This window comes from Barbatula barbatula (genome assembly GCF_947034865.1).
Source record: "Barbatula barbatula genome assembly, chromosome: 24".
NCBI lineage: Eukaryota > Metazoa > Chordata > Actinopteri > Cypriniformes > Nemacheilidae > Barbatula > Barbatula barbatula.
The window spans coordinates 4478210-4766567 of record NC_136787.1 but is presented as its reverse complement, the minus strand read 5'-3'; the positions used below and the strand labels follow the sequence as shown (position 1 = coordinate 4766567).

At 41.9% G+C, this 288358-nt stretch overlaps 5 protein-coding genes and 3 long non-coding RNA genes across 12 annotated transcripts; 4 read left to right on the top strand and 4 right to left on the bottom strand.

The window, feature by feature from the left end:
* Positions 1 to 96676: 96676 nt before the first annotated feature.
* Positions 96677 to 97822, bottom strand: LOC306889127. Its single transcript, XR_013786170.1, has 3 exons — positions 97717 to 97822; positions 97510 to 97596; positions 96677 to 96818 (listed from the first exon to the last, which is right to left on the bottom strand). It is a non-coding gene; the product is annotated as an uncharacterized lncRNA (long non-coding RNA).
* A 2408-nt stretch (positions 97823 to 100230) lies between these two features.
* On the bottom strand, positions 100231 to 104111 carry LOC306889126 (uncharacterized protein; the record flags this gene model as incomplete). The annotated part of the gene is made up of 12 exons (XM_079447837.1): positions 103908 to 104111; positions 103433 to 103501; positions 103200 to 103328; positions 102925 to 103050; positions 102412 to 102540; positions 102137 to 102262; positions 101867 to 101995; positions 101613 to 101738; positions 101077 to 101205; positions 100802 to 100927; positions 100532 to 100660; positions 100231 to 100382 (listed from the first exon to the last, which is right to left on the bottom strand). Exons 2-12 carry the CDS (start codon positions 103494 to 103496, stop codon positions 100231 to 100233), a joined length of 1365 nt encoding a protein of 454 aa, XP_079303963.1. The 5' UTR covers positions 103497 to 103501; positions 103908 to 104111.
* A 40341-nt stretch (positions 104112 to 144452) lies between these two features.
* LOC306889300 lies at positions 144453 to 145353 on the bottom strand. The gene is made up of 3 exons (XR_013786192.1): positions 145160 to 145353; positions 144685 to 144753; positions 144453 to 144580 (listed from the first exon to the last, which is right to left on the bottom strand). It is a non-coding gene; the product is annotated as an uncharacterized lncRNA (long non-coding RNA).
* A 4494-nt stretch (positions 145354 to 149847) lies between these two features.
* LOC306889112 (uncharacterized protein) lies at positions 149848 to 254378 on the top strand. The gene is made up of 5 exons (XM_079447816.1): positions 149848 to 149916; positions 151232 to 151331; positions 252840 to 252930; positions 253407 to 253609; positions 253918 to 254378. Exons 1-5 carry the CDS (start codon positions 149914 to 149916, stop codon positions 254109 to 254111), a joined length of 591 nt encoding a protein of 196 aa, XP_079303942.1. The 5' UTR covers positions 149848 to 149913; the 3' UTR covers positions 254112 to 254378.
* LOC306889291 lies at positions 210983 to 237202 on the top strand. The gene is made up of 5 exons (XR_013786189.1): positions 210983 to 211113; positions 232961 to 233232; positions 234444 to 234545; positions 236297 to 236365; positions 236830 to 237202. It is a non-coding gene; the product is annotated as an uncharacterized lncRNA (long non-coding RNA).
* A 4810-nt stretch (positions 254379 to 259188) lies between the features above and the next one.
* On the top strand, positions 259189 to 269457 carry trappc13 (trafficking protein particle complex subunit 13). 4 transcript variants are annotated; one of them, XM_079447874.1, is made up of 13 exons: positions 259189 to 259510; positions 261172 to 261240; positions 263336 to 263435; positions 263524 to 263608; positions 263694 to 263821; positions 264500 to 264572; positions 264855 to 264899; positions 265649 to 265666; positions 267568 to 267704; positions 267865 to 268063; positions 268750 to 268850; positions 268927 to 269074; positions 269170 to 269457. In XM_079447874.1, the coding sequence occupies exons 1-13, from the start codon at positions 259465 to 259467 to the stop codon at positions 269275 to 269277; spliced, it is 1257 nt and encodes a 418-aa protein (XP_079304000.1). In that variant the 5' UTR covers positions 259189 to 259464; the 3' UTR covers positions 269278 to 269457. The 4 variants fall into 4 exon arrangements, with proteins under 4 accessions (XP_079304000.1, XP_079304001.1, XP_079304002.1 ...); XM_079447876.1 differs by having other exon boundaries at positions 259431 to 259510; positions 261172 to 261362; XM_079447875.1 differs by lacking the exon at positions 265649 to 265666 and having other exon boundaries at positions 259212 to 259510.
* A 108-nt stretch (positions 269458 to 269565) lies between these two features.
* On the bottom strand, positions 269566 to 277828 carry sgtb (small glutamine rich tetratricopeptide repeat co-chaperone beta). The gene is made up of 12 exons (XM_079449259.1): positions 277755 to 277828; positions 276963 to 277078; positions 276522 to 276625; positions 276337 to 276412; positions 276046 to 276145; positions 275861 to 275965; positions 275408 to 275546; positions 274186 to 274248; positions 272173 to 272210; positions 271433 to 271516; positions 271193 to 271322; positions 269566 to 271055 (listed from the first exon to the last, which is right to left on the bottom strand). The coding sequence occupies exons 2-11, from the start codon at positions 277060 to 277062 to the stop codon at positions 271211 to 271213; spliced, it is 921 nt and encodes a 306-aa protein (XP_079305385.1). The 5' UTR covers positions 277063 to 277078; positions 277755 to 277828; the 3' UTR covers positions 269566 to 271055; positions 271193 to 271210.
* A 1199-nt stretch (positions 277829 to 279027) lies between these two features.
* On the top strand, positions 279028 to 287300 carry nln (neurolysin (metallopeptidase M3 family)). Of its 2 annotated transcripts, none has more exons than XM_079448564.1 (13): positions 279028 to 279204; positions 279625 to 279884; positions 280067 to 280215; positions 281184 to 281288; positions 281386 to 281488; positions 281563 to 281723; positions 282076 to 282211; positions 282776 to 283142; positions 283701 to 283902; positions 284415 to 284601; positions 284736 to 284864; positions 286019 to 286155; positions 286669 to 287300. In XM_079448564.1, exons 1-13 carry the CDS (start codon positions 279155 to 279157, stop codon positions 286819 to 286821), a joined length of 2139 nt encoding a protein of 712 aa, XP_079304690.1. In that variant the 5' UTR covers positions 279028 to 279154; the 3' UTR covers positions 286822 to 287300. The 2 variants fall into 2 exon arrangements, with proteins under 2 accessions (XP_079304690.1, XP_079304691.1); XM_079448565.1 differs by having other exon boundaries at positions 279062 to 279204; positions 286019 to 286066; positions 286669 to 287214.
* Positions 287301 to 288358: the final 1058 nt, after the last annotated feature.

The window sequence follows — 288358 nt, the reverse complement described above, 5'->3', positions numbered from 1 at the left end:
GTTACCCCATGTCTCATCGCGACACAACATTTGTTGCCTCTAGTTGGAACAGAATTACTGATTATTAGGACTTATGTTGTCTTGTTTTCCACGTTGTGCATGTGTATGCATTTGCAGATCACACAAAGAAACAACAACATCGAACTCAACTTGCGTTAGTCCTTTAAAAAAAGTATTTTACAATGAAAATATACTTACAGGCTGTGAATCTGGAACAATGGGATTTACAAGACCGCCCACCTTACTTGTATTTAGATTTGGGCGGTCTAAGTCAAATCGTGTTACGACCTGACGTAGATTCGCCGGGGTGTGGTTACACCAGCGCCGGCGTTGTGGTGGGGCATTCGAGGGCCGTGCCCCCCCTAGCGGTCATTGATGCCCCTCCTACAGGCCATAGCGTAGCCCAAAAAAATATCCCTTTTAGTAATTATTTTAATATTAAATGTTCAAACTGTAACTTAAATAAAATAAAAAGAATGGGGAAAATGCTAAATTTTGGTTGTTCATGGCACGTTACTAGGCTTCGTCATGGTGAATGCTTATTGGTTGCAGAGTAAACTTGCTAGCACTCGTCGCCTGCAACTCTAATGAGGGTAACTCGTTTGTTCAATTCACTTATTGAAGCAAGCCCTGGCTTTCATAAGGCCTACTAAGCAGGTGAATTGTTGATGAATGTTTGTGGGTTCTAACTGCATTTGTGTTTTGTACTTGGCTATCTGTAAAGATATATGGGCTTATATCATTTCTGCTTTGTGCGTGCATAAACTGCTGGGAGGTGTGTAACCCAGGTTAAAAAAACGGTGTTTAAAGAATTAATTTTATTTGTTGAAGCATACTTTGTATTTCCTGTATTTTATTTTATCTTTATTTATTTATCAAGTTCTACAAAATTCTACGCAAATCAAAAACTAAATTATACCTTGTGTGAGTGGCTCATTATTGTTGTGACATCCTTATTTTCTGCAGGCGAATTTTAGTCTTCTGATTTAACTGGTCCATACGCAGACATTTGTCTGATGATGTCCAACTCGTTTTATGAAGAAAAAAGCCTCAAGTTTTCAGAAACATCTATATGAAAAAACTTTGTCTGAGGGGGAAATTCTTTTTAACTGATTCAGTGTTTTATTTTTGTCGTCGTAATTTGTTAATTATTTAAGTATAAAAAATATATAGCTATTTATTGTATGCCTATTTATGTTTTTTATTTAGCCTATATTATATTTATATTATCTGCCCTGTTCTGTTCTGTTGTTTAGGCTATCTGTTCTGGGCCGGGTTTCCTGATAACGATGTAGCCTAGCCTATCTTGGCTCTTAAAAGCGCTCTCTACGTGCAAGGTTATGAATGTTAGCCACAATTCCTCGCGCGTTTTCCAAAAATGTACATCTTCCAAAAAAATTTAGGCTACTGAACTCGTAGAACGCGAGAATAGGCTACTACATGCTACTTGAGTCGCTTTCCATTCGCAAAGTGCTGAACTATAGGCTATACTAACCTCATATGGAATCGTATTCTGAACGTTTAACCTAACAATTGTCATCTGTTGTGTATTATATGTATTAAAAAAATATATATAATGACATTCTATATAGATAGATCATTGGAGCTAACATTCCAGTGTAGAATGTTATTCTAGATCATTGCCTCTAACTGACTATTGCCGTATCCGGTCGGCAAAACAAAAAAAAATTCAGTGCTGTCTTCTGTTCCTCTTTTAGATAAAAGCCCAAGTCTAAATCGTTCATTGTCATTCTATATGGATGGCTCCTATGATGTTGCCAATGCGTCAAAAAATATTTATCAAACGACAGTGCCCCCCCGCCGAAGATCCAAAGCCCCTCCAGTAGATCTGCTCTGACGCCGACTCTGGGTTACACGAGGCGTTTCAAGCAGGTCTGGGTGAGCATTCGCTTCTAGATAAAATACATCTTTTGTTCCGAGACTTAAATTTTGGCAATTTTACGTGACCTATACATGCATGGACAAGTTATAACACTTATAAGACAAAGAAAACACATATTCCCTGCGAATCACTCCTTTAAACTACAACTGGATTATATTGGCCTGGATACCTTATCACAGTATATAGCAACCAAGACTGTGTCTGCGATGCTTGTGATGACGCGACAGAGAGACTAGCTTTATAATTATTTTCCTTATCGTCCTGACGGGTTCTGTTACACAATTTGTGCTGCTATGTGGAACTAAGCAATGAAAGTAAGATTTGAGGATCTCTGGCAATACTCCTGTATCCTTATGTACCCTGCTATTTAAATTACCATGCGTCGTTGAAAAAAAAAATTCATTCGCGCAATTCGCGTCATTCGCGCCGCCTCATTCGCACCATTCGTGCCGCAAGCGCGTCTATCGCGTCTTTGCATTGACTTAACATGTAAATCACTCGCGCTTGACGCCTCATTCGCGCTCTATGTGAACACACAGTTAGGGATGCACCGATACCGATACCAGTATCGGGCCCGATAGCAAACTCATGTACTCGTACTCGTAAACATTCCCCGATACCAAAGACCGATACCTCATGTGACGTAACTGTCAGAACGTTCCAGTTAGGGATGGGTACCGAAACCCGGTAATTTACCGGTTCCGGGGCTAAATTGTGAAAGACCGAAGTATCGATAAGCTCTGACGTTAACGGTTCTGCTGTCGGTACTGGAGAAATTAAGAAAAACATTTCCTATTTATTAATGCTAAATAAATGTTACCTATCATTTCTACTTTGCGATAATATTAAAGACATTTACCTGCATTATCGTTATTTGCAATCTCGCACGCGAAATCTCCGTCTGTCCCACACAACAAAGAGCTCGCGCGCACACAACACGAGACCGTGCAACCACATAACACTCAAGCTCGCGCTTAATAGAGTGACGATGGCGGAGAGAAACAACAATGAAGGACTGCAACTCTGAAGGATCTGGACCCAGACACGGGCGCAGAATGAGTCTATGTCTATCTTCAGCCTTCCATAGCACATAATGCGCAGCTACCCTCTTAACAAAATCCATGTCTGCCATTTCGCAATTAGACGGGAGCCGCCTGCCAGAAGCCCCTCCCATGACGCGAATTTCACTCGCGAATGAAGCGAGTTAACTCAAAATGTTCAACCGTCCAACTACACGCGAATCGTCTCGGTTACGTATGTAACCTCCGTTCCCTGATGGAGGGAACGAGACGTTGTGTCGACAGAATGGGGTTTGACTTGAGAACCTACCTTCTCTGACTGACTTGAACAGGCCAATTAAAATTGGCGAATGAAATTTGCATGCCGGACTCCGCCCCCGGATCCGGGTATAAAAGGGAGCCGGCGTGCCGCATTCATTCACCTTCTGTGCTGAGGAGCCTGAGGATCTTGTCCCGACTGCTGCAGCGGGCGGCCAGCGTTGTGGCATGAAGGACAATGAAATTTCCTCGGAAAACGCCACAGCGCTGTGCCGCGTCACAATTCCTCGCGAAGCGACGCTGACTGGCCTGGGCGTGTCAGACGTGAGCGCTTAGCATGAATTGCAACCTTCCAGTGGAAGGGAAGGAGTCCAGAGCTTTCCTAAAAAGATGGGAGCCCCTTCCACCGGCCGTCACGGACGGCGGCCTAGTTCTCTTAACAGCGAGAAGCCGCCCGGCACCGTAAGGGCCACTGGGAAGCGTCATTCCCCCCTGAGGGAACGCGCTACGGAGTACACTTCCTACCGCAGGGAGGAGCTTTAGTGGAGATTCACACACGGTCTCACCGGATAGGGGAGAGCACGTGGGAGACATGCAGACACGAGAGGGTGTCGCGAGCAGGTGAAGTACACCTGGGAGAGGTCATGGGCCATCGATTGAGAGCCATTCATGAGAAGACAACAGACGGAACCGCCCTGTGGGGGGGTTACTACGTGTGGAGCACTAGGCCTTGTTTGAGTCACTGCTAGAGCTCAGAAACAGGCCAAGGGAGGCAGGGCCGCTCCGCCGGGCCCGCCGCCGAGGATTGCTTAGTGATGGATGGAATGCCTACTCTTCACCCACGTGGGGGGAAGAGGGGAGGCTAGATAGCGCCGCGTCTCACCTAGGGAGGGGCGCTATCGCAGGCGTACGCCCACCGGCTGCCGGACTTACCTGGCGGTGTTCGTAAGACTCTGGCTGATACCGGTTCCACACGGAGGCTGTAGAACCTCGCGAAGGTGCTGGGCGTAGCCCAACCCGCAGCTCTACATACGTCTGCCAGAGGGGCGCTCTGAGCCAGTACCCACGAGGAGGCCACACCCCTGGTGGAGTGTGCCCTCACTGCAAGCGGGCACGGGAGATCCTGTGATCGGTAAGCCATTGATGGCGTCCACGATCCAGTGCGCCAACCTCTGTTTGGAGACAGCCCTCCCCTTGTGCTGACCTCCCAAAACAGACAAAAAAGCTGCTCAGAGCTCCTGAAGCTCTGCGTGCGGCCCAAGCAGAGGCGCAGCGCGCGCACTGGACACAACACGGAAGGGGTTGGGTCTTCCTCCCCAGAAGGGAGCGCCTGCAGGTTCACCACCTGGTCCCGAAAGGGAGTGGTGGGAACTTAAGGCACGTCGCCAGGCCGGGGTCTCAGGATAACGTGAGATTGACCAGGCCCGAACTCTAGGCAATCCGTGGCCACGAAAAATGCATGTAGGTCCCCTACCCTCTTGATGGAAGCGAGCGCCACTAGGAGAGCCGTCTTCATCGAGAGATGAGAAAGAGCGGCATCTCCGAGGGGCTCGAAGGTGGCCAGGACCACATTGAGGTCCCAAGAGGGAACGGAGCGCGGACGGGCTGAATTCAGCCTCCTTGCGCCCCTCAGGAACCTAATGACCAGGTCGTGCTGTCCCAGAGACTTCCCACTAACTGGTCCGTGATGAGCGGCAATAGCGGCTACATACACCTTCAGCGTGGAAGGGGAGAGATTGCTCTCGAGTCTCGACTGCAGGAAGGACAGCACGCTCCCGATCGAGCATATCCGTGGGTCTTCTCCACGAGAAGAACACCAGGACGAGAAGAGGCGCCACTTCAATGCGTATAACCGCCTCGTGGCCAGGGCCCTAGCCTGAGTAATGGTTTCCACCACCGCTGGGGGTAGACCAATCAGGATCTCCTCGTCCCGTCCAGGAGCCAGACATGGAGGTTCCAGAGGTCTGGTCTAGGATGCCATAACGCGCCCTTCCCCTGAGAAAGAAGGTCGTTCGTCAGGGGAATTGGCCAGGGGGGAGTAGTCATCAGGAGCATTAGCTCCGAGAACCAAGTCCGGTTGGGCCAGTAAGGCATCCGTGCCGAGGGGGGCCTCGGTCAGGGAGTACCAAAGCGGGCAATGGGTTGTGTCCAGGGAGGCGAACAGGTCCACCTGTGCCTGCCCGAACTGCACCCAAATGAGCTGGACTGCGCGGGGGTGGAGCCGCCACTCTCCGCGGGGCGTCGACTGACGAGAGAGCGCATCGGCTGTCTGGTTCAGGTCGCCCGGGATGTGCGTGGCTAACAGAGACTTCGTCACCTGCTGGCTCCACAGGAGGAGGCGTCGGGCGAGTTGCGATAGCTGCCGTGAACGAATACCACCCTGTCGGTTGATATATGCCACGGCAGTCGTGCTGTCCGACCGGACCAGCACGTGCTTGTCCTGCACGAGGGGAAGGAACCCCCTCAGTGCAAGCAGCACCGCCAACAACTCTAGGCGATTGATATGCCAGCGCAGGCGAGGGCCCGTCCAGAGACCCGACACTGCGTGCCCATTGCACACAGCACCCCAACCCTGCAGGGAGGCGTCTGTCGTCACCACGACGCGCCTCGAAACCTGCCCAAGAGGGACCCCTGTCCGCAGAAAGGTCATTGAAGACCACGGGGTTAGGGTGCGCCGGCAGAAGGGCGTGATCGCGACGCGCCTGTTGCCGGTGTGCCACGCACTCCAAGGAACTCTGCTCTGTAGCCAGTGCTGTAGCGGTCTCATGTGCATCAACCCGAGGGGGACCACCCCCGCCGAGGACGCCATGTGTCCCAGGAGCCTCTGAAAAAGTTTCAGCGGGACCGCTGGCTGCTGCCTGAAGTTCCTCAGGCAGGTCAGCACTGACTGGGCACGCTCGGAAGAAAGACATGCAGTCATGGAGACAGAGTCGAGTTCCATACCGAGGAAGAGGATGCTCTGCACAGGGGAGAGCTTGCTCTTCTCTCGGTTGACCTGTAACCCCAAATGGTCTAGGTGCCGGAGCACCAGGTCCCTGTGTGTACACAACAGATCTCGCGAGTGTGCCAAGATGAGCCAGTCGTCGAGATAGTTGAGTATGCGCACCCCCTGCTCCCTGAGGGGAGTGAGGGCGGCCTCCACGACCTTCGTAAAGACTCGAGGAGACAGGGACAGACCAAATGGGAGGACGCGATACTGATATGCCTGTCCCTCGAAAGCGAACCGTAGGAACGGCAGGTGACGAGGGAGGATGGACACATGGAAGTATGCGTCCTTCAGGTCGATCGCCATGAACCAATCCTGACGCCTGACGGACGTCAGAATGCGCTTCTGCGTTAGCATCCTGAACGGCAGCTTGTGTAGGTGCTTGTTAAGGGTACGCAGGTCCAAGATGGGGCGCAGCCCGCCACTTTTCTTGGGGACAATGAAATACGGGCTGTAAAACCCGGAGTACATCTCGGCCAGAGGGACGAGCTCGATCGCCCCCTTCGCCAGAAGGGTAGCGACCTCGGCCCGAAGCACGGGAGCATCTACCCCTCCCACTGAGGTGAAGAGGATGCCCCGAAACTTGGGTGGGTGCTTGGCGAACTGAATCGCATAGTTGAGACGGATTGTTCGCTCTAGCCACCGTGCTGGTCTGGGAAGAGCCAACCAGGCTCCCAGGTATCAAGACAGGGGGACCAGAGGTTCGATCTGATTCATTGCCCCCGTGGGGGGTGGTTCGATGGCTGGCAGTACGGCTCCCTCGACGCGGGGGGGACCCCGGGGAGGAGAGCGGCTCTGCCGAGGTGCCTGTCGGGCGATATCGCGGCACACCGCACTGTCTGACTGAGGGTGGGGTTGCCGAGCACCGTCCTGCGGAGGGTGAGAGCGGCTGTGAAAAAGACCCAGGGAGAGAGACAGCTCTTTTCGTGAGAATGTGGGCACCGTCCCAATCCGACCCTTCAGCGATGTAGTTGCTTGGGTCGGGCCCGGTGAACTCGATCTCCCTGGGTTCACCCCGTCAGGAACGCTTCTGCTTCCGCGGAGGTTGGTGACGGGATGGTGCTTTCCTCTTCGACGTCCATCTCCGGGAGGCCGCCTGTGCAGGGGGCGCTGGGGCCGGAGTCTGAGTCGAAGAGGGGCGGGGCTGCTGGGAAGCATACGCCGCGCGGGACCTCGACGGACGATAGGCGGCCGGGTCGCGGCGGGGCAGGATATGCTTAATCGCCTCCGTCTGCTTCTTTACAGTCGAGAACTGCTGAGAGAAGTCCTCGACCGTATCACCAAACAGCCCACCCTGCGCGATGGGGCCGTCGAGAAAGCGAACCTTCTCAGCGTCCCGCATCTGCGCAAGGTTTAGCCAAAGGTGTCTCTCCTGGACCACCAGTGTGGACATCGTACGACCCAGAGCTCGCGCCGTCACCTTCGTCGCCCGAAGAGCGAGGTCAGTGGCAGTGCGGAGCTCCTGCATTAGCCCCGGGTCGGACTTTCCCTCGTGCAACTCCTTCAACGCCTTGGCCTGATGGACCTGCAGGATGGCCATGGCGTGAAGAGCCGAGGCAGCTTGACAAGTGCATTTCAGTATTTGGAGGCCTTAGAGAGTACTTTTGGATCATCAGAGTCTGGCGAGGACTTGTACTTCAAGTTTCGGTTGATGCGGCAGAATGCTGGCGAAGCTCTGTCTGAATTCCTGAGAAGAATTGATAAGGCTCTAAACAAAGTAGTAGAACGCGATGGATTGTCCTCCAGCTTAGTAGGTAAAGTGCGGGTGGAACAGCTGATAAGAGGCGCTGTACATTCGGATATGCTGCTGCTTCAGTTAGGACTGAGAGAGCGAAAGAATCGTCCGCCATCTTTCCTGAGTCTGTTAAAGGAGATACGTGAAGCCGAGGAAAATGAAGCGGCCCGACACAGGATGACTGCAAAAGCCAAAGCCATACAGTATCACGAAGATGAGAGAGTAAGCCATTCTGTCATTCAGGAGCTTAAGTCTGAAATTCAGGAATTAAGGACACATCTAATCGGTGGTGATTTCAAACCCGTGGCTACTTCATCCATGGTGCTAAAAGCTAAAGAGAAGTCCTCTAAGCCGAGCGAGAAAGCTGATGATTCAGAAGAGCTAGAGCTGAGAAAACAGATTCGACAGCTGCAGCAACAGTTGGCTGTAATGAGTGTCAGTCAACCACAGCAATCACTCCAAATCCCAGAGCCAAGGCCTAGACCCCATCAGTCCCAAGCTGTCTCTGCCTCCTCTAGAGTTAAGCCGCCCAGAACTAAAGATGACTACTTCTGCTACCGATGCGGCGAAGATGGCCATATATCCTCGAGGTGTCAAGTTGCACCTAATGCCAACCAAGTGATTCAGAAGCTGATTCGTTCTCTACGAAAAGCAAAGATGGGAACGTGTGAAGAATCGGGTGACCATAAAAAGGATTCAGATCAAGTATGTTTTTCAAAAAAAAGCCAAACTGAGGTCTATGAGTCGAGTGGTCTTCCCAAAGGACTTGTTGGTCCTGCCTCCACTGTGAAAGTGAAGCTAAATGGTAGTGGACAAGTTCCATGACTATCTCTACGGAGCCCAGTTTGTGGTAATGACAGACAATAATCCACTCACCTATGTTTTGAAGTTGAATAACTTACCCGTGTACCGCCTAAAACCTGAACGAGGTATGGGAAGTGTGAGAACGCTGCATCGAGACCATATTTTACCAATCCAACTTGATGTAAGACTGACTGTTCCTGAGGATCCAAAAGCCGCTCTGGTGCCACCGGAGACAAGAGCCCGATCTGCGAGTCGAAAGCAGAGAAGAGGATTCAGAGAAAAAAATGTGACAACTGTGGAGGGAAATCTTGACAGTGAATCTGAAAGTGAAGAGGAGTTGTGCTACTTTTACCCAGACCGGGTTGAGAAACAACAACAACCAGAGTACCGTGACCAGTCTATGCCTGCTGTGGAGGAAGAGGCTGGGTACAATGTGATGAACTCACCAAGTGCTCTTGTGAATGAGCCAGTATCACTGATTGCTGAAGAAGTCCGGGAAGAACCACCTACAACGGAAGTTGCAGATATGGTGCCAGAAGGGGGAGAGATCCGTACAAAGAAACCTCCAAGAGATGTGGTAGAACCGGTACCTGTACGCCCCAGAAGAGAAATAAAGCCTGTGACAAAGCTCAGCTACGATAGATTAGGTCAGTCTTCTAGCCGCCCATTAACTTTAGTGCATAGAGGGATGGTAATTAATGTTGAGGACCGAGTAAAGCTGAGGAAAAATGTATGCAACACAGTTTGGTGTCACCCTTTAGCTCTATGTTCCCTGTGTTCTCAGGTCAAGGTTGCTTTGGAGCCTAGGTTAATTGTCCCTGTTTAAAGTAATCTCATGGGGGCATGAGAAAGTCTAGAAGGGGGAGAGTGTAACCCAATAGAACTATGGTTCTATTAGTAATTGGGTAAAAACCTTTATTTTTTAGTTTTACTGTGTTTATTTTCTGTATGTTGCCTTTCTGGTGTAGTCTCTAATTCAGAGATACTGTTTACACGATTACGTTTGCTACGCACAATGTTCATTACGTTTTCTACGTAAGGGTTGGTAGATTTACACACGTAACAAACGTGTGTGGACAATCAAGTGTGCTGTGTCTCATCTTATTGGGTGTCTAGTAGCTTAAACCCGCCTCCGAGGTGCGTGAAGGGATTGCTATTGGGTAATGGAGAAAAACGAAAAAGAGAAAAATGGAGTAGAGAAGCGAGAAGTTTTTTCGTTGGTAAAACACTTACGATTTGTAAGCTAACGTTGTTTCGTATCTTCATAAAGAGATAAGATATTGTTTATATGATTTAAAAGCGGAAGTTAACTCAGGATATGAGTTTGTAAGGCATTTGAGACATTGCTGCTTTTAAACGAGACGGCTCACGCTTTCTTTTCACGAATCAGTGTGTGTTAAATTGTAATCGCATTTTTGTTGCCGTTTGGTTTGCCGTGGATCGACTTTGTGGGAGATTTTACGACGTTTTGAAACCCGAAGTGCGATAAAATTGATATCTACGAGGGAGAGCAACGGACATAACCGGATAGCGCACCCAGCCACCGGAGGCGTTGGGTGTTCCTCCGGCTACGAGGGACGATCGGTGTTTTCCGGGAGGAGCATGGTGGTCGATTGTACAGGTGCTATGGAGTAAAAGAGCACAGGTACGGTTTCTATTGTTTTGTTTGCTCACGCGAGCGAAGCGGCCATTTTAAGTTTTAACGGCCTCTACGCACTCCAGCAACGGCACAGGCCTGCATCACGGGGGGTTATGTGAGTACTGTTGCGTGTGTGAGTGGGCCCACTTGCTGAATGATTGCCTTTAATTTCATATGTTCTCATGTTTATGTAAAGTTTGGTTACTGTGAGATGGTTTGGGTTACCATGTGAAGACCCATGTTATAGTTTTCTTATATCCTAGTTGGACGAAAAATAATACCTTAAGGGGTTGATAATTTATACTTGAAGTGTAATACAGTGCTCTTGGTGTTCGGAAACTGCCAGTAAGTATTTTGTGTATGTAAAAGTGAACACATCTTCCGTATTTTCGCTCAGTGTGGTTGTGCCTTGGTAAGGGTTGTAGCTATCTTTTATTTCCATTGGTTATGATTGTATACACGGAATGTATATTCATTTGTGCTGAACCTATCACTCAACTTTAAACTTATTTTATTTGATCCTTTAAGCTCTTGTTTCTTTTATATTTACCATATCTTTAATTAAATACCCTTAAAGTATTACTTGCACTTCCTAAGATCAGGATAGTTGTGTCAGAGTAGGGTAGTTATATATTTTAAACAGTCGAGAGACAAAGAAGAAGAATCCGGTGCCCGCCCTAAGGAAAAATTGGGTAACTACACACCAAATAGGGTAGGGGGCGCTACATAGAGTGAAGAGATCTGTTGGACTGCAGATAACGCTAACAAATTATTGTGGTGAAAATGTATTGTATATATATATGGTAAGGATGCACTTAATGTATTGCTAGCGATTATTCACACTATCGGACAGCCAATGACCAGGGCAGATAATAATCTGTCAATCAAAAAGAAGGTGGAACGCATTGTGATTTGTGTTGTTTGTGGAATTATATCAAGGTGACAATAAAAACTAAAATGCAGTCTGTAAACTATGCACTGCTACATTTTCACGAGTTGTTCTGTCACTAGAACTTTTAACCTGACCTTAAAGCTTGCCATGGAAATGAAGATGAGCTGAAATACGCTATATCTAAAGAAATCTGAAACGACGTATAAAAAGCATGACCTTAATAATTCTTCTAAATAAAAACCTGTTAAATAATTCAATTATTATTCTAAATATAAACCTGCTAAATAATTCAATTATTATTCTAAATATAAACCTGCTAAATAATTAAATTATTATTCTAAATATAAACCTGCTAAATAATTCAATTATTATTCTAAATAAAAACCTGCTAAATAATTAAATTATTATTCTAAATATAAACCTGCTAAATAATTCAATTATTATTCTAAATAAAAACCTGCTAAATAATTCAATTATTATTCTAAATATAAACCTGCTAAATAATTCAATTATTATTCTAAATAAAACCTGCTAAACAATATAATAATTCTTATCAATTCTAAATATTTAAATGATTAAATAGCGGTATAATTGAGAATTTGTACGGGTGCATCCTTGATATATATATATATCGTGTGTATGTATGTGTGTCATATAATACGTGAGACATCTCAGAGGGTCTTTCGGGCGATTTCCAAGATTCCTCCGGCTATCAACGTTTCCTTCTAGAGAGTGTAGCACACAGTTTCTGATAAACATGAAAAATAGAGATTCGCGTTAGAAGAGCTCTGACAACTTGTGTCATTTAAGAAAAATATCTAACAAATGTTCTTGATTTGTTCAAATTAAAACACATTCATACACTCACCTTCGCTGTCGTTTCTCTACACGACATCCAGCTTATCTGGATTTTTGGACATTCCATGACGGCTTTTACACGTCCACCTTCAAACAACAGATCAAAGTTCTATGAACTGCAGGGAACTTTTTTTCGGGATGCTGGGAAGAATATTCTGTCCCTGAGGTTTTATATCAGGTTGAACACCAGCAACTGCATAACATCCGATTCATTACACATATTAAAACAAGAAATACACACCTTATTACTTTTCCTACATTTTATCTGTGTTGATGAAACATGCTTTGGAAATAAACAAACTGTAGGATGAAATCAGCTTTATATGACATTAACAAGCTCACCTCTGGGGTTTAAGGGAGGAAGGGGTTTGTACTGTTGGGAACTAATGTTCCCACAATCCTTTGAGGTCGCCTCCGATTTCAAGCTCCTATAAGCTGGGGAGGGTGGGTAGTGTCCACAAAGTCCTACAAAACATCAGAGTTATGACATGGAATAAATACCTTATGAATTTCATTCATTCAAGTTTTTTACAACATAAAAATGTCTCAATTTAGATTTTGATTCTCGCTTTAGCAAGTCTGCTTAGTTTGGTTTCACAAGCTCTCCATTGATGGTAAACGGATCGAGGTTGTCGGACTGCTGGAAATCAATAATGTTCCGACAGCCCTTTGAGAGGACGTGCAGATCTTTACACCTCTTACCCGGTGGGATGGCCGGCCGAATATCAGTACCAGCATATAACATCAGAGTTGTTACACATTAATACAGTGTAAATGTACCTCTTGTTTTTAACTTCACACACAAGGCTTTATATAAAAAAATAATGATTGTGATTCTCACTTCATCATAATATTGGTTTGTCAAGCTCACCTGTGGTGTTGAAGGAAGGGAGGTCGTAGGGGCTGGGTAGCAGTTATGTTCCTGTAGGCCTTTGTGAGGACGAGCAGATCTTTACACCTCGTACCCGATGGGTTTGCCCCCGAACACCAGCACCTGCATAACATCCGACTCATTACACATATTAAAACAAGAAATACACACCTTATTACTTTTCCTCCATTTTATCTGTGTTGATGAAACATGCTTTGGAAATCAGCTTTATATGACATTAACAAGCTCACCTCTGGGGTTAAAGGGAGCAAAGGGTTTGTACTGTTGGGAACTAATGTTCCCACAATCCTTTGAGGTCGCCTCCGATTTCATATCGAAGCTCCTATAAGCTGGGGAGGGTGGGTAGTGTCCACCAAGTCCTACAAAACATCAGAGTTATGACATGGAATAAATACCTTATGAATTTCATTCATCAAGTTTTTTACAACATTAAAATGTCTCGATTTAGATTTTGATTCTCGCTTTATTAAGTCTGCTTAGTTTGGTTTCACAAGCTCACCTTTGATGGTTAACGGATTGAGGTTGTCGGACTGCTGGGAATCAATAATGTTCCGCAAGCCTTTTGTGAGGACGAGCAGATCTTTACACCTCTTACCATGTGGGATGGCCGGCCGAACATCAGCACCAGCATATAACATCAGAGTTGTTACACATTAATACAGTGTAAATGTACCTCATGTTTTTAACTTCACACACAAGGCTTTATATAAAAAAATAATGATTTTGGATTCTCACTTCATCATAATATTGGTTTGTCAAGCTCACCTGTGGTGTTGAAGGAAGGGAGGTCGTAGGGGCTGGGTAGCAGTTATGTTCCTGTAGGCCTTTGTGAGGACGAGCAGATCTTTACACATCTTACCCGTTGGGTTTGCCCCCCGAACACCAGCACCTGCATAACATCCGATTCATTACACATATTAAAACAAGAAATACACACCTTATTACTTTTCCTCCATTTTATCTGTGTTGATGAAACATGCTTTGGAAATAAACAAACTGTAGGATGAAATCAGCTTTATATGACATTAACAAGCTCACCTCTGGGGTTAAAGGGAGCAAAGGGTTTGTACTGTTGGGAACTAATGTTCCCACAATCCTTTGAGGTCGCCTCCGATTTCATATGGAAGCTCCTATAAGCTGGCGAGGGTGGGTGCTGTCCACCAAGTCCTACAAAACATCAGAGTTATGACATGGAATAAATACCTTATGAATTTCATTCATTCAAGTTTTTTAACATTAAAATGTCTCAATTTAGATTTTGATTCTCGCTTTAGCAAGTCTGCTTAGTTTGGTTTCACAAGCTCTCCTTTGATGGTAAACGGATCGAGGTTGTCGGACTGCTGGGAATCAATAATGTTCCGACAGCCCTTTGAGAGGACGTGCAGATCTTTACACCTCTTACCATGTGGGATGGCCGGCCGAACATCAGCACCAGCATATAACATCAGAGTTGTTACACATTAATACAGTGTAAATGTACCTCATGTTTTTAACTTCACACACAAGGCTTTATATAAAAAAATAATGATTTTGGATTCTCACTTCATCATAATATTGGTTTGTCAAGCTCACCTGTGGTGTTGAAGGAAGGGAGGTCGTAGGGGCTGGGTAGCAGTTATGTTCCTGTAGGCCTTTGTGAGGACGAGCAGATCTTTACACCTCTTACCCGTTGGGTTTGCCCCCCGAACACCAGCACCTGCATAACATCCGATTCATTACACATATTAAAACAAGAAATACACACCTTATTACTTTTCCTCCATTGTATCTGTGTTGATGAAACATGCTTTGGAAATAAACAAACTGTAGGATGAAATCAGCTTTATATGACATTAACAAGCTCACCTCTGGGGTTTAAGGGAGGAAGGGGTTTGGACTGTTGGGAACTAATGTTCCCACAATCCTTTGAGGTCGCCTCCGATTTCATATGGAAGCTCCTATAAGCTGGCGAGGGTGGGTAGTGTCCACCAAGTCCTACAAAACATCAGAGTTATGACATGGAATAAATACCTTATGAATTTCATTCATTCAAGTTTTTTAACATTAAAATGTCTCAATTTAGATTTTGATTCTCGCTTTAGCAAGTCTGCTTAGTTTGGTTTCACAAGCTCTCCTTTGATGGTAAACGGATCGAGGTTGTCGGACTGCTGGGAATCAATAATGTTCCGACAGCCCTTTGAGAGGACGTGCAGATCTTTACACCTCTTACCATGTGGGATGGCCGGCCGAACATCAGCACCAGCATATAACATCAGAGATGTTAAACATTAATACAGTGTAAATGTACCTCATGTTTTTAACTTCACACACAAGGCTTTATATAAAAAAATAATGATTTTGGATTCTCACTTCATCATAATATTGGTTTGTCAAGCTCACCTGTGGTGTTGAAGGAAGGGAGGTCGTAGGATGGCTGGGTAGCAGTTATGTTCCTGTAGGCCTTTGTGAGGACGAGCAGATCTTTACACATCTTACCCGTTGGGTTAGCCACCCGAACACCAGCACCTGCATAACATCCGATTCATTACACATATTAAAACAAGAAATACACACCTTATTACTTTTCCTCCATTTCATCTGTGTTGATGAAACATGCTTTGGAAATCAGCTTTATATGAAATTAACAAGCTCACCTCTGGGGTTAAAGGGAGCAAAGGGTTTGTACTGTTGGGAACTAATGTTCCCACAATCCTTTGAGGTTGCCTCCGATTTCATATCGAAGCTCCTATAAGCTGGCGGGGGTGGGTGCTGTCCACCAAGTCCTACAAAACATCAGAGTTATGACATGGAATAAATACCTTATGAATTTCATTCATTCAAGTTTTTTACAACATTAAAATGTCTCGATTTAGATTTTGATTCTCGCTTTATTAAGTCTGCTTAGTTTGGTTTCACAAGCTCTCCATTGATGGTTAACGGATTGAGGTTGTCGGACTGCTGGGAATCAATAATGTTCCGCAAGCCTTTTGTGAGGACGAGCAGATCTTTACACCTCTTACCATGTGGGATGGCCGGCCGAACATCAGCACCAGCATATAACATCAGAGTTGTTACACATTAATACAGCGTAAATGTACCTCTTGTTTTTAACTTCACACACAAGGCTTTATATAAAAAAATTATGATTGCAGATTCTCACTTCATCATAATATTGGTTTGTCAAGCTCACCTGTGGTGTTGATGGAAGGGAGGTCGTAGGATGGCTGGGTAGCAGTTATGTTCCTGTAGGCCTTTGTGAGGACGAGCAGATCTTTACACCTCGTACCCGATGGGTTTGCCCCCGAACACCAGCACTTGCATAACATCCGATTCATTACACATATTAAAACAAGAAATACACACCTTATTACTTTTCCTCCATTTTATCTGTGTTGATGAAACATGCTTTGGAAATCAGCTTTATATGACATTAACAAGCTCACCTCTGGGGTTTAAGGGAGGAAGGGGTTTGGACTGTTGGGAACTAATGTTCCCACAACCCTTCGAGGTCGCCTCCGATTTCATATGGAAGCTCCTATAAGCTGGCGGGGGTCGGTGCTGTACACCAAGTCCTACAAAACATCAGAGTTATGACATGGAATAAATACCTTATGAATTTTGTTCACTCAAGTTTTTTACAACATTAAAATGTCTCGATTTAGATTTTGATTCTGACCTCTACTGGTAAAGGGAGGGAGGTTTGTGCACCGCTGGAAAGGTACAAATTCGTATTGTGACATTTTCTCTGCAAAAAAAACAACATGTTGTTACTGACAGATGCACAAAAACACCACTTTCACCTAAAAATGAAGTTTTCCATCGTGAAACTATAACATTTAATAACATTTGAACATGTTTGGGTGACTCCAAAGCAAGCGTTGCCATCTGAAAAGTAAACTGGTTGTATTTATCGTATATGAACACATTTATGGTGATAATATAACCTCACACATTAAATCATGCTAAAAGAGGGTCATTCACACATAACAATGTTTAAAAACAGTAGCGTTAAAACAAACATTTCACTATTAAGTTGTATTACTAACGTTAGATGCGAATTGACGCCTTTTCGCTTCATTTTTACAGGTTTGTCTACATATTATAACACGATTTGACATTTCTACAAGAAACTGCATGTTGTTTTCACTCACCAAACGCTGATGTCCGAAATCGGTCTCTGAAACTCGTCTAAAGCAGATCCGAAATCACACAAATGTTAAATGTTGCTGTAAAGATTCGAGCAGAGCACTTGTTTTGACAAGTTGTTCACTAATCCAAAGAGATTTCCAATCGAACTGATCAGAAACAGCAAGAGAGCTAAACTCGCGCGGCTGAAGAAAACAACTGATAAGATCTGTGAGCGTGAGCGCGAGTCACGTCATAAAGGACTCTTCAGAGTTTTGTTTGGCTCCATTTAAAGTGACAGAGCTTTGTTTTTTTTGTTCAAAATAAACATTGCCAGTTTTTTCTTGAAGCGGGATATCAGAGGGCGTTTTATTATAGAGGAATGGGTGTTTAATCAGGTTAATGGGGTAAAGGGGCGGCTCTAGGGGTGGGCTAGGGGACTGAAGCCCCTTACATTCTCAGTAAAGCCCCGAATGTTTTATAACCATTCTTGTCGAATCACTTAAAGGTCTTTTTAGGGTCATGTGCAAATGTGAGTGGGCCCTTGTGCCCAAGAATTGTTTCGCTAAACGGCCCCGACCCGTTACCCATTCACTTCAACGGTCGCGCAAAAACACTATGGATGCAATTCCCTTTCGGCCACTGACGCTCTGTGGCGCACTTCTGCGTCTTGCACCGCAGCGAGATTTATTTTATTCAACAGGGTAAATTACAAAATGTAACAGTACAACAAATAAAGTACGTAATTGCACAATGCAAAATAAATACAAAGCAGACATACATGTGAAAATACATTTTATTTTATCCGGTAGCCGAGATTTCGTAACAGCTGTTGTTATATTAAGACTCTAGATATGAAGCCGCCATTTTGATTCCGCGTCTGTTTTAGAGAACGAACTTTATTCCTAAAGATGTCTTTGTGATCCTCATCCTCCTCTTACAGTTTGAAAGGGTAAAGGGTCCGTGTATCATCTGATCATTTGATTATTCCATTCAATAGAAAAACCGGAAAAAGAAAAACACAGCCGATATTTCGTTTTTCCGTTTTACTGTATGCGCAAAAACAAATAAAAAACTACGTTTTTTCTTATTATTTCAGCTTGAAACGGGAATTCCAATAAATAAATGAACAAAAACCAAATAACGACTTTGTTTCTAAATATTTCATTTTGGAATAATTTCCCATGATCTTTTACGCGCGAACGCTTTGCACGTGCAATGTACAGCCGTCTGCCTTGATCAAGTGCATGCGAACTGCGAAGCTTAATATCATAATGGAAATGGATGCGTTTGTGCTGTTCACTCCCACTAAAAGAGTCTCACTGAAAGAAGAGAACATGACGGTTGAAAATATTTCAAAAATATTTCAGGTAATATTAAACAATTCCTTATTACCGTTTACATACAATACTTTACAGTCGAAGTTTGTTAACATTAACGTTATTACTTTTAATATGTGACATTCAAGTGTACAGTAAAGTAGCTACAGCTCCTTTTGGCAGCAGCAAATGTGTAAATCGGAAGTTAACCAGTTCATTAGGCTCCCGAATTTTGACTCTCTGCCATATAACAACTCCCCTCGTTGAAACGGCTGGGGTACTAGCTAATCCTAACTAGCTAAATCCTATCATCTAATGCTATTGGATATGGGGAGTCATAATTGGGAAGTCATTTTTCAGCACTACACCCCCAGCTTAAATTACAGTGTTGCTTTATATAAATTCATAAAAGATGTTCAGTTTGTGTTGAAACGGTGAGGTTTTTATATAGTCATTTGCACTATTAAGCTAGTTTACCTTATGTTTTTGATTTGTTAAGCCCCCATATATAAATATAGGATTCCCATATTAGTCAACCCGAATTATAGGACCCAAAGTTTGATGGGTAACTTATGGTTTAAAAATAGGAAGGTAAAACAATTCAGGCCAGGGACAGATCATAGCGTACATTTAAAACTCTTTCGTATTTGGTCATACCAAATATCCAGATATTTTTTGCAAACTGTATAAAACGTTGATACAAAGTGCAACTTTGAATACGTAACACATTGTTGGTAATCAGGGAAACAAGTGTTTAAAATGAGCAATTTTGTTAACCACAATGTTTGGCAGAAGTAGAAATCATGAAGAGGAAAGAAGATGCAAAAGACGTTTTATGGTTTCTCAATAAAAAGAAGCCCATGTGATCCGCTGAGAGTGACATGAGTGAGAAAGGGAGGGAGAGGGAGACACAAGCAGCTCTCTGCAAGGAGCAAATGCAGCTCCCAACCATTTCCATCAGGTTAGGAAGTGCAATGTTTGCATGGAAACAGAATCAAATGGTTATGCAAACAAATACATGCATTGTAAATTCAATAAATAAAGAGAGGGAAAAGAAAATTAATGAGAATCGGGAATACATTAAAACAATTGCAGAGGTACTTCTCTTGACTGCCACCCAAAATATTGCCCAAAGAGGTCAAAGAGAGTCTGTTGACTCAAACAACAAGGGTAACTTTTTAGTCATTTTAGAGCAGATTGCTAAACATGATCCCCTAATAGAGAAGCGCATGAATGCTTATAGCAATGCCAAGTACACAAGCAAAGGTATACAAAATGAAATAATTTAAAGCCTGGCAGAAATGGTCCAAGCTGATATAGTAAAAGAAGTTAGAGAAAGTGAGGTTTTCAGCATAATTGCTGATGAAACCAGAGACCTTCAAAAGAAGGAGCAAGTATCACTGGTTATCAGGTATTACTACAATGGAATGATACATGAAAGCTTTCTTGACTTTAGAAGGGCTGACAGCTTAGATGCTGCAGGTCTCACCAGCTTGATAATGAATTGCCTTGAAAGACATGGACTACACTATCGTACCAACCTGGTTGGTCAGGGCTATGATGGTGCTGCTGTAATGAGTGGCAAGCACTCAGGCGTGTGCACAAGAATCCAAGATGTGGCAAAATATGCATTTTATGTGCATTGTAATGCACACTGTCTAAACCTTGTAATTGTGGATAGTGTAAGATCAGTGTCTGATGCAGATTGTTTTTTTTCTCTCCTACAAAAACTTCGTATGGTGGCCATTCTCGTGAAATTCCAAGACTAAGTGATACTAGGTGGGCTTGCAGGTATGCAGTAGGGCTGCACAATTAATCGAATTTTAATCACGATCACGATTTTGGCTTCCCACGATCAAATTCGCGTGATCGAGCGATATTTAAAATGCGTCAATCATTTACGCTTTGTGTTAAAGTTTTTTTTTTTTTTAAAGCCAGTCTAGCGCGCTGTAAAGCCGCTGTCTGATCACGTGCGTCCATGCACCAATAAGAGTTGTTCCCTGCAGCGCGCAGCAGCTCAGTCAGTTTCCAGATGTAGACAGTCACAGACAGAAGACAGAGTAGCTTGAGGAAAATACCACAACAGATAGCAGGCTATAATCTATCTTAACAAAGAAAAAATGTCTAACGTAGCAGAGGGAGCGGCCGAGGGGCTTGTCCCGAGAATCGGATCGTCATCCATTGTGTGGAAACATTTTGGGTTTCAGGCAAGTGACACAAAACAAGAACAGGTCATATGCAAAGAGTGCCATAAAGTTGTTTTGGCACCACAAAGCAACACAACGAACCTCTTTAACCACTTAAAAAAACACCATAAAGTTCAATACGATGAATGTATGAGGGCGAAGAAATGCGTTGCAAAGACTAATCATCCCACAACATCAACTCAGACATCCATCGAAGCGAGCCTCTTTAGCGCATCACCATACCGATCCACCTCCCAAAGACACAGTGAAATAACGAATGCAGTCGCATTTCATTTGGCTAAAGACATGTGCTCAATAAACACGGTGACAAACGAAGGCTTCAAATTCTTGGTCAACACTCTGGATAAACGATACGTGATCCCCTCGCGTAATTATTTTTCAAAGGTGGCACTACCTGCGATGTACAGAAAACGCAGAGGGGAAATAGAGCGTGATCTTGCCAATATAAAGTTTGCAACTACAGTCTTTTCGGCATTGTTCTTCTGCCTTGAAATGTTCTTATTTGGTTACATTCTGTTATGGAATATTTGTTTCTTATTGATTGTATATTTTATTTTTAGTTTTATTCACATCCATTATGCAGGTACAACTTAAGTTTATATTTTGCTTCCTAAAATATATTTACACATTGTAAAATGTAAAATAGTGCCCTGTTGAAGTTTTGCTACATTTTCTTTATTGTTTTAATTTATTTTAATTTATTCTTTAAGGAGATTCACTGAATTTTGGTGAATAAGAGGACCTATTTTATTTTGATGCACATATCTGTACATTAGCAGGAATGTTGCACAATATGGATGTGAAGGCAGTAAATGTAATTAGCTTGTGTGACAATAAAAAATTGTTTTGGTTAAAATCAACAAATAATCGTGCTAATTAATCGTGATCTCAATATTGATCAAAATAATCGTGATTGTCATTTTGGCCCTTATCGTGCAGCCCTAGTATGCAGCATGTCACAACCTGTTAGATAGACTCCCTGCAGTAGTTCGTTTGCTTCAGGAGATTGGACTGGAGCGTAATGGGGATCGAGCAGTTGATGCTCGTGGTTTACTAGGCCAAATTGACTTAAATTTCATTGGGCTTCTGGTAACTTTTAGTAAAGTACTGGGCCAGTCCAAGTTCTTGTCTGACATGCTGCAGTCCCCCTCATTGGACCTAGCAGCAGCGGTGAGTCTTGTGGATGCATTACTTGACACTTTGCAGCATTATAGGACTGATGCTTTTTTAATTTAGTATGGGCAGAGATAGAGAAAATTGCTGTGAATTGTGATGTCACTATGGAAAAGGCTGAAAAAAGGCAGTCAGTGAGCAACAAAAGGCTAAGTGGATACTTAGTCACTACACCAACTGGTGAGCGCAGAATAGATCATCATGATAAGGAAAGCTTTCAGAAACATGCGTTTTATCCAGTGCTTGACTCAATGATGGGTGAACTCAAAAGACGTTACTCTAAACCAAATTGTAAAATAATGAAAGGAATCCAATCCCTTCATCCACAAAGCAGCACCTTTTTAAATGAAGATCTGTTGGGTTTTGCTAAGATTTTTGATTCAAATGTTGAGGATTTAGCACATGAGTTGCATCAAATCAAGAGGGTGTTGGAGAGGAAAGAAAGTAGTGGCATGAAGAGGCTGACAACTCTCCTTGAGTTTGTAATTTTTTTAGAACCATTTAAGGAGGTGTTTCATGAGCTTTTTAGGCTTGGCAAGATTGCTGTTGCAATACCAGTCAGCAGTGCCTCATGTGAACGAAGCTTTTCAGCTCTTAGCTTAATTAAAAACCACCTGAGAACAACAATGGGGGATTACCGCTTGAATCACCTTGGAGTATTGAGCATTGAATCCAGGAGGGCAAAGTCACTTGATATGAATGAATTTCTCAAACAGCGTTTCAGCGTCAGTCACAAAAACCGAAGGATTGTTCTTTTTTAATATAGGACTTATCTGTTTCTCCAGGGATTGTTTTCTTCTGTGTGTTATAAGACTTACCTGTTACTCCTGTGTATTATAAAACTTACCTGTTTCTCCTGTGTATTATAAAACTTACCTGTTACTCCTGTGTGTTATAAAACTTACCTGTTACTCCTGTGTATTATAAAACTTACCTGTTACTCCTGTGTGTTATAAAACTTACCTGTTTCTCCTGTGTATTATAAAACTTACCTGTTTCTCCTGTGTATTATAAAACTTACCTGTTACTCCTGTGTGTTATAAAACTTACCTGTTACTCCTGTGTATTATAAAACTTACCTGTTACTCCTGTGTGTTATAAAACTTACCTGTTTCTCCTGTGTATTATAAAACTTACCTGTTACTCCTGTGTGTTATAAAACTTACCTGTTACTCCTGTGTATTATAAAACTTACCTGTTACTCCTGTGTGTTATAAAACTTACCTGTTTCTCCTGTGTATTATAAAACTTACTGTTTCTGCTGTGTATTATAAAACTTACCTGTTACTCCTGTGTATTATAAAACTTACCTGTTACTCCTGTGTATTATAAAACTTACCTGTTACTCCTGTGTATTATAAAACTTACTGTTTCTGCTGTGTATTATAAAACTTACCTGTTACTCCTGTGTATTATAAAAACTTACCTGTTACTCCTGTGTATTATAAAAACTTACCTGTTACTCCTCTGTATTATAAAACTTACCTATTACTCCTGTGTATTATAAAACTTACCTGTTACTCCTGTGTATTATAAAACTTACTGTTTCTGCTGTGTATTATAAAACTTACCTGTTACTCCTGTGTATTATAAAAACTTACTGTTTCTGCTGTGTATTATAAAACTTACCTGTTACTCCTGTGTATTATAAAACTTACCTGTTACTCCTGTGTATTATAAAAACTTCCTGTTTCTGCTGTGTATTATAAAACTTACCTGTTACTCCTGTGTATTATAAAAACTTCCTGTTTCTGCTGTGTATTATAAAACTTACCTGTTACTCCTGTGTATTATAAAAACTTCCTGTTTCTGCTGTGTATTATAAAACTTACCTGTTACTCCTGTGTATTATAAAAACTTCCTGTTTCTCCTGTGTATTATAAAAACTTCCTGTTTCTCCTGTGTATTATAAAACTTACCTGTTACTCCTGTGTATTATAAAATTTACCTGTTACTCCTGTGTATTATAAAACTTACCTGTTTCTCCTGTGTATTATAAAACTTACCTGTTACTCCTGTGTATTATAAAACTTACCTGTTACTCCTGTGTATTATAAAACTTACCTGTTACTCCTGTGTATTATAAAAACTTCCTGTTTCTCCTGTGTATTATAAAACTTACCTGTTACTCCTGTGTATTATAAAACTTACCTGTTACTCCTGTGTATTATAAAATTTACCTGTTACTCCTGTGTATTATAAAAACTTCCTGTTTCTGCTGTGTATTATAAAACTTACCTGTTACTCCTGTGTATTATAAAACTTACCTGTTACTCCTGTGTATTATAAAAACTTCCTGTTTCTCCTGTGTATTATAAAACTTACCTGTTACTCCTGTGTATTATAAAAACTTCCTGTTACTCCTGTGTATTATAAAAACTTCCTGTTTCTGCTGTGTATTATAAAACTTACCTGTTACTCCTGTGTATTATAAAACTTACCTGTTACTCCTGTGTATTATAAAAACTTCCTGTTTCTGCTGTGTATTATAAAACTTACCTGTTACTCCTGTGTATTATAAAACTTCCTGTTTCTGCTGTGTATTATAAAACTTACCTGTTACTCCTGTGTGTTATAAAACTTACCTGTTACTCCTGTGTATTATAAAAACTTCCTGTTACTCCTGTGTATTATAAAAACTTCCTGTTACTCCTGTGTATTATAAAAACTTCCTGTTTCTGCTGTGTGTTATAAAACTTACCTGTTACTCCTGTGTGTTATAAAACTTACCTGTTACTCCTGTGTATTATAAAACTTACCTGTTACTCCTGTGTATTATAAAAACTTCCTGTTTCTGCTGTGTATTATAAAACTTACCTGTTACTCCTGTGTATTATAAAACTTACCTGTTTCTGCTGTGTATTATAAAAACTTCCTGTTACTCCTGTGTATTATAAAACTTACCTGTTACTCCTGTGTATTATAAAAACTTCCTGTTTCTGCTGTGTATTATAAAACTTACCTGTTACTCCTGTGTATTATAAAAACTTCCTGTTTCTGCTGTGTATTATAAAACTTACCTGTTACTCCTGTGTATTATAAAAACTTCCTGTTTCTGCTGTGTATTATAAAACTTACCTGTTGCTCCTGTGTATTATAAAAACTTCCTGTTTCTCCTGTGTATTATAAAAACTTCCTGTTTCTCCTGTGTATTATAAAACTTACCTGTTACTCCTGTGTATTATAAAATTTACCTGTTACTCCTGTGTATTATAAAACTTACCTGTTACTCCTGTGTGTTATAAAACTTACCTGTTTCTCCTGTGTGTTATAAAACTTACCTGTTACTCCTGTGTGTTATAAAACTTACCTGTTACTCCTGTGTGTTATAAAAACTTCCTGTTTCTCCTGTGTGTTATAAAACTTACCTGTTACTCCTGTGTGTTATAAAAACTTACCTGTTACTCCTGTGTGTTATAAAAACTTCCTGTTTCTGCTGTGTGTTATAAAACTTACCTGTTACTCCTGTGTGTTATAAAAACTTCCTGTTTCTCCTGTGTATTATAAAAACTTCCTGTTTCTGCTGTGTGTTATAAAACTTACCTGTTACTCCTGTGTGTTATAAAAACTTCCTGTTTCTGCTGTGTGTTATAAAAACTTCCTGTTTCTGCTGTGTGTTATAAAAACTTACCTGTTACTCCTGTGTATTATAAAAACTTCCTGTTTCTCCTGTGTATTATAAAAACTTCCTGTTTCTCCTGTGTATTATAAAACTTACCTGTTACTCCTGTGTATTATAAAACTTACCTGTTACTCCTGTGTATTATAAAACTTACCTGTTACTCCTGTGTATTATAAAAACTTCCTGTTTCTGCTGTGTATTATAAAAACTTCCTGTTTCTGCTGTGTATTATAAAACTTACCTGTTACTCCTGTGTATTATAAAACTTACCTGTTTCTCCTGTGTATTATAAAACTTACCTGTTACTCCTGTGTATTATAAAACTTACCTGTTACTCCTGTGTATTATAAAACTTACCTGTTACTCCTGTGTATTATAAAACTTACCTGTTACTCCTGTGTATTATAAAACTTACCTGTTACTCCTGTGTATTATAAAACTTACCTGTTACTCCTGTGTATTATAAAACTTACCTGTTTCTCCTGTGTATTATAAAACTTACCTGTTACTCCTGTGTATTATAAAACTTACCTGTTTCTCCTGTGTATTATAAAACTTACCTGTTCCTCCTGTGTATTATAAAACTTACCTGTTACTCCTGTGTATTATAAAACTTACCTGTTACTCCTGTGTATTATAAAAACTTCCTGTTTCTGCTGTGTATTATAAAACTTACCTGTTACTCCTGTGTATTATAAAAACTTCCTGTTTCTGCTGTGTATTATAAAACTTACCTGTTACTCCTGTGTGTTATAAGACTTACCTGTTACTCCTGTGTGTTATAAAACTTACCTGTTACTCCTGTGTATTATAAAACTTACCTGTTACTCCTGTGTGTTATAAAACTTACCTGTTACTCCTGTGTATTATAAAACTTACCTGTTACTCCTGTGTATTATAAAACTTACCTGTTACTCCTGTGTATTATAAAACTTACCTGTTACTCCTGTGTATTATAAAAACTTCCTGTTTCTGCTGTGTATTATAAAACTTACCTGTTACTCCTGTGTATTATAAAAACTTCCTGTTTCTGCTGTGTATTATAAAACTTACCTGTTACTCCTGTGTATTATAAAAACTTCCTGTTTCTCCTGTGTATTATAAAAACTTCCTGTTTCTCCTGTGTATTATAAAACTTACCTGTTACTCCTGTGTATTATAAAATTTACCTGTTACTCCTGTGTATTATAAAACTTACCTGTTTCTCCTGTGTGTTATAAAACTTACCTGTTACTCCTGTGTGTTATAAAACTTACCTGTTACTCCTGTGTGTTATAAAAACTTCCTGTTTCTCCTGTGTGTTATAAAACTTACCTGTTACTCCTGTGTGTTATAAAAACTTACCTGTTACTCCTGTGTGTTATAAAAACTTCCTGTTTCTGCTGTGTGTTATAAAACTTACCTGTTACTCCTGTGTGTTATAAAAACTTCCTGTTTCTCCTGTGTATTATAAAAACTTCCTGTTTCTGCTGTGTGTTATAAAACTTACCTGTTACTCCTGTGTGTTATAAAAACTTCCTGTTTCTGCTGTGTGTTATAAAAACTTCCTGTTTCTGCTGTGTGTTATAAAAACTTACCTGTTACTCCTGTGTATTATAAAAACTTCCTGTTTCTCCTGTGTATTATAAAAACTTCCTGTTTCTCCTGTGTATTATAAAACTTACCTGTTACTCCTGTGTATTATAAAATTTACCTGTTACTCCTGTGTATTATAAAACTTACCTGTTTCTCCTGTGTATTATAAAACTTACCTGTTACTCCTGTGTATTATAAAACTTACCTGTTACTCCTGTGTATTATAAAACTTACCTGTTACTCCTGTGTATTATAAAAACTTCCTGTTTCTCCTGTGTATTATAAAACTTACCTGTTACTCCTGTGTATTATAAAACTTACCTGTTACTCCTGTGTATTATAAAATTTACCTGTTACTCCTGTGTATTATAAAAACTTCCTGTTTCTCCTGTGTATTATAAAACTTACCTGTTACTCCTGTGTATTATAAAAACTTCCTGTTACTCCTGTGTATTATAAAAACTTCCTGTTTCTGCTGTGTATTATAAAACTTACCTGTTACTCCTGTGTATTATAAAACTTACCTGTTACTCCTGTGTATTATAAAAACTTCCTGTTTCTGCTGTGTATTATAAAACTTACCTGTTACTCCTGTGTATTATAAAACTTCCTGTTTCTGCTGTGTATTATAAAACTTACCTGTTACTCCTGTGTATTATAAAAACTTCCTGTTACTCCTGTGTATTATAAAAACTTCCTGTTACTCCTGTGTATTATAAAAACTTCCTGTTACTCCTGTGTATTATAAAAACTTCCTGTTTCTGCTGTGTGTTATAAAACTTACCTGTTACTCCTGTGTGTTATAAAACTTACCTGTTACTCCTGTGTATTATAAAAACTTCCTGTTTCTGCTGTGTATTATAAAACTTACCTGTTACTCCTGTGTATTATAAAACTTACCTGTTTCTGCTGTGTATTATAAAAACTTCCTGTTACTCCTGTGTATTATAAAACTTACCTGTTACTCCTGTGTATTATAAAAACTTCCTGTTTCTGCTGTGTATTATAAAACTTACCTGTTACTCCTGTGTATTATAAAAACTTCCTGTTTCTGCTGTGTATTATAAAACTTACCTGTTACTCCTGTGTATTATAAAAACTTCCTGTTTCTGCTGTGTATTATAAAACTTACCTGTTACTCCTGTGTATTATAAAAACTTCCTGTTTCTCCTGTGTATTATAAAAACTTCCTGTTTCTCCTGTGTATTATAAAACTTACCTGTTACTCCTGTGTATTATAAAATTTACCTGTTACTCCTGTGTATTATAAAACTTACCTGTTACTCCTGTGTGTTATAAAACTTACCTGTTTCTCCTGTGTGTTATAAAACTTACCTGTTACTCCTGTGTGTTATAAAACTTACCTGTTACTCCTGTGTGTTATAAAAACTTCCTGTTTCTCCTGTGTGTTATAAAACTTACCTGTTACTCCTGTGTGTTATAAAAACTTACCTGTTACTCCTGTGTGTTATAAAAACTTCCTGTTTCTGCTGTGTGTTATAAAACTTACCTGTTACTCCTGTGTGTTATAAAAACTTCCTGTTTCTCCTGTGTATTATAAAAACTTCCTGTTTCTGCTGTGTATTATAAAACTTACCTGTTACTCCTGTGTGTTATAAAAACTTCCTGTTTCTGCTGTGTGTTATAAAAACTTCCTGTTTCTGCTGTGTGTTATAAAAACTTACCTGTTACTCCTGTGTATTATAAAAACTTCCTGTTTCTCCTGTGTATTATAAAAACTTCCTGTTTCTCCTGTGTATTATAAAACTTACCTGTTACTCCTGTGTATTATAAAACTTACCTGTTACTCCTGTGTATTATAAAACTTACCTGTTACTCCTGTGTATTATAAAAACTTCCTGTTTCTGCTGTGTATTATAAAAACTTCCTGTTTCTGCTGTGTATTATAAAACTTACCTGTTACTCCTGTGTATTATAAAACTTACCTGTTTCTCCTGTGTATTATAAAACTTACCTGTTACTCCTGTGTATTATAAAACTTACCTGTTACTCCTGTGTATTATAAAACTTACCTGTTACTCCTGTGTATTATAAAACTTACCTGTTACTCCTGTGTATTATAAAACTTACCTGTTTCTCCTGTGTATTATAAAACTTACCTGTTACTCCTGTGTATTATAAAACTTACCTGTTTCTCCTGTGTATTATAAAACTTACCTGTTACTCCTGTGTATTATAAAACTTACCTGTTACTCCTGTGTATTATAAAACTTACCTGTTACTCCTGTGTATTATAAAAACTTCCTGTTTCTGCTGTGTATTATAAAACTTACCTGTTACTCCTGTGTATTATAAAAACTTCCTGTTTCTGCTGTGTATTATAAAACTTACCTGTTACTCCTGTGTGTTATAAGACTTACCTGTTACTCCTGTGTGTTATAAAACTTACCTGTTACTCCTGTGTATTATAAAACTTACCTGTTACTCCTGTGTGTTATAAAACTTACCTGTTACTCCTGTGTATTATAAAACTTCCTGTTTCTGCTGTGTATTATAAAACTTACCTGTTACTCCTGTGCATTATAAAACTTACCTGTTACTCCTGTGTATTATAAAAACTTCCTGTTACTCCTGTGTATTATAAAACTTACCTGTTACTCCTGTGTATTATAAAAACTTCCTGTTTCTGCTGTGTATTATAAAACTTACCTGTTACTCCTGTGTATTATAAAACTTACCTGTTACTCCTGTGTATTATAAAAACTTCCTGTTACTCCTGTGTATTATAAAACTTACCTGTTACTCCTGTGTATTATAAAAACTTCCTGTTTCTGCTGTGTATTATAAAACTTACCTGTTACTCCTGTGTATTATAAAAACTTCCTGTTTCTGCTGTGTATTATAAAACTTACCTGTTACTCCTGTGTATTATAAAAACTACCTGTTTCTGCTGTGTATTATAAAACTTACCTGTTACTCCTGTGTATTATAAAAACTTCCTGTTTCTCCTGTGTGTTATAAAACTTACCTGTTACTCCTGTGTATTATAAAACTTACCTGTTACTCCTGTGTATTATAAAACTTACCTGTTACTCCTGTGTATTATAAAACTTACCTGTTACTCCTGTGTATTATAAAACTTCCTGTTTCTGCTGTGTATTATAAAACTTACCTGTTACTCCTGTGTATTATAAAACTTACCTGTTACTCCTGTGTATTATAAAAACTTCCTGTTACTCCTGTGTATTATAAAACTTACCTGTTACTCCTGTGTATTATAAAAACTTCCTGTTTCTGCTGTGTATTATAAAACTTACCTGTTACTCCTGTGTATTATAAAACTTACCTGTTACTCCTGTGTATTATAAAAACTTCCTGTTACTCCTGTGTATTATAAAACTTACCTGTTACTCCTGTGTATTATAAAAACTTCCTGTTTCTGCTGTGTATTATAAAACTTACCTGTTACTCCTGTGTATTATAAAAACTTCCTGTTTCTGCTGTGTATTATAAAACTTACCTGTTACTCCTGTGTATTATAAAAACTTCCTGTTTCTGCTGTGTATTATAAAACTTACCTGTTACTCCTGTGTATTATAAAAACTTCCTGTTTCTCCTGTGTATTATAAAAACTTCCTGTTTCTCCTGTGTATTATAAAACTTACCTGTTACTCCTGTGTATTATAAAATTTACCTGTTACTCCTGTGTATTATAAAACTTACCTGTTTCTCCTGTGTGTTATAAAACTTACCTGTTACTCCTGTGTGTTATAAAACTTACCTGTTACTCCTGTGTGTTATAAAAACTTCCTGTTTCTCCTGTGTGTTATAAAACTTACCTGTTACTCCTGTGTGTTATAAAAACTTACCTGTTACTCCTGTGTGTTATAAAAACTTCCTGTTTCTGCTGTGTATTATAAAACTTACCTGTTACTCCTGTGTGTAATAAAAACTTCCTGTTTCTCCTGTGTATTATAAAAACTTCCTGTTTCTGCTGTGTGTTATAAAACTTACCTGTTACTCCTGTGTGTTATAAAAACTTCCTGTTTCTGCTGTGTGTTATAAAAACTTCCTGTTTCTGCTGTGTGTTATAAAAACTTACCTGTTACTCCTGTGTATTATAAAAACTTCCTGTTTCTCCTGTGTATTATAAAAACTTCCTGTTTCTCCTGTGTATTATAAAACTTACCTGTTACTCCTGTGTATTATAAAACTTACCTGTTACTCCTGTGTATTATAAAAACTTCCTGTTTCTGCTGTGTATTATAAAAACTTCCTGTTTCTGCTGTGTATTATAAAACTTACCTGTTTCTCCTGTGTATTATAAAACTTACCTGTTACTCCTGTGTATTATAAAACTTACCTGTTACTCCTGTGTATTATAAAACTTACCTGTTTCTCCTGTGTATTATAAAACTTACCTGTTACTCCTGTGTATTATAAAACTTACCTGTTACTCCTGTGTATTATAAAACTTACCTGTTACTCCTGTGTATTATAAAACTTACCTGTTACTCCTGTGTATTATAAAACTTACCTGTTACTCCTGTGTATTATAAAACTTACCTGTTACTCCTGTGTATTATAAAAACTTCCTGTTTCTGCTGTGTATTATAAAACTTACCTGTTACTCCTGTGTATTATAAAAACTTCCTGTTTCTGCTGTGTATTATAAAACTTACCTGTTACTCCTGTGTATTATAAAAACTTCCTGTTTCTGCTGTGTATTATAAAACTTACCTGTTACTCCTGTGTATTATAAAAACTTCCTGTTTCTCCTGTGTATTATAAAAACTTCCTGTTTCTCCTGTGTATTATAAAACTTACCTGTTACTCCTGTGTATTATAAAAACTTCCTGTTTCTCCTGTGTATTATAAAACTTACCTGTTACTCCTGTGTGTTATAAAACTTACCTGTTACTCCTGTGTATTATAAAACTTACCTGTTACTCCTGTGTATTATAAAACTTACCTGTTACTCCTGTCTATTATAAAACTTACCTGTTTCTCCTGTGTGTTATAAAACTTACCTGTTACTCCTGTGTGTTATAAAACTTACCTGTTACTCCTGTGTGTTATAAAACTTACCTGTTACTCCTGTGTGTTATAAAAACTTACCTGTTACTCCTGTGTGTTATAAAAACTTCCTGTTTCTGCTGTGTATTATAAAACTTACCTGTTACTCCTGTGTATTATAAAAACTTCCTGTTTCTACTGTGTATTATAAAAACTTCCTGTTTCTGCTGTGTATTATAAAACTTACCTGTTACTCCTGTGTATTATAAAACTTACCTGTTACTCCTGTGTATTATAAAAACTTCCTGTTACTCCTGTGTATTATAAAACTTACCTGTTACTCCTGTGTATTATAAAACTTACCTGTTACTCCTGTGTATTATAAAACTTACCTGTTACTCCTGTGTATTATAAAACTTACCTGTTACTCCTGTGTATTATAAAACTTACCTGTTACTCCTGTCTATTATAAAAACTTCCTGTTTCTCCTGTGTATTATAAAACTTACCTGTTACTCCTGTGTATTATAAAACTTACCTGTTACTCCTGTGTATTATAAAAACTTCCTGTTACTCCTGTGTATTATAAAAACTTCCTGTTTCTGCTGTGTATTATAAAACTTACCTGTTACTCCTGTGTATTATAAAAACTTCCTGTTTCTCCTGTGTATTATAAAACTTACCTGTTACTCCTGTGTATTATAAAACTTACCTGTTTCTCCTGTGTATTATAAAACTTACCTGTTACTCCTGTGTATTATAAAACGTACCTGTTACTCCTTTGTATTATAAAATTTACCTGTTACTCCTGTGTATTATAAAACTTACCTGTTACTCCTGTCTGTTATAAAATTTACCTGTTACTCCTGTCTGTTATAAAACTTACCTGTTACTCCTGTGTATTATAAAAACTTCCTGTTTCTCCTGTGTATTATAAAACTTACCTATTACTCCTGTGTATTATAAAAACTTCCTGTTACTCCTGTGTATGATAAAACTTACCTGTTACTCCTGTGTATTATAAAACTTACCTGTTACTCCTGTGTATTATAAAAACTTCCTGCTTCTGCTGTGTATTATAAAAACTTCCTGCTTCTGCTGTGTATTATAAAACTTACCTGTTACTCCTGTGTATTATAAAAACTTCCTGTTTCTGCTGTGTATTATAAAACTTACCTGTTACTCCTGTGTATTATAAAAACTTCCTGTTTCTCCTGTGTATTATAAATTTTACCTGTTACTCCTGTGTATTATAAAACTTACCTGTTACTTCTTTGTATTATAAAACTTACCTGTTACTCCTGTGTATTATAAAACTTACCTGTTACTCCTGTGTATTATAAAACTTACCTGTTACTCCTGTGTATTATAAAAACTTCCTGTTTCTCCTGTGTATTATAAAACTTACCTGTTACTTCTTTGTATTATAAAACTTACCTGTTACTCCTGTGTATTATAAAACTTACCTGTTACTCCTGTGTATTATAAAACTTACCTGTTACTCCTGTGTATTATAAAACTTACCTGTTACTCCTGTGTGTTATAAAACTTACCTGTTACTCCTGTGTATTAAAAAACTTACCTGTTACTCCTGTGTGTTATAAAACTTACCTGTTACTCCTGTGTGTTATAAAACTTACCTGTTACTCCTGTGTATTAAAAAACTTACCTGTTACTCCTGTGTATTATAAAAACTTCCTGCTTCTGCTGTGTATTATAAAAACTTCCTGCTTCTGCTGTGTATTATAAAACTTACCTGTTACTCCTGTGTATTATAAAAACTTCCTGTTTCTGCTGTGTATTATAAAACTTACCTGTTACTCCTGTGTATTATAAAAACTTCCTGTTTCTCCTGTGTATTATAAATTTTACCTGTTACTCCTGTGTATTATAAAACTTACCTGTTACTTCTTTGTATTATAAAACTTACCTGTTACTCCTGTGTATTATAAAACTTACCTGTTACTCCTGTGTATTATAAAACTTACCTGTTACTCCTGTGTATTATAAAACTTACCTGTTACTCCTGTGTATTATAAAAACTTCCTGTTTCTCCTGTGTATTATAAAACTTACCTGTTACTTCTTTGTATTATAAAACTTACCTGTTACTCCTGTGTATTATAAAACTTACCTGTTACTCCTGTGTATTATAAAAACTTACCTGTTACTCCTGTGTATTATAAAACTTACCTGTTACTCCTGTGTGTTATAAAACTTACCTGTTACTCCTGTGTGTTATAAAACTTACCTGTTACTCCTGTGTGTTATAAAACTTACCTGTTACTCCTGTGTATTAAAAAACTTACCTGTTACTCCTGTGTGTTATAAAACTTACCTGTTACTCCTGTGTATTAAAAAACTTACCTGTTACTCCTGTGTGTTATAAAACTTACCTGTTACTCCTGTGTGTTATAAAACTTACCTGTTACTCCTGTGTATTAAAAAACTTACCTGTTACTCCTGTGTATTATAAAACTTACCTGTTACTCCTGTGTGTTATAAAACTTACCTGTTACTCCTGTGTGTTATAAAACTTACCTGTTACTCCTGTGTGTTATAAAACTTACCTGTTACTCCTGTGTGTTAAAAAACTTCCCTGTTACTCCTGTGTATTATAAAACTTACCTGTTACTCCTGTGTATTATAAAACTTACCTGTTACTCCTGTGTGTTATAAAACTTACCTGTTACTCCTGTGTGTTATAAAACTTACCTGTTACTCCTGTGTGTTATAAAACTTACCTGTTACTCCTGTGTATTAAAAAACTTACCTGTTACTCCTGTGTATTAAAAAACTTATGTTGTGGAATTTTCTTATTCCTTAATCAAGGTGAGTCAATTTTGACAAACGCAATATACAGAGACATCAGGTACTTTGCAAAGTATTTTCTTGTCGTTTAATCTGCATCATAAGCAATGAGCATGGTGCAGAGCAAAGGCGCTCTTTCCTCCTACACCCAGAGTTTATATTAAAACGTGAAACCCCCTCCCTTTGCCCCCTAGCCAGAATCCTGAGCTGGTTTACGCGAAGTGATGCCCGTTATTCCAAACAGAACATCTTGGCCTCTGCTCGAGGGCGTATGACGCGTATAGAGAAAAACATGATAACATAGAAAAGAAAACATAGATAAAAACTTCATTAACGTATAGATAGACACATCAAGAAGCTAGACTAGAAAATTTCCCCTTTTATCATATATGATAACCAAAATCTTTATACTTTGACCATGTAAGATGAGCAACGCCCTTTCTCTTACAGGTTTTCATTCATTCTTCTATCTAAACAGTTCTTAAAATCCCACTAGAATTGGTAACACCACCTGCTTCAGCCCCACTCCCCAACTTTAGCAATTCCACCACTTCAACAGGCTGTTTAGTCATATCATCCGGCTTCCTGAATGTAAAAACAACAACTGACCCTGAGCTTTTTTAACACACACTGCTTTTCTCTGCGGTGAGCACATCTAAAACTAACCTACCCTGCGATCCTAATTCTCTACTTCCAAACGGTTCAATTCTGTACTTTACTTACCACCTGGTTCTCTGCACTCTGTCTTTTCTTCGGCCTTGTTGGTGCTGTTTGCAACTGTCATCAGGGTTGTGACTTTGCAGGGTGACTGTTACGTTCTAGCTCCCGAAAGGAGAGGAACCTGACAATCCACTACTCGGGCCCACCAGTGCCAGTAAAGGGGGTATGGAGTCCCTGTTGGAGAAAAGGACACAAATACCAAATACCATATATAAAAAAACAAGCTTTTATTTAGCCACAGTAAATGGTGTAAAGGATAAACAATAATAATTAACTTGGAAGAGGGGAGGGCTGGACGGACCAAAGTAAAGAAATGAACAAAAGAAACCCCCACCCCTAACCTATACTAACCCCCAAAATAAAATACAATAATCCCTATCTGGCACACGATCAAGGCGCCCTAACCAAACTTACAGCTGGTGGTCCGTCCAGGTCTAGCTGGTGTTTCTAGACAGAGAAATATTCCTACGGGTGATGTATACCCCGGGGTAGCTCTTAATCTACTCCCCAACTCCCTAAGAACAACAAAGAAAATAATATTAATTATTAAGAATAACAAGGAAAAGAATAAGAATTAGCACAAATTATTAGGAGCCACAATAATGCAAATGCTCCCTCTTGCTGCTACAAATTCCAAAATGGAACACAAATTAACTTTACTCACACCCAAACAAAGGTTTACAAACTATTATCACATGTTTGTATCAGTGTCAGAAAAGTTTTCTAAAGACCTCCACACAGTGTACAAACCAAACCAAAAGCAGGAACAGAGAGAGAGAACTGAGGAAAAACTGCTTTTTTAAAGAGCCCCGCCAGCTGCAGCCACTGACGAGTAGGCGGAGTTCGAGGTCCCAATCAGCCGTTGAACCACCAATCAGCTGCCTGGATAGTCCCAGAAGCCATCTTGCCTGGTAAAATAAACAAACACACACCACAAGCAATACTAGACCTAAAAAGATGACAATAAAACGAACCCAGAACTCTGGGGACGTAACAGTGACCCTTCAGCCTTTTCCGGTCCTCTAAGAGGACCGACTTTCGATGCCTGCTCGAGCCGCATACACCACCAACAACTGTCATTCACTCCAACCTCTTTCTTTTCTATCCGTGCCAATGCTCATGCCTTATTGCCTTTCCATTGATATATTGCCATTCTCGTATCTACCTTCTAGCTCTGCTTCTCGTGCCTCTTTTTCTGCCTGCTCTGCGGCCTGAAAATTCCTTGGCTGAAATTATATCTGAACCTTCTGACCTCGACCACATACACCAATACTGACCTGCTTAAACCCTCATCACCTTCATAAACCTTCGTCACTTTCCATATTTCCACTCTTATTTGGGAAGTTGCTCCCGTTCCCTCATGATTCAAATTTTTCTGAGTAAGAGCTAGTCTTTTTCCTTTTTATTTGGCCGTCCCAGGGAACATAATTGCCCACATTTTCAAATTTTGTTGCCTTATCCACAACATCACCTGCGGTACACGTACCTCTACACAAATACATATTTGTTCCCCAGTACCTAGCAGAATTAGGGTAACACTGTCCCTCCCCATACCATTTTATTAAACTTGGAATATAGTGTTGCACAGAAACAAATTTCTATAATCTCTAATTTCTCTGGGTTCGATGCGTCCCCGACTCGAACAGTTGATTCCCTTTGCGAGCACCAGCAGTGTCGCTCCTCCTGTCGCTTGCACGACCATTGCGAAGAGCCATTGTGGATGCCATTTTGATGGCCTACGGTTGGAGTTGCCACTCCTTGGACACCTTTTTGCAGTGGGAGGCATGTCTTTCCTACGACTTCCTGGAAGCTGTGTAATGATTTGTCAGCTCCATTTGCTACTGCTCTTTTGACCTGCACAAACATTTTGAGAGCAAAAACACAAAAACACATTGCTTGTAACATCCCCCCTTTTGACGCGTGGTCTAGGCCAGAGTGCACGCTCAGCTGGTTCTGCAAAATGTTTGCATCTCTGCAAGAGAAAGAGTTTTGTTAGTGATTTCTGGAGACAATCTGTCTGTCTCTGATGTTGCTTGCTTTGCTGCAAGGTCAGCTTGTCGGCTTCCTGTAGAAATTGTTTCTGATAAAAAGTGTGTGTGTCACCGTCACACACAACAATGGCTGATGGTAGAAGAATGGCAGATAGCATATCAGCAACCTGTGTGTGATTTAGAATGTTTTTACCATCATCTTTTACAAAGTTTCTGTGTTTCCACAGTGTGTTACTGTGAGTTACACCAAATGCATATCTACTATCTGTGTGAATGTCTACATTTTATTCTTTGCTAATTCGCATGCGCGTGTGAGTGCAATGGGCTCTGCTGTCTGAGCAGAGAAATGGTCCCTAAAAATTATGTCAATTGCTTTGCTTTTGGACTTGCAATGTCTGTAATTGCAGACACGCTTTGCGGACAGCTGTCTGCCGCGGTCAGTAATTTCGTGACCCAAAAAACGAACAACTTGTTTTGCCAGCTGGACTTTGGAGACATTTACTTTGTGTTCTTTTCTCTTAATTTTTAAACTGGAAACAAAGGCCTGCGCACCGGTGAATTTGGGCATGGCACAACTATGCCTTTATTTTTTAATCTTTTTAAACTAATTAAATAGTGGCCTTATGCCATTGAGGGCTTCTGTTTTGAGGCTTCTGTTTTGAGGCTTCTGTTTTGAGGGGGTATTGCTGTTTGCGTGGATGAAAATTACCCTTGGGCGTTATCACAACAGGCTCACAGTTCCTAATCAACCCAACATAATATTTTCCTGTTACCCAAAGTTGTACGGGCACCTTCCCAAAATTTCTTCATTAATCTTTTTGTGTGTGAAAACACTTCAAGTCCCCTTGTTGCTGACAGGCAGGCATGATTCTCACGATGGGCGTGCAACAAATTTGAATATTGCACGTCATCCCTTTTAACCCATTCTATGGCGTGCGCATATTTGTCAGCAAAACACCCACAGCTCCCCACACCATTGTAATCAACGTCATGAGGCTCTGTGAGGCAATACTTTCTACATCATACTTATGTAATTCAATATTACATCGTACAGCTGTACGAGCGCTGCACTTGGGTCGTGTTGGTATCATGCTCAATCATTATGACTCTGCCCAGCAAATGAATCGGGCAGCAGTCAGACATGAGAAACCTGTGTTGAAATTTGTCACTCCCCAACTCGCATTGCACCCTTTTGACATAAATTATTCTACATTAGAGCCACTAGCATTTAGGGAAAACACAGCTAGTTTAGACTCTGGCAAATTTAAATACTTCTTGTGAATCACAGTAGGCTATTCGTTGCCCCTGAATCTATCAAAAATTCAAGCGGTTTGTTGCACACAAGCATTGTGCATTTTAGCAAAGTTCAGAAAGCGGTTTCATTCATCATGGAATGTGAGCTAAGCAGATCTTCATTGCATACAGTAGGAAAAAGCATTTCTTCATTGCATATGCTAAGGGAAATCATACTCACCACCCTCGGAATGATGCCTCACCTCCTCACTTCCATCTACCTTTTCTTTGACCTCAGTGGTCTCAGAGGCTCAGGACAATCATTTCGCCAGTGCCCCGTTTTTCCACAATTGAAACACTTCTCTGGATCATAATTACTAGAGGGTTTAAAACCTCCTCTCCCTCTTCCACGCCCGTGCCATTGACCTCCTCTCCCTCGCCAGTTTCCTTTTCCTTCGTGCTCTCCTCCGATGCTTACAAGAGCCATGTTGAGTTCTTTGTCTTGTGAAGCTCTTTCTTGATCTTCCACAGGCCATTTACCCTGTAGCTTCCTCAGGTCAGATGGTTTCAGTTTGACTCTAAACAGTCTCTCTAATTCTTTCATTGAGGGTGAGAATTCTCTGCAAAATGTCAAAAGTTCTTCGTCTGTCGGTGCTGGACGCGCTCTTTCTTGCTTTTGACGGACCATGGGCTGTGGCATGTGTGGCACTGGTGCTGGTGGAGATACTGGTGGGGGCACTGGAGCTGCCTCGATCGGGTTCAGATGTCGGTGAGGAGGGACACAATCATCCTCCGGTTGGTGTTTGTAAAAAGTCATAGATGGGGGTAAAGAAGACAGAGGGGTTACATCATTATATTCAGGCAAAACAGGGTACAATGGAGTTTTCGGTGGTGGGGGTGTATGACACGGCGGTGGCAGTTCTTCCAAAGCCTTTTCTTTAAAAACATGGTCACCTCTATTTGCTTCCCTCTCCCATAATTCTAAACATTTACATGCTTCATCATATTTTTCTCTTTCTTTTTTGGACATTTTAAATATGTCTTTTTTCCCCATGTGTTCTCTTATTTTTCCTAATTTTGTGGTACTAAATGTACCGTTCTCTGGAAAGTTAGCTTTTCTTCCTTGTCCCATTTTTAATTCTGAATAGTCTCCCAGACTGTTTAGAATCTATCTCGATTCTGAGTAGTCTCCCCTCTTTGACCAGACTGTTTAGCGCTAAGTAGTCTCCCCTTTTTTCCTAGACTGTTCAGAAATCTATCTGACTCACCACTTTTCCTTTTTGTGCCTTGCACTGAGTTCTTTTGAGATCACGTCAGCCTGGGGTCCGGAGTAGAGTTCTCTCGTCCCTGTATGGGGTTAGAGCTGGATTTGCTATGTCCAGGATGATCAGTCAACTCTAGTCCGTTCTCCGTCAGCCTTGTGATCCCATACCTCGTCGCCAAATTGGTGTGGACAAACGCAATATACAGAGACATCAGGTACTTTGCAAAGTATTTTATTGTCGTTTAATCTAAATCATAAGCAATGAGCATGGTGCAGAGCAAAGGCGCTCTTTCCTCCTGCACCCAGAGTATATATATGATTAAAAACGTGACACCCCCTCCCTTTGCCCCCTAACAAGAATCCCGAGCTGGTTTACGAGAAGTTCCGTTATTCCAAACAGAACATCTTGGCCTCTGCTCGAGGGCAAAGGCAGAGTGGTATGACGTGTATAGAGAAAAACATGATAACAATGAAAAGAAAACATAGATAAACACTTCGTAAACATATAGACAGACACATCAAGAAGCTAGACTAGAAAATTTCCATTACAATGGCAAAAAGTCTGAGAATGTGGTTATAAACACGGGCCTTCACCTAGGGGTATGAACGATGAAGCATTATTTCATGTAATGTTATAGTGATATTTTATAACTGTTTTGAGAGACGTTTTTTTTCTACTATATATTCTCAATGAGTTTTAGTGGCTATGAAACCTTGCTGTTTGTTGTAACTGTTTAGAATTACAATTTGATAATATGTTGGATGACGACATGTTGATTAAGTGTTATTGATGATCTTGTTAACTTATAGGGGGATCTTTTGCTGATCTTTTGTCCGTAACTATCAAATCTTGTAATTGTTTTTGATATGGTGGTAGTTATGTCCTCTCAATGAGCTTAATTGTTTACAGATGGAGCTCTGTTGATTGGTCATGTGTTTATTATAAAAGAGACTGTAGCAGAGTTCGTTAGATGGGAAGGAAGGAGGCGGGAACCAGCGAACATTCAAATAAAACTTTAATTAAACATAAACAAACAATAAACACGGAAGTAGCCGACAGCCACCTCACGGTAGACTGCCGGCCATAAAACATACACAAACTAAACACAGTTTCGGGCCCGGTCCTCTCTCGTCAACAGTCCTGCCGAACATCCATTTAAGCTCCCAATCTCCTCTGTGATAAGATGCGGGACCGGTGCGCGCACAGCTGCTTGCACTTATCACTCACGCCACCGGCCCCGCGTCACGGCTCTCGTCCCGCCTTCCTCACCACATACCCCCATCACCCCTTACTGGCCAGGGGGCACCCCCGAGACTGTACCTACTCCCCCCCCGGGGAGCCAGTCTCGGAGTCGGCAGCGCCTGGGGGTATGCACCGGCGAGACGAAAGAACGGAGACGGGAGCCCCCGGAGCGACAGGGACGAGAGAGGGGAGAGAGGAAAAGAAAAAAAATTGTCCGGTTCCCTGACACGCTGTCACTCGGTCCTCAGCCCAGCCGAGAGGCTCTTCCTCGCGGTGCAATGCGGTAGTGCTGGACGTCGGGGGGACGGCCCGATCCTCCTTCGCCTCCTGGCGGTTGGCGATGGCCCTGGGCGTGAGGGCAGCCAGTAGCGGGTCCCCCGTTTCCTGTTCCTCACCCTCATGGTTGTTGGACACAGGATTCCAGCCCACAGCCAACGGCGACGACCCCTCCGCTCCCTCCTTAAGGCCGCCATCCCACGTCGGCCCAGGAGCATGGCAGCGGGCTCTCCGTCCCAGCCGATTTTTCTTGCTCCAGCACCACCGCCTCGGGTAGCCGCCGGCGGACGTCCCTTGTCCGCGCTGCCCGAACTCCTCCGCACCACGATGCCCCTCGGCAGCGAGGGCTCTTCGACAGCATGCCCCTCCTTCCTCCCGAGTTTCGGCACCAATGTAGCAAAGTTCGTTATAAGGGAAGGAAGGAGGCGGGAACCGGCGAACATTCAAACACGAAAACTTTAATTAAATAAACAATAAACACTGAAGTAACTGACCGACAGCCAACTCACGGTAGACTGCCGGCCATAAAACATACACACACACACTAAACATATGTCTGGGCCCGGTCCTCTCTCGTCAACAGTCCTGCCGAACATCCTTTTAAGCTCCCAATCTCCTCCGTGATAAGATGCGGGACCGGTGCGCGCACAGCTGCTTCCACTTATCACTCACGCCACCGGCCCCGCGTCACGGCTCTCGTCCAGCCTTCCTCACCACAGAGACGAATTTGAACATTTGTATATTCCTGATGAAGGTCGTGTGACCAAAAAGTTGAGTCAATAAATATTTATTTTATTTGCAAGTTACGATAGTGTGCGGGAGTTTCTTATCTGCTATTTAAATATCTGAAATGACTTGTGATAATGATAATCTGACGCTTATAAAATATGCAGAATGTATTGCATTATTGGGACGTGTAAAGGATATTCAGTCTTTAGATACGTATCTTAATTTTGTTAACGTTTAGTTCACTGCAGCTTAATATTAGCAAAACTAAAGAAATGATGTGGGGCAAATAGTGTACTGGCACTTTGTGAACCGTTGTTAGTTGATGCAGAGAAAATCGAACAGGTGGGGGCTTTTAAATATTTAGGTACAGAAATGTATTCTCAATTTTCATTTGACAAGCATTCAAATAATGTTTTTTAAAAAGGCTTATCAACGTTTAGGGTTATTGAGAAAACTGAGGAGTTTTAACATTGAAAAGGACATTTTGATGGTTGTATATAAATCAGTTATTGAATCTGTTCTTACTTTTAATATTGTATCCTGGTTCAACTCTCTCTCTGTCAAAAGCAAAATAAAACTTCTGAGGATTAATAATATGGCGAGTAAGAGACAAACACCTCTTTCTGATCTTTCAACTGTGGCATTAAAAAGAAAAGCCTTAGCTATTGTGGGAGACTCTTCTCATCCTCTGTATAATTATTTCCAGTTACCTCCTTCTGGCAGACGGTATAAAGTGCCTTTAGTGAAAAGGCCCAACTATAAGAAGACCTTTATCCCAACTGCAATTATTTTAAATAGGACCTTATTAAATGTAGGGGTGTCAAGTCACAGGAAGCATAATAAATGTGCGGAAAATGCCAACGTGCAGGATAACATATATAAAAAAACACAAGCCACAGTTAAATTAGGTAACCCTGAGTGATCAATAAATAAAATAAAAATAAATAAATTATTAAAACGATGAAAGTTTAGACAGAATTCGGAACTTTCTCTTTTTAACTGCCGCAACAACAATAAACGCTAAACGGACAGTTTTTTTAGCTAAACATGTTCACAGCAAATTAAAATAGAAACGGCTGAAATGTTTGAAAACACTTTTACCCTACCAAACCGAAAAAAATCCAGTCTTTCACTCTGCTTGTGTGCGTTTGAGTCTTTTCAAATTGTGTGCGATAAAAACCAGCTTGTTAACGTTGGCCAGCAGCAGTGCGCTCCTGGTTTTAGGAGCTTGCCTTTAACTTTTACCATTTCAAAGTGCATCCACACTTAAGATTTTCTTATTCCAGACATTGTTAAGAAATCCCTGCCGCCAAGATGCTCCTCATCTGTCACGGATCAGGGAAAGTGAAACTTCACACACACGTTAGATATATTTATTGAACGCTTCTTTTTTTCACGTTTTTTTAACAGCATTATCAATTAAAGGCTGTATAACTTAATACAGCCTTTAATTGATTAAACCCCCATATTGCCAAAATGGTATGATCGTTGTTTTTATAACAACCGCGAAGAATCGACTGTGAGATCGGTGGTCGAATCAGGCTCAGCATATCGATGCATCGAATCATCGACTATTCGGGGTCACCCCTAATTAAATGTATGTATGGCAGCAAATGGGTCTTGATGCGCAAGATAAAGCCTCTAAAAACCAAACGTCAACCTCACCTGCACGTGGTGCTGCTGCTTTGACCAAGAGGCTCTGGCGACAGCGATCAAGGGCGCTGTATAATAACCCACCAATCCAACATGGGACACTTTGGGATCATGGATTATCAAAGACCTGGTCATGCTGGATGGGATACAGAAGGGTCTGTACAGTATCTGTCGCCCCCTGTACCTACACTTCGACGACAATGCTGAAGTGCCACAAATGCAGACTGGGGAAGAAGAGGAGAATTTTCATCCCCTGGGGTTGGCGCCCCCTCGCGGTATCTAGCCAATTAATCCTATGAAATGCACAACGTTAATGTATTTAGTCCTAATGCTACGGCATAACCAGGAGGCGATGCAAATGTTCCTTTAAATCTATTCAAAGATTGTACCATTGAACATGAGTGCTTTAAACTTTCTAACTTTGTTACAAACTGGTCAACAGGCCTTATTAGCTACTATGTCAAGCAACTTGAACATTGACATTTGTTGCTTATCCAAACTTCGCATGCCAGAATCTGGCACATTTAAAATAGAAATACCTGGCAAAACTGACTTTTTCACCTTGTATTATAGTGGAGAAGAGGCCCCAACGACAGGGTCTCAATGGTTTTGCAATTTCCAAAACCATCAACAATGCCTTAATGGAATGGAATCCTATTAATGACCGTATTGCCAAACTTCGCCTAAAGGCTAAACCTGCTAATATTACAATCATTGCAGCGTATGCTCCAACATATATAGCCTCAGACGATATTAAGGAAACTTTCTACGAAGCCCTTGACCTCGCAATTGAACATACTCCAAAGAATGATTACATCATACTGGCAGGAGATTTCAATGCTCAGCTTGGACCACCAGTTCAGGATTGCCAAGAGACTGGCCATAACTCCCTAGGAATGCTGACTGATAATGGGGAGCGCCTTCTGTTCCTAGCATCAAATCACCAGCTTATAGTGGCTAACACCCTTTTCAGCCATAAATGTCGCCAACTACAAACCTGGATTAGCCCAGATGGAAAGACCTGTAACCAAATTTACTTTATTCTAATCCGCAAACACTGGCGTCACACTCTATTAGATGCTCGTTCCCACGGGGGCATAAATATTGTTACAGACCACGCTCTAGTATTGGCCAAGATAAAAGTGCGAAAAACTAAGAAAGCCACTCAAACAATTCGACATTACACAACTAAAACTCCCAGACAAGAAAACCGAGTTTGTCTCTAAGTATAGTAGTTCTAAACCGCAGCTCGTATCCCACTCAGTCGATGGGATATGGACACAAATCAAGCAAAGCCTCACCACCTCGGCAGAAGCTGTACTAGGACATACAAAAAAGAAGAATGAAGACTGGATTAGCACAAACACCATTTCCCTATCCAATCAAAGGAAGACTGCACGAAATAATAACAATCCCATCCTTGCAGCTGAATTAGCCAAGCAGATAAAACGCTCTGCCAAGCAGGCAGAGATGGTAAGTAATGAAGTACAAATACTTCGTTACTGTACTTAAGTAGATTTTTTGGTATCTGTACTTTACTTCACTATTTATTTTTCCGACAACTTTTTACTTTCACTTCTTACACTTTTAACCAAATATCTGTACTTTCTACTTCTTACATTTTCAAACCAGACTTGTTACTTTAATCTGTATTATTTTTTGTCATGCGCGCTGTTTTTAAACAAGAAGCCTGTTGGTTTATCGGTTTTTAGGTGAGTCATTCCTAATCACCCATGGCCATATATTCGGGAGATGTTTGAAATTGTCGGTGTTAAAAATTCTTGTCATAAGCAAAGTCAATGTTTTCCGTAATTATAGTCTATTTTCTATGTTTGCTAAGTCTGTAATGTTATCATGAATTCATATTTTGCTAGCGTGTTAGTTAGATTTTGTTCATTGTTCACACTTCGCATCTTTTTTGACCAGAAAAAGAACACACACATACACTCACCGGCAAACACACACAATAACTTAATGTAGTGTTGCTTGCCTGTTATCTGTTGTTAAGTTTTTCCCTCCAATTTTTTCAGTTTTGTAAAAGGGATGTTGCTAGTGCTGTTCGTGCTGTTGGCACACACTTTAATATTCAGTCTTTAGCACAAATTGTTTAAGCCAGCGAATAGGATTATCTAGAAAGTTGCCAATTTGAGCAGTAATGATTTATAATATTTTCACTAGGCCTATTAATCTGTCATCTGGTAAACTAGGTGAGGTGTGAATTATAATGATACTTTCACTCTTGTTTGCATTTCAGTATAATTAACAATGTAACTCACTTTTGTCTGCCTGTGTTCTCTATAGCAGTTGTTCATGGATACAGGTGTCATGACTCTGGGTCTGTGGTTCAGTTTTTTGCCTGCGTGACTTTGTTTTGTTTGATGTTGAACACGTGGGGAATTGTTTGATAGTTTTCCGCGTGTTCTGTGTCTGCGTCACCAGCCCCGCCCCCGTGTCTCCCTCACTGGGTTTCCCTCACGACTCCGCTGATCACCCTGTCACGTGTAGCGAGTTTCGCTACGCGGCTGTTGCCCATTACGTAATTAAGAGGTTTCCTATTTCATTCCCTCGTGTGCTCTTGTTCTTTGTCAGTCCGTTGTGTGTTTATCCTAGCACTGCCGTTAGCTGACTTCTTGTCCTGTCCAGTCGTGTCTAGCCTTGCGCTACTAGCTTTTTTCTACCTGTCATTAGCGTTATTTATCTAGTCTAGTCTAGTTTAGTTCTTCTAGTATTGTTATTTTCTCTAGGTAGTTTTGTGTTCCTCCTATTATTTTTTCATCTTCATCTGCCCGCTAGTTTCCCGCCGGCGCTCCAGTGACTCCCTGCATCGGCTGCTCACGAAGCTCTCCCACCAGCTCCCCGGGACTTTTACCCAGCCACGCCGTCTGCACCCTGGAGCATACCCTGCCTAGCACCAGACCCTGCCTCTACCGTTGCGGTCCGCAGCCGCCGTCTAGAACCCGGATTCTCCGGTGTGACAACCCCTGTGCTGCAGACGTTTCGATAGAGGATCTCCTGAGAGTTCTCCCTTCGGGGTCATTCATCTCTCCCTTCGGGGTCATTCATCTCTCCCTTCAGGGTTTTTGTCTCTCCCTTCGGGGTTGTGTATGCTCTCTTGTGTCCCCTGTGGGCAGGGTAAATAAAACCAGCTGTTTCACCGCAATTGGGTCTCCCTCCGTTCTTCCACCATGACAGAACGGACTGACCATACCCGAGGCCCAGCGGAGACAGACCCTGTCCGAATGGCTATCCAGCAACAGGGGGTCCTGTTGGGACAACAGGCAACTCGCTTAACCGCAGCCTCCCAGGGGATGGAATTTCTATCCGGGCAGATGACGGAACTGCGCGCTGCCCTGCAGGAGGTCCAGGGGGCGGTCGCCAGCGGTCGAGGTCCAACCATCACCAGCCCGCCGGAGCCGGAGCCTCATATCAACCTTCCTCCCCCCTATGACGGAGCGCCCAATGCCTGCCGCCCTTTCTTGGACCAGTGTGGGCTCGTGTTTACCCTGCAGAACCGCCGCTACGCCCGGGAGAACACAAAGGTGGCTTTCGTCCTGAATCTCCTCACCGGGCCAGCCCGCGACTGGGGAGTTGCCGTCTGGGAGGCTGAGGCTCCCTGCTGCTCTTCTTTTGAGGCCTTTAAGGCTGAGATGACCCATCTCTTCGACCGGTCAGCCAGAGGTGATGAAGCGGCGTCCCAGCTCTCTCGTCTTTCCCAAGGGAGGTCATCCATCACTGACTACTCCATTCGGTTCCAAACCTTGGCAGCAGCTTGCAGCTGGAATACAGCTGCCTTACGGGCACGGTTCTTAGAGGCACTCCACCACAAGGGTCGACTCTATTCCCTTTCCGGTCCTGAAAGAGAGGCCATGGATAAGTATGTTCGTGAATCACTTCAGTCTGGGCTCATCCGTCATTCCTCCTCGCCGGCCGGGGCGGGCTTCTTCTTTGTCCAGAAGAAGGATGGCTCCCTACGTCCCTGTATCGATTACCGAGGGTTGAATGAGATCACGGTTAAGAACAAATACCCCTTACCTCTCATGTCAACCGCTTTTGAATTGTTACAGGGAGCCAAGGTCTTCACCAAGTTAGACCTCCGCAATGCCTACCACCATGTCCGCATCCGCGAGGGGGACGAGTGGAAGACGGCCTTCAATACACCATCGGGACATTACGAGTACTTGGTTCTCCCCTTTGGGTTGACCAATGCTCCGGCCGTCTTCCAGGGCCTGGTCAACGATGTGTTGGGTGACATGATCAATCACTTTGTCTTTGTGTACTTGGACCACATCTTGATCTTCTCCCCTTCTCTCCAGGTACACACCCAGCATGTTCGTCAGGTCCTCCAGCGTCTTCTCGAGAACCAACTTTTTGTTAAGGCGGAGAAGTGCGAATTCCACGCCGATTCGGTTTCGTTCCTTGGCCACATAATCTCCCCTAGAGGCATTGAACCTGATCCGGTCAAGATCAAGGCCGTCGCTGAGTGGCCTGTCCCTGACTCTCGTAAAGCGTTGCAGCGGTTCCTGGGGTTCGCCAACTTCTACTGGCGATTCATCCGGGGTTTCAGCCAGGTGGCTGAGCCGCTCACCGCGCTCACCTCCCCAAAGGTTCTGTTCAGGTGGAATCCTCAAGCACAGGTAGCCTTTGATAATCTTAAGTCCCGGTTTGTCTCTGGACCTGTGCTCTGTCTTCCAGATCCTGAACGACAGTTCATTGTGGAGGTAGACGCGTCCGATGTTGGGGTAGGCGCGGTTCTGTCTCAGCGAACGGCTAACGACGGGAAGGTGCATCCGTGCGCCTACTTTTCCCACCGCCTCAGCCCTGCAGAACGGAACTACGATATCGGTAACCGGGAGCTGTTGGCGGTTCAACTGGCTCTGGGGGAGTGGCGTCACTGGTTGGAGGGGTCGACACAGCCCTTCTTGGTCTGGACGGATCATAAAAATCTTGAATATATCCGTTCGGCCAAGAGGTTGAATTCCCGACAGGCTCGGTGGTCTCTGTTCTTCGGCAGGTTTTCCTTCACCCGCTCGTACCGGCCCGGTTCTAATAACATCAAACCTGATGCTCTCTCTCGTCTGTTTGGGGTTCTCGGGGAGGAGCCGGCGACTGAGTCCATCCTCCCCAAGGGGAGGGTGGTCGGGGCTCTTACCTGGGGACTCGAACGACGAGTAGAGGAGGCCGGACGGGGGGTGCAAGTGCCGAGGGGATGCCCACCGGGTCGGTTGTTCGTGCCGACTGCACTGCGCCCTGAAGTCCTTCAGTGGAGCCATTCCTCTAGGTTTGTCAACCATCCAGGCAATCGGGGCACCCTGGCTACGGTGCGCCAGAGGTATTGGTGGCCATCATTGGCCAAAGACGTCGGGCAGTTCGTGTTGGCGTGCTCTGTCTGTGCTCAAAACAAGCCCTCTAATCGCCCTCCTGCTGGTCTGCTCCGCCCACTGCCCATCCCCTCTCGTTTCCTGGTCGCACATCGCTTTGGACTTTGTGACTGGCCTTCCACTCTCCGGGGGAAATACGGTCGTTCGGACTGTGGTAGACCGCTTCTCCAAGGCAGTCCACTTCGTTCCCCTCCCCAAGCTTCCCTCTGCCCGGGAGACCGCTCAACTGATGGTGGATCACGTCTTCCGGCTCCATGGGTTACCAGTTGACGTTGTATCCGACAGGGGTCCTCAGTTCACGTCCCGGTTTTGGAAGGAGTTCTGCAAGCTGGTTGGAGCCACCGCTAGCCTCTCCTTCGGATTCCATCCACAGACCAATGGGCAATGTGAGCGCGCCAACCAGGATCTCGGTCGGAGACTCCGCTGCCTGACCTCACACTGCCCCGGTTCCTGGAGTCAACAGCTGGCCTGGATTGAATACGCCCACAACTCCCAGCCCGTGTCCTCATCAGGTATGTCGCCCTTTGAATGTTCTCTGGGTTACCAACCTCCTCTGTTCTCTTCCCAGGAACTCGACTCTTCGGTCCCTTCAGCCCTAGCTTTCGTCCAACGTTGCAAACGCACGTGGAGGAAGGCTAGGAGGATCCTGGCTCAATCCGCTAGCCGTAATAAGACCGTAGCCGATCGTCACCGGTCTTCCCACCCTACCTATCTGTGTGGTCAGCGGGTGTGGCTCTCTACCTTGGACTTGCCTCTCCGGGTGCCTTCTCGCAAGCTGGCTCCCAAGTTCATTGGGCCATACCGCATCACCAAGGTGGTCAATCCGGTGGCTTTCCGGCTCAAGCTCCCACCCAATCTTAGTCGAGTTCACCCTGTTTTTCATGTTTCCAGGGTGAAGCCTGTCTTTGTGTCCCACCTGAATCCTTCTGGGTCCCGCTCCCCTCCCCCTCCCCCTCGTCTGGTGGATGGGTCCCCGACCTACACGGTCAGGAAATTGCTCGACGTGCGCCGTCGTGGCAGGGGCTTCCAATACTTGGTGGACTGGAAAGGCTATGGCGCAGAGGAGAGGAGTTGGGTGCCGTCTCGCGACATCCTGGACCGTGCGTTGATCGTGGACTTCCACCGGCGACGAGGTGAGCCCCCTCCCTAAGCGCCCAGTGGCGCAGCTGGGGGGGGGGTACTGTCATGACTCTGGGTCTGTGGTTCAGTTTTTTGCCTGCGTGACTTTGTTTTGTTTCATGTTGAACACGTGGGGAATTGTTTGACAGTTTTCCGCGTGTTCTGTGTCTGCGTCACCAGCCCCGCCCCCGTGTCTCCCTCACTGGGTTTCCCTCACGACTCCGCTGATCACCCTGTCACGTGTAGCGAGTTTTGCTAGCGCTTCCCGCTCGCGGGTTGCGCTACGCGGCTGTTGCCCATTACGTAATTAAGAGGTTTCCTATTTCATTCCCTCGTGTGCTCTTGTTCTTTGTCAGTCCGTTGTGTGTTTATCCTAGCACTGCCGTTAGCTGACTTCTTGTCCTGTCCAGTCGTGTCTAGCCTTGCGCTACTAGCTTTTTTCTACCTGTCATTAGCGTTATTTATCTAGTCTAGTCTAGTTTAGTTCTTTTACCCAGCCAGGCCGTCTGCACCCTGGAGCATACCCTGCCTAGCACCAGACCCTGCCTCTACCGTTGCGGTCCGCAGCCGCCATCTAGAACCCGGATTCTCCAGGTGTGACAACCCCTGTGCTGCAGACGTTTCGATAGAGGATCTCCTGAGAGTTCTCCCTTCGGGGTCATTCATCTCTCCCTTCGGGGTCATTCATCTCTCCCTTCGGGGTTGTGTATGCTCTCTTGTGTCCCCTGTGGGCAGGGTAAATAAAACCAGCTGTTTCACCGCAATTGGGTCTCCCTCCGTTCTTCCACCATGACACAGGCTAAAGCAGGTAGTAGTAATGGCTACTTTTTCCTTAAGTATATTTTAGAGCACATACTTTTTTACTTTTACTTGAGTAAAAAATTAAGTCAGTACTTCAACTTTTACCAGAGTATTTTTAAACATGAGTATCTGTACTTCTACTTAAGTAAGGGATGTGTGTACTTTTGCCATCTCTGCAAGCAGGACAGGCAAATCTTTTCGACAAATCAAGCCATAGAACTGGAGAATGCCCAAAATCGAGGAGATTGCAAGAAACTTTTCCGATTGGCCAACAATCGGCCAAAAAATATTCAAAACGTATAAGTGGAACCATACTGGACAAGCATGACCAGGTACTAAAAGCAAAGAACAACTACATGATAGATGGTGCGAAAATTTTGGAGAACTGCTAAATCGAAATCCTCCACAGGCAACCCAAGCCATACCCCAATGCAAACCGCCACTAAATTACAACGTAAGTGAAGAGCCGCCTTCCTTGGATGAAATTCAAAAGCCATTAAATGCCTTAAGAGCGGCCGTGCCCCTGGTGTAGATGGTCTACCTCCTGACCTCTTTAAAATCGACCACCCTAGCCTGTTACAGGACCTATACCACCTTTATACCAAAATATGGCCGGATGAAAAGATCCCTACAGATTGGCAAACTGCTATCATAATACCCATCTTCAAGAAAGGTGAAAAGAGAAACTGCAAGAACTACCGCGGTATTTCCCTTCTAGCCATTGCCTACAAACTCATGGAACGAATTCTCCTAAATCGGATCCTGCCCACTCGTGAAATGTTTACAAGAAAAAACCAAGCTGGTTTCCGACCAGGTCGTAGCTGGACCGACCAAATATTTTCCCTTCGGAAAATAATAGAACTGTGACATGGATTTAGGCAACCAACTGTAGTCGCATTCCTGGATTTCACAGCAGCCTTTGATAGTATCGACAGAGGAACTATTTGGTCTCTACTTAAAATGGAAGGAATACCCAAAGAGCTGGTAAATCTATGTGCATCAATGTATAAAAACACAAACTGCAAAGTCAGAGCCTATGGCGAAGACGGCCATGCCTTTGCCACTAAATGGGGTGCTACAAGGGGGTATACTATCACCTTGCTTCTTTAACACCGGAATTGATCATGTGCTCAAAAAAGCGCTAGATGATAACCCTATTGGAATAGCCATTTACCCATCAGAACAACTGATCACTGATCTGACATTTGCAGATGATATAGCAGTCCTTGCAGAATCAATGGATTCCATGCAAACTATGATCGACCATATTACCCAAATGGCAGCTTCTGTGGGCTTGAAGTTAAACTGCCAAAAATCTAAATACATGACTGCCAACACGGACCCTATAAACCCCAATAACAGCCTAACCATCGAAAATGAACCAATGGAACAAGTCACCTGATTTACATATCTAGGAAGCAACATTGCGCTTTCAGGAAGCATGGATAAAGAAGTTCAAACAAGAATACAAAGAACTTCCTCAATCTTAACAGAGAATGGGTAGAACATATTCAAACCTTGGCAATAGACCGAGTACAATGGTGTTGCATTACACAGGATATCGTCCAAACCATGCAAGGGTGTCAAGGACGTTAAAAATACATTTGACCCCCTTCACTGAACCCAGTTGAAGGGTTTTGCCTTAGAGGGCCCCCGCGGGCATATAAGGGTCTAAAGGATAGACCCCTACATAGGAAGTCAACTGGTTATCTACTATATGTTGTTTTGTATGTTCACATTTTGTGTATGTTCTGTATTAGTTATACTCTGCTGTTCTAATGCAGGGAAGGGAAGAGCAACGTTTCCATTTGACTGGTTAACCATTGACATATTTACATGTTTAATAGACATATAAAATTTGTATCATTTAACATAAATGGCATACTTAACCCAGTTAAGAGGTCAAAAATGTTATCTCAACTGAAAAGGGACAAGGTCCAGATAGCATACATACAATAATACAAGAATGAAAATGCTAAATTAAACAAAATGGGGTACACAAAAGTATATTTCTCCTCACATAAATCAGGTAAACGCAGAGGAGTGGCGATTTTGTTGTGCAGTGCAGTAAATTTCGAATTCATAGCCGAACACAAAGATAAAGAAGGGAGGTACATTATGATAATTGGTAAACTGGAAGGAACCTTAGTGAGTCTGTTCAATGTTTATATTCCACCAGGTAGTGACTGGCCATTTAACAAGCATGTACTTGAAACGATGACAACAAAGAGTCAGGGCGTTCTAATATGTGGGGGAGATTTTAACATTCGACTAATTCCAAAAAACGATAGTTCAAATGGCAAACCCGACACTAAATCATATTACACTCACTACTCGGGGGCCCACAATGTTTACTCCAGAATAGTCAGATTTTTTATGTTTAAAAATTATATGCAATTTCTTCTACGGTAAAGAAATTGAAAAAGCAAAAATTACTAGATCTCGAGATTAAATTTAAAGAATTACAAAAAGAACATTCATCTTCTCTAAAGGATTCAGTGAAAGTAAAAATGATCGAAGTAAAGAAGGAGATAGAAGAAAAAAACACACAAGATATTCAAAAGAAGCTTCTTTTTACAAAACAACAATATTATGATACTGGAAGGAAAGCCCTTAATGTTTTATCGTATAGATTAAGGAAACAACAGGCGGAGAGAACAATTTTCAAAATTAAACACCCTGAAACAAACCAAACTGAAACTAATTTAGAAAAAATACAACAGTGTTTTGAGGAATACTATCAGAAGCTATATTCTCAGCCTCATGTTGTCATGATCCTGCCTCTCCTTGTCTTGGTTTTCGAGTCTTGTGGCAGGATCATGTCAGTCCCATGTGTTTTGTGTGGAGAAAGAGCATTGTTTTGGTTTGAAAAGCCATGCTCTCTCTCCGGTGTCACGTCCTTTAGCCCCGCCCCCTTGTTTCCCTGTTTGCAGTCCGTTAGTGTTAGTCTTGTCTCCAGCCCTGGGACCCGTTTCAATAAGGAGGTTCAAGCAACCCTGAGTTAAAATATGAACTCTGAGTTGATTTACTCAGATAACCGCTACTCTGAGTTTTCTGTTTCAGAACAGCTGGTTTCAATGAGTTCAATCCACTCTGAGTAACTTCACCCGAGGTCACTCGTGTTCACCGCGGCTTTAAAAAGCCATCATCAATTGAGCGAAGATAACACGATTCACCATGGCAACGGCACGTGACAAAAAGCGCTCCGTTAATTTCTCGCCAGTCGAATTGTAGGCACTATATATCTATCTATATATATATATATATATATATATATACACACATATAAACATATATACCTACGACTTTTGTCATGTAGGTGCAATCCTTCTGCAATAAAAAGAACATGGCAGCAGCTGGAAATGAAATATAAAAACATCATTCAGTCCGGTGAGTTTAAATGCTCTTGCTAGTAGGATGCCTGACTGGGAAATATTTGATATATTTAATAAACTGGCCTTGAAAGTTATGAGGATATGAGAACCAAGCACTGTGGCTATAGAAGACAAAAAACTGGCCATGCTCGCCCCTGCTCCAGCTATGTGTAAGGGAGACCAGCTAGAGTCACTCCCCGACCAACAGAGATGCTCTGGCGACGGACGTTATAGGGACTGCGATCGTTAGGCTCGTTGTTAGAGCGCCGTCTCTCATTCTGACCGATGGCAGTTCGAAGCCCGCGCGGGGCGAGTTGGACCTTTTAAATTTGCACCCAATCACAATGGGAAACCCTAAAGGGTATTTTAATTATTAGAGTTTGCAGCGAGACCACATTAATTTGATCAGCTTATTCAGAAAGACGTACACCATTCACCTGCAATCCTATGAAACTCCTCTTTGATGACTCTCACAGGAAACGTAACACAAATGTATATAAAGTGCTTGAGAGCGATACACACTTTTCTTACTGCTCTGCATACAGTTGCCTTGCTAACGTGTTCTGCATCCCCGGTGTTATAAAGAAAGCTTCCATTAGTAAAGAAACGTACAAGCCATAGGCTACAGAGAATCTGCTCAGATGTAAGAGCGCGACCCCGACGAGTGAGGTTTGTGATGTAAGGATGAAGCAGATTGTGGATATATTTAATGGGCTGTAAAGAAAAACTGTGCCGCTCAAATAAAGAATCCTCCGCATATGATAAAACATCCAAACGGGGCTTCACCATATACTCTCCCGACTTAAATTTAACTCTCTCTGAATGAATGCAGCTTCCTCATCTACGGGTACTGAATAAACGGACATTTAATGTCTGTGTTACGAACTTGTGCGCGATTAAGGAAAACGAATGAAAAAACTAACTGCGAAGGCAATTTCAACACCGCTCGTGCTTCTAAAAGGGGCGGAGATTGAAACAAACCTCGGGTTAGTGAAATAAAACCTGCTCCTGACCAGGTTAGATTCACAGAGTAGGTTACTATGGTTACTCACTCTAAGTATAAGATACCTTGATTTCTGAAACGGGCTTGACTTACCCCGCGGTCGCGGGTTTGATATACCTCGCGTTCTGAAACTGAAAACCCAGAGTATCCCGTTTTCCGGGGTTAACTTACACTGAGTTTGCACTTACCCTGCTTTCTGAAACGGGTCCCTGATCCATCCTTCCCTTAGTGTTTCAGTCCCCTCACCTGCCTCGTCCAATCCTCCTGTTAGCTTTCCCTTAGTGTTTCATCCTTGTCACCTATGGCCACTCTCCCTGTGTCATCAGTCCTTGTTAGTGTTTCCCTTTATCAAGCCCAGTTTCCCTCTGTCCCTTGTCGGTTCATTGTCATTTTGTCTTTATCGTACCTCCACACGTCACCTTGTTGGATTATTCCTGTCTATGGATTATCGTGTTTGTTCCTGTTCTAAGTTTGTGGATTTTGTTGATTTATTATTCAAAGGACTTTGTTTGTTTTGTTCCCCTTGTGGAAAGTTTTAGTTTACATTTTTGTCTTGTTTTAGATCATGTTCTCCCCATCGAGGGTCTTTTGTTTAAATAAAGTTTTTGTTATTTAACTCTGCTGCCTGCGTTTGGGTTCTGTCCACACACCGTGACACATGTAAGAAGCGCTACGGAAATTGACTCATTTTTATCCTCACTAAATTTGCCCCAAGTCACAAAAGATCAAAATAGGAAACTAATCTCAAAAATTACTAAGGAAGAAATTATATCTGCAATTAAAAGATAAAAAACGGAAAAGCCCCTGGTGCGGATGGTTTCAATTCCGAATGGTATAAATTCATTCAAGATCACTTGGCACCGATATTAATGAGGGCATTTAATGGGGTACTTGAAACGAAGACTATCCTCCATCATGGAAAGAAGCTATTATATCCATTATCCCTAAAGAAAATAAAGACAAGCTGGACTGTGGGAGCTACCGCCCCGTGAGTGTACTCAATATCGACTACAAAATATTTACTTCCATATTATGCAAGCGTCTCGAGGCAATATTACGTGAACTCGTACACAATGACCAGACAGGCTTTATTAGACAAAGGCAGACGCAGGACAATATTAGGAAAGCGCTTCTGATAATAAAGCATGTCAGGCAACGCAAATTAGAAACTCTTATAATAAACTTGGACGCAGAAAAAGCGTTCGATTCGGTACGATGGACTTTTTTATATAAAGTATTGGATGCATTTGGTTTTCATTCTGACTTGGTTGGGATAATTTCTGCACTGTACAACGAACCCACTGCCAGAGTTAAAATAAATGGGGATCTATCCAAACCTATTAAAGTGGAAAGAGGAACCCGCCAGGGCTGCGGAGCATCCACACTACTTTTCACATTATTTATCGAGCCTTTAGCTCAATGGATTAGGCAGAGCACAGAAATCCAAGGGGTTACTTTAAAATCAGGAGAACAAAGATTAGCTCTATTTGCGGACGACATATTAATATTTCTGACGGACCCCAATCAGTCACTTCCTATAGCAATGAAAATGCTGGAGGAATATGGCTCTTTTTCGGGCTATAAAATCAATATTACTAAAACTCAGGTTCTAAGGCTGAACTACAATCCGCCGTTGAAGATTAGAAGCACATATAAATGGAAGTGGGAATCGGATAGCATAAAATATTTAGGGGTTGTTCTGACAGAAGATCCGTGTGGAGGGTTTGATGCTAATTACGGGCCTCTAATCTAAAAAATAAAATCAGATTTACAAAGGTGGAACAATGTCCCATTTCTAAGTTTGCACTCTAGGGTGGACTCAATTAGAATGAATATCCTCCCTCGTTTCCTGTACCTCTTTCAATGTCTTCCTATTTCAGGGGTACTCAATAGGCGGACCGCGGTCCGGATCCGGACCCAGACGCAATACAATTTGGACCGAATCCAAAATCAACATTATAATTTAGTCATGATCCAAGCGAGTTTTCATTGGTGCGTGATTTCACGCCTATATTGTTTTACTTTTAGATGTGGTTTATCTATCTTCTGTGTCCAATCCAAAGATCCAATCGAGCTGTAATAACTGTAATCCACATGACAACTCAATCACTCAACGTTGGCGGCAACCGGATCATTTTACAGACTCGGATCTTTGAATCTCGTTCAGGGAAATTAACAAATCTTTTTTCGAGTAATTTCGTTTATTTGTTAATTTCAGCAGCATAATATAATCATGTTAAATAGGCCAACACATCTAGTACTCACGAAAATGTTGATTACATTGGAAAAAATAAATTGATTAGTTGGGTCCGACTTAAATTCAGGTTTCATATGAAAGATTCGTTCAAAATGAACGAATCGTTCATGAGCGACACATCACTGTGAATGTGATTCACAACAACGCAGTTGCTAATCCATCTGATAACGATACGTGTTTCCTTGGTAGCGAAGATCATGGCGTGCTCAAAACCTGAAAAAAGGAGAAAAGTCGATTCTGAAAATCGCAAATTTAAATCAGAGTGGACTGACAGTTATGCATTTGTGCTGCCGGTGGGGAGCACAAAACCAATGTGTTTAATTTGCAACGAGACGGTTGCAGTTGTCAAGAGTGGTAACGTGAAACGTCACTATGAGTCAAAGCATGGACACTTTCACAACAATTACCCCCCTAAATCTGAGGTAAGGGCCAGAAAAATCAAACAACTGCAATCATCATATCAAGCAACATGCAGTGTAATAGTTAGATCAGCCACCCAACAAGAGCGTGCAACTGAAGCCTCATTGAGAGTGGCATGGGTCTTAGGAAAGCACAAGAAACCATTCTCTGACTCAGAGATTGTGAAGGAATGCATGAATGAAATAGCAAATGCCCTGTTTGAGGGAACTCAAAAAGATGACATCATACAAAAAATAAACCAAATATCTTTGTCTGACTCCACTGCTGTAAAGCGAACTGAAGTCCTTGCTGATGATTTGCTTGACCAAATGAAGTCTGCAATAAAAAAGGCTAAATGCATTTCATTGGCTTTGGATGAATCCACAGACAACACAGACAACGCACAACTTCTGGTGTTTGTCAGATTTTTTGATGAAGAGAAGGGAGAATTCTGTGAAGATGTGTTAGGCCTCACAGCCCTCCATGGACACACAAGCGGGGGTAATATTTATGAAGCACTGATGCAGATGTTGAGAGACAGAGAGATAGATCTGAAGAATGTTATTTCCATTGCTACTGATGGCGCTCCTTGTATGACTGGAAGAGAGAGGGGATTAGTGGCACGCTTGAGAGCTCATCACCCTGACCTCATTGCATATCATTGCATTATTCATCAGATGGTTTTGTGTGCCAGTCTTGAAGAAAAGTATGCAGAGGTCATGACAACAGTAATGAGACTTGTGAACGTTTTGAGGGCATCATCTGCTCTTCAGCATCGCTTGTTGCGCTCATTCCTAATAGAGGTGAATGCAGAATTTGATGATTTGCTCCTCCACAACAATGTCCGTTGGCTTAGTAAAGGCAAGGTACTGGAGCGCTTTTGGACATTACGGAAAGAGTTGGAAACCTTTCTGTTGGATCAGAAGAGTGCAAAAGCAAAACCATTTGTGGAATTCATGCAAAATGAAGAAAAAATGAAAATTGTTTGCATTTCTCTCTGACATTACCGCCCATCTCAATGATCTGAACATGAAGCTTCAGGGAAAAAATAACACAGTGTGTAACCTCACATCAGCTGTCTGTGCCTTTCAGAAAAAACTGGAGCTCTTCAAGTGTGACTTACACCAGGACCTTATTCACTTCCCAAAGCTTTCGAATCAAACAGCAGGAAAACATCATCATCACAATCATGCTGAATTCCTGGACAAGCTGATTGAAAATTTCCAAATTCGATTTGGAGATTTCCCTCTGGGGAAACAGGTCTTACTATGCATGGTCAATCCTTTCCTCAACTTCCTTCAACTGAAGCCCTGAAAATCTGCCCATGGGCTAGTGCTGCTTCTCTTCAATCAGAGCTAATTGAGCTTCAGGCAAACCTTGCACTGCAGGGGTCTCTCTGTGACCCTACCACCTTCTGGACTAAGATGGTCTCCTCAGCAGGTGTCCCTTCCTTGCAGAAGATGGCCCTTCAAATTCTCACCATGTTTCCCTCAACATACTGTTGTGAGTCTGCTTTTTCAACCATGAATATGGTAAAAAACAAATACAGGAACAACCTCAGTAATGAACACTTACATCAGTGCCTCCGCCTGGCCCTCACACCTTTTATGCCAAAGTTTAAAGAACTGGTGGCACAAAAAAGGTGTCACTTTTCACTCTAATAATGCCAGACCACATCACCTTTTGTACATAGTTGAACGGATTTACCGCCTTTTTGTTAAAGTTCTCTTTTTGGAATTTGACCATCACTGTTCCGGACCCTGGACGTAAGGAAAATTTGGTGAGTGGACCTTTTAGGTTTCTAATTGAGTACCCCTGTCCTATTTGGTTAACCCAGAAACATTTTGATGAGTGGGATAACATATTGGCAAAATATATTTGGCAAAATAAAAGGGGTAGGATAAAATACCAAACAATACAATTGATGAAGGAGAAGGGGGGCTGGGCCTTCCCTGTCTCAGGGACTACTATTATGCTGCCCAAATTAGACCTTTAATCTGTTTATGCTCACCCACTTACTCGGCTGGATGGAAAGATGTTGAAGGGATTACTACAAATACTATACCCATTTTTACCCTTTTAAGTGACAAAAAACTACAAATGAATACCAATATAATTGAAGATAATTGAAGAGGAGTCTCTTCGGAACTCCTGGGATAGAATAATGCAAATATGCAATTTAAAAGAATTGTCTAGAATTTTAAGGTTGGTGCACGTATGATTCTGACTTCAGACCAAACTCCCTTGATGGAAGATTTAAGGGTTGGGTCTCAAAAGGAATTACAACCCATTACTCTCTTATGCACAAAGGAACTTTAATGAGTTTCGAATCCCTACAGAACAAATATGGCTTGGGTCAAGACGATTTCTATAGATACTTACAGGTCAGGCATTATTTTGATCAAAATACAAAAATAGCATTTGAAAAACGCAACATTATGATCTTGCTTTGTCTCCTTTCCTACTTTTTGTACATTGGCTTACAGAGTCCAAGAGTATCTGCATTTTCATTAAGTCTCTATATATTTGTTATATGATGTAATTGAAGGGCACTTATCTTTAGGTGGGAGTTGTAAAAAAATTTATTTGCTTATCTACAGACATTTCCCGGTCCAGAGCAGAGGGTCCTGTGCAGCCTCAACTCAGGGTCTTCCCCAAGACACTGCATGGGACTAGAAATAGAGCCTTCAATGCTTCATGGTATTTGGACAACTCATGGATAGAATACTCTATTACTAAAGACTCTGTTTTTTGCTATGCCTGCAGGCATTTCTCCCTTCCAAGTGCCCCATCATCCATTTTCATGTCAGAAACAGGCTTTTCTAACTGGAAAAAAAGCCTTGTGCAAGGAAGGTGGCTTTAAAGGTCACTCTAAATCAGACCATCACAGAAGTGCAATGTTTGCATGGAAACAGAATCAAATGGTTATGCAAACAAATACATGCATTGTAAATTCAATAAATAAAGAGAGGGAAAAGAAAATTAATGAGAATCGGGAATACATTAAAACAATTGCAGAGGTACTTCTCTTGACTGCCACCCAAAATATTGCCCAAAGAGGTCAAAGAGAGTCTGTTGACTCAAACAACAAGGGTAACTTTTTAGTCATTTTAGAGCAGATTGCTAAACATGATCCCCTAATAGAGAAGCGCATGAATGCTTATAGCAATGCCAAGTACACAAGCAAAGGTATACAAAATGAAATAATTTAAAGCCTGGCAGAAATGGTCCAAGCTGATATAGTAAAAGAAGTTAGAGAAAGTGAGGTTTTCAGCATAATTGCTGATGAAACCAGAGACCTTCAAAAGAAGGAGCAAGTATCACTGGTTATCAGGTATTACTACAATGGAATGATACATGAAAGCTTTCTTGACTTTAGAAGGGCTGACAGCTTAGATGCTGCAGGTCTCACCAGCTTGATAATGAATTGCCTTGAAAGACATGGACTACACTATCGTACCAACCTGGTTGGTCAGGGCTATGATGGTGCTGCTGTAATGAGTGGCAAGCACTCAGGCGTGTGCACAAGAATCCAAGATGTGGCAATTTTATTGCACACTGTCTAAACCTTGTAATTGTGGATAGTGTAAGATCAGTGTCTGATGCAGATTGTTTTTTTTCTCTCCTACAAAAACTTCACAGCTTCATGTCTGGATCGTATGTACACACTAAATGGCTTGAAATTCAGAGAGAAATGTATGGTGGCCATTCTCGTGAAATTCCAAGACTAAGTGATACTAGGTGGGCTTGCAGGTATGCAGCATGTCACAACCTGTTAGATAGACTCCCTGCAGTAGTTCGTTTGCTTCAGGAGATTGGACTGGAGCGTAATGGGGATCGAGCAGTTGATGCTCGTGGTTTACTAGGCCAAATTGACTTAAATTTCATTGGGCTTCTGGTAACTTTTAGTAAAGTACTGGGCCAGTCCAAGTTCTTGTCTGGCATGCTGCAGTCCCCCTCATTGGACCTAGCAGCAGCGGTGGGTTTTGTGGATGCATTACTTGACACTTTGCAGCATTATAGGACTGATGCTTTTTTTAATTTAGTATGGGCAGAGATTGAGAAAATTGCTGTGAATTGTGATGTCAATATGGAAAAGGCTGAAAAAAGGCAGTCAGTGAGCAACAAAAGGCTAAGTGGATACTTAGTCACTACACCAACTGGTGAGCGCAGAATAGATCATCATGATAAGGAAAGCTTTCAGAAACATGCGTTTTATCCAGTGCTTGACTCAATGATGGGTGAACTCAAAAGACGTTTCTCTAAACCAAATTGTAAAATAATGAAAGGAATCCAATCCCTTCATCCACAAAGCAGCACCTTTTTAAATGAAGATCTGTTGGGTTTTGCTAAGATTTTGGATTCAAATGTTGAGGATTTAGCACATGAGTCGCATCAAATCAAGAGGGTGTTGGAGAGGAAAGAAAGTAGTGGCATGAAGAGGCTGACAACTCTCCTTGAGTTTGTAATTTTTTTAGAACCATTTAAGGAGGTGTTTCATGAGCTTTTTAGGCTTGGCAAGATTGCTGTTGCAATACCAGTCAGCAGTGCCTCATGTGAACGAAGCTTTTCAGCTCTTAGCTTAATTAAAAACCACCTGAGAACAACAATGGGGGATTACCGCTTGAATCACCTTGGAGTATTGAGCATTGAATCCAGGAGGGCAAAGTCACTTGATATGAATGAATTTCTCAAACGTTTCAGCGTCAGTCACAAAAACCCGAAGGATTGTTCTTTTTTAATATAGGACTTATCTGTTTCTCAGTGTATTATAAAAATGTCCTGTTACTCCTGTATATTTTCTGTTATATTAGACTTTCTGTTACTCCACGAGTGTTTTCTCATGTGAATTATAAAGACTGGCCTGTTGTGAAAGGAAAAGTCATACAGGTTTGAAATGACAAGAGTGTGAGTAAATGATGATACAATTTTCTTTTTTGGGTGAACTATTCCTTTGACGGTTGTGTTGTCTGCTTACATATTGGTCTGTACTCATCTTAGTTTATCATCAGTAAACCTGCATATCCAGTGTGTCATTACAGAAATATGCTTGTGCCAGCAGTAACTAAATAATGAAAAATGATTGTAAATTATAGCTGGCCCCCTCTGTAAACTGTGGCCCCTGTCTTTAAAAAACCCTAGATCCGCCACTGGGAGAGTTACAAGCTGGTAAGCTTGTGAACAGCAGAATGGTGGTAGTAAGATTCACTGAGCAGGAGGCAACTGTCCCCAGCATAACTGCCAAAGTAAGAGAAGCCATAGGAAGCAATGCCCAACTGATTCTGACAGATCACAATGGAGTTGAAATTTTGGACTCAGAAGGAACAAGAGAGTAGTATAATCATATACTATGTGTCAAAATGTTTGATTGATTTATGACCCTCCTGTCAAAGGTCTGTCATCCTGACAGCCTGTCACTCAAATGGTTCTTTTATAGCCTGTCAATCTTACTGACATTTATGTTTTATGACTGTTGTAGGGGTGCCTTTGGCCCCCACTTTTCCTGCAGGGTTAGTCCCCAACACCTTTTCAAACCTGGTTGCTTTTTCTATCAGGACACCTGCTGTGAAATGTGTTTTTGAGTAAATTTAGAGAGAGTTAGAGGTTTTGTTAGAGGCATACATAGCGGCATTGATAGGCTAACCCTTGTAATATGTTTGATTGTCTTAGTTTAATTTTGTAACATGAGATAAGACGTGGCCCCCCACATGTCATTCAAATTAGTTTATGGCATGTCACTCCAAACAGGCTAGTTTATGGTCTGTCAATCTAAAATAGGAGGGTTTTATTGTTTGTCAATCGAAAAACGACAGCTTTATAGCCGCCATGTCTACCTAAAAACCACTTACCATCAATAAAGGTGTTTTTCACCCTTTTGACATGAAAGCACCGAGGGGTCACATTACCGTGTGAAAGTTGTTTGTGTATTTTAAATGAATGAGAGAAATCATGTAAATTTTTGTGTGATGTTTCTTCTAAGAGTTTACTTTGAAAAAGTGTTCAAGACAGACATCTATATTTAATTAGGATAGCTATGCCTAGACGAACCGTCTGAAATGGGTAAACCTATCCTGAGGGTTCTTGTTATGCTAACGGGTTGTTTGATAGAGACATTTGGTAGACAAACGCCGTTACATGTCTACTAGTGTTGTTAAGACATGTAATGAAACAAACATACGATTGAGTAAAAAATAAAATAGAAAAGGTTATAACTCTTCATACACTTATAAGAGGTGCTACTTTTTGGCTGATTTACCAATAAATAGTTATTGTAATGTTTTAGTGACTATTTTTCAAAAATCTATATGTTGGTTTCGGTTATACCTTAATCAAATTATCTACTAGGTAGACATGGAATACACACACTACCACACAGCTTTTGGGGTGTAAGTTTGAAACATGTTAATGACGGACCCCTGCTACGCTCCCAATGGGTATGGTGTCATTAAAAAAGTTTAAAAGAGGGTTCTTGTAGAGTCCTTGTGTCGAGACGGTACGGACGTGTTGTGGTAACAGATATTCGATACTCTTTTGTTGTCTTGAAAATAACTTACAGTTTTTCTAAAATGGCAAGCTTTCTGACCAGTATGTTGGTTTTCATTTTCTCTTTATAACAAAATAAATAAAATGTCTGTATATAACTTTTTGTTACGGTTGTCGGGGGACTGTTTAACAGGTTGTATCATACCGTAGGTGCATTAAACGATCCGAGATATTCTTGGCTTGCAGTAGAACTAAACGCTCTTAATCACGCAGCAGGTACGTGTGTCTAATTTTTTATTTTTATATATAAATCATTATTCGTAGAAAAACGCCGCAACATTTTTTACACGTTATTTTTTATCAAAACAGGAGCAACACGGGGGTCTGTCGACACAGCCCCGCAAAACCCTGACGTTAGAAGGAGACTCATTGGTAATTATAAAATAGTTATGTCTATAGTTGTTCAAAAACCCTATATAAACATGTTAGTCACACATTTTCTTTTTACATATGGCAACAGTTTCTGGAGACATACAAAACGACGAAACACCACAGTTTGGCTACGGCGATAACGACTCACTAAGTAAAATACACTTATTTTGTTTTATGTTTTGATAATCCGCTAGAAATGTAGATATGTGTTTTAAATAATGTGTTTTGTAGGGTCTTTATCGCGATTGGTGGCAGACATCTCGAATGATGTGAACATATCTACAGACTCTGCGTTACCAAGTACCTCTATTGCTCCAAGGACGATTGTAACGGCTGCTCAAGTTCACCCAGGCCGAACCAACAGGGGCTTCGGCTAATAATAGAGAGATTGTTTCTGGCCCTGACACATCGGAGTTGCCAGCTAATCAAGAGGCGTTCAGAGCGGAGGCTCGTACATTACCGACGGCGACCCCGGCAAATGGATTTGAGGCAGCGGCGATTTTACGACGTTTGGATCTGATTAGCTCCGAATTGAGGATTGCGAGAGATGATCGGCGTCGTTTGCGTGATGAAAGACGGAGAGACAGAAGGGACTTTGAAAAGTTAAGGAGTGTCATCACCGCAACATCAGTATCGCTGAGAGAAGGTCTAGCGAGACAACGGTTGATTCGTAAGGCTCTAAAAGACATTCAGGACGGTCAAGCGCAAAGTGTTGTATTATTTATGGAGATCATTAACATGGGCAGACGCAGATCTGGTGAGTAAACACCGTGTATATAAATCACTTTGCCCCTGTTTTAATGTTTTATTGTTTTTATTTTTATTGTTATTGTTTTTAAAGAGTGTGTATATGAGGGGTTTCAACAGTGTTTTGAAAAAAGTTTTAAATAAAATATTGTGAAATGGCCGCAAAATGTTGTCAGGGGTCAAATGATTCTGAAAGTGAGTCAACGGCAAAAATATTTAGATACCACAGTGACGGTGATTCACACCCCCCACAAAGTGTTTCAGACACGTTACAGAGATTAATTTACACAGTCAGGTCGATGCATAGACCGACTACTACAACCGAGTCTCTTTTAGCTTTAATTAGTACCGTTCGTTCAATGTCAGATGTACAGCCAGAACCAATTGTGGCTCTAGATGCACCTGTTTTAAATCAACATCAAGTTGGTTACGGATTAGACATTGTTGATGCAAATAATGTTGATGAAGATATTGATGATGCAGATATTGTTGATGACGATGATATAGTTGTTGATGATGAACCGGTTGTAAGAGATGTAAGAAATGTTGAGACAAACGAAACAGCCATACCCTCTGTTTGTTTAAATCCTAGCGAAGCTCAGCGATTAGTAAGAGAGGGCGGTAGTGTTGGTGATTATACTGTGGTCCCTAGAAGAAGGTTTAACAGCTTGGAAATACATAGGGTATTGAACCTGCGTTCGATAACATCCAACGATATGGCAGACTATGTTCGTCTTTTACATGAGGCGTTGACTGAAATAGTTCAATTTTCGCGACAGCTGGCTGGTGATGGCGGTTTGATTAATATCACGTAACGAGGTGCTAGTCTGACAGCTGATGTTAATACACTATTGTCACCTAGCAACAACTATAGCGTAGAGCTTTTTGAATACCAGATCGAAAAGATAATGCAGAGCAACGCAGACGTGTGCGTTGACGATAGATTGGAATTGAAAGTGTCTATAGCCATGTGTAGACAAGGTGGTGCGTATAGAAAACTCCGTGACACAGCTCATAACGAGGTTATTGCGAGAAACAGAATGAATCTTTTCTGCCCCGTTAATATCTCAAACAATCTGTGTTTTGCTATTTGTCTGGCACATTTTCTGAACCCCCAAAAACAACACACAGAGTTAATACCATTAGCTTCAGCATTGCAGAATGCTGCTGGTCACACGGATCAGGATATGATAGGCTTTAATGACATAGCAAAGTTTGAACGTCAGTCTTATGTTAAAATAGTGGTCTTCCACAGGTCAGACACTGGTGTGTTGGAAAAGTACAACACAAAAGATGCACCACATAACAGAACAGTGTTTTTGTACCTGCACGATGGTCATTATTTTATGATTAAGAACTTAAAAGCTTTCATAGGTACGCCTTACGTTTGTGAATTTTGTTACAGGGGTTACACATGTCGTAGAGATCACAGCTGTAAATATGTGTGTGATATCTGTAATGGGTCTGAATGTTTCAGACACACTGTGAAAAAAAGACAATGTGGTGACTGTCTTCGTTACTGCAGATCTGACTATTGTTATGACATGCATAAGAAACCACCGCTTGGTCAACAGTTTTCGCAGTGTGTTGTGACCAAACATTGTCCAAAATGCAATAGACGTTATCACATTAGCGGCACAGATCCTAAACCCCACAAATGCCCAGCAAGTTGTTGCGTCCATTGCGGTGATGTGTTGGTTGCTGATGGAGCCCATCAGTGTTTCATACGACCGATAACCCCTAAGGAACCTGGTGTGAAATACATATTTTATGATTTATAACAAGCTACCAAGACGGTAAACATGTTCCGAATTTTGTGTGTGCTATCACTTTTTCTGGTGAGGAATTCACAGCAGAGGGTACAGATTGTGTCGACAGACTCCTCAGACGTTTCAGACAACCGCGTTATAAAAATTACACATGGATTGCACATAATGCATCAGGGTTTGACAACTTCATACTTTTGGAACATTTCACAAAAGTAGGGCTCACACTTAAAATCACAATGCAGGGGTGTCGTTTAATTTTAATGTATGACAGCGGCTTTAAGCAACGTTTTATTGATAGCTACTCATTCATACCCATGCGTTTGGCCAATACAGCGGCCGCGTTAAACCTGTCCTGTGAGGATAAGGGATACTTCCCACACCATTTCAACAGGGTAGAAAATGAAGATTATACAGGCCCTCATCCAGACAAGCATTTCTATGGGTACGAGACCATGAGTGATAAAGACAGAGGTCAGTTCGATGCTTGGTACACAACAGTCACCGATAAGGTGTTTGATTTTAAAAAAGAACTAGCCATGTATGGCAAGAATGACGTTGTTTTGCTGAGGGAGGCATGTATGAAATACCGCGATGAATTCATGCAATGTACCGGGATTGATCCGTTTATGTGCACCACATTAGCATCATGCTGTATGGCTGTGTACAAAACACATTACCTCCCAAAAGACACTCTAGCTCTTACCCACAACAATGCATACACCAATCAGAACAAGGCCTACTCAGATGTCTCCATCGAATGGCTGGAATATGTAAAAAAAAACACGGGGCATAGACATTCGACATGCTTTAAACTACGGTGAGGTGTCAATTGGTAAATATTTTGTTGATGGGTATTTTGACAATTCAGATGTAAAGACAGTTTTTGAGTTTTATGGATGTTTCCACCATGGATGTTTAAAATGTTTCAGACATGAACATGTTAACCCCCTCTCAAAACTATCCTATGGTGATCTCAGAAGACAGGTTGATGACAAACTTGTAGTGTTGAAACAATTTTATGGTCTGAAGGTGGAGGTGATGTGGGAATGTGAGTGGAAAACAGCTAAACAATCCGATCCTGCTGTAATTGTTTTTATGTCCACATATAAACACCCTGAAAGATTGAGACCACGCGACGCTTTATTTGGGGGGGGGTACTAACGCGTTCAAATTGTACCACAAGGTCGCAGAAGGTGAGAAAATAAGATATGTCGATTTCACAAGTCTGTATCCTTTCTGCCAAGCCAGAAAGGAGTACCCTGTAGGTCACCCACAAATCATTTTCAAGGATTTTGAACCTCTAGAAAATTATTACGGACTTGTGAAATGCTGTGTTTTACCACCGCGTAAACTACTACACCCAGTGCTTCCCATGAGATTTGGTGGCAAGTTAATATTCAAGTCAAGTCAGCTTTATTTATATAGCGCTTTTTACAATTTTCATTGTTACAAAGCAGCTGTACAAGAAAAAATGACTATAAGTAAAACATAAAAGGTTATGGAATTCAAAACACAGGTCAAATATCAGACACACAATAAATTCCTATCTGCAGTGTTAATTAAATAAGACTACCAAATTCTAGCAGCCCCCCCGGCCAGGCAAAACAGTGCAAAACAGTATGCAAACGGTGGCGAGGAACCCAAAACTCCATTAGAGGAGAAAAAAAACCTCGGAGGGAAACCAGGCCTAACCAGGGGATTCCAGTTCCCCTCTGGCAAAAACTGCTGCCTCTGCACAAGCTCAACAGTGCTTGCACAACAAGGCAAAATAAAAATAAAAATTTGATTTAAAATTATCATTAATAATCTAATAGTGGCTGAAGTTTTGTAGGGACGTCACTTCTTCGTCCAGCATTTGTCATTCCCCCTCTGTCGCACCTGCACCGAACAACAAAACCAAACAACCCCCTGCAGACACACCGATGATGAAAGATCCATCTCCGGTACTTGGGTTAGTATTGAATTGTTAAAAGCTGTAGAGAAGGGATATTTTGTGACGAACATAGATGAGGTGTGGCATTTTCCACAGCGGTCGGATACCTTGTTTTGCGAATATGTTAAAACATTTTTGCAGTACAAACAGGAAGCCAGCGGTTATCCAGAACATGCGGCAACGGACACTGACAAACAATCATACATCGACGACTATTTTGAAAAAGAAGGGATTCAACTGAACCCTGCTAAGATAAGTCACAACCCGGCACGTCGCTCAATCAACAAGCTATTGCTTAATAGTTTGTGGGGCAGGTTTTCAATGAGGGAAAACCTACCCACAACAGAGCTACTTTCAGACCCGGAGGAGTTTGCTCAGCATATTTTTGGCAATGGCTATGACATCAAACATTTCTCATTTGTTTCAGACACTGTAGCGATAATTCAATGGTGTTATGCTGATGGTAAAGGTGGCCAGACCCGTGCTATAAACATTTTCTTAGGAGCATTTACAACAGCGCATGCTCGTTTAGAGCTGTATGGTCTAATGGATAGGTTGTCCGATAGATTGTTGTACTGTGACACAGACAGTGTCATTTTCACATCCAAAGACTGTGATTGGGAGCCACCATTGGGTCCTTACCTAGGTAATCTCACCGATGAAATCGGGTCAGGGTGCTTCATAATCGAATATGCTTCAGGAGGCCCGAAGACATATGGTTATCGTACCAACACTGGGAAAGTTTGTATGAAAGCCAAAGGTATAACGCTTAATGCAGTAAACTCTGAGGCTATCAGATTGGACACTCTGATAGGACTTGTCAATCACTATGTTGTGGGGGATGGCGATAGTCGTCACATACTGGCCCGTATGGACGGTATTGTGAGGGATAAAAAGAGGTTTACACTCCATAACAAATCACTAGTCAAACGTTTTCGAGTGAATTACAATACAAGAGTTCTGCTTGGGGATTACACTACACTACCATATGGCTACTGACAACGTTTTTGGTCATCGAGGTGTGCTAGACACCGAGGCATTTGATTTCAGGTTACAACATCCATTTTCATGTGTGATAAGTGGACCATCAAACTCTGGGAAATCCTTTTTTGTAAAAATGTTGTTGCAAAATGCTGTTACATTGATTTCTAAAAATGTATGGAGAATATTGTATATATTTATGATTGTTGGCAACCATTGTATGACGATTTATTGAAGCTGTATAAAATTAAATTTGTTGAAGGTATACCACAGACTCTCAATGATGATCATTTGTTTCCTGTCAATAAAACAAATCTGCTTATTATTGATGATTTAATGAAAGAAGCCAGTGTTAACAATGAAGTGGAAAAGGTGTTTACACAGTATGTACACCACCGAAATCTTAGTGCTATTTACATTGTACAGAATTTATTTTGTCAGGGTAAATCCAGCAGGACCATCAGCTTGAACACAAACTATTTGATGTTGTTTAAAAACCCCAGAGACGCCACACAGGTATGGTTCTAGCCAGACAGATGTATCCAGGCCGTGCAAAATATTTTATGGAATCTTATCAGGACGCAACCGGTAAACCTTACGGATATCTCATGATTGATTATAAAGCAAAAACACCTGAACAATATCGTCTCAGAACAGACTTACTCTCTACAAATCCGGTAGTGTATCTACAGAAAAGAAAACATTGAGACGATTTAAAATGTCTGCTAAACTTTATAGAAACCTCCCCGTGTTAAAGATGCTTTTAAAAGCCACACCCAGCCAGATACGGGTTATTTTACAGTCTACATCCGATGAACTTATTGTAACGCTGTGTGAGCTCGCCCTTAATGTACTTCATGGTAACATACCGCTCACATCGCAGCAATACCAGAAGCTAAAACGCCGGAAAACAGTGCTTAAATTTGTGACAAACAAGAAGATTGATATTAAAAGAAAGAGACGGATGAAAAACCAGCAGGGTGGTTTCCTTTTGCCCCTCTTAAGCATAGCAATCCCCTTTATTACTAGTTTGGTTACTTCTAGATAAATGGAGTTTGCCGAGAAGATGTTTTTAGTCCCACAACATCAACTCGATAAACTAAAATCTGGTATACCACGTGAGTCTATTCAACAGTCGGTGGAGAATGATTTGGACTCTGCTATAAGGGACATCCTACACAACTCTGAAATGGCATCTCATGAAAAAGCTAAACGGTACACAAATATTTTACAGAGATATCTAACATTTGCTAAGCAAGCTGACCGCGAGACATCTATGTTAACGTTAAACATGCCTCTGTCTGATAAAGAAACATCTAATCATGTACCGAATGCTGAAAACACTAGGTTATACGACAACGTGGTGAATGATGTATTAAAGAATATACCGCAAAGGAGCTTGAAAAATACTCGATACATCTTAGATAAAATGACTAACGCTAAAGACATCGCTTCATGGACTGATTCTGGGGAGTTTGTATATAAAGGCCGGAACATACCCGGATCACACATGTTGGATTTAGTTAAAAATGTCATAGCCCCATACAATGTCAAAGATGAAAACCGACCTCTAGGATGGACAGAGTTTCTGGAGACTTTTGCAGCACTAAATATACCGCAATCTACGGTACCCAACCGTCATATACGGCGTGTAATCGATAATTTTAAAGTAGGTTCATCGCCTGATAGTTATGCAACAACCCCGAGGGGTAGAGATGCGAGAGCCGGTACCCCACGTCATGATAACGACCATTCTGACGGCAATGTTATCATTTCGCCTAGTCGCAAACGCTGTCGATGGATGCATCTCTAATCTTTTCGTTTTATTTTGACATAAACAAGAATATTCTGTCATATTTTGTGTGTGTGTGTGTGTGTTAATAAAAATAAGTCATCGCAAAAATAAGAATCTTGCACTATTTGTTATTTATTATGGTTTTATTCCAGTACACAATTATACATTTTGCCAGTCTGAACACATTGAATACATTTAAACACATTTTTCTTATTAAAATGGTTATAGGGTTTTAGTTTTTTCACAAAAAACGACACCATAGTATCGTTTTTATCTAAATCATCAGAGTACAAACTCATCATGTATTCATAATCATAAGTAGTGGACATATGACGGAGAAAGAACATGCAATGTTGCCCACACGTGTCTGACGAATAATTCTGGACTTGCTTGTTTGAGTATATCACACTGTCGCAGTTAAGAAATAGAAAATTACTGATTTGTGTTGGAAACCGGGGGTGATCGGGTTTATTTCCAAAACTGTCAAAAAAGCACCCAACCCCTTCCCTGGTTATGTATATGGCTAACCAGTGTTCCCCGGGGAGTCCTGAGGGGTGTGTATTGATTATGACCATAGATGGTACTGTTCTCAGACGTTCTTCTGGTAAATAATCACACGGCAGCACACCTAGAAAATGTGTGTTGCATGATATTTTATCCATCAAGACTGTGAGCTGTACGGTATTCATTTTAATAGTAATCGATCAAGACCTGTCTGCGATTTGAAATTTCAAGAATCGAATCATAAATAGCATAGATTACAAGGTTATTGTACGGGGGAGCGGTTGTCGAAACCGTGCTTCTAGTCTGATATTTCCAGATTTGATGAGAGACACATGTCTAGAACACTCCTCATCAGGAGTCAAATTAAATGAATATAATGTGTACCCGTGCAAATATTCTTCGCGGTCAATAGACAATGCTTGGTTTTTCAGATGTCTTCCAGAAGACAGAGCTAGTTGATAGTACTCCCGTATAGCAGAACCGGTCCCGTATTCAGGTTGTAGCGGTTTGGCCGGATGTTGCTGACCGTCAACATATACGGCCAAGAATTCTAAATCGTAATTTTTAAAAGCAAAGGGGTTTTTATTATAGGCCCCCGTGAATGCATCGTTATCAACCATGGCTATGACCAAAGACTTGGGGAGTGTTCCTAGAAATACATTTTCCTGGGTCACGACGCGAGAACCAGCGGGCAGCGAATGATTTTTTAATATTACTCGTTCAATAGGGTATTTGGCTGTTGCCGAGAGCAGTGCGTGAGCATGACCCAGTCGTACTGCTGGTGACACGGTAACTTTTTTCACAAAAAGTGACGCAGACTGAATATTTATTTTATAATTTATATTGTCATCCCTCATCAGACAAAACTCGTCTTTACACCTAGTCATACGGATTTTGATGTCCACACCATTAAGCATAAGTTTTTCCTGAAAAAATATGTCATTGTGAACTGGTGCTAATAATTCTACAACACTGTTGGCATTAGTGTACGCAGCTCTCTTTGTCAGACCCGCATTTCCTCCACCGGATCTGTACAGTCCATATGTCCGGCTGTATCTTTGTAAAAGAGACCGGCGGAAAACGTTGTTTGAAGAACATCTTTTCCGTAGTTAAGAAGACACTCTATAACACATCGGTATGGATATGTGCTGGAACTCTGTGAGATAAGTCTATCTCCAAGTGATACGTCAACCTGTGAAAAAATGGTGGCTCCTGCGTAGTTAATCAGACCTACAGGTGCTCCATCTACAATATCTGTGCCGTCCGGATTTGTGATTTTGAGACGCAAAAACAACAATGTATTATTTAGATCGATATAATCTTCTCCATTGCCCGCTATAAAAAATTCCAGGGGTGCTGTGTCTGATATTGCAGATAATGGTGGTATCTCAATATAGGCATTTCTTTCAATTGCCGTTTGAGTTAGAGGCACCGTGAACAAATCCAATTCTGATTTAACACACTCTTCTGACATGCTGTGTAGCAATGCCATGATCTAGAAGATGGTGTTAGGATTTCTCTTTGAGCTTATTTTACGCTTTACCGACACCCTACGTTTTCGTTTTTACAACTGAGACCTTCTTAGATGACCTTCTTGCTTTCTTTTGAGAATGACCCCTCCTCTTGTCACCTGGGGGTCGTAGCAAACGTTTACGGGACATTACCAATAGACCCGAACCGTCTTGTGGGTGTTTGTTATGGTTAAAAGCGCTTGACATTGTGTTACTGACAACGTCACTAAGTATGTTTTTTGCAGCTGATTTAAGATGGGGTTTCGCTATGTTGAAACCTCGCCTTAACAGAGGAATAGCCATTCTAAAGAGGCCTCTAAACAGACCCCCAACACCTCCTCCGTACATAACAGCCCCGCCGGCATACCCTGGTAGAGCGCCACCTGCCTGGTTCGTATAGTAAGCCACGTAGCGTTCAGGATCATGATTATAATTGTTGAATAAGGACATTATTATACGAAATGTTTCACAGGTCTAAAGTGAAGCTTAACGCTAACTTTGCCGTATGAAAACTTTACGTGTGTATTTTGGTCGTCCTTAACTTCAATGCCAATGTCTGTGATGGTTGTTTTGTTTATAGACACGTAATGCACTTTGTCGTATCGCAAACAAACCATATGCTTATTTTCTCCGGCTATATGAGCTGTACCTAAGAGAGGTACATAGGCATCACCAACTGACTGGTAATCGATAATGTCTGTGTATAAATACAAGGTGTAGAAGCCCCCTTGTATATCTGATTGATGCGGTGCATACGTCACAACATCCGTGTCGTTATTAAAGTCAGCAGATATGTATGCATGGCCGTGTTTGTCCGCCTGTTGCTGAGTGTGCGTTACACTGTTTTTGTCGATATTAAAATCCGTTGGTACGAATGAAGAGCCACTTAATGGAGCCCCGGGTTTCGCTCCTAAAATATTGGCTAGTTTCCCGTAAAAAGTCAAAGATATGTTAGGTTTTGCATTCAGAAACACACAGTTTTTCACACTGTCATAGCCGAAAGATGAATGCGGCGTAAGGGCCTCATTTATCTCTCTAACCAGAGAAGCAATGTCATCATAATACCCCGTTTTTATACGGTAACGTATCGGAGACATTTTATTACGCATCAATGAATCGTCATCGTGTTTATTCTTCTTCTTCATAGAACCACCACTGAGCGGGGGTTGGCCGACATTTATTTCAAAAAATGCATCTTCAGTATTAAACGTATACCACGATATCTAGGATATTCGAATTCAACAACCCCCACTTCCCATTTACCTTTCACATGTAATGGGTTGGCTAGGCACGTCCTATAATTAGAAATAGTGTTGTCAGGATACACCCCCAACGATGCATTGCATGGTAATACGACATAATAGCCGTCGCTACCCATGGCTGTTTTCTAAATGAATGTCGTAGACTACTATGCATTCTCCTTTTTAAATCGAATGTACGTCGACCACTTCTTTTTCGGGGACCCAGCTATTAAATTTAGACGGCCATCCATACCATTTTACCAAGACAATGGTCTTCTTACCCTGCTTTTTCTTGTCCAAGATTTTTTCTACTTTAAACGTATTGTTTTTGCTCACCGATATTTTTTGTAACTCTGGCTCGTAAAAACTACCATCAATAATATCTCCGTCATAGACACAAAGTTTGTAAACTGGTGGGTCTCGTTGTACACACTTGTTCACCGTGAAATACTCTTCTGTATAATTTTTCTCGTAACCCTTGGCGAATGGACCCCTCACTTTGGATATTCTTACAATATCTCCGATTTTGTATTTAAACAGTGGTTTAACACATCGAGCATTCCTAGGTCCGTAAAGATTTTGAAACACTGTGTCTTCGTTGTTTTCGTTAACATCCACTGGTCTCATTTGAATACTTCGATGAAAACTGGTGTTATAACCCAGCGTAATGTCTTGTAACACATCTACGTATCGACGTGTGTTAGCAGCTGTTAAGTACCGCCACATTCTGCTTTTCAGAGTTCTATTAAAACGTTCAACAACGCTAGCTTTTAAATCCGATGCTGTAGCAAAATGTTGAATATTATACTTTTTAGAAACAGATTGAAACTGTTTGTTAAAGAAGTCACCCCCGGCATCTGTCTGTAATTTTTGGGGGATGCGTTTATCAGCAAGTATAGAAACAAAAGCTTTTGAGACTTCAGATCCGGACTTATTCTTCAAGACGCGAGTCCATGCGTATTTACTAAATACATCTATACATGTTAAGTGAAATTTGATACCGTCGTTTTCCTCGGAGTATGCTGACATATCAACCAAATCCGCCTGAAACTGTTTATTCATACCATAAACAAATACCCTGTTTCTCTTGTATTTTAGGGGTGCCGTTTTATGTAATGTATAGGCATCCTCTGCTGCGAGCCACTCTGAAATTTGTTTGTCAGTTAGTCGAACGCCTGAGTCATTTAAAACACCCCGTTTTAAACGGTTTTTACCACCTAAAGACCCCGGGTTAGACGGTGTGTAATAAACCTTTTTCATGAGATCTGACATGTTGTCATTTCAACAGACACAGACATATAAAGTATACCTTTTTTAAAACAATGGTTTTTATTTAAGAATGTACAACAACAATAAAAAAAAAAGTAAAAACAAAACATTTCGTAGGCTGTCTAGATAGCCAAGAAAACGAACACATGTGAAAATATCTTTATCAAGCATGTAGTCGCTCACAATTTCAACAATTTCAGAAACATCATTACTATCTTTTTTTATGGATATCAGATTTATGCAAACATCAACTGTGTATGTAAACATCGTTATGATATGTTCAATATCAAATATAATAGTGTTTTCACACAATGCTTTTAATACTTTTCTGATGAACGCTGCTGCTGAATCATCACCAATGACACAAGCCTGTGTCACGTTAACCCAAGAGTCCGAACAATTTCGTACAACAATCATTTCATTCTTTAAGTTATCTACTCGTAAGACGTCACACATATCAACATTGTCATATATCACACAATACAAAAGATTAGTAAATTCAGGTTTGTAATACATCTTAAATACATTTTTGAAAAAACCCGCACAGCATGTGTTCCCCATCCCTCCGCAACAGCTACACCATGAGATTATCGGTAACCCCTTTCCAACAAGCTACCGCGTCATTGACTACCTTCTCACAATGTTTATCCACAAGAGTCTCTGCAATTTCATTAAGTTTACCCACGATAAATGGTTCACTCCGTAGTTCACATAGAATGGCTTCCACGGCCCCCTGAATTCTCTGGGGGTGAAGTCTCAGCCCGTAGGTGGTTAAAGCCTGAACAATACTGTGTTTAAACTGGGGGTTGAACAATTTGTTTGATAATTCTTTAAAGTATCCTTCGAAGAAATAGGGTGATGGTTCAAATAGACACGAATGTCGCATCTGGCTCGGATGGTCGACCTCACACCCCTGACATAGTTCCTTGAGTTTTCGGTTAACAATGTGCGACATCAGAACAGCTACGATGGCTTTAATTATTTTAAATCCGACCTCTCCGATACACCCGTCCACACCATCAACACCAGCGCATACGAAGGCATCCGAGAAGGCTTGACCCCTTGTAGTGATGAATGTAAGGTTGTGATAACCCAGCTCTTCGCATAATTTATCCAGCCAGGTGTTTGTAGATTGCTGCAATGTGTCTTCGGCCACACCGGCGACGGCCTCACACACCGGTGGATTTTGTCCGGCACTGTGGTATACGGATGATTCCTCCTGGGACACAGTTGAATGTTGGATGTTGTGGTAAGGGTTTTGTCTGAACGGTCTGTTTTTAAAGGTTATAGCAGGGGGGCGGTGTCATTTGCAACATCCATTTCCGGATCAAACAAGTTCGCTCTCACAGAGTTGTAACGGTCCCGCAACTTGCACCATTTAAACATGTTGTTAATATCCGCGAAAATGTCATCAAGCACACACACATCTCTCCATTGAAACATAAACCGCAGATCGTAACGCACGCCTTTAGCTGGAGAATCAATTCTGCGGGCCTTCGGCTCAGAATCAAAGCCGCATGATATGTACAGGGCATCTTCAGGGTTCTCGCCACAGCCGTCGGCGAACATCCGACAACATACGCCGGGGATTACACTCCACCATTCACCGACGAACATAGGTTCCTCACGATACTTGTTTAGAACGCTCCAAACGTAGTTGTAAAACAACGACCAGTCTTGCGCTGGCAGAAACAGACAGGGGTCAATGATGGACCTCTCCACCCCCAAATCGGTGCTGTACAATGATACACAGCGTCTCGTCTTGTCGAACTCGAAACACCCAACACGGTTACCGGCGAGGGAAAAATCGCGTATAACAAGCTCTTCATCGTCATGTATAAAACGGGTTATGTGCATACGTTCTAAACGCCGCGGAGCCCTTGTCAAATCTTCCGATTCCATCCAGGCATCAGTAGACAAGTCGGTCGTAACATTTTTAGGCGTTTCGGTACTGTTTAGAGCCATTGTATTGCATGTAAGACAACGTAAGTATCTGCTTTAAATTTACGAAAACCCTCCATTATTTAAAACCTTTATTACGACACACCCTTCAGGTTTTTCACAAGGTAGTGTGAAAAACACCTTTATTGATGGTAAGTGGTTTTTAGGTAGACAAGGCGCTATAAATCTGTCGTTTTTAGATTGACATGCCATAAAACTATCCTGTTTGGAGTGACATGCCGTAAAAACCTCCTATTTTAGAGTGACAGGCCGTAAAACTAATTTGAATGACATGTGGGGGGGCATGTCTCATCACCTTGTTACAAAATTTAACTAAGACCGGCCGTGACAAATTCATTCCATGTTACAAAAACTATTTTCAATGACATGGTCCATGTATTATCTCATGTTACAAAATTAAACTAAGACAATCGAACATATTACAAGGGTTAGCCTATCAATGCTTCTATCCAGGCCTCTATGTATGCCTCTAACTCTCTCTAAATTTACTCAAAAACACATTTCACAGCAGGTGTCCTGATAGAAAAAGCAACCAGGTTTGAAAAGGTGTTGGGGCTACCACTCTAGGAAAAGTGGGGGCCAAAGACACCCCTACAACAGTCATAAAACATAAATGTCAGTAAGATTGACAGGCTATAAAAGAACCATTTGAGTGACAGGCTGTCAGGATGACAGGCCTTTGACAGGAGGGTCATAAATCAATCAAACATTTTGACACATAGTATATGATTATACTACTTGCACCATCGTATCTCCACTTGCTAATGCCAGATCTATGTTCCTGCCAGATCACTGCGGTCTGCAAAGGAACAACGACTAGTGGTACCATCCCAAAAAGGAAAAAAGTCACTCTCCCGTACCTTCTCTGGATCTGTTCCACATTGGTGGAATGATCTACCTGCTGCTACAAGATCAGTAGACTCTGTTGCCATCTTTAAAAAACACCTAAAAAGGCCTCTCTTCCATCAACACGTCTCTGATTGATTTATCCTAATTCTTTCCCCTTTCTTTCTTAAAAAAAAAATAATAATCTCACTATTCTTAGCTTTGTATACTGTGCTAGGCTTTAATGGACTAGTTTGATGCACTTATGTATTTTGTTGTTATAATTGCTTCCAATGTTTCCTCATCTGTAAGTCGCTTTGGATAAAAGCGTCTGCCAAATGACTAAATGTAAATGTAAATACTGCACTGAAATGTAACGCCTCTTATCATATTCTGAACATCAGGTTCCAAAACTACTGACATGATAAAATCGCATCGATCCTTCCTTATCAACTCGAGCCCGAATATGACCTGGAAAATGAAGATCAAACCGTTACAACTTTGCCAGTGCGACTCGAGCAGGATGTAAAGGATTGGTAAAGTTTTATTAAAAACCTATGTTAAATAGTTAAAACTATAGCTGTTTTACCTTTTATAAACAACGTTATAAATATTTGGCTTCAGTGTAATAAAATCATGAATTATAACAAAATTCAAAAACATACTAACATATAGAAACAAGCTCGCATTAGAGCACGGAATGGAAATAAATAAATACATCGAGTCCTTCGGCCCTTCTTGATCAACCAGAGTTACCCCATGTCTCATCGCGACACAACATTTGTTGCCTCTAGTTGGAACAGAATTACTGATTATTAGGACTTATGTTGTCTTGTTTTCCACGTTGTGCATGTGTATGCATTTGCAGATCACACAAAGAAACAACAACATCGAACTCAACTTGCGTTAGTCCTTTAAAAAAAGTATTTTACAATGAAAATATACTTACAGGCTGTGAATCTGGTACAATGGGATTTACAAGACCGCCCACCTTACTTGTATTTAGATTTGGGCGGTCTAAGTCAAATCGTGTTACGACCTGACATAGATTCGCCGGGGTGTGGTTACACCAGCGCCGGCTTTGTGGTGGGGCATTCGAGGGCCGTGCCCCCCCTAGCGGTCATTGATGCCCCTCCTACAGGCCATAGCGTAGCCCAAAAAAAATATCCCTTTTAGTAATTATTTTAATATTAAATGTTCAAACTGTAACTTAAATAAAAAAAGAAAGAATGGGGAAAATGCAAAATTTTGGTTGTTCATGGCACGTTACTAGGCTTCGTCATGGTGAATGCTTATTGGTTGCAGAGTAAACTTGTTACGCTTGATTTGCAGCGCGCGCGCAAAATCCATTTCAAGTTGGAGCACAGACCCACAATGCTACACGAGAGAAAGATCAGGTTAGTGCAGCTTGCATTCGGGAAAGACTTGACACGCAAATGCACAAGCGAATGGAAGGACACAGTACTTAAGACGGTTCAGTAGCACTCGTCGCCTGCAACTCTAATGAGGGTAACTCGTTTGTTCAATTCACTTATTGAAGCAAGCCCTGGCTTTCATAAGGCCTACTAAACAGGTGAATTGTTGATGAATGTTTGTGGGTTCTAACTGCATTTGTGTTTTGTACTTGGCTATCTGTAAAGATATATGGGCTTATATCATTTCTGCTTGGTGCGTGCATAAACTGCTGGGAGGTGTGTAACCCAGGTTAAAAAAACGGTGTTTAATGAATTAATTTTATTTGTTGAAGCATACTTTGTATTTCCTGTATTTTATTTTATCTTTATTTATTTATCAAGTTCTACAAAATTCTACGCAAATCAAAAACTAAATTATACCTTGTGTGAGTGGCTCATTATTGTTGTGACATCCTTATTTTCTGCAGGCGAATTTTAGTCTTCTGATTTAACTGGTCCATACGCAGACATTTGTCTGATGATGTCCAACTCGTTTTATGAAGAAAAAAGCCTCAAGTTTTCAGAAACATCTATACGAAAAAACTTTGTCTGAGGGGGAAATTCTTTTTAACTGATTCAGTGTTTTAATTTTGTCGTCGTAATTTGTTAATTATTGAAGTATAAAAAATATATAGCTATTTATTGTATGCCTATTTATGTTTTTTATTTAGCCTATATTATATTTATATTATCTGCCCTGTTCTGTTCTGTTGTTTAGGCTATCTGTTCTGGGCCGGGTTTCCCGATAACGATGTAGCCTAGCCTATCTTGGCTCTTAAAAGCGCTCTCTACGTGCAAGGTTATGAACGTTAGCCACAATTCCTCGCGCGTTTTCCAAAAATGTACATCTTCCAAAAAAAATGTAGGCTACTTAACTCGTAGAACGCGAGAATAGGCTAATACATGCTACTTGAGTCGCTTTCTATTCGCAAAGTGCTGAACTATAGGCTATACTAACCTCATATGGAATCGTATTCTGAACGTTTAACCTAACAATGGTCATCTGTTGTGTATTATATGTATTAAAAAATATATATATAATGAAATTCTATATAGATAGATCATTGGAGCTAACATTCTAGTGTAGAATGTTATTCTAGATCATTGGAGCTAACTGACTATTGCCGTATCCGGTCGGCAAAACCGCAAATTTCAGTGCTGTCTTCTGTTCCTCTTTTAGATAAAAGCCCAAGTCTAAATCGTTCATTGTCATTCTATATGGATGGCTACTATGATGTTGCCAATGCGTCAAAAAATATTTATCAAACGACAGTGCCCCCCTGCCGAAGATCCAAAGCCCCTCCAGTAGATCTGCTCTGACGCCGACTCTGGGTTACACGAGGCGTTTCAAGCAGGTCTGGGTGAGCATTCGCTTCTAGATAAAATACATCTTTTGTTCCGAGACTTAAATTTTGGCAATTTTTCGTGACCAATACATGCATGGACAAGTTATAACACTTATAAGACAAAGAAAACACATATTCCCTGCAAATCACTCCTTTAAACTACAACTGGATTATATTGGCCTGGATACCTTATCACAGTATATAGCAACCAAGACTGTGTCTGCGATGCTTGTGATGACGCGACAGAGAGACTAGCTTTATAATTATTTTCCTTATCGTCCTGACGGGCTCTGTTACACAATTTGTGCTGCTATGTGGAACTAAGCAATGAAAGTAAGATTTGAGGATTGTGATGGAAATTTTCATGACGTGGGTTTCTTCATGCTAATCTCTGTAAAAATTGATTCAAGACTGTCTATCTTGTTGTTCTTAAATTTCTGAGAAATGTTGTGCTACGTGGCAAACCACTCAGCTCCTTTGCCCTTGAGCAAAGACCAAGAGGTACTGGTGAAGATAAGAAATGGCGACACATTTTTGTTACCAAAGATACGTTCTTGCTCAAGGGAGGGGAGAAGAAGAGGGGGGGGGTCATGTATGGATGATATAAAAGCCCCTGTAAATGAACAGGGAGTCACCTTCACTCTGCATATGTCTTTTGATGCAGACTGAATGTCAATAAAATATAAAATACCTTGCAAGGTAACTCATGCTCTCTGTGTGTTGCATTTGTCTAAATTATTTAAAAACTCACCTTGATTAAGGAATAAGAAAATTCCACAACAATTTGGCGACGAGGTATGGGATCACAAGGCTGACGGAGAACGGACTAGAGTTGACTGATCATCCTGGACATAGCAAATCCAGCTCTAACCCCATACAGGGATGAGAGAACTCTACTCCGGACCCCAGGCTTACGTGATCCCAAAAGAACTCAGTGCAAGGCACAAAAGTAGAAGACGGTGAGTTGAAAATATTCTGAACAGTCTGGGAGAAAAAGGGGAGACTACTTAGCGCTAAACAGTCTGGGGGACTGCTTAAAAACAGTCTGGTTAAAGAGGGGAGACTACTCAGAATCGAGAGATTCTAAACAGTCTGGGGGACTGCTTAAAACAGTCTGGTTAAAGAGGGGAGACTACTCAGAATCGAGATAGATTCTAAACAGTCTGGGGGACTATTCAGAATTAAAAATGGGGCAGGGAAGTTCCCATATGGATATGGATAAACCAACATACAGAGAAATGAGGAAAAGGTGGGGAACGGGAAGTTTACAAGGTGTACCCTATTTAATAGGAAAAGGTAACTTTCCAGAAAACGGTACATTTAGTACCACAAAATTAGAGAAAATAAGAGAACACATGGGGGAAAAAGACATATTTAAAATGTCCAAAAAAGAAAGGGAAAAATATGATGAAGCATGTAAATGTTTAGAGTTATGGGAGAGGGAAGCTAATAGACGTGACTATGTTTTTAAAGAAAAGGCATTGGAAGAACTGCCACCACCGAAAACTCCATTGTACCCTGTTTTGCCTGAATATAATGATTTAACCCCTCTGTCTTCTTTACCCCCATCTATGACTTGTTACAACCACCAACCGGAGGATGATTGTGTCCCTCCTCACCGACATCTGAACCCGATCGAGGCTGCTCCAGTGCCCCCACCAGTGTCTCCACCAGCACCAGTGCCGCACATGCCACAGCCCGTGGTGCGTCCGAAGCAAGAAAGAGTGCATCCAGCACCGACAGACAAAGAACTTTTGACATTTTGCAAAGAATTCTCACCCTCAATGAAAGAATTAGAGAGACTGTTGAAAGTCAAACTGAAACCATCTGACCTAAGAAAGCTACAGGGTAAATGGCCTGTGGAGGATTATAGAAGGGAACATGTCAACTGGTTGCATGCAGACAATGCTGAGTACAGGAGGATTCTGGAAGAATTCTTAGAAGGACTAATAACTACGTTTCACAAAGCTCTGAACCTGGACAAGATCGCTGCTTGTGTGCAAAAGACGGATGAAAGAGTGGAGGATTTCTTGGCTAGGCTGGAGGAAGTATTTAAAGAACATTTTGGACATCAACCTGATGCAGACGGACCGGACATTTGTCCGTTCGAAGGACATCTCAGATCCGCTTTTCTGCGGAACCTCAGAGGAGAGCTGAGACGAGAAGTGGAAAAATCATGCATCGAGCCAGATCGCGCGAGAATGAGTGAGATAGTCCGTCATGCTGTACACGCCGAAAGACAAACAGACAAGAAACAGCTTCAGAAGAAAAACAAACAAGATAAAGAACTCCACATGGCTCTAATGAATATCGGAGGAGAACACGGAAGAATAGGAAGATGGCGAGGGAGAGGAGGTTTTAAACCCTCTAGCACCTATGATCCAGAGAAATGTTTCAATTGTGGAAAGACGGGGCACTGGCGGAACGATTGTCCTGAGCCTCTGAGACCACTGAGGTCAAAACAAAAGGGAGATGGAAGTGAGGAGGTGAGGCATCATTCCGAGGGTGGTGAGTATGAATTCCCTTAGCATATGCAATGAAGAAATGCTTTTTCCTACTGTATGCAACGAAGATCTGCTTAGCTCACATTCCATGATGAATGAAACTGCTTTCTGAACTTTGCTAAAATGCACAATGCTCGTGTGCAACAAACCGCTTGAATTCTTGATAGATTCAGGGGCAACAAATAGCCTACTGTGATTCACAAGAAGTGTTTAAATTTGCCAGAGTCTAAACTAGCTGTGTTTTCCCTAAATGCTAGTGGCTCTAATGTAAAATAATTTATGTCAAAAGGGTGCAATGTGAGTTGGGGAGTGTCAAATTTCAACACAGGTTTCTTATGTCTGACTGCTGCCCGATTCATTTGCTGGGCAGAGTCATAATGTGTATGATGACAGATTGAGCATGATACCAACACGACCCGTGTGCAGCGCTCGTACAGCTGTACGATGTAGTTTTGAATTACGTAAGTATGATGTAGAATGTATTGCCTCACAGAGCCTCATGACGTTGATTACAATGGTGTGGGGAGCTGTGGGTGTTTTGCTGACAAATATGCGCACCCCATAGAATGGGTTAAAAGGGACGACGTGCAATATTCAAATTTGTTGCACGCCCATCGTGAAAATCATGCCTGTCTGTCAGCAACAAGGGGACTTGAAGTGTTTTCACACACAAAAAGATTAATGAAGAAATTTTGGGAAAGGTGCCCGTACAACTGTCAAAACAGAAGCCTCAAACCAGAAGCCCTCAATGGCATAAGGCCAATATTTAATGAGTTTAAAAAGATTAAAAATAAAGGCATAGTTGTGCCATGCCCAAATTCACCTGTGCGCACACCTTTGTTTCCAGTTAAAAAGATCAGAGAAAAGGGAGCACCCGTTGAATGGCGGTTCGTACAAGATTTGCAAGCAGTTAATGCCGCAGTACAGCCACGAGCACCAAACGTACCCAACCCGTATACCATTCTCAGCCAAATTCCGCCTGAGACGAAATGGTATATGGTGATTGATTTGTCAAACGCGTTTTTCAGTGTGCCAGTACACCCAGACTCACAATACTGGTTCGCCTTTTCATTTGATGGCAAGCCATATACATTCACACGTCTATGCCAAGGGTACTGCGAATCACCGACCATTTACAACGAGGCACTGCGACAATCACTGGAGCAATTCCATCTCCCGAAGGGGGTGGCATTGCTTCAGTATGTGGATGACATTCTTTTATGTGCACCCACCAAAGCGCAATGTGAAGAACACACTGTACGACTGTTAACTCATTTGGCACACGAAGGACACAAAGTGAATATCTCCAAAGTCCAGCTGGCAAAACAATTTGTTCGTTTTTTGGGTCACGAAATTACTGGCCGTGGCAGACAGCTGTCCGCAAAGCGCGTGTCTGCAATTTCAGACATCGCACGCCCAAAAACTAAGAAGCAACTAATGACATTTTTAGGGATGACCTCTTACTGTAGGAATTTCATTTTGAGGTACACAGAGATGGAAAAACATCTCACGGTATTGATTCACGGGAAGCCCATGACTGCAAATGCGCAGATTGAATGGACTGATGCAGGGGTTGAGGCTTTTGGTGATCTCAAGCGAGCTCTGCAATCTGCGCCTGCGCTAGGTATCCCAAACCCAGACAAACCATTCACACAAATGGTAGACGAAAAAGACGGCACAATGCTCTCTGTGCTGCTCCAAAAACACGAAGACCAGCTGCGCCCCGTGCTTATCTTTCATCCAGATTAGATAGTGTGGCACAAGGTCTCCCACCGTGCCTGCGCGCAGTAGCAGCAGCGGAGAAAGCAGTGCTGGCCTCTAGGGAGTTTGTTGGTTATTCTCCCCTTACTGTGTTTGTTCCCCATGCAGTGGCTATGATTCTGTTGGAACAACGAGTGTCACATTTATCTACAGCGAGGTGGCTGAGATATAATCTGACGTTGTTGGAATTGCCAAACATCACGGTAAAGAGATGTAACACACTAAACCCAGCCACGTTGCTGCCACTTCCTGACAATGGTGACCCACACAACTGTGTTGCCACTTTAGAGCAAGTCTGCTCGCCACGTGTTGATCTCAGAGACGAACCTCTGCTAAATGCAGACTTGACTTTCTATGTAGATGGCAGTGCACGAACAGATGAGGCGGGAAAGAATCATGTGGGGTTTGCTGTTGTGTCTGATTTTGAAACAGTACAGTCAGGCCGCCTGCCTGACCATTTCTCTGCTCAAACAGCAGTGCTCATTGCACTCACACGCACATGCGAATTAGCAAAGAATAAAAATGTAGACATTCACACAGATTTAGATGTGCATTTGGTGTGACTCATGATTTTGGCACACTGTGTAAACACAGAAACTTTTTAAAAGCTGATGGTAAAAACATTCTTAATCAGACACCGGTTGCTGATATGCTATCTGCCATTATTCTCCCAATTGCCATTGTTGTGTGTGACTGTGACACACACACTTTTGTATCTGAAACTATTTTTTGCAGGAAGCCGACAAGCTGACCTTGCAGCAAAGCAAGCAACATCAGAGACAGACAGATTGTCTCCAGAAATCACTAACAAAACTCTTTCTCTTGCAGAGATGCAAACATTTTGCAGAACCAGCTGAGCGTGCACTCTGGAAGGAGTGCTCATGTAAATACACATACAATGTTTGGGGGGGCCCAAATGGCCTCACCTGTGTGCCAAACATTTTTTCCCTGCTTTTGCGATTTTGACGCATGGCCTAGACCACGCGTCAAAAGGGGGGATGTTACAAGGCAATGTGTTTTTGTATTTTTGCTCTCAAAATGTTTGTGCAGGTCAAAAGAGCAGTAGCAAATGGAGCTGACAAATCATTACGCAGCTTCCAGGAAGTCATGGGAAAGACACGCCTCCCACTGCAAAAAGGTGTCCAAGGAGTGGCAACTCCAACCATAGGGCCATCACAATGGCATCCACAATGGCTCTTCGCAATGGTCGTGCTGACAAAGGGAATCAACTGTTCCAGTCGGGGATGCATCGAACCCAGAGAAATTAGAGATTATAGAATTTTGTTTCTGTGCAACACTATATTCCAAGTTTAATAAAATGGTATGGGGAGTGACAGTGTTACCCTAATTCTGCTAGGTACTGGGGAACAAATATGTATTTATGTAGAGGTACGTGTACCTCAGGTGATGTTGTGGATAAGGCAACAAAATTTGAAAATGTGGGCCATTATGTCTCCTGGGACGGCCAAATAAAAAGGCAAAGGAGAAAGTTTTAGACTAGCTCTAACTCAGAAAATTTTAATTATGAGGGAACGGGAGCAATTTCACAAATGAGAGTAAGAATATGGAAGGTGATGAAGGTTTAAGCAGGTCAGTATTGGTGGATGTGGTGGACGAAGGGGAAAGACACAGGTCAGAAGCTTCAGATATAAGTTCAGCCAAGTAATTTTCAGGCCGCAGAGCAGGCAGAAAAAGAGGCACAGGAAGTAGAGGCTAAAACATGGATAGACCCAGGAGAAACGAACGTAGATATGAGAAAGGCAATATACCAATGCAAAGGCAATAAGGCATGTGCATTGGCTCTGATGCAGAAGAAAGAGGTAGGAGTGAATGACAGTTGTTGGTGGTGTATGCAACTCGAGCAGGCATGGAAAGTTAGTCTTCTGAAATTAGAGGACCAGAAGAGGCTAAAGGGTCAATTACCCTGCAAAGTCACAAACCTGTTGACAGTTGCAAACAGCACCAACAAGGCCGAAGAAAAGACAGAGTGCAGAGAACCAGGTGGTAAGTAAAGTACAGAATTGAACAGTTTGGAAGTAGGGAATTAGGATTGCAGAGTAGGTTAGTTTTAGATGTGCTCACCGCAGAGAAAAGCTGTGTGTGTGCAAAATGCTCAGTTGTTGTTTCTACATTCTGGATTATGCTGATAATGTAATAGACATCATAACACACAGGAAGAATGCTATCAGGGAGCCGGATGATATGACTAACAGTCTGTTGAAATGGTGGAATAGCCAAGGTTGAGGGGCGTCGGTGAGGCAGGTGGCATTGCCACTTCTAGTGGGATTGTTATTTCTTAAAATTATGTTACCATGTTTAATTTACTGTTCTTAGAACTGTTTAAATAGAATGATGATAGGGAGCATGGCTGCAATTGAACAAAGGTTCATGATGCAGACCATCGATCTCACGGAAGGGGAATTTAGGGAGTACCAAGACAATGGCCTAGGAAATCTGTAGGAGAAAGGGCAGTGCTCATCTTACAGGTTGAGGCATAAAGATTTTGGTTATCATATATGATAAAAGATGGGAATGTGATGGAAATTTTCATGACGTGGGTTTCTTCATGCTAATCTCTGTAAAAATTGATTCAAGACTGTCTATCTTGTTGTTCTTAAATTTCTGAGAAATGTTGTGCTACGTGGCAAACCACTCAGCTCCTTTGCCCTTGAGCAAAGACCAAGAGGTACTGGTGAAGATAAGAAATGGCGACACATTTTTGTTACCAAAGATACGTTCTTGCTCAAGGGAGGGGAGAAGAAGAGGGGGGGGGTCATGTATGGATGATATAAAAGCCCCTGTAAATGAACAGGGAGTCACCTTCACTCTGCATATGTCTTTTGATGCAGACTGAATGTCAATAAAATATAAAATACCTTGCAAGGTAACTCATGCTCTCTGTGTGTTGCATTTGTCTAAATTATTTAAAAACTCACCTTGATTAAGGAATAAGAAAATTCCACAACAGGATCTCTGGCAATACTCCTGTATCCTTATGTACCCTGCTATTTAAATTACCATGCGTCGTTGAAAAAAAAAAAGCTATTAGTCATCAGGAAGCAATTTATAATCTGACGTTGGATTTCATCAAAATCACTTAATCTGACACAGTGACTATCGCAACAGACAAAACGATGTTTAATCTGAATTTGGCATTACACCTTGCTGGCAGAAGCTGTGACTGTGTGTTCACATAGAGCGCGAATGAGGCGTCAAAAACGCGGTATTCGCGAGTAGTTGGACGCTTGAACATTTTGTGTTTACTCGCTTCATTCGCGCGTCAAATTCGCTTCATTCGCGCGTGAAGTTCGCGTCATGGGAGGGGCTTTCTGGCAAGCGGCTCCCGTTTATTGCGAAATAGCTCCTGATTGGTTAACGCGGCGCGAATTTTCGCCAAAGTTCAGATTTCTCAATTCGCGCGTTTCGCACCGCCTCATTCGCGCAATGCGTGTCATTCGCGCCGCCTGTTACGTCCGCTATGTATGTTGGTTGTTTCCTTTTTCTTTCTCTCTATCATTCTCAGCTGTCATTAGTTCTTAGGTCCGCGATTGGCTGATCCGGACATCAATCATCGCCAAAGAACCAATTGGAGCTCACCTTCCCTGTATAAAGTGGAAGTGACCAGAGGAAAGATGGAGGAGCGGATTTTCTTTTGTTTGCATTGACATTCTTGTTGTTTGTTTGCTAGCCTTCCCGATTGATGTTTTGTGCATGACACTGTGTTTTGGGGGATTCTTTTGACTACATTTTTAAGGTTGACTGTTGGATTGCTTGCGACGTGTCTACTGATCATTCACAATCTCGGACTCAAGAGTGATGGGACAGTAGCATGTCACGTGACCTACATAACACAACACGTAGAACCTAAGTTTGTAAATTCACACCAGGTAAGGAGCGGGTGCTACTTTATGTATTTATGTTAGTTAGTTAGTGTAGCTTAGTTGTGTAAGGTGTTTATTTCTGTCTTTATTTCTAAGATAGTTAAGTACTTTATTTTGATAAGTTAGTAGATGTTTTGTTTTGATGATTTCTTTGCTTTAGCCCCGCTCATAGTCCCTCGCTTTTGTGTTCCGTGTATTTGTTTACAAGTTGAGTATACCTTCTGTAAATATTATTTTCTAAGTTCACAATTACTTTGTAAATCGATCGGGTGTTTTCTTATGATTTTGAATTACTAAATTAATTATTAATTCAAATTTGTCTCTGCCTGTTTCATCACATCACACAATTTTTCAGTAACTGAACCCGTTCATTTATTTCATTTCAATTTATTTTACTTTAATAAATATGTTACAGACCCTATTTTCTCCTAGATATATTTTAAATAGGGAGACGTAACATAATTGGGGGCTCGTCTCGTTTCAGAGGTTGGTCAATTTCGTACTCGTTGATGTTCCTAACTGTCAGGCATATCTGGACGATGTGATTGTTTTTTCACAAAACTGGTCAGAGCACATGGCGTTATTAGAAACTGTGTTAAAGCGTCTAGAGAATGCGTCTTTAACACTAAATCTTGCTAAATGCGAGATTGGAAAGGCAACGGTGACCTATTTAGGTAAACAGGTGGGGCAGGGTGAAGTGCGCCCTTTGTCAGCCAAAATTTCGGCAATTAATTATTTTCCTGTGCCAATTACCAGACATGCGTTGCGTCGGTTTTTAGGCATGGCTGGGTATTATCGGTGTTTTTGCCGGAATTTTTCTTCTGTTGCAACTCCCTTAACCGCTTTACTTAGCCCTGCAACTTCATTTGTATGGTCGCCTGAGTGTCAGAATGCTTTTGACAACATTAAAGCGTTGCTATGTAGTGAACCCGTGTTGTCTGCCCCAGATTTTTCCACACCATTCAAGTTGGAAGTAGATGCCAGCGAGGTGGGAGCAGGGGCGGTATTGTTGCAGGAGCGTAAAGATGGAATCAATCATCCTGTCTGTTACTTCTCAAAGAAGTTTAATAAACATCAGCGTAACTATTCAACTATTGAGAAGGAGGCTCTAGCGCTACTGTTAGCACTTCAACATTTTGATGTGTACGTTGGTTCCACCGTCCTTCCTGTAACCGTTTATACCGACCATAATCCACTTACTTTCCTTCTGCGCATGTACAATCAGAACCAGAGGTTGATGAGATGGTCTCTCATCATTCAAAATTATAACCTGGAAATAAAGTATAAGAAAGGTGTGGATAATGTGGTGGCAGATGCTTTATCCCGTGTTTGAAGAGAGTTTAGTTTCTTGACCATGTGCTTTGTCAAATTCTATATGTATAGAAGTTTGTTCTTAAGGGGGTGGGTGTTACCTCCGCTATGTATGTTGGTTGTTTCCTTTTTCTTTCTCTCTATCATTCTCAGCTGTCATTAGTTCTTAGGTCCGCGATTGGCTGATCCGGACATCAATCATCGCCAAAGAACCAATTGGAGCTCACCTTCCCTGTATAAAGTGGAAGTGACCAGAGGAAAGATGGAGGAGCGGATTTTCTTTTGTTTGCATTGACATTCTTGTTGTTTGTTTGCTAGCCTTCCCGATTGATGTTTTGTGCATGACACTGTGTTTTGGGGGATTCTTTTGACTACATTTTTAAGGTTGACTGTTGGATTGCTTGCGACGTGTCTACTGATCATTCACAATCTCGGACTCAAGAGTGATGGAACAGTAGCATGTCACGTGACCTACATAACACAACACGTAGAACCTAAGTTTGTAAATTCACACCAGGTAAGGAGCGGGTGCTACTTTATGTATTTATGTTAGTTAGTTAGTGTAGCTTAGTTGTGTAAGGTGTTTATTTCTGTCTTTATTTCTAAGATAGTTAAGTACTTTATTTTGATAAGTTAGTAGATGTTTTGTTTTGATGATTTCTTTGCTTTAGCCCCGCTCATAGTCCCTCGCTTTTGTGTTCCGTGTATTTGTTTACAAGTTGAGTATACCTTCTGTAAATATTATTTTCTAAGTTCACAATTACTTTGTAAATCGATCGGGTGTTTTCTTATGATTTTGAATTACTAAATTAATTATTAATTCAAATTTGTCTCTGCCTGTTTCATCACATCACACAATTTTTCAGTAACTGAACCCGTTCATTTATTTCATTTCAATTTATTTTACTTTAATAAATATGTTACAGACCCTATTTTCTCCTAGATATATTTTAAATAGGGAGACGTAACACCGCCTCATTCGCGCCATTCGTGCCGCAAGCGCGTCTAACGCGTCTTTGCATTGACTTAACATGTAAATCACTCGCGCTTGACGCCTCATTCGTGCTCTATGTGAACACACAGTTAGGGATGCACCGATACCAGTATCGGGCCCGATAGCAAACTCATGTACTCGTAAAAAATTTTCACAGGTCCCTGTGTGTACACAACAGATCTCGCGAGTGCGCCAAGATGAGCCAGTCGTCGAGATAGTTGAGTATGCGCACCCCCTGCTCCCTGAGGGGAGTGAGGGCGGCCTCCACGACCTTCGTAAAGACTCGAGGAGACAGGGACAGACCAAATGGGAGGACGCGATACTGATATGCCTGTCCCTCGAAAGCGAACCGTAGGAACGGCCGGTGACGAGGGAGGATGGACACATGGAAGTACGCGTCCTTCAGGTCGATCGCCATGAACCAATCCTGACGCCAGACGGACGTCAGAATGCGCTTCTGCGTTAGCATCCTGAACGGCAGCTTGTGTAGGTGCTTGTTAAGGGTATGCAGGTCCAAGATGGGGCGCAGCCCGCCACTTTTCTTGGGGACAATGAAATACGGGCTGTAAAACCCGGAGTACATCTCGGCCAGAGGGACGAGCTCGATCGCCCCCTTCGCCAGAAGGGTAGCGACCTCGGCCCGAAGCACGGGAGCATCTACCCTTCCCCTGAGGTGAAGAGGATGCCCCGAAACTTGCGCTTGGCGAACTGAATCGCATAGCCGAGACGGATCGTTCGCTCTATCCACCGTGCTGGTCTGGGAAGAGCCAACCAGGCTCCCAGGTACCGAGACAGGGGGACCAGAGGTTTGATCTGATTCATTGCCCCCGTGGGGGGTGGTTCGATGGCTGGCAGTACGGCTCCCTCGTCGTGGGGGGAACCCCGGGGAGGAGAGCGGCTCTGCTGAGGTGCCTGTCGGGCGATATCGCGGCACACCGCACCGTCTGACTGAGGGTGCTGGTGGCCACTGAGAGTAACACCCAACCGTGTGTCTCGCCGGAACACAACGTGGGGTTGCCGAGCACCGTCCTGCGGAGGGTGAGAGCGGCTGTGAGAAAGACCCAGGGAGAGAGAAAGCTCTTTCTGCGAGAATGTGGGCACCAGGCCCTGAAAGGGGCCCGGCTGGTGTTGCTGGGACGGGGCAGGCACCGTCCCAGTCCGACCCTCTAGCGATGTAGTTGCTCGGGTCGGGCCCGGTAAACTCGATCTCCCTGGGGTCACCCCGTCAGAACACTTCTGCTTCCGCAGAGGTTGGTGACGGGATGGTGCTCGCCTCTTCGACATCCTTCTCCGGGAGGCCGCCTGTGCAGGGGGCGCTGGAGCCGGAGTCTGAGTCGGAGAGGGGCGGGGCTGCTGGGAAGCAGACGCCGCGCGGGACCTCGACGGACGATAGGCGGCCAGGTCGCGGCGGGGCAGGATCGCCTCTGTCTGCTTCTGTACAGTCGAGAACTGCTGCCCTCGACCGTATCACCAAACAGCCCACCCTGCGCGATGGGAGCGTCGAGAAAGCGAACCTTCTCAGCTTCCCGCATCTGCGCAAGGTTCAGCCGAAGGTGTCTCTCCTGGACCACCAGTGTGGACATCGTACGACCCCAGGGCTCGCGCCGTCACCTTTGTCGCCCGAAGAGCGAGGTCAGTGGCAGTGCGGAGCTCCTGCAGTAGCCCCGGGTCGGACTTTCCCTCGTGCAACTCCTTCAACGCCCTGGCCTCCTGCAGGATGGCCATGGCGTGAAGAGCCGAGGCAGCTTGACCCAGCGATGCCGAAAATGTACAAGCCTTGGAAGGGAGCCTTGGTCGATCCCTCCAGGTGGCAGCTGTCTGCGGGCACAGGTGCACCGCGACTGCACGTTCCACCTGTGGGATGTCGACATAGCCCTTAGCTGCCCCGTCATCGAGGGAAGTCAGGGCGACCGAGCCAGTCTGACGTGCATGCACCGAAAAGGGGGCGTTCCAGGTCCGACTGAGCTCCTCATGCACTTCCGGGAAGAATGGTACCAGTGCCGACCGTGGCTTAGAGTCACGGCCGGTCCCAAGATACCACGTATCCAACCGCGAGCGTTGGGGAAGAGGCGGTGCGGTGCACTGCAGCCCAATACTCGCGGCGGCCCGGGAAAGCATGGCTGACATCTCGACGTCCGCTTCATCCTGAGCTCGACCCCCCGGGGGAGGAAGCTCCAAGGAATCGTCGGGGTCGGATGCCAGGAGTTCGCCCTCCGATGCTGCGAGCGACATCTCATCGTCGTCACGCCCTGTGTCCGAGTACGTGACGGAGGAACAAGGCGGCGTACCGCCTCTTCCGGGACGGTCAGACGAGCGAGGCGGGGCGTGAACGGTCCGCGAGCCGGTGGCTGACGGATTGAGGCTCACGGTAATTCCCCGATCACCCTCGGTGCTCGCCGAAGCAGACGACAGGGCTGATGCCGCTGCTGCCGCAGAACGGGAAGCACTCGAGGTGGCGGCTGATTCTCGCAAGAACACAGCTACCCGTGACCGCAACGTCTGAATCACCATCCGCCCGCAGTGCGGGCAAGATGTATCCACAAATGCTGCCTCAGCGTGCTGGAGTCCCAGACACCTGAGGCAGACATCGTGTCCGTCCCCTTCCTCGATGAGTGCGCCGCACCCACGAGCACAGCGGGACATGCCGCGCTGAAGAAACACTAAGCCCTGAAAAGGGCTCGCTCTTTAGAGAGACGCTTTGGAAGTCGCCGAGACGCCCAGGGGAAGTCACAGGAAAAGGGACAGTCCGCTGCACCACGTCGTAAGACCAGCAACACGTAGATAGTATCTGCGAAGTCGTCAGCATCAGGATGCGAAGGCTCCGAAGAACAAAAGGTGAATGAATGCGGCACGCCGGCTCCCTTTTATACCCGGATATCCGGGGGCGGAGTCCGGCATGCAAATTTCATTCGCCAATTTTCATTGGCCTGTTCAAGTCAGTCAGAGAAGGTAGGTTCTCAAGTCAAACCCCATTCTGTCGACACAACGTCAAGAGACCGACAGAAAGGGAACTTCAGCCTTCCATAGCACATAATGCGCAGCTACCCTCTTAACAAAATCCATGTGTGCCATTCCGCAAGTAGACGCGAATTTCACTCGCGAATGAAGCGAGTTAACTCAAAATGTTCAAGCGTCCAACTACACGCGAATAGCGCGATGTACCGCGTTTGGTATGAACACTCTATTAGCAGTGTGGAAATATTTTTGAAAAATCGATGATGACGCAATCTGCACGCTTACGTCCTTGGTTTTGCCCATTGGAGGTTATTGGACACTGTGAAATTTGAAAATTTGTGATAAGCACATAAGCCATGACTTACCGCTGTTGTAGAGTGAAGAGATCTGTTGGACTAACAAATTATAACACTAACAAATTATTGTGGTGAAAAGTTATTGTATATATTAAGGATGCATTTAATGTATTGCTAGCGACTATTCACACTATCGGACAGCCAATGACCAGGGCAGATAATAATCTGTCAATCAAAAAGAAGGCGGAACGCATTGTGATTTGTGTTGTTTGTGGAATTATATCAAGGTGACAATAAAAACTAAAATGCAGTCTGTAAACTATGCACTGCTACATTTTCACGAGTTGTTCTGTCACTAGAACTTTTAACCTGACCTTAAACCTTAAAGCTTCCACGGAAATGAAGATGAGCTGAAATACGCTATATCTAAAGAAATCTGAAACGACTGTGGCGAGCATCAAGCAACACAGACACAGGTAAGTACAATTTGTACCCCGGAGGGTGATTTATTAACAACAATACGCTGGGTGCGGAGTAAGGTGAGCAGTGGGGAAGTAGCTCTCCGGTCCCAGCGGCGGTGAAACAGTGCAAACAGTCCGGGGTGCAGTGCAGAGTGGTGGATGTGGCTGCCGATCGTCTCAGGCGCTTGTAACTGAGGAAAGAACAAACACACAGTAAGCATTAAGGGTTTCTCTACGGGAGAACGAGCTCACCCTTTCCTTCTCCTTCTCAGCTTATATGCTGTCCTCGTAATGAGGCGCAGGTGTAGACGATCGGCAGGTGTGGCTGCTTGAGTGTGGTGTTTCCATGGCAACGCTGATTGGCCATTGGTCCGCTCGCCACACGACGTATAAAAAGCATGGCCTTAATAATTCTTCTAAATAAAAACCTGCTAAATAATTAAATTATTATTCTAAATAAAAACCTGCTAAATAATTAAATTATTATTCTAAATAAAAACCTGCTAAATAATTCAATTATTATTCTAAATAAAAACCTGCTAAATAATTCAATTATTATTCTAAATAAAAACCTGCTAAATAATTAAATTATTATTCTAAATAAAAACCTGCTAAATAATTAAATTATTATTCTAAATAAAAACCTGCTAAATAATTCAATTATTATTCTAAATAAAACCTGCTAAATAATTCAATTATTATTCTAAATAAAACCTGCTAAATAATTCAATTATTATTCTAAATAAAACCTGCTCAACAATATAATAATTCTTATCAATTCTAAATATTTAAATGATTAAATAGCGGTATAATTGAGAATTTGTACGGGTGCATCCTTGATATATATATATATCGTGTGTATGTATGTGTGTCATATAATACGTGAGACATCTCAGAGGGTCTTTCGGGCGATTTCCAAGATTCCTCCGGCTATCAACGTTTCCTTCTAGAGAGTGTAGCACACAGTTTCTGATAAACATGAAAAATAGAGATTCGCGTTAGAAGAGCTCTGACAACTTGTGTCATTTAAGAAAAATGTCTAACAAATGTTCTTGATTTGTTCAAATTAAAACACATTCATACACTCACCTTCGCTGGCGTTTCTCTACACGACATCCAGCTTATCTGGATTTTTGGACATTCCATGACGGCTTTTACACGTCCACCTTCAAACAACAGAACACAACAGATCAAAGTTCTATGAACTGCAGGGAACTTTTTTTCGGGATGCTGGGAAGAATATTCTGGCCCTCAGGTTTTATATCAGGTTGAACACCAGCACCTGCATAACATCCGATTCATTACACATATTAAAACAAGAAATACACACCTTATTACTTTTCCTACATTTAATCTGTGTTGATGAAACATGCTTTGGAAATAAACAAACTGTAGGATGAAATCAGCTTTATATGACATTAACAAGCTCACCTCTGGGGTTTAAGGGAGGAAGGGGTTTGGACTGTTGGGAACTAATGTTCCCACAATCCTTTGAGGTCGCCTCCGATTTCATATCGAAGCTCCTATAAGCTGGCACGGGTCGGTGCTGTCCACCAAGTCCTACAAAACATCAGAGTTATGACATGGAATAAATACCTTATGAATTTCATTCATTCAAGTTTTTTACAACATTAAAATGTCTCAATTTAGATTTTGATTCTCGTTTTAGCAAGTCTGCTTAGTTTGGTTTCATAAGCTCTCCATTGATGGTAAACGGATCGAGGTTGTCGGACTGCTGGGAATCAATAATGTTCCGACAGCCCTTTGAGAGGACGTGCAGATCTTTACACCTCTTACCATGTGGGATGGCCGGCCGAACATCAGCACCAGCATATAACATCAGAGTTGTTACACATTAATACAGTGTAAATGTACCTCTTGTTTTTAACTTCACACACAAGGCTTTATATAAAAAATAATGATTGTGATTCTCACTTCATCATAATATTGGTTTGTCAAGCTCACCTGTGGTGTTGATGGAAGGGAGGTCGTAGGATGGCTGGGTAGCAGTTATGTTCCTGTAGGCCTTTGTGAGGACGAGCAGATCTTTACACCTCGTACCCGTTGGGTTTGCCCCCCGAACACCAGCACTTGCATAACATCCGATTCATTACACATATTAAAACAAGAAATACACACCTTATTACTTTTCCTCCATTTTATCTGTGTTTATGAAACATGCTTTGGAAATCAGCTTTATATGACATTAACAAGCTCACCTCTGGGGTTCAAAATCCATGTCTGCCATTTCGCAATTAGACGGGAGCCGCCTGCCAGAAGCCCCTCCCATGATGCGAATTTCACTCGCGAATGAAGCGAGTTAACTCAAAATGTTCAAGCGTCCAACTACACGCGAATAGCGCGATGTACCGCGTTTGGTGTGAACACTCTATTAATATTTTTGAAAAATCGATGATGACGCAATCTGCACGCTTACGTCCTTGGTTTTGCCCATTGGAGGTTATTGGACACGGTGAAATTTGAAAATTTGTGATAAGCACATAAGCCATGACTTACCGCTGTTGTAGAGTGAAGAGATGTGTTGGACTGCAGATAACACTAACAAATTATTGTGGTGAAAATGTATTGTATATATTAAGGATGCACTTAATGTATTGCTAGCGATTATTCACACTATCGGACAGCCAATGACCAGGGCAAATAATAAAGATGAGCTGAAATACGCTATATCTAAAGAAATCTGAAACGACGTATAAAAAGCATAACCTTAATAATTTTATAATTCTTCTAAATAAAAACCTGCTAAATAATTAAATTATTATTCTAAATATAAACCTGCTAAATAATTAAATTATTATTCTAAATAAAAACCTGCTAAATAATTAAATTATTATTCTAAATAAAAACCTGCTAAATAATTCAATTATTATTCTAAATATAAACCTGCTAAATAATAAAATTATTATTCTAAATAAAAACCTGCTAAATAATTCAATTATTATTCTAAATAAAACCTGCTAAATAATTCAATTATTATTCTAAATATAAACCTGCTAAATAATTCAATTATTATTCTAAATAAAACCTGCTAAACAATATAATAATTCTTATCAATTCTAAATATTTAAATGATTAAATAGCGGTATAATTGAGAATTTGTACGGGTGCATCCTTGATATATATATATATCGTGTGTATGTATGTGTGTCATATAATACGTGAGACATCTCAGAGGGTCTTTCGGGCGATTTCCAACCAAGTCCTACAAAACATCAGAGTTATGACATGGAATAAATACCTTATGAATTTCATTCATTCAAGTTTTTTACAACATTAAAATGTCTCAATTTAGATTTGATTCTCGCTTTAGCAAGTCTGCTTAGTTTGGTTTCACAAGCTCTCCTTTGATGGTAAACGGATCGAGGTTGTCGGACTGCTGGGAATCAATAATGTTCCGACAGCCCTTTGAGAGGACGTGCAGATCTTTACACCTCTTACCATGTGGGATGGCCGGCCGAACATCAGCACCAGCATATAACATCAGAGTTGTTACACATTAATACAGTGTAAATGTACCTCTTGTTTTTAACTTCACACACAAGGCTTTATATAAAAAAATAATGATTGTGGTTTCTCACTTCATCATAATATTGGTTTGTCAAGCTCACATGTGGTGTTGATGGAAGGGAGGTCGTAGGATGGCTGGGTAGCAGTTATGTTCCTGTAGGCCTTTGTGAGGACGAGCAGATCTTTACACCTCGTACCCGATGGGTTTGCCCCCCGAACACCAGCACCTGCATAACATCCGATTCATTACACATATTAAAACAAGAAATACACACCTTATTACTTTTCCTCCATTTTATCTGTGTTGATGAAACATGCTTTGGAAATAAACAAACTGTAGGATGAAATCAGCTTTATATGACATTAACAAGCTCACCTCTGGGGTTTAAGGGAGGAAGGGGTTTGTACTGTTGGGAACTAATGTTCCCACAATCCTTTGAGGTCGCCTCCGATTTCATATCGAAGCTCCTATAAGCTGGCGGGGGTGGGTGCTGTCCACCAAGTCCTACAAAACATCAGAGTTATGACATGGAATAAATACCTTATGAATTTCATTCATTCAAGTTTTTTACAACATTAAAATGTCTCGATTTAGATTTTGATTCTCGCTTTAGCAAGTCTGCTTAGTTTGGTTTCACAAGCTCACCTTTGATGGTAAACGGATCGAGGTTGTTGGTCTGCTGGGAATCAATAATGTTCCGCAAGCCTTTTGTGAGGACGAGCAGATCTTTACACCTCTTACCCGTTGGGTTAGCCCCCCGAACACCAGCACCTGCATAACATCCGATTCATTACACATATTAAAACAAGAAATACACACCTTATTACTTTTCCTCCATTTTATCTGTGTTGATGAAACATGCTTTGGAAATAAACAAACTGTAGGATGAAATCAGCTTTATATGACATTAACAAGCTCACCTCTGGGGTTTAAGGGGGGAAGGGGTTTGGACTGTTGGGAACTAATGTTCCCACAATCCTTTGAGGTCGCCTCCGATTTCATATGGAAGCTCCTATAAGCTGGGGAGGGTCGGTGCTGTCCACCAAGTCCTACAAAACATCAGAGTTATGACATGGAATAAATACCTTATGAATTTCATTCATTCAAGTTTTTTACAACATTAAAATGTCTCAATTTAGATTTTGATTCTCGTTTAAGCAAGTCTGCTTAGTTTGGTTTCACAAGCTCTCCATTGATGGTAAATGGATCGAGGTTGTCGGACTGCTGGGAATCAATAATGTTCCGACAGCCCTTTGAGAGGACGTGCAGATCTTTACACCTCTTACCATGTGGGATGGCCGGCCGAACATCAGCACCAGCATATAACATCAGAGTTGTTACACATTAATACAGTGTAAATGTACCTCTTGTTTTTAACTTCACACACAAGGCTTTATATAAAAAAATAATTATTGTGGATTCTCACTTCATCATAATATTGGTTTGTCAAGCTCACCTGTGGTGTTGAAGGAAGGGAGGTCGTAGGATGGCTGGGTAGCAGTTATGTTCCTGTAGGCCTTTGTGAGGACGAGCAGATCTTTACACCTCTTACCCGTTGGGTTTGCCCCCCGAACACCAGCACCTGCATAACATCCGATTCATTACACATATTAAAACAAGAAATACACACCTTATTACTTTTCCTACATTTAATCTGTGTTGATGAAACATGCTTTGGAAATCAGCTTTATATGACATTAACAAGCTCACCTCTGGGGTTAAAGGGAGCAAAGGGTTTGTACTGTTGGGAACTAATGTTCCCACAATCCTTTGAGGTTGCCTCCGATTTCATATCGAAGCTCCTATAAGCTGGCGGGGGTGGGTGCTGTCCACCAAGTCCTATAAAACATCAGAGTTATGACATGGAATAAATACCTTGTGAATTTCATTCATTCAAGTTTTTTACAACATTAAAATGTCTCGATTTAGATTTTGATTCTCGCTTTAGCAAGTCTGCTTAGTTTGGTTTCACAAGCTCACCTTTGATGGTTAACGGTTCGAGGTTGTTGGACTGCTGGGAATCAATAATGTTCCGCAAGCCTTTTGTGAGGACGAGCAGATCTTTACACCTCTTACCCGTTGGGTTAGCCCCACGAACACCAGCACCTGCATAACATCCGATTCATTACACATATTAAAACAAGAAATACACACCTTATTACTTTTCCTCCATTTTATCTGTGTTTATGAAACATGCTTTGGAAATAAACAAACTGTAGGATGAAATCAGCTTTATATGACATTAACAAGCTCACCTCTGGGGTTTAAGGGAGGAAGGGGTTTGGACTGTTGGGAACTAATGTTCCCACAATCCTTTGAGGTCGCCTCCGATTTCATATCGAAGCTCCTATAAGCTGGCGCGGGTGGGTACTGTACACCAAGTCCTACAAAACATCAGAGTTATGACATGGAATAAATACCTTATGAATTTCATTCATTCAAGTTTTTTACAACATTAAAATGTCTCAATTTAGATTTGATTCTCGCTTTAGCAAGTCTGCTTAGTTTGGTTTCACAAGCTCTCCATTGATGGTTAACGGTTCGAGGTTGTCGGACTGCTGGAAATCAATAATGTTCCGACAGCCTTTTGTGAGGACGAGCAGATCTTTACACCTCTTACCATGTGGGATGGCCGGCCGAACATCAGCACCAGCATATAACATCAGAGTTGTTACACATTAATACAGTGTAAATGTACCTCTTGTTTTTAACTTCACACTCAAGTCTTTATATAAAAATGTTATATAATATTGATTTGTCAAGCTCACCTGTGGTGTTGAAGGAAGGGTAGTTGAAGGATGGCTGGGAAGCAGTTTTGTTCCTGTAGGCCTCTTTGAGCACGAGCAGATCTTTACACCTCGTACCCAATGTGTATGGCCCCCGAACACCAGCACCTGCATAACATCCGATTCATTACACATATTAAAACAAGAAATACACACCTTATTACTTTTCCTCCATTTAATCTGTGTTTATGAAACATGCTTTGGAAATAAACAAACTGTAGGATGAAATCAGCTTTATATGACATTAACAAGCTCACCTTTGGGGTTTAAGGGAGGAAGGGGTTTGGACTGTTGGGAACTAATGTTCCCACAATCCTTTGAGGTCGCCTCCGATTTCATATGGAAGCTCCTATAAGCTGGCACGGGTCGGTGCTGTCCACCAAGTCCTACAAAACATCAGAGTTATGACATGGAATAAATACCTTATGAATTTTGTTCACTCAAGTTTTTTACAACATTAAAATGTCTCGATTTAGATTTTGATTCTGACCTCTACTGGTAAAGGGAGGGAGGTTTGTGCACCGCTGGAAAGGTACAAATTCGTATTGTGACATTTTCTCTGCAAAAAAAACAACATGTTGTTACTGACAGATGCACAAAAACACCACTTTCACCTAAAAATGAAGTTTTCCATCGTGAAACTATAACATTTAATAACATTTGAACATGTTTGGGTGAATCCAAAGCAAGCGTTGCCATCTGAGAAGTAAACTGGTTGTATTTATCGTATATGAACACATTTATGGTGATAATATAACCTCACACATTAAATCATGCTAAAAGAGGGTCATTCACACATAACAATGTTTAAAAACAGTAGCGTTAAAACAAACATTTCACTATTAAGTTGTATTACTAACGTTAGATGCGAATTAACGCCTTTTCGCTTCATTTTTACAGGTTTGTCTACATATTATAACACGATTTGACATTTCTACAAGAAACTGCATGTTGTTTTCACTCACCAAACGCTGATGTCCGAAATCGGTCTCTGAAACTCGTCTAAAGCAGATCCGAAATCACACAAATGTTAAATGTTGCTGTAAAGATTCGAGCAGAGCACTTGTTTTGACAAGTTGTTCACTAATCCAAAGAGATTTCCAATCGAACTGATCAGAAACAGCAAGAGAGCTAAACTCGCGCGGCTGAAGAAAACAACTGATAAGATCTGTGAGCGCGAGCGCGAGTCACGTCATAAAGGACTCTTCAGAGTTTTGTTTGGCTCCATTTAAAGTGACAGAGCTTATTTTTTTTTGTTCAAAATAAACATTGCCAGTTTTTTCTTGAAGCGGGATATCAGAGGGCGTTTTATTATAGAGGAATGGGTGTTTAATCAGGTTAATGGGGTAAAGGGGCGGCTCTAGGGGTGGGCTAGGGGACTGAAGCCCCTTACATTCTCAGTAAAGCCCCGAATGTTTTATAACCATTCTTGTCGAATCACTTAAAGGTCTTTTTAGGGTCATGTGCAAATGTGAGTGGGCCCTTGTGCCCAAGAATTGTTTCGCTAAACTGCCCCGACCCGTTACCTATTCACTTCAACGGTCGCGCAAAAACACTACGGATGCAATTCCCTTTCGGCCACTGACGCTCTGTGGCGCACTTCTGCGTCTTGCACCGCAGCGAGATTTATTTTATTCAACAGGGTAAATTACAAAATGTAATAGTACAACAAATAAAGTACATAATTGCACAATGCAAAATAAACACAAAGCAGGCATACATGTGAAAATACATCTTATTTTATCCGGTCGCCGAGATTTCGTAACAGCTGTTGTTATATTAAGACTCTAGATATGAAGCCGCCATTTTGATTCCGCGTCTGTTTTAGAGAACGAACTTTATTCCTAAAGATGTCTTTGTGATCCTCATCCTCCTCTTACAGTTTGAAAGGGTAAAGGGTCCGTGTATCATCTGATCATTTGATTATTCCATTCAATAGAAAAACCGGAAAAAGAAAAACACAGCCGATATTTCGTTTTTCCGTTTTACTGTATGCGCAAAAACAAATAAAAAACGACGTTTTTTCTTATTATTTCAGCTTGAAACGGGAATTCCAATAAATAAATCAACAAAAACCAAATAACGACTCTGTTTCTAAATATTTCATTTTGGAATAATTTCCCATGATCTTTTGCGCGCGAACGAGTCTAAAAGAGTCTCACTGAAAGAAGAGAACATGACGGTTGAAAATATTTCATAAATATTTCAGGTAATATTAAACAATTCCTTATTACCGTTTACATACAATATTACAGTCGAAGTTTGTTAACATTAACGTTATTACTTTTAATATGTGACATTCAAGTGTACAGTAGCTACAGCTCCTTTTGGCAGCAGCAAATGTGTAAATCGGAAGTTAACCAGTTCATTAGGCTCCCGAATTGTGACTCTCTGCCATATTACAACTCCCCTCGTTGAAACGGCTGGGGTACTAGCTAATCCTAACTAGCTAAATCCTATCATCTAATGCTATTGGATATGGGGAGTCATAATTGGGAAGTCATTTTTCAGCACTACACCCCCAGCTTAAATTACAGTGTTGCTTTATATAAATTCATAAAAGATGTTCAGTTTGTGTTGAAACGGTGAGGTTTTTATATAGTCATTTGCACTATAACTACTGTACATTACAATAGTTTAGCTAAATTAACCCAGTAAACTGCCAAATGATTGTAGTCATGTACCTATGTCTATCTAGGGAATTATTTAAACTATGCAGTTTTTGTTTGCATTACTGTTTTTAGGTAACATGCCAAAGCCTGTACCTCACGGACCATAATTAGTGGCAGTGTTCCCCAGAGAGGATGGCCACTTCAGTTCTTTTGATCTCAGGGACCAGGCCCACTACGAAGAACATGGATCTGGGGCTGCACCCAATGCAAGTGTTGTTAATGTCCCTGCTTTAGGGCCACCTAATGCACCTTCCTCAAGCAGCCAGTTTCGTTTTGCCAGGTCAGCAAGCGTAGCTAGTACCTCAGTGCAACCCAGGGCCCAGTCTCTGAAGTACTTTACAATGTAATCTATTTATTTTATTGACTTGCCCCTGGCAATAAAAGTTAAATGTTTTAAATGAACTCTTGTATTATTGTTATGAATGACCATAAGTGAAATTATTATTAACTTCAGGACAGTCAACCTGGGAGAGTTCACTGGCGGATCTAGGGGTGGGGCCAGAGGGGCGCTTGCCCCAGTTGAAATCTGATCGGCCCCTGAAGTGCCCCTGTCATGTCAAACATCGCTGATTTTGATCAAAGCACACTATTGGCTGCGTACGTGCGTAGATTGAAAATCAACCTGCATCGTCATAACGGTCCACAGCTCATTAGTGCCTGTTTTAAGTACATTTTCAAAACTTTCAAGTAAAAAAAAACATATTATGGTTGCTGTCACTTAACTCTAATATCTAACGTTAGAAAGTTAGTCAGCTCAGGTCTCGAGCGCCCGATGGTCGGTGTAAAAAGCTCGGCCCAATTGACGGATTTGGTAGCGTTGAGCTACGTTTATTAACGTTAACGGTTAGCTAGTTTACCTTATGTTTTTGATTTGTTAAGCCCCCATATATAAATATTAGGATTCCCATATTAGTCAACCCGAATTATAGGACCCAAAGTTTGACTTTGAACTTATGGTTTAAAAATAGGAAGGTAAAACAATTCAGGCCAGGGACAGATCATAGCGTACATTTAAAACTCTTTCGTATTTGGTCATACCAAATATCCAGATATTTTTTGCAAACTGTATAAAACGTTGATACAAAGTGCAACTTTGAATACATAACACATTGTTGGTAATCAGGGAAGCAAGTGTTTAAAATGAGCAATTTTGTTAACCACAATGTTTGGCAGAAGTAGAAATCATGAAGAGGAAAGAAGATGCAAAAGACATTTTATGGTTTCTCAATAAAAAGAAGCCCATGTGATCCGCTGAGAGTGACATGATGAGAAAGGGAGACACAAGCAGCTCTCTGCAAGGAGCAATGCAGCTCCCAACCATTTCCATCAGGTTAGCAAATGAAGGCACATCAAGATTACGTCAACAGGTGAAAATAAGTTTAGGTTAATATGTGAATTCCGTATTCAATTCAATACAATAATAGATAAGATCTAGAAAAGTATGCCAGCATTTGTGCCACGTGATTGGCACACACAGTTTCATGTAATTTTTTTCCATATTGCAATTTGTGTGCGTGTACTTTATAACTTTGTGTTGTGTTTCAGCTTCAAACTTGAATGATGAAGGTTCAGGTGAGGATGAAGACAGCCAGGATGTCAGTTATGGGGAGTCAACAAACAGTTCTTTGCTCCCAGTAGGACATGATGGTATGCTGCTGTGTTTTCAAATTGCAGTTGTACTAAATATAAGCATAGATGTAAACCAATGATTAGACAGTTACTGTTAGCCTAACTTGATGACAAGTGTATTATGAAAGTGTATTAGGCAGCCATCATAATACTTTATTTTCTTATTTGTTCCAGACATTTCTGAGTGCAGAACAGATGTTTCTGTCCAGCCAAATAATGATTTGACTCATCTGGGACCTGATGGTATGCCTTTGTTTTATTCCATAATTAAGAATGTGATCGACTAAAAATTAAGAAATGCATGAGGAAGATATGTATTTTTAAGTGGCCATATACATCTAAAACTCGTGCCAAACACAGCATGTGTCGCTTTCTCACAATCTCCCGTTGCTAACACTAGTAATTTATATTTGCGGAAGACTCGCAGCACACTTAAAGTGCGCATCTAATAGAATATGAAGATTTTCAGCACAGAGAGTAGTCATGCTCTCATTGTTTGTGCATATATATATATATCTCACTTACCTGTTCCTTGTGATCTCCAATGATCTTGCTTTGTCTACTTTCCTACTTTTTGTACATTGGTTTACAGAGTCCAAGAGTATCTGCATTTTCATTAAGTCTCTATATATTTGTTATATGATGTAATTGAAGGGCACTTATCTTTAGGTGGGAGTTGTAAAAAAATGTATTTGCTTATCTACAGACATTTCCCTGTCCAGAGCAGAGGGTCCTGTGCAGCCTCAACTCAGGGTCTTCCCCAAGACACTGCATGGGACTAGAAATAGAGCCTTCAATGCTTCATGGTATTTGGACAACTCATGGATAGAATACTCTATTACTAAAGACTCTGTTTTTTGCTATGCCTGCAGGCATTTCTCCCTTCCAAGTGCCCCATCATCCATTTTCATGTCAGAAACAGGCTTTTCTAACTGGAAAAAAAGTGCAAGGAAGGTGGCTTTAAAGGTCACTCTAAATCAGACCATCACAGAAGTGCAATGTTTGCATGGAAACAGAATCAAATGGTTATTCAAACAAATACATGCATTGTAAATTCAATAAATAAAGAGAGGGAAAAGAAAATTAATGAGAATCGGGAATACATTAAAACAATTGCAGAGGTACTTCTCTTGACTGCCACCCAAAATATTGCCCAAAGAGGTCACAGAGAGTCTGTTGACTCAAACAACAAGGGTAACTTTTTAGTCATTTTAGAGCAGATTGCTAAACATGATCCCCTAATAGAGAAGCGCATGAATGCTTATAGCAATGCCAAGTACACAAGCAAAGGTATACAAAATGAAATAATTTAAAGCCTGGCAGAAATGGTCCAAGCTGATATAGTAAAAGAAGTTAGAGAAAGTGAGGTTTTCAGCATAATTGCTGATGAAACCAGAGACCTTCAAAAGAAGGAGCAAGTATCACTGGTTATCAGGTATTACTACAATGGAATGATACATGAAAGCTTTCTTGACTTTAGAAGGGCTGACAGCTTAGATGCTGCAGGTCTCACCAGCTTGATAATGAATTGCCTTGAAAGACATGGACTACACTATCGTACCAACCTGGTTGGTCAGGGCTATGATGGTGCTGCTGTAATGAGTGGCAAGCACTCAGGCGTGTGCACAAGAATCCAAGATGTGGCAAAATATGCATTTTATGTGCATTGTAATGCACACTGTCTAAACCTTGTAATTGTGGATAGTGTAAGATCAGTGTCTGATGCAGATTGTTTTTTTTCTCTCCTACAAAAACTTCACAGCTTCATGTCTGGATCGTATGTACACACTAAATGGCTTGAAATTCAGAGAGAAATGTATGGTGGCCATTCTCGTGAAATTCCAAGACTAAGTGATACTAGGTGGGCTTGCAGGTATGCAGCATGTCACAACCTGTTAGATAGACTCCCTGCAGTAGTTCGTTTGCTTCAGGAGATTGGACTGGAGCGTAATGGGGATCGAGCAGTTGATGCTCGTGGTTTACTAGGCCAAATTGACTTAAATTTCATTGGGCTTCTGGTAACTTTTAGTAAAGTACTGGGCCAGTCCAAGTTCTTGTCTGACATGCTGCATTGCCCCTCATTGGACCTAGCAGCAGCGGTGAGTCTTGTGGATGCATTACTTGACACTTTGCAGCATTATAGGACTGATGCTTTTTTTAATTTAGTATGGGCAGAGATTGAGAAAATTGCTGTGAATTGTGATGTCACTATGGAAAAGGCTGAAAAAAGGCAGTCAGTGAGCAACAAAAGGCTAAGTGGATACTTAGTCACTACACCAACTGGTGAGCGCAGAATAGATCATCATGATAAGGAAAGCTTTCAGAAACATGCGTTTTATCCAGTGCTTGACTCAATGATGGGTGAACTCAAAAGACGTTTCTCTAAACCAAATTGTAAAATAATGAAAGGAATCCAATCCCTTCATCCACAAAGCAGCACCTTTTTAAATTAAGATCTGTTGGGTTTTGCTAAGATTTTGGATTCAAATGTTGAGGATTTAGCACATGAGTTGCATCAAATCAAGAGGGTGTTGGAGAGGAAAGAAAGTAGTGGCATGAAGAGGCTGACAACTCTCCTTGAGTTTGTAAATTTTTTAGAACCATTTAAGGAGGTGTTTCATGAGCTTTTTAGGCTTGGCAAGATTGCTGTTGCAATACCAGTCAGCAGTGCCTCATGTGAACAAGCTTTTCAGCTCTTAGCTTAATTAAAAACCACCTGAGAACAACAATGGGGGATTACCGCTTGAATCACCTTGGAGTATTGAGCATTGAATCCAGGAGGGCAAAGTCACTTGATATGAATGAATTTCTCAAACGTTTCAGCGTCAGTCACAAAAACCCGAAGGATTGTTCTTTTTTAATATAGGACTTATCTGTTTCTCAGTGTATTATAAAAATGTCCTGTTACTCCTGTATATTTTCTGTTATATTAGACTTTCTGTTACTCCACGAGTGTTTTCTAATGTGAATTATAAAGACTGGCCTGTTGTGAAAGGAAAAGTCATACAGGTTTGAAATGACAAGAGTGTGAGTAAATGATGATACAATTTTCATTTTTGGGTGAACTATTCCTTTGACGGTTGTGTTGTCTGCTTACATATTGGTCTGTACTCATCTTAGTTTATCATCAGTAAACCTGCATATCCAGTGTGTCATTACAGAAATATGCTTGTGCCAGCAGTAACTAAATAATGAAAAATGATTGTAAATTATAGCTGGCCCCCTCTGTAAACTGTGGCCCCTGTCTTTAAAAAACCCTAGATCCGCCACTGGGAGAGTTACAAGCTGGTAAGCTTGTGAACAGCAGAATGGTGGTAGTAAGATTCACTGAGCAGGAGGCAACTGTCCCCAGCATAACTGCCAAAGTAAGAGAAGCCATAGGAAGCAATGCCCAACTGATTCTGACAGATCACAATGGAGTTGAAATTTTGGACTCAGAAGGAACAAGAGAGTAGTATAATCATATACTATGTGTCAAAATGTTTGATTGATTTATGACCCTCCTGTCAAAGGTCTGTCATCCTGACAGCCTGTCACTCAAATGGTTCTTTTATAGCCTGTCAATCTTACTGACATTTATGTTTTATGACTGTTGTAGGGGTGCCTTTGGCCCCCACTTTTCCTGCAGGGTTAGTCCCCAACACCTTTTCAAACCTGGTTGCTTTTTCTATCAGGACACCTGCTGTGAAATGTGTTTTTGAGTAAATTTAGAGAGAGTTAGAGGCATACATAGAGGCCAGGATAGAAGCATTGATAGGCTAACCCTTGTAATATGTTCGATTGTCTTAGTTTAATTTTGTAACATGAGATAAGACGTGGCCCCCCACATGTCATTCAAATTAGTTTATGGCATGTCACTCCAAACAGGCTAGTTTATGGTCTGTCAATCTAAAATAGGAGGGTTTTATTGTTTGTCAATCGAAAAACGACAGCTTTATAGCCGCCATGTCTACCTAAAAACCTCTTACCATCAATAAAGGTGTTTTTCACCCTTTTGACATGAAAGCACCGAGGGGTCACATTACCGTGTGAAAGTTGTTTGTGTATTTTAAAGGAATGAGAGAAATCATGTAAATTTTTGTGTGATGTTTCTTCTAAGAGTTTACTTTGAAAAAGTGTTCAAGACAGACATCTATATTTAATTAGGATAGCTATGCCTAGACGAACCGTCTGAAATGTGTAAACCTATCCTGAGGGTTCTTGTTATGCTAACGGGTTGTTTGATAGAGACATTTGGTAGACAAACGCCGTTACATGTCTACTAGTGTTGTTAAGACATGTAATGAAACAAACATACGATTGAGTAAAAAATAAAATAGAAAAGGTTATAACTCTTCATACACTTATAAGAGGTGCTACTTTTTGGCTGATTTACCAATAAATAGTTATTGTAATGTTTTAGTGACTATTTTTCAAAAATCTATATGTTGGTTTTGGTTATACCTTAATCAAATGATCTACTAGGTAGACATGGAATACACACACTACCACACAGCTTTTGGGGTGTAAGTTTGAAACATGTTAATGACGGACCCCTGCTACGCTCCCAATGGGTATGGTGTCATTAAAAAAGTTTAAAAGAGGGTTCTTGTAGAGTCCTTGTGTCGAGACGGTACGGACGTGTTGTGGTAACAGATATTCGATACTCTTTTGTTGTCTTGAAAATAACTTACAGTTTTTCTAAAATGGCAAGCTTTCTGACCAGTATGTTGGTTTTCATTTTCTCTTTATAACAAAATAAATAAAATGTCTGTATATAACTTTTTGTTACGGTTGTCGGGGGACTGTTTAACAGGTTGTATCATACCGTAGGTGCATTAAACGATCCGAGATATTCTTGGCTTGCAGTAGAACTAAACGCTCTTAATCACGCAGCAGGTACGTGTGTCTAATTTTTTATTTTTATATATAAATCATTGTTCGTAGAAAAACGCCGCAACATTTTTTACACGTTATTTTTTATCAAAACAGGAGCAACACGGGGGTCTGTCGACACAGCCCCGCAAAACCCTGACGTTAGAAGGAGACTCATTGGTAATTATAAAATAGTTATGTCTATAGTTGTTCAAAAACCCTATATAAACATGTTAGTCACACATTTTCTTTTTACATATGGCAACAGTTTCTGGAGACATACAAAACGACGAAACACCACAGTTTGGCTACGGCGATAACGACTCACTAAGTAAAATACACTTATTTTGTTTTATGTTTTGATAATCCGCTAGAAATGTAGATATGTGTTTTAAATAATGTGTTTTGTAGGGTCTTTATCGCGATTGGTGGCAGACATCTCGAATGATGTGAACATATCTACAGACTCTGCGTTACCAAGTACCTCTATTGCTCCAAGGACGATTGTAACGGCTGCTCAAATTCACCCGGAGTCCGCAGGCATTAACAATCAACGAACACCGCAGGCTACAACACCGTTGCGAAATCTAAATAACGGGTCCGGTGAGTGAGTCTAGGGGTTTTTATATTTATTTATAATCATCTTGAACCTTTTTGGTTATCTCTCTCGCCTAACACATATTTTGTTTTACTATTTATTTCAGAGGCTGTGTGGGACGACGATTTAGTTGAAGCGTGGGAAGCAGCAGAGTTCACCCAGGCCGAACCAACAGGGGCTTCGGCTAATAATAGAGAGATTGTTTCTGGCCCTGACACATCGGAGTTGCCAGCTAATCAAGAGGCGTTCAGAGCGGAGGCTCGTACATTACCGACGGCGACCCCGGCAAATGGATTTGAGGCAGCGGCGATTTTACGACGTTTGGATCTGATTAGCTCCGAATTGAGGATTGCGAGAGATGATCGGCGTCGTTTGCGTGATGAAAGACGGAGAGACAGAAGGGACTTTGAAAAGTTAAGGAGTGTCATCACCGCAACATCAGTATCGCTGAGAGAAGGTCTAGCGAGACAACGGTTGATTCGTAAGGCTCTAAAAGACATTCAGGACGGTCAAGCGCAAAGTGTTGTATTATTTATGGAGATCATTAACATGGGCAGACGCAGATCTGGTGAGTAAACACCGTGTATATAAATCACTTTGCCCCTGTTTTAATGTTTTATTGTTTTTATTTTTATTGTTATTGTTTTTAAAAAGTGTGTATATGAGGGGTTTCAACAGTGTTTTTAAAAAGTTTTAAATAAAATATTGTGAAATGGCCGCAAAACGTTGTCAGGGGTCAAATGATTCTGAAAGTGAGTCAACGGCAAAAATATTTAGATACCACAGTGACGGTGATTCACACCCCCCACAAAGTGTTTCAGACACGTTACAGAGATTAATTTACACAGTCAGGTCGATGCATAGACCGACTACTACAACCGAGTCTCTTTTAGCTTTAATTAGTACCGTTCGTTCAATGTCAGATGTACAGCCAGAACCAATTGTGGCTCTAGATGCACCTGTTTTAAATCAACATCAAGTTGGTTACGGATTAGACATTGTTGATGCAAATAATGTTGATGAAGATATTGATGATGCAGATATTGTTGATGACGATGATATAGTTGTTGATGATGAACCGGTTGTAAGAGATGTAAGAAATGTTGAGACAAACGAAACAGCCATACCCTCTGTTTGTTTAAATCCTAGCGAAGCTCAGCGATTAGTAAGAGAGGGCGGTAGTGTTGGTGATTATACTGTGGTCCCTAGAAGAAGGTTTAACAGCTTGGAAATACAGAGGGTATTGAACCTGCGTTCGATAACATCCAACGATATGGCAGACTATGTTCGTCTTTTACATGAGGCGTTGACTGAAATAGTTAAATTTTCGCGACAGCTGGCTGGTGATGGCGGTTTGATTAATATCACGTTACGAGGTGCTAGTCTGACAGCTGATGTTAATACACTATTGTCACCTAGCAACAACTATAGCGTAGAGCTTTTTGAATACCAGATCGAAAAGATAATGCAGAGCAACGCAGACGTGTGCGTTGACGATAGATTGGAATTGAAAGTGTCTATAGCCATGTGTAGACAAGGTGGTGCGTATAGAAAACTCTGTGACACAGCTCATAACGAGGTTATTGCGAGAAACAGAATGAATCTTTTCTGCCCCGTTAATATCTCAAACAATCTGTGTTTTGCTATTTGTCTGGCACATTTTCTGAACCCCCAAAAACAACACACAGAGTTAATACCATTAGCTTCAGCATTGCAGAATGCTGCTGGTCACACGGATCAGGATATGATAGGCTTTAATGACATAGCAAAGTTTGAACGTCAGTCTTATGTTAAAATAGTGGTCTTCCACAGGTCAGACACTGGTGTGTTGGAAAAGTACAACACAAAAGATGCACCACATAACAGAACAGTGTTTTTGTACCTGCACGATGGTCATTATTTTATGATTAAGAACTTAAAAGCTTTCATAGGTACGCCTTACGTTTGTGAATTTTGTTACAGGGGTTACACATGTCGTAGAGATCACAGCTGTAAATATGTGTGTGGTATCTGTAATGGGTCTGAATGTTTCAGACACACTGTGAAAAAAAGACAATGTGGTGACTGTCTTCGTTACTGCAGATCTGACTATTGTTATGACATGCATAAGAAACCACCGCTTGGTCAACAGTTTTCGCAGTGTGTTGTGACCAAACATTGTCCAAAATGCAATAGACTTTATCACATTAGCGGCACAGATCCTAAACCCCACAAATGCCCAGCAAGTTGTTGCGTCCATTGCGGTGATGTGTTGGTTGCTGATGGAGCCCATCAGTGTTTCATACGACCGATAACCCCTAAGGAACCTGGTGTGAAATACATATTTTATGATTTTGAAACACGCTACCAAGACGGTAAACATGTTCCGAATTTTGTGTGTGCTATCACTTTTTCTGGTGAGGAATTCACAGCAGAGGGTACAGATTGTGTCGACAGACTCCTCAGACGTTTCAGACAACCGCGTTATAAAAATTACACATGGATTGGACATAATGCATCAGGGTTTGACAACTTCATACTTTTGGAACATTTCACAAAAGTAGGGCTCACACTTAAAATCACAATGCAGGGGTGTCGTTTAATTTTAATGTATGACAGCGGCTTTAAGCAACGTTTTATTGATAGCTACTCAGTCATACCCATGCGTTTGGCCAATACAGCGGCCGCGTTAAACCTGTCCTGTGAGGATAAGGGATACTTCCCACACCATTTCAACAGGGTAGAAAATGAAGATTATACAGGCCCTTATCCAGACAAGCATTTCTATGGGTACGAGACCATGAGTGATAAAGACAGAGGTCAGTTCGATGCTTGGTACACAACAGTCACCGATAAGGTGTTTGATTTTAAAAAAGAACTAGCCATGTTCAACGCCCATGTTGGCAACGACAGTGACACCTGGAGGGGCGTGATTGGGAGGAACGGCCCCCCTGATCTGAACCCGAGCGGTGTTCAGTTATTGGACTTCTGTGCTAGTCACAGTTTGTCTATAACGAACACCATGTTCAAGCATAAGGGTGTCCATCAGTGCACGTGGCACCAGGACACCCTAGGCCGCAGGTCGATGATCGACTTTGTGGTCGTTTCATCTGACCTGCGACCATATGTTTTGGACACTCGGGTTAAGAGAGGGGCGGAGCTGTCAACTGATCACCACCTGGTGGTGAGTTGGATCCGATGGCAGGAGAGGAAGCTGGACAGACTCGGCAGACCCAAACGTACTGTAAGGGTCTGCTGGGAACGCCTTGCCGAGTCTCCTGTCAGAGAGATCTTTAACTCCCACCTCCGGCAGAGCTTCAACCAGATCCCGAGGGAGGCTGGAGACATTGAGTCCGAGTGGACCATGTTCTCCGCCTCCATTGTCGAAGCGGCCACTCGGAGCTGTGGCCGTAAGGTCTCCGGTGCCTGTCGAGGCGGGAATCCCCGAACCCGGTGGTGGACACCGGAAGTAAGGGAAACCGTCAAGCTGAAGAAGGAGTCTTATCGGGCCTGGTTGGCTTGTGGGACTCCTGAGGCAGCTGACAGGTACCGGCAGGCCAAGCGGACTGCTGCCCGGGTGGTTGTGGAGGCAAAAACTCGGGCCTGGGAGGAGTTTGGTGAGGCCATGGAGAAGGACTATCGACTGGCCTCGAAGAGATTCTGGCAAACCGTCCGGCGCCTCAGGAGAGGGAAACAGTGCCCTACCAACGCTGTTTACAGTGGAGGTGGGAGGCTGTTGACCTCAACTGGGGATGTCGTCGGTCGGTGGAAGGAGTACTTCGAGGATCTCCTCAATCCCACCGTCACGTCCTCCATTGAGGAAGCAGAGGCTGAGGGCTCAGAGGTGGACTCGTCCATCACCCAAGCCGAAGTCACTGAGGTAGTCAAGAAACTCCTCAGTGGCAGGGCACCGGGGGTGGATGAGATTCGCCCTGAGTACCTCAAGTCTCTGGATGTTGTGGGGCTGTCTTGGCTGACACGCCTCTGCGGCATCGCGTGGCGGTCGGGGACAGTGCCTCTGGGATGGCAGACCGGGGTGGTGGTCCCTCTTTTTAAGAAGGGGGACCGGAGGGTGTGTTCCAACTACAGGGGGATCACACTTCTCAGCCTTCCCGGGAAAGTCTATGCCAGGGTACTGGAGAGGAGAATACGGCCGATAGTAGAACCTCGGATTCAGGAGGAACAGTGTGGTTTTCGTCCAGGCCGTGGAACGCTGGACCAGCTCTACACCCTCTACAGGGTGCTGGAGGGTGCATGGGAGTTTGCTCAACCAATCCACATGTGTTTTGTGGATTTGGAGAAAGCATTCGACTGTGTCCCTCGCGGCATCCTGTGGAGGGTGCTTCGGGAGTATGGGGTCTGTGGTCCTTTGCTAAGGGCTGTCAGGTCCCTGTACGACCGAAGCAGGAGCTTGGTTCGCATTGCCGGCAGTAAGTCGGACCTGTTCCCAGTGCATGTCGGACTCCGGCAGGGCTGCCCTTTGTCACCGGTTCTGTTCGTAATTTTTATGGACAGAATTTCTAGGCGCAGCCAAGGGCCGGAGGGTGTCAGGTTTGGGGACCACACGATCTCGTCTCTGCTATTTGCGGATGATGTCGTCGTGTTGGCCCCTTCAAACCAGGACCTTCAGCATGCACTGGGACGGTTTACAGCAGAGTGTGAAGCGGCTGGAATGAAAATCAGTACCTCCAAATCCGAGGCCATGGTCCTCAGTCGGAAAAGGGTGGCTTGCCCACTTCAGGTTGGTGGAGAGTTCCTTCCTCAAGTGGAGGAGTTTAAGTATCTCGGGGTCTTGTTCACGAGTGAGGGGAGGAGGGAACGGGAGATTGACAGACGGATCGGTGCAGCTTCTGCAGTAATGCGGTCGATGTACCGGTCCGTCGTGGTGAAGAAAGAGCTGAGCCGCAAGGCGAAGCTCTCAATTTACCGGTCAATCTACGTTCCTACTCTCACCTATGGTCATGAGCTTTGGGTCATGACCGAAAGGACAAGATCCCGGATACAGGCGGCTGAAATGAGCTTCCTCCGCAGGGTGGCTGGGCGATCCCTTAGAGATAGGGTGAGAAGCTCGGTCACCCGCGAGGAGCTCGGAGTAGAGCCGCTGCTCCTCCACATCGAGAGGGGTCAGCTGAGGTGGCTTGGGCATCTGTTACGGATGCCTACTGGACGCCTTCCTCGGAAGGTGTTCCGGGCCCGTCCGACCGGGAGGAGACCCCGGGGAAGACCTAGGACACGCTGGTGGGACTATGTCTCCCGGCTGGCCTGGGAACGCCTCGGTGTCCCCCCGGAAGAGCTGGAGGAAGTGTCTAGGGTGAGGGATGTCTGGGCATCTCTGCTTAGACTGCTGCCCCCGCGACCCGGTCCCGGATAAGCGGAAGAAAATGGATGGATGGAACTAGCCATGTATGGCAAGAATGACGTTGTTTTGCTGAGGGAGGCATGTATGAAATACCGCGATGAATTCATGCAATGAACCGGGATTGATCCGTTTATGTGCACCACATTAGCATCATGCTGTATGGCTGTGTACAAAACACATTACCTCCCAAAAGACACTCTAGCTCTTACCCACAACAATGCATACACCAATCAGAACAAGGCCTACTCCGATGTCTCCATCGAATGGCTGGAATATGTAAAAAAAAAACACGGGGCATAGACATTCGACATGCTTTAAACTACGGTGAGGTGTCAATTGGTAAATATTTTGTTGATGGGTATTTTGACAATTCAGATGTAAAGACAGTTTTTGAGTTTTTTGGATGTTTCCACCATGGATGTTTAAAATGTTTCAGACATGAACATGTTAACCCCCTCTCAAAACTATTCTATGGTGATCTCAGAAGACAGGTTGATGACAAACTTGTAGTGTTGAAACAATTTTATGGTCTGAAGGTGGAGGTGATGTGGGAATGTGAGTGGAAAACAGCTAAACAATCCGATCCTGCTGTAATTGTTTTTATGTCCACATATAAACACCCTGAAAGATTGAGACCACGCGACGCTTTATTTGGGGGGCGTACTAACGCGTTCAAATTGTACCACAAGGTCGCAGAAGGTGAGAAAATAAGATATGTCGATTTCACAAGTCTGTATCCTTTCTGCCAAGCCAGAAAGGAGATCCCTGTAGGTCATCCACAAATCATTTTCAAGGATTTTGAACCTCTAGAAAATTATTACGGACTTGTGAAATGCTGTGTTTTACCATCGCGTAAACTACTACACCCAGTGCTTCCCATGAGATTTGATGGCAAGTTAATATTCCCCCTCTGTCGCACCTGCACCGAACAACAAAACCAAACAACCCCCTGCAGGCACACCGATGATGAAAGATCCATCTCCGGTACTTGGGTTAGTATTGAATTGTTAAAAGCTGTAGAGAAGGGATATTTTGTGACGAACATAGATGAGGTGTGGCATTTTCCACAGCGGTCGGATACCTTGTTTTGCGAATATGTTAAAACATTTTTGCAGTACAAACAGGAAGCCAGCGGTTATCCAGAACATGCGGCAACGGACACTGACAAACAATCATACATCGACGACTATTTTGAAAAAGAAGGGATTCAACTGAACCCTGCTAAGATAAGTCACAACCCGGCACGTCGCTCAATCAACAAGCTATTGCTTAATAGTTTGTGGGGCAGGTTTTCAATGAGGGAAAACCTACCCACAACAGAGTTACTTTCAGACCCGGAGGAGTTTGCTCAGCATATTTTTGGCAATGGCTATGACATCAAACATTTCTCATTTGTTTCAGACACTGTAGCGATAATTCAATGGTGTTATGCTGATGGTAAAGGTGGCCAGACCCGTGATATAAACATTTTCTTAGGAGCATTTGTAACAGCGCATGCTCATTTAGAGCTGTATGGTCTAATGGATAGGTTGTCCGATAGATTGTTGTACTGTGACACAGACAGTGTCATTTTCACATCCAAAGACTGTGATTGGGAGCCACCATTGGGTCCTTACCTAGGTAATCTCACCGATGAAATCGGGTCAGGGGGCTTCATAATCGAATATGCTTCAGGAGGCCCGAAGACATATGGTTATCGCACCAACACTGGGAAAGTTTGTATGAAAGCCAAAGGTATAACGCTTAATGCAGTAAACTCTGAGGCTATCAGATTGGACACTCTGATAGGACTTGTCAATCACTATGTTGTGGGGGATGGCGATAGTCGTCACATACTGGCCCGTATGGACGGTATTGTGTGGGATAAAAAGAGGTTTACACTCCATAACAAATCACTAGTCAAACGTTTTCGAGTGAATTACAATAAAAGAGTTCTGCTTGGGGATTACACTACACTACCATATGGCTACTGACAACGTTTTTGGTCATCGAGGTGTGCTAGACACCGAGGCATTTGATTTCAGGTTACAACATCCATTTTCATGTGTGATAAGTGGACCATCAAACTCTGGGAAATCATTTTTTGTAAAAATGTTGTTGCAAAATGCTGTTACATTGATTTCTAAAAATGTGGAGAATATTGTATATATTTATGATTGTTGGCAACCATTGTATGACGATTTATTGAAGCTGTATAAAATTAAATTTGTTGAAGGTATACCACAGACTCTCAATGATGATCATTTGTTTCCTGTCAATAAAACAAATCTGCTTATTATTGATGATTTAATGACAGAAGCCAGTGTTAACAATGAAGTGGAAAAGGTGTTTACACAGTATGTACACCACCGAAATCTTAGTGCTATTTACATTGTACAGAATTTATTTTGTCAGGGGAAAATCCAGCAGGACCATCAGCTTGAACACAAACTATTTGATATTGTTTAAAAACCCCAGAGACGCCACACAGGTAATGGTTCTAGCCAGACAGATGTATCCAGGCCGTGCAAAATATTTTATGGAATCTTATCAGGACGCAACCGGTAAACCTTACGGATATCTCATGATTGATTATAAAGCAAAAACACCTGAACAATATCGTCTCAGAACAGACTTACTCTCTACAAATCCGGTAGTGTATCTACAGAAAAGAAAACATTGAGACGATTTAAAATGTCTGCTAAACTTTATAGAAACCTCCCCGTGTTAAAGATGCTTTTAAAAGCCACACCCAGCCAGAGACGGGTTATTTTACAGTCTACATCCGATGAACTTATTGTAACGCTGTGTGAGCTCGCCCTTAATGTACTTCATGGTAACATACCGCTCACATCGCAGCAATACCAGAAGCTAAAACGCCGGAAAACAGTGCTTAAATTTGTGACAAACAAGAAGATTGATATTAAAAGAAAGAGACGGATGATAAACCAGCAGGGTGGTTTCCTTTTGCCCCTCTTAAGCATAGCAATCCCCTTTATTACTAGTTTGGTTACTTCTAGATAAATGGAGTTTGCCGAGAAGATGTTTTTAGTCCCACAACATCAACTCGATAAACTAAAATCTGGTATACCACGTGAGTCTATTCAACAGTCGGTGGAGAATGATTTGGACTCTGCTATAAGGGACATCCTACACAACTCTGAAATGGCATCTCATGAAAAAGCTAAACGGTACACAAATATTTTACAGAGATATCTAACATTTGCTAAGCAAGCTGACCGCGAGAAATCTATGTTAACGTTAAACATGCCTCTGTCTGATAAAGAAACATCTAATCATGTACCGAATGCTGAAAACACTAGGTTATACGACAACGTGGTGAATGATGTATTAAAGAATATACCGCAAAGGAGCTTGAAAAATACTCGACATCTTAGATAAAATGACTAACGCTAAAGACATCGCTTCATGGACTGATTCTGGGGAGTTTGTATATAAAGGCCGGAACATACCCGGATCACACATGTTGGATTTAGTTAAAAATGTCATAGCCCCATACAATGTCAAAGATGAAAACCGACCTCTAGGATGGATAGAGTTTCTGGAGACTTTTGCAGCACTAAATATACCGCAATCTACGGTACCCAACCGTCATATACGGCGTGTAATCGATAATTTTAAAGTAGGTTCATCGCCTGATAGTTATGCAACAACCCCGAGGGGTAGAGATGCGAGAGCCGGTACCCCACGTCATGATAACGACCATTCTGACGGCGATTTTATCATTTCGCCTAGTCGCAAACGCTGTCGATGGATGCATCTCTAATCTTTTCGTTTTATTTTGACATAAACAAGAATATTCTGTTATATTTTGTGTGTGTGTGTGTGTGTGTGTTAATAAAAATAAGTCATCGCAAAAATAAGAATCTTGCACTATTTGTTATTTATTATGGTTTTATTCCAGTACACAATTATACATTTTGCCAGTCTGAACACATTGAATACATTTAAACACATTTTTCTTATTAAAATGGTTATAGGTTTTTAGTTTTTTCACAAAAAACGACACCATAGTATCGTTTTTATCTAAATCATCAGAGTACAAACTCATCATGTATTCATAATCATAAGTAGTGGACATATGACGGAGAAAGAACATGCAATGTTGCCCACACGTGTCTGACGAATAATTCTGGACTTGATTGTTTGAGTTTATCACACTGTCGCAGTTAAGAAATAGAAAATTACTGATTTGTGTTGGAAACCGGGGGTGATCGGGTTTATTTCCAAAACTGTCAAAAAAGCACCCAACCCCTTCCCTGGTTATGTATATGGCTAACCAGTGTTCCCCGGGGAGTCCTGAGGGGTGTGTATTGATTATGACCATAGATGGTACTGTTCTCAGACGTTCTTCTGGTAAATAATCACACGGCAGCACACCTAGAAAATGTGTGTTGCATGATATTTTATCCATCAAGACTGTGAGCTGTACGGTATTCATTTTAATAGTAATCGATCAAGACCTGTCTGCGATTTGAAATTTCAAGAATCGAATCATAAATAGCATAGATTACAAGGTTTATCGTACGGGGGAGCGGTTGTCGAAACCGTGCTTCTAGTCTGATATTTCCAGATTTGATGAGAGACACATGTCTAGAACACTCCTCATCAGGAGTCAAATTAAATGAATATAATGTGTACCCGTGCAAATATTCTTCGCGGTCAATAGACAATGCTTGGTTTTTCAGATGTCTTCCAGAAGACAGAGCTAGTTGATAGTACTCCCGTATAGCAGAACCGGTCCCGTATTCAGGTTGTAGCGGTTTGGCCGGATGTTGCTGACCGTCAACATATACGGCCAAGAATTCTAAATCGTAATTTTTAAAAGCAAAGGGGTTTTTATTATAGGCCCCCGTGAATGCATCGTTATCAACCATGGCTATGACCAAAGACTTGGGGAGTGTTCCTAGAAATACATTTTCCTGGGTCACGACGCGAGAACCAGCGGGCAGCGAATGATTTTTTAATATTACTCGTTCAATAGGGTATTTGGCTGTTGCCGAGAGCAGTGCGTGAGCATGACCCAGTCGTACTGCTGGTGACACGGTAACTTTTTTCACAAAAAGTGACGCAGACTGAATATTTATTTTATAATTTATATTGTCATCCCTCATCAGACAAAACTCGTCTTTACACCTAGTCATACGGATCAGTACAGTCCATATGTCCGGCTGTATCTTTGTAAAAGAGACCGGCGGAAAACGTTGTTTGAAGAACATCTTTTCCGTAGTTAAGAAGACACTCTATAACACATCGGTATGGATATGTGCTGGAACTCTGTGAGATAAGTCTATCTCCAAGTGATACGTCAACCTGTGAAAAAATGGTGGCTCCTGCGTAGTTAATCAGACCTACAGGTGCTCCATCTACAATATCTGTGCCGTCCGGATTTGTGATTTTGAGACGCAAAAACAACAATGTATTATTTAGATCGATATAATCTTCTCCATTGCCCGCTATAAAAAATTCCAGGGGTGCTGTGTCTGATATTGCAGATAATGGTGGTATCTCAATATAGGCATTTCTTTCAATTGCCGTTTGAGTTAGAGGCACCGTGAACAAATCCAATTCTGATTTAACACACTCTTCTGACATGCTGTGTAGCAATGCCATGATCTAGAAGATGGTGTTAGGATTTCTCTTTGAGCTTATTTTACGCTTTACCGACACCCTACGTTTTCGTTTTACAACTGAGACCTTCTTAGATGACCGTCTTGCTTTCTTTTGAGAATGACCCCTCCTCTTGTCACCTGGGGGTCGTAGCAAACGTTTACGGGACATTACCAATAGACCCGAACCGTCTTGTGGGTGTTTGTTATGGTTAAAAGCGCTTGACATTGTGTTACTGACAACGTCACTAAGTATGTTTTTTGCAGCTGATTTAAGATGGGGTTTCGCTATGTTGAAACCTCGCCTTAACAGAGGAATAGCCATTCTAAAGAGGCCTCTAAACAGACCCCCAACACCTCCTCCGTACATAACAGCCCCGCCGGCATACCCTGGTAGAGCGCCACCTGCCTGGTTCGTATAGTAAGCCACGTAGCGTTCAGGATCATGATTATAATTGTTGAATAAGGACATTATTATACGAAATGTTTCACAGGTCTAAAGTGAAGCTTAACGCTAACTTTGCCGTATGAAAACTTTACGTGTGTATTTTGGTCGTCCTTAACTTCAATGCCAATGTCTGTGATGGTTGTTTTGTTTATAGACACGTAATGCACTTTGTCGTATCGCAAACAAACCATATGCTTATTTTCTCCGGCTATATGAGCTGTACCTAAGAGAGGTACATAGGCATCACCAACTGACTGGTAATCGATAATGTCTGTGTATAAATACAAGGTGTAGAAGCCCCCTTGTATATCTGATTGATGCGGTGCATACGTCACAACATCCGTGTCGTTATTAAAGTCAGCAGATATGTATGCATGCCCGTGTTTGTCCGCCTGTTGCTGAGTGTGCGTTACACTGTTTTTGTCGATATTAAAATCCGTTGGTACGTATGAAGAGCCACCTAATGGAGCCCCGGGTCTCGCTCCTAAAATATTGGCTAGTTTCCCGTAAAAAGTCAAAGATATGTTAGGTTTTGCATTCAGAAACACACAGTTTTTCACACTGTCATAGCCGAAAGATGAATGCGGCGTAAGGGCCTCATTTATCTCTCTAACCAGAGAAGCAATGTCATCATAATACCCCGTTTTTATACGGTAACGTATCGGAGACATTTTATTACGCATCAATGAATCGTCATCGTGTTTATTCTTCTTCTTCCTAGGACCACCACTGAGCGGGGGTTGGCCGACATTTATTTCAAAAAATGCATCTTCAGTATTAAACGTATACCACGTTCTAGGATATTCGAATTCAACAACCCCCACTTCCCATTTACCTTTCACATGTAATGGGTTGGCTAGGCACGTCCTATAATTAGAAATAGTGTTGTCAGGATACACCGCCAACGATGCATTGTGTGGTAGGGCTTATACATTTCCATGGCACCAATTGGTGGGGCCGATTATTAGCTGTCCTATCCGTCGATACGGGGAGGGTATATATATCCTAGGTAAAAGGGGTTGGTTGTTCTACTAGTCCCGCCCTTTCTTTGTTGTTTGCTTCTGCGGTACATCCGGTCGTCCAACAGGTATGTAGGAATGTCGGCTATGTCATTGATAGCCTTTATTAGATTAATGCTAGCGGTTCTTTGCAGAACGGCGCGTTGAGAAACCTTGTGACTGGCATTTGGTTGGCGTCGCCCCTCTACAGGTAAATGTACTGGGTGTGGTGGTGTGATGTAAGATTGGCTAGGGGTGACACCAGACAGGCTTTGTGTTTACAGGCGAACCGTGAGTGAGCTGGAGTCGAGCTTGGGTTGTTAATATTTTGGGGGTTGGCAGTGTGTGTATTTAACATACCGAACGTGTTGCCCCCCCCGAACATTTGTGTGACTACCGGATTCGCGGAGTTACGAGAGCAGACGTGCACGGTACGTGGGTTAAACCTTGTCTCGCTAACATTCTATTTTAGGATTATGACGATTTCTGTATGTCTCTGTCTGCATAAACAAACTCTGCCTACAGACTGAACGAGCCGCAACCGCTTAAACAATCATTCGTTGTCGCTATCGGGCTTCTTCATGGTATGTACTTGGAAAGTTTATCCGGATTGTAATGTGGTTTAATCGATCTAACCATTTATTGCATTACTGACAGATTGGCTGTGTCCCTACACACGAGTAGTTCTCACGCGTTTGAGCTACGAGAGTTATCCGGAGGCGCCGTTGCTTTACCTTGCGTTACTGTTAATTTGTCTTTAGTTACATTTGTTTTGCTTGTGTTTGCTGTTTCTATTTTTATTATTTTCTCTTGCCATATTGTATTGTAGTGCCCAGTACCTGCAGAGTGCCTGCATCCCTTAAATTTGTGCCAAATCTGTTCCTGTCCATTTCCTTTACAGGAGCTGATTGCCGAGTGCGGGGCGTAGTGTGGTGTGGTGGTGTTCCCCACGAGTGCTGTGGTGTGTGTGTGCGCGTGAGCGTGTGTACCCCGGTGTAACCAGTTTGAGGTGTAGTGTGGCCTAGTGTGTCCCTAGACCCCGTGATTGGGCCTCAGCTCCTGTTCTGTTTTAGGTTCGGACCTTTTAGAGGGGTTTGCCATCTCCGGTGGCATTTTTTCATCTTCGCATTTTCTTTTGTTTGTATTTTATATTTCTTTATTTCCAAATGATTATGTGTACGAGTCTTTTAAATAAAAGTATATATATTTCTATGCTCACGTCTCTTGCCGCTTCTTGAAGTGAACCTGTGTGCTTTAAGTTATACAAATTTCTATCTTGTCTCTGGCAAGTATCCAGGGTGGCGTAGTCACTCCATTTTTGTGGTCGATTGGCGTCAGGTCACATTCGCATGGTAATACGACATAAAAGCCGTCGCTACCCATGGCTGTTTTCTAAATGAATGTCGTAGACTACTATGCATTCTCCTTTTTAAATCGAATGTACGTCGACCACTTCTTTTTCAGGGACCCAGCTATTAAATTTAGACGGCCATCCATACCATTTTACCAAGACAATGGTCTTCTTACCCTGCTTTTTCTTGTCCAAGATTTTTTCTACTTTAAACGTATTGTTTTTGCTCACCGATATTTTTTGTAACTCTGGCTCGTAAAAACTACCATCAATAATATCTCCGTCATAATCACAAAGTTTGTAAACTGGTGGGTCTCGTTGTACACACTTGTTCACCGTGAAATATTCTTCTGTATAATTTTTCTCGTAACCCTTGGCGAATGGACCCCTCACTTTGGATATTCTTACAATATCTCAGATTTTGTATTTAAACATTGGTTTAACACATCGAGCATTCCTAGGTCCGTAAAGATTTTGAAACACTGTGTCTTCGTTGTTTTCGTTAACATCCACTGGTCTCATTTGAATACTTCGATGAAAACTGGTGTTATAACCCAGCGTAATGTCTTGTAACACATCTACGTATCGACGTGTGTTAGCGGCTGTTAAGTACCGCCACATTCTGCTTTTCAGAGTTCTATTAAAACGTTCAACAACGCTAGCTTTTAAATCCGATGCTGTAGCAAAATGTTGAATATTATACTTTTTAGAAACAGATTGAAACTGTTTGTTAAAGAACTCACCCCCGGCATCTGTCTGTAATTTTTGGGGAATGCGTTTATCAGCAAGTATAGAAACAAAAGCTTTTGAGACTTCAGATCCGGACTTATTCTTCAAGACGCGAGTCCATGCGTATTTACTAAATACATCTATACACGTTAAGAGAAATTTGATACCGTCATTTTCCTCGGAGTATGCTCACATATCAACCAAATCCGCCTGAAACTGTTTATTCATACCATAAACAAATACCCTGTTTCTCTTGTATTTTAGGGGTGCCGTTTTATGTAATGTATAGGCATCCTCTGCTGCGAGCCACTCTGAAATTTGTTTGTCAGTTAGTCGAACGCCTGAGTCATTTAAAACACCCCGTTTTAAACGGTTTTTACCACCTAAAGACCCCGGGTTAGACGGTGTGTAATAAACCTTTTTCATGAGATCTGACATGTTGTCATTTCAACAGACACAGACATATAAAGTATACCTTTTTTAAAACAATGGTTTTTATTTAAGAATGTACAACAACAATAAAAAAAAAAAAGTAAAAAAACATTTCATAGGCTGTCTAGATAGCCAAGAAAACGAACACATGTGAAAATATCTTTATCAAGCATGTAGTCGCTCACAATTTCAACAATTTCAGAAACATCATTACGATCTTTTTTTATGGATATCAGATTTATGCAAACATCAACTGTGTATGTAAACATCGTTATGATATGTTCAATATCAAATATAATAGTGTTTTCACATAATGCTTTTAATACTTTTCTGATGAACGCTGCTGCTGAATCATCACCATTGACACAAGCCTGTGTCACGTTAACCCAAGAGTCCGAACAATTTCGTACAACAATCATTTCATTCTTTAAGTTATCTACTCGTAAGACGTCACACATATCAACATTGTCATATATCACACAATACAAAAGATTAGTTAATTCACGTTTGTAATACATCTTAAATACATTTTTGAAAAAACCCGCACAGCATGTGTTCCCCATCCCTCCGCAACAGCTACACCATGAGATTATCGGTAACCCCTTTCCAACAAGCTACCGCGTCATTGACTACCTTCTCACAATGTTTATCCACAAGAGTCTCTGCAATTTCATTAAGTTTACCCACGATAAATGGTTCACTCCGTAGTTCACATAGAATGGCTTCCACGGCCCCCTGAATTCTCTGGGGGTGAAGTCTCAGCCCGTAGGTGGTTAAAGCCTGAACAATACTGTGTTTAAACTGGGGGTTGAACAATTTGTTTGATAATTCTTTAAAGTATCCTTCGAAGAAATAGGGTGATGGTTCAAATAGACACGAATGTCGCATCTGGCTCGGATGGTCGACCTCACACCCCTGACATAGTTCCTTGAACATCCGACAACATACGCCGGGGATTACACTCCACCATTCACCGACGAACATAGGTTCCTCACGATACTTGTTTAGATCGCTCCAAACGTAGTTGTAAAACAACGACCACTCTTGCGCTGGCAGAAACAGACAGGGGTCAATGATGGACCTCTCCACCCCCAAATCGGTGCTGTACAATGATACACAGCGTCTCGTCTTGTCGAACTCGAAACACCCAACACGGTTACCGGCGAGGGAAAAATCGCGTATTACAAGCTCTTCATCGTCATGTATAAAACGGGTTATGTGCATACGTTCTAAACGCCGCGGAGCCCTTGTCAAATCTTCCGATTCCATCCAGGCATCAGTAGACGAGTCGGTCGCAACATTTTTAGGCGTTTCGGTACTGTTTAGAGCCATTGTATCGCATGTAAGACAACGTAAGTATCTGCTTTAAATTTACGAAAACCCTCCATTATTTAAACCCTTTATTACGACACACCCTTCAGGTTTTTCACAAGGTAGTGTGAAAAACACCTTTATTGATGGTAAGTGGTTTTTAGGTAGACAAGGCGCTATAAATCTGTCGTTTTTAGATTGACATGCCATAAAACTATCCTTTTTGGAGTGACATGCCGTAAAAAAATCCTATTTTAGAGTGACAGGCCGTCAAACTAATTTGAATGACATGTGGGGGGGCATGTCTCATCACCAAACAAAATTTAACTAAGACCGGCCGTGACAAATTCATTCCATGTTACCAAAACTATTTTCAATGACATGGTCCATGTCTTATCTCATGTTACAAAATTAAACTAAGACAATCGAACATATTACAAGGGTTAGCCTATCAATGCTTCTATCCAGGCCTCTATGTATGCCTCTAACTCTCTCTAAATTTACTCAAAAACACATTTCACAGCAGGTGTCCTGATAGAAAAAGCAACCAGGTTTGAAAAGGTGTTGGGGGCTACCACTCTAGGAAAAGTGGGGGCCAAAGACACCCCTACAACAGTCATAAAACATAAATGTCAGTAAGATTGACAGGCTATAAAAGAACCATTTGAGTGACAGGCTGTCAGGATGACAGGCCTTTGACAGGAGGGTCATAAATCAATCAAACATTTTGACACATAGTATATGATTATACTACTTGCACCATCGTATCTCCACTTGCTAATGCCAGATCTATGTTCCTGCCAGATCACTGCGGTCTGCAAAGGAACAACGACTAGTGGTACCATCCCAAAAAGGAAAAAAGTCACTCTCCCGTACCTTCTCTGGATCTGTTCCACATTGGTGGAATGATCTACGTGCTGCTACAAGATCAGTAGACTCTGTTGCCATCTTTAAAAAACACCTAAAAACGCCTCTCTTCCATCAACACGTCTCTGATTGATTTATCCTAATTCTTTCCCCTTTCTTTCTTAAAAAAAAAAATAATAATCTCACTATTCTTAGCTTTGTATACTGTGCTAGGCTTTAATGGACTAGTTTGATGCACTTATGTATTTTGTTGTTATAATTGCTTCCAATGTTTCCTCATCTGTAAGTCGCTTTGGATAAAAGCGTCTGCCAAATGACTAAATGTAAATGTAAATACTGCACTGAAATGTAACGCCTCTTATCATATTCTGAACATCAGGTTTCCAAAACTACTGACATGATAAAATCGCATCGATCCTTCCTTATCAACTCGAGCCCGAATATGACCTGGAAAATGAAGATCAAACCGTTACAACTTTGCCAGTGCGACTCGAGCAGGATGTAAAGGATTGGTAAAGTTTTATTAAAAACCTATGTTAAATAGTTAAAACTAGGGCTGGGCGATATGGCTGAAAACTGTATCACGATATCAGTGTTTCATATCGGTCGATATCGATAATTATTGATATTTTTATGACCCATTTAAAATAAGGACCAGGAGAAAAATATTGTACATTTAAACATTTTTATTTTAAACTTAAACTTCCTCTGATCATAATCCCCTCAGTTATTGAGACAGAAATGTCAACACAATCATGCAAAACTCAAATAATTAAAATGTAAACATAAGTCTAAAGTCACAATGAACACTTAACAATTATCTCTTAACATTTAAGGTGCAAAATGAAAATAAAATGTAAGAAATGCTTAATAAAGTGTAATACAATAGTGCAAAGTGTTAAATATAAATAAAGAAAAACCTGAGAATTTAGTGCAAACTTAGTGCTAGGAAGTTCACTAGCTGTTCACCTTCTGGTGAATAAAGTTTTTTAAAATATGTACAATGTTTTGTAAACAAAGAAAACTGAGGTAGACTGATGTACATGATCGTCTGCTGCTTGTGCGGTGTTGCAGCAGCTGCAGAAGTTGTTGGTTGAATACGGCTGTACTCCAAAGGGTGAGCGCGACTAAGATGGTAAAACAAGTTTGTGGTATTACCAGTCTTGGCGGGGACAACGGTCTTGCATACTTTGCAGACGACATTGGTCTGACTACGGTCAGACTTGTAATATCCAAAAAACTGCCATACTGGCGAGCTGACTTTTCCTCTTTTATTTACAATTTCCTCGCTCGCCGCGGCACTCATTTTCTGCTTATCAGTCGCCGGTTTCTGAGAGGAATCCAGCAGACCAGCACGAGACAACGAAACAGCGCAACCAAACTGATACTGTTACACGATTGGCTGTTAGCTTGTCACTCCCTACGTTGCTAGGCTACCAGAGAGCGAGTGCCTTTGTTCATGCAACCAAACTTGCTTTGAAACCTCTGGTTTCTTCATGGGTTTCTTCCGACGAAGAAAAAAAAAAAAAAAAAAAACTTTATCGAACTTTTATCGAGCGCATTTTTTATTGATATTGATTACATGTCTATCGCGATACATATCGTTATCGTTTTATCGCCCAGCCCTAGTTAAAACTATAGCTGTTTTACCTTTTATAAACAACGTTATAAATATTTGGCGTCAGTGTAATGAAATCATGAATTATAACAAAATTCAAAAACATACTAACATATAGAAACAAGCTCGCATTAGAGCACGGAATGGAAATAAATAAATACAGCGAGTCCTTCGGCCCTTCTTGATCAACCAGAGTTACCCCATGTCTCATCGCGACACAACATTTGTTGCCTCTAGTTGGAACAGATTTACTGATTATTAGGACTTATGTTGTCTTGTTTTCCACGTTGTGCATGTGTATGCATTTGCAGATCACACAAAGAAACAACAACATCGAACTCAACTTGCGTTAGTCCTTTAAAAAAAGTATTTTACAATGAAAATATACTTACAGGCTGTGAATCTGGTACAATGGGATTTACAAGACCGCCCACCTTACTTGTATTTAGATTTGGGCGGTCTAAGTCAAATCGTGTTACGAACTGACGTAGATTCGCCGGGGTGTGGTTACACCAGCGCCGGCGTTGTGGTGGGGCATTCGAGGGCCGTGCCCCCCCTAGCGGTCATTGATGCCCCTCCTACAGGCCATAGCGTAGCCCAAAAAAAATATCCCTTTTAGTAATTATTTTAATATTAAATGTTCAAACTGTAACTTAAATAAAATAAAAAGAATGGGGAAAATGCAAAATTTTGGTTGTTCATGGCACGTTACTAGGCTTCGTCATGGTGAATGCTTATTGGTTGCAGAGTAAACTTGTTACGCTTGATTTGCAGCGCGCGCGCAAAATCCATTTCAAGTTGGAGCACAGACCCACAATGCTACACGAGAGAAAGACCAGGTTAGTGCAGCTTGCATTCGGGAAAGACTTGACACGCAAATGCACAAGCGAATGGAAGGACACAGTACTTAAGACGGTTCAGTAGCACTCGTCGCCTGCAACTCTAATGAGGGTAACTCGTTTGTTCAATTCACTTATTGAAGCCAGCCCAGGCTTTCATAAGGCCTACTAAACAGGTGAATTGTTGATGAATGTTTGTGGGTTCTAACTGCATTTGTGTTTTGTACTTGGCTATCTGTAAAGATATATGGGCTTATATCATTTCTGCTTGGTGCGTGCATAAACTGCTGGGAGGTGTGTAACCCAGGTTAAAAAAACGGTGTTTAAAGAATTAATTTTTTTTGTTGAAGCATACTTTGTATTTCCTGTATTTTATTTTATCTTTATTTATTTATCAAGTTCTACAAAATTCTACGCAAACCAAAAACTAAATTATACCTTGTGTGAGTGGCTCATTATTGTTGTGACATCCTTATTTTCTGCAGGCGAATTTTAGTCTTCTGATTTAACTGGTCCATACGCAGACATTTGTCTGATGATGTCCAACTCGTTTTATGAAGAAAAAAGCCTCAAGTTTTCAGAAACATCTATACGAAAAAACTTTGTCTGAGGGGGAAATTCTTTTTAACTGATTCAGTGTTTTATTTTTGTCGTCGTAATTTGTTAATTATTGAAGTATAAAAAATATATAGCTATTTATTGTATGCCTATTTATGTTTTTTATTTAGCCTATATTATATTTATATTATCTGCCCTGTTCTGTTCTGTTGTTTAGGCTATCTGTTCTGGGCCGGGTTTCCCGATAACGATGTAGCCTAGCCTATCTTGGCTCTTAAAAGCGCTCTCTACGTGCAAGGTTATGAACGTTAGCCACAATTCCTCGCGCGTTTTCCAAAAATGTACATCTTCCAAAAAAAATGTAGGCTACTTAACTCGTAGAACGCGAGAATAGGCTAATACATGCTACTTGAGTCGCTTTCTATTCGCAAAGTGCTGAACTATAGGCTATACTAACCTCATATGGAATCGTATTCTGAACGTTTAACCTAACAATGGTCATCTGTTGTGTATTATATGTATTAAAAAATATATATATAATGAAATTCTATATAGATAGATCATTGGAGCTAACATTCTAGTGTAGAATGTTATTCTAGATCATTGGAGCTAACTGACTATTGCCGTATCCGATCGGCAAAACCGCAAATTTCAGTGCTGTCTTCTGTTCCTCTTTTAGATAAAAGCCCAAGTCTAAATCGTTCATTGTCATTCTATATGGATGGCTACTATGATGTTGCCAATGCGTCAAAAAATATTTATCAAACGACAGTGCCCCCCTGCCGAAGATCCAAAGCCCCTCCAGTAGATCTGCTCTGACGCCGACTCTGGGTTACACGAGGCGTTTCAAGCAGGTCTGGGTGAGCATTCGCTTCTAGATAAAATACATCTTTTGTTCCAAGACTTAAATTTTGGCAATTTTTCGTGACCAATACATGCATGGACAAGTTATAACACTTATAAGACCAAGAAAACACATATTCCCTGAAAATCACTCCTTTAAACTACAACTGGATTATATTGGCCTGGATACCTTATCACAGTATATAGCAACCAAGACTGTGTCTGCGATGCTTGTGATGACGCGACAGAGAGACTAGCTTTATAATTATTTTCCTTATCGTCCTGACGGGTTCTGTTACACAATTTGTGCTGCTATGTGGAACTAAGCAATGAAAGAAAGATTTGAGGATCTCTGGCAATACTCCTGTATCCTTATGTACCCTGCTATTTAAATTACCATGCGTCGTTGAAAAAAAAAAGCTATTAGTCATCAGGAAGCAATTTATAATCTGACGTTGGATTTTATCAAAATCACTTAATCTGACACAGTGACTATCGCAACAGAAAAAACGATGTATAATCTGAATTTGGCATTACACCTTGCTGGCAGAAGCTGTGACTGTGTGTTCACATAGAGCGCGAATGAGGCGTCAAAAACGCGCTATTCGCGAGTAGTTGGACGCTTGAACATTTTGTGTTTACTCGCTTCATTCGCGCGTCAAATTCGCTTCATTCGCGCGTGAAGTTCGCGTCATGGGAGGGGCTTTCCGGCCAAGCGTCTCCCGTTTATTGCGAAATAGCTCCTGATTGGTTAACGCGGCGCAAATTTTCGCCAAAGTTCAGATTGCTCAATTCGCGCATTTCGCGCGGCGAACGCTCAATTCGCGCGTTTCGCACCGCCTCATTCGCGCAATGCGCGTCATTCGCGCCGCCTCATTCGTGCCGCAAGCGCATCTAACGCGTCTTTGCATTGACTTAACATGTAAATCACTCGCGCTTGACGCCTCATTCGTGCTCTATGTGAACACACAGTTAGGGATGCACCGATACCGATACCAGTATCGGGCCCGATAGCAAACTCATATACTCGTACTCGTAAAAAATTTTCACAGGTCCCTGTGTGTACACAACAGATCTCGCGAGTGCGCCAAAATGAGCCAGTCGTCGAGATAGTTGAGTATGCGCACCCCCTGCTCCCTGAGGGGAGTGAGGGCGGCCTCCACGACCTTCGTAAAGACTCGAGGAGACAGGGACAGACCAAATGGGAGGACGCGATACTGATATGCCTGTCCCTCGAAAGCGAACCGTAGGAACGGCCGGTGACGAGGGAGGATGGACACATGGAAGTACGCGTCCTTCAGGTCGATCGCCATGAACCAATCCTGACGCCTGACGGACGTCAGAATGCGCTTCTGCGTTAGCATCCTGAACGGCAGCTTGTGTAGGTGCTTGTTCAGGGTACGCAGGTCCAAGATGGGGCGCAGCCCGCCACTTTTCTTTGGGACAATGAAATACGGGCTGTAAAACCCGGAGTACATCTCGGCCAGAGGGACGAGCTCGATCGCCCCCTTCGCCAGAAGGGTAGCGACCTCGGCCCGAAGCACGGGAGCATCTACCCTTCCCCTGAGGTGAAGAGGATGCCCCGAAACTTGCGCTTGGCGAACTGAATTGCATAGCCGAGACGGATCGTTCGCTCTATCCACCGTGCTGGTCTGGGAAGAGCCAACCAGGCTCCCAGGTACCGAGACAGGGGGACCAGAGGTTTGATCTGATTCATTGCCCCCGTGGGGGGTGGTTCGATGGCTGGCAGTACGGCTCCCTCGTCGTGGGGGGAACCTCGGGGAGGAGAGCGGCTCTGCTGAGGTGCCTGTCGGGCGATATCGCGGCACACCGCACCGTCTGACTGAGGGTGCTGGTGGCCACTGAGAGTAACACCCAACCGTGTGTCTCGCCGGAACACAACGTGGGGTTGCCGAGCACCGTCCTGCGGAGGGTGAGAGCGGCTGTGAGAAAGACCCAGGGAGAGAGAAAGCTCTTTCTGCGAGAATGTGGGCACCAGGCCCTGAAAGGGGCCCGGCTGGTGTTGCTGGGACGGGGCAGGCACCGTCCCAGTCCGACCCTCTAGCGATGTAGTTGCTCGGGTCGGGCCCGGTAAACTCGATCTCCCTGGGGTCAACCCGTCAGAACACTTCTGCTTCCGCGGAGGTTGGTGACGGGATGGTGCTCGCCTCTTCGACATCCTTCTCCGGGAGGCCGCCTGTGCAGGGGGCGCTGGAGCCGGAGTCTGAGAGGGGCTGCTGGGAAGCAGACGCCGCGCGGGACCTCGACGGACGATAGGCGTCCAGGTCGCGGCGGGGCAGGATCGCCTCCGTCTGCTTCTGTACAGTCGAGAACTGCTGCCCTCGACCGTATCACCAAACAGCCCACCCTGCGCGATGGGAGCGTCGAGAAAGCGAACCTTCTCAGCGTCCCGCATCTGCGCAAGGTTCAGCCAAAGGTGTCTCTCCTGGACCACCAGTGTGGACATCGTACGACCCCAGGGCTCGCGCCGTCACCTTTGTCGCCCGAAGAGCAAGGTCAGTGGAAGTGCGGAGCTCCTGCAGTAGCCCAGACTTTTCCCAGACTTTGCCTCGTGCAACTCCTTCAACGCCCTGGCCTCCTGCAGGATGGCCATGGTGTCAAGAGCCGAGGCAGCTTGACCCGCAGCGTTGTAAGCCCTCGACACCAGCGATGCCGAAAATGTACAAGCCTTGGAAGGGAGTCTTGGTCGATCCCTCCAGGAGGCAGCTGTCTGCGGGCACAGGTGCACCGCGACTGCACGTTCCACCTGTGGGATGTCGACATAGCCCTTAGCTGCCCCGTCATCGAGGGAAGTCAGGGCGACCGAGCCAGTCTGACGTGCATGCACCGAAAAGGGGGTGTTCCAGGTCCGAATGAGCTCCTCATGCACTTCCGGGAAGAATGGTACCGGTGCCGACCGTGGCTTAGAGTCACGGCCGGCCCCAAGATACCACGTATCCAACCGCGAGCGTTGGGGAAGAGGCGGTGCGGTGCACTGCAGCCCAATACTCGCGGCGGCCCGGGAAAGCATGGCTGACATCTCGACGTCCGCTTCATCCTGAGCTCGACCCCCCGGGGGAGGAAGCTCCAAGGAATCGTCGGGGTCGGATGCCAGGAGGTCGCCCTCCGATGCTGCGAGCGACATCTCATCGTCGTCACGCCCCGTGTCCGAGTACGTGACGGAGGAACAAGGCGGCGTACCGCCTCTTCCGGGACGGTCAGACGAGCGAGGCGGGGCGTGAACGGTCCGCGAGCCGGTGGCTGACGGATTGAGGCTCACGGTAATTCCCCGATCACCCTCGGTGCTCGCCGAAGCAGACGGCAGGGCTGATGCCGCTGCTGCCGCAGAACGGGAAGCACTCGAGGTGGCGGCTGATTCTCGCAAGAACACAGCTACCCGTGACCGCAACGTCTGAATCACCATCCGCCCGCAGTGCGGGCAAGATGTATCCACAAATGCTGCCTCAGCGTGCTGGAGTCCCAGACACCTGAGGCAGACATCGTGTCCGTCCCCTTCCTCGATGAGTGCGCCGCACCCACGAGCACAGCGGGACACACAGCGCTGAAGAAACACTAAGCCCTGAAAAGGGCTCGCTCTTTAGAGAGACGCTTTGGAAGTCGCAGAGACGCCCAGGGGAAGTCACAGGAAAAGGGACAGTCCGCTGCACCACGTCGAAAGACCAGCAACACGTAGATAGTATCTGCGAAGTCGTCAGCATCAGGATGCGAAGGCTCCGAAGAACAAAAGGTGAATGAATGCGGCACGCCGGCTCCCTTTTATACCCGGATATCCGGGGGCGGAGTCCGGCATGCAAATTTCGACAATTTTCATTGGCCTGTTCAAGTCAGTCAGAGAAAGTAGGTTCTCAAGTCAAACCCCATTCTGTCGACACAACGTCGAGAGACCGACAGAAAGGGAACTTCAGCCTTCCATAGCACATAATGCGCAGCTACCCTCTTAACAAAATCCATGTCTGCCATTTCGCAATTAGACGGGAGCCGCCTGCCAGAAGCCCCTCCCATGACGCGAATTTCACTCGCGAATGAAGCGAGTTAACTAAAAATGTTCAAGCGTCCAACTACACGCGAATAGCGCGATGTACCGCGTTTGGTGTGAACACTCTATTAATATTTTTGAAAAATCGATGATGACGCAATCTGCACGCTTACGTCCTTGGTTTTGCCCATTGGAGGTTATTGGACACTGTGAAATTTGAAATTTTGTGATAAGCACATAAGCCATGACTTACCGCTGTTGTAGAGTGAAGAGATGTGTTGGACTGCAGATAACACTAACAAATTATTGTGGTGAAAATTTATTGTATATATTAAGGATGCACTTAATGTATTGCTAGCGATTATTCACACTATCGGACAGCCAATGACCAGGGCAGATAATAAAGATGAGCTGAAATACGCTATATCTAAAGAAATCTGAAACGACGTATAAAAAGCATAACCTTAATAATTTTATAATTCTTCTAAATAAAAACCTGCTAAATAATTAAATTATTATTCTAAATATTCATTCATCCTTTCATTCATTTTCTACCGCTTATCCGGGGCCGGGTCGCGGGGGCAGCAGTCTAAGCAGAGATGCCCAGACATCCCTCACCCTAGACACTTCCTCCAGCTCTTCCGGGGGGACACCGAGGCGTTCCCAGGCCAGCCGGGAGACATAGTCCCACCAGCGTGTCCTAGGTCTTCCCCGGGGTCTCCTCCCGGTCGGACGGGCCCAGAGCATCTTCCGGGGAAGGCGTCCAGTAGGCATCCGTAACAGATGCCCAAGCCACCTCAGTTGACCCCTCTCGATGTGGAGGAGCAGCGGCTCTACTCCGAGCTCCTCCCGGGTGACCGAGCTTCTCACCCTATCTCTAAGGGATTGCCCAGCCACCCTGCGGAGGAAGCTCATTTCAGCCGCCTGTATCCGGGATCTTGTCCTTTCGGTCATGACCCAAAGCTCATGACCATAGGTGAGAGTAGGAACGTAGATTGACCGGTAAATTGAGAGCTTCGCCTTGCGGCTCAGCTCTTTCTTCACCACGACGGACCGGTACATCGACCGCATTACTGCAGAAGCTGCACCGATCCGTCTGTCAATCTCCCGTTCCATCCTTCCCTCACTCGTGAACAAGACCCCGAGATACTTAAACTCCTCCACTTGAGGAAGGAACTCTCCACCAACCTGAAGTGGGCAAGCCACCCTTTTCCGACTGAGGACCATGGCCTCGGATTTGGAGGTACTGATTTTCATTCCAGCCGCTTCACACTCAGCTGTAAACCGTCCCAGTGCATGCTGAAGGTCCTGGTTTGAAGGGGCCAACACGACAACATCATCCGCAAATAGCAGCGACGAGATCGTGTGGTCCCCAAACCTGACACCCTCCGGCCCCTGGCTGCGCCTAGAAATTCTGTCCATAAAAATTACGAACAGAACCGGTGACAAAGGGCAGCCCTGCCGGAGTCCGACATGCACTGGGAACAAGTCTGACTTACTGCCGGCAATGCGAACCAAGCTCCTGCTTCGGCCGTACAGGGACCTGACAGCCCTTAGTAAAGGACCACAGACCCCATACTCCCGAAGCACCCTCCACAGGATGCCACGAGGGACACAGTCGAATGCCTTCTTCAAATCCACAAAACACATGTGGATTGGTTGAGCAAACTCCCATGAACCCTCCAGCACCCTGTAGAGGGTGTGGAGCTGGTCCAGCGTTCCACGGCCTGGACGAAAACCACACTGTTCCTCCTGAATCCGAGGTTCTACTATCGGCCGTATTCTCCTCTCCAGTACCCTGGCATAGACTTTCCCGGGAAGGCTGAGAAGTGTGATCCCCCTGTAGTTGGAACACACCCTCCGGTCCCCCTTCTTAAAAAGAGGGACCACCACCCCGGTCTGCCATCCCAAAGGCACTGTCCCCGACCGCCACGCGATGATGCAGAGGCGTGTCAGCCAAGACAGCCCCACAACATCCAGAGACTTGAGGTACTCAGGGCGAATCTCATCCAACCCCGGTGCCTTGCCACTGAGGAGTTTCTTGACTACCTCAGTGACTTCGCCTTGGGTGATGGACGAGTCCTCCTCTGAGCCCTCAACCTCTGCTTCCTCAATGGAGGACGTGACGGTGGGATTGAGGAGATCCTCGAAGTACTCCTTCCACCGTCCGACGACATCCCCAGTTGAGGTCAACAGCCTCCCACCTCCACTGTAAACAGCGTTGGTAGGGCACTGTTTCCCTCTCCTGAGGCGCCGGACGGTTTGCCAGAATCTCTTCGTGGCCAGTCGATAGTCCTTCTCCATGGCCTCACCAAACTCCTCCCAGGCCCGAGTTTTTGCCTCCACAACCACCCGGGCAGCAGTCCGCTTGGCCTGCCGGTACCTGTCAGCTGCCTCAGGAGTCCCACAAGCCAACCAGGCCCGATAAGACTCCTTCTTCAGCTTGACGGTCTCCCTTACTTCCGGTGTCCACCACCGGGTTCGGGGATTCCCGCCTCGACAGGCACCGGAGACCTTACAGCCACAGCTCCGAGTGGCCGCTTCGACAATGGAGGCGGAGATAATGGTCCACTCGGACTCAATGTCTCCAGCCTCCCTCGGGATCTGGTTGAAGCTCTGTCGGAGGTGGGAGTTAAAGATCTCTCTGACAGGAGACTCGGCCAGGCGTTCCCAGCAGACCCTTACAGTACGTTTGGGTCTGCCGAGTCTGTCCAGCTTCCTCTCCTGCCATCGGATCCAACTCACCACCAGGTGGTGATCAGTTGACAGCTCCGCCCCTCTCTTAACCCGAGTGTCCAAAACATGTGGTCGCAGGTCAGATGAAACGACCACAAAGTCGATCATCGACCTGCGGCCTAGGGTGTCCTGGTGCCACGTGCACTGATGGACACCCTTATGCTTGAACATGGTGTTCGTTATAGACAAACTGTGGCTAGCACAGAAGTCCAATAACTGAACACCGCTCGGGTTCAGATCAGGGGGGCCGTTCCTCCCAATCACGCCCCTCCAGGTGTCACTGTCGTTGCCGACATGGGCGTTGAAGTCCCCCAGTAGGACGACGGAGTCCCCAGTCGGAGTACTTTCCAGCACCCCTCCCAGAGACTCCAAGAAGGTCGGGTACTCTGCACTGCCGTTCGGCCCGTAGGCACAAACAACAGTGAGAGACCTAACCCCGACCCGTAGGCGCAGGGAAACGACCCTCTCGTTCACCGGGGTAAACTCCAACACATGGCGGGAGAGCTGGGGGGCTATAAGCAGACCCACACCAGCCCGCCGCCTCTCCCCATGGGCAACTCCAGAGTGATGAAGTGTCCATCCTCTCTCGAGGAGTGTGGTTCCATAGCCCAAGCCATGCGTAGAGGTGATCCCGACTATCTCTAGTCGGAACCTATCAACCTCATGCACCATCTCAGGCTCCTTCCCCGCCAGCGAGGTGACGTTCCACGTTCCTAGAGCTAGCTTCCGTGTCCAGGGATCGGGCTGTCGAGGCACTCTCCTCCGACTGCCGCCCGATCCACTACGCACCGACCTCCTATGGTCCCTCCCGCACGTGGTGAGCCCACGGGAAGGCGGCCCCACGTCGCTCCTTCGGGCTGAGCCCGGCCGGACCCCGTGGGGAAAGGCCCGGCCACCAGACGCTCGCATACGAGCACCGACCCCGGGCCTGGCTCCAGGGTGGTGCCCCGGTTGCGCCATACCGGGCGACGTCAATTAAATTATTATTCTAAATATAAACCTGCTAAATAATTCAATTATTATTCTAAATAAAAACCTGCTAAATAATTCAATTATTATTCTAAATAAAAACCTGCTAAATAATTCAATTATTATTCTAAATAAAAACCTGCTAAATAATTAAATTATTATTCTAAATATAAACCTGCTAAATAATTCAATTATTATTCTAAATAAAAACCTGCTAAATAATTCAATTATTATTCTAAATAAAAACCTGCTAAATAATTCAATTATTATTCTAAATAAAACCTGCTAAACAATATAATAATTCTTATCAATTCTAAATATTTAAATGATTAAATAGCGGTATAATTGAGAATTTGTACGGGTGCATCCTTGATATATATCGTGTGTATGTATGTGTGTCATATAATACATGAGACATCTCAGAGGGTCTTTCGGGCGATTTCCAAGATTCCTCCGGCTATCAACGTTTCCTTCTTGGGAGTGTAGCACACAGTTTCTGATAAACATGAAAAATAGAGATTCGCGTTAGAAGAGCTCTGACAACTTGTGTCATTTAAGAAAAATGTCTAACAAATGTTCTTGATTTGTTCAAATTAAAACACATTCATACACTCACCTTCGCTGGCGTTTCTCTACACGACATCCAGTTTATCTGGATTTTTGGACATTCCATGACGGTTTTTACACGTCCACCTTCAAAAAAAATTGAGACAATTTTTGAGAACACAACAGATCAAAAATTGAGAACACAACAGATCAAAGTTCTATGAACTGCAGGGAACTTTTTTCGGGATGCTGGGAAGAATATTCTGGCCCTCAGGTTTTATATCAGGTTGAACACCAGCACCTGCATTACATCCGATTCATTACACATATTAAAACAAGAAATACACACCTTATTACTTTTCCTCCATTTTATCTGTGTTTATGAAACATGCTTTGGAAATAAACAAACTGTAGGATGAAATCAGCCTTATATGACATTAACAAGCTCACCTCTGGGGTTTAAGGGAGGAAGGGGTTTGGACTGTTGGGAACTAATGTTCCCACAATCCTTTGAGGTCGCCTCCGATTTCAAGCTCCTATAAGCTGGCGGGGGTGGGTGCTGTCCACCAAGTCCTACAAAACATCAGAGTTATGACATGGAATAAATACCTTATGAATTTCATTCATTCAAGTTTTTTACAACATTAAAATGTCTCAATTTAGATTTTGATTCTCGCTTTAGCAAGTCTACTTAGTTTGGTTTCACAAGCTCTCCTTTGATGGTAAACGGATCGAGGTTGTCGGACTGCTGGGAATCAATAATGTTCCGACAGCCCTTTGAGAGGACGTGCAGATCTTTACACCTCTTACCATGTGGGATGGCCGGCCGAACATCAGCACCAGCATATAACATCAGAGTTGTTACACATTAATACAGTGTAAATGTACCTCTTGTTTTTAACTTCACACACAAGGCTTTATATAAAAAAATAATGATTGTGATTCTCACTTCATCATAATATTGGTTTGTCAAGCTCACCTGTGGTGTTGATGGAAGGGAGGTCGTAGGATGGCTGGGTAGCAGTTATGTTCCTGTAGGCCTTTGTGAGGACGAGCAGATCTTTACACCTCTTACCCGTTGGGTTTGCCCCCCGAACACCAGCACCTGCATAACATCCGATTCATTACACATATTAAAACAAGAAATACACACCTTATTACTTTTCCTCCATTTTATCTGTGTTTATGAAACATGCTTTGGAAATCAGCTTTATATGACATTAACAAGCTCACCTCTGGGGTTAAAGGGAACAAAGGGTTTGTACTGTTGGGAACTAATGTTCCCACAATCCTTTGAGGTCGCCTCCGATTTCATATCGAAGCTCCTATAAGCTGGCGGGGGTGGGTGCTGTCCACCAAGTCCTACAAAACATCAGAGTTATGACATGGAATAAATACCTTATGAATTTCATTCATTCAAGTTTTTTACAACATTAAAATGTCTCGATTTAGATTTTGATTCTCGCTTTAGCAAGTCTGCTTAGTTTGGTTTCACAAGCTCACCTTTGATGATTAACTGATCGAGGTTGTTGGACTGCTGGGAATCAATAATGTTCCGCAAGCCTTTTGTGAGGACGAGCAGATCTTTACACCTCTTACCCGTTGGGTTAGCCCCCCGAACACCAGCACCTGCATAACATCCGATTCATTACACATATTAAAACAAGAAATACACACCTTATTACTTTTCCTCCATTTTATCTGTGTTGATGAAACATGCTTTGGAAATAAACAAACTGTGGGATGAAATCAGCTTTATATGACATTAACAAGCTCACCTCTGGGGTTTAAGGGAGGAAGGGGTTTGGACTGTTGGGAACTAATGTTCCCACAATCCTTTGAGGTCGCCTCCGATTTCATATGGAAGCTCCTATAAGCTGGCGAGGGTGGGTACTGTACACCAAGTCCTACAAAACATCAGAGTTATGACATGGAATAAATACCTTATGAATTTCATTCATTCAAGTTTTTTACAACATTAAAATGTCTCAATTTAGATTTTGATTCTCGCTTTAGCAAGTCTGCTTAGTTTGGTTTCACAAGGTCTCCTTTGATGGTAAACGGATCGAGGTTGTCGGACTGCTGGGAATCAATAATGTTCCGACAGCCCTTTGAGAGGACGTGCAGATCTTTACACCTCTTACCATGTGGGATGGCCGGCCGAACATCAGCACCAGCATATAACATCAGAGTTGTTACACATTAATACAGTGTAAATGTACCTCTTGTTTTTAACTTCACACACAAGGCTTTATATAAAAATGTTATATAATATTGGTTTGTCAAGCTCACCTGTGGTGTTGAAGGAAGGGTAGTTGTAGGATGGCTGGGAAGCAGTTTTGTTCCTGTAGGCCTCTTTGAGCACGAGCAGATCTTTACACCTCGTACCCAATGTGTATGGCCCCCGAACACCAGCACCTGCATAACATCCGATTCATTACACATATTAAAACAAGAAATACACACCTTATTACTTTTCCTCCATTTTATCTGTGTTTATGAAACATGCTTTGGAAATAAACAAACTGTAGGATGAAATCAGCTTTATATGACATTAACAAGCTCACCTTTGGGGTTTAAGGGAGGAAGGGGTTTGGACTGTTGGGAACTAATGTTCCCACAATCCTTTGAGGTCGCCTCCGATTTCATATGGAAGCTCCTATAAGCTGGCGAGGGTCGGTAGTGTCCACCAAGTCCTACAAAACATCAGAGTTATGACATGGAATAAATACCTTATGAATTTTGTTCACTCAAGTTTTTTACAACATTAAAATGTCTCGATCTAGATTTTGATTCTGACCTCTACTGGTAAAGGGAGGGAGGTTTGTGCACCGCTGGAAAGGTACAAATTCGTTTTGTGACATTTTCTCTGCAAAAAAAACAACATGTTGTTACTGACAGATGCACAAAAACACCACTTTCACCTAAAAATGAAGTTTTCCATCGTGAAACTATAACATTTAATAACATTTGAACATGTTTGGGTGACTCCAAAGCAAGCGTTGCCATCTGAGAAGTAAACTGGTTGTATTTATCGTATATGAACATATTTATGGTGATAATATAACCTCACACATTAAATCATGCTAAAAGAGGGTCATTCACACATAATAATGTTTAAAAACAGTAGCGTTAAAACAAACATTTCACTATTAAGTTGTATTACTGACGTTAGATGCGAATTAACGCCTTTTCGCTTCATTTTTACAGGTTTGTCTACATATTATAACACGATTTGACATTTCTACAAGAAACTGCATGTTGTTTTCACTCACCAAACGCTGATGTCCGAAATCGGTCTCTGAAACTCGTCTAAAGCAGATCCGAAATCACACAAATGTTAAATGTTGCTGTAAAGATTCGAGCAGAGCACTTGTTTTGACAAGTTGTTCACTAATCCAAAGAGATTTCCAATCGAACTGATCAGAAACAGCAAGAGAGCTAAACTCGCGCGGCTGAAGAAAACAACTGATAAGATCTGTGAGCGCGAGCGCGAGTCACGTCATAAAGGACTCTTCAGAGTTTTGTTTGGCTCCATTTAAAGTGACAGCATAGGCGGAGTTTGACATTCGAGCCAGGGGGGGCAAAAAAAAATCAGTGTAGCAGCTGGGACCTGGGCTATCAATTGGGGAACACAGCACTAACACATATGGACACAACAAACATGCTTAATAAACACATATATTTATTTTTAACCCAAAGAAGAAGAAAAAACAGTACAACAATACAATCATTCTATTAGTAAACAGGTAAGCCACTTGACTTTGCATCGCATCTTCGGACACAATTAGGATCAACGCAATAAAATGCGGACCACTTTTGTTAAAATATTATCTTCAACCAAAACGAAAAGATTTTTAAAGTTTTTCTTTCCTTTTTTCAAAACACATTGTGGCAATGAGAGCGATTAAAAAACAAGTTATATTTCGCATTTTGTTGTACTTCATGAATCATTTAAAACATTTTGAGACAAGGGGAAAAAATAAAAAAGACGCCATGTGAGAGGCTACAGTATGCATAGATTGGGGCAGAGCAGGTTGCTTGGGACAGCCGTGTTTTTCTCCAAGATCATCTGTGTTTGTGTTACCTAGTGCAGCTAGTGCATCTGTGGCCGTGGGGTGAACTTCAGGACTGCTAGCGGTTGCTGCTGATCCAGAGCTGCTCGGTGTATCCTCCAAGTTCACAGCGGTGTCTGTTTGCCTGTCGTTATCATCGGTTACTGTTGTTTGTGTTGTATCTTTGTTAGATCCAGAAGACTGAATATCTGTGTCATTTGGAGCTCGACGTTTTAAAAATCTCCTTATGTCCATATTTTTGTCCATAGCTAGCTGTGAATCGCTGGACTTACGTTACTTGTCACATGACCCAGATCCCTGAATTGTTTTTTTTACTAAAGGAGTATATGAAATCAGATGTATTACCTACCACCATTTAGTTGTTTTGTTTTATTTAAGATATTTATAATATATAATTTTTTTAAGAATGCAATTATTTTTTTGTTGAAACAATGCAATTACCCGTTTCAGCCGCCAGGGGGGGCAATGCTCCCCCTGCCCCCCCGCAAACTCCGCGCATGAGTGACAGAGCTTTGTTTTTTTTGTTCAAAATAAACATTGCCAGTTTTTTCTTGAAGCGGGATATCAGAGGGCGTTTTATTATAGAGGAATGGGTGTTTAATCAGGTTAATGGGGTAAAGGGGCGGCTCTAGGGGTGGGCTAGGGGACTGAAGCCCCTTACATTCTCAGTAAAGCCCCGAATGTTTTATAACCATTCTTGTCGAATCACTTAAAGGTCTTTTTAGGGTCATGTGCAAATGTGAGTGGGCCCTTGTGCCCAAGAATTGTTTCGCTAAACTGCCCCGACCCGTTACCCATTCACTTCAACGGTCGCGCAAAAACACTACGGATGCAATTCCCTTTCGGCCACTGACGCTCTGTGGCGCACTTCTGCGTCTTGCACCGCAGCGAGATTTATTTTATTCAACAGGGTAAATTACAAAATGTAATAGTACAACAAATAAAGTACATAAGTGCACAATGCAAAATAAATACAAAGCAGGCATACATGTGAAAATACATCTTATTTTATCCGGTCGCCGAGATTTCGTAACAGCTGTTGTTATATTAAGATTCTAGATATGAAGCCGCCATTTTGATTCCGCGTCTGTTTTAGAGAACGAACTTTATTCCTAAAGATGTCTTTGTGATCCTCATCCTCCTCTTACAGTTTGAAAGGGTAAAGGGTCCGTGTATCATCTGATCATTTGATTGTTCCATTCAATAGAAAAACCGGAAAAAGAAAAACACAGCCGATATTTCGTTTTTCCGTTTTACTGTATGCGCAAAAACAAATAAAAAACGACGTTTTTTCTTATTATTTCAGCTTGAAACGGGAATTCCAATAAATAAATCAACAAAAACCAAATAACGACTCTGTTTCTAAATATTTCATTTTGGAATAATTTCCCATGATCTTTTGCGCGCGAACGCTTTGCACGTGCAATGTACAGCCGTCTGCCTTGATCAAGTGCATGCGAACTGCGAAGCTTAATATCATAATGGAAATGGATGCGTTTGTGCTGTTCACTCCCACTAAAAGAGTCACACTGAAAGAAGAGAACATGACGGTTGAAAATATTTCAAAAATATTTCAGGTAATATTAAACAATTCCTTATTAACGTTTACATACAATACTTTACAGTCGAAGTTTGTTAACATTAACGTTATTACTTTTAATATGTGACATTCAAGTGTACAGTAAAGTAGCCACAGCTCCTTTTGGCAGCAGCAAATGTGTAAATCGGAAGTTAACCAGTTCATTAGGCTCCCGAATTTTGACTCTCTGCCATATTACAACTCCCCTCGTTGAAACGGCTGGGGTACTAGCTAATCCTAACTAGCTAAATCCTATCATCTAATGCTATTGGATATGGGGAGTCATAATTGGGAAGTCATTTTTCAGCACTACACCCCCAGCTTAAATTACAGTGTTGCTTTATATAAATTCATAAAAGATGTTCAGTTTGTGTTGAAACGGTGAGGTTTTTATATAGTCATTTGCACTATAACTACTGTACATTACAATAGTTTAGCTAAATTAACCCAGTAAACTGCAAAATGATTGTAGTCATGTATCTATGTCTATCTAGGGAATTATTTCAACTATGCAGTTTTTGTTTGCATTACTGTTTTTAGGTAACATGCCAAAGCCTGTACCTCACGGACCATAATAATGTGGCAGTGTTCCCCAGAGAGGATGGCCACTTCAGTTCTTAGGGATCTCAGGGACCAGGCCCACTACGAAGAACATGGATCTGGGGCTGCACCCAATGCAAGTGTTGTTAATGTCCCTGCTTTAGGGCCACCTAATGCACCTTCCTCAAGCAGCCAGTTTCGTTTTGCCAGGTCAGCAAGCGTAGCTAGTACCTCTGTGCAACCCAGGGCCCAGTCTCTGAAGGACTTTACAAGGTAATCTATTTATTTTATTGACTTGCCCCTGGCAATAAAAGTTAAATGTTTTAAATGTACTCTTGTATTATTGTTATGAATGACCCTAAGTGAAATTATTATTAACTTCAGGACAGTCAACCTGGGAGAGTTCACTGGCGGATCTAGGGGTGGGGCCAGAGGGGCGCTTGCCCCAGTTGAAATCTGATTGGCCCCTGAAGTGCCCCTGTCATGTCAATCATCGCTGATTTTGATCAAAGCACACTATTGGCTGCGTACGTGCGTAGATTGAAAATCAACCTGCATCGTCATAACGGTCCACAGCTCATTAGTGCCTGTTTTCACACAGTCGTTGTCCCTAACGGTAAGTACATTTTCAAAACTTTCAAGTAAAAAAAAAACAAATTATGGTTGCTGTCACTTAACTCTAATATCTAACGTTAGAAAGTTAGTCAGCTCAGGTCTCGAGCGCCCGATGGTCAGTGTAAAAAGCTCGGCCCAATTGACGGATTTGGTAGCGTTGAGCTACGTTTATTAACGTTAACGGTTAGCTAGTTTACTTTATGTTTTTGATTTGTTAAGCCCCCATATATAAATATAGTATTCCCATATTAGTCAACCCGAATTATAGGACCCAAAGTTTGACGGGTAACTTATGGTTTAAAAATAGGAAGGTAAAACAATTCAGGCCAGGGACAGATCATAGCGTACATTTAAAACTCTTTCGTATTTGGTCATACCAAATATCCAGATATTTTTTGCAAACTGTATAAAACGTTGATACAAAGTGCAACTTTGAATACATAACACATTGTTGGTAATCAGGGAAGCAAGTGTTTAAAATGAGCAATTTTGTTAACCACAATGTTTGGCAGAAGTAGAAATCATGAAGAGGAAAGAAGATGCAAAAGACATTTTATGGTTTCTCAATAAAAAGAAGCCCATGTGATCCGCTGAGAGTGACATGAGTGAGAAAGGGAGGGAGAGGGAGACACAAGCAGCTCTCTGCAAGGAGCAATGCAGCTCCCAACCATTTCCATCAGGTTAGCAAATAAAGGCACATCAAGATTACATCAACAGGTGAAAATAAGTTTAGGTTAATATGTGAATTCCGTATTCAATTCAATACAATAATAGATAAGATCTAGAAAAGTATGCCAGCATTTGTGCCACGTGATTGGCGCACACAGTTTCATTTCATTTTTTTCCATATTGCAATTTGTGTGCGTGTACTTTATAACTTTGTGTTGTGTTTCAGCTTCAAACTTGAATGATGAAGGTTCAGGTGAGGATGAAGACAGCCAGGATGTACAAACAGGGGAGTCAACAAACAGTTCTTTGCTCCCAGTAGGACATGATGGTATGCTGCTGTGTTTTCAAATTGCAGTTGTACTAAATATAAGCATAGATGTAAACCAATGATTAGACAGTTACTGTTAGCCTAACTTGATGACAAGTGTATTATGAAAGTGTATTAGGCAGCCATCATAATACTTTATTTTCTTATTTGTTCCAGACATTTCTGAGTGCAGAACAGATGATTCTGTCCAGCCAAATAATGATTTGACTCATCTGGGACCTGATGGTATGCCTTTGTTTTATTCCATAATTAAGAATGTGATCGACTAAAAAAATTAAGAAATGCATGAGGAAGATATGTATTTTTAAGTGGCCATATACATCTAAAACTCGTGCCAAACACAGGATGTGTCGCTTTCTCACAATCTCCCGTTGCTAACACTAGTAATTTATATTTGCGGAAGACTCGCAGCACACTTAAAGTGCGCATCTAATAGAATATGAAGATTTACAGCACAGAGAGTAGTCATGCTCTCATTGTTTGTGCATATATATATCTCACTCAGTGGCGGTTCTACATTGAATTGCACCCCAGGCGAGAACATCTTTGAGCCTCGAAAAAACTAAATTATGTCAACACCAGCTAAGTAGTGTCTTACATTCAATTATTAATCTGCTATGTCATGTTTTTATGACAATTATGACAGGTTAAGATGTATTGGTTAATGTAAAGTTGTCAACAAAGACCTCAAACAAACAATATTTGCATTAAAAATGTCATAATTGAGCGAATGACACTTAATGACAGTTGTCATAATCATGCATAAAACCTTCATATTCATGACATGTGTGATGTAGCAAATAAATAGCAAAGGTTATGTTCGTCTTAGAAACTAGCTACAGATTGGAAAATTCTGTTTGCTCATTACGGGACCTTACGTTAACCCAACTGATGGAAATAAATAATAATAACTGAACTTGTAACAGTTTTGTTGCAAAGCACAATATTATGGTGAAATTAGATCTCGTGTTTGTTGACTTAAAACCAAATTTGTTGTATAAGTTCTACCTGCCCTGCGCGGGCCTCGAACCGGCGTCTGTCCGAATGAGAGTTGGACGCTCTAACGACTAGGCTAAACACCACAGTGTCTTTTCACACAACATGGCAGTATCGATACAGTAATCATAACATAGAGAGAACATTATAGTTGCATACCTTTATCTTTTCAGCATACAGGGGCGCCAATTTGCCAATTCCCCACACAATGAATGAATAGATAATAGATAACCGATTTGCGGCGGCCCAGAGTTTCTTTTACTGCTCGTGCCGGTGCCGACCCCCACGTGACATGAAAAAATGCCGCCCCGGGCGACTGCCCGGTTCGCCTGTGCCTAAAACCGCCACTGATCTCACTTACCTGTTCCTTGTGATCTCCAATGATCTTGCATTTTGTCTCCTTTCCTACTTTTTGTACATTGGCTTACAGAGTCCAAGAGTATCTGCATTTTCATTAAGTCTCTATATATTTGTTATATGATGTAATTGAAGGGCACTTATCTTTAGGTGGGAGTTGTAAAAAAATGTATTTGCTTATCTACAGACATTTCCCGGTCCAGAGCAGAGGGTCCTGTGCAGCCTCAACTCAGGGTCTTCCCCAAGACACTGCATGGGACTAGAAATAGAGCCTTCAATGCTTCATGGTATTTGGACAACTCATGGATAGAATACTCTATTACTAAAGACTCTGTTTTTTGCTATGCCTGCAGGCATTTCTCCCTTCCAAGTGCCCCATCATCCATTTTCATGTCAGAAACAGGCTTTTCTAACTGGAAAAAAAGCCTTGTGCAAGGAAGGTGGCTTTAAAGGTCACTCTAAATCAGACCATCACAGAAGTGCAATGTTTGCATGGAAACAGCATCAAATGGTTATGCAAACAAATACATGCATTGTAAATTCAATAAATAAAGAGAGGGAAAAGAAAATTAATGAGAATCGGGAATACATTAAAACAATTGCAGAGGTACTTCTCTTGACTGCCACCCAAAATATTGCCCAAAGAGGTCACAGAGAGTCTGTTGACTCAAACAACAAGGGTAACTTTTTAGTCATTTTAGAGCAGATTGCTAAACATGATCCCCTAATAGAGAAGCGCATGAATGCTTATAGCAATGCCAAGTACACAAGCAAAGGTATACAAAATGAAATAATTGAAAGCCTGGCAGAAATGGTCCAAGCTGATATAGTAAAAGAAGTTAGAGAAAGTGAGGTTTTCAGCATAATTGCTGATGAAACCAGAGACCTTCAAAAGAAGGAGCAAGTATCACTGGTTATCAGGTATTACTACAATGGAATGATACATGAAAGCTTTCTTGACTTTAGAAGGGCTGACAGCTTAGATGCTGCAGGTCTCACCAGCTTGATAATGAATTGCCTTGAAAGACATGGACTAGAATATCGTACCAAACTGGTTGGTCAGGGCTATGATGGTGCTGCTGTAATGAGTGGCAAGCACTCAGGCGTGTGCACAAGAATCCAAGATGTGGCAAAATATGCATTTTTTGTGCATTGTAATGCACACTGTCTAAACCTTGTAATTGTGGATAGTGTAAGATCAGTGTCTGATGCAGATTGTTTTTTTCTCTCCTACAAAAACTTCACAGCTTCATGTCTGGATCGTATGTACACACTAAATGGCTTGAAATTCAGAGAGAAATGTATGGTGGCCATTCTCGTGAAATTCCAAGACTAAGTGATACTAGGTGGGCTTGCAGGTATGCAGCATGTCACAACCTGTTAGATAGACTCCCTGCAGTAGTTCGTTTGCTTCAGGAGATTGGACTGGAGCGTAATGGGGATCGAGCAGTTGATGCTCGTGGTTTACTAGGCCAAATTGACTTAAATTTCATTGGGCTTCTGGTAACTTTTAGTAAAGTACTGGGCCAGTCCAAGTTCTTGTCTGACATGCTGCAGTGCCCCTCATTGGACCTAGCAGCAGCGGTGAGTCTTGTGGATGCATTACGTGACACTTTGCAGCATTATAGGACTGATGCTTTTTTTAATTTAGTATGGGCAGAGATTGAGAAAATTGCTGTGAATTGTGATGTCACTATGGAAAAGGCTGAAAAAAGGCAGTCAGTGAGCAACAAAAGGCTAAGTGGATACTTAGTCACTACACCAACTGGTGAGCGCAGAATAGATCATCATGATAAGGAAAGCTTTCAGAAACATACATTTTATCCAGTGCTTGACTCAATGATGGGTGAACTCAAAAGACGTTTCTCTAAACCAAATTGTAAAATAATGAAATGAATCCAATCCCTTCATCCACAAAGCAGCACCTTTTTAAATGAAGATCTGTTGGGTTTTGCTAAGATTTTGGATTCAAATGTTGAGGATTTAGCACATTTGTTGCATCAAATCAAGAGGGTGTTGGAGAGGAAAGAAAGTAGTGGCATGAAGAGGCTGACAACTCTCCTTGAGTTTGTAATTTTTTAGAACCATTTAAGGAGGTGTTTCATGAGCTTTTTAGGCTTGGCAAGATTGCTGTTGCAATACCAGTCAGCAGTGCCTCATGTGAACGAAGCTTTTCAGCTCTTAGCTTAATTAAAAACCACCTGAGAACAACAATGGGGGATTACCGCTTGAATCACCTTGGAGTATTGAGCATTGAATCCAGGAGGGCAAAGTCACTTGAAATGAATGAATTTCTCAAACGTTTCAGCGTCAGTCACAAAAACCGAAGGATTGTTCTTTTTTAATATAGGACTTATCTGTTTCTCAGTGTATTATAAAAATGTCCTGTTACTCCTGTATATTTTCTGTTATATTAGACTTTCTGTTACTGCACGAGTGTTTTCTAATGTGAATTATAAAGACTGGCCTGTTGTGAAAGGAAAAGTCATACAGGTTTGAAATGACAAGAGGGTGAGTAAATGATGATACAATTTTCATTTTTGGGTGAACTATTCCTTTGACGGTTGTGTTGTCTGCTTACATATTGGTCTGTAATCATCTTAGTTTATCATCAGTAAACCTGCATATCCAGTGTGTCATTACAGAAATATGCTTGTGCCAGCAGTAACTATATAATGAAAAATTATTGTAAATTATAGCTGGCCCCCTCTGTAAACTGTGGCCCCTGTCTTTAAAAAACCCTAGATCCGCCACTGGGAGAGTTACAAGCTGGTAAGCTTGTGAACAGCAGAATGGTGGTAGTAAGATTCACTGAGCAGGAGGCAACTGTCCAAGTAAGAGAAGCCATAGGAAGCAATGCCCAACTGATTCTGACAGATCACAATGGAGTTGAAATTTTGGACTCAGAAGGAACAAGAGAGTAGTATAATCATATACTATGTGTCAAAATGTTTGATTGATTTATGACCCTCCTGTCAAAGGTCTGTCATCCTGACAGCCTGTCACTCAAATGGTTCTTTTATAGCCTGTCAATCTTACTGACATTTATGTTTTATGACTGTTGTAGGGGTGCCTTTGGCCCCCACTTTTCCTGCAGGGTTAGTCCCCAACACCTTTTCAAACCTGGTTGCTTTTTCTATCAGGACACCTGCTGGGAAATGTGTTTTTGAGTAAATTTAGAGAGAGTTAGAGGCCTGGATAGAAGCATTAATAGGCTAACCCTTGTAATATGTTCGATTGTCTTAGTTTAATTTTGTAACATGAGATAAGACGTGGCCCCCCACATGTCATTCAAATTAGTTTATGGCATGTCACTCCAAACAGGCTAGTTTATGGTCTGTCAATCTAAAATAGGAGGGTTTTATTGTTTGTCAATCTAAAAACGACAGCTTTATAGCCGCCATGTCTACCTAAAAACCACTTACCATCAATAAAGGTGTTTTTCACCCTTTTGACATGAAAGCACCGAGGGGTCACATTACCGTGTGAAAGTTGTTTGTGTATTTTAAATGAATGAGAGAAATCATGTAAATTTTTGTGTGATGTTTCTTCTAAGAGTTTACTTTGAAAAAGTGTTCAAGACAGACATCTATATTTAATTAGGATAGCTATGCCTAGACGAACCGTCTGAAATGTGTAAACCTATCCTGAGGGTTCTTGTTATGCTAACGGGTTGTTTGATAGAGACATTTGGTAGACAAACGCCGTTACATGTCTACTAGTGTTGTTAAGACATGTAATGAAACAAACATACGATTGAGTAAAAAATTAAATAGAAAAGGTTATAACTCTTCATACACTTATAAGAGGTGCTACTTTTTGGCTGATTTACCAATAAATAGTTATTGTAATGTTTTAGTGACTATTTTTCAAAAATCTATATGTTGGTTTTGGTTATACCTTAATCAAATTATCTACTAGGTAGACATGGAATACACACACTACCACACAGCTTTTGGGGTGTAAGTTTGAAACATGTTAATGACGGACCCCTGCTACGCTCCCAATGGGTATGGTGTCATTAAAAAAGTTTAAAAGAGGGTTCTTGTAGAGTCCTTGTGTCGAGACGGTACGGACGTGTTGTGGTAACAGATATTCGATACTCTTTTGTTGTCTTGAAAATAACTTACAGTTTTTCTAAAATGGCAAGCTTTCTGACCAGTATGTTGGTTTTCATTTTCTCTTTATAACAAAATAAATAAAATGTCTGTATATAACTTTTGTTACGGTTGTCGGGGGACTGTTTAACAGGTTGTATCATACCGTAGGTGCATTAAACGATCCGAGATATTCTTGGCTTGCAGTAGAACTAAACGCTCTTAATCACGCAGCAGGTGTCTAATTTTTTATTTTTATATATAAATCATTGTTCGTAGAAAAACGCCGCAACATTTTTTACACGTTATTTTTATCAAAACAGGAGCAACACGGGGGTCTGTCGACACAGCCCCGCAAAACCCTGACGTTAGAAGGAGACTCATTGGTAATTATAAAATAGTTATGTCTATAGTTGTTCAAAAACCCTATATAAACATGTTAGTCACACATTTTCTTTTTACATATGGCACCAGTTTCTGGAGACATACAAAACGACGAAACACCACAGTTTGGCTACGGCGATAACGACTCACTAAGTAAAATACACTTATTTTGTTTTATGTTTTGATAATCCGCTAGAAATGTAGATATGTGTTTTAAATAATGTGTTTTGTAGGGTCTTTATCGCGATTGGTGGCAGACATCTCGAATGATGTGAACATATCTACAGACTCTGCGTTACCAAGTACCTCTATTGCTCCAAGGACGATTGTAACGGCTGCTCAAATTCACCCGGAGTCCGCAGGCATTAACAATCAACGAACACCGCAGGCTACAACACCGTTGTGAAATCTAAATAACGGGTCCGGTGAGTGAGTCTAGGGGTTTTTATATTTATTTATAATCATCTTGAACCTTTTTGGTTATCTCTCTCGCCTAACACATATTTTGTTTTACTATTTATTTCAGAGGCTGTGTGGGACGACGATTTAGTTGAAGCGTGGGAAGCGGCAGAGTTCACCCAGGCCGAACCAACAGGGGCTTCGGCTAATAATAGAGAGATTGTTTCTGGCCCTGACACATCGGAGTTGCCAGCTAATCAAGAGGCGTTCAGAGCGGAGGCTCGTACATTACCGACGGCGACCCCGGCAAATGGATTTGAGGCAGCGGCGATTTTACGACGTTTGGATCTGATTAGCTCCGAATTGAGGATTGCGAGAGATGATCGGCGTCGTTTGCGTGATGAAAGACGGAGAGACAGAAGGGACTTTGAAAAGTTAAGGAGTGTCATCACCGCAACATCAGTATCGCTGAGAGAAGGTCTAGCGAGACAACGGTTGATTCGTAAGGCTCTAAAAGACATTCAGGACGGTCAAGCGCAAAGTGTTGTATTATTTATGGAGATCATTAACATGGGCAGACGCAGATCTGGTGAGTAAACACCGTGTATATAAATCACTTTGCCCATGTTTTATTGTTTTTATTTTTATTGTTATTGTTTTTAAAAAGTGTGTATATGTGGGATTTCAACCGTGTTTTTAAAAAGTTTTAAATAAAATATTGTGAAATGGCCGCAAAACGTTGTCAGGGGTCAGATGATTCTGAAAGTGAGTCAGCAGCAAAAATATTTAGATACCACAGTGACGGTGGTTCACACCCCCCACAAAGTGTTTCAGACACGTTACAGAGATTAATCTACACAGTCAGGTCGATGCATAGACCGACTACTACAACCGAGTCTCTTTTAGCTTTAATTAGTACCGTTCGTTCAATGTCAGATGTACAGCCAGAACCAATTGTGGCTCTAGATGCACCTGTTTTAAATCAACATCAAGTTGGTTACGGATTAGACATTGTTGATGCAAATAATGTTGATGAAGATATTGATGATGCAGATATTGTTGATGACGATGATATAGTTGTTGATGATGAACCGGTTGTAAGAGATGTAAGAAATGTTGAGACAAACGAAACAGCCATACCCTCTGTTTGTTTAAATCCTAGCGAAGCTCAGCGATTAGTAAGAGAGGGCGGTAGTGTTGGTGATTATACTGTGGTCCCTAGAAGAAGGTTTAACATCTTGGAAATACATAGGGTATTGAACCTGCGTTCGATAACATCCAACGATATGGCAGACTATGTTCGTCTTTTACATGAGGCGTTGACTGAAATAGTTCAATTTTCGCGACAGCTGGCTGGTGATGGCGGTTTGTTAATATCACGTAACGAGGTGCTAGTCTGACAGCTGATGTTAATACACTATTGTCACCTAGCAACAACTATAGCGTAGAGCTTTTTGAATACCAGATCGAAAAGATAATGCAGAGCAACGCAGACGTGTGCGTTGACGATAGATTGGAATTGAAAGTGTCTATAGCCATGTGTAGACAAGGTGGTGCGTATAGAAAACTCCGTGACACAGCTCATAACGAGGTTATTGCGAGAAACAGAATGAATCTTTTCTGCCCCGTTAATATCTCAAACAATCTGTGTTTTGCTATTTGTCTGGCACATTTTCTGAACCCCCAAAAACAACACACAGAGTTAATACCATTAGCTTCAGCATTGCAGAATGCTGCTGGTCACACGGATCAGGATATGATAGGCTTTAATGACATAGCAAAGTTTGAACGTCAGTCTTATGTTAAAATAGTGGTCTTCCACAGGTCAGACACTGGTGTGTTGGAAAAGTACAACACAAAAGATGCACCACATAACAGAACAGTGTTTTTGTACCTGCACGATGGTCATTATTTTATGATTAAGAACTTAAAAGCTTTCATAGGTACGCCTTACGTTTGTGAATTTTGTTACAGGGGTTACACATGTCGTAGAGATCACAGCTGTAAATATGTGTGTGATATCTGTAATGGGTCTGAATGTTTCAGACACACTGTGAAAAAAAGACAATGTGGTGACTGTCTTCGTTACTGCAGATCTGACTATTGTTATGACATGCATAAGAAACCACCGCTTGGTCAACAGTTTTCGCAGTGTGTTGTGACCAAACATTGTCCAAAATGCAATAGACTTTATCACATTAGCGGCACAGATCCTAAACCCCACAAATGCCCAGCAAGTTGTTGCGTCCATTGCGGTGATGTGTTGGTTGCTGATGGAGCCCATCAGTGTTTCATACGACCGATAACCCCTAAGGAACCTGGTGTGAAATACATATTTTATGATTTTGAAACACGCTACCAAGACGGTAAACATGTTCCGAATTTTGTGTGTGCTATCACTTTTTCTGGTGAGGAATTCACAGCAGAGGGTACAGATTGTGTCGACAGACTCCTCAGACGTTTCAGACAACCGCGTTATAAAAATTACACATGGATTGCACATAATGCATCAGGGTTTGACAACTTCATACTTTTGGAACATTTCACAAAAGTAGGGCTCACACTTAAAATCACAATGCAGGGGTGTCGTTTAATTTTAATGTATGACAGCGGCTTTAAGCAACGTTTTATTGATAGCTACTCATTCATACCCATGCATTTGGCCAATACAGCGGCCGCGTTAAACCTGTCCTGTGAGGATAAGGGATACTTCCCACACCATTTCAACAGGGTAGAAAATGAAGATTATACAGGCCCTTATCCAGACAAGCATTTCTATGGGTACGAGACCATGAGTGATAAAGACAGAGGTCAGTTCGATGCTTGGTACACAACAGTCACCGATAAGGTGTTTGATTTTAAAAAAGAACTAGCCATGTATGGCAAGAATGACGTTGTTTTGCTGAGGGAGGCATGTATGAAATACCGCGATGAATTCATGCAATGAACCGGGATTGATCCGTTTATGTGCACCACATTAGCATCATGCTGTATGGCTGTGTACAAAACACATTACCTCCCAAAAGACACTCTAGCTCTTACCCACAACAATGCATACACCAATCAGAACAAGGCCTACTCCGATGTCTCCATCGAATGGCTGGAATATGTAAAAAAAACACGGGGCATAGACATTCGACATGCTTTAAACTACGGTGAGGTGTCAATTGGTAAATATTTTGTTGATGGGTATTTTGACAATTCAGATGTAAAGACAGTTTTTGAGTTTTTTGGATGTTTCCACCATGGATGTTTAAAATGTTTCAGACATGAACATGTTAACCCCCTCTCAAAACTATCCTATGGTGATCTCAGAAGACAGGTTGATGACAAACTTGTAGTGTTGAAACAATTTTATGGTCTGAAGGTGGAGGTGATGTGGGAATGTGAGTGGAAAACAGCTAAACAATCCGATCCTGCTGTAATTGTTTTTATGTCCACATATAAACACCCTGAAAGATTGAGACCACGCGACGCTTTATTTGGGGGGCGTACTAACGCGTTCAAATTGTACCACAAGGTCGCAGAAGGTGAGAAAATAAGATATGTCGATTTCTGCCAAGCCAGAAAGGAGTACCCTGTAGGTCACCCACAAATCATTTTCAAGGATTTTGAACCTCTAGAAAATTATTACGGACTTGTGAAATGCTGTGTTTTACCACCGCGTAAACTACTACACCCAGTGCTTCCCATGAGATTTGGTGGCAAGTTAATATTCCCCCTCTGTCGCACCTGCACCGAACAACAAAACCAAACAACCCCCTGCAGACACACCGATGATGAAAGATCCATCTCCGGTACTTGGGTTAGTATTGAATTGTTAAAAGCTGTAGAGAAGGGATATTTTGTGACGAACATAGATGAGGTGTGGCATTTTCCACAGCGGTCGGATACCTTGTTTTGCGAATATGTTAAAACATTTTTGCAGTACAAACAGGAAGCCAGCGGTTATCCAGAACATGCGGCAACGGACACTGACAAACAATCATACATCGACGACTATTTTGAAAAAGAAGGGATTCAACTGAACCCTGCTAAGATAAGTCACAACCCGGCACGTCGCTCAATCAACAAGCTATTGCTTAATAGTTTGTGGGGCAGGTTTTCAATGAGGGAAAACCTACCCACATCAGAGTTACTTTCAGACCCGGAGGAGTTTGCTCAGCATATTTTTGGCAATGGCTATGACATCAAACATTTCTCATTTGTTTCAGACACTGTAGCGATAATTCAATGGTGTTATGCTGATGGTAAGGGTGGCCAGACCCGTGATATAAACATTTTCTTAGGAGCATTTACAACAGCGCATGCTCGTTTAGAGCTGTATGGTCTAATGGATAGGTTGTCCGATAGATTGTTGTACTGTGACACAGACAGTGTCATTTTCACATCCAAAGACTGTGATTGGGAGCCACCATTGGGTCCTTACCTAGGTAATCTCACCGATGAAATCGGGTCAGGGGGCTTCATAATCGAATATGCTTCAGGAGGCCCGAAGACATATGGTTATCGCACCAACACTGGGAAAGTTTGTATGAAAGCCAAAGGTATAACGCTTAATGCAGTAAACTCTGAGGCTATCAGATCGGACACTCTGATAGGACTTGTCAATCACTATTTTGTGGGGGATGGCGATAGTCGTCACATACTGGCCCGTATGGACGGTATTGTGAGGGATAAAAAGAGGTTTACACTCCATAACAAATCACTAGTCAAACGTTTTCGAGTGAATTACAATAAAAGAGTTCTGCTTGGGGATTACACTACACTACCATATGGCTACTGACAACGTTTTTGGTCATCGAGGTGTGCTAGACACCGAGGCATTTGATTTCAGGTTACAACATCCATTTTCATGTGTGATAAGTGGACCATCAAACTCTGGGAAATCCTTTTTTGTAAAAATGTTGTTGCAAAATGCTGTTACATTGATTTCTAAAAATGTGGAGAATATTGTATATATTTATGATTGTTGGCAACCATTGTATGACGATTTATTGAAGCTGTATAAAATTAAATTTGTTGAAGGTATACCACAGACTCTCAATGATGATCATTTGTTTCCTGTCAATAAAACAAATCTGCTTATTATTGATAATTTAATGAAAGAAGCCAGTGTTAACAATGAAGTGGAAAAGGTGTTTACACAGTATGTACACCACCGAAATCTTAGTGCTATTTACATTGTACAGAATTTATTTTGTCAGTGTAAATCCAGCAGGACCATCAGCTTGAACACAAACTATTTGATATTGTTTAAAAACCCCAGAGACGCCACACAGGTAATGGTTCTAGCCAGACAGATGTATCCAGGCCGTGCAAAATATTTTATGGAATCTTATCAGGACGCAACCGGTAAACCTTACGGATATCTCATGATTGATTATAAAGCAAAAACACCTGAACAATATCGTCTCAGAACAGACTTACTCTCTACAAATCCGGTAGTGTATCTACAGAAAAGAAAACATTGAGACGATTTAAAATGTCTGCTAAACTTTATAGAAACCTCCCCGTGTTAAAGATGCTTTTAAAAGCCACACCCAGCCAGAGACGGGTTATTTTACAGTCTACATCTGATGAACTTATTGTAACGCTGTGTGAGCTCGCCCTTAATGTACTTCATGGTAACATACCGCTCACATCGCAGCAATACCAGAAGCTAAAACGCCGGAAAACAGTGCTTAAATTTGTGACAAACAAGAAGATTGATATTAAAAGAAAGAGACGGATGAAAAACCAGCAGGGTGGTTTCCTTTTGCCCCTCTTAAGCATAGCAATCCCCTTTATTACTAGTTTGGTTACTTCTAGATAAATGGAGTTTGCCGAGAAGATGTCTTTAGTCCCACAACATCAACTCGATAAACTAAAATCTGGTATACCACGTGAGTCTATTCAACAGTCGGTGGAGAATGATTTGGACTCTGCTATAAGGGACATCCTACACAACTCTGAAATGGCATCTCATGAAAAAGCTAAACGGTACACAAATATTTTACAGAGATATCTAACATTTGCTAAGCAAGCTGACCGCGAGACATCTATGTTAACGTTAAACATGCCTCTGTCTGATAAAGAAACATCTAATCATGTACCGAATGCTGAAAACACTAGGTTATACGACAACGTGGTGAATGATGTATTAAAGAATATACCGCAAAGGAGCTTGAAAAATACTCGATACATCTTAGATAAAATGACTAACGCTAAAGACATCGCTTCATGGACTGATTCTGGGGAGTTTGTATATAAAGGCCGGAACATACCCGGATCACACATGTTGGATTTAGTTAAAAATGTCATAGCCCCATACAATGTCAAAGATGAAAACCGACCTCTAGGATGGATAGAGTTTCTGGAGACTTTTGCAGCACTAAATATACCGCAACCTACGGTACCCAACCGTCATATACGGCGTGTAATCGATAATTTTAAAGTAGGTTCATCGCCTGATAGTTATGCAACAACCCCGAGGGGTAGAGATGCGAGAGCCGGTACCCCACGTCATGATAACGACCATTCTGACGGCGATGTTATCATTTCGCCTAGTCGCAAACGCTGTCGATGGATGCATCTCTAATCTTTTCGTTTTATTTTGACATAAACAAGAATATTCTGTTATATTTTGTGTGTGTGTGTGTGTGTTAATAAAAATAAGTCATCGCAAAAATAAGAATCTTGCACTATTTGTTATTTATTATGGTTTTATTCCAGTACACAATTATACATTTTGCCAGTCTGAACACATTGAATACATTTAAACACATTTTTCTTATTAAAATGGTTATAGGTTTTTAGTTTTTTCACAAAAAACGACACCATAGTATCGTTTTTATCTAAATCATCAGAGTACAAACTCATCATGTATTCATAATCATAAGTAGTGGACATATGACGGAGAAAGAACATGCAATGTTGCCCACACGTGTCTGACGAATAATTCTGGACTTGGTTGTTTGAGTATATCACACTGTCGCAGTTAAGAAATAGAAAATTACTGATTTGTGTTGGAAACCGGGGGTGATCGGGTTTATTTCCAAAACTGTCAAAAAAGCACCCAACCCCTTCCCTGGTTATGTATATGGCTAACCAGTGTTCCCCGGGGAGTCCTGAGGGGTGTGTATTGATTATGACCATAGATGGTACTGTTCTCAGACGTTCTTCTGGTAAATAATCACACGGCAGCACACCTAGAAAATGTGTGTTGCATGATATTTTATCCATCAAGACTGTGAGCTGTACGGTATTCATTTTAATAGTAATCGATCAAGACCTGTCTGCGATTTGAAATTTCAAGAATCGAATCATAAATAGCATAGATTACAAGGTTATTGTACGGGGGAGCGGTTGTCGAAACCGTGCTTCTAGTCTGATATTTCCAGATTTGATGAGAGACACATGTCTAGAACACTCCTCATCAGGAGTCAAATTAAATGAATATAATGTGTACCCGTGCAAATATTCTTCGCGGTCAATAGACAATGCTTGGTTTTTCAGATGTCTTCCAGAAGACAGAGCTAGTTGATAGTACTCCCGTATAGCAGAACCGGTCCCGTATTCAGGTTGTAGCGGTTTGGCCGGATGTTGCTGACCGTCAACATATACGGCCAAGAATTCTAAATCGTAATTTTTAAAAGCAAAGGGGTTTTTATTATAGGCCCCCGTGAATGCATCGTTATCAACCATGGCTATGACCAAAGACTTGGGGAGTGTTCCTAGAAATACATTTTCCTGGGTCACGACGCGAGAACCAGCGGGCAGCGAATGATTTTTTAATATTACTCGTTCAATAGGGTATTTGGCTGTTGCCGAGAGCAGTGCGTGAGCATGACCCAGTCGTACTGCTGGTGACACGGTAACTTTTTTCACAAAAAGTGACGCAGACTGAATATTTATTTTATAATTTATATTGTCATCCCTCATCAGACAAAACTCGTCTTTACACCTAGTCATACGGATTTTGATGTCCACACCATTAAGCATAAGTTTTTCCTGAAAAAATATGTCATTGTGAACTGGTGCTAATAATTCTACAACACTGCTGGCATTAGTGTACGCAGCTCTCTTTGTCAGACCCGCATTTCCTCCACCCGGATCTGTACAGTCCGTATGTCCGGCTGTATCTTTGTAAAAGAGACCGGCGGAAAACGTTGTTTGAAGAACATCTTTTCCGTAGTTAAGAAGACACTCTATAACACATCGGTATGGATATGTGCTGGAACTCTGTTAGATAAGTCTATCTCCAAGTGATACGTCAACCTGTGAAAAAATGGTGGCTCCTGCGTAGTTAATGAGACCTACAGGTGCTCCATCTACAATATCTGTGCCGTCCGGATTTGTGATTTTGAGACGCAAAAACAATAATGTATTATTTAGATCGATATAATCTTCTCCATTGCCCGCTATAAAAAATTCCAGGGGTGCTGTGTCTGATATTGCAGATAATGGTGGTATCTCAATATAGGCATTTCTTTCAATTGCCGTTTGAGTTAGAGGCACCGTGAACAAATCCAATTCTGATTTAACACACTCTTCTGACATGCTGTGTAGCAATGCCATGATCTAGAAGATGGTGTTAGGATTTCTCTTTGAGCTTATTTTACGCTTTACCGACACCCTACGTTTTCGTTTTACAACTGAGACCTTCTTAGATGACCGTCTTTCTTTCTTTTGAGAATGACCCCTCCTCTTGTCACCTGGGGGTCGTAGCAAACGTTTACGGGACATTACCAATAGACCCGAACCGTCTTGTGGGTGTTTGTTATGGTTAAAAGCGCTTGACATTGTGTTACTGACAACGTCACTAAGTATGTTTTTTGCAGCTGATTTAAGATGGGGTTTCGCTATGTTGAAACCTCGCCTTAACAGAGGAATAGCCATTCTAAAGAGGCCTCTAAACAGACCCCCAACACCTCCTCCGTACATAACAGCCCCGCCGGCATACCCTGGTAGAGCGCCACCTGCCTGGTTCGTATAGTAAGCCATGTAGCGTTCAGGATCATGATTATAATTGTTGAATAAGGACATTATTATACGAAATGTTTCACAGGTCTAAAGTGAAGCTTAACGCTAACTTTGCCGTATGAAAACTTTACGTGTGTATTTTGGTCGTCCTTAACTTCAATGCCAATGTCTGTGATGGTTGTTTTGTTTATAGACACGTAATGCACTTTGTCGTATCGCAAACAAACCATATGCTTATTTTCTCCGGCTATATGAGCTGTACCTAAGAGAGGTACATAAGCATCACCAACTGACTGGTAATCGATAATGTCTGTGTATAAATACAAGGTGTAGAAGCCCCCTTGTATATCTGATTGATGCGGTGCATACGTCACAACATCCGTGTCGTTATTAAAGTCAGCAGATATGTATGCATGCCCGTGTTTGTCCGCCTGTTGCTGAGTGTGCGTTACACTGTTTTTGTCGATATTAAAATCCGTTGGTACGTATGAAGAGCCACCTAATGGAGCCCCGGGTTTCGCTCCTAAAATATTGGCTAGTTTCCCGTAAAAAGTCAAAGATATGTTAGGTTTTGCATTCAGAAACACACAGTTTTTCACACTGTCATAGCCGAAAGATGAATGCGGCGTAAGGGCCTCATTTATCTCTCTAACCAGAGAAGCAATGTCATCATAATACCCCGTTTTTATACGGTAACGTATCGGAGACATTTTATTACGCATCAATGAATCGTCATCGTGTTTATTCTTCTTCTTCATAGGACCACCACTGAGCGGGGGTTGGCCGACATTTATTTCAAAAAATGCATCTTCAGTATTAAACGTATACCACGTTCTAGGATATTCGAATTCAACAACCCCCACTTCCCATTTACCTTTCACATGTAATGGGTTGGCTAGGCACGTCCTATAATTAGAAATAGTGTTGTCAGGATACACCGCCAACGATGCATTGCATGGTAATACGACATAAAAGCCGTCGCTACCCATGGCTGTTTTCTAAATGAATGTCGTAGACTACTATGCATTCTCCTTTTTAAATCGAATGTACTTCGACCACTTCTTTTTCAGGGACCCAGCTATTAAATTTAGACGGCCATCCATACCATTTTACCAAGACAATGGTCTTCTTACCCTGCTTTTTCTTGTCCAAGATTTTTTCTACTTTAAACGTATTGTTTTTGCTCACCGATATTTTTTGTAACTCTGGCTCGTAAAAACTACCATCAATAATATCTCCGTCATAATCACAAAGTTTGTAAACTGGTGGGTCTCGTTGTACACACTTGTTCACCGTGAAATACTCTTCTGTATAATTTTTCTCGTAACCCTTGGCGAATGGACCCCTCACTTTGGATAGTCTTACAATATCTCCGATTTTGTATTTAAACATTGGTTTAACACATCGAGCATTCCTAGGTCCGTAAAGATTTTGAAACACTGTGTCTTCGTTGTTTTCGTTAACATCCACTGGTCTCATTTGAATACTTCGATGAAAACTGGTGTTATAACCCAGCGTAATGTCTTGTAACACATCTACGTATCGACGTGTGTTAGCGGCTGTTAAGTACCGCCACATTCTGCTTTTCAGAGTTCTATTAAAACGTTCAACAACGCTAGCTTTTAAATCCGATGCTGTAGCAAAATGTTGAATATTATACTTTTTAGAAACAGATTGAAACTGTTTGTTAAAGAACTCACCCCCGACATCTGTCTGTAATTTTTGGGGGATGCGTTTATCAGCAAGTATAGAAACAAAAGCTTTTGAGACTTCAGATCCGGACTTATTCTTCAAGACGCGAGTCCATGCGTATTTACTAAATACATCTATACATGTTAAGAGAAATTTGATACCGTCGTTTTCCTCGGAGTATGCTGACATATCAACCAAATCCGCCTGAAACCGTTTATTCATACCATAAACAAATACCCTGTTTCTCTTGTATTTTAGGGGTGCCGTTTTATGTAATGTATAGGCATCCTCTGCTGCGAGCCACTCTGAAATTTGTTTGTCAGTTAGTCGAACGCCTGAGTCATTTAAAACACCCCGTTTTAAACGGTTTTTACCACCTAAAGACCCCGGGTTAGACGGTGTGTAATAAACCTTTTTCATGAGATCTGACATGTTGTCATTTCAACAGACACAGACATATAAAGTATACCTTTTTTAAAACAATGGTTTTTATTTAAGAATGTACAACAACAATAAAAAAAAAAAGTAAAAACAAAACATTTCGTAGGCTGTCTAGATAGCCAAGAAAACGAACACATGTGAAAATATCTTTATCAAGCATGTAGTCGCTCACAATTTCAACAATTTCAGAAACATCATTACTATCTTTTTTATGGATATCAGATTTATGCAAACATCAACTGTGTATGTAAACATCGTTATGATATGTTCAATATCAAATATAATAGTGTTTTCACACAATGCTTTTAATACTTTTCTGATGAACGCTGCTGCTGAATCATCACCATTGACACAAGCCTGTGTCACGTTAACCCAAGAGTCCGAACAATTTCGTACAACAATCATTTCATTCTTTAAGTTATCTACTCGTAAGACATTACACATATCAACATTGTCATATATCACACAATACAAAAGATTAGTTAATTTACGTTTGTAATACATCTTAAATACATTTTTGAAAAAACCCGCACAGCATGTGCTCCCCATCCCTCCGCAACAGCTACACCATGAGATTATCGGTAACCCCTTTCCAACAAGCTACCGCGTCATTGACTACCTTCTCAAAATGTTTATCCACAAGAGTCTCTGCAATTTCATTAAGTTTACCCACGATAAATGGTTCACTCCGTAGTTCACATAGAATGGCTTCCACGGCCCCCTGAATTCTCTGGGGGTGAAGTCTCAGCCCGTAGGTGGTTAAAGCCTGAACAATACTGTGTTTAAACTGGGGGTTGAACAATTTGTTTGATAATTCTTTAAAGTATCCTTCGAAGAAATAGGGTGATGGTTCAAATAGACACGAATGTCGCATCTGGCTCGGATGGTCGACCTCACACCCCTGACATAGTTCCTTGAGTTTTCGGTTAACAATGTGCGACATCAGAACAGCTACGATGGCTTTAATTATTTTAAATCCGACCTCTCCGATACACCCGTCCACACCATCAACACCAGCGCATACGAAGGCATCCGAGAGGGCTTGACCCCTTGTAGTGATGAATGTAAGGTTGTGATAACCCAGCTCTTCGCAGAATTTATCCAGCCAGGTGTTTGTAGATTGCTGCAATGTGTCTTCGGCCACACCGGCGACGGCCTCACACACCGGTGGATTTTGTCCGGCACTGTGGTATACGGATGATTCCTCCTGGGACATAGTTGAATGTTGGATGTTGTGGTAAGGGTTTTGTCTGAACGGTCTGTTTTTAAAGGTTATAGCAGGGGGGCGGTGTCATTTGCAACATCCATTTCCGGATCAAACAAGTTCGCTCTCACAGAGTTGTAACGGTCCCGCAACTTGCACCATTTAAACATGTTGTTAATATCCGCGAAAATGTCATCAAGCACACACACATCTCTCCATTGAAACATAAACCGCAGATCATAACGCACGCCTTTAGCTGGAGAATCAATTCTGCGGGCCTTCGGCTCAGAATCAAAGCCGCATGATATGTACAGGGCATCTTCAGGGTTCTCGCCACAGCCGTCGGCGAACATCCGACAACATACGCCGGGGATTACACTCCACCATTCACCGACGAACATAGGTTCCTCACGATACTTGTTTAGATCGCTCCAAACGTAGTTGTAAAACAACGACCAGTCTTGCGCTGGCAGAAACAGACAGGGGTCAAGGATGGACCTCTCCACCCCCAAATCGGTGCTGTATAATGATACACAGCGTCTCGTCTTGTCGAACTCGAAACACGCAACACGGTTACCGGCGAGGGAAAAATCGCGTATTACAAGCTCTTCATCGTCATGTATAAAACGGGTTATGTGCATACGTTCTAAACGCCGCGGAGCCCTTGTCAAATCTTCCGATTCCATCCAGGCATCAGTAGACGAGTCGGTCACAACATTTTTAGGCGTTTCAGTACTGTTTAGAGCCATTGTATCGCATGTAAGACAACGTAAGTATCTGCTTTAAATTTACGAAAACCCTCCATTATTTAAACCCTTTATTACGACACACCCTTCAGGTTTTTCACAAGGTAGTGTGAAAAACACCTTTATTGATGGTAAGTGGTTTTTAGGTAGACAAGGCGCTATAAATCTGTCGTTTTTAGATTGACATGCCATAAAACTATCCTGTTTGGAGTGACATGCAGTAAAAACCTCCTATTTTAGAGTGACAGGCCGTAAAACTAATTTGAATGACATGTGGGGGGGCATGTCTCATCACCTTGTTACAAAATTTAACTAAGACCAGCCGTGAAAAATTCATTCCATGTTACAAAAACTATTTTCAATGACATGGTCCATGTCTTATCTCATGTTACAAAATTAAACTAAGACAATCGAACATATTACAAGGGTTAGCCTATCAATGCTTCTATCCAGGCCTCTATGTATGCCTCTAACTCTCTCTAAATTTACTCAAAAACACATTTCCCAGCAGGTGTACTGATAGAAAAAGCAACCAGGTTCGAAAAGGTGTTGGGGGCTACCACTCTAGGAAAAGTGGGGGCCAAAGACACCCCTACAACAGTCATAAAACATAAATGTCAGTAAGATTGACAGGCTATAAAAGAACCATTTGAGTGACAGGCTGTTAGGATGACTGGCCTTTGACAGGAGGGTCATAAATCAATCAAACATTTTGACACATAGTATATGATTATACTACTTGCACCATCGTATCTCCACTTGCTAATGCCAGATCTATGTTCCTGCCAGATCACTGCGGTCTGCAAAGGAACAACGACTAGTGGTACCATCCCATAAAGGAAAAAAGTCACTCTCCCGTACCTTCTCTGGATCTGTTCCACATTGGTGGAATGATCTACCTGCTGCTACAAGATCAGTAGACTCTGTTGCCATCTTTAAAAAACACCTAAAAACGCCTCTCTTCCATCAACACGTCTCTGATTGATTTATCCTAATTCTTTCCCCTTTCTTTCTTAAAAAAAATAATAATAATCTCACTATTCTTAGCTTTGTATACTGTGCTAGGCTTTAATGGACTAGTTTGATGCACTTATGTATTTTGTTGTTATAATTGCTTCCAATGTTTCCTCATCTGTAAGTCGCTTTGGATAAAAGCGTCTGCCAAATGACTAAATGTAAATGTAAATACTGCACTGAAATGTAACGCCTCTTATCATATTCTGAACATCAGGTTCCAAAACTACTGACATGATAAAATCGCATCGATCCTTCCTTATCAACTCGAGCCCGAATATGACCTGGAAAATGAAGATCAAACCGTTACAACTTTGCCAGTGCGACTCGAGCAGGATGTAAAGGATTGGTAAAGTTTTATTAAAAACCTATGTTAAATAGTTAAAACTATAGCTGTTTTACCTTTTATAAACAACGTTATAAATATTTGGCTTCAGTGTAATGAAAACATGAATTATAACAAAATTCAAAAACATACTAACATATAGAAACAAGCTCGCATTAGAGCACGGAATGGAAATAAATAAATACAGCGAGTCCTTCGGCCCTTCTTGATCAACCAGAGTTACCCCATGTCTCATCGCGACACAACATTTGTTGCCTCTAGTTGGAACAGAATTACTGATTATTAGGACTTATGTTGTCTTGTTTTCCACGTTGTGCATGTGTATGCATTTGCAGATCACACAAAGAAACAACAACATCGAACTCAACTTGCGTTAGTCCTTTAAAAAAAGTATTTTACAATGAAAATATACTTACAGGCTGTGAATCTGGTACAATGGGATTTACAAGACCGCCCACCTTACTTGTATTTAGATTTGGGTGGTCTAAGTCAAATCGTGTTACGACCTGACGTAGATTCGCCGGGGTGTGGTTACACCAGCGCCGGCGTTGTGGTGGGGCATTCGAGGGCCGTGCCCCCCCTAGCGGTCATTGATGCCCCTCCTACAGGCCATAGCGTAGCCCAAAAAAAATATCCCTTTTAGTAATTATTTTAATATTAAATGTTCAAACTGTAACTTAAATAAAATAAAAAGAATGGGGAAAATGCAAAATTTTGGTTGTTCATGGCACGTTACTAGGCTTCGTCATGGTGAATGCTTATTGGTTGCAGAGTAAAGTTGTTACGCTTGATTTGCAGCGCGCGCGCAAAATCCATTTCAAGTTGGAGCACAGACGCACAATGCTACACGAGAGAAAGATCAGGTTAGTGCAGCTTGCATTCGGGAAAGACTTGACACGCAAATGCACAAGCGAATGGAAGGACACAGTACTTAAGACGGTTCAGTAGCACTCGTCGCCTGCAACTCTAATGAGGGTAACTCGTTTGTTCAATTCACTTATTGAAGCCAGCCCTGGCTTTCATAAGGCCTACTAAGCAGGTGAATTGTTGATGAATGTTTGTGGGTTCTAACTGCATTTGTGTTTTGTACTTGGCTATCTGTAAAGATATATGGGCTTATATCATTTCTGCTTGGTGCGTGCATAAACTGCTGGGAGGTGTGTAACCCAGGTTAAAAAAACGGTGTTTAAAGAATTCATTTTATTTGTTGAAGCATACTTTGTATTTCCTGTATTTTATTTTATCTTTATTTATTTATCAAGTTCTACAAAATTCTACGCAAATCAAAAACTAAATTATACCTTGTGTGAGTGGCTCATTATTATTGTGACATCCTTATTTTCTGCAGGCGAATTTTAGTCTTCTGATTTAACTGGTCCATACGCAGACATTTGTCTGATGACGTCCAACTCGTTTTATGAAGAAAAAAGCCTCAAGTTTTCAGAAACATCTATACGAAAAAACTTTGTCTGAGGGGGAAATTCTTTTTAACTGATTCAGTGTTTTATTTTTGTCGTCGTAATTTGTTAATTATTTAAGTATAAAAAATATATAGCTATTTATTGTATGCCTATTTATGTTTTTTATTTAGCCTATATTATATTTATATTATCTGCCCTGTTCTGTTGTTTAGGCTATCTGTTCTGGGCCGGGTTTCCCGATAACGATGTAGCCTAGCCTATCTTGGCTCTTAAAAGCGCTCTCTACGTGCAAGGTTATGAACGTTAGCCACAATTCCTCGCGCCTTTTCCAAAAATGTACATCTTCCAAAAAAAATGTAGGCTACTGAACTCGTAGAACGCGAGAATAGGCTACTACATGCTACTTGAGTCGCTTTCCATTCGCAAAGTGCTGAACTATAGGCTATACTAACCTCATATGGAATCGTATTCTGAACGTTTAACCTAACAATGGTCATCTGTTGTGTATTATATGTATTAAAAAATATATATATAATGAAATTCTATATAGATAGATCATTGGAGCTAACATTCTAGTGTAGAATGTTATTCTAGATCATTTTTTAGCTAACTGACTATTGCCGTATCCGGTCGGCAAAACCGCAAATTTCAGTGCTGTCTTCTGTTCCTCTTTTAGATAAAAGCCCAAGTCTAAATCGTTCATTGTCATTCTATATGGATGGCTACTATGATGTTGCCAATGCGTCAAAAAATATTTATCAAACGACAGTGCCCCCCTGCCAAAGATCCAAAGCCCCTCCAGTAGATCTGCTCTGACGCCGACTCTGGGTTACACGAGGCGTTTCAAGCAGGTCTGGGTGAGCATTCGCTTCTAGATAAAATACATCTTTTGTTCCGAGACTTAAATTTTGGCAATTTTTCGTGACCAATACATGCATGGACAAGTTATAACACTTATAAGACAAAGAAAACACATATTCCCTGCGAATCACTCCTTTAAACTACAACTGGATTATATTGGCCTGGATACCTTATCACAGTATATAGCAACCAAGACTGTGTCTGCGATGCTTGTGATGACGCGACAGAGAGACTAGCTTTATAATTATTTTCCTTATCGTCCTGACGGGTTCTGTTACACAATTTGTGCTGCTATGTGGAACTAAGCAATGAAAGAAAGATTTGAGGATCTCTGGCAATACTCCTGTATCCTTATGTACCCTGCTATTTAAATTACCATGCACGTCGTTGAAAAAAAAAAGCTATTAGTCATCAGGAAGCAATTTATAATCTGACGTTGGATTTCATCAAAATCACTTAATCTGACACAGTGACTATCGCAACAGAAAAAACGATGTATAATCTGAATTTGGCATTACACCTTGATGGCAGAAGCTGTGACTGTGTGTTCACATAGAGCGCGAATGAGGCGTCAAAAACGCGCTATTCGCGAGTAGTTGGACGCTTGAACATTTTGTGTTTACTCGCTTCATTCGCGCGTCAAATTCGCGTCATGGGAGGGGCTTTCCGGCCAAGCGGCTCCCGTTTATTGCGAAATAGCTCCTGATTGGTTAACGCGGCACGAATTTTCGCCAAAGTTCAGATTTCTCAACTCGCGCGGCGAACGGTCAATTCACACGTTTCGCGTGGCGAACACTCAATTCGCGCGTTTCGCGCGGCGAACGCTCAATTCGCGCGTTTCGCACCTCCTCATTCGCGCAATGCGCGTCATTCGCGCCGCCTCATTCGCGCCATTCGTGCCGCAAGCGCGTCTAACGCGTCTTTGCATTGACTTAACATGTAAATCACTCGCGCTTGACGCCTCATTCGTGCTCTATGTGAACACACAGTTAGGGATGCACCGATACCGATACCAGTATCGGGCCCGATAGCAAACTCATGTACTCGCAAAAAATTTTCACAGGTCCCTGTGTGTACACAACAGATCTCGCAAGTGCGCCAAGATGAGCCAGTCGTCGAGATAGTTGAGTATGCGCACCCCCTGCTCCCTGAGGGGAGTGAGGGCGGCCTCCACGACCTTCGTAAAGACTCGAGGAGACAGGGACAGACCAAATGGGAGGACGCGATACTGATATGCCTGTCCCTCGAAAGCGAACCGTAGGAACGGCCGGTGACGAGGGAGGATGGACACATGGAAGTACGCGTCCTTCAGGTCGATCGCCATGAACCAATCCTGACGCCTGACGGACGTCAGAATGCGCTTCTGCGTTAGCATCCTGAACGGCAGCTTGTGTAGGTGCTTGTTCAGGGTACGCAGGTCCAAGATGGGGCGCAGCCCGCCACTTTTCTTGGGGACAATGAAATACGGGCTGTAAAACCCGGAGTACATCTCGGCCAGAGGGACGAGCTCGATCGCCCCCTTCGCCAGAAGGGTAGCGACCTCGGCCCGAAGCACGGGAGCATCTACCCTTCCCCTGAGGTGAAGAGGATGCCCCGAAACTTGCGCTTGGCGAACTGAATCGCATAGCCGAGACGGATCGTTCGCTCTATCCACCGTGCTGGTCTGGGAAGAGCCAACCAGGCTCCCAGGTACCGAGACAGGGGGACCAGAGGTTTGATCTGATTCATTGCCCCCGTGGGGGGTGGTTCGATGGCTGGCAGTACGGCTCACTCGTCGTGGGGGGAACCCCGGGGAGGAGAGCGGCCCTGCTGAGGTGCCTGTCGGGCGATATCGCGGCACACCGCACCGTCTGACTGAGGGTGATGGTGGCCACTGAGAGTAACACCCAACCGTGTGTCTCGCCGGAACACAACGTGGGGTTGCCGAGCACCGTCCTGCGGAGGGTGAGAGCGGCTGTGAGAAAGACCCAGGGAGAGAGAAAGCTCTTTCTGCGAGAATGTGGGCACCAGGCCCTGAAAGGGGCCCGGCTGGTGTTGCTGGGACGGGGCAGGCACCGTCCCAGTCCGACCCTCTAGCGATGTAGTTGCTCGGGTCGGGCCCGGTAAACTCGATCTCCCTGGGGTCACCCCGTCAGAACACTTCTGCTTCCGCGGAGGTTGGTGACGGGATGGTGCTCGCCTCTTCGACATCCTTCTCCGGGAGGCCGCCTGTGCAGGGGGCGCTGGAGCCGGAGTCTGAGAGGGGCTGCTGGGAAGCAGACGCCGCGCGGGACCTCGACGGACGATAGGCGGCCAGGTCGCGGCGGGGCAGGATCGCCTCCGTCTGCTTCTGTACAGTCGAGAACTGCTGCCCTCGACCGTATCACCAAACAGCCCACCCTGCGCGATGGGAGCGTCGAGAAAGCGAACCTTCTCAGCGAAAGGTGTCTCTCCTGGACCACCAGTGTGGACATCGTAAGACCCCAGGGCTCGCGCCGTCACCTTTGTCGCCCGAAGAGCGAGGTCAGTGGCAGTGCGGAGCTCCTGCAGTAGCCCCGGGTCGGACTTTCCCTCGTGCAACTCCTTCAACGCCCTGGCCTCCTGCAGGATGGCCATGGCGTCAAGAGCCGAGGCAGCTTGGAACAAGGCGGCGTACCGCCTCTTCCGGGACGGTCAGACGAGCGAGGCGGGGCGTGAACGGTCCGCGAGCCGGTGGCTGACGGATTGAGGCTCACGGTAATTCCCCGATCACCCTCGGTGCTCGCCGAAGCAGACGGCAGGGCTGATGCCGCTGCTGCCGCAGAACGGGAAGCACTCGAGGTGGCGGCTGATTCTCGCAAGAACACAGCTACCCGTGACCGCAACGTCTGAATCACCATCCGCCCGCAGTGCGGGCAAGATGTATCCACAAATGCTGCCTCAGCGTGCTGGAGTCCCAGACACCTGAGGCAGACATCGTGTCCGTCCCCTTCCTCGATGAGTGCGCCGCACCCACGAGCACAGCGGGACATGCCGCGCTGAAGAAACACTAAGCCCTGAAAAGGGCTCGCTCTTTAGAGAGACGCTTTGGAAGTCGCCGAGACGCCCAGGGGAAGTCACAGGAAAAGGGACAGTCCGCTGCACCACGTCGAAAGACCAGCAACACGTAGATAGTATCTGCGAAGTCGTCAGCATCAGGATGCGAAGGCTCCGAAGAACAAAAGGTGAATGAATGCGGCACGCCGGCTCCCTTTTATACCCGGATATCCGGGGGCGGAGTCCGGCATGCAAATTTCATTCGACAATTTTCATTGGCCTGTTCAAGTCAGTCAGAGAAGGTAGGTTCTCAAGTCAAACCCCATTCTGTCGACACAACGTCGAGAGACCGACAGAAAGGGAACTTCAGCCTTCCATAGCACATAATGCGCAGCTACCCTCTTAACAAAATCCATGTCTGCCATTCCGCAATTAGACGGGAGCCGCCTGCCAGAAGCCCCTCCCATGACGCGAATTTCACTCGCGAATGAAGCGAGTTAACTCAAAATGTTCAACCGTCCAACTACACGCGAATAGCGCGATGTACCGCGTTTGGTATGAACACTCTATTAGCAGTGTGGAAATATTTTTGAAAAATCGATGATGACGACCCACGCAGGCAATCTGCACGCTTACGTCCTTGGTTTTGCCCATTGGAGGTTATTGGACACTGTGAAATTTGAAAATTTGTGATAAGCACATAAGCCATGACTTACCGCTGTTGTAGAGTGAAGAGATCTGTTGGACTAACAAATTATAACACTAACAAATTATTGTGGTGAAAATGTATTGTATATATTAAGGATGCACTTAATGTATTGCTAGCGACTATTCACACTATCGGACAGCCAATGACCAGGGCAGATAATAATCTGTCAATCGAAAAGAAGGCGGAACGCATTGTGATTTGTGTTGTTTGTGGAATTATATCAAGGTGACAATAAAAACTAAAATGCAGTCTGTAAACTATGCACTGCTACATTTTCACGAGTTGGTCTGTCACTAGAACTTTTAACCTGACCTTAAACCTTAAAGCTTCCATGGAAATGAAGATGAGCTGAAATACGCTATATCTAAAGAAATCTGAAACGACGTATAAAAAGCATAACCTTAATAATTCTTCTAAATAAAAACCTGCTAAATATTTAAATTATTATTCTAAATATAAACCTGCTAAATAATTCAATTATTATTCTAAATAAAAACCTGCTAAATAATTCAATTATTATTCTAAATAAAAACCTGCTAAATAATTCAATTATTATTCTAAATAAAAACCTGCTAAATAATTCAATTATCATTCTAAATAAAAACCTGCTAAATAATTCAATTATTATTCTAAATAAAAACCTGCTAAATAATTAAATTATTATTCTAAATAAAACCTGCTCAACAATATAATAATTCTTATCAATTCTAAATATTTAAATGATTAAATAGCGGTATAATTGAGAATTTGTACGGGTGCATCCTTGATATATATATATATCGTGTGTATGTATGTGTGTCATATAATACGTAAGACATCTCAGAGGGTCTTTCGGGCGATTTCCAAGATTCCTCCGGCTATCAACGTTTCCTTCTAGAGAGTGTAGCACACAGTTTCTGATAAACATGAAAAATAGAGATTCGCGTTAGAAGAGCTCTGACAACTTGTGTCATTTAAGAAAAATGTCTAACAAATGTTCTTGATTTGTTCAAATTAAAACACATTCATACACTCACCTTCGCTGTCGTTTCTCTACACGACATCCAGCTTATCTGGATTTTTAGACATTCCATGACGGCTTTTACACATCCACCTTCAAACAACAGAACACAACAGATCAAAGTTCTATGAACTGCAGGGAACTTTTTTTCGGGATGCTGGGAAGAATATTCTGGCCCTCAGGTTTTATATCAGGTTGAACACCAGCACCTGCATAACATCTGATTCATTACACATATTAAAACAAGAAATACACACCTTATTACTTTTCCTACATTTAATCTGTGTTGATGAAACATGCTTTGGAAATAAACAAACTGTAGGATGAAATCAGCTTTATATGACATTAACAAGCTCACCTCTGGGGTTAAAGGGAGCAAAGGGTTTGTACTGTTGGGAACTAATGTTCCCACAATCCTTTGAGGTCGCCTCCGATTTCAAGCTCCTATAAGCTGGGGAGGGTGGGTAGTGTCCACCAAGTCCTACAAAACATCAGAGTTATGACATGGAATAAATACCTTATGAATTTCATTCATTCAAGTTTTTTACAACATTAAAATGTCTCAATTTAGATTTTGATTCTCGCTTTAGCAAGTCTGCTTAGTTTGGTTTCACAAGCTCTCCATTGATGGTAAACGGATCGAGGTTGTCGGACTGCTGGGAATCAATAATGTTCCGACAGCCCTTTGAGAGGACGTGCAGATCTTTACACCTCTTAGCCGGTGGGATGGCCGGCCGAACATCAGCACCAGCATATAACATCAGAGTTGTTATACATTAATACAGTGTAAATGTACCTCTTGTTTTTAACTTCACACACAAGGCTTTATATAAAAAAATAATGATTGCAGATTCTCACTTCATCATAATATTGGTTTGTCAAGCTCACCTGTGGTGTTGATGGAAGGGAGGTCGTAGGATGGCTGGGTAGCAGTTATGTTCCTGTAGGCCTTTGTGAGGACGAGCAGATCTTTACACCTCGTACCCGATGGGTTTGCCCCCGAACACCAGCACTTGCATAACATCCGATTCATTACACATATTAAAACAAGAAATACACACCTTATTACTTTTCCTCCATTTTATCTGTGTTGATGAAACATGCTTTGGAAATCAGCTTTATATGACATTAACAAGCTCACCTCTGGGGTTCAAAATCCATGTCTGCCATTTCGCAATTAGACGGGAGCCGCCTGCCAGAAGCCCCTCCCATGACGCGAATTTCACTCGCGAATGAAGCGAGTTAACTAAAAATGTTCAAGCGTCCAACTACATGCGAATAGCGCGATGTACCGCGTTTGGTGTGAACACTCTATTAATATTTTTGAATAATCGATGATGACGCAATCTGCACGCTTACGTCCTTGGTTTTGCCCATTGGAGGTTATTGGACACTGTGAAATTTGAAATTTTGTGATAAGCACATAAGCCATGACTTACCGCTGTTGTAGAGTGAAGAGATGTGTTGGACTGCAGATAACACTAACAAATTATTGTGGTGAAAATTTATTGTATATATTAAGGATGCACTTAATGTATTGCTAGCGATTATTCACACTATCGGACAGCCAATGACCAGGGCAGATAATAAAGATGAGCTGAAATACGCTATATCTAAAGAAATCTGAAACGACGTATAAAAAGCATAACCTTAATAATTTTATAATTCTTCTAAATAAAAACCTGCTAAATAATTCAATTATTATTCTAAATAAAAACCTGCTAAATAATTCAATTATTATTCTAAATAAAAACCTGCTAAATAATTAAATTATTATTCTAAATAAAAACCTGCTAAATAATTCAATTATTATTCTAAATAAAAACCTGCTAAATAATTCAATTATTATTCTAAATATAAACCTGCTAAATAATTAAATTATTATTCTAAATAAAAACCTGCTAAATAATTCAATTATTATTCTAAATAAAACCTGCTAAACAATATAATAATTCTTATCAATTCTAAATATTTAAATGATTAAATAGCGGTATAATTGAGAATTTGTACGGGTGCATCCTTGATATATATATATATATCGTGTGTATGTATGTGTGTCATATAATACGTGAGACATCTCAGAGGGTCTTTCGGGCGATTTCCAACCAAGTCCTACAAAACATCAGAGTTATGACATGGAATAAATACCTTATGAATTTCATTCATTCAAGTTTTTTACAACATTAAAATGTCTCAATTTAGATTTGGATTCTCGCTTTAGCAAGTCTGCTTAGTTTGGTTTCACAAGCTCTCCTTTGATGGTAAACGGATCGAGGTTGTCGGACTGCTGGGAATCAATAATGTTCCGACAGCCTTTTGTGAGGACGTGCAGATCTTTACACCTCTTACCATGTGGGATGGCCGGCCGAACATCAGCACCAGCATATAACATCAGAGTTGTTACACATTAATACAGTGTAAATGTACCTCTTGTTTTTAACTTCACACACAAGGCTTTATATAAAAAAATAATGATTGTGGTTTCTCACTTCATCATAATATTGGTTTGTCAAGCTCACATGTGGTGTTGATGGAAGGGAGGTCGTAGGATGGCTGGGTAGCAGTTATGTTCCTGTAGGCCTTTGTGAGGACGAGCAGATCTTTACACCTCGTACCCGTTGGGTTTGCCCCCCGAACACCAGCACCTGCATAACATCCGATTCATTACACATATTAAAACAAGAAATACACACCTTATTACTTTTCCTCCATTTTATCTGTGTTGATGAAACATGCTTTGGAAATCAGCTTTATATGACATTAACAAGCTCACCTCTGGGGTTTAAGGGAGGAAGGGGTTTGTACTGTTGGGAACTAATGTTCCCACAATCCTTTGAGGTCGCCTCCGATTTCATATCGAAGCTCCTATAAGCTGGCGGGGGTGGGTGCTGTCCACCAAGTCCTACAAAACATCAGAGTTATGACATGGAATAAATACCTTATGAATTTCATTCATTCAAGTTTTTTACAACATTAAAATGTCTCGATTTAGATTTTGATTCTCGCTTTAGCAAGTCTGCTTAGTTTGGTTTCACAAGCTCACCTTTGATGGTAAACGGATCGAGGTTGTTGGTCTGCTGGGAATCAATAATGTTCCGCAAGCCTTTTGTGAGGACGAGCAGATCTTTACACCTCTTACCCGTTGGGTTTGCCCCCCGAACACCAGCACCTGCATAACATCCGATTCATTACACATATTAAAACAAGAAATACACACCTTATTACTTTTCCTCCATTTTATCTGTGTTTATGAAACATGCTTTGGAAATAAACAAACTGTAGGATGAAATCAGCTTTATATGACATTAACAAGCTCACCTCTGGGGTTTAAGGGGGGAAGGGGTTTGGACTGTTGGGAACTAATGTTCCCACAATCCTTTGAGGTCGCCTCCGATTTCATATGGAAGCTCCTATAAGCTGGCGAGGGTGGGTAGTGTCCACCAAGTCCTACAAAACATCAGAGTTATGACATGGAATAAATACCTTATGAATTTCATTCATTCAAGTTTTTTACAACATTAAAATGTCTCAATTTAGATTTTGATTCTCGCTTTAGCAAGTCTGCTTAGTTTGGTTTCACAAGCTCTCCATTGATGGTAAACGGATCGAGGTTGTCGGACTGCTGGGAATCAATAATGTTCCGACAGCCCTTTGAGAGGACGTGCAGATCTTTACACCTCTTACCATGTGGGATGGCCGGCCGAACATCAGCACCAGCATATAACATCAGAGTTGCTACACATTAATACAGTGTAAATGTACCTCTTGTTTTTAACTTCACACACAAGGCTTTATATAAAAAAATAATGATTGTGGATTCTCACTTCATCATAATATTGGTTTGTCAAGCTCACCTGTGGTGTTGAAGGAAGGGAGGTCGTAGGATGGCTGGGTAGCAGTTATGTTCCTGTAGGCCTTTGTGAGGACGAGCAGATCTTTACACCTCTTACCCGTTGGGTTTGCCCCACGAACACCAGCACCTGCATAACATCCGATTCATTACACATATTAAAACAAGAAATACACACCTTATTACTTTTCCTCCATTTTATCTGTGTTGATGAAACATGCTTTGGAAATCAGCTTTATATGACATTAACAAGCTCACCTCTGGGGTTAAAGGGAGCAAAGGGTTTGTACTGTTGGGAACTAATGTTCCCACAATCCTTTGAGGTTGCCTCCGATTTCATATCGAAGCTCCTATAAGCTGGCGGGGGTGGGTGCTGTCCACCAAGTCCTATAAAACATCAGAGTTATGACATGGAATAAATACCTTATGAATTTCATTCATTCAAGTTTTTTACAACATTAAAATGTCTCGATTTAGATTTTGATTCTCGCTTTAGCAAGTCTGCTTAGTTTGGTTTCACAAGCTCACCTTTGATGGTTAACGGTTCGAGGTTGTCGGACTGCTGGGAATCAATAATGTTCCGCAAGCCTTTTGTGAGGACGAGCAGATCTTTACACCTCTTACCCGTTGGGTTTGCCCCCCGAACACCAGCACCTGCATAACATCCGATTCATTACACATATTAAAACAAGAAATACACACCTTATTACTTTTCCTCCATTTTATCTGTGTTTATGAAACATGCTTTGGAAATAAACAAACTGTAGGATGAAATCAGCTTTATATGACATTAACAAGCTCACCTCTGGGGTTTAAGGGAGGAAGGGGTTTGGACTGTTGGGAACTAATGTTCCCACAATCCTTTGAGGTCGCCTCCGATTTCATATGAAAGCTCCTATAAGCTGGCGAGGGTGGGTACTGTACACCAAGTCCTACAAAACATCAGAGTTATGACATGGAATAAATACCTTATGAATTTCATTCATTCAAGTTTTTTACAACATTAAAATGTCTCGATTTAGATTTTGATTCTCGCTTTAGCAAGTCTGCTTAGTTTGGTTTCACAAGCTCTCCATTGATGGTAAACGGATCGAGGTTGTCGGACTGCTGGGAATCAATAATGTTCCGACAGCCTTTTGTGAGGACGAGCAGATCTTTACACCTCTTACCATGTGGGATGGCCGGCCGAACATCAGCACCAGCATATAACATCAGAGTTGTTAAACATTAATACAGTGTAAATGTACCTCTTGTTTTTAACTTCACACTCAAGTCTTTATATAAAAATGTTATATAATATTGGTTTGTCAAGCTCACCTGTGGTGTTGAAGGAAGGGTAGTTGTAGGATGGCTGGGAAGCAGTTTTGTTCCTGTAGGCCTCTTTGAGCACGAGCAGATCTTTACACCTCGTACCCAATGTGTATGGCCCCCGAACACCAGCACCTGCATAACATCCGATTCATTACACATATTAAAACAAGAAATACACACCTTATTACTTTTCCTCCATTTTATCTGTGTTTATGAAACATGCTTTGGAAATAAACAAACTGTAGGATGAAATCAGCTTTATATGACATTAACAAGCTCACCTCTGGGGTTTAAGGGGGGAAGGGGTTTGGACTGTTGGGAACTAATGTTCCCACAATCCTTTGAGGTCGCCTCCGATTTCATATGGAAGCTCCTATAAGCTGGCGGGGGTGAGTGCTGTCCACCAAGTCCTACAAAACATCAGAGTTATGACATGGAATAAATACCTTATGAATTTTGTTCACTCAAGTTTTTTACAACATTAAAATGTCTCGATTTAGATTTTGATTCTGACCTCTACTGGTAAAGGGAGGGAGGTTTGTGCACCGCTGGAAAGGTACAAATTCGTATTGTGACATTTTCTCTGCAAAAAAAACAACATGTTGTTACTGACAGATGCACAAAAACACCACTTTCACCTAAAAATGAAGTTTTCCATCGTGAAACTATAACATTTAATAACATTTGAACATGTTTGGGTGACTCCAAAGCAAGCGTTGCCATCTGAGAAGTAAACTGGTTGTATTTATCGTATATGAACATATTTATGGTGATAATATAACCTCACACATTAAATCATGCTAAAAGAGGGTCATTCACACATAATAATGTTTAAAAACAGTAGCGTTAAAACAAACATTTCACTATTAAGTTGTATTACTGACGTTAGATGCGAATTAACGCCTTTTCGCTTCATTTTTACAGGTTTGTCTACATATTATAACACGATTTGACATTTCTACAAGAAACTGCATGTTGTTTTCACTCACCAAACGCTGATGTCCGAAATCGGTCTCTGAAACTCGTCTAAAGCAGATCCGAAATCACACAAATGTTAAATGTTGCTGTAAAGATTCGAGCAGAGCACTTGTTTTGACAAGTTGTTCACTAATCCAAAGAGATTTCCAGTCGAACTGATCAGAAACAGCAAGAGAGCTAAACTCGCGCGGCTGAAGAAAACAACTGATAAGATCTGTGAGCGCGAGCGCGAGTCACGTCATAAAGGACTCTTCAGAGTTTTGTTTGGCTCCATTTAAAGTGACAGAGCTTATTTTTTTTTGTTCAAAATAAACATTGCCAGTTTTTTCTTGAAGCGGGATATCAGAGGGCGTTTTATTATAGAGGAATGGGTGTTTAATCAGGTTAATGGGGTAAAGGGGCGGCTCTAGGGGTGGGCTAGGGGACTGAAGCCCCTTACATTCTCAGTAAAGCCCCGAATGTTTTATAACCATTCTTGTCGAATCACTTAAAGGTCTTTTTAGGGTCATGTGCAAATGTGAGTGGGCCCTTGTGCCCAAGAATTGTTTCGCTAAACGGCCCAGACCCGTTACCTATTCACTTCAACGGTCGCGCAAAAACACTACGGATGCAATTCCCTTTCGGCCACTGACGCTCTGTGGCGCACTTCTGCGTCTTGCACCGCAGCGAGATTTATTTTATTCAACAGGGTAAATTACAAAATGTAATAGTACAACAAATAAAGTACATAATTGCACAATGCAAAATAAACACAAAGCAGGCATACATGTGAAAATACATCTTATTTTATCCGGTCGCCGAGATTTCGTAACAGCTGTTGTTATATAAAGACTCTAGATATGAAGCCGCCATTTTGATTCCGCGTCTGTTTTAGAGAACGAACTTTATTCCTAAAGATGTCTTTCAGCAGCGGCTCGCCCATAGAGGGCGCTGGGGCGCCGACCTCCCTGCCAGTTTTTTATTTGTATTTAAAAAAAAAATTTTTTTTAATAATCTCTCATTTTGAAAAATAATCTGTGTTAATTACATGATATTAATGGTTTTACTCTAGAATGTGTTTAGAACTCTCCAGAATGATATTTGGATGTTGGTGTAGTAGTAGTAGCCAATAGGCTGTCTTCCCTGGGCTCCAGTTCGCTCAGCCCTACAGTGCTGGAATTTAAGCCAATGGTTCCCTGGTTGCTACGCAAAAAAGTTTATATTTCGCCAATCATCGTCGTGTAATTTTAAGGTTTAGGGGCTCTGAAAATATCGCCCGTAGTACCAAGATTAGAGCAGTGCACCACTTTTTACCTTTTACCTCAGAGCGGAGTGCGAGTGCAGTATGGCGGCGCCGGCGACGTTGAATATCAATAATGTAGTCGTGGGAGTTAATCTTGCCCCAAATTCAGTAAAATCTCTACACCTGTATCCATTCGAAAGAAGAACATTAGCGGAAAAACTAATTGTAAAAGAACTCGGACCAGACAAGCCAGAAGTGAATATAACGCAAAAGGCGCGAGAAAAGGAGAAAACCTACAAGAGAACCTTTTCCCGAGGTTGGTTCGATCGAAAGGTTTGGCTTACTAGCTGTGGTTACGCCAATGCAATCTTTTGCTTCCCTTGCTTACTGTTTAAAACAAGTGCTTGTGATAACTCGTGGACACAGACAGGGGTGACAGACCTGAAACATATGTCAGAACGCATTAAGAAACATGAACGGGCAAGAGTGCATATGGACAACTCTGTGAAGCTAGCCATGCTAGGCCGAATTAGTATAGCCACACAGCTAGATGAGGGACACCGCATTGCCATAAGAAGGCACAATGAGGAGGTGGACAGGAATCGGCATATTTTGTCAAAGATCATTGATGCCGTGAAATTTTGTGGTGCCTTTGAACTTGCTTTGTGTGGTCACGATGAGAGTGACGCATCAGAAAACCCTGGCATTTTCCTGGGTCTAATTGATCTTATGGCCTCAATCGACCGTGAGTTGGAGGTGCACCTGGAGAACGCCACTGTTTTTAAAGGCACTTCGAAGACCGTGCAAAATGAACTGTTAGACTGCGTGTTGTCAGTTCTCAGAGACCGCATTCTGGAAGAGGTGAAACAGTCGGACTATATTGCCATTCAGGCAGACGAGACAACCGACATCTGCACTCATTGTCAGCTTGTGCTTGTGCTACGGTACATAGATGGCCACAACAACATTCAAGAACGTTTTTTCGAGTTTATCGCGCTTCCAAATGCGACCGCTGATACGATTGCCACTGCATTATTGGAAAGGCTGAGCACCATCCTTCCTGCGGGACAAGAGAGAAAATTAATTGCCCAGGCCTATGATGGTGCCGCAGTGATGAGGGGTGCTACAGGTGGAGTGCAGCGTATAGTGCAAGACGTCTACGGGAGTGCATAATACGTTCACTGTTATGCGCATCAGTTGAACCTCATTATGCAGCAGGCAACATCCCACATCCCAAAGATCGGGCAGCTTTTTTCAGACATTGGGGGGTTTTCTACATTTTTTTTCCAAGTCATTCAAACGAACGGCAGTGCTGGATGAAGTGGTGGCACACAGACTTCCAGGTGCTTCAACAACGCGATGGAACTTCCACAGTCGTGCTGTTAACACAGTTTACGAGCACAAAGATGAACTGGTTAAGTGCTTCCAAACCATTCGAGACAGAGGAGACTTTGATGCCATATCGAAGAGAGAGGCCGGGGGTTGTATGAGAATGCTGGAAGATGAGGTTTTCTGTTTCATCCTGGCGTTATCATGCCACATGTAGACATGCTGTTTAACCATCTGCAGAAGAGGAACATAGACTCTGTCTTCATCGCAGGGATCACCCAGAGGTTCACTCACAGCATACAGGTGATCAGGTAGGCTATGATTTTGCATATTGGCTAAAAACATGCTTATGCAGCCTAAACAATAAAAACATAAATCCACATGGCTTAGCACAACAGAACCTATCATAAATATTACAATTTCGCCACCATGTTAGACTAGTGAATTTATTTGTGATGAATCTAGATAACATTGACTAGGCCCAACACAACAATAGCACATATTTTAAAACAGTTTTATTAAAATTATGTTTATATCTCCAGCAAGTTGGTTTCTGATACAGTAATTTCAGGGTGGACAGTGACTTGTGAAACTTATTTTGGATCAGGGACTCCGTTCCTTCTCTAGTTGAGGATGAGGAGTATAGGGGACCCGTACAGGAACCACCCCCGAAGAGACGGAGGGCAATGGGAGAAGAAACGCAACAGCAACTGGCAATAGAGGTAAGCAGTAACAGAAATTCTGTTTCTGTATTCTATAGCCTATATGTATTTGTGTTTGTTTGCACATTTTTGTATTCTGAATTGTCATTATTAGACATATCTATCTACTTTTTTTTCACATTTGTGATTTTATTAATTAGTGCTATATGGTGTGTATGTGTGAGTGAGCGAGAGAGAGAGTGATAGAGACCGGAAATCACATCTATGAAATTAAAAAATTTCTGGGGGAGGATCCCCCCAGATGCCCACACACACACACGAACAGCCCCACCTAAAATATTTTTCACCAGCCGCCACTGATGTCTTTGTGATCCTCATCCTCCTCTTACAGTTTGAAAGGGTAAAGGGTCCGTGTATCATCTGATCATTTGATTATTCCATTCAATAGAAAAACCGGAAAAAGAAAAACACAGCCGATATTTCGTTTTTCCGTTTTACTGTATGCGCAAAAACATAAAAAACGACGTTTTTTCTTATTATTTCAGCTTGAAACGGGAATTCCAATAAATAAATGAACAAAAACCAAATAACGACTCTGTTCCTAAATATTTCATTTTGGAATAATTTCCCATGATCTTTTGCGCGCGAACGCTTTGCACGTGCAATGTACAGCCGTCTGCCTTGATCAAGTGCATGCGAACTGCGAAGCTTAATATCATAATGGAAATGGATGCGTTTGTGCTGTTCACTCCCACTAAAAGAGTCACACTGAAAGAAGAGAACATGACGGTTGAAAATATTTCAAAAATATTTCAGGTAATATTAAACAATTCCTTATTAACGTTTACATACAATACTTTACAGTCGAAGTTTGTTAACATTAACGTTATTACTTTTAATATGTGACATTCAAGTGTACAGTAGCTACAGCTCCTTTTGGCAGCAGCAAATGTGTAAATCGGAAGTTAACCAGTTCATTAGGCTCCCGAATTTTGACTCTCTGCCATATTACAACTCCCCTCGTTGAAACGGCTGGGGTACTAGCTAATCCTAACTAGCTAAATCCTATCATCTAATGCTATTGGATATGGGGAGTCATAATTGGGAAGTCATTTTTCAGCACTACACCCCCAGCTTAAATTACAGTGTTGCTTTATATAAATTCATAAAAGATGTTCAGTTTGTGTTGAAACGGTGAGGTTTTTATATAGTCATTTGCACTATAACTACTGTACATTACAATAGTTTAGCTAAATTAACCCAGTAAACTGCCAAATGATTGTAGTCATGTATCTATGTCTATCTAGGGAATTATTTCAACTATGCAGTTTTTGTTTGCATTACTGTTTTTAGGTAACATGCCAAAGCCTGTACCTCAAGGACCATAATAATGTGGCAGTGTTCCCCAGAGAGGATGGCCACTTCAGTTCTTTGGATCTCAGGGACCAGGCCCACTACGAAGAACATGGATCTGGGGCTGCACCCAATGCAAGTGTTGTTAATGTCCCTGCTTTAGGGCCACCTAATGCACCTTCCTCAAGCAGCCAGTTTCGTTTTGCCAGGTCAGCAAGCGTAGCTAGTACCTCAGTGCAACCCAGGGCCCAGTCTCTGAAGTACTTTACAAGGTAATCTATTTATTTTATTGACTTGCCCCTGAAAATAAAAGTTAAATGTTTTAAATGTACTCTTGTATTATTGTTATGAATGACCCTAAGTGAAATTATTATTAACTTCAGGACAGTCAACCTGGGAGAGTTCACTGGCGGATCTAGGGGTGGGGCCAGAGGGGCGCTTGCCCCAGTTGAAATCTGATCGGCCCCTGAAGTGCCCCTTTCATGTCAATCGTCGCTGATTTTGATCAAAGCACACTATTGGCTGCGTACGTGCGTAGATTGAAAATCAACCTGCATCGTCATAACGGTCCACAGCTCATTAGTGCCTGTTTTCACACAGTCGTCGTCCCTAACGGTTAGTACATTTTCAAAACTTTCAAGTAAAAAAAAAACAAATTATGGTTGCTGTCACTTAACTCTAAAATCTAACGTTAGAAAGTTAGTCAGCTCAGGTCTCGAGCGCCCGATGGTCAGTGTAAAAAGCTCGGCCCAATTGACGGATTTGGTAGCGTTGAGCTACGTTTATTAACGTTAACGGTTAGCTAGTTTACTTTATGTTTTTGATTTGTTAAGCCCCCATATATAAATATAGGATTCCCATATTAGTCAACCCGAATTATAGGACCCAAAGTTTGACGGGTAACTTATGGTTTAAAAATAGGAAGGTAAAACAATTCAGGCCAGGGACAGATCATAGCGTACATTTAAAACTCTTTCGTATTTGGTCATACCAAATATCCAGATATTTTTTGCAAACTGTATAAAACGTTGATACAAAGTGCAACTTTGAATACATAACACATTGTTGGTAATCAGGGAAGCAAGTGTTTAAAATGAGCAATTTTGTTAACCACAATGTTTGGCAGAAGTAGAAATCATGAAGAGGAAAGAAGATGCAAAAGACATTTTATGGTTTCTCAATAAAAAGAAGCCCATGTGATCCGCTGAGAGTGACATGAGTGAGAAAGGGAGACACAAGCAGCTCTCTGCAAGGAGCAATGCAGCTCCCAACCATTTCCATCAGGTTAGCAAATAAAGGCACATCAAGATTACGTCAACAGGTGAAAATAAGTTTAGGTTAATATGTGAATTCCGTATTCAATTCAATACAATAATAGATAAGATCTAGAAAAGTATGCCAGCATTTGTGCCACGTGATTGGCGCACACAGTTTCATGTAATTTTTTTCCATATTGCAATTTGTGTGCGTGTACTTCATAACTTTGTGTTGTGTTTCAGCTTCAAACTTGAATGATGAAGGTTCAGGTGAGGATGAAGACAGCCAGGATGTACAAACAGGGGAGTCAACAAACAGTTCTTTGCTCCCAGCAGGACATGATGGTATGCTGCTGTGTTTTCAAATTGCAGTTGTACTAAATATAAGCATAGATGTAAACCAATGATTAGACAGTTACTGTTAGCCTAACTTGATGACAAGTGTATTATGAAAGTGTATTAGGCAGCCATCATAATACTTTATTTTCTTATTTGTTCCAGACATTTCTGAGTGCAGAACAGATGATTCTGTCCAGCCAAATAATGATTTGACTCATCTGGGACCTGATGGTATGCCTTTGTTTTATTCCATAATTAAGAATGTGATCGACTAAAAAAATTAAGAAATGCATGAGGAAGATATGTATTTTTAAGTGGCCATATACATCTAAAACTCGTGCCAAACACAGTATGTGTCGCTTTCTCACAATCTCCCGTTGCTAACACTAGTAATTTATATTTGCGGAAGACTCGCAGCACACTAAAAGTGCGCATCTAATAGAATATGAAGATTTACAGCACAGAGAGTAGTCATGCTCTCATTGTTTTTGCATATATATATATCTCACTTACCTGTTCCTTGTGATCTCCAATGATCTTGCTTTGTCTCCTTTCCTACTTTTTGTACATTGGCTTACAGAGTCCAAGAGTATCTGCATTTTCATTAAGTCTCTATATATTTGTTATATGATGTAATTGAAGGGCACTTATCTTTAGGTGGGAGTTGTAAAAAAATGTATTTGCTTATCTACAGACATTTCCCGGTCCAGAGCAGAGGGTCCTGTGCAGCCTCAACTCAGGGTCTTCCCCAAGACACTGCATGGGACTAGAAATAGAGCCTTCAATGCTTCATGGTATTTGGACAACTCATGGATAGAATACTCTATTACTAAAGACTCTGTTTTTTGCTATGCCTGCAGGCATTTCTCCCTTCCAAGTGCCCCATCATCCATTTTCATGTCAGAAACAGGCTTTTCTAACTGGAAAAAAAGCCTTGTGCAAGGAAGGTGGCTTTAAAGGTCACTCTAAATCGGACCATCACAGAAGTGCAATGTTTGCATGGAAACAGCATCAAATGGTTATGCAAACAAATACATGCATTGTAAATTCAATAAATAAAGAGAGGGAAAAGAAAATTAATGAGAATCGGGAATACATTAAAACAATTGCAGAGGTACTTCTCTTGACTGCCACCCAAAATATTGCCCAAAGAGGTCACAGAGAGTCTGTTGACTCAAACAACAAGGGTAACTTTTTAGTCATTTTAGAACAGATTGCTAAACATGATCCCCTAATAGAGAAGCGCATGAATGCTTATAGCAATGCCAAGTACACAAGCAAAGGTATACAAAATGAAATAATTGAAAGCCTGGCAGAAATGGTCCAAGCTGATATAGTAAAAGAAGTTAGAGAAAGTGAGGTTTTCAGCATAATTGCTGATGAAACCAGAGACCTTCAAAAGAAGGAGCAAGTATCACTGGTTATCAGGTATTACTACAATGGAATGATACATGAAAGCTTTCTTGACTTTAGAAGGGCTGACAGCTTAGATGCTGCAGGTCTCACCAGCTTGATAATGAATTGCCTTGGAAGACATGGACTAGAATATCGTACCAACCTGGTTGGTCAGGGCTATGATGGTGCTGCTGTAATGAGTGGCAAGCACTCAGGCGTGTGCACAAGAATCCAAGATGTGGCAAAATATGCATTTTATGTGCATTGTAATGCACACTGTCTAAACCTTGTAATTGTGGATAGTGTAAGATCAGTGTCTGATGCAGATTGTTTTTTTTCTCTCCTACAAAAACTTCACAGCTTCATGTCTGGATCGTATGTACACACTAAATGGCTTGAAATTCAGAGAGAAATGTATGGTGGCCATTCTCGTGAAATTCCAAGACTAAGTGATACTAGGTGGGCTTGCAGGTATGCAGCATGTCACAACCTGTTAGATAGACTCCCTGCAGTAGTTCGTTTGCTTCAGGAGATTGGACTGGAGCGTAATGGGGATCGAGCAGTTGATGCTCGTGGTTTACTAGGCCAAATTGACTTAAATTTCATTGGGCTTCTGGTAACTTTTAGTAAAGTACTGGGCCAGTCCAAGTTCTTGTCTGACATGCTGCAGTCCCCCTCATTGGACCTAGCAGCAGCGGTGAGTCTTGTGGATGCATTACTTGACACTTTGCAGCATTATAGGACTGATGCTTTTTTTAATTTAGTATGGGCAGAGATTGAGAAAATTGCTGTGAATTGTGATGTCACTATGGAAAAGGCTGAAAAAAGGCAGTCAGTGAGCAACAAAAGGCTAAGTGGATACTTAGTCACTACACCAACTGGTGAGCGCAGAATAGATCATCATGATAAGGAAAGCTTTCAGAAACATGCGTTTTATCCAGTGCTTGACTCAATGATGGGTGAACTCAAAAGACGTTTCTCTAAACCAAATTGAAAAATAATGAAAGGAATCCAATCCCTTCATCCACAAAGCAGCACCTTTTTAAATGCAGATCTGTTGGGTTTTGCTAAGATTTTGGATTCAAATGTTGAGGATTTAGCACATGAGTTGCATCAAATCAAGAGGGTGTTGGAGAGGAAAGAAAGTAGTGGCATGAAGAGGCTGACAACTCTCCTTGAGTTTGTAATTTTTTTAGAACCATTTAAGGAGGTGTTTCATGAGCTTTTTAGGCTTGGCAAGATTGCTGTTGCAATACCAGTCAGCAGTGCCTCATGTGAACGAAGCTTTTCAGCTTTTAGCTTAATTAAAAACCACCTGAGAACAACAATGGGGGATTACCGCTTGAATCACCTTGGAGTATTGAGCATTGAATCCAGGAGGGCAAAGTCACTTGATATGAATGAATTTCTCAAACGTTTCAGCGTCAGTCACAAAAACCCGAAGGATTGTTCTTTTTTAATATAGGACTTATCTGTTTCTCAGTGTATTATAAAAATGTCCTGTTACTCCTGTATATTTTCTGTTATATTAGACTTTCTGTTACTCCACGAGTGTTTTCTAATGTGAATTATAAAGACTGGCCTGTTGTGAAAGGAAAAGTCATACAGGTTTGAAATGACAAGAGGGTGAGTAAATGATGATACAATTTTCATTTTTGGGTGAACTATTCCTTTGACGGTTGTGTTGTCTGCTTACATATTGGTCTGTACTCATCTTACTTTATCATCAGTAAACCTGCATATCCAGTGTGTCATTACAGAAATATGCTTGTGCCAGCAGTAACTAAATAATGAAAAATTATTGTAAATTATAGCTGGCCCCCTCTGTAAACTGTGGCCCCTGTCTTTAAAAAACCCTAGATCCGCCACTGGGAGAGTTACAAGCTGGTAAGCTTGTGAACAGCAGAATGGTGGTAGTAAGATTCACTGAGCAGGAGGCAACTGTCCCCAGCATAACTGCCAAAGTAAGAGAAGCCATCGGAAGCAATGCCCAACTGATTCTGACAGATCACAATGGAGTTGAAATTTTGGACTCAGAAGGAACAAGAGAGTAGTATAATCATATACTATGTGTCAAAATGTTTGATTGATTTATGACCCTCCTGTCAAAGGTCTGTCATCCTGACAGCCTGTCACTCAAATGGTTCTTTTATAGCCTGTCAAACTTACTGACATTTATGTTTTATGACTGTTGTAGGGGTGCCTTTGGCCCCCACTTTTCCTGCAGGGTTAGTCCCCAACACCTTTTCAAACCTGGTTGCTTTTTCTATCAGGACACCTGCTGTGTTTTTGAGTAAATTTAGAGAGAGTTAGAGGCCTGGATAGAAGCATTGATAGGCTAACCCTTGTAATATGTTCGATTGTCTTAGTTTAATTTTGTAACATGAGATAAGACGTGGCCCCCCACATGTCATTCAAATAGTTTTTTTGTAACATGGAATGTGAAATGTGTTTTTGAGTAAATTTAGAGAGAGTTAGAGGTTTTGTTAGAGGCATACATAGCGGCATTGATAGGCTAACCCTTGTAATATGTTCGATTGTCTTAGTTTAATTTTGTAACATGAGATAAGACGTGGCCCCCCACATGTCATTCAAATTAGTTTATGGCATGTCACTCCAAACAGGCTAGTTTATGGTCTGTCAATCTAAAATAGGAGGGTTGTATTGTTTGTCAATCTAAAAACGACAGCTTTATAGCCGCCATGTCTACCTAAAAACCACTTACCATCAATAAAGGTGTTTTTCACCCTTTTGACATGAAAGCACCGAGGGGTCACATTACCGTGTGAAAGTTGTTTGTGTATTTTAAATGAATGAGAGAAATCATGTAAATTTTTGTGTGATGTTTCTTCTAAGAGTTTACTTTGAAAAAGTGTTCAAGACAGACATCTATATTTAATTAGGATAGCTATGCCTAGACGAACCGTCTGAAATGTGTAAACCTATCCTGAGGGTTCTTGTTATGCTAACGGGTTGTTTGATAGAGACATTTGGTAGACAAACGCCGTTACATGTCTACTAGTGTTGTTAAGACATGTAATGAAACAAACATACGATTGAGTAAAAAATAAAATAGAAAAGGTTATAACTCTTCATACACTTATAAGAGGTGCTACTTTTTGGCTGATTTACCAATAAATAGTTATTGGAATGTTTTAGTGACTATTTTTCAAAAATCTATATGTTGGTTTTGGTTATACCTTAATCAAATTATCTACTAGGTAGACATGGAATACACACACTACCACACAGCTTTTGGGGTGTAAGTTTGAAACATGTTAATGACGGACCCCTGCTACGCTCCCAATGGGTATGGTGTCATTAAAAAAGTTTAAAAGAGGGTTCTTATAGAGTCCTTGTGTCGAGACGGTACGGACGTGTTGTGGTAACAGATATTCGATACTCTTTTGTTGTCTTGAAAATAACTTACAGTTTTTCTAAAATGGCAAGCTTTCTGACCAGTATGTTGGTTTTCATTTTCTCTTTATAACAAAATAAATAAAATGTCTGTATATAACTTTTTGTTACGGTTGTCGGGGGACTGTTTAACAGGTTGTATCATACCGTAGGTGCATTAAACGATCCGAGATATTCTTGGCTTGCAGTAGAACTAAACGCTCTTAATCACGCAGCAGGTACGTGTGTCTAATTTTTTATTTTTATATATAAATCATTATTCGTAGAAAAACGCCGCAACATTTTTTACACGTTATTTTTATCAAAACAGGAGCAACACGGGGGTCTGTCGACACAGCCCCGCAAAACCCTGACGTTAGAAGGAGACTCATTGGTAATTATAAAATAGTTATGTCTATAGTTGTTCAAAAACCCTATATAAACATGTTAGTCACACATTTTCTTTTTACATATGGCGACAGTTTCTGGAGACATACAAAACGACGAAACACCACAGTTTGGCTACGGCGACAACGACTCACTAAGTAAAATACACTTATTTTGTTTTATGTTTTGATTATCCGCTAGAAATGTAGATATGTGTTTTAAATAATGTGTTTTGTAGGGTCTTTATCGCGATTGGTGGCAGACATCTCGAATGATGTGAACATATCTACAGACTCTGCGTTACCAAGTACCTCTATTGCTCCAAGGACGATTGTAACGGCTGCTCAAATTCACCCGGAGTCCGCAGGCATTAACAATCAACGAACACCGCAGGCTACAACACCGTTGCAAAATCTAAATAACGGGTCCGGTGAGTGAGTCCAGGGGTTTTTATATTTATTTATAATCATCTTGAACCTTTTTGGTTATCTCTCTCGCCTAACACATATTTTGTTTTACTATTTATTTCAGAGGCTGTGTGGGACGACGATTTAGTTGAAGCGTGGGAAGCGGCAGAGTTCACCCAGGCCGAACCAACAGGGGCTTCGGCTAATAATAGAGAGATTGTTTCTGGCCCTGACACATCGGAGTTGCCAGCTAATCAAGAGGCGTTCAGAGCGGAGGCTCGTACATTACTGACGGCGACCCCGGCAAATGGATTTGAGGCAGCGGCGATTTTACGACGTTTGGATCTGATTAGCTCCGAATTGAGGATTGCGAGAGATGATCGGCGTCGTTTGCGTGATGAAAGACGGAGAGACAGAAGGGACTTTGAAAAGTTAAGGAGTGTCATCACCGCAACATCAGTATCGCTGAGAGAAGGTCTAGCGAGACAACGGTTGATTCGTAAGGCTCTAAAAGACATTCAGGACGGTCAAGCGCAAAGTGTTGTATTATTTATGGAGATCATTAACATGGGCAGACGCAGATCTGGTGAGTAAACACCGTGTATATAAATCACTTTGCCCCTTTTTTAATGTTTTATTGTTTTTATTTTTATTGTTATTGTTTTTAAAAAGTGTGTATATGAGGGGTTTCAACAGTGTTTTTAAAAAGTTTTAAATAAAATATTGTGAAATGGCCGCAAAATGTTGTCAGGGGTCAAATGATTCTGAAAGTGAGTCAGCGGCAAAAATATTTAGATACCACAGTGACGGTGATTCACACCCCCCACAAAGTGTTTCAGACACGTTACAGAGATTAATTTACACAGTCAGGTCGATGCATAGACCGACTAATGATGTTTTATTAACAAAGTTCGGGAGGAACCTAAGCATATAAATCAGCCCGATGTTCCATCAGCAGTAATCACCTATCAGCCGAGCACGCTATCTCTACTTAATTATCTAGGCTGGTTCACCATCAGCAATCACCTATCAACCGAGCACGTAATCTCTACTTAATGATCTAGGCTGGTTCACCATCAGCAATCACCGTATCTACCCTATCAGCTCCTGCAAGCTCTATCATAAATAGACAAACAATCTTACCTGTTGCATCTTGTCAGATAAGCATCGTCAAGTTTCGCCACTATGTCAGAGTCTCCCGTGGTCTCTAAAGTAGCAAACGTTCCAGATCCTTCGGTGCCATCATGCGCACCCCAGCTTTCCAGCTCAGGGTCGGATTATACGGACTATTTCCAAGCTTCGCCGCGGGGCCGCCATCCCCGCCGCTCTGAGCGGCGTGCAATCTAAGAGGAAGGGTTCGTCATCGCTCCCACCGGCACGATCTCCACCTCATTCACCGGCGTCATCATACGCCTCTGCGCTCCCCAAGATATCTGCATGCAGCAAGTGGACGATCCAGAGCCTTCGTCTGGCCCTTGCCAACGCGGACGTCCCATTCAGCAGGCGGATGTCGAAACTAGAGCTCTACACCCTTTACGTGTCGTCCCAGGCTGACGTCCCCTCGATGAGGTTGGCACGATCGGCTGTCAATAACGAGCCAGGCTCGGCTCGGGGTCCCGTCTATTCCAGGCACGGGCAATCTACCTCCGCGGCTCGGCTAGGCCTCCCTCACTCGAGCCGACGCAGCAAGCCTTCGGCAAGTCTTGGAAGCGTTCAGGTCATGCTAGAAGCCACGGATATACCGATCGAGCACCTCCGGCAGCCCGCGGCATATCAGCTCAACGCGTGGGACAGCACAGCGACTGTAGATGACCGCCCCGTACAGGCGGGCCGGCAACTCTCAGGAGCCCTGGCTCACCCATACGTCTCAGGCGTGAGGCTGCCTCCGGTGGGAATACAACCGCTGGTCTCTGGACCACAATTCTCTGGCGCCGTCGCTAGCGCAAGCTTGTCTCCGTTACACGTACAAACGCCCGACATTAGATTCGCCTTGCCCGCCCAGGGCTCTTGGCTCCCCAGTGCGAGCCTGCCTCCGCTGGGGACAAAAGCGCTGGTCTCCGGACCGCAGTTCTTCGCTTCCGCCGCTAGCGCGAGCATGTCTCCGTTAGATGCACAAGCGGCCGCCATTAGATTCGCCTTGCCCGCCCCGGGCTCTTGGCTCCCCAGTGCGAGGCTGCCTCCGCTGGGGACACAAGCGCCGGTCTCCGTACCACAATTCCTTGACACCGCTACCACCGCTACCCCGAGCCTATCTCTGTTAGACGCACAAGCGGCCGCCATTAGATTCGCTTTTTCCCGCCCCGGGATCTTGGCCCGCGGCGCCGGAATTGATTCGGGCGTGAGGCTGCCTCCGTTAGAGTCACACGCCTCAGTCCCTGGGCCTCATATCTCTGGCGCCGCTGCCAACGCTAGCACGAGCTTGTCGCCGCACAACGCGCAAACGACTGCCATTCTCTCTCTTCAACAGGCACGCCCCACGTTTTCATTGGCCACAGCCGCTGCGATGCCAGCGCCTCCACACGTGCATGTAATGGAACCTCCACCAGTCTCCAGCAACATCAGAGCGCAGATTTTGGCAGAAGTCCAGGCTGCTGGCGCTCGAAGCGGACCCCAGGCCTATTCCTGTACAACCTTATCCGGAGTTGATCTTCCAGTGAATCACCCACTGCAAACGCTTCTCGATGCCTCTCTCAATTCCATAACTAAGGCAGTTTCCCCCAGGACCCTGCAATCATACCTCACGGCGTGGAGAAGCTTCAGATCGTTTTACCAGGCTTTCAGCATTCCCTTCCCAGAATTTTCTCTCCTCACAATTACCTCATACATCTCATTTCTCAACACCGCAAAAAACCTTCAGGCCAGCTCCATCAGAGGTTACCTCAGCGGACTCCAGTTCTTCCATAAATTGATTTTCAACTCCCCGTCACCGGCCATAGCAAGCTCCCAAACATCAATGGTTATCCAAGGCATACGAAGATCCCAACCCGCCCGTCAGGACGCTAGGAGGCCCATTACCTTGGAGATTCTCACCAAATGCATCTCCACCCTCCGCAAGGGATATCACTCCACACATGTTGCCTGCACACTTGACGCCATGTTCACATTGGCGTTCTTCGGCTTTCTACGATGCTCAGAGATCACCACCACATCCAAATTCGACCCTTCAGTTCACCCCACCATGAATGACCTCCAGGTGCTGGATTCGGAGACGATTTCTTACTCGATTAAGCAAAGTAAGACTGACCAGACCAGGAGAGGTCATTTCGTCTACGTTTTCAACATCAATTCACCGATTCAGCCATATCGAACCCTCCTAGCCTACCTTCGCTACAGACAACCCCGGTCAGCGGCCTTATCGGATCCCCTCTTCGTCGACGACTCTAATCGCCCGGCCTCACGCTTCTGGTTTCAGAAGCACCTCAAAGCCGTCCTGCTCCAATCTGGCATCCCAGCAGACAACTTTTCCGGTCACTCCTTCCGCATAGGCGCAGCTACCACAGCCGCCCAAAAGGGCCTATCCCAGCCGCAGATCCAAGCCCTAGGCCGTTGGTCATCTGAGGCTTTTAGAAGCTACATCCGGACAGACTTGTCGCTCCTCAGGGAAGCCCAGCAAACACTCCTTGCCCGTATCATCTGATAGTCTTGGATGTTAGTTCAAACCTCAGCCACTTTGACTCATGACTCCTTGAAGATCGCATCACCTTCGGACCAATCGACTCAAGCAAGTGTCGCATTCACAAGTTACCAGTTGTCCAGCTTTGACACCCGGGAACACCTTCGGAGGAGATGGTTCTCACATCTGGGGCTCGGCTGAGCCAGTCTTCTTTTCTGAAGGCGGCACCACAATACAGTTTGTTAACAAGGCAGCCAGCGCTTCCATCTCACGACGTTGTTCTCAAAGTCTCGAAGACTGCACCACTCGCCATGGAGACAGTACCGCAGCAGCAACCGGCCCCGCAGGGGTCCTAGCCTCCAACAAGTGCTCCGTAGCAGCAGGCACCACCAGAAACGAAGCCAGTATCGCAGCAGCGACCGCCCCCGCAGGGGCCCGAGCTTCCAACAAGTGCTCTGTAGCAGCAGGCACCACCAGCAATGAAGCCAGTATCGCAGCAGCGACCGCCTCCGCAGGGGCCCGAGCTTCCAACAAGTGGTCTGTAGCAGCAGGAACCACCAGCAATGAAGCCAGTATCGCAGCAGCGACCGCCCCCGCAGGGGCCCGAGCTTCCAACAAGTGGTCTGTAGCAGCAGGAACCACCAGCAATGAAGCCAGTATCGCAGCAGCGACCGCCCCCGCAGGGGCCCGAGCTTCCAACAAGTGGTCTGTAGCAGCAGGAACCACCAGCAATGAAGCCAGTATCGCAGCAGCGACCGCCCCCGCAGGGGCCCGAGCTTCCAACAAGTGTTCTGTAGCAGCAGGCACCACCAGCAATGAAGCCAGTATCGCAGCAGCGACCGCCCCCGCAGGGGCCCGAGCTTCCAACAAGTGGTCTGTAGCAGCAGGAACCACCAGCAATGAAGCCAGTATCGCAGCAGCGACCGCCCCCGCAGGGGCCCGAGCTTCCAACAAGTGCTCTGTAGCAGCAGGCACCACCAGCAATGAAGCCAGTATCGCAGCAGCGACCGCCCCCGCAGGGGCCCGAGCTTCCAACAAGTGGTCTGTAGCAGCAGGAACCACCAGCAATGAAGCCAGTATCGCAGCAGCGACCGCCCCCGCAGGGGCCCGAGCTTCCAACAAGTGCTCTGTAGCAGCAGGCACCACCAGCAATGAAGCCAGTATCGCAGCAGCGACCGCCCCCGCAGGGGCCCGAGCTTCCAACAAGTGGTCTGTAGCAGCAGGAACCACCAGCAATGAAGCCAGTATCGCAGCAGCGACCGCCCCCGCAGGGGCCCGAGCTTCCAACAAGTGTTCTGTAGCAGCAGGCACCACCAGCAATGAAGCCAGTATCGCAGCAGCGACCGCCCCCGCAGGGGCCCGAGCTTCCAACAAGTGGTCTGTAGCAGCAGGAACCACCAGCAATGAAGCCAGTATCGCAGCAGCGACCGCCCCCGCAGGGGCCCGAGCTTCCAACAAGTGTTCTGTAGCAGCAGGCACCACCAGCAATGAAGCCAGTATCGCAGCAGCGACCGCCCCCGCAGGGGCCCGAGCTTCCAACAAGTGCTCTGTAGCAGCAGGCACCACCAGCAATGAAGCCAGTATCGCAGCAGCGACCGCCCCCGCAGGGGCCCGAGCTTCCAACAAGTGGTCTGTAGCAGCAGGAACCACCAGCAATGAAGCCAGTATCGCAGCAGCGACCGCCCCCGCAGGGGCCCGAGCTTCCAACAAGTGCTCTGTAGCAGCAGGCACCACCAGCAATGAGGTTAGTATCACAGCAGCAACTGCCCCCGCAGGGGCCCGAGCTTCCAACAAGTGCTCTGTAGCAGCAGACACTACTAGCAATGAGGTTAGTATCACAGCAGCAACTGCCCCCGCAGGGGCCCGAGCTTCCAACAAGTGCTCTGTAGCAGCAGACACTACTAGAAATGAGGTTAGTATCACAGCAGAAACTGCCCCCGCAGGGGCCCGAGCTTCCAACAAGCGCTCTGTAGCAGCAGACACTACTAGCAATGAGGTTAGTATCACAGCAGCAACTGCCCCCGCAGGGGCCCGAGCTTCCAACAAAGCTCTGTAGCAGCAGACACTACTAGCCATGAGGCCAGTATCGCAGCAGCGATAGCCCTAACAGGCCCTCATCCTTTCGTTTATTAAATTTCAGGTTGTACCTCCGTAACGCACAGCATGGCATTTTTGGGGGGGTGTATGCGTACTTCGGCGGTTGTCCAGCTTTATTTGCATTTGGGGGGTGTGTTCTGGGCTCGAGCCGGTTCCGAGCCCGGAGCACTTGCTCTGAGCAGGGTAGAGTGCTCCGGGTTCGGATAGATCCGGCGGGCTCGGAGCCCACTCCCTGCACAACACGCCAAATACGCATAACCTTCATTCCCATGCTTTACCATCTATCCCAACAAGGAGCTGTTTATTAGCGAGGGCGAACTCGTGAAATGATGTTTTATTAACAAAGTTCGGGAGGAACCTAAGCATATAAATCAGCCCGATGTTCCATCAGCAGTAATCACCTATCAGCCGAGCACGCTATCTCTACTTAATTATCTAGGCTGGTTCACCATCAGCAATCACCTATCAGCCGAGCACGTAATCTCTACTTAATGATCTAGGCTGGTTCACCATCAGCAATCACCGTATCTACCCTATCAGCTCCTGCAAGCTCTATCATAAATAGACAAACAATCTTACCTGTTGCATCTTGTCAGATAAGCATCCCTCCTCCACCCCAGCTCCTCTCATTTTTCTAAAGTCCCGCAGGACCCCCGGGGGGGTGTGTTCTGGGCTCGAGCCGGTTCCGAGCCCGGAGCACTTGCTCTGAGCAGGGTAGAGTGCTCCGGGTTCGGATAGATCCGGCGGGCTCGGAGCCCACTCCCTGCACAACACGCCAAATACGCATAACCTTCATTCCCATGCTTTACCATCTATCCCAACAAGGAGCTGTTTATTAGCGAGGGCGAACTCGTGAACTACAACCGAGTCTCTTTTAGCTTTAATTAGTACCGTTCGTTCAATGTCAGATGTAAAGCCAGAACCAATTGTGGCTCTAGATGCACCTGTTTTAAATCAACATCAAGTTGGTTACGGATTAGACATTGTTGATGCAAATAATGTTGATGAAGATATTGATGATGCAGATATTGTTGATGACGATGATATAGTTGTTGATGATGAACCGGTTGTAAGAGATGTAAGAAATGTTGAGACAAACGAAACAGCCATACCCTCTGTTTGTTTAAATCCTAGCGAAGCTCAGCGATTAGTAAGAGAGGGCGGTAGTGTTGGTGATTATACTGTGGTCCCTAGAAGAAGGTTTAACAGCTTGGAAATACATAGGGTATTGAACCTGCGTTCGATAACATCCAACGATATGGCAGACTATGTTCGTCTTTTACATGAGGCGTTGACTGAAATAGTTCAATTTTCGCGACAGCTGGCTGGTGATGGCGGTTTGATTAATATCACGTTACGAGGTGCTAGTCTGACAGCTGATGTTAATACACTATTGTCACCTAGCAACAACTATAGCGTAGAGCTTTTTGAATACCAGATCGAAAAGATAATGCAGAGCAACGCAGACGTGTGCGTTGACGATAGATTGGAATTGAAAGTGTCTATAGCCATGTGTAGACAAGGTGGTGCGTATAGAAAACTCCGTGACACAGCTCATAACGAGGTTATTGCGAGAAACAGAATGAATCTTTTCTGCCCCGTTAATATCTCAAACAATCTGTGTTTTGCTATTTGTCTGGCACATTTTCTGAACCCCCAAAAACAACACACAGAGTTAATACCATTAGCTTCAGCATTGCAGAATGCTGCTGGTCACACGGATCAGGATATGATAGGCTTTAATGACATAGCAAAGTTTGAACGTCAGTCTTATGTTAAAATAGTGGTCTTCCACAGGTCAGACACAGGTGTGTTGGAAAAGTACAACACAAAAGATGCACCACATAACAGAACAGTGTTTTTGTACCTGCACGATGGTCATTATTTTATGATTAAGAACTTAAAAGCTTTCATAGGTACGCCTTACGTTTGTGAATTTTGTTACAGGGGTTACACATGTCGTAGAGATCACAGCTGTAAATATGTGTGTGATATCTGTAATGGGTCTGAATGTTTCAGACACACTGTGAAAAAAAGACAATGTGGTGACTGTCTTCGTTACTGCAGATCTGACTATTGTTATGACATGCATAAGAAACCACCGCTTGGTCAACAGTTTTCGCAGTGTGTTGTGACCAAACATTGTCCAAAATGCAATAGACGTTATCACATTAGCGGCACAGATCCTAAACCCCACAAATGCCCAGCAAGTTGTTGCGTCCATTGCGGTGATGTGTTGGTTGCTGATGGAGCCCATCAGTGTTTCATACGACCGATAACCCCTAAGGAACCTGGTGTGAAATACATATTTTATGATTTTGAAACACGCTACCAAGACGGTAAACATGTTCCGAATTTTGTGTGTGCTATCACTTTTTCTGGTGAGGAATTCACAGCAGAGGGTACAGATTGTGTCGACAGACTCCTCAGACGTTTCAGACAACCGCGTTATAAAAATTACACATGGATTGCACATAATGCATCAGGGTTTGACAACTTCATACTTTTGGAACATTTCACAAAAGTAGGGCTCACACTTAAAATCACAATGCAGGGGTGTCGTTTAATTTTAATGTATGACAGCGGCTTTAAGCAACGTTTTATTGATAGCTACTCATTCATACCCATGCGTTTGGCCAATACAGCGGCCGCGTTAAACCTGTCCTGTGAGGATAAGGGATACTTCCCACACCATTTCAACATGGTAGAAAATGAAGATTATACAGGCCCTTATCCAGACAAGCATTTCTATGGGTACGAGACCATGAGTGATAAAGACAGAGGTCAGTTCGATGCTTGGTACACAACAGTCACCGATAAGGTGTTTGATTTTAAAAAAGAACTAGCCATGTATGGCAAGAATGACGTTGTTTTGCTGAGGGAGGCATGTATGAAATACCGCGATGAATTCATGCAATGAACCGGGATTGATCCGTTTATGTGCACCACATTAGCATCATGCTGTATGGCTGTGTACAAAACACATTACCTCCCAAAAGACACTCTAGCTCTTACCCACAACAATGCATACACCAGTCAGAACAAGGCCTACTCAGATGTCTCCATCGAATGGCTGGAATATGTAAAAAAAAAACACGGGGCATAGACATTCGACATGCTTTAAACTACGGTGAGGTGTCAATTGGTAAATATTTTGTTGATGGGTATTTTGACAATTCAGATGTAAAGACAGTTTTTGAGTTTTTTGGATGTTTCCACCATGGATGTTTAAAATGTTTCAGACATGAACATGTTAACCCCCTCTCAAAACTATCCTATGGTGATCTCAGAAGACAGGTTGATGACAAACTTGTAGTGTTGAAACAATTTTATGGTCTGAAGGTGGAGGTGATGTGGGAATGTGAGTGGAAAACAGCTAAACAATCCGATCCTGCTGTAATTGTTTTTATGTCCACATATAAACACCCTGAAAGATTGAGACCACGCGACGCTTTATTTGGGGGGGGGGTACTAACGCGTTCAAATTGTACCACAAGGTCGCAGAAGGTGAGAAAATAAGATATGTCGATTTCACAAGTCTGTATCCTTTCTGCCAAGCCAGAAAGGAGTACCCTGTAGGTCACCCACAAATCATTTTCAAGGATTTTGAACCTCTAGAAAATTATTACGGACTTGTGAAATGCTGTGTTTTACCACCGCGTAAACTACTACACCCAGTGCTTCCCATGAGATTTGGTGGCAAGTTAATATTCACCCTCTGTCGCACCTGCACCGAACAACAAAACCAAACAACCCCCTGCAGACACACCGATGATGAAAGATCCATCTCCGGTACTTGGGTTAGTATTGAATTGTTAAAAGCTGTAGAGAAGGGATATTTTGTGACGAACATAGATGAGGTGTGGCATTTTCCACAGCAGTCGGATACCTTGTTTTGCAAATATGTTAAAACATTTTTGCAGCACAAACAGGAAGCCAGCGGTTATCCAGAACATGCGGCACCGGACACTGACAAACAATCATACATCGACGACTATTTTGAAAAAGAAGGGATTCAACTGAACCCTGCTAAGATAAGTCACAACCCGGCACGTCACTCAATCAACAAGCTATTGCTTAATAGTTTGTGGGGCAGGTTTTCAATGAGGGAAAACCTACCCACAACAGAGTTACTTTCAGACCCGGAGGAGTTTGCTCAGCATATTTTTGGCAATGGCTATGACATCAAACATTTCTCATTTGTTTCAGACACTGTAGCGATAATTCAATGGTGTTATGCTGATGGTAAGGGTGGCCAGACCCGTGATATAAACATTTTCTTAGGAGCATTTACAACAGCGCATGCTCGTTTAGAGCTGTATGGTCTAATGGATAGGTTGTCCGATAGATTGTTGTACTGTGACACAGACAGTGTCATTTTCACATCCAAAGACTGTGATTGGGAGCCACCATTGGGTCCTTACCTAGGTAATCTCACCGATGAAATCGGGTCAGGGGGCTTCATAATCGAATATGCTTCAGGAGGCCCGAAGACATATGGTTATCGCACCAACACTGGGAAAGTTTGTATGAAAGCCAAAGGTATAACGCTTAATGCAGTAAACTCTGAGGCTATCAGATTGGACACTCTGATAGGACTTGTCAATCACTATGTTGTGGGGGATGGCGATAGTCGTCACATACTGGCCCGTATGGACGGTATTGTGAGGGATAAAAAGAGGTTTACACTCCATAACAAATCACTAGTCAAACGTTTTCGAGTGAATTACAATAAAAGAGTTCTGCTTGGGGATTACACTACACTACCATATGGCTACTGACAACGTTTTTGGTCATCGAGGTGTGCTAGACACCGAGGCATTTGATTTCAGGTTACAACATCCATTTTCATGTGTGATAAGTGGACCATCAAACTCTGGGAAATCCTTTTTTGTAAAAATGTTGTTGCAAAATGCTGTTACATTGATTTCTAAAAATGTATGGAGAATATTGTATATATTTATGATTGTCGGCAACCATTGTATGACGATTTATTGAAGCTGTATAAAATTAAATTTGTTGAAGGTATACCACAGACTCTCAATGATGATCATTTGTTTCCTGTCAATAAAACAAATCTGCTTATTATTGATGATTTAATGAAAGAAGCCAGTGTTAACAATGAAGTGGAAAAGGTGTTTACACAGTATGTACACCACCGAAATCTTAGTGCTATTTACATTGTACAGAATTTATTTTGTCAGGGTAAATCCAGCAGGACCATCAGCTTGAACACAAACTATTTGATATTGTTTAAAAACCCCAGAGACGCCACACAGGTAATGGTTCTAGCCAGACAGATGTATCCAGGCCGTGCAAAATATTTTATGGAATCTTATCAGGACGCAACCGGTAAACCTTACGGATATCTCATGATTGATTATAAAGCAAAAACACCTGAACAATATCGTCTCAGAACAGACTTACTCTCTACAAATCCGGTAGTGTATCTACAGAAAAGAAAACATTGAGACGATTTAAAATGTCTGCTAAACTTTATAGAAACCTCCCCGTGTTAAAGATGCTTTTAAAAGCCACACCCAGCCAGAGACGGGTTATTTTACAGTCTACATCCGATGAACTTATTGTAACGCTGTGTGAGCTCGCCCTTAATGTACTTCATGGTAACATACCGCTCACATCGCAGCAATACCAGAAGCTAAAACGCCGGAAAACAGTGCTTAAATTTGTGACAAACAAGAAGATTGATATTAAAAGAAAGAGACGGATGAAAAACCAGCAGGGTGGTTTCCTTTTGCCCCTCTTAAGCATAGCAATCCCCTTTATTACTAGTTTGGTTACTTCTAGATAAATGGAGTTTGCCGAGAAGATGTTTTTAGTCCCAGAACATCAACTCGATAAACTAAAATCTGGTATACCACGTGAGTCTATTCAACAGTCGGTGGAGAATGATTTGGACTCTGCTATAAGGGACATCCTACACAACTCTGAAATGGCATCTCATGAAAAAGCTAAACGGTACACAAATATTTTACAGAGATATCTAACATTTGCTAAGCAAGCTGACCGCGAGACATCTATGTTAACGTTAAACATGCCTCTGTCTGATAAAGAAACATCTAATCATGTACCGAATGCTGAAAACACTAGGTTATACGACAACGTGGTGAATGATGTATTAAAGAATATACCGCAAAGGAGCTTGAAAAATACTCGATACATCTTAGATAAAATGACTAACGCTAAAGACATCGCTTCATGGACTGATTCTGGGGAGTTTGTATATAAAGGCCGGAACATACCCGGATCACACATGTTGGATTTAGTTAAAAATGTCATAGCCCCATACAATGTCAAAGATGAAAACCGACCTCTAGGATGGATAGAGTTTCTGGAGACTTTTGCAGCACTAAATATACCGCAATCTACGGTACCCAACCGTCATATACGGCGTGTAATCGATAATTTTAAAGTAGGTTCATCGCCTGATAGTTATGCAACAACCCCGAGGGCTAGAGATGCGAGAGCCGGTACCCCACGTCATGATAACGACCATTCTGACGGCGATGTTATCATTTCGCCTAGTCGCAAACGCTGTCGATGGATGCATCTCTAATCTTTTCGTTTTATTTTGACATAAACAAGAATATTCTGTTATATTTTGTGTGTGTGTGTGTGTGTTAATAAAAATAAGTCATCGCAAAAATAAGAATCTTGCACTATTTGTTATTTATTATGGTTTTATTCCAGTACACAATTATACATTTTGCCAGTCTGAACACATTGAATACATTTAAACACATTTTTCTTATTAAAATGGTTATAGGTTTTTTCACAAAAAACGACACCATAGTATCGTTTTTATCTAAATCATCAGAGTACAAACTCATCATGTATTCATAATCATAAGTAGTGGACATATGACGGAGAAAGAACATGCAATGTTGCCCACACGTGTCTGACGAATAATTCTGGACTTGCTTGTTTGAGTATATCACACTGTCGCAGTTAAGAAATAGAAAATTACTGATTTGTGTTGGAAACCGGGGGTGATCGGGTTTATTTCCAAAACTGTCAAAAAAGCACCCAACCCCTTCCCTGGTTATGTATATGGCTAACCAGTGTTCCCCGGGGAGTCCTGAGGGGTGTGTATTGATTATGACCATAGATGGTACTGTTCTCAGACGTTCTTCTGGTAAATAATCACACGGCAGCACACCTAGAAAATGTGTGTTGCATGATATTTTATCCATCAAGACTGTGAGCTGTACGGTATTCATTTTAATAGTAATCGATCAAGACCTGTCTGGGATTTGAAATTTCAAGAATCGAATCATAAATAGCATAGATTACAAGGTTATTGTACGGGGGAGCGGTTGTCGAAACCGTGCTTCTAGTCTGATATTTCCAGATTTGATGAGAGACACATGTCTAGAACACTCCTCATCAGGAGTCAAATTAAATGAATATAATGTGTACCCGTGCAAATATTCTTCGCGGTCAATAGACAATGCTTGGTTTTTCAGATGTCTTCCAGAAGACAGAGCTAGTTGATAGTACTCCCGTTTAGCAGAACCGGTCCCGTATTCAGGTTGTAGCGGTTTGGCCGGATGTTGCTGACCGTCAACATATACGGCCAAGAATTCTAAATCGTAATTTTTAAAAGCAAAGGGGTTTTTATTATAGGCCCCCGTGAATGCATCGTTATCAACCATGGCTATGACCAAAGACTTGGGGAGTGTTCCTAGAAATACATTTTCCTGGGTCACGACGCGAGAACCAGCGGGCAGCGAATGATTTTTTAATATTACTCGTTCAATAGGGTATTTGGCTGTTGCCGAGAGCAGTGCGTGAGCATGACCCAGTCGTACTGCTGGTGACACGGTAACTTTTTTCACAAAAGGTGACGCAGACTGAATATTTATTTTATAATTTATATTGTCAACCCTCATCAGACAAAACTCGTCTTTACACCTAGTCATACGGATTTTGATGTCCACACCATTAAGCATAAGTTTTTCCTGAAAAAATATGTCATTGTGAACTGGTGCTAATAATTCTACAACACTGCTGGCATTAGTGTACGCAGCTCTCTTTGTCAGACCCGCATTTCCTCCACCCGGATCTGTACAGTCCATATGTCCGGCTGTATCTTTGTAAAAGAGACCGGCAGAAAACGTTGTTTGAAGAACATCTTTTCCGTAGTTAAGAAGACACTCTATAACACATCGGTATGGATATGTGCTGGAACTCTGTTAGATAAGTCTATCTCCAAGTGATACGTCAACCTGTGAAAAAATGGTGGCTCCTGCGTAGTTAATGAGACCTACAGGTGCTCCATCTACAATATCTGTGCCGTCCGGATTTGTGATTTTGAGACGCAAAAACAATAATGTATTATTTAGATCGACATAATCTTCTCCATTGCCCGCTATAAAAAATTCCAGGGGTGCTGTGTCTGATATTGCAGATAATGGTGGTATCTCAATATAGGCATTTCTTTCAATAGCCGTTTGAGTTAGAGGCACCGTGAACAAATCCAATTCTGATTTAACACACTCTTCTGACATGCTGTGTAGCAATGCCATGATCTAGAAGATGGTGTTAGGATTTCTCTTTGAGCTTATTTTACGCTTTACCGACACCCTACGTTTTCGTTTTACAACTGAGACCTTCTTAGATGACCGTCTTGCTTTCTTTTGAGAATGACCCCTCCTCTTGTCACCTGGGGGTCGTAGCAAACGTTTACGGGACATTACCAATAGACCCGAACCGTCTTGTGGGTGTTTGTTATGGTTAAAAGCGCTTGACATTGTGTTACTGACAACGTCACTAAGTATGTTTTTTGCAGCTGATTTAAGATGGGGTTTCGCTATGTTGAAACCTCGCCTTAACAGAGGAATAGCCATTCTAAAGAGGCCTCTAAACAGACCCCCAACACCTCCTCCGTACATAACAGCCCCACCGGCATACCCTGGTAGAGCGCCACCTGCCTGGTTCGTATAGTAAGCCACGTAGCGTTCAGGATCATGATTATAATTGTTGAATAAGGACATTATTATACGAAATGTTTCACAGGTCTAAAGTGAAGCTTAACGCTAACTTTGCCGTATGAAAACTTTACGTGTGTATTTTGGTCGTCCTTAACTTCAATGCCAATGTCTGTGATGGTTGTTTTGTTTATAGACACGTAATGCACTTTGTCGTATCGCAAACAAACCATATGCTTATTTTCTCCGGCTATATGAGCTGTACCTAAGAGAGGTACATAGGCATCACCAACTGACTGGTAATCGATAATGTCTGTGTATAAATACAAGGTGTAGAAGCCCCCTTGTGTATCTGATTGATGCGGTGCATACGTCACAACATCCGTGTCGTTATTAAAGTCAGCAGATATGTATGCATGCCCGTGTTTGTCCACCTGTTGCTGAGTGTGCGTTACACTGTTTTTGTCGATATTAAAATCCGTTGGTACGTATGAAGAGCCACCTAATGGAGCCCCGGGTTTCGCTCCTAAAATATTGGCTAGTTTCCCGTAAAAAGTCAAAGATATGTTAGGTTTTGCATTCAGAAACACACAGTTTTTCACACTGTCATAGCCGAAAGATGAATGCGGCGTAAGGGCCTCATTTATCTCTCTAACCAGAGAAGCAATGTCATCATAATACCCCGTTTTTATACGGTAACGTATCGGAGACATTTTATTACGCATCAATGAATCGTCATCGTGTTTATTCTTCTTCTTCATAGGACCACCACTGAGCGGGGGTTGGCCGACATTTATTTCAAAAAATGCATCTTCAGTATTAAACGTATACCACGTTCTAGGATATTCGAATTCAACAACCCCCACTTCCCATTTACCTTTCACATGTAATGGGTTGGCTAGGCACGTCCTATAATTAGAAATAGTGTTGTCAGGATACACCGCCAACGATGCATTGTGTGGTAGGGCTTATACATTTTCCATGGCACCAATTGGTGGGGCCGATTATTAGCTGTCCTATCCGTTGATACGGGGAGGGTATATATATCCTAGGTAAAAGGGGTTGGTTGTTCTACTAGTCCCGCCCTTTCTTTTTTTTTGCTTCTGCGGTACATCCGGTCGTCCAACAGGTATGTGGAAATGTCGGCTATGTCATTGATAGCCTGTATTGGATTAATGCTAGCGGTTCTTTGCAGAACGGCGCGTTGAGAAACCTTGTGACTGGCATTTGGTTGGCGTCGCCCCTCTACAGGTAAATGTACTGGGTGTGGTGGTGTGATGTAAGATTGGCTAGGGGTGACACCAGACAGGCTTTGTGTTTACAGGCGAACCGTGAGTGAGCTGGAGTCGAGCTTGGGTTGTTAATATTTTGGGGGTTGGCAGTGTGTGTATTTAACATACCCAACGTGTTGCCCCCCCCGAACATTTGTGTGACTACCGGATTCGCGGAGTTACGAGATCAGACGTGCACGGTACGTGGGCTAAACCTCGTCTCGCTAACTATTCGTCTCGCTTCTATTTTAGACTTTAGGATGATGATGATTTCTGTATGTCTCTGTCTGCATAAACAAACTCCGCCTACAGACTGAACGAGCCGCAACCGCTTAAACAATCATTCGTTGTCGCTATCGGGCTTCTTCATGGTATGTACTTGGAAAGTTTATCCGGATTGTAATGTGTTTTATTGCATTACTGACTGATTGGCTTTGTCCCTACACACGAGTAGTTCTCACGCGTTTGAGCAACGAGAGTTATCCGGAGGCGCTGTTGCTTTACCTTGCGTTATTGTTATTTTTTCTTTCGTTTCTTCAGTGTCATTTGTGTTGCTTGTGTTTGCGGTTTCTATTTTTATTATTTTCTCTTATTTTACTGTGCCTGGTGGGCATTGCTGTTTATGTTTTTGTTTGGTTCACTGCTGAAGTCCTGGTGGTGCTGTAGCAGCAGGTTTAATTTAAGTTGATCTTATTATATTGTTTTCTCGATGCTTGTTTTTTTTTTTGTTGTATTGTTGAGGGCAAGTAGAGCGCCTACTAGCCATATTGTATTGTAGTGCCCAGTACCTGCAGAGTGCCTGCATCCCTTAAATTTGTGCCAAACCTGTTCCTGTCCATTTTCTTTACAGGAGCTGATTGCCGAGTGCGGGGCGTAGTGTGGTGTGGTGGTGTTCCCCACGAGTGCTGTGGTGTGTGTGTGCGCGTGAGCGTGTGTACCCCGGTATAACCATGAGGTGTAGTGTGTCCCTAGACCCCGTGATTGGGCCTCAGCTCCTGTTCTGTTTTAGGTTCGGACCTTTTAGAGGGGTTTGCCATCTCCGGTGGCATTTTTTCATCTTCGCATTTTCTTTTGTTTGTATTTTATATTTCTTTATTTCCAAATGATTATGTGTACGAGTCTTTTAAATAAAAGTATATATATTTCTATGCTCACGTCTCTTGCCGCTTCTTGAAGTGAACCTGTGTGCTTTAAGTTATACAAATTTCTATCTTGTCTCTGGCAAGTATCCAGGGTGGCGTAGTCGCTCCATTTTTGTGGTCGATTGGCGTCAGGTCACATTCGCATGGTAATACGACATAAAAGCCGTCGCTACCCATGGCTGTTTTCTAAATGAATGTCGTAGACTACTATGCATTTTCCTTTTTAAATCGAATGTACGTCGACCACTTCTTTTTCAGGGACCCAGCTATTAAATTTAGACGGCCATCCATACCATTTTACCAAGACAATGGTCTTCTTACCCTGCTTTTTCTTGTCCAAGATTTTTTCTACTTTAAACGTATTGTTTTTGCTCACCGATATTTTTTGTAACTCTGGCTCGTAAAAACTACCATCAATAATATCTCCGTCATAATCACAAAGTTTGTAAACTGGTGGGTCTCGTTGTACACACTTGTTCACCGTGAAATATTCTTCTGTATAATTTTTCTCGTAACCCTTGGCGAATGGACCCCTCACTTTGGATATTCTTACAATATCTCAGATTTTGTATTTAAACAGTGGTTTAACACATCGAGCATTCCTAGGTCCGTAAAGATTTTGAAACACTGTGTCTTCGTTGTTTTCGTTAACATCCACTGGTCTCATTTGAATACTTCGATGAAAACTGGTGTTATAACCCAGCGTAATGTCTTGTAACACATCTACGTATCGATGTGTGTTAGCGGCTGTTAAGTACCGCCACATTCTGCTTTTCAGAGTTCTATTAAAACGTTCAACAACGCTAGCTTTTAAATCCGATGCTGTAGCAAAATGTGGAATATTATACTTTTTAGAAACAGATTGAAACTGTTTGTTAAAGAACTCACCCCCGGCATCTGTCTGTAATTTTTGGGGAATGCGTTTATCAGCAAGTATAGAAACAAAAGCTTTTGAGACTTCAGATCCGGACTTATTCTTCAAGACGCGAGTCCATGCGTATTTACTAAATACATCTATACATGTTAAGAGAAATTTGATACCGTCGTTTTCCTCGGAGTATGCTGACATATCAACCAAATCCGCCTGAAACTGTTTATTCATACCATAAACAAATACCCTGTTTCTCTTGTATTTTAGGGGTGCCGTTTTATGTAATGTATAGGCATCCTTTGCTGCGAGCCACTCTGAAATTTGTTTGTCAGTTAGTCGAACGCCTGAGTCATTTAAAACACCCCGTTTTAAACGGTTTTTACCACCTAAAGACCCCGGGTTAGACGGTGTGTAATAAACCTTTTTCATGAGATCTGACATGTTGTCATTTCAACAGACACAGACATATAAAGTATACCTTTTTTTAAAACAATGGTTTTTATTTAAGAATGTACAACAACAATAAAAAAAAAAAAAGTAAAAACAAAACATTTCATAGGCTGTCTAGATAGCCAAGAAAACGAACACATGTGAAAATATCTTTATCAAGCATGTAGTCGCTCACAATTTCAACAATTTCAGAAACATCATTACTATCTTTTTTTATGGATATCAGATTTATGCAAACATCAACTGTGTATGTAAACATCGTTATGATATGTTCAATATCAAATATAATAGTGTTTTCACACAATGCTTTTTATACTTTTCTGATGAACGCTGCTGCTGAATCATCACCATTGACACAAGCCTGTGTCACGTTAACCCAAGAGTCCGAACAATTTCGTACAACAATCATTTCATTCTTTAAGTTATCTACTCGTAAGACGTCACACATATCAACATTGTCATATATCACACAATACAAAAGATTAGTTAATTCACGTTTGTAATACATCTTAAATACATTTTTGAAAAAACCCGAACAGCATGTGTTCCCCATCCCTCCGCAACAGCTACACCATGAGAATATCGGTAACCCCTTTCCAACAAGCTACCGCGTCATTGACTACCTTCTCACAATGTTTATCCACAAGAGTCTCTGCAATTTCATTAAGTTTACCCACGATAAATGGTTCACTCCGTAGTTCACATAGAATGGCTTCCACGGCCCCCTGAATTCTCTGGGGGTGAAGTCTCAGCCCGTAGGTGGTTAAAGCCTGAACAATACTGTGTTTAAACTGGGGGTTGAACAATTTGTTTGATAATTCTTTAAAGTATCCTTCGAAGAAATAGGGTGATGGTTCAAATAGACACGAATGTCGCATCTGGCTCGGATGGTCGACCTCACACCCCTGACATAGTTCCTTGAACATCCGACAACATACGCCGGGGATTACACTCCACCATTCACCGACGAACATAGGTTCCTCACGATACTTGTTTAGATCGCTCCAAACGTAGTTGTAAAACAACGACCAGTCTTGCGCTGGCAGAAACAGACAGGGGTCAAGGATGGACCTCTCCACCCCCAAATCGGTGCTGTACAATGATACACAGCGTCTCGTCTTGTCGAACTCGAAACACCCAACACGGTTACCGGCGAGGGAAAAATCGCGTATTACAAGCTCTTCATCGTCATGTATAAAACGGGTTATGTGCATACGTTCTAAACGCCGCGGAGCCCTTGTCAAATCTTCCGATTCCATCCAGGCATCAGTAGACGAGTCGGTCGCAATATTTTTAGGCGTTTCGGTACTGTTTAGAGCCATTGTATCGCATGTAAGACAACGTAAGTATCTGCTTTAAATTTACGAAAACCCTCCATTATTTAAACCCTTTATTACGACACACCCTTCAGGTTTTTCACAAGGTAGTATGAAAAACACCTTTATTGATGGTAAGTGGTTTTTAGGTAGACAAGGCGCTATAAATCTGTCATTTTTAGATTGACATGCCATAAAACTATCCTTTTTGGAGTGACATGCCGTAAAAACCTCCTATTTTAGAGTGACAGGCCGTCAAACTAATTTGAATGACATGTGGGGGGGATGTGTATCATCACCAAACAAAATTTAACTAAGACCGGCCGTGACAAATTCATTCCATGTTACCAAAACTATTTTCAATGACATGGTCCATGTCTTATCTCATGTTACAAAATTAAACTAAGACAATCGAACATATTACAAGGGTTAGCCTATCAATGCTTCTATCCAGGCCTCTATGTATGCCTCTAACTCTCTCTAAATTTACTCAAAAACACATTTCACAGCAGGTGTCCTGATAGAAAAAGCAACCAGGTTTGAAAAGGTGTTGGGGGCTACCACTCTAGGAAAAGTGGGGGCCAAAGACACCCCTACAACAGTCATAAAACATAAATGTCAGTAAGATTGACAGGCTATAAAAGAACCATTTGAGTGACAGGCTGTCAGGATGACAGGCCTTTGACAGGAGGGTCATAAATCAATCAAACATTTTGACACATAGTATATGATTATACTTCTTGCACCATCGTATCTCCACTTGCTAATGCCAGATCTATGTTCCTGCCAGATCACTGCGGTCTGCAAAGGAACAACGACTAGTGGTACCATCCCAAAAAGGAAAAAAGTCACTCTCCCGTACCTTCTCTGGATCTGTTCCACATTGGTGGAATGATCTACGTGCTGCTACAAGATCAGTAGACTCTGTTGCCATCTTTAAAAAACACCTAAAAACGCCTCTCTTCCATCAACACGTCTCTGATTGATTTATCCTAATTCTTTCCCCTTTCTTTCTTAAAAAAAAAAATAATAATCTCACTATTCTTAGCTTTGTATACTGTGCTAGGCTTTAATGGACTAGTTTGATGCACTTATGTATTTTGTTGTTATAATTGCTTCCAATGTTTCCTCATCTGTAAGTCGCTTTGGATAAAAGCGTCTGCCAAATGACTAAATGTAAATGTAAATACTGCACTGAAATGTAACGCCTCTTATCATATTCTGAACATCAGGTTTCCAAAACTACTGACATGATAAAATCGCATCGATCCTTCCTTATCAACTCGAGCCCGAATATGACCTGGAAAATGAAGATCAAACCGTTACAACTTTGCCAGTGCGACTCGAGCAGGATGTAAAGGATTGGTAAAGTTTTATTAAAAACCTATGTTAAATAGTTAAAACTAGGGCTGGGCGATATGGCTGAAAACTGTATCACGATATCAGTGTTTCATATCGGTCGATATCGATAATTATTGATATTTTTATGACCCATTTAAAATAAGGACCAGGAGAAAAATATTGTACATTTAAACATTTTTATTTTAAACTTAAACTTCCTCTGATCATAATCCCCTCAGTTATTGAGACAGAAATGTCAACACAATCATGCAAAACTCAAATAATTAAAATGTAAACATAAGTCTAAAGTCACAATGAACACTTAACAATTATCTCTTAACATTTAAGGTGCAAAATGAAAATAAAATGTAAGAAATGCTTAATAAAGTGTAATACAATAGTGCAAAGTGTTAAATATAAATAAAGAAAAACCTGAGAATTTAGTGCAAACTTAGTGCTAGGAAGTTCACTAGCTGTTCACCTTCTGGTGAATAAAGTTTTTTAAAATATGTACAATGTTTTGTAAACAAAGAAAACTGAGGTAGACTGATGTACATGATCGTCTGCTGCTTGTGCGGTGTTGCAGCAGCTGCAGAAGTTGTTGGTTGAATACGGCTGTACCCCAAAGGGTGAGCGCGACTAAGATGGTAAAACAAGTTTGTGGTATTACCAGTCTTGGCGGGGACAACGGTCTTGCATACTTTGCAGACGACATTGGTCTGACTACGGTCAGACTTGTAATATCCAAAAAACTGCCATACTGGCGAGCTGACTTTTCCTCTTTTATTTACAATTTCCTCGCTCGCCGCGGCACTCATTTTCTGCTTATCAGTCGCCGGTTTCTGAGAGGAATCCAGCAGACCAGCACGAGACAACGAAACAGCGCAACCAAACTGATACTGTTACACGATTGGCTGTTAGCTTGTCACTCCCTACGTTGCTAGGCTACCAGAGAGCGAGTTCATGCAACCAAACTTGCTTTGAAACCTCTGGTTTCTTCATGGGTTTCTTCCGACGAAGAAAAAAAAAAAAAAACTTTATCGAACTTTTATCGAGCGCATTTTTTATTGATATTGATTACATGTCTATCGCGATACATATCGTTATCGTTTTATCGCCCAGCCCTAGTTAAAACTATAGCTGTTTTACCTTTTATAAACAACGTTATAAATATTTGGCGTCAGTGTAATGAAATCATGAATTATAACAAAATTCAAAAACATACTAACATATAGAAACAAGCTCGCATTAGAGCACGGAATGGAAATAAATAAATACAGCGAGTCCTTCGGCCCTTCTTGATCAACCAGAGTTACCCCATGTCTCATCGCGACACAACATTTGTTGCCTCTAGTTGGAACAGATTTACTGATTATTAGGACTTATGTTGTCTTGTTTTCCACGTTGTGCATGTGTATGCATTTGCAGATCACACAAAGAAACAACAACATCGAACTCAACTTGCGTTAGTCCTTTAAAAAAAGTATTTTACAATGAAAATATACTTACAGGCTGTGAATCTGGTACAATGGGATTTACAAGACCGCCCACCTTACTTGTATTTAGATTTGGGCGGTCTAAGTCAAATCGTGTTACGAACTGACGTAGATTCGCCGGGGTGTGGTTACACCAGCGCCGGCGTTGTGGTGGGGCATTCGAGGGCCGTGCCCCCCCTAGCGGTCATTGATGCCCCTCCTACAGGCCATAGCGTAGCCCAAAAAAAATATCCCTTTTAGTAATTATTTTAATATTAAATGTTCAAACTGTAACTTAAATAAAATAAAAAGAATGGGGAAAATGCAAAATTTTGGTTGTTCATGGCACGTTACTAGGCTTCGTCATGGTGAATGCTTATTGGTTGCAGAGTAAACTTGTTACGCTTGATTTGCAGCGCGCGCGCAAAATCCATTTCAAGTTGGAGCACAGACCCACAATGCTACACGAGAGAAAGATCAGGTTAGTGCAGCTTGCATTCGGGAAAGACTTGACACGCAAATGCACAAGCGAATGGAAGGACACAGTACTTAAGACGGTTCAGTAGCACTCGTCGCCTGCAACTCTAATGAGGGTAACTCGTTTGTTCAATTCACTTATTGAAGCCAGCCCTGGGTTTCATAAGGCCTCCTAAGCAGGTGAATTGTTGATGAATGTTTGTGGGTTCTAACTGCATTTGTGTTTTGTACTTGGCTATCTGTAAAGATATATGGGCTTATATCATTTCTGCTTGGTGCGTGCATAAACTGCTGGGAGGTGTGTAACCCAGGTTAAAAAAACGGTGTTTAAAGAATTAATTTTTTTTGTTGAAGCATACTTTGTATTTCCTGTATTTTATTTTATCTTTATTTATTTATCAAGTTCTACAAAATTCTACGCAAACCAAAAACTAAATTATACCTTGTGTGAGTGGCTCATTATTGTTGTGACATCCTTATTTTCTGCAGGCGAATTTTAGTCTTCTGATTTAACTGGTCCATACGCAGACATTTGTCTGATGATGTCCAACTCGTTTTATGAAGAAAAAAGCCTCAAGTTTTCAGAAACATCTATACGAAAAAACTTTGTCTGAGGGGGGAAATTCTTTTTAACTGATTCAGTGTTTTATTTTTGTCGTCGTAATTTGTTAATTATTGAAGTATAAAAAATATATAGCTATTTATTGTATGCCTATTTATGTTTTTTATTTAGCCTATATTATATTTATATTATCTGCCCTGTTCTGTTCTGTTGTTTAGGCTATCTGTTCTGGGCCGGGTTTCCCGATAACGATGTAGCCTAGCCTATCTTGGCTCTTAAAAGCGCTCTCTACGTGCAAGGTTATGAACGTTAGCCACAATTCCTCGCGCGTTTTCCAAAAATGTACATCTTCCAAAAAAAATGTAGGCTACTGAACTCGTAGAACGCGAGAATAGGCTAATACATGCTACTTGAGTCGCTTTCCATTCGCAAAGTGCTGAACTATAGGCTATACTAACCTCATATGGAATCGTATTCTGAACGTTTAACCTAACAATTGTCATCTGTTGTGTATTATATGTATTAAAAAATATATATATAATGAAATTCTATATAGATAGATCATTGGAGCTAACATTCTAGTGTAGAATGTTATTCTAGATCATTGGAGCTAACTGACTATTGCCGTATCCGATCGGCAAAACCGCAAATTTCAGTGCTGTCTTCTGTTCCTCTTTTAGATAAAAGCCCAAGTCTAAATCGTTCATTGTCATTCTATATGGATGGCTACTATGATGTTGCCAATGCGTCAAAAAATATTTATCAAACGACAGTGCCCCCCTGCCAAAGATCCAAAGCCCCTCCAGTAGATCTGCTCTGACGCCGACTCTGGGTTACACGAGGCGTTTCAAGCAGGTCTGGGTGAGCATTCGCTTCTAGATAAAATACATCTTTTGTTCCGAGACTTAAATTTTGGCAATTTTTCGTGACCAATACATGCATGGACAAGTTATAACACTTATAAGACCAAGAAAACACATATTCCCTGCAAATCACTCCTTTAAACTACAACTGGATTATATTGGCCTGGATACCTTATCACAGTATATAGCAACCAAGACTGTGTCTGCGATGCTTGTGATGACGCGACAGAGAGACTAGCTTTATAATTATTTTCCTTATCGTCCTGACGGGTTCTGTTACACAATTTGTGCTGCTATGTGGAACTAAGCAATGAAAGAAAGATTTGAGGATCTCTGGCAATACTCCTGTATCCTTATGTACCCTGCTATTTAAATTACCATGCGTCGTTGAAAAAAAAAAGCTATTAGTCATCAGGAAGCAATTTATAATCTGACGTTGGATTTTATCAAAATCACTTAATCTGACACAGTGACTATCGCAACAGAAAAAACGATGTATAATCTGAATTTGGCATTACACCTTGCTGGCAGAAGCTGTGACTGTGTGTTCACATAGAGCGCGAATGAGGCGTCAAAAACGCGCTATTCGCGAGTAGTTGGACGCTTGAACATTTTGTGTTTACTCGCTTCATTCGCGCGTCAAATTCGCTTCATTCGCGCGTCAAATTCGGGTCATGGGAGGGGCTTTCCGGCCAAGCGTCTCCCGTTTATTGCGAAATAGCTCCTGATTGGTTAACGCGGCGCAAATTTTCGCCAAAGTTCAGATTTCTCAACTCGCGCGGCGAACGCTCAATTCGCGCGTTTCGCACCGCCTCATTCGCGCAATGCGCGTCATTCGCGCCGCCTCATTCGCGCCATTCGTGCCGCAAGCGCGTCTAACGCGTCTTTGCATTGACTTAACATGTAAATCACTCGCGCTTGACGCCTCATTCGTGCTCTATGTGAACACACAGTTAGGGATGCACCGATACCGATACCAGTATCGGGCCCGATAGCAAACTCATGTACTCGTACTCGTAAAAAATTTTCACAGGTCCCTGTGTGTACACAACAGATCTCGCGAGTGCGCCAAAATGAGCCAGTCGTCGAGATAGTTGAGTATGCGCACCCCCTGCTCCCTGAGGGGAGTGAGGGCGGCCTCCACGACCTTCGTAAAGACTCGAGGAGACAGGGACAGACCAAATGGGAGGACGCGATACTGATATGCCTGTCCCTCGAAAGCGAACCGTAGGAACGGCCGGTGACGAGGGAGGATGGACACATGGAAGTACGCGTCCTTCAGGTCGATCGCCATGAACCAATCCTGACGCCTGACGGACGTCAGAATGCGCTTCTGCGTTAGCATCCTGAACGGCAGCTTGTGTAGGTGCTTGTTCAGGGTACGCAGGTCCAAGATGGGGCGCAGCCCGCCACTTTTCTTTGGGACAATGAAATACGGGCTGTAAAACCCGGAGTACATCTCGGCCAGAGGGACGAGCTCGATCGCCCCCTTCGCCAGAAGGGTAGCGACCTCGGCCCGAAGCACGGGAGCATCTACCCTTCCCCTGAGGTGAAGAGGATGCCCCGAAACTTGCGCTTGGCGAACTGAATCGCATAGCCGAGACGGATCGTTCGCTCTATCCACCGTGCTGGTCTGGGAAGAGCCAACCAGGCTCCCAGGCACCGAGACAGGGGGACCAGAGGTTTGATCTGATTCATTGCCCCCGTGGGGGGTGGTTCGATGGCTGACAGTACGGCTCCCTCGTCGTGGGGGGAACCCCGGGGAGGAGAGCGGCTCTGCTGAGGTGCCTGTCGGGCGATATCGCGGCACACCGCACCGTCTGACTGAGGGTGCTGGTGGCCACTGAGAGTAACACCCAACCGTGTGTCTCGCCGGAACACAACGTGGGGTTGCCGAGCACCGTCCTGCGGAGGGTGAGAGCGGCTGTGAGAAAGACCCAGGGAGAGAGAAAGCTCTTTCTGCGAGAATGTGGGCACCAGGCCCTGAAAGGGGCCCGGCTGGTGTTGCTGGGACGGGGCAGGCACCGTCCCAGTCCGACCCTCTAGCGATGTAGTTGCTCGGGTCGGGCCCGGTAAACTCGATCTCCCTGGGGTCAACCCGTCAGAACACTTCTGCTTCCGCGGAGGTTGGTGACGGGATGTGCTCGCCTCTTCGGCATCCTTCTCCGGGAGGCCGCCTGTGCAGGGGGCGCTGGAGCCGGAGTCTGAGAGGGGCTGCTGGGAAGCAGACGCCGCGCGGGACCTCGACGGACGATAGGCGTCCAGGTCACGGCGGGGCAGGATCGCCTCCGTCTGCTTCTGTACAGTCGAGAACTGCTGCCCTCAACCGTATCACCAAACAGCCCACCCTGCGCGATGGGAGCGTCGAGAAAGCGAACCTTCTCAGCGTCCCGCATCTGCGCAAGGTTCAGCCAAAGGTGTCTCTCCTGGACCACCAGTGTGGACATCGTACGACCCCAGGGCTCGCGCAGTCACCTTTGTCGCCCGAAGAGCAAGGTCAGTGGCAGTGCGGAGCTCCTGCAGTAGCCCAGACTTTTCCCAGACTTTGCCTCGTGCAACTCCTTCAACGCCCTGGCCTCCTGCAGGATGGCCATGGTGTCAAGAGCCGAGGCAGCTTGACCCGCAGCGTTGTAAGCCCTCGACACCAGCGATGCCGAAAATGTACAAGCCTTGGAAGGGAGTCTTGGTCGATCCCTCCAGGAGGCAGCTGTCTGCGGGCACAGGTGCACCGCGACTGCACGTTCCACCTGTGGGATGTCGACATAGCCCTTAGCTGCCCCGTCATCGAGGGAAGTCAGGGCGACCGAGCCAGTCTGACGTGCATGCACCGAAAAGGGGGCGTTCCAGGTCCGAATGAGCTCCTCATGCACTTCCGGGAAGAATGGTACCGGTGCCGACCGTGGCTTAGAGTCACGGCCGGCCCCAAGATACCACGTATCCAACCGCGAGCGTTGGGGAAGAGGCGGTGCGGTGCACTGCAGCCCAATACTCGCGGCGGCCCGGGAAAGCATGGCTGACATCTCGACGTCCGCTTCATCCTGAGCTCGACCCCCCGGGGGAGGAAGCTCCAAGGAATCGTCGGGGTCGGATGCCAGGAGGTCGCCCTCCGATGCTGTGAGCGACATCTCATCGTCGTCACGCCCCGTGTCCGAGTACGTGACGGAGGAACAAGGCGGCGTACCGCCTCTTCCGGGACGGTCAGACGAGCGAGGCGGGGCGTGAACGGTCCGCGAGCCGGTGGCTGACGGATTGAGGCTCACGGTAATTCCCCGATCACCCTCGGTGCTCGCCGAAGCAGACGGCAGGGCTGATGCCGCTGCTGCCGCAGAACGGGAAGCACTCGAGGTGGCGGCTGATTCTCGCAAGAACACAGCTACCCGTGACCGCAACGTCTGAATCACCATCCGCCCGCAGTGCGGGCAAGATGTATCCACAAATGCTGCCTCAGCGTGCTGGAGTCCCAGACACCTGAGGCAGACATCGTGTCCGTCCCCTTCCTCGATGAGTGCGCCGCACCCACGAGCACAGCGGGACACACAGCGCTGAAGAAACACTAAGCCCTGAAAAGGGCTCGCTCTTTAGAGAGACGCTTTGAAAGTCGCAGAGACGCCCAGGGGAAGTCACAGGAAAAGGGACAGTCCGCTGCACCACGTCGAAAGACCAGCAACACGTAGATAGTATCTGCGAAGTCGTCAGCATCAGGATGCGAAGGCTCCGAAGAACAAAAGGTGAATGAATGCGGCACGCCGGCTCCCTTTTATACCCGGATATCCGGGGGCGGAGTCCGGCATGCAAATTTCATTCGACAATTTTCATTGGCCTGTTCAAGTCAGTCAGAGAAAGTAGGTTCTCAAGTCAAACCCCATTCTGTCGACACAACGTCGAGAGACCGACAGAAAGGGAACTTCAGCCTTCCATAGCACATAATGCGCAGCTACCCTCTTAACAAAATCCATGTCTGCCATTTCGCAATTAGACGGGAGCCGCCTCCCAGAAGCCCCTCCCATGACGCGAATTTCACTCGCGAATGAAGCGAGTTAACTAAAAATGTTCAAGCGTCCAACTACACGCGAATAGCGCGATGTACCGCGTTTGGTGTGAACACTCTATTAATATTTTTGAAAAATCGATGATGACGCAATCTGCACGCTTACGTCCTTGGTTTTGCCCATTGGAGGTTATTGGACACTGTGAAATTTGAAATTTTGTGATAAGCACATAAGCCATGACTTACCGCTGTTGTAGAGTGAAGAGATGTGTTGGACTGCAGATAACACTAACAAATTATTGTGGTGAAAATTTATTGTATATATTAAGGATGCACTTAATGTATTGCTAGCGATTATTCACACTATCAGACAGCCAATGACCAGGGCAGATAATAAAGATGAGCTGAAATACGCTATATCTAAAGAAATCTGAAACGACGTATAAAAAGCATAACCTTAATAATTTTATAATTCTTCTAAATAAAAACCTGCTAAATAATTAAATTATTATTCTAAATATTCATTCATCCTTTCATTCATTTTCTACCGCTTATCCGGGGCCGGGTCGCGGGGGCAGCAGTCTAAGCAGAGATGCCCAGACATCCCTCACCCTAGACACTTCCTCCAGCTCTTCCGGGGGGACACCGAGGCGTTCCCAGGCCAGCCGGGAGACATAGTCCCACCAGCGTGTCCTAGGTCTTCCCCGGGGTCTCCTCCCGGTCGGACGGGCCCAGAGCATCTTCCGGGGAAGGCGTCCAGTAGGCATCCGTAACAGATGCCCAAGCCACCTCAGTTGACCCCTCTCGATGTGGAGGAGCAGCGGCTCTACTCCGAGCTCCTCCCGGGTGACCGAGCTTCTCACCCTATCTCTAAGGGATCGCCCAGCCACCCTGCGGAGGAAGCAGATTGAGAGTAGGAACGTAGATTGACCGGTAAATTGAGAGCTTCGCCTTGCGGCTCAGCTCTTTCTTCACCACGACGGACCGGTACATCGACCGCATTACTGCAGAAGCTGCACCGATCCGTCTGTCAATCTCCCGTTCCATCCTTCCCTCACTCGTGAACAAGACCCCGAGATACTTAAACTCCTCCACTTGAGGAAGGAACTCTCCACCAACCTGAAGTGGGCAAGCCACCCTTTTCCGACTGAGGACCATGGCCTCGGATTTGGAGGTACTGATTTTCATTCCAGCCGCTTCACACTCAGCTGTAAACCGTCCCAGTGCATGCTGAAGGTCCTGGTTTGAAGGGGCCAACACGACAACATCATCCGCAAATAGCAGCGACGAGATCGTGTGGTCCCCAAACCTGACACCCTCCGGCCCCTGGTTGCGCCTAGAAATTCTGTCCATAAAAATTACGAACAGAACCGGTGACAAAGGGCAGCCCTGCCGGAGTCCGACATGCACTGGGAACAAGTCCGACTTACTGCCGGCAATGCGAACCAAGCTCCTGCTTCGGCCGTACAGGGACCTGACAGCCCTTAGTAAAGGACCACAGACCCCATACTCCCGAAGCACCCTCCACAGGATGCCACGAGGGACACAGTCGAATGCCTTCTTCAAATCCACAAAACACATGTGGATTGGTTGAGCAAACTCCCATGAACCCTCCAGCACCCTGTAGAGGGTGTGGAGCTGGTCCAGCGTTCCACGGCCTGGACGAAAACCACACTGTTCCTCCTGAATCCGAGGTTCTACTATCGGCCGTATTCTCCTCTCCAGTACCCTGGCATAGACTTTCCCGGGAAGGCTGAGAAGTGTGATCCCCCTGTAGTTGGAACACACCCTCCGGTCCCCCTTCTTAAAAAGAGGGACCACCACCCCGGTCTGCCATCCCAAAGGCACTGTCCCCGACCGCCACGCGATGATGCAGAGGCGTGTCAGCCAAGACAGCCCCACAACATCCAGAGACTTGAGGTACTCAGGGCGAATCTCATCCAACCCCGGTGCCTTGCCACTGAGGAGTTTCTTGACTACCTCAGTGACTTCGCCTTGGGTGATGGACGAGTCCTCCTCTGAGCCCTCAACCTCTGCTTCCTCAATGGAGGACGTGACGGTGGGATTGAGGAGATCCTCGAAGTACTCCTTCCACCGTCCGACGACATCCCCAGTTGAGGTCAACAGCCTCCCACCTCCACTGTAAACAGCGTTGGTAGGGCACTGTTTCCCTCTCCTGAGGCGCCGGACGGTTTGCCAGAATCTCTTCGTGGCCAGTCGATAGTCCTTCTCCATGGCCTCACCAAACTCCTCCCAGGCCCGAGTTTTTGCCTCCACAACCACCCGGGCAGCAGTCCGCTTGGCCTGCCGGTACCTGTCAGCTGCCTCAGGAGTCCCACAAGCCAACCAGGCCCGATAAGACTCCTTCTTCAGCTTGACGGTCTCCCTTACTTCCGGTGTCCACCACCGGGTTCGGGGATTCCCGCCTCGACAGGCACCGGAGACCTTACAGCCACAGCTCCGAGTGGCCACTTCGACAATGGAGGCGGAGATAATGGTCCACTCGGACTCAATGTCTCCAGCCTCCCTCGGGATCTGGTTGAAGCTCTGTCGGAGGTGGGAGTTAAAGATCTCTCTGACAGGAGACTCGGCCAGGCGTTCCCAGCAGACCCTTACAGTACGTTTGGGTCTGCCGAGTCTGTCCAGCTTCCTCTCCTGCCATCGGATCCAACTCACCACCAGGTGGTGATCAGTTGACAGCTCCGCCCCTCTCTTAACCCGAGTGTCCAAAACATGTGGTCGCAGGTCAGATGAAACGACCACAAAGTCGATCATCGACCTGCGGCCTAGGGTGTCCTGGTGCCACGTGCACTGATGGACACCCTTATGCTTGAACATGGTGTTCGTTATAGACAAACTGTGGCTAGCACAGAAGTCCAATAACTGAACACCGCTCGGGTTCAGATCAGGGGGGCCGTTCCTCCCAATCACGCCCCTCCAGGTGTCACTGTCGTTGCCGACATGGGCGTTGAAGTCCCCCAGTAGGACGACGGAGTCCCCAGTCGGAGTACTTTCCAGCACCCCTCCCAGAGACTCCAAGAAGGTCGGGTACTCTGCACTGCCGTTCGGCCCGTAGGCACAAACAACAGTGAGAGACCTAACCCCGACCCGTAGGCGCAGGGAAACGACCCTCTCGTTCACCGGGGTAAACTCCAACACATGGCGGGAGAGCTGGGGGGCTATAAGCAGACCCACACCAGCCCGCCGCCTCTCCCCATGGGCAACTCCAGAGTGATGAAGTGTCCATCCTCTCTCGAGGAGTGTGGTTCCATAGCCCAAGCCATGTGTAGAGGTGATCCCGACTATCTCTAGTCGGAACCTATCAACCTCATGCACCATCTCAGGCTCCTTCCCCGCCAGCGAGGTGACGTTCCACGTCCCTAGAGCTAGCTTCCGTGTCCAGGGATCGGGCTGTCGAGGCACTCTCCTCCGACTGCCGCCCGATCCACTACGCACCGACCCCCTATGGTCCCTCCCGCACGTGGTGAGCCCACGGGAAGGCGGCCCCACGTCGCTCCTTCGGGCTGAGCCCGGCCGAACCCCGTGGGGAAAGGCCCGGCCACCAGACGCTCGCATACGAGCACCGACCCCGGGCCTGGCTCCAGGGTGGTGCCCCGGTTGCGCCATACCGGGCGACGTCAATTAAATTATTATTCTAAATATAAACCTGCTAAATAATTCAATTATTATTCTAAATAAAAACCTGCTAAATAATTCAATTATTATTCTAAATAAAAACCTGCTAAATAATTCAATTATTATTCTAAATAAAAACCTGCTAAATAATTAAATTATTATTCTAAATATAAACCTGCTAAATAATTCAATTATTATTCTAAATAAAAACCTGCTAAATAATTCAATTATTATTCTAAATAAAAACCTGCTAAATAATTCAATTATTATTCTAAATAAAACCTGCTAAACAATATAATAATTCTTATCAATTCTAAATATTTAAATGATTAAATAGCGGTATAATTGAGAATTTGTACGGGTGCATCCTTGATATATATATATATATCGTGTGTATGTATGTGTGTCATATAATACGTGAGACATCTCAGAGGGTCTTTCGGGCGATTTCCAAGATTCCTCCGGCTATCAACGTTTCCTTCTTGGGAGTGTAGCACACAGTTTCTGATAAACATGAAAAATAGAGATTCGCGTTAGAAGAGCTCTGACAACTTGTGTCATTTAAGAAAAATGTCTAACAAATGTTCTTGATTTGTTCAAATTAAAACACATTCATACACTCACCTTCGCTGGCGTTTCTCTACACGACATCCAGCTTATCTGGATTTTTGGACATTCCATGACGGTTTTTACACGTCCACCTTCAAAAAAAATTGAGACAATTTTTGAGAACACAACAGATCAAAAATTGAGAACACAACAGATCAAAGTTCTATGAACTGCAGGGAACTTTTTTCGGGATGCTGGGAAGAATATTCTGGCCCTCAGGTTTTATATCAGGTTGAACACCAGCACCTGCATTACATCCGATTCATTACACATATTAAAACAAGAAATACACACCTTATTACTTTTCCTACATTTTATCTGTGTTTATGAAACATGCTTTGGAAATCAGCTTTATATGACATTAACAAGCTCACCTCTGGGGTTTAAGGGAGGAAGGGGTTTGGACTGTTGGGAACTAATGTTCCCACAATCCTTTGAGGTCGCCTCCGATTTCAAGCTCCTATAAGCTGGCGGGGGTGGGTGCTGTCCACCAAGTCCTACAAAACATCAGAGTTATGACATGGAATAAATACCTTATGAATTTCATTCATTCAAGTTTTTTACAACATTAAAATGTCTCAATTTAGATTTTGATTCTCGCTTTAGCAAGTCTACTTAGTTTGGTTTCACAAGCTCTCCTTTGATGGTAAACGGATCGAGGTTGTCGGACTGCTGGGAATCAATAATGTTCCGACAGCCCTTTGAGAGGACGTGCAGATCTTTACACCTCTTACCATGTGGGATGGCCGGCCGAACATCAGCACCAGCATATAACATCAGAGTTGTTACACATTAATACAGTGTAAATGTACCTCTTGTTTTTAACTTCACACACAAGGCTTTATATAAAAAAATAATGATTGTGATTCTCACTTCATCATAATATTGGTTTGTCAAGCTCACCTGTGGTGTTGATGGAAGGGAGGTCGTAGGATGGCTGGGTAGCAGTTATGTTCCTGTAGGCCTTTGTGAGGACGAGCAGATCTTTACACCTCTTACCCGATGGGTTTGCCCCCCGAACACCAGCACCTGCATAACATCCGATTCATTACACATATTAAAACAAGAAATACACACCTTATTACTTTTCCTCCATTTTATCTGTGTTTATGAAACATGCTTTGGAAATCAGCTTTATATGACATTAACAAGCTCACCTCTGGGGTTAAAGGGAACAAAGGGTTTGTACTGTTGGGAACTAATGTTCCCACAATCCTTTGAGGTCGCCTCCGATTTCATATCGAAGCTCCTATAAGCTGGCGGGGGTGGGTGCTGTCCACCAAGTCCTACAAAACATCAGAGTTATGACATGGAATAAATACCTTATGAATTTCATTCATTCAAGTTTTTTACAACATTAAAATGTCTCGATTTAGATTTTGATTCTCGCTTTAGCAAGTCTGCTTAGTTTGGTTTCACAAGCTCACCTTTGATGATTAACGGATCGAGGTTGTTGGACTGCTGGGAATCAATAATGTTCCGCAAGCCTTTTGTGAGGACGAGCAGATCTTTACACCTCTTACCCGTTGGGTTAGCCCCCCGAACACCAGCACCTGCATAACATCCGATTCATTACACATATTAAAACAAGAAATACACACCTTATTACTTTTCCTCCATTTTATCTGTGTTGATGAAACATGCTTTGGAAATAAACAAACTGTGGGATGAAATCAGCTTTATATGACATTAACAAGCTCACCTCTGGGGTTTAAGGGAGGAAGGGGTTTGGACTGTTGGGAACTAATGTTCCCACAATCCTTTGAGGTCGCCTCCGATTTCATATGGAAGCTCCTATAAGCTGGCGAGGGTGGGTACTGTACACCAAGTCCTACAAAACATCAGAGTTATGACATGGAATAAATACCTTATGAATTTCATTCATTCAAGTTTTTTACAACATTAAAATGTCTCAATTTAGATTTTGATTCTCGCTTTAGCAAGTCTGCTTAGTTTGGTTTCACAAGCTCTCCTTTGATGGTAAACGGATCGAGGTTGTCGGACTGCTGGGAATCAATAATGTTCCGACAGCCCTTTGAGAGGACGTGCAGATCTTTACACCTCTTACCATGTGGGATGGCCGGCCGAACATCAGCACCAGCATATAACATCAGAGTTGTTAAACATTAATACAGTGTAAATGTACCTCTTGTTTTTAACTTCACACTCAAGTCTTTTTATAAAAATGTTATATAATATTGGTTTGTCAAGCTCACCTGTGGTGTTGAAGGAAGGGTAGTTGTAGGATGGCTGGGAAGCAGTTTTGTTCCTGTAGGCCTCTTTGAGCACGAGCAGATCTTTACACCTCGTACCCAATGTGTATGGCCCCCGAACACCAGCACCTGCATAACATCCGATTCATTACACATATTAAAACAAGAAATACACACCTTATTACTTTTCCTCCATTTTATCTGTGTTTATGAAACATGCTTTGGAAATAAACAAACTGTAGGATGAAATCAGCTTTATATGACATTAACAAGCTCACCTTTGGGGTTTAAGGGAGGAAGGGGTTTGGACTGTTGGGAACTAATGTTCCCACAATCCTTTGAGGTCGCCTCCGATTTCATATGGAAGCTCCTATAAGCTGGCGAGGGTCGGTGCTGTCCACTAAGTCCTACAAAACATCAGAGTTATGACATGGAATAAATACCTTATGAATTTTGTTCACTCAAGTTTTTTACAACATTAAAATGTCTCGATTTAGATTTTGATTCTGACCTTTACTGGTAAAGGGAGGGAGGTTTGTGCACCGCTGGAAAGGTACAAATTCGTTTTGTGACATTTTCTCTGCAAAAAAACAACATGTTTTTACTGACAGATGCACAAAAACACCACTTTCACCTAAAAATGAAGTTTTCCATCGTGAAACTATAACATTTAATAACATTTGAACATGTTTGGGTGACTCCAAAGCAAACGTTGCCATCTGAAAGGTAAACTGGTTGTATTTATCGTATATGAACATATTTATGGTGATAATATAACCTCACACATTAAATCATGCTAAAAGAGGGTCATTCACACATAACAATGTTTAAAAACAGTAGCGTTAAAACAAACATTTCACTATTAAGTTGTTTTACTAACGTTAGATGCGAATTGACGCCTTTTCGCTTCATTTTTACAGGTTTGTCTACATATTATAACACGATTTGACATTTCTACAAGAAACTGCATGTTGTTTTCACTCACCAAACGCTGATGTCCGAAATCGGTCTCTGAAACTCGTCTAAAGCAGATCCGAAATCACACAAATGTTAAATGTTGCTGTAAAGATTCGAGCAGAGCACTTGTTTTGACAAGTTGTTCACTAATCCAAAGAGATTTCCAGTCGAACGGATCAGAAACAGCAAGAGAGCTAAACTCGCGCGGCTGAAGAAAACAACTGATAAGATCTGTGAGCGTGAGCGCGAGCGCGAGTCACGTCATAAAGGACTCTTCAGAGTTTTGTTTGGCTCCATTTAAAGTGACAGAGCTTATTTTTTTTTGTTCAAAATAAACATTGCCAGTTTTTTCTTGAAGCGGGATATCAGAGGGCGTTTTATTATAGAGGAATGGGTGTTTAATCAGGTTAATGGGGTAAAGGGGCGGCTCTAGGGGTGGGCTAGGGGACTGAAGCCCCTTACATTCTCAGTAAAGCCCCGAATGTTTTATAACCATTCTTGTCGAATCACTTAAAGGTCTTTTTAGGGTCATGTGCAAATGTGAGTGGGCCCTTGTGCCCAAGAAATTTTTCGCTAAACGGCCCCGGTTACCTATTCACTTCAACGGTCGCGCAAAAACACTACGGATGCAATTCCCTTTCGGCCACTGACGCTCTGTGGCGCACTTCTGCGTCTTGCACCGCAGCGAGATTTATTTTATTCAACAGGGTTAATTACAAAATGTAACAGTACAACAAATAAAGTACATAATTGCACAATGCAAAATAAATACAAAGTAGGCATACATGTGAAAATACATCTTATTTTATCCGGTCGCCGAGATTTCGTAACAGCTGTTGTTATATTAAGATTCTAGATATGAAGCCGCCATTTTGATTCCGCGTCTGTTTTAGAGAACGAACTTTATTCCTAAAGATGTCTTTGTGATCCTCATCCTCCTCTTACAGTTTGAAAGGGTAAAGGGTCCGTGTATCATCTGATCATTTGATTATTCCATTCAATAGAAAAACCGGAAAAAGAAAAACACAGCCGATATTTCGTTTTTCCGTTTTACTGTATGCGCAAAAACAAATAAAAAACGACGTTTTTCTTATTATTTCAGCTTGAAATGGGAATTCCAATAAATGAATTAACAAAAACCAAATAACGACTCTGTTTCTAAATATTTCATTTTGGAATAATTTCCCATGATCTTTTGCGCGCGAACGCTTTACACGTGCAATGTACAGCCGTCTGCCTTGATCAAGTGCATGCGAACTGCGAAGCTTAATATCATAATGGAAATGGATGCGTTTGTGCTGTTCACTCCCACTAAAAGAGTCACACTGAAAGAAGAGAACATATGTTCTCATATGACGTTTGAAAATATTTCAAAAATATTTCAGGTAATATTAAACAATTCCTTATTACCGTTTACATACAATACTTTACAGTCGAAGTTTGTTAACATTAACGTTATTACTTTTAATATGTGACATTCAAGTGTACAGTAAAGTAGCCACAGCTCCTTTTGGCAGCAGCAAATGTGTAAATCGGAAGTTAACCAGTTCATTAGGCTCCCGAATTTTGACTCTCTGCCATATTCCAACTCCCCTCGTTGAAACGGCTGGGGTACTAGCTAATCCTAACTAGCTAAATCCTATCATCTAATGCTATTGGATATGGGGAGTCATAATTGGGAAGTCATTTTTCAGCACTACACCCCCAGCTTAAATTACAGTGTTGCTTTATATAAATTCATAAAAGATGTTCAGTTTGTGTTGAAACGGTGAGGTTTTTATATAGTCATTTGCACTATAACTACTGTACATTACAATAGTTTAGCTAAATTAACCCAGTAAACTGCAAAATGATTGTAGTCATGTATCTATGTCTATCTAGGGAATTATTTCAACTATGCAGTTTTTGTTTGCATTACTGTTTTTAGGTAACATGCCAAAGCCTGTACCTCACGGACCATAATAATGTGGCAGTGTTCCCCAGAGAGGATGGCCACTTCAGTTCTTTGGATCTCAGGGACCAGGCCCACTACGAAGAACATGGATCTGGGGCTGCACCCAATGCAAGTGTTGTTAATGTCCCTGCTTTAGGGCCACCTAATGCACCTTCCTCAAGCAGCCAGTTTCGTTTTGCCAGGTCAGCAAGCGTAGCTAGTACCTCTGTGCAACCCAGGGCCCAGTCTCTGAAGGACTTTACAAGGTAATCTATTTATTTTATTGACTTGCCCCTGGCAATAAAAGTTAAATGTTTTAAATGTACTCTTGTATTATTGTTATGAATGACCCTAAGTGAAATTATTATTAACTTCAGGACAGTCAACCTGGGAGAGTTCACTGGCGGATCTAGGGGTGGGGCCAGAGGGGCGCTTGCCCCAGTTGAAATCTGATTGGCCCCTGAAGTGCCCCTGTCATGTCAATCATCGCTATTTTGATCAAAGCACACTATTGGCTGCGTACGTGCGTAGATTGAAAATCAACCTGCATCGTCATAACGGTCCACAGCTCATTAGTGCCTGTTTTAAGTACATTTTCAAAACTTTCAAGTAAAAAAAAACATATTATGGTTGCTGTCACTTAACTCTAATATCTAACGTTAGAAAGTTAGTCAGCTCAGGTCTCGAGCGCCCGATGGTCAGTGTAAAAAGCTCGGCCCAATTGACGGATTTGGTAGCGTTGAGCTACGTTTATTAACGTTAACGGTAAGCTAGTTTACCTTATGTTTTTGATTTGTTAAGCCCCCATATATAAATATAGGATTCCCATATTAGTCAACCCGAATTATAGGACCCAAAGTTTGACGGGTAACTTATGGTTTAAAAATAGGAAGGTAAAACAATTCAGGCCAGGGACAGATCATAGCGTACATTTAAAACTCTTTCGTATTTGGTCATACCAAATATCCAGATATTTTTTGCAAACTGTATAAAACGTTGATACAAAGTGCAACTTTGAATACATAACACATTGTTGGTAATCAGGGAAGCAAGTGGTTAAAATGAGCAATTTTGTTAACCACAATGTTTGGCAGAAGTCGAAATCATGAAGAGGAAAGAAGATGCAAAAGACATTTTATGGTTTCTCAATAAAAAGAAGCCCATGTGATCCGCTGAGAGTGACATGAGTGAGAAAGGGAGGGAGAGGGAGACACAAGCAGCTCTCTGCAAGGAGCAATGCAGCTCCCAACCATTTCCATCAGGTTAGCAAATAAAGGCACATCAAGATTACGTCAACAGGTGAAAATAAGTTTAGGTTAATTTGTGAATTCCGTATTCAATTCAATACAATAATAGATAAGATCTAGAAAAGTATGCCAGCATTTGTGCCACGTGATTGGCACACACAGTTTCATGTAATTTTTTTCCATATTGCAATTTGTGTGCGTGTACTTTATAACTTTGTGTTGTGTTTCAGCTTCAAACTTGAATGATGAAGGTTCAGGTGAGGATGAAGACAGCCAGGATGTACAAACAGGGGAGTCCACAAACAGTTCTTTGCTCCCAGTAGGACATGATGGTATGCTGCTGTGTTTTCAAATTGCAGTTGTACTCAATATAAGTGTGGTAGGGCTTATACATTTTACATGGCACCAATTGGTGGGGCCGATTATTAGCTGTCCTATCCGTTGATACGGGGAGGGTATATATATCCTAGGTAAAAGGGGTTGGTTGTTCTACTAGTCCCGCCCTTTCTTTTTTTTGCTTCTGCGGTACATCCGGTCGTCCAACAGGTATGTGGAAATGTCGGCTATGTCATTGATAGCCTGTATTGGATTAATGCTAGCGGTTCTTTGCAGAACGGCGCGTTGAGAAACCTTGTGACTGGCATTTGGTTGGCGTCGCCCCTCTACAGGTAAATGTACTGGGTGTGGTGGTGTGATGTAAGATTGGCTAGGGGTGACACCAGACAGGCTTTGTGTTTACAGGCGAACCGTGAGTGAGCTGGAGTCGAGCTTGGGTTGTTAATATTTTGGGGGTTGGCAGTGTGTGTATTTAACATACCGAACGTGTTGTCCCCCCGAACATTTGTGTGACTACCGGATTCGCGGAGTTACGAGAGCAGACGTGCACGGTACGTGGGTTAAACCTCGTCTCGCTAACATTCTATTTTAGGATTATGACGATTTCTGTATGTCTCTGTCTGCATAAACAAACTCTGCCTACAGACTGAACGAGCCGCAACCGCTTAAACAATCATTTGCTGTTGCTTATCGGGCTTCTTCATGGTATGTACTTGGAAAGTTTATCCGGATTGTAATGTGGTTTAATCGATCTAACCATTTATTGCATTACTGACTGATTGGCTTTGTCCCTACACACGAGTAGTTCTCACGCGTTTGAGCTACGAGAGTTATCCGGAGGCGCTGTTGCTTTACCTTGCGTTACTGTTAATTTTTCTTTAGTTTCATTTGTTTTGCTTGTGTTTGCTGTTTCTATTTTTATTATTTTCTCTTATTTTACTGTGCCTGGTTGGCATTGCTGTTTATGTTTTTGTTTGGTTTACGGCTGAAGTCCTGGTGGTGCTGTAGCAGCAGGTTTAATTTAAGTTGATCTTATTATATTGTTTTCTCGATGCTTGTTGTTTTTTGTTGTATTGTTGAGGGCAAGTAGAGCGCCTACTAGCCCTATTGTATTGTAGTGCCCAGTACCTGCAGAGTGCCTGCATCCCTTAAATTTGCCAAATCTGTTCCTGTCCATTTCCTTTACAGGAGCTGATTGCCGAGTGCGGGGCGTAGTGTGGTGTGGTGGTGTTCCCCACGAGTGCTGTGGTGTGTGTGTGCGCGTGAGCGTGTGTACCCCGGTGTAACCAGTTTGAGGTGTAGTGTGGCCTAGTGTGTCCCTAGACCCCGTGATTGGGCCTCAGCTCCTGTTCTATTTTAGGTTCGGGCCATTTAGAGGGGTTTGCCATCTCCGGTGGCATTCTTTCATCTTCGCATTTTCTTTTGTTTGTATTTTATATTTCTTTATTTTCAAATGATTGTGTACGAGTCTTTTAAATAAAAGTATATATATTTCTATGCTCACGTCTCTTGCCGCTTCTTGAAGTGAACCTGTGTGCTTTAAGCTATACAAATTTCTGTCTTGTCTCTGGCAAGTATCCAGGGTGGCGTAGTCGCTCAATTTTTTGTGGTCGATTGGCGTCAGGTCACATAAGCATAGATGTAAACCAATGATTAGACAGTTACTGTTAGCCTAACTTGATGACAAGTGTACTATGAAAGTGTATTAGGCAGCCATCATAATACTTTATTTTCTTATTTGTTCCAGACATTTCTGAGTGCAGAACAGATGATTCTGTCCAGCCAAATAATGATTTGACTCATCTGGGACCTGATGGTATGCCTTTGTTTTATTCCATAATTAAGAATGTGATCGACTAAAAAATTAAGAAATGCATGAGGAAGATATGTATTTTTAAGTGGCCATATACATCTAAAACTCGTGCCAAACACAGCATGTGTCGCTTTCTCACAATCTCCCGTTGCTAACACTAGTAATTTATATTTGCGGAAGACTCGCAGCACACTTAAAGTGCGCATCTAATAGAATATGAAGATTTACAGCACAGAGAGTAGTCATGCTCTCATTGTTTGTGCATATATATATATATCTCACTTACCTGTTCCTTGTGATCTCCAATGATCTTGCATTGTCTCCTTTCCTACTTTTTGTACATTGGCTTACAGAGTCCAAGAGTATCTGCATTTTCATTAAGTCTCTATATATTTGTTATATGATGTAATTGAAGGGCACTTATCTTTAGGTGGGAGTTGTAAAAAAATGTATTTGCTTATCTACAGACATTTCCCGGTCCAGAGCAGAGGGTCCTGTGCAGCCTCAACTCAGGGTCTTCCCCAAGACACTGCATGGGACTAGAAATAGAGCCTTCAATGCTTCATGGTATTTGGACAACTCATGGATAGAATACTCTATTACTAAAGACTCTGTTTTTTGCTATGCCTGCAGGCATTTCTCCCTTCCAAGTGCCCCATCATCCATTTTCATGTCAGAAACAGGCTTTTCTAACTGGAAAAAAAGCCTTGTGCAAGGAAGGTGGCTTTAAAGGTCACTCTAAATCAGACCATCACAGAAGTGCAATGTTTGCATGGAAACAGCATCAAATGGTTATGCAAACAAATACATGCATTGTAAATTCAATAAATAAAGAGAGGGAAAAGAAAATTAATGAGAATCGGGAATACATTAAAACAATTGCAGAGGTACTTCTCTTGACTGCCACCCAAAATATTGCCCAAAGAGGTCACAGAGAGTCTGTTGACTCAAACAACAAGGGTAACTTTTTAGCCATTTTAGAGCAGATTGCTAAACATGATCCCCTAATAGAGAAGCGCATGAATGCTTATAGCAATGCCAAGTACACAAGCAAAGGTATACAAAATGAAATAATTGAAAGCCTGGCAGAAATGGTCCAAGCTGATATAGTAAAAGAAGTTAGAGAAAGTGAGGTTTTCAGCATAATTGCTGATGAAACCAGAGACCTTCAAAAGAAGGAGCAAGTATCACTGGTTATCAGGTATTACTACAATGGAATGATACATGAAAGCTTTCTTGACTTTAGAAGGGCTGACAGCTTAGATGCTGCAGGTCTCACCAGCTTGATAATGAATTGCCTTGAAAGACATGGACTAGACTCGTACCAACCTGGTTGGTCAGGGCTATGATGGTGCTGCTGTAATGAGTGGCAAGCACTCAGGCGTGTGCACAAGAATCCAAGATGTGGCAAAATATGCATTTTATGTGCATTGTAATGCACACTGTCTAAACCTTGTAATTGTGGATAGTGTAAGATCAGTGTCTGATGCAGATTGTTTTTTTTTCTCCTACAAAAACTTCACAGCTTCATGTCTGGATCGTATGTACACACTAAATGGCTTGAAATTCAGAGAGAAATGTATGGTGGCCATTCTCGTGAAATTCCAAGACTAAGTGATACTAGGTGGGCTTGCAGGTATGCAGCATGTCACAACCTGTTAGATAGACTCCCTGCAGTAGTTCGTTTGCTTCAGGAGATTGGACTGGAGCGTAATGGGGATCGAGCAGTTGATGCTCGTGGTTTACTAGGCCAAATTGACTTAAATTTCATTGGGCTTCTGGTAACTTATAGTAAAGTACTGGGCCAGTCCAAGTTCTTGTCTGACATGCTGCAGTCCCCCTCATTGGACCTAGCAGCAGCGGTGAGTCTTGTGGATGCATTACTTGACACTTTGCAGCATTATAGGACTGATGCTTTTTTTAATTTAGTATGGGCAGAGATTGAGAAAATTGCTGTGAATTGTGATGTCACTATGGAAAAGGCTGATAAAAGGCAGTCAGTGAGCAACAAAAGGCTAAGTGGATACTTAGTCACTACACCAACTGGTGAGCGCAGAATAGATCATCATGATAAGGAAAGCTTTCAGAAACATGCGTTTTATCCAGTGCTTGACTTCATGATGGGTGAACTCAAAAGACGTTTCTCTAAACCAAATTGTAAAATAATGAAAGGAATCCAATCCCTTCATCCACAAAGTAGCACCTTTTTAAATGAAGATCTGTTGGGTTTTGCTAAGATTTTTGATTCTGCACATGAGTTGCATCAAATCAAGAGGGTGTTGGAGAGGAAAGAAAGTAGTGGCATGAAGAAGCTGAGAACTCTCATTGAGTTTGTACATTTTATAGAACCATTTAAGGAGGTGTTTCATGAGCTTTTTAGGCTCGGCAAGATTGCTGTTGTAATACCAGTCAGCAGTGCCTCATGTGAACGAAGCTTTTCAGCTCTTAGCTTAATTAAAAACCACCTGAGAACAACAATGGGGGATTACCGCTTGAATCACCTTGGAGTATTGAGCATTGAATCCAGGAGGGCAAAGTCACTTGATATGAATGAATTTGTCAAACGTTTCAGCGTCAGTCACAAAAACCGAAGGATTGTTCTTTTTTAATATAGGACTTATCTGTTTCTCAGTGTATTATAAAAATGTCCTGTCACTCCTGTATATTTTCTGTTATATTAGACTTTCTGTTACTCCACGAGTGTTTTCTCATGTGAATTATAAAGACTGGCCTGTTGTGAAAGGAAAAGTCATACAGGTTTGAAATGACAAGAGGGTGAGTAAATGATGATACAATCTTCATTTTTGGGTGAACTATTCCTTTGACGGTTGTGTTGTCTGCTTACATATTGGTCCGTACTCATCTTAGTTTATCATCAGTAAACCTGCATATCCAGTGTGTCATTACAGAAATATGCTTGTGCCAGCAGTAACTAAATAATGAAAAATTATTGTAAATTATAGCTGGCCCTCTCTGTAAACTGTGGCCCCTGTCTTTAAAAAACCCTAGATCCGCCACTGGGAGAGTTACAAGCTGGTAAGCTTGTGAACAGCAGAATGGTGGTAGTAAGATTCACTGAGCAGGAGGCAACTGTCCCCAGCATAACTGCCAAAGTAAGAGAAGCCATAGGAAGCAATGCCCAACTGATTCTGACAGATCACAATGGAGTTGAAATTTTGGACTCAGAAGGAACAAGAGGTGCTTTCTTTAATTTACCTTGTCAGACTGGTCCGGTCTGAGCGGTGCCATGTGAGGATGTGTCTTTACTGAGCTCCTCGCCAACACTATTAAGAAACATAGAAGCAGCAATTTAATGTAAATACCTTGAGTCACGCTCATTATTGAAACCAAGGCGTCGCACCAGGCTTGACATTTGGAATTTACGCTAGACGAAAATGTCTAAAACCACCCGGAAAGCACCTGTTAGCTCCAGGGCTAGCCCAAAGGCTAGCGATACACCGAATGCTGTTCCCAACGTTATACCTGCACGCGGACCCGGACATGAGGCCATCCTGCTAGCAATCGCCGAGCTGAGGACTGAATTGCTCACCAAAGCAGAGGCACAATCCGCTGAAATTCGGAACCAGGTGGACCAGCTGAGAGCAGAAATTAAACTAGCCAACGATAATGCTAACGCCAAGAGCGAGGCCTTAGATAAACGGGTGCTTGCCCTCGAGTCTGCAGCCGACGGTCATTCCGATCTGATCGCTGCTCTGGAGCGGGACATGGCTAATGTGCGGAAGGAGCTCGCTACCCAGAAAGCTCGAAATGAGGACTTGGAGGCACGGTCGCGTCGTAACAACCTGCGTATTACCGGAAAGACGGGAAGACGGGAAGCGTGTGACGGATTTCATATCTCAGTGCCTGAAGGAGACTCTTGGTCTCGATAGGCCCCCTTTACTGGACCGGGCACACCGTACGCTGCGGGTGAGACCGGGTAACAGTGACCCGCCGAGAGGTTTCGTCATCAGATGCCATTATTACCAGGAGAAGGAGGAAATACTAAGGAAAGCTGGGCAGATGAAACAACTAGCTACGGGGGACGGTGATAAGATCCGCATCCAACCAGACTACACACAGGCTGTGTCCAAGCAGCGAGCAGAGTTCAATGAAGTGCGGGGCTTGCTACGGAGTTGTGAGGGAATCCGCTACGGCCTGTGGTACCCAGCGGAGCTTAGGATAACGACATCAGATGGGGTACGCACAAGCTTTAAAGACCCAAAACAGGCCAAGGACTTCATAATGAAAAACCTGAAGCGCACAACCTGAAGAGGTGACAGCGCAGATTGACGTTCTTTCCGTGGTTTCTTAAATCTTGTGTACAGAGGTATGTTTGACTAACATCCCGATAAAGACTTGGTGTAAGTAAAGGGGATTTTTACATATACAATCACCACCTAAAGACCGTCAGTAACAACGCAAAACAATAACAAATTTTCGGCTTTGGGCTAATTTGACCTTGATAACGCATAACATAATGTTGTTCTATTGTGTTCAGTAGGCACCAGTATATATTTAATTTTGTACTGGATTTTCTTGTGGAAATGTCGGGCCCTGTTAATGCCTGACTTTTGTTTAAGTTGGTTAAGGTTACTTACATAAGGGGGAATATAGATAAGGTGCTAGAGTGAACATTTATTGAGTGTGTACTATTTTTGATCATAATAAGGATTAGCTGCAACATGTTATTCTGTCTTTAATATAGTTTTGGTGGGACTCCGTCTCACGAGGTAAGCTTTATGTTGTGCGGTAATGTACGACTGGTGGAGTATGCAGCCTTTCGTTTGGGGAGAGGCCAGCAATGGGGTTTTATGAATGATGTGTTTGATTTCGTGTTTATGTATTTTTGGTTGTTTCTGTTGTTGTTTTCATGTTTTGTAGTATTGGTTTTAATTGCACAATGTCTAAACAGGGATCTGTTACATGTGAAAGGGATTTGTGATCGGGTTGTTCAGGTTACTATCAGGCCATTTCAGATACAAGAATATGGCGACCCCTAATTTTAGCGGTGCGGGGCGGGCAAACACTAAATTTACGAACTGGAATACTAAAGGGCTTAACCATCCAGTAAAGCGAAGTAGGGTGTTCTCCCATTTATCAAAGCTGCAAACAGACATAGCATTCTTGACTGAGACACACCTGCTTGATAAGGACCACTCCAGACTCGAGAGGGGGCTTTTCCCAGGTTTTCCACTCCAAATTTAACGTAAAATGCCGTGGTGCGGCCATTCTCGTCCATAGTGAAGTGCATTTTATACAGACAAAGACGATCCAAGATAAAGATGGTCGGTTTATTATTGTTCAAGGACATTTATTTAATTTACCGGTAGTAATGGCCTGCGTCTATGCGCCGAACTGGGATAATGCTAAATTTTTCACTGACTTTTTCTCACTCCTTCCAGAATTACACAGTCACCAATTGCTCCTCGGGGGAGACTTAAACTGTGTTCTAGATCCCACTATGGACCGTTCTAGAGCCATACCGAGAACACTTAGTAAATCAGCAGAGACCATTAATGCTTTTCTCCAAGCGTATGGGGTGATCGATGCGTGGAGATATAGAAACCCTGCTTCTAGACAGTATTCTTTCTTTTCTCCAGCACATAACTCGTATTCCAGGATAGACTATTTTTTGCTGGACAAGAAACTTCTCCCCCTGTTGAGGTCTAGTGAATATGATGGTATCGTTATCTCTGACCATAGCCCAGTAACAATGGTGCTTTGCTTTCCAGACAACGAGCCTCCACAACGCAACTGGAGACTTAACCCACGTCTTTTGTCTGATGAAGATTTTGTTAACTTCATATCCGCCCAAATTGACTTCTTTTTAGAAACAAACCAATCACCAGACACGAGCCACTCTAACCTGTGGGAGGCAATGAAAGCGTATTTACGTGGTCAGATAATATCTTATACTGTAAGCATGAATAGGAGACGGTCAAGTCAAGTCAAGTCAGCTTTATTTATATAGCGCTTTTTACAATTTTCATTGTTACAAAGCAGCTGTACAAGAAAAAAATGACTATAAGTAAAACATAAAAGGTTATGGAATTCAAAACACAGATCAAATATCAGACACACAATAAATTCCTATATGCAGTGTTAATTAAATAAGACAACCAAATTCTAGCAGCCCCCCCGGCCAGGCAAAACAGTGCAAAACAGTATGCAAACGGTGGCGAGGAACCCAAAACTCCATTGGAGGAGAAAAAAAACCTCGGAGGGAAACCAGGCCTAACCAGGGGATTCCAGTTCCCCTCTGGCAAAAACTGCAGCCTCTGCACAAGCTCAACAGTGCTTGCACAACAAGGCGAAAATAAAAAAAAATTAGATTTAAAATTATCATTAATAATCTAATAGTGGCTGAAGTTTTGTAGGGACGTCACTTCCTTCGTCCAGCATTTGTCAGGTCTAGGAATGGATTGCGCCCTGCCCGCTCCGCTCTTGGAACCTTGGAACAATGAGACAAGACTGGCTGAGAGTAGAGTACTGTTCTGCACTCTTTGATGCAACAAATGCATCAGTTGTTATTGGAAGTGTCCCTGGTTCCGGTTGATCTAACTAGTGCAGCCTAGATCTTTGAAATACATGTATTATGATAATCTAGTGTATGCAAGATTAAAAAGATGCGTCTTTAGTCTAGATTTAAACTGACAGAGTGTGTCCGCCTCCCGGACATTGCAGGGAAGACTGTTCCAAAGTTTAGGCGCTAGATAAGAAAAGGATCTGCCGCCTGCACTTGATTTTGAAATTCTAGGTATTACCAACTGACCTGACGCCTGAGAGCGTAGTGCGCGTGATGGACTATAATACGTAAGAAGTTCTCTCAAGTAGTGAGGAGCTAAACCATGCAAGGCTTTATAGGTAATAAGCAAGATTTTAAAATTTATGCGATACTTAATAGGTAACCAGTGCAAGGTTGACAGAACCGGGCTAATATGCTCATACTTTTTTGTACGTGTAAGAACTCGAGCTGCCGCATTTTGGACCAGTTGGAGTTTTTGTAATAGGCCTGCAGGGCAACCACCTAATAGTGCATTACAGTAATCTAGTCTTGATGTCATAAAGGCATGTATAAGCTTCTCCGCATCTGATGATGACAGCATATGACGTAATTTAGATATATTTTTAAGATGGAAAAACGCAATCTTACAGGTGTTGGCGACCTGGTTCTCAAATGACAGAGTACTATCGAATATAAAGCCAAGATTCTTAGCTGAAGATGAGGGTTTTATGGAACATCCATCAATAGTTAAGCAGTATTCTTGGTTGTTACGTAGGGCGGTTTTCGGTCCGATAAGTAACACTTCAGTTTTGTCCGAGTTCAGTAATAAAAAATTGCTACTCATCCACTTTTTTATATCGACAATGCATTCCACTATTCGATGGAATTGCTGTGTTTCGTGAGGCTTCGAGGAAATATAAAGTTGCGTATCATCAGCATAGCAGTGAAAGCTTATTCCGTGTCGCTTTATTATATCTCCTAGGGGTAACATGTATAATGCGAAGAGCATAGGCCCTAGTACTGAGCCCTGTGGTACACCGTACTGGACTTGCGATTTGCGTGATACCTCATTGTTTATTTTTACATATTGGAAACGGTCGCATAAATAAGATCTAAGCCATTTCAAAGCTATTTCCTTAATACCGACATCATTTTCAAGTCTATGTAGGAGCATGCTGTGGTCAATGGTGTCGAATGCAGCACTAAGATCTAGCAGCACCAATAAGGAGATACAACCTCGGTCGGACGCCATAAGCAGATCATTTGTAACTCTAATCAGAGCAGTCTCTGTACTGTGATGTGCTCTAAATCCAGACTGGAAATCTTCATTAATCTCATTCCTTTGGAGGAAGGAGCATATTTGAGTTGAGACTACTTTTTCCAGAACCTTAGATAAGAAAGGTAGATTCGAAATAGGTCTATAGTTAACTAGTTCTCCAGGGTCCAGATGGGGTTTTTTGACAAGGGGCCTTATAACAGCCACTTTATATGCTTTAGGCACATGTCCTAATGTCAGAGATGAGTTAATAATGCTAAGTAGAGGATCTATAATTTCTGGGAGCATCTCTTTCAGAAGATTTGTAGGTATAGGGTCTAGCATGCATGTAGTCGATTTAGATGATCTAATGATTTTCGATAGTTCATCGTGATCTATAGTAGAAAATAAACATAATTTCTCCTTAGGGGTGCTGTAGTAAGTCGTTTGTTCAGCGGGTTTCGCATCTGGTTGCATAGTTATAATTTTCTCTCGAATATCTTGGATTTTATTTGTGAAATAGTTCATAAAATCATCACTGCTATGCTGGTATACAGCATCAGAAGTCGCTGACAATTTATTTTTGGTTAATTTAGCCACTGTATCAAATAAAAACCTAGGGTTATTTTGGTTTTCTTCTATTAATGATGAAATGTAGGCGGATCGAGACGTTTTTAGGGCTTTCCTGTATTTTTTTGTACTATCCTTCCAGGCAGTACGAAATACCTCTAATTTAGTCTTTTTAAAGTTGCGCTCCATTTTTCGTGCCGCTTTCTTTAGAGCCTGAGTGTGTACATTTTTCCACGGTGTCGGTCTGTCATTTTTAATCTTCTTTAAGCGCAAGGGAGCAACTATGTCTAGCGTTTCCGAGAAGGTGGCATTAATATTTTCAATAGTAAAGTCAAGATCTTCAACGTTATTACTCATGCTAGAGATTTGAGACAATTCAGGCAAATTATCAACAAACGCACCTTTTGTAGTCGAAGTTATTGTTCTACAATATTTGTAACTTGGAGTTTGATTTGCCACCATTGGGTATTGAAGCAAGCATGATACCAGATAATGATCTGAGATGTCTTCGCTCTGCTGAAGGATTTTAACATCGACCACGTTTATACCGCAAGACAAAATTAAATCTAAAGTATGATTACGAAGGTGAGTAGGTCCTGACACATGTTGACTAACGCCCATGGAGTTAAGAGTGTCTTTAAAAGCCATTCCTAAAGCATCTGTATCATTATCTACATGAATGTTAAAGTCCCCGGCAACAAGGACTCTGTCTGCAGCCAGCACTAGTTCTGATAAGAACCCACCAAATTCTTTAATAAAATCTGTGTGGTGCCCTGGAGGCCTATATACAATAGCCAGAATAAATTTTAAAGATGTTTTGTCCTTAGTATCAGGTATTGATGCATCAAGTACCATGACTTCAAAAGAATTGTATTTAGGATTAGACTTCTGGGAAATGCTAAAAGAGTTACGGTAAAGTGCAGCAACACCTCCCCCTCTGCCTTTTAGGCGAGGCTCGTGTTTATAATAATAATCTTGGGGGACAGACTCATTTAACGCAATATAATCATCTGGCTTTAGCCATGTTTCTGTGAGACAGAGCATGTCTATTTTATGATCTGTTATCATATCATTAACAAAAAGTGCTTTATTAGAGAGAGATCTAATATTAAGCAATCCGAGTCGTAACAGTTGATTATCTGTGTTATGTTCATGTTTAGTTAGTTTAACGTTAACTAAATTACCTTTGAGAGGTTTACGCTTTATTTTATGTTTACTAATCCGGGGGACAGACACAGTCTCTATTTTATGGTGTTTGGGAGAAAGTATTATCGCATGTTGTGTATTTAGTGTGTTCTGCAACAGGTACTGCAACAGGTGTGTTCTGCAACGGTCAGCACGCCTTAATGAGTTGATCTCTTTGATAGAGGACGTTGATCATAGAAATTCTGTAGCTCCATCTGCGGCTCTTTGTAAAGAGAGAATAGGTTTGCAGACAGAATTCGATACTCTTTCATCTGGAGTAGCTGAGGAGCTTTATCTTAAATCTCGCCAGGAATTTTACGAGCATGGGGAACGAGCCAGCAAACTACTAAACCATCAACTAAGACAGTCTGCAGAGGCTGGATGGATAGCAGAGATTAACACTCCAGAGGGGATAACCACAAATCAAAAAAGCATAAATAATCAATTCAGAAAATTCTATGAAGACCTCTATGCCACTGAAAATTGCGATAGCACTAAGTTGGCTCAGTTTCTCAATGGTCTAGAAATTCCAACCGTAGGCCAACAAGACAGGACAGATCTTGATAGGAACATGTCAGCAGCCGAAATTGATCGGGCAATTAAAAAGATGAAGAGTGGTAAAGCTCCGGGGCCGGATGGCTTCCCTATTGAATTTTATAAAAAATTCTCATTGAAACTAACCCCTCTTTTAGAAAATGTATATACCGAGGCATTGGAACGTAAGACTCTCCCTCCTACAATGACCCAGGCCACCATCTCAGTCCTTCTTAAGAAAGGAAAGGACCCTCTGGAGTGTGGATCATTTCGGCCTGTGAGCCTACTCTGCTGCGATTACAAAATCTTGACCAAGGTTCTGGCTAGTAGATTGGAGTCTGTCATGCATACAGTGATACATCCAGATCAGACTGGTTTTATTACTGGGCGGCAGCTCTTTGGCAATATAAGAAGGCTTTTTAATATTCTTTAGTCCCCGGAAACTCCACTTACAGCAGAGGTTTTGCTCTCTCTCGATGCTCACAAGGCATTTGACAGGATTGAGTATGAGTATCTTCTTGCAACTCTGGGAAGGTTTGGATTTGGACCGGCTTTTTGTTCATGGATAAGGATCCTGTATGCTACCCCGCAGGCCTCCGTCCGTACTAATAGAATAATCTCCAATTATTTTCCTATAGGGAGGGGGACAAGACAGGGCTGTCCATTGAGCCCACTTCTGTTTGACCTAGCCATTGAACCACTAGCGGTTACACTTAGAGGCGCCGAGGGGCTCACGGGTGTTGTCAGGGGGGGTCAAAATCATAAACTGTCTCTGTATGCGGACGACCTGATACTGTACCTGTCCGATCCTTGCACCTCTATTCCTAAGGCATTAGAAATTATATCAAATTTTGGAGAGATTTCAGGCTACAAGATTAATCTTACTAAGAGTTTGCTCTTCCCTATTAACGACCAGGCGCGACAGATGTCTTTTGAGGCATATCAACTGAAAGAAACTCGCGACACTTTTACATATCTTGGCATTTCAGTAACCAGCAAATACAAGGATTTATTCAAGCATAACTTTAAACCAGCCCTAGAAAGGGCTAAACAGGACCTTTCCCGTTGGTCTACGCTGCCGTTATCGCTTGCTGGCAGGGTTAACTCTGTCAAGATGATAATTATGCCCAGGTTCTTATTTTTATTTAACACAATACCTGTTTTTATTCCAAAATCTTTTTTCAAAGAGTTAGATAAATCTATATCTACCTTTATCTGGAATAAGACCATCCCACGAATAAGGAAGTCGCATCTGGAGAAACAGAAAGAGGCAGGAGGCCTAGCTCTACCAAATTTTTTACAATATTATTGGGCAGCTAATATCTATAAACTAATATACTGGGTCTCTGCGTCTTATGAGGGGGGTGGACCTGAATGGGTTGAAATGGAACAATATTCCGCTCATCCGGTGTCTCTACCTTCTTTAATATGTGCGCCATTGCCACTCAGTAAGATGCGTCTTACAAATAATCCTATTGTGGGTGGCTCACTTCGAATATGGTCCCAATTCAGGACCCACTTCAAACATAAACAGGCTATGTCCTCTCTCCCAATCTCCGCCAACGCACTCTTTCCACCCTCACTCATGGATACAGCATTTGAATCATGGTTCAGGAGTGGTCTGAAAGCGGGTGAAGGATCTTTTTAGGGATGGTGTGTTCATGTCATTTGAGCAGCTGATAAATGAGTATAGAATCCCCAGCTCCCATTATTTCAAGTATCAGCAGGTGCGTGTCTTCGTTCGGAAACATTTCCCTTCCTTTCCGTTACTCTCGTCAAATAATTGGATGGAGGAGTGGTTGGAGAGGGATCTGAACCAAAGAGGAGGAGTGAGCAGAATATATGAGGATATTCAGATGATGGCCTTGCCTTCGCTTGGTCATATCAGGGCAGGATGGGAGGGGGAGCTGGGATTTGGATTGTCGGACATATCCTGGCAAAGCGCAATTAAGAGAATACATTCAACTTCGATTTGTATCAGACATGGTTTGCTTCAGTTTAAGGTGCTTCACAGGCTTCATTTATCTAGGAGTAAGCTTGCCAGGATGTATCCAGATGTCGACCCGACTTGTTCTCGATGCCGTCAGGCCCCGGCTACCCTCTCTCATATGTTCTGGGCTTGCCCAAAGTTAACACAGTTTTGGTCTTTGATTTTTGACACTTTTTCTTACATTTGTGGCAGAGAGATAAGCCCTGCTCCTGAAATCGCAATATTTGGTGTGACCCCTACTGGTGAGGCGATATCTGGTACACAATCAGACGCCATTGCGTTTTCATCCATTCTGGCCAGACGTCTTATTTTGTGCAACTGGAAGTCAGATGCGCCTCCCACGCACAGGCGCTGGGTTGAGGAGGTAATGGCAAACTTGAAACTTGAGAAGTTGAAACACACGATCAGGGGTTCAACCCAGAAATTCTATGCGGTCTGGCAGCCATTTCTGGACTATTTTAATTCACAATTTCTTGCTGGGACTTGATTGATTTACAGGCTCTGTAACTCTGTACTATATTATTTTACCTTTATATATATATTTTTTTAATTCATTTTGTATTTATTTAGTTATGTATATTTTTTTTATTTAGTTATTTATTTATTTTTTTTTATTTTTTTTGTCATGTCACTTATTATTGTGTATGTTAGGGTTGTTGTATGGGGACTTGTTAATTGTTAAGTGTCTACAATTTAAAATCCAATAAAAATATTTGAAAATAAAAAAAATACCTTGTCAGACTGTTTCTAGGTAACCATTAGTCTTTAAATATATCGTGGGCTTTAAATTGATGCATTAACTTACAATACAATTGTCATGATCCTGCCTCTCCTTGTCTTGGTTTTCGAGTCTTGTGGCAGGATCATGTCAGTCCCATGTGTTTTGTGTGGAGAAAGAGCATTGTTTTGGTTTGAGAAGCCATGCTCTCTCTCCGGTGTCACGTCCTTTAGCCCCGCCCCCTTGTTTCCCTGTTTGCAGTCCGTTAGTGTTAGTCTTGTCTCCAGCCCTGATCCATCCTTCCCTTAGTGTTTCAGTCCCCTCACCTGCCTCGTGCAATCCTCCTGTTAGCTTTCCCTTAGTGTTTCATCCTTGTCACCTGTGGCCACTCTCCCTGTGTCATCAGTCCTTGTTAGTGTTTTCCCTTTATCAAGCCCCAGTTTTCCCTCTGTCCCTTGTCGGTTCATTGTCATTTTGTCATTATCGTACCTCCTCACATCACCTTGTTGGATTATTCCTGTCTATGGATTATCGTGTTTGTTCCTGTTCTAAGTTGTGGATTTTGTTGATTTACTATTCAAAGGACTTTGTTTGTTTTGTTCCCCATGTGGGAAGTTTTAGTTTACACTTTTGTCTTGTTTTAGATCGTGTTCTCCCCATCGAGGGTCTTTTGTTGAAATAAAGTTTTTGTTATTTGACTCTGCTGCCTGCGTTTGGGTTCTGTCCACACACCGTGACAGAATGAACCGACCAAGAAGAACCCAGCAGGCAGCAGTGTTTGCTGCAAGGTCCTGCCAGCCTCGTCCCCTCTGCAGCGTTCGCCAGGATAACTCAGACCTGGCGGACTACCTTGATAGGTTTCTGGAAGCTGCAGGAGAGGTGGTCCTCGGAGAGGAGGAGGTGACCGCAGCATTCATCCACGGCCTCAGGGTTCCCCTTTCTCCAGCGGAGACGAGGAGGCTAAGACCGCTGGACTTCGAGGGTGTGCTCAGGTTTGTTATGAGCCGACCGGAGCCCAGGGTCTCAACTGCTCCATGTTTTGCATCTCCGTTGGGCCCCATCCCTGAGGGTCTTGCCCTGAAGCTCGGGGTGTTGACAACCGCCGCGCCACCAGCCTCTGCTCCACCACCAGCTAGCCTCCGTGGTAGGCGTGGACGGAGGGAGTCGTGGGACTCCCCGTCCGACTCTTCCAGCATGGAGATAGTGGGGTCCCCCACCGCTACTCTGCAGCCGGCCACACGTCCTGTGAGCCGGTCAAAGAGGAAGAGGCAGAGGAGAGTGGCACCATCCTGTCCTGCCCAGCAGCCGGTATCCAGCCCTGCCCAGGTGTCAAGTCCGGTGGTCCCGTCAAGTCCGGTGGTCCCGTCCCAAGTCCGGTGGTCCCGTCCCAAGTCCGGTGGTCCCGTCCCAAGTCCGGTGGTCCCGTCCCAAGTCCGGTGGTCCCGTCCCAAGTCCGGTGGTCCCAAGTCCGGTGGTCCCAAGTCCGGTGGTCCCAAGTCCGGTGGTCCCAAGTCCGGTGGTCCCAAGTCCGGTGGTCCCAAGTCCGGTGGTCCCAAGTCCGGTGGTCCCAAGTCCGGTGGCAAGTCCTGCCCAGCCGGCCTTCCAGCCGGCGTCAAGTCCTGCCCAGCCGGCCTTCCAGCCGGCGTCAAGTCCTGCCCAGCCGGCCTTCCAGCCGGCGTCAAGTCCTGCCCAGCCGGCCTTCCAGCCGGCGTCAAGTCCTGCCCAGCCGGCCTTCCAGCCGGCGTCAAGTCCTGCCCAGCCGGCCTTCCAGCCGGCGTCAAGTCCTGCCCAGCCGGCCTTCCAGCCGGCGTCAAGTCCTGCCCAGCCGGCCTTCCAGCCGGCGTCAAGTCCTGCCCAGCCGGCCTTCCAGCCGGCGTCAAGTCCTGCCCAGCCGGCCTTCCAGCCGGCGTCAAGTCCTGCCCAGCCGGCCTTCCAGCCGGCGTCAAGTCCTGCCCAGCCGGCCTTCCAGCCGGCGTCAAGTCCTGCCCAGCCGGCCTTCCAGCCGGCGTCAAGTCCTGCCCAGCCGGCCTTCCAGCCGGCGTCAAGTCCTGCCCAGCCGGCCTTCCAGCCGGCGTCAAGTCCTGCCCAGCCGGCCTTCCAGCCGGCGTCAAGTCCTGCCCAGCCGGCCTTCCAACCTACAAACCAGTCAGCCTTGCCCCAGCCGTTCCCTACTACGGCCGTCCTGTCATGCCCTACCCCTTCTAGTTCCTCCCACTCCAAGAGAGGTATCCCTTCCATGCCCAGACCTTCCTACCCCACCCCTCCGCCCAGCTCTAGGAAGCAGGGTCCTGTCCCTCCTAAGTCTCCACCCAGTAATGTTCCCAAGTTTTTCCCACCAATTCCGCCTCCCCCCTTCCCATTGATGTTTATTTTATTGTCCAACCCCAATCCCTTTCTAGTCATGTCAGCCCTGCCCCTAGTGTGTTCTGTTCTGTGTTTATGGTGTCTGTCCTCCTGTCTGTCAGTCTTGTCATGTTTAGTGTGATCTTGAAGAACTCCTGGAGGAGTTCTTTAAGGCGGGCGCTCTGTCATGATCCTGCCTCTCCTTGTCTTGGTTTTCGAGTCTTGTGGCAGGATCATGTCAGTCCCATGTGTTTTGTGTGGAGAAAGAGCATTGTTTTGGTTTGAGAAGCCATGCTCTCTCTCCGGTGTCACGTCCTTTAGCCCCGCCCCCTTGTTTCCCTGTTTGCAGTCCGTTAGTGTTAGTCTTGTCTCCAGCCCTGATCCATCCTTCCCTTAGTGTTTCAGTCCCCTCACCTGCCTCGTGCAATCCTCCTGTTAGCTTTCCCTTAGTGTTTCATCCTTGTCACCTGTGGCCACTCTCCCTGTGTCATCAGTCCTTGTTAGTGTTTTCCCTTTATCAAGCCCCAGTTTTCCCTCTGTCCCTTGTCGGTTCATTGTCATTTTGTCATTATCGTACCTCCTCACGTCACCTTGTTGGATTATTCCTGTCTATGGATTATCGTGTTTGTTCCTGTTCTAAGTTGTGGATTTTGTTGATTTACTATTCAAAGGACTTTGTTTGTTTTGTTCCCCATGTGGGAAGTTTTAGTTTACACTTTTGTCTTGTTTTAGATCGTGTGCTCCCCATCGAGGGTCTTTTGTTTAAATAAAGTTTTTGTTATTTAACTCTGCTGCCTGCGTTTGGGTTCTGTCCACACACCGTGACAACAATACAATACAAATTGTATTCATATAGCACATTTAAAAACAACCAGTGTTGACCAAAGTGCTTGACAAGGCCAGAATAGACAAACAATAAAGTAAAAATAAGAAGCACATACAAATATTAATACAAGGAAAGGTCACTGAAAGCGGAAACACAATAGATGTACCCACATTTCTACAGACACAATCAATGCGTTACTTTTGCGTCTATTTTAGATAAATATATGTCCTATGCAAATTTAGAAAACAAACTGTTAATAATACATTATTTAATATTATAAATATATTTATAATATAAAATAGAGAGATTTATTTTCAATTTATATATTTTTTATATGTCATACGATAGGATACATTTGGATATTAATCTGTCAACTACCTATTCGTATTCATGTGTCAGTCTTAAAGTTTGTTCTGGGGAAAGAGAAAGTTATACAGGTTTAAAATGACAAGAAGATAAGTAAATGATGACAGAAATTTCATCTTTGCATGAACTGTCACTTTAAGAATTACATCTCATTCAGATACTTTACATTTGTGGAAATCATTTAGGCTCCTTTTACTGGAAGCAGAACTCGAGAAAAATCATGGCTGTACCAGAGGTTGACTTCCAGGCTATGCAACAGAAGAAGCAAAGAATCTCGTAAGTTGCAAGAGGTTTCTGTTACCCCTCCTCACTGTTTTATTTTCATATCAATCACCATAAAAGGCTTAACATGAGCATTGTCTCATTTAAAAGGCTGCGTCCTATGAAGGTCACAATTGTAGGCTGCATATGTCATATGTTTTATTTAAGATAAGCTGAAATGAGATGGCCATGATGATGAATGTATTAAATTCAACTTTATTGTCATTAAATTTCGTGGCCATCTCATCTTATATGTAGCCTTCGAATGCGACATCTGAAGGATGCAGCCTTTAAAATAAAAAAAATTGGTCTAATATAACATATTGAAACACACTAAATGAAAGTGAGTTAAAGAGTGACATTCATCACTCTCAGTGAATTCACAGTTTGTCCAGACACCTTCATGTAACGAGTCTTTACCATTCCCACAGCATATACATTCCTAGTTATTTGGTATCTTTATTAACAATTAATATTTTCATGTTTCCTAGACGCAAAGATGATGAGGGTGGACTGGACAGTGTGTTCGAAAAAATTGAGAAGGTTGTTTTGGCTGCTCAGAGTTTAACTGGAGTGACTTCTGCTATCCAGGAACTCTCTGACATTGTCCATCAAAACAGGAAGACCACATTAGCACTCACTGAAGAACAGTCCTGTAATGTGAGAGCTGCCTTTACCTGTCTGGTTTGCAGAGGTTAGTTTTGTCCTTGAATAGATAAACAAATATTTATGTTTACTTTTGACAGGCGCTTTTTGTCATGTCTTACAGTGCGATCAAGCAATACTTTTTTACCAGTATGTGTGTTAACCATGATAGTGCGATAGCATGTAGGGAATGACATTGATTTTTGTGATCTAGAAAGATCTTGATTTACTCTTTCTAAAATAGCTGTTGATCAGAGCACAGCTTTTTAAAATCTTTTATCAACTTAAAAAAAAATCTAATTTAGCTGTTTTTGTCATGCACTTTCAGAACTGTGTTATTTATTTCCACACTGACAGAAATTATGGAAGATCCTGTATATGCAGCATGCTGTGAGAGCTTGGTGGGATGTAGATCCTGCACTACTTTGTGGCAGCAGAACTCATCATTGTGCCTGAAGTGTCGAGAGGATGATTTTTCCAGTAAGATTCACAGGGTCACTGGCCTTTCCGAAATAATAAATGTAGTTAAAGAACTAGCACAAAGAGATTAAATGTATTGTTGCTGGAGTTATTATTTCCACAAAGCCTTTTTAGTGTTGTGTGATATGTAAAGGCAAAATGTTGTTTGTTTTGTTGTTACATGATCACAGAAACTTAAGTTGAGAAAATGTGTTGTTCATTGTATTGTACTAAAACGTTAGAAATGTGGTAACATGTTATGACAGGCTCGTCTGTGAAATGCCACATTAGTTTAAAATGTTTTTGCTCCTGTTGTTTTTCGAAAAATTTCAATTATGAAGTTCATTACCAGTTTGTTTACAATTTTGTCTGTTTTGTTTCTTAAATTCAGCAAAAATATGTTTTCCTGTGTAATATAGACCTGATGAAAGCAAACTACGGCATTGGAATGGAATTTCTTTAATTAGTATTAAGATGGACAGTTGACACTTAAAGTTGCATTTACACAGAGCTTTCTCATTATATATTACACATTTAGGAACACCTCCTTGTTACATCAATTAGGTAGATCAAAGCATCCTTGAATGGACCATAGTTGTAATTCACAGCACTATCAAAAACAACAAAAAGATCAGGGTAATATTGTGCGAAGTGCTGTTCTGCTCTCACTCTGTCAACCTCAGAAAGAAAGGGGTCACTTCTGAATGAAGATGTTCTGGTAAGGGATGATCCCATGTCCCTGTCATACTGTTGCATCTGGTAGAAGATGTGTTGTGATTTTTCTTGGTGTTCCAGACCCTGTGAGGTAATTTGGTATCCCCTTTCCTTTAACAACAAAAACATGTTAAAAACTTATAGAACCAGTTACAGTAAATACATTATATGCGGGATGTGTAGCATACCTGGAATCCTGTGAGCATTCCATGAATTCACAAATCTGTTAATGCCAATCTGGCACATGTGACAGGTTAGGCTGGATGTGCAGAACCTCATTAGGTTGTCCTCCATATCTAGTGCTTCCTGGTTTTGTAGCTGCACCAGGGCTTCCTTTAGTGGGTAATTTACCCGGTTGTTGATTTCTGACCACATCCTTTCCACTGTGTGATTCTGTTAAAAAAATAAACAAAAAAGACATGGGTAAACTAGAGAAAATAGAGTAATGCTGTGGATGCTGGGCCTGTTTTCACAAAATGGTTTATCGTAACACTAGTTCTAAACAGAAATAAAAGTTATGAGTTAAAAGTTTAATTTTAAAACCTATTCACAAAGCTATTAAGATCAATATCAAAGAGTGGGTTTGATATTGTTGTAAAGGGTGATGTCATAAAGTTCAATGATGTTTGTGAATTGGTCTTAGTGACTTCTCAGTACTTCTCCTGACTACCCCTAACTTTTCACAGATTTGGAGCTGTGATTGCAGTGGTAAAACACTTTGTGAAATACTCAAGAGTGCAGCGATTTTGGAATCCTACAATACTCTCAGATACTATAATTATAAATTACACTTACCTGTACACCTCTTCATAGATGACTAAATTGTTTTTTACAGGCATTGTTGCATTTGAAACTATTTTCTTGCTTTATCCATCCACAGCAATCACATGAGTTGCTCCAAACATGACCAATTTTGGTCCATGTGTAACTTGTGTCCCATATACTCTGCATTATATGGGGTTGGGTTAAAGTTACGTATACCCTAGAGATAAAGCATAGGCTTTAGGCAGACATGTACATGACAAACATAATCCTAATTGTAACCCTACTTATTTAAACATACCTGACGCCGTTCTTCATGGTATGGGGCATGGGCTGCTCGCAGAACACGTCCAATTCTGCCTTCCCCTGCATGTACCCCAACTGATGAAAGGTAGCCTGCCATCATTTTACGACCATAGGTAGATCCAGTCTGTAAGAACACACACTATATTATGTCTAAAACATGTACATGTCTAATCAATGGCAAACGCACACACAGTATGTTTATTTTTAACGTCTATTCTTTTCTCCACTCAGTGTTGTTGTCATTTGCAAATTATACATACCATAGAGCTCGAGTGAAGCCATTGTAAATGATGATTGTTCGATCGCAAGATTCGTGAAGAACTCTAGGTGCGAGCACACAGCGTGCACGTGCAAAGCGTTCGCGCACAAAAGATCATGGGAAATTATTCCAAAATGAAATATTTAAAAACGTCGTTATTTGGTTTTTGTTGATTTATTTATTGGAATTCCCGTTTCAAGCTGAAATAATAAGAAAAAACGTCGTTTTTTATTTGTTTTTGCGCATACAGTACAACGGAAAAACCAAATATCGGCTGTGTTTTTCTTTTTCCGGTTGTTCTATTGAATGGTTATAATCAAATGATCAGATGATACACGGACCCTTATTTTATCCGGTAGCCGAGATTTCGTAACAGCTGTTGTTATATTAAGACTCTAGATTTGAAGCCGCCATTTTGATTCCGCGTCTGTTTTAGAGAACGAACTTTTTTTCCTAAAGATGTCTTTGTGATCCTCATCGTCCTCTTACAGTTTGAAAGGGTAAAGGCTAGGTCTTTTCCACCTCTTTTAAGTTTAACATTAGGAAAGCCATGGCCTTAGGTCACACCAAAAAATGAAAATGGATAGGCCTATATTTGAAATACATTCATTTAAAAGGAATATATTACATGACATATTGGACATGTAACTGTTAAGCTTCAGGAGTTTGGGCGTGGAGGCAGAAATTAAGTTATTTTATAATTTGACAGCAATATTACAATCACATTTCCAGTTTCGACCATCACAATTCAAACATTTTAAATTAAATCATATTTTAATAAAATAATGTAAGCTGTTATTATTAAACTAATTTAATGCTTTGTGTATTTATTTTGGATACTGTATACTTTCAATTAGGTTTATTAAAACATCTCCAAATATCACTGGACAATTTCCAACAGTTACAGGATGTTAATAGTGGCGTATTTTAACTGCAGAACAATTTATTGAGCAATTGCACATCATTACTCTTGTCCACTTATAAGCCAATATTTGACGCATTGGGTCAAGGATAGTGGTGGCCTGACGGTTAGAAAGCCAGACTTAAAACTCAAAGGGTGCAAGTTTGGTTCCCAGTCGTTTCCAAGGCTTTATTAGGCGACCTCCCAACTGGATTACCTATGGCAAACTGTTCACAATCACATATTTAAATTCTTATTACAACTTTAAATCCATTTACATAATAAAATACATCAAAAGGTTTTTCATTCTGACTGTATTCCTTAAAGATGTCTTTGTGATCCTCAGCCTCCTCTAGTTAAGTATTGAAAGGCCTTTATCCAAATTACAATGAACCTTTCAGGATAAGTCAGGATGTTTTTTGACTTGGAACTTTATACATCTTTTGAGCAAAGCAAACCTGATTTATAACGTTGTTTGACGGTCAAACCCTTTAAGCTTCTTAACCGTCTCCATGGTCACTCGTGAAATCTGTGATCCGTTGACAATGTCTTCATGTTGTTCCTGTGAGTGAGCGTTAACTGTGGGTAACTTGCGGGAGGTTGGTTAAACTTTCCCATCAAACGTGTTCTGGAACCGACATACCCCGAGTAAGCATGGTTTGGGTGAATCAACCTAGAGTTCAGGGTTTAGCTGACGGTAAGTTATCCCTGGTTCTGGAATACACCCAATGAGATTGTTTGTTTGTTTCCAAACCTCTCTGTAAAACACATCGCTGGGTCATTTGCACGCTAAAGTATATTGTTATAAAAGTATAGATGTTTATATGAACTGTGTTATTTGTTCTTTACCCTGTGTCTCATATGCAGATGACTGGAATCAAGACACTTCATATGGCTTTGAAATTACAGTAAGTATCTTTATGGTTAGAAAGTTTCCATGATTTGTGTATCTTGGTGTAATTAAAACGTTTAATAATTCTGTTGTTCTTTCCTGTGTTTTGGCAACAGGTTTTACTGGTGTAACTTGGACAATCAATGACTGTTTTGTTTTTTTGTGGTTGTTCAAAATAAGCTCCTTGTTTGTCCTCACCTGTTAACTGCCTGCTGATCTTCAAAAAAATCATCCAGGTCTTGCAGATTCTTTGCTTTACTTTTACATTTATGCATTTGGCAGACGGTTTTATCCTAAGCGACTAACATTGCATTATACTACTTTGGCGAGCAAGACACGAGACAGACAATGTTAAGGGTGAAAACAGCCCCAGTGGTTTATCACAACAACCGTGTAAGTGAACAGAAAACAAGCTACTCCACAACGGTTTGGCAGGACTGCCGATCGTCAGGTGCTGGACTCTTTAAAGAGAAAGCGGAGGGAAACAGGGTCAACGTCATTCAGCTTGTCTCTGTCTCTCTGTCTGTCTCTCTGTCTGTCTCTCTTTCAAAATGTTTGGTATCATATGATTTAAGCAGATTTATAACACAATCAATGGAAATGTCAGATCATCTTTGATCAGTTTAAAGGTTACTTCTTTCACATGGGTTATTGTGATACAGTATGTTAATGTAATAAACATCAAGACACGTTCTGTTATATTCTTGACTAACTGTTTATTTATATTGTTAATAAAACACATGTGATTCTTTTAAAGCCCTTTTGGATCTCATTTTTATACTGAAGGATATATCCAATTGTATCCAAGAGCACAACACCTGTAGCCAAAACACAGGAAAAACAACAGAATTATGAACTCGTATATACGCATTGAAATGTTTTAATTACACAAAGATACACAAATCACGGAACCTTCTAACCTTAAAGATACTAACTGTAATATCAAAGCCATGTCTGAACAGAGGCACTGAGGCATCTGCATATGAGACACAGAGTAAAGAGCAAATGAAACATGCACAATAATGCCAAGGATCTGCATCGAGTACAGAGAATCAGCAAGTTAAAGCAAGTCATATCTTATAAGTCTAGTGAGTGAAGTTATACGACAGTAGCCATAGTTTAACCATGTTATATGTATTACAATATAAGGGATGATGCCCTAATAGGAAGTTTTTCTCAAGAAAACATATTTGATCTCTCATTACATCATCCCCACATTATCTGTGCACAGAAAAATCTCCCGAGCACAAAAACTTATGTGCACAAAAACGTTACTTAGACGTGATTTACATTGTCTATTTACTGTATAATATCATCCTCAGCCATGGAGGTCACGAAGGTCCAAACTGTATTTCCACACTCATCCACTGGGAAGCGTCGCGGAGTCAGTTCACAACAATCACATCAGTTTATTCAATGACGATTTTTGAACACAAGACAAGTGTTACGTATCTTCAATAAAAGTATCGTAGAAAAACTACAATAAAACAACAATAACACCGTTTTAAACAAGCCGTTGAACGCTGTTTCTGATGCGCGGTTTGTCCCTCTTTACTCGCCGTGATCTGCCGCCGTGCGCGGGTGAAAGGTCACACCACTACAGCAGACAAGATGGAAGTCAACCAAGCAAAACAAGAGCATCTCCTCGCTTTAAAAGGTACTGCGGTGTTTACCTTACACAGTGTACTACTGAAACCGCCGCTGTCTATCTGACCAACGACGCGTGTGTGTGTTTACGGATAAAGACGACGTTTAAACGAACTATTTATCACTGATATGTGAATTGCTAAATTGCTAATGGCTGCTAGGAAGAGAGTGTCTCTAAAACTATAAAGTTGCCTACCTAGAGTTTAAGACCCTTCCCATGTTAGCTAGCAGTGTGTCGGCCTGTCATGTTGCTGTTGGGATGTAAATTTGAGTTTTATTTGAAGACTGTCTTTAGGGAATCTAGCTGGACATCAAGCTGTCAAATAACACTTCACAGGTTCAATGGTCTAGAATAAATGAGTGTAGTTTTTGACATTGTGACTGTTCACACATTGTTAATATTACAACTGTTGAATGACTGACATGCGGTGGTTTATTTAAACGTGCTTGTCATGAACCACATATTATGTGTCTCTGGTTTATAACAAATGACACTGATGTTTTGCATTACAGCCGGATCTGCTGGTCACTGTTTATTCTGAATGGATCACCGGGGTTATTAAACCCATGTGATGAGTGTTGGATTGACCGGCTTAGTCCTTTAAAGGGACAGTTCACCCAGAAATGTTCTGTTGAACACAGAAAGCTATTTGGAAGAATGCCTGTAACCAGACAGATTTTGCCCCCCGTTGACTCCCATAGTAGGAAAAATACAATGGTAGTTAAACCTGGCCTAGAACCGTTTGCAGTCCTTCATTATTCAAAATGTCGTCTTTTGAGTTCAACGGAACACAAAATATTTTAATTGAAGTAAATCAAGTTATTTGGGATTCAATGTCAATGGGAGTCAGGCAAAATCTGTTTTTGGGTATAAGCATTCTTTCGAATATCTTTTTCTGTATTCATCAGAACAAAGACATTTAGACAGATTCGGAACCACTCAAAGGCCAGTAAATGATGACAGAGTTTTCATTTTCGGATGAAGTATATCCCACTAAGGTTTTTAAGTGGATTTTGATCACCCTCTTAGAAGAACGCATATGATTCCCTCAATATTTCCCTGAAAACATTTTAAAAAGGCATGTGTGGAACTCCCCATTTGTGTTGACATGCCTTGTGTTCTCACTGCATAAAGAGGGTGGTTTTATTATTGACCTTATGTAATGTGGCCATGAAAGGAATGTCACAAAATGTATGAAAATGTAATACAAAATGTCTGTCATCGTTTATTCCTGTCTGATCTCTTTGTAAGTTGCTTTGGATAAACGCTAAATGACTAAATATAAATGTAAATAGAATTAGGAGAATATAATTTCTTATGTCTTTACACAAATATTGGGTTATTTTCAACCCGTGGTTGGGTCGAAAAGGGATTAATACGGTGCATTAACCCAGAAAACATTTACATTTGACTCAACAATGGGTTAAAACATTATTTTGATCTGTACCAACGCCGCAGCACCAAACGCTTGGGTTTGTCCTTTTTTGACCCAATCACGGGGTTAAAAATAAAATCCAGAATGTATGTTGTGATTTTAATCTTATCTTGATTTGTTTTGGGATTGAATCCTTGGTCTTCTATGGCTATGAGCTGTACAGAATAAAGAAGTGTTTTTCTAATGTATAAGATTATCTCATGTTATTAAGAGTCTTCTATATTTTTCTCTGCAGTGATGAGACTGACCAAACCGACACTTTTCACAAACATGCCAGTGACATGTGAGGACAGAGATCTTCCAGGTAGAATCTAATAATACTTTACACACTCCTCCTTGGAAACTCCTCCAGACATCTGACACTGTTTGTGCTGTCTGTTACCCTGTTTATGTGTCTGGATTAACCGCAGATCTATTACCAATTAGGTAACATTGAAAGTTGAGAAATAGTGCAATATTGTACAATCACACAAACGAATTTATAGATTCACATGTAAGTAGAAAATGAGTCGTACAGGACAAAATAGACATTGTCGTTTTTAACAGCTAAAGAATGATGTTGTTTTATGTGTTTGAATGCAACGCATTTATCACTATTGACAAGACTAGAATTGATCTACCCTGTAAGCTATTAACAGCATTATATCGTCCCCAAATATAGACGGAAGATATATCAGCAATTTGCAATGTTTGTTTTTTGTTTGCTGGGCCAACGGCTCTGAAATGTGATCGCTAGCATTTGCATTCAAGAGCCACATGTCATTATGACAGTTCTGAGTAGCACATCTATTTATATGAGGAGTTAAAGAATATTCCACTATAAATCAACGCCAATGAGCCGGATGTAATAATATGAGAAATGTGAAATGAATGGAATACGCTGTACACCGCCGCCTGGTTTTATACGGATTAGGGTGTTTTTTCAGCTACGTTTACAAAATGCTATCAGTTGTATCAGGTTTTTCCACCACATCATCAGTTGTGACTTTTCTTTTTAATGACGTTCTGGGTGAAAATTACTTTTTTGTTTTGTAAAATGGCAGATTCCTTATTTTAGCCTTTGTCTTCGTAGCTAGCGTTTTGTGTCGTAAATACACACAGTAATCCTTGACAAAATTACAGCTTTAATGAAAATGATGCAGAATATGAAATGTTGTTAAATACAAATTAAATACTAAAAAGGTTTACTGTTTGTTTAATGACAAAAACGCAATAGCATTTTAATGATGGTTTTTCATGTTATTACAACGAAGTCTTCGGTTCTAAGGGAATGCCTAGACAAGGCTAAAATAATAAAATGTATACTAATATTGAAGTACGGACTAACAGATGGTAAAAAAATAAATATTCACATAACACAGATACAAGTTATCTAAACACAAACTTTTATTCTGGAATCGATTAATCGCAATTAATCATTTGACATGTTTACGGTGTCAATTTATGACACAAAACACTAGCTATTAAGGTTAAAAGCTAAACTAAGGAATCTGGCGTTTCACTCTAAAACAGTATTTTCTACCCAGAACATCATCAAAACATTCAAATGATTAATCGCGATTAATCACATCCAGAATAAAAGTTTGTATTTATATAACTTGTATCTGTGTTATGTGCATATTCGTTTTTCTTATCACATGCATATATAAGAAAAATACACAAATTAATAATTGCTTGTATATAATTCCAATTATTGGTAAATACAGTATAAATAAATACATCTAAATGTTTCCTAAAGAGTATACATGTATGCATATCTGTCTGTGTTTTTAAATACAAAATTAAAATGCACACAACATAGTTTGTGTTTACATTATATATGTCTTTTATTCTGGATGCGATTGATTGCAATTGCAACTAACAGCCCTAGAAAAAAAACAAAGTAGTTATAATAATAAAGTCTCTTTGTTTTAGTTAGGTTTATGACAATTATGACAAAAAACATAATCATGATTATTTGGGCTAACATTGAGATCACGAGGATTTAACATGATTTCTTACTTACTGACTTTTTAAACAACATAGAAAGAATAATTGAAAACTTGTCTTTTAAACTGTGAATTCAGCTGAAAGATAAATGCAATAGCACAGCTGCGCCACTGTAAATGAAAGTGGATTTATGACACAAGAAGAAAAAAGAGTAACTTTGCAAAATAGAATGCGCCACAATAATAAACTAACCCCTAGAAATGCATGTTCTTATTCCTCAGAAACCGGAAAAAAATATTTGATTTGTTTTTGTTGCTCATGATTTATGTGCACATCAGCTTTTATATTATATCGTATGACCGTTGAAGGCTGTAAAAAGAAATTGGCTATACAGAACTGGGCATCTAATAGACATCTAGATCTACAACCTGGCTGTCAGCCAAGAGGTTTTACATATCACATGTCTACAGGTGATTCGTTTCTACGACTTATGAAAGATGACCCGTCGACCGTGAAGGGGGCAGAAACACTAATCCTGGGGGAAATGCTCACCCTGCCACAGAACTTTGGGTAATGTTTTAACTCAAATTTGAAATGTATTTCATTTCGAGTTCCCAAACATGATTCGAAAAAGCTTTCCTCTCCATTCCTCAATCAGAAATATTTTCCTCGGCGAGACCTTCTCGAGTTACATCAGTGTGCACAATGACAGCAGTCAAATGGTCAAAGATATCCTCGTAAAGGTAACGGCTCGCAAGTCACGGATTATTCGCTGGGGTTGTGAGTGAAAGCTTTATTCTGTCTCGCTGTGATTGTTTGTCTCGACAGGCCGACCTTCAGACGAGCTCCCAGAGGTTAAATTTATCTGCGTCGAACTCGGCCGTATCTGAACTCAAACCAGAGAGCTGTATCGATGATGTCATCCATCATGAGGTCAAGGAAATTGGGACACACATGTACGGTGACCCTTGACGGATCTTTAGTAGAATGTTTAGAGGAATGTTCCAGGTTCAAAACTTGTTACACTGTTTGTTTTTAATTGGTGAGAAATTAAAATTGATCGATAGGTTTTGCTCCATTATTCATAAATACTACTGTATATAATTCCATAATTCATATATACTTGCAGCTGCCTTGCATTTTGTAAAATATGATTTAACATTATTTTAATATTAATTCCGATATTGTTAAACGAATTACGTTAAATATTGGTTTATTTAATCAATTATATGTGTCCTGTAATAATATCCTGTATAGAAAGTTTAGCAACAAAACATGTATGTTAGCAAAAAACTAGTGTTATAGATTTAAACGGTCAGCTTTGAAATAAAATAGCACTTATGTTTGTACAAGATAATTGTTGCACATCAACAAACATTAATATTGTAAATTTTTGCTTGTAAACCATCACCAATGCTTTGTCAATAGACTGCTTTTTTAGTTTTTTGTTGTTGTTTTGAACTCAGAACATCTCTTTGAATACGGAGGTTTCAATCGTAACTTGTTTTACTTTCCCCTTCGTAATTACACACAAAAATCACACAAACACAAATCTATGATCAAGTCAAATAAACACTGTTGCATGTCAAACTGTTATTCTTACCATATTTGCACGCTATCGTTCATGATTTCAGCTTGGTCTGCGCAGTGAGCTACACCACTCAGTCCGGAGAGAAACTTTACTTTAGGAAGTTCTTCAAATTTCAGGTGAGCTCATTTTCTCTTCTCGTTTCTGTTGCCTTGTTATTGGATGTAAGCGGCACGCATCACTCTTAAGTCATTTAGCGGAGGGTTGAGACATTTCATTCACACTTAAGCATGACATTTGAACGAAAGCACGAGATGTCGTGCAGCCCGATACTACTGAAGAAGCACAAGTGGTGCATTGACCAAATGAAGCGTTGTGTTGTGTTGTATTGCCCTTTTTTAATGGATTCTGTCGAGTCGAGCTGCAGCTCAAACTTCAGTTTTAACTCTCTTTTAAACCAGGTTCTCAAGCCTCTAGATGTTAAAACCAAATTCTACAACGCTGAGGTAAGTTTGCATTGACCACTAAGACCTTTTAGCCAGTGCGAAACTTGAAAAAATGAAAGGTAATATAACAAATGAGTCACCTGTTATTGTTTGGCATGGTTACACTTTTAAAAAGAATGTCAGTAAAAATAAAACATTTCTGTAAACTGGAAAATCAGAAATATAACTTGAAATAATTCCCCCCTGTAATATTATTGGACATATATTGTGTAATATAACGTTTTTTAAATTAGTTGTCTTTTTCTGTAATTTTCTCGTTTTTTTACTGTATTTCAAAAATAAACTGTAAAAAATAAAATGTTCTGGCAGCTGGGGCACCAGAAATAAACTGTAAAATAAAGTTTTTAAAATATTATTTAAAAATATATTAAATCGTTTTCGCCCTTTTTTTTGTAAATTAGTTGTCTTTTTCTGTAATTTTATTTAAAATGAAATTAAAAAAATGAAATGTTCTTGCAGCCGGGGCACCAGAAATAAACCGTAAAATAAAGTTTTTTACAGTTTATTTACAGTGTTGAATCTGCTCTTCTGCCTCTGAGCTTTTGATAGTAATGTGTAGCTCTGCTTGTAGAGACCCCATTTTACACGTTTCATTTGATATTCTTTTTATGATTAGTATCTGTGTTTCATTCGTCATCAGTTTTGTTCACCTTGACGCTGCCTGAAACTGAGAACTGACGTTGTCATATTCTCCGCATGTAACCTTCACTTCTCTAATGTTTATTTTTTGTGTTTTATTCCTCCATTAGAGTGACCTCAGTTCTGTGGTAATTGTTTTCCCTTCTCCATTGCATCTTTTCTTCTTTCAGCATAACCCGTTTCTTTTCTTCTTTTGAGCCTGTGATTCACAAAGGGGAAAACACAGAAAAATGTATTTCAGCATTTAGTTTAGCAAACTAGAAAAGGTAGCACCTGCTGTAAGAAAATAGTACAGACACTGCCCTGACGTTTATTTAACTCCATAGAATGTGAAAACGGTGTATTTATATTATACTGTATTCAAGGGAAATTTCACCCTCAAGTTGTACCAAACCTGTATAAGTCTCTTTGTTCTTTTGAACACAAAAGAAGATATTTTGAAGAATGTTGGAAACGAAACAGTTCTGGGACACCATTGACTACTCCTACTATAGTGGTCAATAGTGCCCCAGCACTGTTTATTTACAAACATTCTTCAAAATACGTTTTTCAACATGTATATGGGTTTGTAACAACTTGTAGGTGAGTGAATGATGACACTTTTGCAACTTTTTATTTCGGATGATCTTGGCTTGTCTGATATTACGATGGACTGCAGCAGTTGCCAAGATAGACAGAGTTGAAATATAAGTGTAATACTCAAGGGATTTCCCCATTTATGGATGGAATATTTCTATAGCTCCATTTCAACCTTTTGGCACCTAGTTGATCTCTTACTTTATTTAATTTTGAAATGATAAAGAATACCAAGAAACTAAAGTGAAATACTTTTTCATGTTCGCCCTGATACCCACTAACCTTCAATGTTTCATGCTTTCCCTTGACTGACTGATTTTGCCAGTGTAAACCCGTGAGAAATCTCGAAAACCAATGAGCCAGATCTTTTAAACAGACTGGGAGAATTCATGCTTGTTTTCTAAGGATTTACGCCCCTTTTAATCCTTAGTTTTTCATCCCAACACACTAGATGCATTAAACGTAATGTGTTATAGATCTAAAGATGTGATTAGTTTGTTTCAAGTTCAAAATCTGCCCACAAATACATACGTCTCTTAATGTATTGATATATTTTGGGTTCTTGAATAATCGGGCTTGGCATAGGATCTTTTGCTTTCTGCTCTAACAAATACTTTTTGTCAAAAGGTGCTGCTGAACTGCAGGCATGAGCTAACCTTCCACTTTTGATATCAGAACAATACTAATCTAATGCTAGGAGATCAACCCCAATTCACTATTCGCCTTTCGGCATTAAACAAATTGATAAATCACACTTCAACTTTTCTGAAGAACTTGATTTGAGGGGCCACAATAGTGCATATTGCAAAATTCTGTTCTCATAGTACACCGCAGAAGATACACTAATGTTATTGAATGTATGGATCTTAAAGGGATAGTTTACCCCCGAAAATTCTGTCATCATTTGGTCAAAAGAAGATATTTTGAAGAAACTTCGATTGTAAGGACACGAAACCAATGCAAGTGAATGGGGGCCATTTAACAACCTTCTTCAAAATCTCTTTTTTTGTGTTCTGCGGAAGAATAAAGGTCACACAGGGTTAGTAAATGATGACATAATTAACATTTTGCGTGTGAACTATCCCTTTAATGCCCGAGTTTCCTATTAAAGTGAATGATGTATGCTGAGCCCTTCAAATAAAGTATCACTCCAGGATAACGTGTCTAAAATAATCATTTACAGTGCCGCTGAAGGTATTTGGACACTCGTGACACTTTCAAAATATTTTATTGCCGCTGTATTAGATAATGAAATATTAAAGTCAATTTATTTTGTAAAACGGTCCCTAGAACACCTTTTTGCTATTTAATCCAATAACATTCATGAACTTCAATTGTGACTAAACTGTCCAAATACTTTTACGGATGACTGTAAAATGCTGCATGGGATCTTACCAGGACTGACTGCTGGTTGTTTGATCTGATCTCATGGTTTCAAACATTCACCCTCCAGACAGATGAGGTGTTCCTGGAGGCACAGATCCAGAACATCACCACGTCCCCAATGTTCATGGAGAAGGTGTCTCTGGAACCGTCTATGATGTATAACGTTACTGAACTCAACAACGTGACTGCTGAAGAAGAACTGAGGTACCGTATGTATTTCTTATTTATTTTGTGCATGTTGTTGTGATGAAGGGAATCAATAACTACATGGTTTTTCATTTCTGCGTTGCGTTAAGTTGCGGAATCGTTGTGATGCAAATGCAGTACCTGTACAATTTTCCTCAATGTTTTTGTGTTTCTGCAGCGAGTCGACGTTTGGGAAGATGTCCTATCTTCAGCCCTCGGACACGAGGCAGTATTTATACTGCTTGAAGCCCAAGCCGGAGTTTGCAGAGAAGGCCGGGGTTATAAAGGGGGTGACGGTCATTGGCAAACTAGACATTGTGTGGAAAACCAACCTTGGAGAGAGAGGCAGACTACAGACCAGCCAACTACAGAGGATGGTATGGGTTCCAATGTAGACAAAAAACTGTGCTAGAGTCTGCAAGAAAGTAGTTATTTATCCTCACGGATGCATCCTGACTACCGTTGTCATTATTTCTACTGTGGGAGTCAATGGTGGACAAGTACTGCACTTGTTTGGTTACAAGCATTCTTCCAAATATCTTTCTCTGTGTTCATCACAACAAAGACATATAATAAATGCAGACAGAATTGTCATTTTGGGTGAATAGTTCCTTTCAAGAGTAAATATTTTCCCACTTTGGTCGATGGGGTGTCCAACAAGTACATGCAATGTAAAAAACACTTTAATTTTCTGATGATAGGCAGTTATTATTACCTTGATTTGACTCAAAATGATTGGTTCGACGATTAATCCATTTAATCCCATCCTTTATGTCAGCCTACTGTGATCTGATTGGTCTAGAGCATCGCAAATGGAATATAGGCGGGCATTACACCGAGTGACACAAATCTGACACGGAACTGATTATTAGAACGACTCCTTCGCGTGATTCAGAGTCGACTCCTTTTTCATCAAGCAAATAACTTTGTTATTCGTTCTCTTTGTTTTCAGTCATTTCATTCCGTTGCATTTAATAATTAGCATTGGTAATCATCCAATCCAATCAGGACCTAAACTCACTTTAGTATGTCTACAGTAGCTCTAAAGATTCTTCTCTTGTAGGCTCCTGGTTACGGGGACGTCAGGCTTTCTCTTGAACTCATCTCAGACACTGTCAATCTGGAAGAACCTTTTGACATCACCTGTAAAATCACTAACTGCAGGTAAGAGCATCACTGCCAAGCTATAAGATCCAAGGTGAAGATACTGAGATCTGTAACCAGGCGTGTTCATTCTCAGTGAGAGGACCATGGATCTGCTGCTGGAGATGTGTAACACTCGGTCCATCCACTGGTGTGGGGTGTCGGGCAGACAGTTGGGTAAACTCAGCCCCAATGCATCTCTATCTATTCCACTCAAGGTCCTGTCATCTGTTCAGGGCTTACAGGTACAAACTTTATTATCCTTTTAAAGTGTAGAACATGGCTACTTGGATATGGATTATCATGTACGTTTGACGTTGCATTTTTTGTCTTTATTCAGAGTGTATCAGGACTGAGATTAACAGATACATTCCTGAAAAGGACGTACGAATATGATGACATTGCACAGGTCTGCGTGGTCTGTCCTTACACTAGTCCAGAGAGTTGAACCCCCTTTGTGGATTTTTGCACTGTGCATCTCGATGGACCAATTTCATGTTTGTCTGTAAAATTTCCCTGTGCTCTTTATCTTTGCTCTTTAAGGTGGTCGTTTTAAAATGTTATTTTAAAGCCCTTATTCATGGTTTTAAGTGTCTCTAAATGTGAATAAAAACTTATCAAAACAGGACTTTTGTGTTAACGCTATTTTACTGCAAAACTGTGGAGTGTGTGTGGAGACACGAGTGCTGGGTAATACAATTTTCTAAAATAATGTTTCGGACCAAAGCACACGATCATCTATTAACACCTTTATTGATGCTTTTTTTTTTTGACAAAACATTTTACAGCTGTTTTATTAATGTCATCTTAAGTTTCAGTCCCTAAATATCAGATTATGAATCATGCAAACGAAAAATGCTAATAATGAAAGATACATAAATATGCTTAAATTAGCAAAATTGTGTTATTGAGATTACAAAATAATCAACTAAAGAAACAAGACTTGTGAAGCTGCTGATCTATAGATATTATGTATCACACACAGATACCTATTGTTCCTAGAACGAACAAAATATGTGAAAATATTCAGGGTATGTTTTAAAGAGATAGTTGATCCGAAAATTCTGTCAGACTTTTTCGTAGAACACTAATGGAGCCGCAAACCTTTCAAATGGACGATAAAAGAAGGTTAAATGTTTTTAAAATAGTTTTTAATAAAAAGTAGCTGATGCAACGGAATTACGGTTTCAAAGTAAAAACATACCGTAAACAAAGGTTACTGCACATGAGCGCGTTCGCAGGGCTGCGGTTAACTTCCGGTACACATTTGCAAACAAAAGAGCGCCTGTAGATTATTTCTAAAAAGAAGCAAAAGAAACTGAGAAGAAGCTTTACTTGGCTAAACGTGTCTCTCCAATATTTTGAATTAACTGCAATACCAAGCTCTACTGCTAGATGTACAAAACGGCTTGTTCAAATGCGACTAAACTACCGGACACGTTCAACAAATTGTTTGATTAATAAAATGAACATACAACAGAATTCAACAAGTCGTTTTTTTAATACAATAATTATTCAATAAAAAATGATACAAATTAATGTTAACATTAAAATAAAAAAAAAATATTATTAGACACTAGCCAAACACAGACCCAAAGTTAACTGCAGTCCCGGTGCTGCATCCGATGAGACGGCCTATTAAACAATTTAATAAAATTTCCACAAAATTGCTGAATTAAATTGCCTGCCTTTTTCTACACGGTACTATTAACTCGAAATAAAGATTTGAAAACAAAAACGACCTAATAACGAAAATAGTTGTTGTATATTTTATGACTAGTCAGACCTTATGTGTTGTGAGCAGGAAAGAAAGTCATAGAAAGACGTACAGTAAGTTAATAATGACAGAATTGTCATTTTGGGTTAACTATCTCTTTAAATCTTGAATATCAAATACCATGGCTTCACAGCTAATGTTAACAGGCACGACATCATGATCTGACATTTTGTTATGTAAACTCAGAATTGTCATTGCCAGCTACATTCATATAAAGTAACAGAGGACTAAAACGTTATCTACACAGACAAACACAAAGAAACCTCAGTCAGATGTTCAGATCATTTTCTCTTGTGTACAAGTTGAATTTTTATGTGTTTAGATATATTTTTCCTCTTCATCCCTGATACCTCAAAATAAAGTGCCACACCCCATCACCGGTTCGAGTGAACAGAAGAATGGGTGAAAGGATTGCGCTTCCATCTGCTGCCCCTCGATCCCGTATAGACCTGCAGAGACACACATATTATTTTCAGCTTGAATATCATAATGCAGTCCCGCCTCTTAAGTTGATCTACCTATCTAATTCATTTGACTTCTGTTTTATTATAATAGCATCTGTGCTTTTATTATGTTTTAGTCGCACTTTGTCAGACCGTTGGGATCAGGAATGTTCCTCGGCACTGCCGCTGAAGGAGCGACTTCGGATGTGGTTCCTCAGCTGCTCGATGAGCTCCGGGTTCTGCTGTTGAATCTGCTGAGCGAACTGCTGCCCACTGACAGAGATCAACATCTTAATAGTCAGTTTTACATTAGTCCTAAAGAAAGATTTTGTCTTTTGCAATAGTAATACGTAAAGAATTAAATCTGAAGATATAGTGCTTACGCTTCAATGAGACTGGATATGTCAGTTAATCCGCCAACTCCGGCTGCCGGCCCCCCCCTGGCATTAGACATCATTCCTTGCATGCTGTTTAGTACAGAACACAACTGAGATATTAATGTCAATAGCAAACATTTTATAACACACAGATTTTGACAATATTGTGTCAAACTAGAATAGGAATAAATTGTATTATAAATCGGCCTTGATCATTGGCTGTTTTTAAACTATTGCCGAAAGTTGCTTTCATCGATAGATACCGATTAATGGCCGATATATCGGTGCAATTCATTTTGTTTTAATGTATGTACATTGCTTTGTTTCATATCATGATGTAATGCTTTCCTAATTTACACCAGTATTAGTGTTCTAACACTTTTCAATGTCGATAAAAAGTTTCATACATTTTTATGTTAATAAAATGTGTTCTTTAATTTACCAAACTTTAATTTACCAAAACAAACATATGGACAAAAATATACGGTCGTTTTTCTTCTAAAACCTTGTATGTCCAAATTGTTTTTCAGGAAATGGAAAAAAAACTCTGATTGATTGAAATGATTACATATCGAGTTTTCAAAGTTGACAAGCACTTTTTAGTACTTTTCATGGGTTCGATATTCGCAAACCCCAGTGACAAACATTAAGTGTGACTAAAAATAATGACTTATGGCAAAATCACGAAATAGGGAGATACAAGGTATCAGAAATATAAAATATATAAAACACACATAAAAACTTACAGTTGTTGCACCTGTTGGTTTTGCATCACGCTCGCTGCCTATAGTGCAGTAAGAAAACATCCGATTCATTCAGTGTAAATAACAATAAATATTTATATATATTAGGGCTGTCAAACGATTAATCGCAATTAATTGCATCCAGAATTAAAGTTTGTGTTTACATAATATATGTCTATGTACTGTGCATAATAATTTTGTATTTATAAATACAAACACTTACACATGAATTCAAATTAAGGAAATACGTGTATTTGTTTATATTTTCCAATAATTGAAATGACATATAAATGTATATACATTTTTAGATTTTCTTCAATATACTGTATGCGTGTATGTGTTAATAAATACAAAATGATTATGCACAGTACACAGAAACTGTATATATTATGTAAACACAAACTTTTCTCTGGATGCGATTAATCGTTTGACAGCTCTAATATACAGTGGGGCAAAAAAGTATTTAGTCAGCCACCAATTGTGCAAATTCTCCCACTTAAAAAGATAAGAGAGGCCTGTAATTTTCATCACTTAAACTATGAGAGACAGAATGAGAAAAAAAATCCAGAAAATCACATTGTCTGATTTTTAAAGAATTTATTTGCAAATTATGGTGGAAAATAAGTATTGTTGACATTTTTGCTGATTTATTAAAAAAGAAAAACTGAAATATCACATGGTCCTAAGTATTCAGACTCTTTGCTGTGACACTCTCATATATTTAACTCAGGTGCTGTCCTTTTCTTCTGATCATCCTTGAGATGGTTCTACACCTTCATTTGAGTCCATGAGGTCAAAGGAACTGCCCGAAGAGCTCAGAGACAGAATTGTGGCAAGGCACAGATCTGGCCAAGGTTACAAAAACATTTCTGCTGCACTTAAGGTTCCTAAAAGCACAGTGGCCTCTATAATCCTTAAATGGAAGATGTTTGGGACAAACTGAGCTATCGGGGGAGAAAAGCCTTGGTGAGAGAGGTAAAGAAGAACCCAAAGATCACTGTGGCTGAGCTCCAGAGATGCAGTCGGGAGATGGGAGTAAGTTGTAGAAAGTCAACCATCACTGCAGCCCTCCACCAGTCGGGGCTTTATTGCAGATTGCCCCGACGGAAGCCTCTTCTAAGTGCAAGACACATAAAAGTCCGCATGGAGTTTGCTAAGAAACACCCGAAGGACTACCAAGATGGTGAGAAATAAGATTCTCTGGTCTGATGAGACCAAGATAGAACTTTTTGGCCTTAATTCTAAGCGGTTTGTGTGGAGAACCAGGCACTGCTCATCACCTGTCCAATACAGTCCCAACAGTGAAGCATGGTGGTGGCAGCATCATGCTCTGGGACTGTTTTTCAGCTGCAGGGACAGGATGACTGGTTGCAGTCGAGGGAAAGATGAACGCGGCCAAGTACAGGGATATCCTGGACGAAAACCTTCTCCAGAGTGCTCAAGACCTCAGACTGGGCTTAAGGTTCACCTTCCAACAAGACAATGACCCTAAGCACACAGCTAAAATAACGAATGGCTTCACAACAACTCCTTGACTGTTCTTGAATGGCCCAGCCAGAGCGCTGACTTAAACCCAATTGAGCATCTCTGGAGAGACCTGAAAATGGCTGTCCACCAACGTTTACCATCCAACCTGACAGAACTGGAGAGGATCTTCAAGGAGGAATGGCAGAGGATCCCCAAATCCAGGTGTGAAAAACTTGTTGCATCTTTCCCAAATAGACTCATGGCTGTATTAGATCAAAAGGGTCTGAATACTTAGGACCATGTGATATTTCAGTTTTTCTTTTTTAATAAATCCTTAAAAATGTCAATTCTGTGTCTGTCAATATGGGGTGCTGTGTGTACATTGAGAAAAAAATGAACTTGAATGATTTTAGCAAATGGCTGCAATATAAAATTTAAGGAGGTCTGAATACTTTCCGTACCCACTGTATCTCTAAACAATATATTATATCTAAAGGCATTTTGAGAACACCATAACAGAGCAATGTGAAACCATCCACTTGAACTTACCATGCTAATGAACGCGGGGTTATTGATGAGACTGGCCATGTCAAACCCCAGTCCGGTGGCCGTCTGTCAACACATGTCAAAAATTTATGTTATTGCCTTTGGTGGTTGCACATATGGGAAAGTTCAATATACAGCCGTGGAATAAATTAGGAGACCGTTCCAACTTTTCATTTTAAAATGAGCATTTCTAGATGAATTGTGTACAGTCCAGTGTCTGTTGAATTTCAACAAAATCTAGATCCTCAGGAGTGACATAGTCATCCAACAGCGATGTAAGAGTGATTCTGGGTTATCACAAGAAAATATAGTTTGAACTTTTCCTAAATACATTTAGAAATGTTACTGTTGCTTTGAAAGTGAATATGAACTTGTTTTCTTTGCATATTTGAGGTGGGAAAAATACAGAGCATTTTTTCTGTTATTACCAGTTTCTCCAGTTTTCATTTTCTGCAAATAGGAACAATATTTTTATTTAAAATTTGGAAAAATATATTATTGGTAAAACTAAAACTATTGTTTTACCTAAACGCATACCTATAAATATTACATTTTAAGATAAAAAAAGTCTCTGAAAATAATCACTTCATTTTGTAAGCTACTGTATGTTTAAAAAGATGAGACACTTAAATAAAAGCTTTTGGGGCAGCCTGTTACCACAAACACAGTGTGCTTAAAGTAAAACACAATAAGACTTTACAGCCCCAATATTTGGACAGTTACAATTTTTAATTTTTAAAGTAATTACAGAAAAAACAGAGTTTTGCTAAGAAATTGCAAAATACCATGTTTTTAGTATTAGTTTTTTACAAATTACTTAGTTTATACGAATCCTTTTACAATGACCATGATCTTAATCTCGTAGAATGCACCTACATTTGCTGAAAGCAGGAGAAACAGGTCTGTATTTTTTAGACCTCAAATACCGCAAAGAAAGCAAGTTCATATTCACTTTTAAGCACATTCATAGTTGTACTTATGTATATTTTGTTTTATTACAGTTGTGTCTTGTCATGCGGTCAGTCTTTCACATTGCAGTTGGATGTCAATAAAGCAGACAGTGGACTGAAATGACCACAATACATCTAGAAACATTGGTGAATGGTCTCTTATTTGGCGTATGCTGTATATTGTAATCTACATTCATTCTTGTATAAACATCGATTTCATATTTAAAGTAAACAATCTAAATGTGACGAATTCTGATATCATCACTTGTACTCACAGGGCTGGAAGCTTCTTTTTGTTTCTGCTCCGCAATCTTCAGGTTTGACTTGTAAGTGTCATTATCAGGATCCAACAGCAGAGCTTTTTTAAAATACGCTACCGCCTCTGGATACTTGCTCATAGACGTAAGTGCAAGTCTGGAATCATAAAAACACGAATAAGGAATATAGACGACATATTGTAACTATCTTTCAAGAAAACAAATGTATTTCGCGTGTGGAATCTGAAATGTTATATGATGTAATATGTAAGGGTCTTATATTTATCCAGCCTGTTAACAAAATAGACCCCTACAAGATGATCAGGACCCCGAAGCAAAGCCCCCCTCAAACCTGCCTGTAATTCACATCTTGTCAGGAAACACATTTACTTTATAACAAATCTTGTATCATCAATCAAGTTGAGTAAATGATGTACCGTATACAGCTATGCTATAATAACATCAGCTTACCCCATTCTGCCATAAGCTTTACTGTACTTGGGGTCGATCGCAATTGCTCGCTCGCAATCGCCTGTCGCCACTGTGTAGTTTCCAAGTTTACTGTGAGCGGCAGCCCTGCGAGAACAATCCCAGCAGTCAACACCAAACAACAAAACAGCTGTCCGCGTGACACAGCGTGAAATCGCAGCATCTACCTGTTGCAGTAATACACAGCGTTTCTTTGGTCCAACTCGATGGCTTTTGTGTAACAATCCACAGCACTGCCATAATTCTCCTCTTTCATGTGATTGTTCCCTAATGAAGAGTAAAAACATTTCATCATTATTATGAATTATTTATCCGGTCTGATGTGCGTTTTCACAGCGGAATAATGTGTTGACAGGTGACATTCAGTTACGCATATTGCATCCTGTGATATGATGCCACTGTTCTGAGCGAAATCCATTCGTCGGCGACTCTAAATATAATAGGAAAGTTTGACGTGCCCTCGTTTTTAAGCTGCTCAGCTGTCTCGATGTCCTCCGGAGATGGAAACGTCTCGGGTAACGCAACAATGTCATTCTGTAAATAACAATCAGAGAAGAACCTTTAGGGAAAATGTACAGTGTTATTTTGCCTTTTGCGTACTGTAGGGGTCAAAAACGTGAGTGTAACTATAAAGCCGTATTACTTTGAGAAGAGAATTGTGGAATATCTCTCTCAGTGGCTGTGGGGCGGCGAGATGACAGTCGCTGGAGCTGATCTTGAAGGTGGTCTCCATACATTGTATTGCAACTGTAAACACGACATTTTTCATTGGATTTGAATGTGAGCAAGGCAAAATCGTATCCAGGTTCAAATGTTGGCATTGTGACTCTGACACTACAAAGGGAATATAAACACTTTTGGTATTAGGCCGAGCAAACGTGACTATGCTGTTATATTATAATTATATCGTGCGTTATATACGGTAGACACAAATATGTACATTATATCATCAGACTGATCATCTTATCTCATATAATCACTAAAGATGATGTCGAAATACAAGCGAGCACAAATGCACAGTAACTGCAATCGGCCAGCAACAATAAAAGGCCGGCGACTTTCAATGTTTTATACGCTGACATACCTTCCAGGCTTTCCTGTTCATCTGTGTTGAGCGAGCCACAGTGTGTCTGATCTCTAAGGAACTGTACGATAGAATACGCCAAGCGCTTTTCTACTGCCATCGTGTCAGGGAGAAAGCTGGGAACAGGTAGAAAAGAGGTTGAAAACTGTTTCTCTGAACCCTTTAGGTCCGTTACAACGCTTACACACCATTTACATACACAGTGCTGGATGTCCTTATGAAAATGCCCCATGGTTTACTATAGTTGTTATTAACGAAACATTAAATGAACTATAATTTATGCCACAAAAACACGGTTACTACACTTTAACCAAACTAAAACAACGCTTATAACATATCTTTAAATGTTTTGCTTATGAATTAACTCCTTTGCCACGATCTGCTCAAATGAAGACAGGCTTGAGCCTACTGCACAGTACTACTACATCGTTTCATGCAGCTACATGTAAACAGCATGTCTCGCATGTTCCTGGACAGCGAAACCTATGACACGTACAGTATGACGCCGTTGTGATGTGTTGCTGACAACGGAAGCGCCGTTACATATAAAGCGATCGTACGTGTAACAAACATAGCCTATAAAGTGCTTTTCCATCGCATGTTTACGCGGATGACATCGCATGCGCGTGTGCAAAGGCTGTCAACATTCGCAGTTTGAGTCACGGACGACGGGAAGAGGAATGTCTCATCTCCGCGGGTCTTCGTGACCCCCCGCATCCCACATGCGCCGCAAAACGACCTGTCAATAAAACGATAGCGTTGAGGATGCTACGCGCGCCCCCGCCCACCTACCTGGAGAAAGCGCCCGTCTGTGAGCCACGGCGTCATGAACGCTCGTGCGAGTGTGCGGGAGTCATGCGGGACACGGCGCATGCGCGCTTCCGGCGGATGCACGGCTCATGAATACATTACATGTACATTTAGTCATTTAGCAGACGCTTTTATCCAAAGCGACTTACAGATGAGGAAACATTGGAAGCAATTATAACAACATAGGCAACAAAATACACAAGTGCATCAAAACTAGTCCTTTAAAGCCTAGCAGAGTATACAAAGCTAATGTGGATATGAAGTGACTGTGTGATGTGTAAAGTTGATCCCGAAATGATGATCCTATTAGAAGAGATAAGCGAGATGATATTTGTAGCCTTGGTCTTGATTCAATAAAACAACAGTTTACAATGTTTGTAATTTTCCTCGCCACCGTTTACATATTGGACTGTTCGCCTGCTAGAATATTTTAGTTTTATTTCATTAACATTGCATATGGGAATTCATAGTGTGTCTGATATTTGACCTGTGTTTTGACTTGCATAACCTTATATGTTTTGCTTATAGTCCATGTTTTCCCGTACAGCTGCTTTGTAACAATTGAACTTGTAAAAAGCGCTATATAAATATAAAGATGACTTGACAACGATATTGCAAAAATATGGTCACACAAATAAACGATTCACAGTGATCAGTTGGAAATCGATTATATATGTGGCGATTCAAATCGGTTGAGAGGTTAAAAGATTCGCAGTTCATGTTTTCAGTTTTTTACTACATGTGGAAATACCGATATTTCTTAACTATGACTTCGTTTGTTTATATAAAAGAGACTTTTTTATTATTCTGTCTTTAAAACAGCAATTTAGCCATTCGACATCAAATGCGACAGTGTGCAACATTAGAGAAATAATAATAGGGCAGTTGTTCATTTTTCATTCAACTCAACTCAGTCTCTAAACAAATCGTGCATCGCATCGTGAGATCAGAATCGCGAATCGCATCGCACGAGTGAATCGTAACATCGTCATGACTAAAAAGTTCGCGGTTAATTTCATGTGCTGTCTGCTTACCTTCATACATTTCTGACTGCGCTGTCATATTTCATATTAATGAATCTTGTTTTGTTTATTTCTAAATATGAATTGATTATTATGAGTTTAAATTATACAATTAACTAAAAATACAATTAACGTTATGCAAGGTTCAATCTTTCAACCGATTTGTAATTCGCCAGCCAACTAGCACCGCCCACCGCCAACGTATCCCTTTCAGCCAATCATATCCGTGCGTGGAGAAAATCTACTTACCTAATTAATATTCATAACGTAAGCAGTGAGCGTATTTGGGTCGTAACGCTCGAGCGGTGTGAAACTGTACGCTGAAGGGCATCCCATTTTTGCACATTGAACGCATGTAACATGCATGCGATGTTTGTTCTCCGCATTTCTTTGGTCCGGGCTGGTAGAAGGTATTGTGATTTCGGTGCTTTTATTAACACGCGTTATTCTCTTGTTTGTCTGGGTTGCTATTATTAACCGAACTCCAGACACGATCTAGAGTTGTGTCTTACTTTACAAAGTGATCTGATTATGTTATCTTACCTGCTCCATGCAAAACTAGTTGGCATATGTGTGAGCTCGTATAAGTGTGTCAAGGGGAGATCAGTTTCGCATTCCCGTTTTAACAGGCATGTGAAAGTGCCCGTCGTTAGCGCGGAAAACATTCACAGCACGCAAGCTCACAGAGCACTCGGGTTTCGGCATTATGTGCAGGAATGAATGTAGAGGTTTTCCTGTTTTGAAGTGCCAAGAGGCTTCCTATATGTTTCCAAGCAATGCACGGTGATCAATGGCACAGCGGGCTAAACTTCTCTCTGTGTTCTTTACAGAATTATTCCATCCAGATCTAAACTAAAGATGACCCTTCAAAATGGATCAGTCATATCAGACCAGAACTGCTCCAGCAGCACAGATGTCAAGGCAAACAGCCTGCACTGGGATCTGACCCCAGAAGAGATGATACGCCGCACCGAGCTGCTGATCCGGCGGATCAAACAAGCGTACGACTCTGTGGGGACCGTGGACCTTGGAAAAGTGTGCTTCGACAACACATTGCAAGTCCTGGCAGATGCAAAATCAGATTATGCAGGTGACTGGCGACTGACGTAACATGTTGTGTTTGACAGATTGAAACATGACTTGCTATTAAACTGACTGTTGAATTTTGTGTGTTCTGTGCAAACCAATGATCTTGGCATTGCATGTGCATGTTCAGGCTTGAGTAACACAACAGACATTGACTTCTGTCCATGTATGTGTTTTTTCTTTCAGCTTCGCGTCACGTGTTAGACTTCCCTCAGTTTGTCTCCCCGTGTAAGGAGGTCAGATTGGCGAGCACTGAGGCTGATAAATGTCTGTCGGATTTCGATGTGGAAGTGAGCATGAGAGCGGATGTTTTTCAGAGGCTTCTAGCTCTGCAGGTAACATGCGTTTGCAGGTGAATCTCAAGACATTTTTAAAGGGGTCAAATGACACGACTAAAACGAATATTATCAACGTGTAAACACAATTTAGGGTTCAAACGCTGTATTTTTCACATACCGAGCGTGTGACGGAAATGTAACGCCTCTTTCCATAGTTGAAACATCTGGTTCCAAAGCAATTGTACTGACGGATACGTCCATCTTACATGTGCATACATTTGGGCGGTCTTAGTCGAATCATACCACAAACTCACGTAGATTTGTGGGGGTGTGGCTATACGAGACGTTTCAGGCTGGTCTGGGTGAGCATTCGCTTTTAGATTCAATGCATCTTTTGTTTCCGACACTTTCATTTTTGCAATTTTACGTGTCTAATACATGCATGGGCAACTTTTAACACCAAAGACACAGAAAACACATATTCATGCCATATGACCCCTTTAATATAGTATTTTAAATTTCAATAAGAAGTGGAATTGCCGTGTAGTAAAAAGGCATACATATCCGGTTTCATTGGGTGACCCATAGAATAAAACATTGGCCATGTCAGCCGAGCCTGAGACCAAAACAATTTCATAGTGCGGACTTTCACTTTCAGAAATACTTTTGTAGTGAGCAAAGCCTTCAGTTTGGCTGCTCTGTCTCTAATATCATTCATTTAACTGGACTGTCATTCTTCCAGGGTATTAACTGCCTTTCTAATTGAGTGGTAATAAAATGGTTCAGCTATTTCTTGTAAAGGCCAGTGTTGAGTCCTTAGTGACCCTGTGTAAAACTGCATTGACAGAAAAGCATGCGACTGCTCAGCTAGTACAGCGTTGGGCCGACGTAGATTTGGTCTGGTGTCAAAGGTGCAGTTAGCTGTGTCTTCAACAGGAGCCGTGGATGCATCGGGTGCATGCAATAAACCTTAACTTCAGGCATTTGGTCTGCATGCCTAAGCGCTTCCCACTTTATCTCTTTAGGAAAAACAATCCAGTGATTTATTGCCTGAGTCAAAGAGATTGCTCGGACGACTGATAAAGCTTGGGAAACGGAATGGATTGCACTTATCCAAGGAAATACAAGTAGTATGTCCTTTACTATTCGTGAGATGGACAATTTACCAATATTATTTGCACTTATTTATTGCGATTGTCTTATAAATGTTTCATTCTTTTTCTCCAGGAAATCAAGTCAATTTCCAAACAAATAAGTAAGCTTTCCATAGATTTCAACCAAAACGTGAACGAGGAAAATACTGTGCTCTCATTCTCTCTGGAGGAGCTTGGTAAGCACAACTGTGGTATAACATCAGCTGCTTTATGGAAGTCATCTTGACCTTGTATTTCTTTCTCTCTCAAGCGGGTCTAGCGGAAAGTTACGTGAACGGTCTCGAGCGAACAGAAGATGGGCTGTACGAAGTGACTTTGGCTTATCCGCACTACTTTCCCCTGATGAAAAGATGTCATGTTCCAGAAACCAGGAGAAAGATGGAGGCTGCCTTTCACAGCAGGTGCAAAAATGTAGGTCCTCCTTTACAACGTGTCGCTCAATACGGTGGCTGACACAGGGCTGAGATGTCCTCACGTTTTTCGCTTCTTTGCTGAAGGAGATAACGTATTTACGAAACGCGCCGTGTAGTGCAGTTTGTCCCTTTAGGGCTACTGTAGAAACAACATGGCGAATTCCTCGTTAGGGACCCGCGGGGTATGTAGATAGAAATAGCTCATTCTAAGGCAATAAAAACATAACACTCATTATGAAAGGTCTTTTTATTTATGTATATTATATTGCATTTCTGTCAATAGATCCTCCAAGAATTTACACGTTTGACATTGAAATGGTTCAAATGATTAATTGTACTCATGTTTTCAGGCAAACACTGCTATTCTCGAACAGCTGATCGAGTTGCGGGCAAAGCTGGCCAAACTGCTGGGCTTCACCAATCATGCCAATTATATGCTGGAAATGACAATGGCTGAAAATTCAGAGAATGTGGCACAATTTCTTGGTATGTTCACAGATCATCGTTTTTGCTTTTTCTCTTTATCATTTCTGTCGAGGATGAGCACCTACAATGTAGTGAGTTATTACACAATGTAATGGCAATACAGTGTATTCCTGATGCAAAGGTTTAGTGTACTAGATGAATGTATGTCTTTATATGGCCGAAACCACTTTAGAGCAGAATGGTCGACTTTGATTGACTGGAAATGCATAGATCAATGTTATTGGCCAGACAGTTTAGTCTTCCTTTTTCCTTCCAACTAGAGTTAAAGCAACACTTTGTAGTTTTTTAACCTTAAAATAATGTCTCTAAAATTATTTCAGTGCTAGAACCAACTAGTTTTTCCGCCCTTGCTACCTGAGGAGCCTCGTAGCGGCTACAACCACACTCTGTAGGTTTTGTGTTAGGTCGGTACACACAACCCCGCCCATAACCCGTTAATCACGATGTATCCGTAGATTCCTCTGTGCATCCAGATACCTTCGCACCTTCTATTAACTGTATGAGTTGACACAGTTGAAAAGGTTTAATTCTATAACTAAAATGATTGTTTGTTATGCACTCTAGGTGAGTTGTATAAAAAGTTGAAACCAGTAGGTGAGCAGGAGAGACTTTATTTACTATCACTCAAACAAGCTGAGTGCAAGAGGCGGGGCTTGGTTTTCGACGGACAGATCCACGCGTGGGACATGCCCTATTACATGAATCTGGTGGAACAAGTGAAGTTTGCAGTTGATAAAGACAAACTGATCGAGTACTTCCCTCTGGAGGTGGTGACCGAGGGTCTGCTGAACATATATCAGGATCTGTTGGGTCTGAAGTTCCAGCAGGTGGCAAACGCTCATGTTTGGCATAATAGCGTGAAACTCTACTCAGTGCTGGACTATGAGAATGGAGATGAAATCGGGCGGTTTTATCTGGATTTGCATCCCAGGTAAACCACCTCAGACATGTAAAGATCAGGTAACACACACAGTTTCTCTTTTAATCCCATATTAATCTTGAGTACATATACAGTATTGCATACGTCGTATCTTCGAAGAGTTTTAAGAGTGATCAAATTTTTAAAAGCGTTACAGCTGTGCGATTATTTCCGGAAAAACGCGAACTATTGGAGGTTGGTAGTGGGACGAAACTGCAGCACGAGCACACAACACATCATCGCATTATTTATTTTCATGTTTTGTACATTATGCACGTACATGCCGAATGCCAAAAAAGAACAAACACATGACTTAGTTTGACTTGGCGCGTGCAGTTCATGTCCGGCATCTTTAAGCACTGAGACCGCACGCCATCTATCAGTTTCCAACGATCTCCAAATCCAGCTTTATATCCAACGTTTATATAACATCCATCGCTGAAATTGCTGTGAACAAACAAACCGACCTCAACTTGGCGCAGTATAAAGGATGCTTTACGTTTAGGGTTTCAGCATTGAATGGTGGTGTGATATTGTCTTTATTAAGATCTGTTCTGTTTTACTCTTTAGGAAAGGTAAATATGGCCACGCAGCTTGCTTTGGCCTACAGCCAGGATGTCTTGGAAATGATGGGAAACGTAGGATACCAGTAGCCGCCATGGTGGCCAACTTTACAAAACCTACTAGTAACTGGCCATCCCTTCTGCAGCACCATGAGGTGGAGACCTTCTTCCATGAGTTTGGACATGTCATGCATGAGATCTGCTCCAGGGTACGTCGACATTCTCGAGCTATTACAATGGGGTCTGAAAGTCTAAACCTGCAATAATTTCGATTTTAAGAACGTTTTGAATGTATATTGAATAGATTCTTATGTTTTTCTGGGTCAAGCACATTCAGGGTCATATTAACTCCTTTGTGTAAAAGGTCACATCGCTGTGCTTCCATTAAGTGCACATGATGTTCTTTCGATCGTTCTCGAACCATGCTGTGATATCATGAATCATCAGGTTCATGGAGTCCATGCCAGCAATGAGTCCATGATCATTGCAGTGTCATAAAAAAAAAGCAAAAGGGGAACATACCAAATAAAAATAAGAAGACAGCCAAATTATGAAAATGTAATGTTTGAAAATGTCCAGTAAGGGTGTTAGACCCTTGGACCCACCGTAATATATGTAAAAAAGAACCGTTTATTTGTTGTCTAAAGTTGAATTAGGGACACAAACTATTATGACCGGTTTAAGTTACATAGAGTTATAAGTTATAACCTGCATGTTCCAGACCCGCTATGCAGAGTTCAGTGGGACACAGGTGGAGACCGATTTTGTGGAGGTACCATCTCAGATGTTGGAGAACTGGGTTTGGGAGAAAGAGCCACTGAGAAGGATGTCCCGCCACTACAAAGATGGCAGCCCGATTCCCGACAGCCTGCTAAATAAACTCATTGCCTCCAGAGTGGCCAACACTGGTCAGATGATCTATCTATCCATCGATGTATCTATCCATTTATGTCTTGCATTATAAATATCTGCTGTAGATGTGTATAACTCATGCACAAAATATTCAAATGCATGTTCGTTGACAGACGTTTCTCTGTATTAGGTCTGATGAACCTGCGGCAGATTGTTCTCAGTAAAGCTGACCAGTCGCTCCACACTAAGGACAGTGCTGATACTGCAGCTGAGTTTGCCAAACACAGTAAAGAGATCCTGGGGATCCCTGCCACACCAGGTCATAAACACTGCATTATCAGCCAATGAGGATCTAACAGCCTTGTGGTGTAGTCATCACGGCTAAATATACAACACACTAGACTCTGACACTAATAATATATTGACTTATGGATGAGTTTGTCTAAACTGTTGTGTAAGTTGTATTTTAATGTTTATAGGGTTTTATCAAAAGCGTTTTTGGCTTTTTTGAAATGACTCACTGGAGCCCAATTGGCATTTTAACCGTCCCAAATAGTATTCGAATTAGAATAAGTAGGTCCAAAAACTATAGCATGTTGTAATGGGTATTCTCAAAGAACCCAGATGGTCTGTAAACTTCCCAGTGGGAATTCAAAGTGTTGATTCAGACCAGCAAGAACAAGAAATCTTTGTAGTGATGTCACAACAATGAGTTCATTCACATACAACTGCTTGAGCAATGTTCCGTTTTACTTTTATTATGAAAAGGTTATCCAATCATATCAAAGTTATTACAGCCAAGGAAAAAACAAAGACAGACAACGTTTTCATTTATTCACTATTTCTAGATGTATTGTGGTCATTCCAGTCCAGTCTGTTAATAAAATCAAATCAGGATTGACATAAAGTCATCCAACAGCAACTTGAAAGACTGACAGCATGACAAGACACGTGAAATAAAAATCAAAGTGATCACATGTAAAAATTGTTTTGAACTTTTCGAAAAATAAATGTAGAAATATTACTGTTGTATTGCTTAAAAGTGAATATAAACTTGTTTTCTTGGCAGTGTTTAAGGTTTAGAAAATACGGAGCATCTTTTCTGTCATTTTGACGTGTTTCTCCAAGTTTTCACTTTTTGCAAATAAAAGTAAAACGGAAACAAGATTTTATTTGAAATTTGGGAGAGATGTTTTAAATAGTTCACAGAATGACCAGTTTACCTAAACACATACAGTACCTATAAATACTAAATAAATAGAAAATATATTTAATAATCTCTTCGTTTTTTCTGCGGCTGTATATTAGGGAGTAAATGTGGAAAAAGGTCATGAAATAACTAAATTGTGGCATGAAACATTTCTTTCTGAGTGGGAAAAATATTGTAAAATTTGTATTTTGTTGGCTAAATTAGATATAATAAATAATAAAAGAAATGTGATATTTTTTTCTATTTTCATATGTAACAAACAGGCACAAACATGACGGCTAGTTTCAGTCATTTGGCCGGAGGATATGATGGTCAGTACTATAGCTATCTTTGGAGTGAAGTATACTCGATGGATATCTTCTTCAGTCGGTTCAAGAAAGAAGGAATCATGAATCCAAAAGTACGTTTTGCTTTTTCGGTTTTTATTTATGTTTGACAAATACCTAGGCAAAAACTAAATAATTATTTTAGTTGATAGTCACCACTTGAGTTCTCTATCAGCATTACAACATTATATTTCCATTTAACGCAGAAATCAAGAATCAGTCCGTTTGGGAAACTGGATTGTGAGAAACACATTTTTGGCTCGTGATTCTGACTAGTGAACTGCCAGAAATAGATGCATCTCGCATTTATTTATAGATACTATAGGAATAGTACTAACTGTACTTTAAAAGTGTTGCGTCATACTTAGTCATAGTATTGTTTTAAGATGAGTCTGCACCTTTAGGGGAAGTTGACTTCACCATTCATGTTTAATTACAAAATGCAGAGTTCTGGTCCGTGATAATATTCGACTAATATCTGTAGTTTATTTACAAAAATATATAGTGCAGTCTCTTGTATGTTTTTTGAACGTTCAGCATTATGATCTCGTCTGAATGATTGTGTTTGTTTGTGTTTTGACCTACAGGTGGGCAAGGAATACAGGCGAGTGGTGCTGGAGGCTGGAGGTTCAATGGATGGTATGGATATGTTGAGAACGTTTCTGGGTCGTGATCCTTGCCAAGACGCATTTATTCAATGTAAAGGACTCTCTCAAAAAATGACAGAACAAAATTCCTAGTCAACAAAATTGGAAGTAAAACTTTTTTAAGTTTAAAAATTGTTTTGCCATGTATATTCTTAGTTATTTTTTTTGATTATAGAGATTGTGTTATACTGAATAAAACGTCGTGCATACATTTTATGTAGGCTGTCATGTTTGTTGTATGAAGGATTTTTTTGTGTATTTGCATACAGATTTGTAGAGATGTTAAATAGATGCTGTTATGCAAAGTATGTGTGAATGGCAGACGATTTAAAGTGACAGTAACAGTAGGCGAACACCTGGTGGAGACAAACATTAACTTTTGACAAATGATAGTCCGGCGTTACTGTAAGTCAGCGGTTGAAACGACTTTATGAGCTTCATCAAGAATAAAGTTCAGTATTATTCTTGTCAATATGAACTTCTTGTTTTGTTGACACATGTTATTATTCACGCGCTGCATTTTGTGGAATCAAGTCGTTCGTTGTTGTTGTTTTATACTTAAAACGCCTCGGAGAAATGCAGCCAACCAATCCTACAACATAAATATAAGGCGCTTCCGCTTCCTTGCCGAGAAAATGATTCATTCCATGGAAATCCAAATCGACTTTAGGTTTAAACTGCACGGCTGCTTTGAGATGAGGTTTCATCAACTGGGCCGAAATGGCATTTCCCCAGCTTAAGCAATAACGTTTTGGAGACCGAGTAACGAAGGAAGATTCGTTTTAATGAACCGACGCAAAATGATTCGTCTGGTTGAACTCTTTATAAAAGTCCCCTTACCAAGAACCGATTCAAACATAAATAAACTTATATAAATATTGAACCTAACCATTTACAAATGCTACACGATTCAGTTCTATCGATTCCTTACCAAGAACCGATTCAAGCATAAATAAACTTATATAAATATTGAACCTAACCATTTACAAATGCTACACGATTCAGTTCTATCGATTCGTAACCAAGAACCGATTCAACCATAAATAAACTTATATAAATATTGAACCTAACCATTTACAAATGCTACACGATTCAGTTCTATCGATTCGTAACCAAGAACCGATTCAACCATAAATAAACTTATATAAATATTGAACCTAACCATTTACAAATGCTACACGATTCAGTTCTATCGATTCGTTACCAAGAACCGATTCAAACATAAACTAACTTATATAAATATTGAACCTGACCATTCACAAATGCTACACGATTCAGTTCTATCGATTCGTTACCAAGAACCGATTCAAACATAAACTTATAGAAATATTGAACCTAACCATTTACAAATGCTACACAATTCAGTTCTATCGATTCGTTACCAAGAACCGATTCAACCATAAATAAACTTATATAAATATTGAACCTAACCATTCACAAATGCTACACGATTCAGTTCTATCGATTCGTTACCAAGAACCGATTCAAACATAAACTTATAGAAATATTGAACCTAACCATTTACAAATGCTACACGATTCGGTTCTATCGATTCGTTACCAAGAACCGATTCAACCATAAATAAACTTATATAAATATTGAACCTAACCATTTACAAATGCTACACGAT

Coding starts and splice junctions, on each gene's coding strand:
- LOC306889112 (XM_079447816.1), top strand. Junction 151,332..252,839: donor AGAGCCTTCAATGCTTCATG/GTATTTGGACAA, acceptor GAAATCATTTAG/GCTCCTTTTACTGGAAGCAG. Junction 253,610..253,917: donor TACCTGTCTGGTTTGCAGAG/GTTAGTTTTGTC, acceptor CCACACTGACAG/AAATTATGGAAGATCCTGTA.
- trappc13 (XM_079447874.1), top strand. CDS start 259,465: ATGGAAGTCAACCAAGCAAAACAAGAGCATCTCCTCGCTTTAAAAG. Junction 267,705..267,864: donor ACTGCTGAAGAAGAACTGAG/GTACCGTATGTA, acceptor GTGTTTCTGCAG/CGAGTCGACGTTTGGGAAGA. Junction 268,851..268,926: donor TGTAAAATCACTAACTGCAG/GTAAGAGCATCA, acceptor GTTCATTCTCAG/TGAGAGGACCATGGATCTGC.
- sgtb (XM_079449259.1), bottom strand. CDS start 277,062: ATGGCAGTAGAAAAGCGCTTGGCGTATTCTATCGTACAGTTCCTTAGA. Junction 276,146..276,336: donor TGAGCAGCTTAAAAACGAGG/GCACGTCAAACT, acceptor ACTCTTCATTAG/GGAACAATCACATGAAAGAG. Junction 272,211..274,185: donor ACCCCGCGTTCATTAGCATG/GTAAGTTCAAGT, acceptor ACTGCACTATAG/GCAGCGAGCGTGATGCAAAA.
- nln (XM_079448564.1), top strand. CDS start 279,155: ATGCATGCGATGTTTGTTCTCCGCATTTCTTTGGTCCGGGCTGGTAGA. Junction 279,885..280,066: donor TGCAAAATCAGATTATGCAG/GTGACTGGCGAC, acceptor TTTTTCTTTCAG/CTTCGCGTCACGTGTTAGAC. Junction 281,489..281,562: donor ATTCTCTCTGGAGGAGCTTG/GTAAGCACAACT, acceptor TTCTCTCTCAAG/CGGGTCTAGCGGAAAGTTAC.